This window comes from Mesocricetus auratus, unplaced genomic scaffold (assembly GCF_017639785.1).
Source record: "Mesocricetus auratus isolate SY011 unplaced genomic scaffold, BCM_Maur_2.0 Super-Scaffold_100047, whole genome shotgun sequence".
Lineage (NCBI taxonomy): Eukaryota > Metazoa > Chordata > Mammalia > Rodentia > Cricetidae > Mesocricetus > Mesocricetus auratus.
The window spans coordinates 6,199,104-6,485,106 of record NW_024429224.1 but is presented as its reverse complement, the minus strand read 5'-3'; the positions used below and the strand labels follow the sequence as shown (position 1 = coordinate 6,485,106).

At 49.0% G+C, this 286,003-nt stretch overlaps 1 protein-coding gene and 3 long non-coding RNA genes across 9 annotated transcripts; 3 read left to right on the top strand and 1 right to left on the bottom strand.

Moving 5' to 3' along the window:
- Nucleotides 1–33,336: 33,336 nt before the first annotated feature.
- Nucleotides 33,337–54,496, top strand: LOC110343111. Its single transcript, XR_002385309.2, has 3 exons — nucleotides 33,337–33,511; nucleotides 53,094–53,239; nucleotides 54,183–54,496. It is a non-coding gene; the product is annotated as an uncharacterized LOC110343111 (long non-coding RNA).
- Nucleotides 54,497–60,491: 5,995 nt separating this feature from the next.
- On the bottom strand, nucleotides 60,492–222,606 carry Mvb12b (multivesicular body subunit 12B). Of its 6 annotated transcripts, none has more exons than XM_040735702.1 (10): nucleotides 222,437–222,601; nucleotides 209,251–209,373; nucleotides 168,922–169,029; nucleotides 162,624–162,720; nucleotides 156,438–156,567; nucleotides 153,888–154,010; nucleotides 133,563–133,657; nucleotides 83,455–83,510; nucleotides 80,525–80,584; nucleotides 60,492–63,892 (listed from the first exon to the last, which is right to left on the bottom strand). In XM_040735702.1, the coding sequence occupies exons 1-10, from the start codon at nucleotides 222,509–222,511 to the stop codon at nucleotides 63,806–63,808; spliced, it is 954 nt and encodes a 317-aa protein (XP_040591636.1). In that variant the 5' UTR covers nucleotides 222,512–222,601; the 3' UTR covers nucleotides 60,492–63,805. The 6 variants fall into 6 exon arrangements, with proteins under 6 accessions (XP_040591636.1, XP_040591637.1, XP_040591640.1 ...); XM_040735703.1 differs by lacking the exon at nucleotides 60,492–63,892 and adding an exon at nucleotides 79,795–80,232 and having other exon boundaries at nucleotides 222,437–222,602; XM_040735706.1 differs by lacking the exons at nucleotides 60,492–63,892; nucleotides 80,525–80,584; nucleotides 83,455–83,510 and adding an exon at nucleotides 127,404–128,938 and having other exon boundaries at nucleotides 222,437–222,602.
- On the top strand, nucleotides 64,430–68,463 carry LOC121136075. The gene is made up of 2 exons (XR_005873201.1): nucleotides 64,430–65,043; nucleotides 68,273–68,463. It is a non-coding gene; the product is annotated as an uncharacterized LOC121136075 (long non-coding RNA).
- Nucleotides 96,385–100,553, top strand: LOC121136076. The gene is made up of 2 exons (XR_005873202.1): nucleotides 96,385–97,238; nucleotides 99,679–100,553. It is a non-coding gene; the product is annotated as an uncharacterized LOC121136076 (long non-coding RNA).
- Nucleotides 222,607–286,003: the final 63,397 nt, after the last annotated feature.

Below are 286,003 nucleotides of genomic sequence, written 5' to 3'. Positions count from 1 at the left end.
GAGGGTTTGGTAGCTAAGTGATAGTCTGTCTCTTCTGTTGGCTCTATCCATCCACCCATCCATCCACCCACCCACCCATCCATCCATCCACCCATCCATCCATCCACCCATCCATCCATCCACCCATCTTCTATCTATCTCTCAGTCTTCTATCTACCCATCTCTCTACCTGTCTATCTTCTAGATATTTATCCATCTACCTATCTTCTATCTACAGATCTATCTTCTATCTATCTATCTATCTATCTATCTATCTATATATATATATATAGCTACCTATCTATCATCTATCATTTATCTGTCCTCTGTCTAATTGTCTTTCTATCATCTATCTATATATCATCTTTTGAGTAGGTCATTTCAAAAGACCCGTCTTCCGGTTCAGAGACTCTTTCGCTTGATCTAGTCTGCTGTTAGGGTACTTGATTGTATTTTTATATTAATCACTGAATTCTTTAGCTCGAAGATTTCAGTTTGCTTCTTTTTGGGATGAGGGAGAAGGAAAGAGAAAAGAGATAAAGAGACACAGAGATGGCCGGGCGTTGGTGGCGCACGCCTTTAATCCCAGCACTCGGGAGGCAGAGGCAGGCGGATATCTGTGAGTTCGAGGCCAGCCTGGTCTACAGAGTGAGTTCCAGGACAGCCTCCAAAGCCACAGAGAAACCCTGTCTCGAAAAACAAAACAAAACAACAACAAAAAAAAAGACATAAAAAATAAAAATTTAAAAAGTTACCGTGTACTGTGTGGTTTTGTGAGTCAACTTGACACAAGCTAGAGTCATTAGAGAGGAAGGCGTCTCAGCTGAGGAAACGCCTCCATGAGACCCAGCTGTAAGGATTTTCTCATTTAGTTATCAGTGGAGGAGGACCCAGTCATGGTGGGTGGTGCCATCTCTGGGCTGCTGGTCCTGGGTTCTATAAGAAGGTGGACTGAGCAAGCCATGGGGAGCAAGCCAGGAAGCAGCTCCCCTCCATGGCCTCTGCGTCAGCTGCTGCCTCCGGGATCCTGCCCTGTGTGAGTCCTGTCCTGACTTCCTTCAGTGGTGAACAGCAGTGCTGCAGTGTGAGCCAGTAAACCCTTTCCTCCCCACTTGCCTTTTGGTCATGGTGCTTCATCACAGCAATAGGAACCCTGACTAAGACATACTGTGTTCCTTGAATGGTATCATGCCTTCTTCTTTTGTATGTGTGTGTGCATGTATAGTCATGCGTATGCAGGTTTGCATGTATGCTCATGTATATGTGGAGGCCAGAGGACAGCTCTTGTTCCTCGGGTGTCGTTTGCCCTGGTGTTTGACACAGTCTCTAACAACCTGAAGGCTGCTGAGTAGGTAGGCTGGCTACCTGGTGAGCCACCATGCCTGGCCTTCTTGTATGGGTTTGGGGACCAAACTCAGGTCCTTGTGTTGTCAGGGCTAACACTCCCCTGACGAAGTCATCTCCCCAGCCCGTTTTCATGTGTCTCGTGCCCACTGTGCTGATGCCCCGTGTCCTGAGCAGTGGCCTCTTCCAGACTTTGCAGTGTCACCGGACCTGGAAAGCAGGATACAGTTCCAGTTCGAATGTGGCAGACACTGGGCCCGGTGACCACTCAGGGTTCAGGCGTCACGCAGGGGCAGCAGTGGGAGATGGCAGCATCTCAGACTCTACGAAAGCAGGGGCAGAGGCAACGACTTTGGAGTGGCAGAGAACAGTGGTTGTCTGAGGCTTGGGCTTGGACCCTGACGAGCCCACTTTCCAGAGAGGAAATGTCTCACCAGCTCAGGCTCCGGGGCCTAATCCCGTTCTAGGGGTGCTGGGGCCTTGCATGGAGATGTGGCCTGGCCCCCGGGGCAGTCTCTCAGCTCAGCCAACACTGTTGCCCCGGGTTTGGGAGTTGTGTCAGCTTAGCCCTGGCAGGTACAGATCCATCAGCTGCAGCAGGGTCTCCGGGAGGTGGTGGAGGGTCCCGGGGAGCACGGTGACTCTGAGTCATTGCTCTGCCAAATGCTGTTTCAGAAGGAAGGACATCGCTTCATCTGAGGCACAGGGACTGCTCTGGGTGGTCCAGGCTCCACCTTGCCTGGAAGCAGATTCAGATTAGTCACAGACGAGCAGGCCTAGAAGAAATGAGAGTGAATGACTTGTCCAGGCCGTATGGTGGCTAATCTTGATTGTCAGCCGGATTCAATCTGGGGTCATCTATGAGACACGCCTCTGGTGTGCCAGCCAGAGTATTTCCAGGAAGGATTAACCTTGAGATGACCTTCACCCAGAGTGAGTGTCACCTTTGTACTAGGCCTAGATCTAAGAGCATCTGAGGGGAAGGTACCTTGCTTGTCTTACCTTTGCTCCTTGCTGGTAAGGGCATCTACCCTGCTGCCCTGCTGCCACCGCCGCCATCCTTCACCCCCACCAGAACCCAGCTTCATCAAGCTTTCAAGGTGGGTTAAAGACTACAGCTCAGCAGCAACCCTCCAGGCCTTCAGCCTTAGACTGGGGTTGCTAAGGTAGCCATCCTTGTAGATGGCCAACCCAGGTTGTATAAGGCAATGCAATAAACTCTCTTCTGTAATATATGTGTGTATGCATATCAAAATATGTTACAATGCATATTAATACTATGTGGTAAAGTGTACACATTCCATTGGCTCTTCTAGAGAACCTTGACGAAATGGGCTTCCTCTTCCTAGGAGCAGTGTGCAGCCTCAGTGTGCGGTCCCAGGGAGGCAGCTGGGGAGGCTACATTGACACCTGGCAGTTAGTGTAGGGTGCAGTAATCGCTGGGCTTGGGAATGGCAGGTCACAGGGCAGGGTCAGAACAAGGCTGTCCTCGATTGTCCTTGGAACAGGGCACATGACAGCAGTGGCTCCATCTTCAAGAAGGCTTAGTGCAGTAACAACATGGACCTCAGAGGTGAGTTCTGTGGACTCAGGACAGCCCCCTCCCCACCATCTTGGGAGGCACCATCTTAATCAGTTTCCCATTGCCGTGAAGAGACACCGTGACCATGGCAACTCTTATAAAAGAGCATTTAATTGGGGCAGGCTTACAGTTCCAGAGGTCTAGTCCGTTATCATGGCAGGGATCAGACTGGCTTGCAGGCAGACATGGTGCTGGAGAAGTAGCTGAGAATTCTACAACTGGATTTTCAGACAGCAGCAAGAGAGAGACTCTGGGCTTGGAATGGGCTTTGTGAAACTTCAGAGCCAACCACCAGGGACACACTTCCTCCAGCCAGGCCACACCTCTTAGTCCTTTCAACTAGCGCCACTCCCTGGTGACCAAGCATTCAGATCTATGGGCCTGTGGGGGCTGTTCTCACTCAGACCACAGCAGGCAGAGAGAACCACGGGTGCCCGGCATGCTGGTGGGAACTTCCGGGTCCCACTGCTCATCTACCCCTCAGGCAGAAGCCCCTCCTGGCTCCCAGCTGGTCCTGCTTCTCCTCTGTGACACTTTAGCAGCCCCTCCTGCTGTTTTCACTAACAGAGCTGTTTTGTCTGTCTTTGTAGGAAGGGGCCAGTGCTTGGGGCCTGTAGTAGCAACTCTTCTGTTGCTGTGATAAAACACCACGGCCAAGGCAACTTTGAGAAGAGTGGATTTGGGCTTATAGTTCCAGAGGGATGAGGGTCCCTCAGCTATGGCAGGGGGGTGGGGGGTGACGGGCAGACGTGGAGCGTGCCGACGTGGTAGGCACGGTGGAGCAGGAAGCTGAGAGATCACATCTCCACCCACGAGCAGAGAGCAGAGAGAGCAAACTGGAGGCGGGGTGGGACTACAAACTGCCAAAGCGCCCCCCTCCCCCCGTGACACACTTCCTCCAGCAAGGCTCCGCCTCCTAAAGCCTCCACAGTCTTCCCAAACAGTGACAGCTATAGGGTTGAGTGTTCAAAGACAAGAGTCTGCAGGGGGCGGGGAATTCCCATTCTTGGCACTCCACAGTCTTTTTTTTTTTTTTTACCTACCTTGTGGTCTAAGAAGATGTAGTTGAGTTGCGCTCTTCGACGAAGGGCTAGCCCGTTCTGATTTACTTCTGATCTGTGCTTGGGCTGGGTCACCACTAGAGGCTGGGGGCGTCTTCCTTCCAGCTGGGACAACAGAAGATGCCACCAGGCATTGCCAGATGTGTGTTTGGGGGCGGTGAAACCTAGCGGCAGAAGCTCCTGCTCCAGGTCACCGCTCTGCGGCCTGTGTGGGAGGGGGACCAGTGCTTGCCTCCTCGGTCTGATGGTGAGGGTTGGGGCTGATGGCGATGACGTGGTGTGTGCCAGTGCCCTAAAGTGGTCTCTCGCTTGACATCCACCCCAGGTGCCTATACTATGAGCAAGTGTGAGGCCATGGATGGTCAGCTCCCGCGTTCCCGTTTTGCAAAAGGAAGTTAGGTAGATAGTCTGCTCTCAGTCGATCCGACCCTGACTGGTAAACAGAGTTCACAGTCCTCAATCTGCTCTTCTGCCAGCTGGGTCAGACCACGCCCCAAAGTTCTTTATTAGGAATAATACTATTTTTAGAAACCTAAAAACTTTTCAGTACTTACTGCTTTCCCGTCTCCTTCCCTTCTCATCCCTCCCTCCTCTCCTTTCTTTCCTTCTTCCTCTTTCTCTCCTCTCCATTCCTCCCCTCCCCATCTCAGACGGGACCTCACTGCGTAGCCTAGGCTAGCCTTGCATTCGAATCGTCCTGTCTCAGCCGTGCAGGTGAAACACCACCACACCACTTTGCCCACCCTTTACCGAGCACTGAGCACTCACCTGCCTGGTTCCAGTATCATAGATGACGCCTCCGAGGTGGAAGGAAGTCTCATGGAGCCTGCAGCCTAGTCAGGGAGGAAGAGAAACGGAAGCCAACAAACAAATGAACAAAGGTGGTTTCATGTTGTGGGATATTTGTACGCTGTGTGAAGGTGAGAGCTGAGCTGCCAATAGCTGGGCAGGAGGTGTAAGCAGGACTTCCAGGCAGAGAGGAAGGAGGAGGAATAATCTAGTCACTCAAGCGTGTGTGTGTGTGTGTGTGTGTGTGTGTGTGTGTGTGTGTATGCGTGCATGCATGCGTGTGTGTGTGTGTGTGTGTGAGAGAGAGAGAGAGACAGAGAGAATCTAGACACTCAAGCATGTGCGTGTGTGTGTGTGTGTGTGTGTGTGAGAGAGAGAGAGACAGAGAGACAGAGACAGAGAGACAGAGAGAGATAGAGAGAGAGACACAGAGAGACACAGAGACAGAGAGACAGAGAGAGGAGACACGATGGGCAGAATGCGACAGAATATAGATTAATAGAAATGGTTTAAGTTATGCTTAGCTTTTGAAAACCTATTTATTCTTATTTTATGCACATTGGTATTTTGCCTGCGTGTATGTGGGATCCCTTGGAACTGGAGTTATAATTTGTGAGCTGCCATGTGGGTGCTGAGAATTGAACCTGGGTCCTCTGGAAAAAGCAGTCAGTGCTCTTAACCCCGAAGCTGGTTTGAAACAGCTGGTTTGAAACAAGCCTAAGCTTAGGCCAAGCTTTCATAATTAATAAGTCTCTGTGTCATTATCTGTGAGTTGGCATCCCAAAAAAAAAATCTGATTATAGCCTGAAGTGTAAAAGATGCAGCCAATGTAGGTGATGGGGTGGTGTCAGTGAGCCAGGTGTTGAGATGGGGGAGCCTGGGATTTGGGGTGGCAGGGCCACAGAAAACAGAGCAGGTGCTTTCTTAGCCTGGACTTCCTAGAAAGCAGACCCTAAATGAAGGCGTTTTCTTGGAGTGAGAATCTGAGAGCAGGGACAGCCAGGATGAAGGTATGTCACTGAGCCGGCCTGGCATCTGGGGCCGGTCAATTGTTGAGTCCCACAGGACAGCTGTTGCCAAGCAAAGCACTTCTAGGGGAGACATTTGTCCCACAGTGTTGGTTCCCAATGCCTGGGGGTCTGCTTTTCCAGAGTGTCTTAGTTTGCATTTCTGGTTTTGTGATGACCAAGGAAGCTTGGGGAGGAAAGGGTTATTCCGGCTCACACTTTGGCATCGCCATTCCGGCACCCCAGTCCTACTCATTTCCCAGTCCCTCTTTATCTGCCCTTCCCCTACCCAAAGGAAAGCTTAAAAAGAAATAATAAAAATAAAACAAACACAAACAAGGATAGTAATAAGAAACAAAAGAACAAACAAACCCCACTTCTGCTATCTTTCCTCCCCGTCACCCCATTGCCTGGTCATAGGTGGAGTGGCTGTTGGGGAGTGCCAGCTCAAAGCCCTGGATGGGTATGGTAGCTGAGTTGTTCAGACCGGCTGCGGGGACCAACCCACCTCAGGCGAGGGTTGGAGCCAACTCCCATACCTGTGGTGAGGGGTGGGACCAGCTTTCCCAAGTGCAAGGACAGCTCTCCTATGAGGGGCAGGACCAATGGGGAGTGGGGTCAGCTCTCCCACACCTGTGGTGAGGGATGGGACCAGCTTTCCCAAGTGCAAGGACAGCTCTCCTATGAGGGGCAGAGGGGCAGGACCAATGGGGAGTGGGGTCAGCTCTCCCACACCTGTATTGAGGGGTGGCTCTCCCAGGACAGTGAGCTCATCACAGCCCTTTGCACTTCAACACATGGTTCAACACACTGTTTCACTACATGGCTTGCGTGGGCCCCTGTGGTACACAGGCAACACAAGTCAACATAGACCCCAGCTGAGTCAGGACACGGCCATCAGCAGCATCTTGACCCGAGCTGTCATCGTGGCCCCAGGTGGCACTTTCGGAAGTGATGTCCTAGCATGGTCCCTAGTGGCGGCCCAGATCCAAGGCAGTCACACGGCCTTCTATGGTAACAGGAGCCACAGACATCAATCAACACAGACCCTGGCTGCCACAGAGCCCTGAACCCAGACATGGCCACAGCTCAGGCCGATGACACCCTGACCCCAGGTAGCAGCTGCAGTAAGACCATGGACCAAGACACGGTCCTCAGCTGCAGCTTGGGCCCAGATGCCTCCATGGCCACTGGTGGCATACAGGCCACTTAGACTGGAGTGGTCCCTGTGGTGACATGGCCCGTGGGCACCAATTTGGCAGACCCAGACATGGCCTCCCACACCAGTCCGCTCTTTACTGCCTTCCCCTCTTCAGGTCCGCTTTCTCCACAGGGCATGAGCCATCGGCCCTCTCTTTCTCTCCTGTGTCCCACCATATGGTAGTTCACCTTAATGGCACCCAACACCGGGTGAGTGTCCTTCACCCACAGCCAGACTTTATGAAGGCATTTTTCTCAGTCGAGGTTCCCCTCCTTTTGGATAATTCTAGCTTGTGTCGAGTAGACAGGAAACTAGCCAGCACACAAGACCTGTGGGCTACAGACATGGGTACTCAGTGGATTTCCACCGTGCATAGGGGAGACTCCTACAGTCACTGCTGGAACTCTCCCTGACACGGAATCAGGCAACACTTCCGAGGCAGGGGTTGAAATGGATTCCAAGGCATTTTAAAAAAAGATTTATTTATTTATTATGGATAAAATATTCTGTCTGCATGTATACCTGCAGGCCAGAAGAGGGCACCAGATCTCATTATAGATGGTTGTGAGCCACCATGTGGTTGCTGGGAATTGAACTCAGGACCTCTTCAAGAACAGTGCTCTTAATTGCTGAGCCATCGCTCCAGCCCCCAGCTTCCAAGGCATCTTAAGGTGCTCCAATTGGCTTGGCTAGCATCCCAGGGGGCCACCTGTGGGCTGGGACCCAAGGTGAGAGTGAATGAGTCCTGGGGCACTTGTGAGACTTCTGTAAAGAACGTGCCGTTGTGGCTTCTATTGTGAGGTGAGTCTAGCTGGTCCCCGATGCCCTTGCAGAACTGACTGCTTTGCAGAGTTGAGGTAGAGTAGTTGGGAAGGCCCTTGCGGAATGAGAAAAAGACGATGGTACCGCCATCTGGGTCCCCTAACAGTGTAATGATAATTGTGGGTAGTTGTTAGCAAGCAATGTCAGCCATGGAGACAGAGAAGGAATGCCATTTAAAGTTTCTATGGGCTGGAGAGATGGCTCAGTGGTTAAGAGCACTTTCTGCTGCGGCAGAGGACCTGTGTTCAGTAGCTCCCAGCAGCCCCGTGGCAGCTCACAACCATCTGTAACTCCAGTTCCGGAGGAATCTTACACCCTCTTCTGGCCTCCATGGACATCGTACAACACAGTGCACAAGCATTCAAGCAAGCAAAACATCCGTATACACAAAATAAAAGCAAGTAAATTCTAAGAAGAAATTCTAAAGCTGCATTAAAAAAGAGGCAAGTGGCCCGGGCGGTGGTGGTGCGTGCTTGTTGAATCCTGTGTAACTAATATGACTGGTGACTGTGGGGCTGGGCAGGACAGTACAGCTCTAGGGACTAAAGGTATAATTTTTGTCCTGTATTTTAACTGTGTCTCCCCTCCCTCCCCCACTCTCTCTCGTTCTTTCTTTTCTTTTCTCTTTTGGTTTTTCGAGACAGGGTTTCTCTGTATTGTTTTGGAGCCTGTCCTTGAACTCGCTCTGTAGACCAGGCTGGCCTCAAACTCACAGAGATCCACCTGTCTCTGTCTCCCGAGTGCTGGGATTAAAGGCGTGTGCCACCAACGCCCGGCTCTCATTCTTTCTAAGATAGGGTCTCATGTAGTTCAGGCTAGCCTCAAACTCTCTGTGTCGCTGAATCCCTCCGTCTCTACTTCTGAGTTCTGGGAGTATGGACCAGGCCTGCCTTAAGCACTGTTGGGGACGAAACCCAGGGTCCCATGCATGCTAGAAGTACGTGTTCGTATTGCGACAAAGTAGGAGCATTTGAGTGGACAATGAGCCCAGTCAGCCATTGCCCAGAATTCAGCTGTTATAACAGTTGAGGCATCATTAGTGGACAGCTTATAAATTTCTTTCTTTCTTTTTAAAACCAAGCTTTTTAAACGGTTGCAATCAACAGTGCAGGAAGATGTCACTCTGTTGCCATCTTCCCTCCGAGGGTACCATTGCGAGGACAAACTGACGTGAATTCACCCGCAGGGTCCTTTCTGATCACCTGCTTTAGCTGTGCACCTGTGTGGATGGGTACAGGCATGCATGGGTTTAATTTCACACGGCACAAGGGCGGACTCACACATCTGAGGCTGCCATCAGGAAGCAGAATAGCACTAACAGGAGTTCTAGGGAACCATAATCTTAAGGATGAACTGTCAAGATTGGTTCTGAAGTTTTCTGGGATTTGCTCTTTGGTCTGATTCGATTTTTTTCAATGTGCACTGGTGTTTTGCCTGCGTTATGTCTGTGTGAGGATGTCAGATCTTGGAGTTACAGACAGTTGTTAACTGCTATGAGGTTGCCGGGAATTGAACTCTGGTCCTCTGGAAAAGCAGGTAGTGCTCTTAACCTCTCTCCAGGCCCTCCCTTTTTACTGATTAGATTTCTAAACTATTTATTCATTTCTTTATTTAAGTGTGTGCACAGCACAGCATGTGTGGAGACCGAAGGATGACCTGCCAGAGTTCTTTCAATCCTTCCACTATTTGGGATCTGGGCATCAGACTCAGGTCCTCAGGGCTGGCCACAAGCACCTTTACCCACTGAGCCGTTGCTATCCATGTTTGTACCCTGCTGGCTTAGAGGTCTTAGTTCCAGCAGAAGGATGGTGCCCCTATAGCCGGGACAGCAAGGATGCCATTGAACTGAAAGTTAAGATACCCACCTAGCCACACTGGGGTCCTGCTAGCAGGGGTGAAGAGGACCTCACTTCACAAGGGAGGGGTAAGAGTGGACCACGTTAGACCAGCCTTTCACCGTGTGTGCTCTGCGGGCTTGGGGAAACCATAGCAATGAAAGCCAAGTGGGACTAATGGCCCAACCCAAATAGACAGACAAACAAAAAAAAAATCAAACCAATGCTGGCTACTTCATAAAGAAATGGGTTATGTAGTTCCCAGACTGGGAGGCTGCAAGTCCAAGGTGGGTGGCCTCGGCCTTTGGGGAGGGTCCCTAGCTGCATCGCAGCATGGTGGCTCGTGGTGACAGATAACAGGGCGGGGAGAAAAGCAAGGGCCTCCCTCGGGTGCCTTCAGCTCCCTCTTGTTGAAGTGCAGGGTGTCAGGCTAGGATGGGCCCACCAGTGGTCACTCCAGCTGTGTGTCCCTTTCTACTGCATAGGAGCCCTGGCCTCTCAGAGTCACGCAAGGCCAGTCGTGAGGCAGGGCCGTGGAGGAGGAGGGGATGCGGGGTTAGTGGCTGTCATAAGCTCTGGACACACAGTGGAAGGTGACTGAAGACAAGGCTGGGCAGTGGTTAGTGACAGCATGGAAGGACAGGAGATAGGGTGGGACAATGTTGGGGGATCTAATAGGAAAGAGCCCTGGGGAGCCTGACCTGGAGCTGTCCCTGGTCCCCCCTGGGGTCTCTCTGCCTCCTCCAGGAGCTACTCCTTGCTGCTCAGCCGCTGCTTGGGCCTTTGAAATCTTATCTCCCATCATGTTCTCTGTCTCCTGCCTGTCCAGACCTCATCTGTCTCCGGTCTCCCCGCCCCCACCATACGCTCATCTGCAGCCCCTCCCCCTCTGTGTGCTGCCCACTGCCAGCCTGGCTCCCGTCTCTCCCTACTCCTTCAGGGAAGAGTTCAGCATAGGACAGCTTAGGCCCGCCCACTGTCCCAGCTTGCTCCGCACTCCATACCCTCGACTCGTTGCCCTGTCTCCCCTCACTAGCTCTTTAGACGACAGCTGCAGGGGTACCCTGTGCCAGCCCCCACCCCAAAACTCCCTGAAGCCTGGCTTCCCCTGCCCTTCCTCCTGGCAGCATCCCTGACCCTCCCACGAGAAGGTGTCTCCCTGCCATCTTGGCTTGTGTCCCTTCAGTTTAGGCTGTGACTCCTCCAGAACAGGATCGACCAACCTTGCTCTGCTCAAATGGAGGAAACTGAGGCTGTGCACAGAGCAATAGGCTCTGCGAGCAGGCACCCACCTCGGCGTGGAACTCCTGGCAGGTCCTTTACCGGTTTTCCGTCTCCACTTCAGGATTCTGCAGTGTGGCTCCTTCAACAAGGCCACTTAGTGGGACACGGCCCCCCATCCTGCATCTCCACTGGTCAGTTACTCTGGCTCTCACCTCCCAGCCCCCAGAGATCAGATGGGAGTGTCCTAATCTTCCCAGGGGTCAAGATGAGCTGGCAGTGCTCAGCCTAGGGATTGAGAAGGGGTCAGGTCAGCTCTAGGAAGCCAGAAGCCCCAGGGTCTGTCCTTGCCTCACCACAGGGATCCAGCTGCCCCTATATTCTCTGTACTGGGGAATCAAACTCCCAGTTAAACTGAGCTGACTGAAATCCAGCTCTCCCATTTAGCCACTGAATGACCCTCAGTGGGACGGACTCTCTGTGTCCTACCTGGAAGCCCTTGACGGCGAAGATGCTCTGTGCAATTTATTACATTTTTATTATCATTATTTTATTTTTATTTTGTTTCTGTGTAGGTGTCTGGATGTGTTTGTGCATGAGCATGCATACGAGTGTGTGTGTGCATGTGTGTGCACGTGCATGTGTATGTGCGTGCATGTGTGCACATGTGTGTGCGTGTGCATACATGTGTGTGCGTGCACGTATACATGCGTGTGCGTGCACGTATACATGCGTGTGCGTGCACGTGTGCGTGTGTGTGGTGGCCAGAGGACAGCCTTGGGTGTTGCTACTTGGTAATGCTAAGCACCTTATTTTTGAGGCAGGGCGTCTCATGGGCCTGGACTTCCCCGTTAGGCAAGGCTGACCAGCCAGCGAGCTCTGTTTGTGCCTCCCAGCACTATGATTACAAGCGCCCACCCCCACACCTGCTTTGTATTTTACGTGCATTTTGTGCATCAAGCTCAGGTCCCCGTGTTTACACATCGAGTGCTTTGCCAACTGAACTGTCATCCCAGACGGACTAGTGAAAGCCAGAGGAGAACTTGCCCGGCATACAGCAACCATTCGAACGGCTGGTTCAGGTGCTGCAATCCAGCAGCTACAGGCAGACCACAAACCTGGACATGCCGCTGGAGTGCAGTGCTCACATTAACAACTCAGTGCCCCTGCTACAGGGGCCGCACTCCAGCTCCTCTCTAGGCATGAAGTCTGTCCACTGGGTGAGCCACAGAGGGCACGGGCCCATGCAGGTCACAGCAGCACCATGCAGGCCTGAGGTGGGGAAGCCAATGTGTCACCTGAGGGCTGTAGGGCCTTGGGTCTGGTCTGACTCAGGGACTTCCCACTGGGTGACCTGGGCGAGTCTTGGTCATTGTCTCTTTCAGCCTTAGCTCAGCTATGCATGAAAAACGGGGACAATAGGCCTCACTCACTGAGTCACGTGTGCTGCTCTGGTCAACTCGCGGGATGGCCTTTGTCTGCAGTCCTCTCTGGCCTAAAGCCTGCTATGGACTGTCTCCAGAGGCCCCGGTGCTAAAAAGCTTGCTCCCCAGAGTGTAGCTATGGGAGGCTGTAGGACTGTTCGGGGGCTGGGCCTACCTGAGGGCCTCCCTGCCACTGGGGCTGCACCCACAGAGGGGATTGTGGGAGCAAGCCTCTTCTTTACAAGCTGACCTGTCTCAGTTGGAGTAGGAGGGGTCATCTGCGAACACTGTGGTCCCTGTTTCCCCTGTCATAGATCCTCAGGTCACAAAAGCCAACCAGAGGTGCTGAGGGGAACCCAGAGCACCCCCACCCCACACCTATGGCAAATCATGGTCTGAGTGTTCAGAACCTCTAACCCTGGTTGAAGTTATCTCTTCATTTGCACCCTGAAAGATGTGACTGAATGGGGGGTTCCCTGGGGGGCTGGGCAGGTTTCTATTTGCTCATTTTGTTGTCCTTTGAGGTGCAACACTGTCAATAACTCAGTGGTGAGACTGCATAGGCTTGCTGGGCAGACAGTGAGTCCTAGACATACGCCTACTAATGCCTTGAGCCTTCTCTGACTCCCACTCAGAGGGACCAGTCAGATACCTTGGCTAGATCTGTTTTGCAGCCCATAACCTGTCCTCCTATAGTGTGGGGGCCCTGGGCATGTGCGGGTCCCTTCTGAGTCTCAGTCTTCTCACCCGGAGAATGGAGACAATGTCTTCTCACAGGTTTGCCCGGGACTAACGGAAGCACAGGCTGTGGGGGCTTTGGGTGCTGTTAGTTCCCCCCATGTCGCTATGATACAGCACCTGTCCAAAGCAACTTGACGGAGAAAGGGTTTATTTTGGCTTACAGTGTGGGGTTACAGTCCATCATGCCAGCAGCAGTCACAGTGGCAGGGTCTTGGGACAGCTGGCCACTTGGCATCTGCAGCCATGCTGAATGCCAGCGTCACCTTTTTATACAGACCGGGACGCCACCCGCGGCGGGCACAACTCCCTACCCCAATTACTCTAACCAGGACGACTCCCTCCAGCCGCCAGGTGATTCTGGATCTCATGAGGGTCACCGCTGAGATTAATGGTCACATGGCCTACAGTGTGTGAAGGTCCAGACAAACTGGTATGAGCCGGAAAGTCAGGTTTGGCACGAGCGCGCTGGATTCAGCGTGGAAGCCAGGCTCAGCATGAGGGAACTGGGGTCAGAACGAGAGCGGGCTCAGGATGCAGGAGTCAGCCCAGCAGCTGGGAACAGGGCTCAGCTGTCCTGTGATGGGGACCTTGGGCCTGCCCACCACCAGGGAAGTCCTTGGCTGTGATCTTGCCCTCAAATGCAGGCGGTGAAGCCTGGGAGGGTAGACGGAGGTGGCTTACGGTGAGGTAATGGACAGGCAGGCTGGGGTGGGCACGACCCACAGCCCTCTCGCTGCCCGTCTCCGCCACTCCTGTAGTGAGTCCCTGCATAAGTAAATTTACTCCTCAGGTCTCGGCTTTCCTGCGCATAGCGGGGAGCAAGCCTAGCAGGGCGCCAACTCTCAAGGCCTCTTACCCAGCAGCACTTAGCAGTTCCCAGAGCAAGCGCTAGTGAGCCATTCCAAGCTAGGGATGGTGGGTCAGAGACCCTTCCCAGCCAGGACCCCAGAATAGCCGCATAACTTCACGGGGGTGAGAGGTAGCTGTTATTCTCCCCATTTTCCAGATGGGGAAACTGAGGCTCAGGTCAGGGAAGGAGCTTTCCCAGTGCTGTCACAAGGAGTTAGGGATGGAGCTTGTAAGGTAGTTAAAGGGACCACACATTTGTCCCTCCCCCAGACAGCTTTTCAGCTAGCACCCGGCCCTGTTCCCAAGCCTCTTTGTCTTTCTCCCCTCAGGCTCAGATCCTTCCCCTCTGAGCCCCCTTGCTCTCTCTCTCTGTCCCTCTGTCTGTCTCTCTGTCTGTCTCTCTGTCTCTCTCTCCACAGAGCCATCTCTCCAGTCTGCATCACTGAAGTTTTCATCGTCCTCATCGTGGTGGGAATCATTTATTTTTCTTGTTTCTCACTCGTGTCTCTCCCCACACCAATGACCTCTCTAGGAGGGAGGCAGCTTTTGTAGTTTTCATTCACCAGGAACTCCTCAGTGCTGGGTCGGGTTCTTAGAAAGTCATCATTTTCTAATTACCAGCAAAACAAAACAAGTGTCTGGTGGTGTCTCAACTCCAGCTGGGAGGCAGTGTCCCGTTCCAGCCAGCAGATGGCAGCAGAGAACAAGGCACCTGCCGGGTGGAGCCCAGGTGAAGCCCCAGGTTTGACGTTCCAGGTTGGCCCGAGGAGGGCCACAGTGTGTGTGTGTGTGTGCGCGCGCGTGCGTGTATGTGTGCGTGCGTGCGCGTGCGTGTGTGTATGCGTGCATCTGTCTGTCGGCTGCCTGCCTACCTCTTTCCTCCTAAGCCCCTAAGAAGCCCGTCTTAGCAGCGTGTCGCTGAGTAGGCGCGGAGGCACTCCTGCGTCTGCCCTGTCTCTGGCATCCTTGTGAAGACAGGTGTGGCGCTGGCTTGCGCTGCCCTGCAGTGAGGCCTTGAGGGTCTGTTGCTGTGCTGTGGACTCTCGTAGCGGTGCTGAGACGCTCTTCTTGCTAGAGACCTGCAGGTCGAGCCACGTGAGCACCCACTGAGAGAAAGGACACAGGGCTACCGCGTTGCCCACAGCTACCGGAGTGCGGGGGTCTCTGTGCAAAAGTTACCGGGAATTTCAACTGAGGCAGGCCCGCCGCCACCTCAATAGTCAGAAACTGAGACAGGAAGGTTGGTGAAAGGCTGAGGCCAACCTGGGTTACATAGTCAGCTCCAGGCCAGCCTGGGTGACGGACTGCCATCTTGTCTTAAAAAAAAAAATTAAACCAAAATAAAAATTTTAAAAAGAGCTGGGAGGTGGTGCCGGCAGAGCACTAGCAGGGCAGCGAGCCCCACTGAGCTCCAGGCTTTCTGTACAGTGCAGGCCGGATTCGTTTGCTCCGGGTGGTGGCTGAGGAGCCGGTGTTGGGCCATCCCCGGTTCAGCACGGTGTGAAGGGCCGAAGGCATGGGCCCGGGCGGTGTGTGGAAGCGAGCAGGAGGGAGGTGTGGGGGGCACTTGGTCTGAGCTAAGGAGGGCAGCTCTGGGGAGTCCCGGAAAGAGGCCTCAGCCCTCTCTCTTCCTCAGATGGCGTCTTGCCTTTCATCTGAGCTGTGATTTATCTCCTCATGAAGGTCGGGGCAGCCTTGGAGGCAAAGGTGCTTCTGATGGGCTGTGAACCTCTGCCTGGCAGACTCTCTCCATCTGCTCTCCAAGGGGCCACGCTGACCCACACTTCCTCTCTGCCAAGTGGGGATTAGTGAACCGTAAAGCCAGGACCCCTAAAACCCTGGCCGAGGGCCCACAGATGAGCCTCAGGTACTGAGGCCACACAGGACGGGACCTGTGGGGCTTGAGGCCTGGAGGAGACTTGGAAGCCCATTTCTGGCTCCCTGTCTTATGAAGGGGGCCTTCCTGGTCCAGCTTGGAGCCAGAGATGGTCAGGCTCACCCCTAAAATAAGGGACCCTGGAAAAAACCAGAGCTAAAAGTGCTCAGGGAGCAAGGACCGAGGCTAGACTGAGAATAAAGGTAGTCCTGAGTGGACGAAAAGCTGGTCTTATTACTCCCAGGCAAAGAACCCAGGAGCAGGGGTGGGAGGGTGGGGGGTGGGGGGTGGGGGTGGGGGGAGTGGGTAGTTGGGGTGGGGGAGGGAGCTACTTACCAAGGCCATACAGCCAGGAAGTAATGACGCCTGATAAATGGATATTAAAGAAAAATTTTCACATCTTACCATTTGAAAAACATCTATTTCTCAAGTTACTTCTCTCTCTCTCTCTCCTCTCTATGTCTCTCTGTCTCTCTCTCCAGGGTCTCAGATATATTGATATATTGATAAACTTGTTGTATAGCAGAGGACAGCCTTGGAGTCAGGATTCTCCTGCCTTCAGCCTCCGGCCCTGGGACTACAGGGATGCACTACCACACAGGCTTATATGATGCTAGGGACCAAACTCAGAGCTCCATGTACCCGCCTGGCTGCATCCCCAGCTCACTCAAGTGTTAAGTCTTTATTTGGATACAGATTCTCATTATGCTACCCAGGTATCCAGCATCAACCTCCTGAGCTCAAGCAATCTTCCTGCTTCAGCTTCTGGAGTATCTGGGCTGCAGGCACACTGTCATACCTGGGCAATTTTAATCTTTGTTAATGACTCAGTTACAAGGCACCTGGTGTGACATTCAGGCAAGCCACAGGAGCCATGGAGAGCAGCCTTCTTTGCTGTCCGGCTGTCTCTCCAGCAGACTGGTCCAGACTGGTTTTCACAATGCTCACACAGCAGCTGCTGCCCCCCCCAAAGGAAGCTGGTACACCAGGAGAGCAGGGTGCAGAAAGTGGCAACAAGATTAGCACAGGAGGAACTGAGGAGGCAGCTCAGGTCAGTAAAGTTCTTGCTGTGCACGCGTGGGGACCTGAGTTCAAATCCCCAGCACCCACATTAGAAGCTGGATGCAGCAGGATGTGTGGTAACCCAAGCTCTGGAGGGTGGGTGGAGACCCTGGGTTTTCTGGTGATCCAGTCTAGCAGAAATAGTGAGCCCTGGGTGCGGTGTCAGGTCCTGCCTCAGAAAGATCGGTGGAGAACAATAGAGGAAAAGACCAATATAGACCCTGGCTTCAGTGAGCGTGTACACACAAGGGCGCGCATGTGTGTGTGCGTACACACACACAAGCACGCACACACACATGCACGCACACACATAAGCACGCACACACACATGCACGCACACACACGTGCACGTACACACACAAGCACGCACGCATGCACACGCATGCATATAAATAAAATCAATGACAGAAAAAAAAAAGATTGGAAGCCCCTCCTCCATCCCCAAAGGCTACTTGTAAGGGACAAAGCATTTTGAGAAAAGCCCACAGTATTCAGGAAAGGGACATACTATGTAAATGAAGCCACACCACTCCCTGGCCCCATGCTATTGGATGTTTGGATTTTCTTTAGCTCCAGAAATGTTTTTCTCGAGCCAGGCGGTGGTGGCGCATGCCTTTAATCCCAGCACTCGGGAGGAAGAGGCAGGCGGATCTCTGTGAGTTCAAGGCCGGGCTGGACCCACAGCCTCTAAAACAACACAGAGAAACAAAAACAAAACAAAATAAAAAACTCTCTCAGAAATGTTTTTCTCCTTCAATACACTATCCCCCCTTTTTTGTTTTTTGTTTTCGAGACAGGGTTTCTCTGTGGCTTTGGAGGCTGTCCTGGAACTCACTCTGTAGTCCAGGCTGGCCTCGAACTCACAAAGATCCACCTGCCTCTGCCTCCCGAGTGCTGGGATTAAAGGCGTGCGCCACCACGGCCCATCTTCAATACACTACCTGTGTTTCTACCACGATTCACGTGTTCTTGGTCCAGGCCACACAGACATGGGGATCCCAGCAGTAGCTCCTTGGACCCTGCAGCACACCTGTAGCGGGGGTGGAGGAGGCCAGCTGAGTTACACTGTCTCTGCATGTGTCCCATCTGCTCCCCTCCCCTGGCCTAAGAAAGCTGCCAGTGAGTGCAAAGGAGACCCGTTGAGGGCTTTGAGAGGGGACGGTACCCCAGTGGGTTTAACCCATCGAGACCTCAACCCTGAGGACAGGCCAGCCCTGTGCCAGGGCTGCACATCCACCTGGTAGGTCAGACTGTGATGTACATGAGTGTACACTGTAGGTCAATGGTCCTCTTCCAGAATGATTCCAGTTATGTTAAGATGAGAAAAAACTAAGGAGCTCAGGTGGGGGAAGAGGACAAGTGCCCTGGGCTTTGAAGGATGAGTAGGAGTTCACCAACAGTCCTAGGAAGGAAGGAAAGGGCTTTTTTTTTAAAAGTTTTATTTATTGAGGCTGGAGAGATGGCTCAGAGGTTAAGAGCATTGGCTGCTCTCCCAGAGGTCCTGAGTTCAAGTCCCAGCAGCACATGGTGGCTCACAACCATCTATAATGAGATCTGGTACTCTTCTGGTGTGCAGGCAGGAACAATGTACACACAATAAATAAAATTTGAAAAAAAAGATTTATTTATTTAAGCCGGGCGTTGGTGGCCCATGCCTTTAATCCCAGCACTTGGGAGGAAGGCAGGTGGATCTCTGTGAGTTCGAGGCCAGCCTGGTCAGCAGAGCGAGTTCCAGGACAACCTCCAAAGCAATGCAAAGAAACTCTGTCTCGAAAAACAAATAAACAAAAAGATTTATTTATTATGTATACAGTGTTCAGTCTTCATGTATGCCTGCAGGCCAGAAGAGGGCACCAGATCTCATTACAGATGGTTGAGAGCCACCATGTGGTTGCTGGGAATTGAACTCAGGACTCCTGAAAGAGCAGCCAGTGCTCTAACCTCTGAGCCTTCTCTACAGCCCAGGAAAGGGCTTTTTAGGCAGAACTGACAGCCAGTGCAGTAGAATAGAGCTGAGGATGGGCCTGGAGAGGGCAGGTGCCTCTGGGCTAGCCTGAGACAGCACCTAGGGGAGGCCTTGCCTCTCCTAGAAAATATTGTCGAAGTCTGAGGTCCATCTCACAGGCAAGGTGCACATGTGCCCTGAGTGGCCCTTCCCCAGGACCCACATGACCCTGACTGGGTGGACCCCCTCTTCTTCTTCTTCGTCGTCTTCTTCTTCGTCGTCTTCTTCTTCGTCGTCGTCGTCTTCTTCTTCTTCTTCTTCTTCGTCGTCTTCTTCTTCGTCGTCGTCTTCTTCTTCTTCTTCTTCTTCTTCTTCTTCTTCTTCTTCTTCTTCTTCTTCTTCTTCTTCTTCTTCTTCTTCTTCTTCTTCTTCTTCTTCTTCTTCTTCTTCTTCTTCTTCTTTTGGTTTTACGAGACAGGGTTTCTATGTATTATTTTGGAGGCTGTCGGTCCAGCCTGGCCTCGAACTCACAGAGACCCGCCTGCCTCTGCCTCCCGAGTGCTGGGATTAAAGGCGTGCGCCACCACCCGGCTGGATCCCCTCTTCTTATGTGTGCAATGTCCCAGGGGCCCAGGGGATCTTACCCATTTCAGCTTCCCTAGTGCTGGGTGATGGGCTTGGAAGAGGGGCTCGCTCAGCTCTTAGGAAGAATGAAGAAATGAATGAATGCATACATTCCAAGTGAATGAACAAATGGAAAAACAAGAAAACTTAGCAAGAGAAATGAACCCCAAAAAAGACATGAGTGGGGGGCTAGGGAATGGTTCAGTGGTACAGCACACTTGCTGCTTTTGCAGAGGATTCACATTCAGTTCTCAGAACCCTTGCAGCTCACAATCCCCTGCAACTCTGACTCCTGGAGACACAGTGCCCTCTTCTGGACTCTGAAGGCACCTGCACTCATATGCACAAACCCTCAGCCAAACACACACACACTTTTTTAAAAGTGGAAATAGTGCTCAATTACATGTGGCTTCATGATCTAATGAATTAATTAGAATTAATTAATGTGTCTGTGTGTATAAGCACATGTCAAACATGGTATCTTTTTGTTTGTTTTTTCAAGGCATCGTATCTTTGTGTAGCCCTCAGACCATGTCACACGTGAGCATAGCCAGCTGGACAGTTTAAGCGAACAGCAGAGTAAATCAAGCATTGGTTTGTCATTAGTTTTTTTGTTTGTTTGTTTGGTTTTTGTTTTTTCGAGACAGGGTTTCTTTGTATTGTTTTGGAGGCTGTCCTGGAACTCGCTCTGTAGACCAGGCTGGCCTTGAACTCACAGAGATCCACCTGCCTCTGCCTCCCGAGTGCTGGGATTAAAGGTGTGCGCCACCAACGCCCGGCTGAACATGATATCTTAAGGAGAGAATGAGAGACTTTTGGTTTACAGTGGAGAGGAATGGGAGCTGCTGGGGTATCTAGGTATGGGGGTGTCGAAGAGGAATGCACAGGGACTCTGGGACAGGGCCTCAATGACCTCACATAGAGTGTGGGATAACAGGGCCCAGGTACTTCAGTGACAGTGTTGGAGAAGCGCAGTCACCAAAGAGTGGAGACACATCCTACAGTCCCAGCTCTTGGAAGGGAGACGGAGGCCGGTCAGAAGTCCAAGATCACGTAGCCACCTAGGCTCCACGATACCCTGTCCCACAGGAAAGTGTTGCCAGTTATTGGAACTCAGACCACACCCTTCACCGTCTTATTTGATGCCTCTGAATTCCCAAGTGAGACTCATTGTCTTTATTTTCCAGGTGGAGAAACTGAGGCAATATCTTTTGACATCCTAGCTTAGCTACAATAAAATCCTGTAGTCCCCGGCAAATCAATTGTGGTCCTCGGGTCCCTCTTCCGGAAGGTGCGGGTGGCAGCAGACTCCTCTGGACATCGTGGGGCACACACTTTCTAAGGTGGGCTGGGCACCTGAGCCACGCTCTAGGGTCACGCAAGGGGCCAGCCACCACCCTGCCTGGGCTGCCTCTGGTCTCTGGGGTAGGAGGTGCTTCTGACTCAGCAAGGGTGCTGGGTGGCAGAAACCTGGTACACAGTAGGGCTAGAGATGAGGGTGCCTTGCTTGGAGTATTGACTTGGTGAGAAGTACAGCCAGGGCCAGGGCAGGACGTTGGAGGAAGGGCTCAGGGCGCAGGCACCCAGTAAGACCAGCAGTTTCCTAGCAGCTAACACTGTGCTAAGGGGCTGTATGACCAGATTTAATTAACACAAGTCCCTGCTGCAGGCTGGCTGCAACCAGGGCGTTGGCCTGCAATTAAAACTTAGCAGGGATGCTGGAGCCGCTGGCTTTCCCGCGAAGAGCGTGCCCTCCATGCCCACGTTATTTATCGAGTTAATTTTGTCTTCTGCAGCGTGAAGCCAATCTGGGACCATGAGTCCTAACCCTGGCTCAGAGCAGGCCATGTGCATCCTCCTTTGGGAGAGGAGAGAGGTCCCTATGGCTGCTCCTTACTCACTTACTTACTTACTGGGCAAGGCTCTGGTGGCTTTAGTGAGCGGGAATAGGTGACAGTCCTCTGGGGTCTTTAATCATGCCACTCGGATGGCGGGCAGCTATAGCTGTCCCCGAGCTGAGCAGGGCCCCAAAGAGACACCAAGGGAAGGACTCTGCACTCAGCATCTACTTAGAGTATAGCGGCTTTTGTGACCCCTAGTGAGACAGCTGGACAGAGCCTGAAGCAGCTGGGACAGCTGGGGAGCCAAGGCAGGCTCTCAGAGTCGTGTCTGCAGGAATTAAAGTGCAGGCCTGACAGAAAGACTCAGGTCTGGGTCTTCGCTCTGCTACTTGGTGGTCATGTGGGTCCCAGGTGTCTGCTCATCTGCAGAGAGGGACAATAGCACAGCCTTCCTCATCTGCGCCTTGGGAGAGCTGACAGGTGTGGCTTCCTGCACGCTGGCCTTGAGGACTCTGAAGGCTGAGAGGAGGGTCTGGGGGTACGGGGAGGGATGCTGGCTTCCGGGCCCATCTCAGGGCACAGCTTCCCAGGAGGCCATCAGGTCAGCACTCTGCTGGCGGGAAACCACTTCCCCCATCTACGCCCAGGTGCCTACTGCTATCAGGCAGAGGGGGGGGGGGAGTGAGCGCGGAGGCAGAGGCGACAGCCTCACGGCCAGATAGTGGCCCGATAGCAGGGCTTTCAGGACAAAGCTATCGGAGGCTACATAGGATGCTGAATGGGCTTCTCCGAGCGGGTGCAGAATTGCATTCGGCTTGGGTTTAATTAAAAAGACTCAAATCTTTCTGATAATCCTCCCCGCAACGGCTGTGAAGCGCGGGGGCCTGCAGCAAGCTCCCTGGCAACGGGGCGGGCGCATCCTGCTGATAAAGAACTTTCGGGGGGGGAGGAGATTGTGAGACCCCCGACTGCTGCTGCCCCGCTATCTCCCTGCCCATCGCTGTGCAAGGCCAGAGTAGCAGCTGTAGCCCCCACCTCTACAGCTAACCCTGAGCCCACACTCCTGCAATGCCCTGCTGTGGATCTCTTTGTTCATGGCCGAATCCTCTGCCTGGCATCCAAGCTCCTTCCCTGTAGCGCTGGGCCCCTGCCTCCTCCTGGTCCTTGCGGGGCTGGCCGCAGACCCTATGTCTCTGTGTCTTGGAAACATAGCTCGCCCACCAGCTCTGCCCCAGGTCTAAGTGTGCCGGAGGAGGTCAAGGCCAGGCATTGGTCTCTGCCCAGCCCACCTCCCTTGCCCTCAGTTCCAGTCTCAGAAGCCCCAGACCCAAATGATTTACAGGTGAGTTCCCCCACTTTGGAGACCAGAGACTGGCAGGGAGTGGGGCTCAGGGATGGCTGATGAATGAATGAATGAGTGAGTGAATGAATGAAGCTGAGCCTGCCGTAGTCCCAGCGCTCCTGAGTCAGTTCTGTATATCAGTCTGCCAAGAAAGTGATTTGCTTCCCGGCCAAAGGCCTCCCCATCTCCATCGCCATGGGTGTCCCTACTGACCCTTGGAGGCTCTACCATGGGGTGATTCCAGAGAATCAGACTGTGTCCAGTGGCTGTTACCAGGGGTGCATTTGCTGTGCCTGTAGGCAGGCATGGATCCTGCTGGACTGGATTGGGGCACTGGTTCTAAAGGCAGACTGCCAGAATTTGATTCTCATAATCACGGCCCCATGAGCCCTGCGGTCACAGATGTCTCTGTTGTCCGGGCTTCCTCGTCTGAAGAGGGGGGTCATTGGGCTTCCCATGGAACCCACTTCCAGACTGGCGGTGAGTGCGATAAGCAGGGGCCTGTGGGTGATGGCTGGTGGCACATGCTTGGTCCTTGTGAAGGCCTCTGATGGGTGGAGAAACGAAGGGTGTGGAGGCAGAGCTGGGTCCTAAGCCAGACTGGTACCCTGCACCAGCAGCATCTGCCTCCCTGGGCTGCCTGATGCTAGTGATGCCTTCTCTGCCCATCAAGATGGTCTGTTACCCCGCCTTGCCCCCCAGAGGTGAAGCCCAGGCTCTGAGGATAGGTAGCAAAATTCTGTCTGAAAGACTGCATCCTCCCCCCCCCATTGTTGTTCCCTCCTGGGTATCCACACTGTGCTCTGCGTGTCCTTTCTGTCTCCAGGGTTCAGTGCCAGGGACGGCTCCATCTCACATCACCCTGCAGACAGCAAGGTGGTGAGCTTCAGAGACAGCACCTGCCGCCGGCACTAGGAGGAAGTGATGACGAGGGTGTGAGGGAGAGAGGCCTGGGGTGAGTGGGAAGAGACGATACAGAGATGAGAACGACATATGAAAAGTCAGTGACAAGACTGTCTGTTGTGTTTGCTTAACAGAGGAGACTGGGTAAAGGCCTTGGACAGATGACAAAAGCATCCCCCTCCGCCAGACCCCAGGCTCTCACCTGAGCCGACACTTAGCTTGTGCTCACTTGCTCTTGTATGCAGACCCAATGAGCACTCAGTGCCCAGGGTGAATCAGACAGGCACGCTCCCAACCAGGGCAGCTGGGCCAACGCATTATTAGCATGTCTGTGAAGGCAGCCTTTGACACTTCCCCTGGACTGTGTCTCTGTCAAGGCCATCGGGTAACCGAGAGTCAATCCAGAGGGACAGACAGAAGAGCCGGAGCCCCGAGGCCCCAGAGTCACGATTTAACCTCATAACCAGGGTACATCCCAGGATGGGGTCCCTCCATGTTGGAGGGAAAAGGCTTTTGGTAAACATGAGGGGAGGGGGGCACAGGGTGACGCCATGTTTTTGGGAATGGGGGAGGGGGCATGCAAGTAAACGTGTCCAGCATCGGCAGTGCTGACCCCAGGGCCAGCACTGTCACCTCTCCTCAGCATCAAGACAGCTGGGAGCTGGGGACAGCGTGGGGTGTGCCGCAGGATGCCCAGGGCTGCAGGATGCTGTGAGATCCTATGGCCAGCAGGAGCTTGAGACTAGGGTGGGGCCAAGAGAAGAGAACCAGAGCCCCGAGGGCCAGATCAAGCAAGGACCTCTTCCTCCTCGGACCCACGAGAAGGTGCCTGCGTGGTGTGAGGTGCCCGGTAGGTTAGGAGGTGCAGGAGCATCGCCTACCTCCGATCAGCTCTTGACGCTCCGTGTTGGTAAGCGTGGCACTTCTGCAAGCCAGTGGTTTAGATGGAGGACAATGTCAGCCACTCTGGGGACTGGGAACCACGTCTATATGAAATGGTGGATTTTAAGCATTTGCCTAGGACAGATGTTCTCATTGTGGGCTGTGACCCCTTTTGGCAAACATCTGTCTCCGAAAATATTTACGTTATGATTCATAACAGTAGCAAAATGACAAATTATGAAGTAGCAATGAAATAATTTTATGGGTGGGAGTCACCACAACATGAAGACCTGTGTTAAACGGTTGCATCATTAGGAAGGTTGAGAACCCTGGCCTAGAACATACTGCCTCCAGGATGCACATGCATCTACCAGAAGTGGGCTTGGGGCAGAAGGGGTGATGGGAGCCTGGGCAGGTAAGAGCTAGTATGGAGACCCTAGGACTCAGTGCAGGTCAGCTATCTCCAGGCTCACTTGAGGGGGAGCCTGGATACCTACCTGGAAAACAGGTCCATGGGTAGGGGTGGCAGGAGTTAAGGAGCAGGGGGGAAGAACATCGTACCAGAGCTGTGTGTGAAGGTGGCAGGGGTGGGGTCAGCTCCAGGAAGAGTGAGACATGTGGTGGGGTGGAGGGGAAGGGGCCTTTGAGTTTCAGGCCACAGTGGTCTGGCCTAGTCTCCAGAGAGCCTGCCTGGGGACCCACAATGAGTGTTTCTAATGAGCAACTGGCTCAGGATGGAGACGGGATGGAGGGGAAAGACGCTGGGAAATGAGACTTAGGGGAGGGTTCATCCTGGGCAAGCTACACATGGGATGTCCGCCCTTGACCGAGGCACCTCTAGCTTCATGATATCACCAGGTGTCAGTTTCTTGGCCCATTGGTCAGATCATTAACTGTGCATCTTGTAGGGAAACTATTACATCTATTTTTCAAATGAAAAAATTACGGAGGCCGGTGAGATGACTCCTTTGGGAATGTGGATATCTAGGCCCCGGACAAAAGCTGAGTGTTGTGGTACAGACCTGTCACCTTAGAGCTAGGGCAGTGGATGTGGGCATGGAGACATGTGGATCCTCAAAGCTGACTGGCCAGTCAGCCTAGCCAACTGATGAGCATCAGGCTCAGGAGAGAGCTGTGGTGGGATTCCCACCTGGGTCCCATCGCCGCTTTAGCCCCCAAATAAACACACAGAGACTCTATTAGTTACAATGCTGTAGACCAATGTCCAAGGCTTCTCATTGGGTAGTTCTGTCTTAAGTGTTAACTAATGTATATTTCTATAAGGACTTATCTTTCTGAGGACGGCATCCTGACACATCCTCTCTTCCCCAGGATCACATGGCAACTCACTACACTAGACTACATTTCCCAGAATCCTCCTCGACTCCTAGTCCCACCTATCTTGCATCCCTATTGGCCAGCAGTGCTTTATTCATCAACCAATAAGACAACATGGGCTGGAGAGATGGCTCAGAGGTTAAGAGCACTGTCTGCTCTTCCAGAGGTCCTGAGTTCAATTCCCAGCAACCACATGGTGGCTCACAACCATCTCATAATGAGATCTGGTGCCCTCTTCTGGTGTGCAGACATACATGGAGGCAGGATGTTGTATTCATAATAAATAAATAATTCTTTAAAAAGGGCCTAGAGAGATGGCTCAGAGGTTAAGAGCACTGACTCTTCTTCCAGAGGTCCTGAGTTCAATTCCCGGCAACCACATGGTGGCTCACAACCATCTATAATGAGACCTGGTGCCCTCCGCTGGCATGATGGTAGAAGACTGTATGCACAATAAATAAATAAAATATTTTAAAAAAGAACCAATAAAACAATATATACACAGAAGGTCCCCCCCCCATCAGAGAACCTACTTTAAAAATTGCTCAAGAGTGAGAGAAAAGACACTCGACGTTGGCCTCTGTCCCTCATAGTATGCACCCTCGTGCACACAAACACAACCAAAAATATTATGAAATACACAAAATGCCTACTAGAGCAGTGGTCCTCAACCTTCCTAGCATTGTGACCCTTTAATAGAGTTCCTCATGTTGGAGTGACCTCCAACCATAACACTTTGTTGCTACTTCATAACTGTAATTTTGATACTGTTATGAATTGCAATGTAAATACCTGTATCTTTTGATGGTCTTAGGCAACCCCTGTAAAAGGGTCCTCCGACCCCTAAAAGGGCCGTGACCCACAGGCTAAGCACCACTGTTCTAGGGAAACCTTAAAGGAAGTAGAATAATAAAATAAATATAAGAAAACAAAAGCATAAAATCCCACCACCCAATAGCACCTAACACACAGGTGTTTACCGCCTAATAAATAATATGCATTACCTAGTTAATGAATATTCACGAGCACTCAGCTTTGAGTGTGAGGGTGAGAGGAAATGTTTCATCAGTCAGGCACTGACAACACTTGCACAGAAATGCAGGTATTCACGCACGTGTGCTTATATGCACATACACTTTGCAAAGTTGGTTTATTATTTGAATCCTCTGTACACCTTGTTATTTTTGACAGCTCTCTGTGTGAAAATGCATGGATACGCTCATCATGACTCTCTCTTTGCCTGCTTGCTTTGGCTGGCAAGCCCGACCCTTCATTGGCATTAGAGCCTACTTCTTTGGGATTCTGGCATTTACTGAAGGGCGGCAGAGAGATCCGGCCTTGTGGACTGAGCAACTTCTGGGTTCTTGGACCTTCCGTTGGTAGACAGCCTTGGTTGGACTAGCTGGACTGTAGCCTGTAAGCTGTTCTAATAACATTGCTTCACTCTCTCATTCTGCTCCCCTGGCCAACACAGGTGCCTTTGGAGGCAAAAGAGGCCAGTGATCCTCTGAAGCTGGAGTTCTAGATGCTTGTAAACCACGTGACGTGGGTGCGGGGAACTGAACCCAGGTCTCTCAAGAGCAGCCAGCGCGTTTAACTGCTGAGCCTCTGCTGCCTCCCCACATTTCACTTTTAAGAACAGAGTCTCCATGTTACTTAAATGAGAGCAGTCAACTTAATTACATTTAATTGTAAAAAGTACATTTTAACATGTTGGATTATATGATTTCCCTCATGCAGACCCGAAAGAAATCACAGTGCATTATACTTTAAAAAACATTTAAAATTACATGTACTTATTTGTGTGTGTGTGTGTGAGTGTGTGTGTGGTGTGTATGGTCTGTGTATGGTATGTATGTGTGTGTAGTGTATGTGGTGTGTATGGTATGTATGTGTGTGTGGTGTGTATGTGTGTGGTGTGTGTATGTGTGTGGTATGGTGTGTATGGTCTGTGTGTGGTATGTGTGTGTGTATATGTGTGTGGTGTGTGTGTGTGTGGTGTGTGTGTATGGTGTGTATATGTGTGTGTATAGTATGAATGTGTGTGGTGTGTGTATGTATGTGTGGTGTGTATGGTGTATGTGTGGTGTGTATGGTGTATGTGTGGTGTGTGGTATGGTGTGTATGGTGTGTGCGTGTGTGTATGTATGTGTGGTGTGTATGATGTGTGTGGTGTGTGTATGTGTGTGTGGTGTGTGGTATGTGGTGCATGTATGTATGTGTGGTATGGTGTGTATGGTGTGTGTGTGATGTGTATGTACATGAACGGAAGAGTCATGGCACCTCAGGAGGTTGGAGGACCGTTTTGCAGGAATCCATTCTCCTTCTAGCATATCGGTCTTAGGGACAGACTTGTTGGCAAGTGCCTTTGCCCACAGAGTCATTTTGCTGGGCTATAGTGGATTACACTTCTAGTGTTCTTGATTCTCTCTGACACCATTGGGTTTTTATTTTTCATCAGTATTTACAGATTTATTTGCAAGACTTAAGTTGGGCTTTGGGATTAGTGTGGAGGGTACGTGTGCGTGTATGTGGCTAGAGACAGATATTAGGTGCCCTACCCTTTCAGTCACCACCTTATTCCCCTGAGACAAGGTCTCTCACTGACCTGAAACCAGGTGAGCAGTGAGCCCCAAAGATCATCCTGTCTCCATCTGCTAGGGTTATAGGTGTGCAGGCCACGCCCAGCTGTTTACATGGGTGCTGGGGACTCTAACACAGGTCCTCATGCCTGCACAGTAACTGTTCCTACCCACCCCCACCGAGCCATCTCCCCGGGCCCAGATTTGAAATGCTGCCATCTTCCCAATTCCTTGGGAATATATAGATGACACATATATCCTCTGTTCCTCTCAGAACCCAGACGAACATCAGGCCTGGGACCATTTTAGGGTCATCGCTTTAGAGCTGAAATCTGGCTAAATTCAGTTGCCTCTCACTGTCCACAGACAAAGCACAGAGTCAAAGCCCCTGCAGCATAAGCCCCATGTGTCTGCTCATTCCTCTCCGGACACCGCTGCCATGCCTGGCGTCTTCAAATTCCCCAGACCCTAGTCTGGTGCCTGCAAACCTAGTGGTCACAAAGTTACAGTCACTGTACGACTTAGTGGCCTTTGTGCCCGTGCTCTCTGCAGCACCTGGGGAAGACACTCAAGATACACGAGGCTCTGAGCAACCAGAGAAGGGTGCATGGATGTGTGGGAGGGGAGGGCTAGGCCGGCATGGACAGGGTGCCAAAGCCTTTCCTTAGCATTGAGAAGGACCAGCCAAAGGTTGGGACTCTGCATGGGGACAGTCACACTGCCATCTGAAGGAGGGTGCACTGGAGGGAGTGAGGGAGAGTGCTGATGGCAAGGACTCAGGAACAGAAAGACGGGACTTGGGGCTGAAGGGACAGGGAGAGGGACGGAGGTCCAGTCCTGACCATGGAGATGGAGAGCCTGGGGGTCTGCTGGGGAACGATCTTTATGGACAATATGAATATGTATTTCTCTCATTGTTAATAAAAGGCTGATGGCTAGGCAGGGTTTTCAGGGCAGAGAGACTGCTGGGGAGAGAAAGGTGGAGGTCAGACGAGTTGCCAGCCAGGTGCGGAGAAGCAAGACATGTACACATGAGGTTGCAGCCATCAGCCACGTGGCAGCACACAGATTGATGGAAATGGGTCAATTTAAGTGAAAAGAGCTAAAAACAAGCCTAAGGCATCGACAGAGCATTTACAATTAATATTAAGCCTCTTTGTGGCTATTTGGGAGCAACCGCCAGGACACAGAAAACTCCGCCTACAGCAGGGGTCCTTAACGGGGTGGCTCTCTGTCTGGAATGCATTAGGCCCTGGGAACCTATGGAGAAATCTGGGAAGCTGGGTAGGGCCTGACACCAAACACGAGAAAGTCCCTGGGCGGGAGCACAGGGACTGAGTTGCCATCATCTCCACCAGAACAAGTAACAAGCAATGGGACTGGAAGGACGGCTCAGTGGTAAAGCGTAAGGGGTGCTTTTCCAGAGGACCCCAGGCCCAGTTCCCAGCACCCACAGGGAAGCTCGCCGCAGTCTGCAACTCCAGTCCTTGGAGATCCGGTGCCCTCTTCTGGCCCCTGTGGGTCAGACACCCACATGGTACACAGACATCCCGGTAGGCGAAACACCCATACACATAAAAATAATGAAAGAAACAGTATTTCATCTGTCACATTTATTTATTTAGCTGTGTTGCGTATGGAGGTTAGGGGACAACTTGTGAGGATCGACAAACTCCTTCACCAGCACAAGAACAATTCCTTATTTATTTATTTATTTATTATCTATCTATCTATCTATCTATCTATCTATCTATCTATCTATTTATTTATCATCAAGTGCTCAGTACCTGCCAGACACTGCACACAGGGCTCTGGGTTGACTTCCCTATTGCTGTGTTTCTAGATCTCCCAACTGGCTTTCCAAAGAGAAAGGCGCTGATTTGCGGGGTGTGGTTTCCATGGTGTAAACACTCCCAAGGTGTGTGGTGATCTGCCGCAACAAACAGGAGCTCACTGAACGCCCAGTCGGGTAAGTGATGGTCTAAAGTGTCTCTCAAAGGCCCACATGGTGAAGGCTTGGCTCCCGGTGCGATGCCACTGGGGGCGTAGAGGGTGGTGTCTGGCAGGAGCCCTTTACATCAATGGGGATGTGCGTTCAAAGAGGATTGTGGGACACCGGTCTTTTCTTCTTTTTCTTTATAGAAAATTTTTATTTGCTTGTTTGTTTGTTTGTTCATTCATTTAAGACAGGGTCTCTCTAAGTCTAGTCCCTGGCTGGTCCTAAACTCACAGAGATTCCCCTGTCTCTGCCTCCCTGGGGCTATGGTGTCTGGCCCCAAGCCTGGATCCTTTTCTTTAAAAAAAATTATTTATTTATTGTGTGTGTACGTTTGTGTGCATGTGTGTGCACATGTGTGTGTGGGTGACTGTGGTGGCCAGAAGAGGGCTTTGGATCCCCTAGAGCTTGAGTTACAAGCGGTTGTGACCCACCTGACAGGCTGGGAACTGAACTCTGGCCCCGCGGAGTCCCCAAGGCCGAGCCTTCCCTCCAGTCCCTCCTGTTTTATCTTCGCCTTCTTGGCCGTGCTGAGCGTCTGTCCAGAGGCCACCTTGCATGCCTTCCATGCCTGCCACAGGCCTAAGGCAGCGGGGCCCAGAGATGGCGGACCAGACTTCCCAAACTGAAGCCAATTAAACCTCTCTGTGAGTCCATTACCTGGGAACATGTCATGCCCAGATTTCATACCATAACCCTAGGCAACACCTCAAGATGTTGGATGGCAGGAAAATGATGAGCTGGGAGGTTTTATGACTTTTGATCAGAGTGTCACTTATTTAATTGCAAGTTTAGAGCGCGTGTGTGCACGCGCATGTGTGTGTGTATGGGTGAGTGTGCACACTTATGTTTATATGTGCAGAGGTCAAAGGACAACCTCTGATGGGTTCCTCAGGCACTATTCACCTTTTTAAAATGTATTTATCTTATTTTATGGATGTTAGTATTTCGTTTGCATATATGTGTATACAACACGTGTTGCAGTGCCTAAGGAGGCCACAAGAGGGCATCAGTTCCCCCTGGGACTGGAGTTACAGATGGTTGTGAGCAGCCTTGTGGGTGCTGGGGACTGAGCCCAGGCCTTCTAAGAATAGCAAGTGCTCTTGACTGCTCCGCCACCTTGACAGCCTGAACCTTTTTTGGGCTCTAAGTCAGGGCCTCTCACTGGTCCGCAACCCACTAGTTAGACTCAGGTCGGCCAGCCAGGGAGCCTCCTGCCTCCACAATCTCAACTGTGCACCCCCACACTTGCCTTCTTATACATGGCGGCTAGGGACTGAACTCTGGTCCTCAGGCGAGCAAGGTGAGCCCTTTACAGACCCAGCCATTTCCCTGCCTCCACGTCGATATAATTGAAGAAACTTAAAACACACTCTCAGTTCACAGCATTTCCTAGATGTCTAACAAGGAGGCATCGCAAATCAGCATGAACAGCTTCTGCCACCCAGAAACAAACCCAAGCTGGAGATGCTGCTACTGTGGAGGTGAAGCCAGTCACCCAGACAGTAGATGGAACAGTTGGGTATCCTTGAACAAGCAAGTTCCTGTCTTAGAGCCTCAGTTTTCTCATCTGCGAAACGGGGACAAGAAAATGAACCTCCCAGGGTGTTGGGGGAGGGGGGACTGAGCTATTTCCAGAACTATCAGCAAGCAAGAAACGCTTGGTAAGTAGGGGCCAGACCACTGCTGTGATACCGTTGCACTGGAGTTTTTTAAAGTCAAGATTCCATGCATCCCAGGCTAGCCTCAAGCTCAGTATCTTCAAGTTTTGGTCTTCCTGCTGTTTCCTCCTGTCCATTGGAAATGCAGTCGTGCACTACCGCATCTGGTTTATGCAGTGCTGGGGATTAAACCACAGGTCTTGTGCGTGCTAGGCCCTTCCTAGAGATCTGATCGAGGAGAAAACCCAGGCTTCCTGGGCAGTGTTAGATTTGAACTGTGCCCAGCTGGTGGGGAGATGAGGCTTGACGAATGCTGAGTGTGAGTTTGCACTCCTTTCGGGTCAAAAGGGAGCCGGGGCAGGCTGCCCGGCAAGGGGCTACGCAGCCCAGTTGTCCTTCTGGAGGCTCAGTGTGGCTGAGAAGGAAGGCCAGGAGGGAGCAGGGACAGCAGTGACTATCTGAGGTGCCTTGACTCCTCCCTCCTCCCCTGCAGAAGTCCCGCCCCCTCAGCCCTTACTCCAGCCCAGGCCACTAATCCTGGTGACACTGGGTCCGAAGGCTGGGGCGGGGCAAACCGGGCAGCTGGCCTCAATTAGCTTGGGAGGCGGGTCTGGACATTGTCATTAGGAGAAAACCAGAGCCCGGCCATAAACTCTAATGAATGCATTAATGGAAGGCTTGTGCGCCTCAAAGGGTGGAAGAAGCAGGTCTAAATAAAGTCATTAACACAGCCCACCTGTGCTCGGCCCTCGGCCGCTATTGTTCAAATAGCCCATTAGTTCCCCTGAGCAGCCTGGCTTGGAAGGCAGCCCTGCCTCTCTGAAGCGGCCGTTTAACTGCGTTCATATAATTCAATTAGATCCCTCAACCCTGGTCCAGAGGCATGGCCAGGGCTTTCATCTTGGTAATGACCTGCAGGCCAGAGTGGGGAGCATGGGGTTAGGAGAGGCTTGGACCCTGCCTGGGATTCCATTCACCAGCATCAGAGGACCCTCAAACGAGTTTCCTGGGGTAGCACCCGCCAGCCCTCATCTGTCCGACTCAAGATTTGCACTCAGACTCAGGCATTAACCACCCGGAGTCCAGCCCTACACCTCTGGCTCAACCCCAACCTCCCTTGTCTGAGAGTCTAGCCCATCTCTCCTCCCTCCACGAAGTCAACCCTATTAATAAAGAGTTAAGAAAATTCATTAGGAGTGAGCCTTTTATAGATTCCGCTAAAGCCTTCTTCCTACTTCTGTCACCGAAAAAGGGATAAAACTCCCTTTATCACTCTACAACTTGTTAATGCCCCACCCCGGGAGCACTTCATCTGTAATAAACATCTTCACAAAATATGCGTCTCTAGGGAGGAGCCGTTAATTTCCTCGAGGCCTCACACATGTGAGGGTTTTTATTGCCTGCAGGTGCTCCTGTGGTATTGCGGGAGCCACTAATAAACCACCAGTAATCTGCAGGTAACCACGGCAGACCAATGGGGCTGTGCACCTGTCTGCCCAGGCCCACAAGGCCTGCCTCTCCCTCCTGAGGCCCAGCCCAGGTCTGGTCCTGTCCCCCGAGTCTAATCTGCCCCCAACCTGCCCCTGGAGACGTCTGTCCAACAGGTAAGCCCTGCTTCTCTAACCTCCTAGGTCCACTTACAGAGCCTTGGGAGGGGCCCGGGCTCTGCTGTTATCGGAAAATTCTTTGCCACCTTCTTCCCCTGACCCTGTTTGCCTGCTAGCGGCCGGTCCCTCCTATTATTGGCACTGAGGAACTGTGATTAGGGACACACTTAACTTCCCAGTTTCTTATAATCACTATGGAGGGGAGAGAGAGTTCTTCTTTCTCAAGTGGGGTTCCTGCAAAATGTGGCTTGCATATCTTAAGGGCAATTTCTCGAATGCTACCAATAATCGCTAGAAACATACTTTGTAGCTCAGGCAGAAGGGAAAAAAAACAATTACTAAAGGAATAATTAGAAGTTTGCATTTAATACGTATCACTCTGCTCTTGAGTTCATTCCAAGTTTTGATCGCTGAACAAATTGTGAGGTCCATGCTGGGGTTCCGGATGGTGTGGCAAGGCTGCTGTGGAGGCTCTGTATGCTCTTTCCTGCCTGCGATGTGAGCTGGGGGGGGGGATCAGTCCCAGGGAGGCCCCAGTGGAGACAGACAGAGGGACTGTTCAGGCCATGAGCTCACAGGATAACCTGTGCAGCTCTTCCCAGGACAAGGTGGCTCTAAGCACCAGGTCAGGATGGTCTGACCACTCTTAGACCAACGTGGTGTGTACTCTTTCCGGGTTTGAATTCGTTGGTATTTGCTGGGTACCTGCATGGAGGCGGGGCTCCGAAGGCCGTGATGAGACCAGCATGGTGGCCGTGCAGCTCTGTAAGCACTGAGTGTGAATAGCAAATCCACTAGGCTTGCCTGGGGAAGCTTGGGAAACCACCCAGCCCAGGACAGTGGAGGGACACCCATGGGTTTAGGCCTCATGTGGGGATTATTGCAGCTACAGAATCATCGAGAAAGAGGAGATCCTTAATGCTTGCAGGCAGGGACTCTGGAAAATTCCTGCAGGCCTAGGATCCAGTCAAACCTGGCAGGCATTAGCCCGGATGGATGGGTCGGGGTCAGGAGAGTCTCGCCCTCCTCCCAGCACTCACTGGTATGGCCGGTTCCTCAGCTCACCTCTTTGAAGGTGAGGGGGCTGGAAGGGGAAGGAGGCGACAATGGCGGAGCTCGGGACGGAGGCCCCACCTGAGCCACCCTAGGCCCCTCTGGCCCGTCTTCTCCGCAGGTCAGACACACTCACCTTGGCTGTCGGGGAGCCTGGCCCTGCATCTGCCCCCTTTCCTGAGGCATGGCTGCCCTTTCCCCCCTCCCTGGTCAGTAGGGGAGAGAGGTCACTCACCCCTGCCCCACTCCTGCCCGCCAGCCTGGCCTGGCCCAGCCAAGACACAGGAGGGCCAGGGGCCCCTGGAGTGGCTCCAGAGGCACATTGGCCATGATGAAAGCCTGGGAGCACGGGCCGGGCCCAAAGGTTAGAGGAAACAGGATTATTCTGCCTGGGGAGCGGAAGGCCCAGGGGGCAGGGGCCCTGGCTAATGGAGCACACCAGATGCTGGCCAGCTGTTCTCGGTCTCCCTGGAGGCCAAGCAGGACCAAAGGGGTCGTCCTACAGCAGGATGGAGTTAGGGAGGATAGGAGAAGGGACTGGCTGAATGAATGGATGGAGCTGAAGAGAGGATGGGATGCCAGCTCTTTGCTGGATCCTGGGAGCTGAGAAAGGACTAGACCCAGAACTCCAACACTGGTCATTGTGCCCTCTATAGACGACAAGGAAGAGACACCCAGAAGAGAGGACCCTGGAGAACCTACAACCTCCTTTTCTAGGGATATGTTGTAAATCAGAGTTAGACTGTGCCTGTGTCTTTGCCACGGAGACCAAGGTGGCCCCCTGGCAGGCCTGCAGCCCAAGGTCACACTCTTCCCATAGGGCCCTCTGCAGTTTCTTTTCTGAGTTCAGTGCACTCAGAGAGATGTTTGGGAGACCTCAAGTTTCAGGGTGCTGGACCTGCTACTCACAGGGAATCACTAAGTCAAAGCCTTCCGGCGGTCAACGTCTCTGAAAAGTTCTGGTGCCCCCAGCCCACCCACCTTCACCCCAGAGCCCATCCAGGTCAGGGTTAGGAAGGCCTCCGGGACCTGGTTCTTCAGAACTCAGGAATCCCGCAGTACCTGAAGAAGTTTGTAGGTTCCGGGGTTTGCTGGTTAGTACGTGCATGGAGCAGGTCAGTGGGCAACCCAAGCCAACACTGCCTCTTCAGGGTCTTCATCTCTTAACACAGAAGCCCTGGGAGATAGGCTGGACCAGACGCGGAGACCTTCCACCCGGAGATAGGCTGGACCAGACGCGGAGACCTTCCACCCTCCCGTGGCCAGCTCCCTCCCTCCATCCCTACCTACTGATCTTACACTCTGACCATCAAGAAAGGACACCAGGGCAAAGGAGTCCCTGTCCCAGCAGACTAACAGCCAGCCACAGATCACCTGCCTCAACAGAGAGCGCGGTTTCCTGGCTGGCCTCATTCTGTTTCTAGATAATAGATTCTTAGATCCACCGATCGATCCATAGATAGATAGATTTAAAAAAAAAAACAGCTGTTCTCACTCAGCCTTAATCAGCACATTTAGAACACTCTCTATGGGAGCTGCCTTCAAACAATTAAAGGGCAGTTTTCAGTGCTAGAATATGTAGTACTTTTCTGGGATCTTTGGGGCATACTTAGATACAAAAAAATCATTCCTTATTTGAAATTCATATGACGTAGGACATCTTTATTTTTACTTTCTAGCTTTGTCTATCCTACACAGGATCCCATCCCTGGTGGAATGGTTCCATCCCTTCCCAAGGCCACTTCTATGGTGACAGAAACTACAGCAAGACAATGGTGCTTGCTCTCAGCCTGCAGTGACATCAGGAGATTGAAGTTGCCCCTTCCCTGTTGCAAAGAGCAGAAAAATGCATTCTTTGTAAATATATGTGCATATTATACATATGTAATGTAGATATATAACGGGCACTCCCTCTCCAGGGAATGAGTAGGGAAACAAGGTGCCTTTAAATTTGTTCTTGGTGGACCTCAGTGCAGTGGTGTATGTGTGTGTGCGTGTGTGGTGTGTGTGTGTGTGTGTTTATGATTTTGGTAACATTGCAATTTAAAAAAACAAAAACAAATGGTGCCCAGGGCATAAAGATGGCTTTCCTCACTAAGCTTCTGGGCTCTTAGCGGCTCAGTTTACTGCCCGCTGGAACACAAATGGATTTTTCAGTGTTAAAAATGGAAAGAAAAGAAAATTCAAAAGTGCTAGTTGAACAGTCTGCCGAATGGCCCTGGGCATATGTAGTTCCTTGCAACAATGTGATTTCATTTTTTAAATTGTTGAGGGATTTTTGAAAAGATTATTTCCAAAAGGGCTGTCCCATTTGCTCAAGAAGGCTTTTCCTTTCTCTCTCTTTGGGCCTCTCTCTCTCTCTCTCTCTCTCTCTCTCTCTCTCTCTCTCTCTCTCTGTCTCTTTCTCTCGCAAAGACAAAGGTATTGAAGACAGATTATTTGAACTAAGCAAACAGGAGAGAAGCTAACCATTTGTAAGATGGATAAATATCAGCTGGGTTATTCATTTGGAAGTAGACATAACTACAAGTAGTGTTCCTAATAGGAACACTAATAGAGCTTCTTAATATTTTAATGTTTGAGTTTCAGTTTTGTGCGCCATTAGCCATATGTGTAGATGCTGCAACTAACATTTCCAGTTCAAGTCCTGGCTATTTTCTCACAAATTATTTCTAAAGATTTGATGGCTTGAAAGAAAGAATCTTCCGCATTGCAATGTGGGGATCTGACAGTCAGGTGTTTCCTCTCTAGAACGGTCCCCGAGAGCAGCCAAGCTCCGATCTTCAGTCGTTAAGTTTGGTAAGACCCTCGCTCCGGCTCACACCACCTTCGCCACTCACTGCTGTACGGGTTCAGCAGCCAGGGCAGATGGATTCAGGGAAACCGCACGCTGCTCAGCACAGAGCATGGCTGCAGCTCAGGCAACTGACTCGGGTTCGGTACCAGGCCTGGCCCCAGTTCCCATCCCTTTCCACTCCCTCTGAGCTTGGGTCTCTGATGGAAGCTCAGTGGGCCCGGGAGCTGGGAAGACCAGTGCCAGCGGTGTCACCAAAGAGTTAACTAGGATGTCCCAGTGCGCAAATGTGGGATAATTGGGAAACAAATTCTACAAACATCTTGAAAGAGGTAAAAGACCTTTGATCTCACCATAGAGAGGCAGACATCACTGCCTGCCTTTTGGGGCAGGCACACTTCTTATACCGGGCTAGAGGATGATATCTTTCTGAGAAATCAGCCGACACCTAATCCCACAGTCCCTTAATTATCCTAACTGGTTTCGCATGGCCTGAGGCATTTTCCCCAAAGATTAGAGCTGGAGGAGGACTGACACAATAATTAAATATGCAATTTGCCAAGCGTGGGCAATATGGCTTTGAAATCACCTTTGCAGGAAGCTTTACTGCTTGTTCATTGACATGTATATTGCAGGCTTCAGACTTTTATTTAAGCTGTTTTGATTGCCTTAATGGATTAATACGAAGCACCATCAGTGAGAGGACAAAGACTTGGGGGCTGTTTCTAATTTCAAAAATATTGCGTCTGCTTCCTCTGGTGTTATGACAAAAACAAGTTGTGTGGAACTTAAAGCAACAGGCAGGTCCCGCCATAAGAATGTGCACCTCATGCATGGTGTTACAGGGAGCTTCCATGATGCCAGCGCAGGGCATTGGCTGGGATGTAGGCAGGCCTGGGTTGCACGCTTTGGGCACTTGGCACCATTTGAGTGGCATTCTTGAAACGAGCCCATTGTCCATGAGGAGCGGAACACCACTCACATCAGCGCTTGGCAGCATCCAGGAATGTGGAGGCATGTTACTGTCCTCGCTTATAACTCCCTTAACTCCCGGATATGCCTCAGGGGCGGCCAGGGGAGCCTACTAGCTGGGATGTGAAGAGTCTCGCTGGCTTAGTCTGCTCAGTCCGGCTGCTAGCATCTGTGGGAGGACCCTGGAAACCCGAGCCTGGGCAACTAGTTTGTTTTCTGTGCTTGGATTCTGGGGGTGGGGTGGGGGTGGGAGTCTGAGCTCGGGACAAGGACTCTGCATGGGGAGGAGACTGCACCCCGCTAGTCATTTCACCAGGCTGGGTGCTGAAGCAGGGTCCTGGAGTCTCCTCCCAGGATGGGGCCAGCTCTGTAGGGATGACACCTTGAGGAGGTTCTCCTTGTGGGCAGACCGTATGCAGGCTTGCAAGGAGACGGTGCCAAGCCAGGTTAAAGGGCTGACAGGGAAAGAAGAGACTGGAAAATAGAATCAACAGGGTAAATACAGGAAGATCAAAGAGCTGTGGGGGCCCCCACCTGCAGTCCGGAAGATCATCTCCAGTCTGCGACTAGTTTGGTCTGTGTAGTGAATTCCAAGTCCCCTGGCCTACAGCAGGAGACCCTGTCTCAGAAAACACAAAACCAACTAGAGACAAAGAGAGGAAGGAGAGCCTCATATAGATAGATGTGGTTACAAGTTCCTGCCTCATGCAAGCTCTTCGCCTTTGAAAGAGACAAAGCCTAATTGTCCCCACGATGTCATAACAGCTTGACTTTTTCTTTCTTTCTGAACACCCTAATGAGGCTGCGGCCTCTCACTGGGAACTTTACTCCCTGAAACAGGCTTTGATAAAGTGGACAGACCGTCTGGGACGAGTTACTGGGTCCTACTCCTTTCCCTTTTGAACCTTGTGGTGGTTTTGTTCTTTCAAGGCCAGCAGAGTGGGGACAAAGTGTCTGACCTCTGGCCTCAGTTGGCACAGGCCATCCTACCTCACAGGACACCCTAGTGTTGGCGGATAGGGAGACCATGGTCATTAGCAGTGGGTGAAAAGGGGACTTGGGGCAATTGCATATTCCAATGTCTATGTCCCTCGAGCAGGGGCTGCCTGCACTGGTGTAGGCAGCTTAGGAAAACCCAGCAGCCCTTGAGCTGGCTTGGGCTGCAGTCACAGGCCTGAATCACAAGGTTGATGCTGGCGACTACAGTCTGTGGCTCTTTCTGCACCAGGCTTGGAGCCAACACTCTGACAAGGACCATCGATTGCAGCCTCCAAGCAATCATGCCCTTCAGCAGAGGAGAAACCAATTTAGAGAATTAAATGGGCTATTGGGCAGAGGCAGGAGGTGGCAGCCCCTTGGTTAGAGCCCCCAGCGATGTTCAGGCCCCTGAACACCTCGGTTTTTGGTTGTGCATTGCTCTTGCCTGTATTTCTTATTAACATCAAGACCGTGTCTGTGCCTGTCTTCACCTCTCCATGCCTTATGATAGACTATGGCGTCCAGACGCCTCTGAGCCCTCACCGGCCTGCGAGCCTCTGGAAGAGGTGGCTGCTGAGCTAGTCACACATGGACAGGCAGGAGGCAAGGGAAGGGCCTGTTGCATGCTGCAGCTGTCCCCTGAAGGAATGGCAGCCCAGTGGGCCTTGGCTTTGATCTCTGGTGATTAAAACCAACTCCTTCTGGGTAGGCGGCTCCCCTTTGAGGATGCCCTCCTTCCTGGTCAGCAGACATCCAGCGGATTGTGACTGGCCTTGATTCCACGACAGCTGTGAATGCCCAGCTCTGGTCATGGCAGCCCCGTCTGTAGCCCAGGAGCCTGCGTCTCCTCTGCTGACCCCAGCTCTTCCCCTCTCGTCCTAGACAGCAGCTGGTGTTTTAGGATTCCCCACTAAGGTCCCACGTGCTCCTCAAGGGCAATGTTAGCCCGCTTGCCTGTTTATGCCCCACTGCTGCTGCCCAAGAAGGCAGGTGGCAGGGTGTCGGTCCCCTGCCACCGCTGGCCACTCACTCTTCTCTCTACAGGCCGCTGCTCTGTGGGGAATAAATGACCTCGACTTCCCTGTAGTTTGTGAGCAGCGGACACTGGATGAGAGCTGTTACTGCTCTCTGGAGCATTGCTGTGTCCAGGAGGCAATGGGGGGGTGGATGTGGCTCCTGTGTCATAGTCTCCTCTGCACAAATGCGTGGGGGTACCCCAGAGTTTGGCCACACTGTGGCAGAGGGAGCCTGGGACCCTCTGGCTTGGTGTCTAGTGGCTGCTCTCCCGTTGATCCCGGGAAGATGTCACACTGGGTGTTTCATGCTTCTGTCTTGGGGGGGGGCCACAGCAGCTCACAGGCAGACCTCAGGGCATCTCTGTGAAGAGCAGGAAATCTGGACACACCTTTGAGCACGGCTAGGTTCCTCCATGGGTAGAGACTACAGAAGAGATGTGGGAAGGGGAGGTATATGGTGGTAGGGAAAAACTCATCCCCTACCTCCCCACCCCCACTCATTTTTTTCTTTATTTTTGAGAACTTCCTGTATGTATACAATGAAAACGGTCCTTTCTCCACCCCCAATCCCTCCCTTCCCCAGTTCCCTCATATCCATCCTCAACATGTCGTCTTCCTAACTTCATCTTTAAAAAATTCCACCAGATTTTGAATATAAAAATATCTGAATACAGAAAAGCCAAAGTTTAAAGAGCATGCTAGACACGCCCACCCCTTTGCTGGCCATCTTCCTTTCTGCTGTTAGTTTCTTGTAAAAAGCCTGGGTTCCAAAACATAAATACTTGCTATGAGTCACGTGAAAGATCATGGTCACATAACTTTTATTTTTAAAAGTTAAATTAATTTACTTGTTTGGCGTGTGTGTCTGGTGTGTGGAGGTCAGAGGATAACTCAGAGAAATCGGTTCTTTCCTTCTATCATGCGGTTTCCAGGGATGGGGCAGAGGCAAGCACCTCTACATGCTCTGGGATATTATTGTGTGTAACCTATAAAAGAAACCCATCATAGGGACATACGTAAGAATATGTAATGCATGTGTAGATACCTGCACGTGGCCCATACATGCATCCCGATCCCGGGCATGAGATGAGGGTTTTGCTCAGCATCTTTGGTGGACGAATAGGAATGACTACACAGTGAGTGCTCCCATGCTGTTGCGGGGAATGGTCCTCCAAGCCCAACATGCATCATCTTCATCAGAGCACCAGTGTCCACTTCAGGTGACCCAGAAGATTGGGACTGTTTACTGCGGATGCCCCTGCACAGCAGGAGTGCTGTGGGAAAGACCACGGCACCCTTCCCTCATCTCCGCTGCTCCCAGCTCAGTGTGTAACTCACCCTCACTGCACATGGCCTTGTGGCCGCAGGGGGTGTTGGAGCACGTGAGTGTGGAGGATTATCTGAAGGGGAGTCTCTGCAGCCATGGGGAAGTGACCACCTCTACTGGAGTAGGGCTTTTGGTGAGAGCAGCACCCATGGTCTGTGACCAAGCCCAAGGATCTTCCTGGTTCCCCAGGGAAGCCTTTGGTAGAATTGCATTTTGGTTTATCTTTGGGTGTTCTGCAAGTAGGGGCAGATGTGTAATGCACTCCCCCTATGCTACCCTCCATCCACGGAGAGCCCTGGCCGCCCCAGCTCTCTGTCTGTGTATACGCATGTCTACATTGCTTGGAAGTAAGCTGCAGACGCCATCCTTAAACACTTCAGTGTGCTTTTCTGTGGGTTCGGGTATTCTCTTAACCACAAACCATTTGAAGAAAATCAACAGCAACCGGAGAGGGAGGAACCCGGGGTTGCTGGGACAGTATCGCAGTTTGAAAACCTAGGCTTTACAGAGCACTATTCCGTGGAAGCATCCCTTTGGTTTTGGTCCCCTGCTGGGCAGGAGGGGGAAGATAGACACATGCTTGGATTATAGAGTCCAGGCTGGAGAGGCTCACGAGGGCTGAGGCTGCTTGGCACACAGCAGACTCTCAGCTGTGCTCCTCAACTGTGAGTAGAAAGGGAAACTGGCCCCCACAGCGCCCCGGCCTCGGCGTGTTGTTTTAACTCTGCCTTGTGGGACGAGAGGGGAGCCTTGCAGGACCTGGACTGGGTTTGATTTCCTGTGAGACTTAGGCTGACTAGGGTCCCGGCTCTCCTGGGACTGCGGATGCTGAGTTTGGACAAGACGGAGCAGTGGGAACCTGAACATGGATTTCAGGCACCCAAGAGCCCCCTCTCTCAATTCTCAGTGTGGGGATGGGATGGGTCCTGGGATCTCCCAGCTATGACAGCCAAGAGCCTGCAGAGTCTCCCACAGCCCCTTCCGACTGTGTTCACCTGGCCCTCTGTGTGTACCCTGATGAGGTGTCAGCACATGGAGACCTACTGTGGCGTGTTCCCATGTGCCCACACCTGCTCTCATGTGTAAGAAAAATGGAGCAGGGAGTGTATTGTTGTTTTATGTATACACATGATCACATGGGGTTCGTGTCTGATCGTAGCCTCGTATAGGAACATGGACCTATAAATGGACCTATATTCCTATGTGATATTACCAATAGGACCTGCGTCAACTGAGCAGATTTTAACCCTCCTTTAAAAGGGAGGATTAAACAGTTGGATGCAGGGGTGCTCACCTGCAGTCCTAGCACTTGGGAGCAGGAGGAGCAGCCAGTTTGAGGTTAGCCTGGGCTATATGAGACCATGGTTTTTGTCTGTGTTTGGGGGAAAAAAATCTGACCAATGTTGTGGCATAGGCGGGCTTTGGGAACTTTATGCTAAGTGAAAGAAGCCAGTCATGAAGAGAAACAGCAGGGAACGTCGAGCTATAGCAGCTGCAGAGAGAGAATGGTGGCTGTCGGGCCTGTGAGAGGGGGAAGGGAGTGTGCGGGGGGTTTTGTTTTCCTAAGACGAGTTCTGGAGCTGGACGCCGGTAAGAGCTGCACAGCCCTAGGTGTGTGCCCAGGGTTACTGACTTGTAGGTGAAGACTTGGGAGGGAAACTCTGTTACATGTATTGAGTGAAGCACAACTACACAAAGCAGGTGTCGTGGCTTCCCGGTTCACTGATGATGACGCTATCTCCTGCCCCTGTCTCTCAGGTAGACACGGTGACTCACCATTGTTCTCCAGGAAGGCCAGAGTACCGGCAGTCACAGAGACACTGCCTTGGAACCAAAGGCAAGGTTTGAGAAGCATGTGGGTACGGCCCTGAGACCCACCACCTTTGGCAACTTGTCCCTCCAGCCAGCAACATCAGAGGCATTTTGTCAAAGGCAGGAACCTTGATGAAAAACTGTTTTATGAAACCTGAATTCTGGCATGTTTGCACGTTCCAGTTTGTCAGAACGCAGGGCCATAAATGTTAAGCATGTTGTTTCTTATTGTGCACAGCAGATTTCTTTATGATGACAGTCTTATTTAAAAGTTCATCACAGACTGACTGCAGTGCTGTGTGTGTGTGTGAGCGTGTGAGTGTCAGTGTGTGTGTGAGCGTGTGAGTGTATGTGTGAGTGTGTATATGTGTGTGTGTGTATATGTGTGTGTGAGCATGTGAGTGTGTGTGTGTTGAGGGTTCTAGAAGAATTCTAGAAGGGGAGCGATGTTTTAAAGAACCGTGGGGGAAAACAGCTTTTATTTAAAAATTAAAAAGGCTAAAGCCCAGCCTCTTACTGTCCGGGGTCTGTGTGATGCCCTTCTGGGCTCCTGGACATGGCGCTTCGGCTGGTGGTTACTGATGGCAACCAGAGTCTGAGGGAGCCGCTGCCCACTGGCTGATACCTTGGTGACATATGCTCTGACTCTCTGCTCCTTCTTTGGGTGGCTACTGTCCACTGGCATCTTTCCCTTTGTAAGTCTCCAGTGAGGGTTGGGCTTAGTCTGGCTTTCAGTGTGCTGAGGTCTGTGGGACCTGGGAGGGACACAGAGCTACCCCGCAGCTGGTCCTGACTCCGTCTAGGGCTGCTGTTCTCCTGGGCTGGGTGCTCGGAGGGGATGGCGGGGGGGTTGAGGGGGTGGGGGATATGCTCCACCCACATCCACAGGCCTGCCTTCCAGCCCCGTGTCTGTATGATTAGTAATTCTCCAGGAAACTCTGAGCCTGGCTCATTGGGTTGCTGAAGTGGGTGCTCTCCACCCAGGAGATGATTCTGACCCTGATTTCGGGGCTGAGGTGGGTGGAGGATGGGAGAGGAGTCTGCTCTGAGCAGAGCTAAATGGTCCTGGCCACACCGAGGTACCTTTGCAAAACCTGGGAAGTCTGTCTTCTTTAGGCGGAGTGAGTGCCTTTAAGCTCTGTCTGTACTCTTGGCTGAAGCCCCACCCCGAGGTGAGGTCAGTGAAACCTGCTTCGATTGTGTCTTGGCTTTCTTTGGGTTTTGTGGTGGGACAGTGGCTACACAGGCCTTTGCAAGGAGCAGGAGCAGGAGCATGCATGCAGAGAGGTTTTGTACCTCCCTTCCTGGGCCGAGCCTGGCGGGACTAGGGAAAGCATCTTTTATCACAGTACTCCTTTCTTTGGCTGCTGTCTCCTCCGTCCTCTGCTTCCTCCGTTGGACATGAAATGTGTTCCTTTCCCCAACAACTTCATGCATCGCATTTCTACTTTTGTGCACAGATTTTTGGGCAAGAGGAACCAAGGAGACTGTCCCTGAACTGTTTTGGGTCCTTTTGCCCCCATACAGTCCAGAATCACAGCTAGTCAACCATGTAGGGCTCCTGCGCCCCTAAAGAAATGCTTTCAAGAAAGGCAAGGTAGGGGAACAGGGGACATCGGAGAGAAAGCTTGGGTCCCAGCCCCTGCCTGGCTCCCGCCACTTCTGTCCTGAACCTCTCCCAGCCACTGCCAGCGCCACAGGCAGAGCTCCACAGCTGAGCCTCTGAGAAGGACAAAGGAGTGTGCTCTTCACTTTTTAAGTTGCACAAAAGCTGTATGCATAATTAATGTGCAATAAACGTGAGCGCTGGAAATTAACTAAATGAAAAAATGAATATACTTAACTGTGAAAATGTAATTTTGCCTTCCTTCTTTCTGCCTTTCCTCGGCTTTCCTCCCCTTCCCCTGCCCTTTTACAACTGATTATATCCCTCGCAGAGACCACACTGTGAAAACCTCCATGCTGACCTCCTGCCCGGGAGCCTCAGCCAAGGTTAGTTTTAAGCTACAGTCCTAGGCAGTGACTTGCAGGGGCACCCATGAGCCAATGCTGGGTTGGGGTTAGCATGTCCTACACTGGAGGTCTTGAGGGACCGCGACGCCTGATTGTTCAAAGGTTTGGTGCATACAATTTTGGAAAAGTAGAATGATAAATCCATCGTGGTATTTAAAATCTCCCTAAAGTAAATCTGGCGCTTAAAAGGCCAGAGAACTAAGTGTATTTACAAATGTTCAGACACAATGTGTCATAAACAATGAATCTACTGGGGACTAAATATATTTACAAATGTTCAAACACAATGTGTCATAAGCAACAAATCTACCATGCATTTATTTTTCTAATTTTTTTTAAAAAAAGGATAAGAGTTTCTAGGTGGTGAGGTCAACATCCCAGTGGGCAGAGAAGGAACATGGCAACATGTTCTCATGACTGTTTGAATACTCTTAATAACATATTTGTCTTCAAGAAACAGCCATCCATGTGAGAGAAAAATGTGAAAAGATTTATTTTTTTATTTTTTGGTTTTACAAGACAGGGTTTCTCTGTATTGTTTTGGAGGCTGTCGGTCCAGCCTGGCCTCGAACTCAGAAAAGATTTTTTTTCAAAGACAGAGAATAAGATTCTACCAATAGTTATTTAAAAGTCTGATTTATTGCACACATGTAACAATAAGTGAAAATATCAAATCCTTGGAAAGAAATCCCTGCTGACCCGGTCTCCCTCTCATGCCTGCTTCTGCGGCCATTCTGGCCCCAGTCGTATCTGCAGATGATTATCGAACCAGTAGCAGGATGGAGAGATGAAACCCACAGCCGCTCCGCTGCTTGGGCAAGACCGGTGCTTTCTAAGAGTCCCGGGTTTGGTTGCTGCTGTTGTTTTTGTGCTTGCTCTCCCCATGTTCAGCTAGCTGGTCTTTCTCAGGTCTTTGCAATCAAGGATGAACTCGGATTACCCCTTTGCTAGATTCACTTACAATAAGAAAAGACATATTCCATGCGCTTGTCCTGTAGCTTGCCTGATGGCTTGGGGACCACAGCCAGCTGTAAATAACCAGGTCCGTGGCTACGGACACCACCGGCTGGCCAGCCACGCCAGCTCCACCACAGCCCAGCTGGCAAATTTGGCTGCCTCTGTGAACAGGTAGCCTGTAGGAAGCCAAGGACAGGCAGTGGCAGGCGGGTTCGCAACCTTCACAGATCTGCGTGGTTCCTGCCCGTACTCTGTACGAGTTCATGGCTGGACTCCACACTCACGTTAAACAGTTCCTGAAACTAGGACCAGAGTCTGCTGGTGTTGTTGGGGTCATACAACACCATCCTCAGGTTCCCTTAACTGCAAACAGGGCTCACAGCTGTCCCCAGAGAGATCTCTGTTCCATTTGTATTGATGTCTCATTTCCTGGGTGACAAGTATGGACAGCTGGATACTAGCGAGCACTGGCAGGAAGCATTTGTTTGCACAGTAATCTGGGGGACCCTGAGCTGGAACTATGGTGACAGTTTTGAGGTTGAGACAGAAAAGCTATAGCTAGGATGCAAGATTACAAACTATGGCCCAAGGACATAGCCTTGATCTACCTTAGAGTTAGTGGTATTTCTAGAAGCTTGTGCTGTGGGTGATAGAGAAAACACATCAGTACTGCTGAGCAGGGCATCAGGGATCAGAGCTGTCTTCACGTCCATTACTGAAGATGGACCAAAGAAGAGAATATAGGGAGTTAATGGTGAATTGCTATTTTTGCTAATAGACAGTGGCTGAATGTTGGTCACATATGAACCCATTTCTTCTTCTTCTTCTTCTTTTTTTTTTTTTTTTTTTTTTTTTTTGGTTTTTCGAGACAGGGTTTCTCTGTGTAGCCTTGTAAACCAGGCTGGCCTTGAACTCACAGAGATTCACCTGCCTCTGCCTCCCCAGTACTGGGATTGAAGGCGTGTGCCACCACTGCCTGGCATGAACCTATTTCTAACACATCTGTTGAATGGAATGGCTTACAGTCTTAGGAGAGAGATGGAGAAGCCGCCCCAAGATCTATTATTAGATGAAAAGGCAAGCTACAGAGCCGTGTACCAGCTATGTGCCACGTGTGCTCCAAAAGACACACACCTATCTGCTAACCTCCACCTTCTAGATAGGGAGGGGCATGAGAAATTGTCCAAGACTTACCTGGAGGACTGAAGAGGAGGCTGAGGACAGAGTGACAGTGATTCTTTGTTTCATAGCCTTTGAGCCATTTGAATGCCACACCATGTAGCATGTGATAGCAAATACATAAAACATTTGAAACAAAGATGCAGATGGCCCCAAGCTCTCCTTTCTAGGTGCTAAGGGCTGAGCAGGTTCTGTGGGCAGACAGTTCTGGGCTTCGTGTCTTCATCTCACAGCCTCAGTTTCCCTCATTCATCAAGTGACAACAGCAGTCACATCTTCAAGACACAAGCAGAGCTTAGGGAAGTACCTAAATGCTGCTGTGTGTTACAGATGGCACGTAAATCAATCTGCACGTGTTCACCCATATATTGACTGGTGTGTCACTTTGGTCTTCCTGGAAGAGACCTGAAAATAGCTGCGTGTGTTCCAAGTCCAAAGCTGAGGTGGCCGAGGGTGGTGCTGTCCGTCTGGGGGCCGTTTCACTGTGTGGTCCATGCTGGGTCTGCAGAGTGGGCTGACAATTTTTTTTTCTGAATTGGTAAATGGTCTTCCACGTCTCTGTGTACACAGGCAGGTGACCTAACAGAATTAAGCTTATTGGTTTAATTCCTTTGGGCCTCCTTGGTAAGCGGAGAGCGGCTGGGTGAGTGTTTTAATTAAGCCCTGACACCCAGAAGTCAAAGTCTCGGGTGGTTCCATCGGGCAACGGCTCAGTTTGGGGTTTTAATCAAGTGCGCCTTTAGAGTTCAAAGTTCTTCCTGAACAGAAATATGTCATCAGGCATCCTAGAGTTCCACTGGAGAAAGAGAGAGATTCTTCCCGAACAGAGACATGTCATCAGGCACCCCAGAGTTCCACTGGAGAAAGAGAAAAAAAAACACAACTTGACTGTATTTTCTCTAGAGACTGACACCATGATTTGATTAGCCTTTTTCCTTGACATTTTGCCCACTTTATTAACTTCTGCTCTGCTTTTAGGCAAGCAACTACTGTTTTACTTCCCTGAAGAAGCCCATAATATTATAATTCAAGTGTCAGGACAGATTAGGTTAAACGAACTGTGTAATTCCCGAAGGAAAACAAACTTCAAAACGGACGCGGTTAGCCTTGTAACATACCATGGATTGCATTAGCGTCCAGCCGGCGAGCCCGTCACCTAATGTGCTAAAGTTGGCTCTGATGTCCCCTTCGCTCTGCAAGGTGAGAAATTACTTAGCTAACAAAATATTCCATTCCCCCCACCCCTCTTTGCATTCTTTCTTTATGAGATCCTGAATTGTGACATTCGCACAGAAAAAAAAAAGGCTCTGCGCTTATTTGTGAAAAATGTATATTAAAACCAAAACCCATCACATAGAGAGAAATCCCAGATGGTTTTATTCACAAGCAGTAGAATTAATGGCCTCTCTTCTCTTTATAAATATTAGAAGCAGATGAGTTCATTAGGATTGTGCCGTAATAAAGAAAACCTGCTTATTCTGACAAGACAGCCACTTATCTATCTACCAAGTAACAAAGCTACTTCCGGCCTGTAAAACACAGCCCAAGTCATCGGTGTTACCTGGGCTGTTTCGAAATTAATGAAAAACACGCCAATTCCACGTTCTGCGAAAGAAAGTCTTCGGGTGGTGGTGGAGGGGATGGAATTCAAGGGATTTCTTTTTTTTTTTTTTGAAAATGTGAGTGATTTTGAAAAGCGAGGGTTTTGAAATGTTTACTTTGTGGTGGTTTGAAATTTTTACATCTTTCAACAAAGAGGCCAGAGAAGTGAAAACATGTGAAAAGGCTGTCTAAAAAGCACAATTCAGCAGAAGTTGGGTGAAGCCGCTGAGGGCCCTTTATCTGGGGCAATCTGTGCATGTCATGGGGCGGGGAGGCCCAGAGCTCAGCCCCACTGGCCCACCCCAGCCTGAGGCCTGGGCTCCGGCTTCAAAGCGCAGTTAGTGGAGCGTCTTGGGAGGGAACCGGACACCTCACTCTAGGGACCTTTATCCCCAAGCTCTGTCGCCTGATGTGGTCATCTTGTTAGTCATGGGAAACCCGGAGAATTTCTGTTTGTGCCTCTTTCCACACTTATTAAGCAAGAGGAGGGAGGCTGACATGAGAAACCAAAAGATGTTTGCTGTCCCCTGGGCTGCAGCGCTTGGGACCACAGCTTATCCGTCATTGCAAAGGCCTTACGGAGAAATAGAAATAGTCAGCCCTGCCCAGAGTGGGAGAGAGTGAACACTCGGAGCTCCTTGTCTGACATATCTTGGCTGGGCTCCCATGAAGGGCATGAGCTCATATAGTCTGAGGAGGGAATGCCTTTGGGGGAGCCAAGCCACAGCTGAGGATGAATGGCATGTCACCAGGTTCTACTGGCCCATTATGAAGCTCAGACCTTTAACCCAGCCAGGGACCAACAAGAAACTGTCACACAGAGCTCAGGCACCTGCATGGACCTGTCTCTGCTGTGGAAGCGGGCCAAGATGGAACTCTCTCCTCTCTCCTCTCCTGTCCTCCTCTCCTCTCTCCTCTCCTGTCCTCCTCTCCTCTCCTCTGCTCTCCTCTGCTCTCCTCTGCTCTCCTCTCTCTTCTTGCCCCCTCTGTCTGTCTTGTCTGTCTGTCTGTCTGCTGTGCTGGGGTTGGAATCCAGGGTTTCATGCCTGCTAAGCAAGTGTTCCTCCACTGAGTAGTGTCCCACCCCCATAGCCCAGAAATCCGGTTTCTAAGCATCCTTTAGACCACCAAATACCAGCACCTCCACACTGGTCCAGAGTCTGCATCTCTCCAGCACCTCCACACTGGTCCAGAGCCTGTATCTCTCCAGCACCTCCACACTGGTCCAGAGCCTGCATCTCTCCAGCACCTCCACACTGGTCCAGAGCCTGCATCTCCCCCAGCACCTCCACACTGGTCCAGAGTCTGCATCTCTCCAGCACCTCCACACTGGTCCAGAGCCTGCATCTCTCCAGCACCTCCACACTGGTCCAGAGCCTGCATCTCTCCAGCACCTCCACAATGGTCCAGAGCCTGCATCTCTCCAGCACCTCCACACTGGTCCAGAGCCTGCATCTCTCCAGCACCTCCACACTGGTCCAGAGCCTGTGTCTCCCCCAGTACCATCTTGTCTCATGTTCTCTTCCTCCAAGTACAGGGCTGTGATGCTCTACAGGCCCAGGTGGAATTCTGAGTCTCAAGATCATCAGAGTGCCCCCTCATGCCCTCGTTGCACACGTATCAAACTTCTGGGCAGAATTTTTGGGGAAGCAACAAGTTTGAGCCAAGACCCCATGATTGAAATTCTCCAATAAATCCCTCCCAGCCGAGCCCTAAGGGTTTGTAGCCAGCTTCAGCAAGCAGAGGTGGTGGGGAATGCTTTTTCTTTTTTCTTTTTTTTTGCAAACTTCAAACAGGACCTGGGGTTGCAGAGGCGGGGGTGGGGTGTGCTGAGAGAGGAGGCCACCGACCAAGGGCTCAGAGTTAATTAAAGAGACTGTGCCTACACCTATAAACTCAGCCCTCTGTACATGAAAGCCCGCTGCTTGCTTTGGTGCAGGGCACCTCAGCTGGAAGTGGGAGGAGCCTCAGTGAGACGTGCACTGGGCCCTTCCACTAGGGGCTAAGACTGTATCCAGTGCTCTATCAAACACTGAGGATCTAGTCTTCCAAAGCAGGCCTGGGCACATCCCTCAGGATGCGTGGACCACACCTCCCCCATCTGTCAGACGACTTCAGAGAGGCAAAGCCACCAACTCGAGAGCATATTGCGGTACTGGAGTAGTCAGGCCTAGAGCACCTATCTTTATGTCAATGGCTGGGGCAGGAACCAGCAAGGGACACGCTGCTCTCGCCCCAGCCCTGCCCCCTGCACTGCCCATGACATTCAATCAGGTGCCGGTGATGCCTGGCCCAGCAGCCCAGGCAGGGCCTCCTTAACCTCCCAACGACAAATGGTTCTCGTTTGAAAGGGAGGTTATAAAAACACTTGCCCAGAGACACTGTCAGGGAACCAAGGATTAATCTCACTTCAGTCAAAAGACCATTCCAAATATTTTCCTGGGGGTGGGGGTGGGGAGCAGCCATATCTGGGAAGGCAGTCGGGCTCCTGGGGTGCCCCTCAGCCTGGGCTCCAGGAGGCGTGTTGTGGTGCAGACCACTGGGGCCTGAGGTCACTTGTATGTACCTGGAGAGGCTGGGCCCAATCAAGCCCATTGCTCTGAGGCACGGGTCCCCACAGCTTGCTCTGCAGGAGGCCTCCATGCTGGCTTGCAGGCTCACACCATGTCCAAGGGCTTGGCTGTGTTTCAGCGCCTTTTAGGTTGCCGAAGGGAAGGATTAGACGTCTGGGACATTTTCATTTTCTGGATGGTGTCAAAGGCTGAGTGTTTTTTCCTGGCCTCTGGAGCAGAGAGGGCCCCGAAGACCAGCCAGGGGAGGGCACTGCTCCGTGCCTTTACCTAGATACACATCAAGTCACTGGCTTTCCAGCCCCCAGTCTCGGGGAATCTAGGTCCTTCCAAGACTTCGGAGCTCTAGGCATTGACTCTTTGGGTACAGGCCCTTGCCTGTGGCCAGGCCTCTATCTGAGGTTTTTCAACAGCCCTGTTTATGGAGGTCAGAGATATCCTATGCTATGTTATAGGTTTATCCATACCCTGGAAGAGAAAAAACCCCGGGACGGGCTTTTGCTGAGCCCACTTTCCAACAGGGCAAATTGAGGCTCAGGGATGTGCAGGTGGTGTGGCTAAGCCCTGGAAACCAAGAAACAGTGACACATTTCCTTAACCTTTTAAACATCTTTTTTAAAGTAGGCACTGTTAACTTGCTGTGTTACTGATGCAGAAGTTATCCAAGCCCCGCCCTGCTGGCAATGGTGGGACTTCCAACCAGCGAGGATGGGGACTCCACTGTGGGCTGGCATCTTTCCAAACACACGTCCACAGCGTGCAGACAGTAGATTTGTCTTCCTTCTGTTAAAGGCGTCCGTGCAGCTCTGCTCTCCCTGTGGGAGGGTCTGAGGGCCCTAGATTCATGGTAGCACGTGTGAGGTCACGGGGTCCAGTGAGGGCTGGAGCCGGGCCACATGTGCTTACCCAGCAGTCCAGGCTGACCTGACTAGGCGCAAGCCAGCTGTTTGGGGCCAGGCTAGGGTCAGGGCACCGTGGGCCCCATCCATGGTACCCCACACCCTGCAGGCAAGGTGTTAGAACAGCACCCACTTTATAGAAAAGGAGCAGAGACCTACCCCACAGGCACTCACTCACGCACCTGGAGAGACATACCCCACAGGCACTCACGCACGCACCTGGAGAGACCTACCCCACAGGCACTCATGCACCTGGAGAGACCTACCCCACAGGCACTCACGGACCTGGTTGGGCCTGTATGGCTGTGAAATGCCTCTTCTCTGGTGAACAGGAGTGGAGTGCCTGTGTGCAAAGGTGTGTGTGGGAGTCGCAGCCCTTATAACCCAGGCCCCCTTCCTGCCCACAGCGGAGGGGTCTTTAAGGACCCCCTCAGTGGTTGGTGTCTTTCTGAACATCCCCGTTCCAGCGCTCACTGTCCACGCAGATGATGGGACCTGATCCCACACCCTCCATCAGAACGTCCTAGAGTGGCTTTTAACCCAGAACTCCCAGGTATGCCATCTTGTCCTCAGAGCCTCTACAACAGGACGCTTCCCTTCAGATGACACAGTCTGGGCTACATGTGGGAGTTGGGGTGTGTGGGATACTGTTCTTGGTTTGATGGAGTCTTCTAGGCATCACCAAGGCCCAGGTTTCCTCGTTTGCTGAGTCTAGGAATCCCTAGCAGCAAGGCTACGGTGACAACCACCACTGGAACACTGGCTTTCCTCACCGTTCCAAACAGCATCCCAGCACCCTTGACATGCGTTCACCCAGGGGCTGCTGCCATCCTGGGCCAGCCCCCAAGCTCAGGGCACACCTCCACCCTCCAGGAAGCTTCCCCACCTATCTCCCTCCCGCCTGTCTTGGAAGAAACAAATTGTCAGGATAACATCCATTTTAAAACTATTGGTGTATATAAGTGTGTGTGTGTGTACAGGAATACATGTGCATGTGTGTGAGCGTGTGCATGTACGTGTGTGTTTGTATGTGTGTGCGTGCCTGTGTGTGTGCGTGCATGTGTGCCTGTATGTGTGCGTGCATGTGTGCCTGTGTGTGTGTGTGTGTGCGTTCGTGTGCGCGCGCGCGTTCTCATGGATGCCAGGAGAGGGCATCAGATCCTCGGGAGCTGGAGTTACAGGTGGTTGTAAGCTTCCTGCATGGGTGCCAGTTCTCGGCAAGGGCAGGAATCGCTCTAGTCCACCGTATCGTCTCTGCGCATCTCCCGTTGTCTCTAACATTAACAAGGTCTTGCTGTGTAGCCCTAGCTCACCTGCAACGTGTTATGTGCAGCAGACTGGCCTCAAACTTTCGGTGACTCCCACTCTGTCCCTGGAGCATGGGGATCATAGATGTGGCACTCTGTGCCTGGCAGGCAAAGGTTCTTAAAAAAGGCATAGAGGACTAACCACAAGGAAAGGATCAATGACCAAGATTTATTACTGTCTGTTCACAGGAAGAACTACCAAGGAGGAGAGCAAGCTTCAGGATGAGATCAGCGTCTGCACGCAAGTGCGGCAAAGGAGTCCCTTTGGATGTGTAAACAACACAAGTCAGGTGTGACGGCATAACTTTGAGCCACTCCCTACCTGCGTGGCTGAGGCAAGAGGATCACTTGAGCTGAGACATTTTAGGCCAACATGGGCAACACAGTGGGACCCTGGGCCCTAAAGAAGCAAAGAAAAGAGGGACAAGTTCCCCTCCGAGATGGCTCAGAGGTTAAGAGCACTGGCTGCTCTTCCAGAGGTCATGAGTTCAATTCCCAGCATCCATATGGTGGCTCACAACCATCTGTAGTGAGATCTGGCGCCCTCTTCTGGCCTAAAGGGATACATGCAGACTGAACACTGTATACATAATAAATAAATAAATCTTAAAAAAAAAAAGGCAAACCAAAACAACCACAAATGGGGGAAAGACTTTCAGGCCTGCACAGATGTTACCAATGACCCATAAACGTATGAACATGAACTCAGCCCCATTTGTCAACAGAGAAACACACATTTCAAGTGCAGTGAGATGCAACTTCACACTGCCTAAAAGCCTGTGAGGCCGAGGATTGAGCTAAGGAAATGGCTCTACGGGAATGCCCATGTCCCCGCTCACGTGTCACGCAGCTTCCGTATCACGCAGCTTCCGCTTCAGGGCCACGCTGCTTTCCAACCCTGAAGAACATTTTAGGACAGTTTCAACTGTAGAAAAGCAGCCAGACCCCACATGCAGTGTTTGCTTCTTATTAATAACCCTCAGGAGTGTGGAGCCACAGCTTGCGTTTTTAAGACTGGTTTTCTTTATTTTAAGTTATGTGTATATCTGTGCATATGCACGGTGGAGACCAAAGGCATCGGACACCCTGAAGCTGTAATTACAGATGCTTGTGAGCGGCCTGGTGTGGGTGCTGGGAACTGAACCTGGGTCCTCTGGAAGAGAAGCAAGGGCTCTTGACTGCTGAGGCATCTCTCCAGTCCCTGATCCAGTGTTTTCATTAGTATCTGCGTCTGGAAGAACAAATCCCTCTTTGGAACATGTTCAGGGCTGGGGATACAGAAAAAGTGCACTTGCCTAGTTTTCAACAGGTGTGGGTGCACACACACACACGTGCCAAAGATGCCTAACGCTGGGTCAGTGAGGTGGCTCAGTGGGGGAAGATACTCGCTGTCAGGCCGACACTTGAGTGTGACCCCCAGGGTCCACACGAAGACGGAACCGACTGCTGGACGTGGTCCTCTGACCTCCACAAGGGCATCGCTGCGCTAATGTGCTTCCACACATACACAAATATAACATTTTTGGAAAAGCTTAATGTAGACTTTTATTCTTCATTAAACACTAGCATTTTAGAATCAAATACTAGCAGGTGTCTTTTTTTAATTTAAATTAGAAACAAGCTTATTTTACATGTCAATCCCAGTTCCCTCTCCCTCCTCTCCTCCCCTGCCCCCCACTAACCCCTTATCCCATCCCCATCATGGAGGGTGAGGCATTCCATGGGAGACCTTCAAAGTCTGTTACATCACTTGAGACAGGGCCTAGGCCCTCCCCTGTGTGTCTAGGCTGAGAGAGTATCACTCTATGTGGAATGGGCTCCCAAAGTCCATTCCTATGCTAGGGATAAATACTGATCCATTACCAAAGGCCCCATAGATTGCTGAGACCTCCTCACTGAAACCCACATTCAGGGTGTCTGGATCAGTTCTATGCTGATTTCCCAGCTATCAGTCTGGGGTCCATGAGCTCCCCTTGTTCAAATTTGTTTTGCTAGCAGAGTTCTTACGTGCATTTTTCCTTTTAGACATTTTATGATATTTTTAAAAAGTTATATAGTTTTCTGCTGACTTGAACTGAACATATTAGTTCAAAAAGGCAGCATTTTCCCATTAGTTCAATAAACCAATAGTTATCAAGGGCTTATTTTATGCCAAACATGGCCCTGGTCATTGGAGTCTAAGCCAAGAGTCATAATTCTTGCTTTTATGAAGCATAAGATGTTTTTGGAATGTTTAGGTAACACAGGATCTTTTCAGGGCTGGAGAGATGGCTCTGGAGTTAAGAGCACTGACTGTTCTTCCAAAGGACCTGGGTTCAATTCCCAGTACCCAAATGACGGCTTACAACCATCTATAACTTTAGTTTCAGGGGATACAATGCCCTCTTCTGGCCTCCATGGGGGCCAGGCGTGCAAATAGTGCACAGACATACATGCAGACCAAACACCCATCTACACACATAACAATAATAATAAAAAATAGAGCGTTGCTGCTAACTTAGGTGTCCTTTGATTTTATGTGTTCAGACATCTTCACAGACAACTTGTACCTTGTTTATTCCTTGATGTATTTACGCCCATTTGAACGACTCTGTTTTATTTCTTGGCCGGCTGACATCTACTCTCTGTCTGCAGCAGAGTTAGTGTCTGATAATCGTTTTTATATCTGACACCCTTGCCCATCTCTCTCATGTGTTGGCTCCTTTTGGTTTTCTGCGCAGAAGATTCTATAACGGCCAAGAACGGCGGCTGGGCCTCTTCCCACCTGTACCCTGCCTTTCCTTTTTCTTGTCTTATGGCATTGGCTTACGTCCACAGTGCACGGTGAGGAAGTGGCGGTAGTAGGTGTGAGCCTTGGACTTGTCCCCGCGCTTACCCTGAGGTTGGTGCTCACAGAGGCTCCTAAATCAAGGCTCCTTAAATGCATGTGCAGTGGGCGCGAGGGCTGTGGCTGTATTTGTTTTAGCTCCCTGAGCAGACTGCCCAGGCTCCTTTCCCAGTACTGAACATTCTTGAATTTAAATCTTTTATATATATGAGTGTTTTGTCTGCATGCATGCATATGCGCGTTTGTGCCTGGTACCTGCTCTGGGACCCCCTGGACCTGCAGTTACAGATGGCCGTGAGCCGCCATGTGGATCCTGGGAACTGAACTCAGGTCTTCAGCAGGAGCAACAGTGCTGTCTCTTAGCTGCCGAGCCACCTCTCCAACTTTCATTGAAAATGGAATTAAAAGTTTTTATTTTACGTGTATGACTGTATTGCTTGCATGTATTATATGTGTGCCTTATATGCACCTGGTGCCCTTGGGGGTCAGAGGAAGACATTAGATCCCACAGATATGGACTTATGAATGGTTGCGAATGGCAGCGTGGGCTGAGAACAAACCTGGGTCTTCTGCAGTAGTAGCAGCTGCCCTTAAACTCCTGAGGCATCTCTTCAGCCCTCTTACGTTCTTAGGATGGTCTCTACTTGCTGTAACTATTTTTGAATATGCGGGTGAATTCAGTTTTATATACTATTTCATGGGAATTTTTGTACTCAGACTCCAAAGCCAAACAGTCCTCCGACTTACGTGTGCTGTCCTCCTTTAGTTTAAGATGAACCGAGCCGCCTCCTTCTCCTGCGTTCTTGGGTCAGATGTGTCAGAAAAGACATGCTGCTTCATGCGCTGCTCGCTCGGTTCTCCATCAGTTACCATGACAACCACCTGAGCTGATCAACTCACAAAGAGAAAAGGTTTTCAGAGGTTCGCTGCTTTGAGTTTGTGCTGGCACATCCCAACAGGAGCGCAGGGCCTCTGACCTCATGGGTGGGAGCAAGAGAGAGAAAGGGGAGGGGCTGGGCTGCCACTGTCTACTCTGACCAGTAACCCAGAGACGACCTCCTGTGCCTCACCTCCCAACACACCTGCCACCTCCCAAGAGTACCACCCCAGTGAGCAAGCCTGTAGCATATGGGCCTTTGGGGGATCTTTGGGATCTACACAGCAGCAGGAGTACACTCAGCCTTATGGTACCTTGGTCTATATTTTGAGGGTGTGGAACGAGATCTTTGATAATTTGTTTATTTTTTATATTTTATGTGTGTGTGTGTGTGTGTGTGTGTGTGAGAGAGAGAGAGAGAGAGAGAGAGAGAGAGAGAGAGAGAGAGAGAGAGAGAGAGAGAGAGAGAGAGAGAGAGAGGATATGCACATCTGGGCAGGTGCCCTCAATGGCCCAGAAGCATGTGTCAGATCCCTGGAGATGGAGGTCCAGGTAGTCGTGAGCTGACATGGGTATTGGAGACTAAACTCAGGTTTTCTGAAAGTGATTATGTGCTCTTAACCTCTAAGCCATCTCTCCAGCTCCATGTTTATTTTTCTTTCATTATTTTTATTATTACTTGTGGTGCTGGGGTTTGTTATTAATTATTATTATTATTGTTACTGTGGTACTGGAGACTGGACCCATGGCCTCACCCGTACTAGGCAAGTGCTCTCATTGACTTATATCCTCAGCTCCAATGTTTTAAAGTTTTTATTTTAGTGTGTGTGTGTGTGTGTGTGTGTGTGTGTCTGCATGGAGGTATGTGTGTCTGTAGAGGTACCCATAGAGGCATTGGACCCTCTGAAGCTGGAGTTACAGGTGGCTGTCACCTACCCAATGTGGAAGCCTCCTCTTGTTCATTTTTATTTATTTTTAGACAAGGTCTTACCAAATACTCCAAGCAGTTTAGAACTTACTTTGTAGCTCAGGCTGTTCCCAACTCTTTATCCCCCTGCCTTGGTTCTGTTGTTTGGATCCCTCTATGGGAAGGGCCGGCTGTGGCGGAGGGAGTCAGGAAGTGTGTGTGTGGGCAAGCTGTGGGCTTCTGAGGGCTTGGAAGATCCAAACCACACCACTGGGGAAGTGCCGAAATGCTGGCTTTAGACATTCTGAGCTACAGTTTGAGATTACCTGCCTGTGGGGGTGGCAGCAGCAGGGGAGTCACCTGGGGGGGACCCCTGGGGCTCACTGACCCCACAGAGGTTACTGTTTGATCCCTGGGGTGGGTGTGGTGGGGGAGTCTGAGGAGCTCTCAAGACTCCCCAGTGGTGGCTAGGGTTGAATGCCTCATGCTCCCTCCTAAGGACAAGGCGAGTGGGGGGATGGGCACATCTCAGGCCGTTCAATTTGTGCAGCCTCTACCCTGTGTCCCCAGTCAGGAGGTCCAGACCCTCAGAACCTTCTAGCTCCCGAGCCTGAGGTGTGGGAGAGGGGAGGCGGCAGCACCAGGTCCAGCCTGGGAAGGGTGCTGCCTGATGGCTTTCCACAGCTGTTTCCCCACAACTCTGCAAGGTGGAGTTTCCACCCAGGGCCAGGTAGGAAATAACAGAACCAGAAAACCTAGTCGCTAGCAGGCTTAGATCAGGCTCTGAGGTTCATTAGCTCTGTCTCGTTCCCCAGAACCTGCTGCCAGGGAGCGTCTACAACCAAGTCACCACTACCAACACCGAAGCCTGGCAAGCCGGAGCCAAGCCTGTGCTGGGGCGTCTCTGGTTTCTTCGAGACACATCAAGACTGTGCAGCGAGGCCACCTCATGGCACTGCTGGGGTCCGAGGGACCTCATGGCACTGCTGGGGCCCATCCTTCCCGGGGTTTTCACATGTAGTCACCACTTCCGTGGCAGGAGAGGAAGTGACAAACGGCTTGGTGTCCTCCTCTTGCAACACAGCACTGGACGAGAGCATCTGGTGGCTGCAGTGCAGTGACTTGTGGTAGGCTCAGGTGGCTTGCGACAGAGAACCGTTGCCGTTGGGGACCAGATGAAGCGACCCGCAGAGCCAGAACCAGAACTTAGACCTGGATCCCCTCAAAGATGTGGGAAAAAGACTCAAGTGATAAGAGGCTGGGTTTGGGAAGTAGGGGGTACAGGTGTGGAGATACCCCTAAGTTTTAGGGAGCCCAGGAGAGGAGTGGTGGGTCAAAGGTCACCATTCTAGCTCCTTCCCTCTGAGATGGGTGTGTGTTGAGCTGCAGGCAGGCAGTCAGTCTCGTAGAGATGGAGAAGCCACAGCCAGGAGGTGGGGAGTCAAAGCACTGATGATGGAACTCCTAGGAACCCCGAAAGTGTGTGGGGCCCTGGGCCATCTCTGCAGGCGGCATCCTGCAGCGTTGAGCAGTTAGGACAGGCCCAAAGCAGAGGAGCTGCATCCCCACTCTGACAGACAAGCCCCGAGGCCCAGAGACAGGAGGCAGCCCAGCAGGAGATAAAAGCCTCCTGCATTCTTCTGAGGCCTTGAGTTCATAGCAACTGGGACTTCTCTCAGGAGCTTCTGGGGGTCAAGGATGCCGGTGGGCCTGAAACCCTCAAGTCACCTGCCAGCTCTTCCTAGAAATCTGAAAAGCTAAGGTCGTGACCACCTGGCCCCCAGGAGCCCTGGGAAGTAGGAGGGACAGCTTGCAGTTGGGCAGAGGGCCTCCCCTGAGGGACACTGACCTCTGGCGGCTTTAAAAATAACAGCCAACTGGGGGAAAGAGGTTAAAACAAACATTTATTTAACAAATTATATTAAGAATACAATCACACAGTGAAACCTCCCTTTGCCAAGCAGTCACCTTGAATAAATACACAGGAAGGCAGCTGTGCCTGGGTCCTTGTCCCAGCGCCACACAGTGGCCCAGCTCGCGCACCTTTGAAGGGGGACAAAGCCTGGACGGGTGCTGATGGCTGCAGTTGCACAGAGGTTTGCACCTGGAGCAGGGGACAAAGCTGGGCCACCCTGATGTGCCGAGTCCCCGAGAGGGACCTGGGTACAGGAAGAAGCCCGGCTTCTCCATCAGGCTCTGGGGGTCGGAAGGGTGTACACCCGTTCTGTGAGTTCAGCTCTTGAGGGCTGGAATGCAGCAGGAGAAGTGCTCACAGGCTGCGAACCTGGGGTCGTGGGAGCAGGGCAGGTCTCAGCCTGACCCATGGCCAGAACCCACTGCCGTGGTACGGTAACTCCATAGCAAAAGAGAGCCCATCACAGGGATGGGCACCAAGGCCAGATGGTTGGCCCAGAGGCTTTGGGGTCAGGTTCTGCCTCGGACTCTTCGTGTGACAGGGACAGACAGCACCCAGTGCCGGGCTTGTTAGGGGGTGACAGGAAATGTGCTTAGGACTGTCAGGTCTAGTGCCCAGTGAAGGAAGGGTACTCATATCTCGGTCCCCTTGTGTGTGTCCTTCAGCTTCTTCCTGCACTGATCCCAGGAAGAGCGCTCACGGCTCTAACCTGTGCTTTCCCAAGGCCAGTGGGGCTGACACGGGCTCTGAGACTTGGCCTTATGATAATTTGTGAGTGAGTCTGGAGCCCCCCCCCCGCCCGCCCCTGCTTATCGCCTGCGTGCCATCCAGGCCTTCGGGAGGAACCGGCTTTCCAGCGTGGGGGCCGGCAGGGGGGGGGGCTGTGCTCTGGTTAGCTTTTTCGAGAGAGAGGTGTGTGCTTGGCAGGGACAGCAGCAGTTGTGGGGCATGCTGGAGGGAGGGAAGGAGGAGGCCCAAGGGAGAGGCCGCAGCTCTCACGTCCCCCAGTGATTCTGTGTTCATCTCAGTGGCTAGGGCGTGGTTCAGAAAAGGGCTCCACACCACACACACAAGGCCGTGAGCCGCAGCCCCACCTCCAGGCCTGCGTCTGTGCCAGGCGCACACCAAGTGGACATGGGTGTGACCACACCACCAGTGCCACCACCAGAAGACAAGAAACCAACCTAAAACCTACCACAGACACCAAGTTGTCCTCCACGCTTCAAAAGCTAGAGGCTGTGATGCTACACCATCCACAGTCAAGGCTATCCTTAAACTACGAGGTCCCGAGGCTGCTCCAGCTCAGAGCACGCATTGGCCCCCTTTCCCGTGGCTGAGTCCCGTGGCAGAGTGGGAGCGGGCTGCGCGCCCTCCTCCTTCCTCCAGGAACCTCTTCACATGGCCTTTCTGATCACCGACAAAGGGTCCATTGTTTTCATCTTTGAACTTCAGGGCCTGTAAGAGCTGCAGGGAAGCCGCATTCTCCATCAAGGGAAGGGGGCAGGGTCACCTGGCATCGCCTGGTGAGGACGATTTCACAACCGGGGATCGGAAAGAGGTGATAAGACAATGTGCACAGGCTTAAGTGGCCCAGAGACCCCGGAGCTTTGTCCCCCGACCTTCCCGGTTGACTCAGACTACGAGTGGTTGCCCCTCTCTGTGGGCCTCAGGTCATACAAGCCACTTGGTGTTTCACCAGCAGCAGCAGACGCTGTGGAGTTGTCTTGGGGGAGGGACAGTTCATCAGCTCTGTAGAGCACCAGCTTGACACTAGGTTTTGACCCCACAGGCCTCTGGGGCACCGGCAGGTGAGCTAACCACCTTTCATGGCCTGTGCTGCCTGGAGGCTGTAGGGCCCAGAGGCAGGGGTTGATGGGTACCCCCAGGGTGTGCTCGTGTCCGAGGCATGACACATGGAAATGAAGTACCATCAAGCGGAGAAGGGGGGCTGAGGAGGCAGGGTGGACCACAGAGGGCCTGAGGAGCAGGAGCCGAGGGGCTGAGGGAGGGTGCTGAGGTATTTTTGGCCTTGCCCTGACTCGGGCCATCTCGTTGGCTGGTTCTTGCTCCCGATCCGTTGGCGCTCAGCTGCCTGTGGCCGGCTCTGGAGCTGTGACCGGAGAGGTTTGTACAGCTGGTGTGTAGTTGCCCATGGCCACCGACCACTGTGCACACCTTCACACCCACAGACCTCTAGGGACCAGCGCCAGACAAACCCTAATCGCCAACGATGGCAAAGCAGCATGCCGTGGTGGTGAGAGCTGGCACAGCGGTGGCCGCTGTTTGCATGGCAACACATGTGGAGTTGAACTTGGCACCTCAGATGGAACCTGTGAAACACTCTAGCCCAAATTCAGAGGCCCTGGACAGAGGGACTTTTCAAGACAGCGGGTCACTGGCGGGAGGTGCCTTCTAGACAGCCGGTGGCCTGGCTGAGAGGAGTTGCTGCCCTTGTACGCTGTCCCCGCAGGGCTGGGCACTACGCCTCCGAGAGCACGCTCTGTGTCAGCTGCCACCGGGTCAGGGCACCAGGCAGAGGCGTGTGGAGCTGTTGCTGGCAGGTGGAAGCTCCACAGATGAGCCCTTTGTGGGGAGTGGAGCTGTGACCAGGCACAGCACCCTAGCAGCCAAGTCTCCGTCCAGGCAGGCATCTAGTCACCTCCACAGAAAACGGGGCTCCATCTGTGCCCTGGGTATCCAGTGTGTGCGTTGGGGAAAGAGTCCACAGTTGTCTGGGGTGAAGCAGAGTCCCGCGTTCTCAGTGTCATTATGAAACGCAGGGGCCACGTGAGCGTTTGTTGACCAGGTATGCTTGTTCCCGGGGAGCTTGGTGGGTCAGAGATGATGAGTGCATCTTGCAGGGTCCTATGTGAGGCAGCCAGTCCTGGAGTCTCCCAGGAGGGACAGTGGCCTTGTGGGGTTCTCGTAGTGGGCGACGGTCAGTTGAAGGGAGCCAGCGGGCGCCGCTGGGCTGCTGGAGCGTGTGCCCAGGCCCTCACGGATAGGGAAGAATTTTTCTTTCTTTGTGGGGTAAGTGGTCATCACACAGGTGTGCTAGGAGCCTCTGGTCATAGCACATACATTAGTCACAATTATGAACAATGTTCCCAGGGAGCAGGGGAGTCTCATCAGGCAAGCTGATGACCATAGATGACCACGCAGCTGCCCGGAGTCTCTTGGTGAGTGGGGAGGGCAGTTGGGAGAGGGAGTAACTCATCCCAGCCACCCCATCAGTAGTCTGGGCACTGGGTAGGAGACGTCTTCTCCCCAGGAGGCTGTGGGCTCCTCAGGACTGGGGGATCTGCTGGCACCGGGTGGGGCTGGGTGGGAGGCGTGCCGCCGCGCTCTGCTCTGTGCGGAAACTGTACTCGTACTGCAGGGGGAGGGAACAGAGAGGCACAGTCAGGCCAGAGGACCCCAGAAAAGGCCCCAGCTGAACCCTGGGCAGAGTGGCTGCTGAGAACAGGAGCTGGGATAGCATGTCACTGTGGGTGCATGTGTGTGTGCATATAAGGGAGGGGGAGGGGGAGAGGAGGGGAGGGGGAGGGGAGGGGGAGGGGAGGGGGAGAGGAGGGGAGGGGGAGGGGAGAGGAGGGGGAGGAGAGGGGGAGGGGGAGGGGAGGGGGAGGACAGGGGAGGGAGAGGGGTAGGACAGGGGAGGGGAGGGACGCTTGGGAGGTGACAATGGTAGGTAGCTTTCACAATCCCCGCCTGCCTCTGCAGGGAGAGACTTTGGCCCCAGCAGTGCGCACCTCTGGTGCCAATGGCAAGCTCACATGAGAACCTGTGCCAGGCTGAGAGGCAAGCTCCTTCCTGTTCCTGCTCATACCTCACGGAGGACCATAGCAAGGCTGTTGAGGACAGACCTGCGAGTGGACTCCATGACTGACAGACCTGTGAGTGGGCTCTAACACTACAGACCTGTGAGTGGGCTCTAACACTACAGACCTGTGAGTGGGCTCTAACACTGACAGACCTGTGAGTGGACTCCATGACTGACAGACCTGTGAGTGGACTCCATGACTGACAGACCTGTGAGTGGACTCCATGACTGACAGACCTGTGAGTGGACTCTAACACTACAGACCTGTGAGTGGGCTCTAACACTACAGACCTGTGAGTGGACTCCATGACTGACAGACCTGTGAGTGGACTCCATGACTGACCAGAGGCCTCCCTCAGCTTCCAGGTTTGGGACACCCTGCCACCGGGCACACTGTGCACCATCCAGGACAGCGCCTTAGTGGCCCGAGGGCCCGGAAGGGCTTCTGGACTACCCTCACCCCCATACCCTTTGCAAATGCTCCTCGCTGCACCCAGAACCTCCCTGGTGGGGACCTACAGTTACACAGATAAGCCAAGCTTCCCTGGTGGTGTGGTGGTGGTGTGTGTGAACCTGCCAGGCCATGCTGTCATCCTGAGCCAGGGGCCAGCTCTATGGAGGGTCATCAACTCTTGGACTGGAGACCCAACTCTGCAGAGGCTGGAAACAAAGGCTCCAAGTCCTTGAAAGTCTGAGAAGAAGTGAGTATCTTGGGTAGGGTGAGGAGCCCTGCAGTCCCCTTGAGGGCGGGGACATTCAATCTGGGCATGGTGAGATGCAGCACAGGGTCCCTGACCCTGGCAGAGACGGGGGGGGTAGATAGCCTGGGGCGCCCTAATGGGCAGCGTTAGGAGAGAGGTGTTTAGGTTAGTGGTTTCCAAACATGCTCAACAGATCACAAGTGGCCCTGAAAGGCTTTCCAACAGAAAGCAGCTCTGAGAAGAGCCCCGTCTTTGAACTTGACCACTCTGCAGCCTGTGGAGGAGAATGTGGTCAAACTGTAGCCGGAGAGGCCGCAGACTCCAGCCAGGCTGAGTGGGCCAAACAAGGCCCGCCGCACGCCCAAAGAGAGCTGCTGCCCGCAAGGAGCCCGTCCTGGGAAAGAGGGGTGGCTGGGAGCTGAGGTTCACTGTGAGACCAAGAAGCCATGACAGCACCCGTGCAACCCTGAGTGTCCTGCCTCACAGCATCAGGTACCAGGATGGGTGCTGCAGGAGCCCTCGGGCAGGTCTCCCCACCCTGGATCTAAGGAGAGGTGTGGTCTGCAAAATCCCAGAGGTGGCACAGGCCTATCCTTGGTAGCAAGCCTCTTCCACTAAACATTTGGTGGCTATGAGGAGAGCCCATCGGAGCAGCCCCCACCCAATTTCTTACTCTCTAGTGACCCTTGCAGGCACACCATCCCATCAGGCTAACCCATCCCTACAGGCTTGGCTACCCAAGAGGCTTCAGGCAATGAATGGTTGGCACAACACTGCCACCTGGTGGCTGTTCAGGTGTATGCATGTACGTGAACTGCAAAAGTCTGTGGGCTTTACAGGCACCTACATGCCTTACTCTGCTGGGGGCTGGGGGTGGGTGAGAGAAGGAACATTTGGGGTTGGGGTCAGGATTGCAAAGGCATAAGTTCTATGAAATACTCCGTGCCCAGGGCTCATAGGGTGGTGGCAGAGGGACCCAGGAACTTTCCACATAGTCCAGGACTCAAGCAAGGGCACTTCTTGGAGCACAGACCTTTCCCAGGGAAGAACAAGCCATGACTGACTGCGCAGATGAGCAGGGGCCTTAATGGCACAGGCTTGAGTGTGGAGGGCCCAGGTGCCATTCCCACAGTACAAAGGCCTGGAGCATCAGGACACCGGAGGAAGCGCAGGCTGGGGAGAGGACGGGGGTTTGGTTTTGCTGGAAGAGGGTCCCCAGGAGAGTCCAGGGGAAGAGTGTGTGTGTGTGTGTGTGTGTGTGTGTGTGTGTGTGTGTGTGTGTGACTGCAAGTACACACTTGCCCTTTCCTGCCCTATAGCCCGGGCACGCGGAGACCCTGGGGGCTGACACAACACGCCGATGCCCTGGTCCCCTGCCCTCTCCCTGGAGTTTTTCCCTTTTTAGGTTATCTTGGCTGGAGAAAGTCACCACCCCCACTCTTGTTTTCCCTAATTCCCCAAATGAAATTTCAACATATGTCCTCAGACATAATCCCCCTTAGGCTGCGGATAACCTTCCCACAGATGATGTCCTCTGCCTGGGATTCCTCGTCCCCAAAATGTTTGCCCAAGAGACTAGGGCCGCTTCTGGAAGCCCTTTCACTCCCTTGGGCAAATAGAGAGTACCTTTGAAGGTGGATTTGAGCCCGGATCTGTTTACTCAAGACATTAGTCTCTGCATAAGGAAAACCTGCACTTGAGTACAAACAGCAAATCCTTTTTGAATTAAAAAAAATTTTCAATTAAAAAGCATTTGGTGTGCAGAGCTCAGTTCAGCTGAGCAATGCAGGGCAGTGTGCCCTCTGGTGGATACAGCCTGTCACAGCAACTGTACCGGTGGCCTGGCCTAGGAAAGAGATGTCACTGTCAGGGGCTCTGTTAGGGGACTTTCCCAGGGGCCCCAAGGACCTCTCATGCAGACATGGGTCACAGTTCCCACAAGACCTTGCTCACCACAAGACCTGTGTTCTGTTAGAAGGATGAAGCGTCACCAGCGAGGCTAGGCCACTGCAGCCTCCAGGAAAAGGGGTGACTAGACATCTCCTGCCATTCACAGGGGAGCTGTGGGAGCCACGGGGTGATCTGTGCAAACCCAGCAGTGCCTGTCCCCAAGAGGCAAAGATAGGGACAGCAACAGCATTTATGAAAGGCCCTGGCCTGTTTTATTTCTTGGTAAGTGTCTATGTTGAAAGGCTGGACACAGTAGCTCACCTGCCTGACAGCCCCCCCCCAAAACTGCCATAGCCTGGGCTCAAACCTGTCTTCCATTTGTAAATAAGTTCTTAACTCACCCACAGCTCAGCCTCCATTGTGGAAGGCCCTTTTCCACTCAAGGGGCTCTATGCTCTCCAAGCTGTGTTGGCTATGGGGTTCAAACCCTGAGGAAGGACTGGGGTGGGCCTGATGTGGGGCGGGCCTGCTGCATGACTTTCCTGGAATGAGCTAACTTAGACTTTGCATCTGCCCTCTAACAAGGACCCCAAGCATTCCACTTAACAGCCAGGCCTGGGAACTCCTGGACACATTCAGCCCTTTAAGCAACTGATGGGAAGGATCTCTGTGGTCCATGTCTTGTCAACTTTTCCTGTAGGCATCTGCTCCCTAGACAAGGGCAGACAGGGTGAAAGCAAGGTCCAGCAGGAATGTCACAGGCAAACTGGGGGACCTGGGCCCCCAAGGGGGCAGGGTGACTAGTAACATGATGACCAGCACATCCGTCCTGCCCTCTCTCCACACACTGACTCCCACAGAGTGACCGGTAGCTTTTATGCTTCCCCTGGAGAGAGGTGTACACTTCCCAGCTAGGTAGAGCATTGAGGCTGCCACATCGCTGGATGACAATACCACTGCCAACAGGGACACACGCAGGAAGGTGAAAAATCTCGTGTACTCATGACTATTAAAATCTGAGAGGGAAAGTAGGCAGAGAAGCCACACAGTTGAGAAATGAGAGCAAGTTTGCTCTACAGACACAAAGCATAGCTTTCCCTTGATGTGGTCTCACAGGGCAGGCGTTAGCGTGAGTGCATGTGTGCATGCACAGGTGTGTGTGTGTGTGTGTGTGTGTGTGTGTGTGCGCGTGCGCGCGCGCACATGCCAGCACTCAAATGGTACTGAATGGAAACCACAGCTGTGCCACGGCCTCTGGGCTGCCTAGCATTGAGATGGCATTTCAGAGTTCATCTGGACAACTGCAAAACTGACTGTTTGTGATGTCCTTCTTCTCTAGGTCGTGGGCTGGGAATGAACACCGTGGCATGTTCTGTGGAGGCCCCACCCACTCCATTTTTGCTGTATGCTCACCTTTGTCACCTGTGGCTGGCAACGTCTTTTAGTTCAGCTTGGGGGATTGCCTTATTTTAACATGTGGGATGAAAGTCCCTTATGGGAACCCCTCCCTTAAAGGACTGGCAAAAACCAGCCATTCACCTGGACTCTGGTTTCTCACAAGTAGGTGTGGCTGATAGGTACCTTGATAGGTAATGCTGCCTTGATACCCATCTCTGCTGCAGCTACAATTCTCTTTTATTTACATGCTGGGTGCCCCAGGCCACTAGGGAATAACCTCTCTGGTGGCCACTCTTAGGAGGCGTTGCTTTCAATAAATTCTGAAGACTGGGCAGTAGTTCTCAACCTGTGGGCTGTGACCCCTTCGACAAACTTCTATACCTAAAAATATTTACATACAGTAGCAAAATTACAGTTATGAAATAGCAATGAAATAACTTTACGGTTGGGGTCACCACAGCATGAGGAGCTGCATTAAGGGTCATCAGAGATCACCGAGGGAGAGGCTCAGCCATTAAGAGAATGTGTTTCTCTTGCCGGGGAGCTGAGTTTGGTCCCAGCACCCACCCTGGGTGGCTCACAGCTGTTCCTAACTCCAGCTCTGTGGGATTGGATTCCCACACGAAGCAGTGAGGAGAGAGGCCTGGGGACTCAGACTGTTAACACACAGGGAGGAAAACCAGCCATCTCCACAGATGACCGAACGCTGCCACCCGTCCGGCGGGACGAGAGCCTGCAGGAGAGAGACAATGGCCAGCTCTTATTCAGGAGGAAAGATGAAGACACAGCAGAACCTGTGATCCCGAGAGTGGGCAACGGCCGCTGAAGAGGCCCAGGGGCCTAGAAGGTTCTGATGAGGAGACGAGCCCACCAGTCGGGGAACAGCTGCTACACAGGAGACCAGGCCAGTGACAAGGAGAGTGGTGCTACTGTCGTTTCAGGTCAGGAGAGATTGGCTCCAGAGTCCCTGCCAAGGCTGGGAACTTTCTCTACACATGTGACAGCTGAGAAGGCACAGGTCCTGTTGACAGGAGCCACAAAGACACATGACACCCAGACATGTCTCGAAAAGTAACAGGAGGCGGGGGACGTGGCTTGGCTGGCCCAGTGCTGGCCCAGCATGCATCGAGACCTGGGTTTGATGCCCAGCACTGGGAAGTAAAGACGGGAGGGAGGACCAGAAGATGCTCAGCTACATTCAGAGTTCAAGGCCAGCCTTGGCTGCTTGAGACCCCATCTCAAAAGAAACACATGGCAACTCTTCAAAGAACACCCTTTGGTTTCCCATTGGCCAATACTGGAAGACCTGGGTAAGCCAGTACATCTGTCCCCAGGTGGATATGCCGTGTAAAACGTCCGTCATCAGAGTTCTGTGCAGTTCCAACAAAAACAGAGCATGGGTCTGCGATGCTCAGCAGGTAAAGGTGCTTGCTGATGACTGAGTTCCATCCCAGGAACCTACATGGTGGTAGGGGAGAGACAGCCCCCATGCTGTCCTCTGACCTCCGTATGCACGCGCCCACAATAACCCAAACACACTAAAAACAAATGGAGATGTCTGTAATTCTGGTTCTTGTAAGGCTGAGGCAGGAGATTCGTGAGCTCAAGGTCATCCTGGAATATACAGCAAGACCAGGGAGACCCTCTCTCAAGAAAAAAAAGCAGTTTATACACTCTCCCTTCCTTGAAAGGCTATAAGGTTCAGATGGAATGATGGTGCCACTAATTAGGAGACTTTGCAGAAGCACAAAGGGTTCTGAATTAATCTACCCTATGTGAGAGCCATCACAAAGCAAGAGTTGGAAACAAAGGCACAGGAAAAGCCCCGCAGGGCACACAGAAAGAGGCGGCAAACACAACACTTAAAAGTCATAGGAGAAACTGACTTGAAAACTGCCGAAACAGTAGAAATAAAGCCAGCTCTAGAGTTTTCTTTCCAGAGCATGCCAGAGTATGCAGTTGGTGCTTAATAGTTTAGTATTTTAAAATACAAAATAACAAAATGGGGTGGTTTTTATTGTAAGAACGATGGAAAAACAAAACTCAAAGCTTCTCCCCAGGCCTGAGGTTCCCATCTTTAAAGCATAAAGAGCTTTAAAAATGGGAAGGGAGAGGTCCAACTGAGAGAGGAGGGGCCTGACTGAGAGGGGTGGAGTCCGACCCGCCTCCCTCCCATCAGGGAAGCTTCTTGCAGTAGATGGCAATGGCCACCACGCAGTCAACATGCAGGGAATAAGAGACTGGAGAGCCCAGCCCCAAAAGGGACACTGGAATCATACCCTCCCTTTAAGGCACTGGGTCTTCAGGAAGAGGGGACTGAAAGGTTTATAAGAGCCAGCAGTAGGGGCTGGAGAGATGGCCCAGTAGTGAAGAGTACACACTGCTCTCACAGAGAACCTGAGTTCTGTTCCCAGCACTTAAATTGGGCAGCTCACAGCCACTTGTAACTCCAGCTCCAGGGGGATCTGACACCTCTGGCTTCCATAGGTGCACTAACATGGACATACCTATACCCATCCCACCACCATGTAATTAAAACAAATTCTTAACAAAAGAAATAAACCAGGTGGTGGTGGTGGTGGTGGCGGCGGCGGCGGCGCACGCCTTTAATCCCAGCACTCAGGAGGCAGAGGCAGGCGGATTGCTGTGAGTTCAAGGCCAGCCTGGTCTATAGATTAGTTCCAGGACAGCCGGAGCTGCACAGAGAAACCTTGTCTAACAATGATAGATAGATAGATAGATAGATAGAGCAAGCTTTGGCATAATAATATCAATCAAGAAAGCAGTGTTTTCCAGACACCACAAGACAGACACACATATGAACACACAGAAATTGTGACAGTATGCTAGGACCAGCACAGGGGTTAAAGTGCACACCAAATCCCCTGGCTGAGAAACTACCGGCGTTTGATAGTTGTTGCGAGAGGGAGAGTCTAATGATGTGGCCTCTCATAGGATGATCCCAGACCAGCACAATCCCCACTCCCACTCACGATTAGCTGTGCGGCACAGACAAAAGAAACATAGGGAAATCTCAAAGTTGGGTGAGAAGGGGTGGGGGAGGGATGGAAATGGGAGAATATATTTAAAATACTGTGCATGAAAATTTCAAATAGTTGATAAAAGTATCACTAAAAAGTGAATAAAAGCGGTTGGGAAGACGGTTTAGAGAAGCAGCTCTCAACTTGTGGGTCACGGGTCCCTTATCAGATCTCCTACATATCAGATATTTACATTATGACTCCTAAGAGTAACAAAACTACATCTATGAAGTATCCGTGGAAATAATTTTATGGTTGGGGGGTCACCGTAGTATGTATTAAAGGGTGGCAGCATTAGGAAGGCCGAGAACCGCTGGATTAGAGGGTAAACTGTTTGCTCTGTGAATATGAGAACCTGAGTTCGGGGCTCCAGAACTCATAGTGAAGTTTAACAGTGTGCTCCTGTAATCCCCAAGCTGTGGGACAGCAACAAGAGGGTCCTTGGGGCTCACAGGTCAGCCAGGCTAGAGAAAAACAGCAGCTCCGGGGGCTGGGAGAGACCTTGTCTCAAAAACAAGACATCAAGCTCTGAACCCTGAACATGCCTCTGTGTGGCGTATAACCACGCATACATGCTCCCCGAGGAGAGGGGAAGGTAGGGAGAGGCAAGGGGGATGGATATTAAAGAAGCTGGAGGAGAACCACCAAGCCAAGAGCACCAACAACAGGAGAGATTCCCAAGAGAACTGCCAGCAGTGGACAGCCAATGACAACAGACCGACGTGGGGACCAGGGAACCCTTCAGCTCTAGAGTAGGTAACAATGCCAAACATTAAAAGCCAGTGCCCCTGGCTGGAATTGGGATGTGGAGAAAGCCAGCCTCGTGTTCTCACCCAGGGGAGCAAAGGCACACACACAGAAAATCAAGTCACACACACTGAGAGTCACTGGGCATGACTCCAAAGTCCATCAGCAGGTGACTGGCTAAGTATGTCAGAGCATAATCACAGAAGGGCATGGCATGGGGGGTGAGGATGCACCCCATAAAGCCACAGACAGCGAATCCCCCAGTGCAAGCATGAGGAGCCTTCCAGCTGTGGTCAGAAGGGACCACCATTCAGGTTTTTGTTGTCCTTGTCTACGTCCTACCTTGTCTACGGTAACACCCTCTTGCTGAAGGACACAGGAAATCAAGCTGGACCTGACCCAGAAGCCTGAAGATTAGCACTTGGGTAGACAAAGGTGCTGTGTGCATTACCAAGGAAGAAGTGCAATTGAAAGTCCTACTGAGCTGTAAAGTCTCTGAGGCACGACAAGGACCAGTGAGATGTACCAGAGGGCGATAGTGGCGCCTGTATTTTGGAGGTAACCAAAGCCTCCTAGTTGGTTCATGAGAAATTCATGCTCATGAGAAAATTCATGCCTGATAACGTAACCTAGGCAACTACCGATGGTTGGTGAGCCCAAGGGTCCTAGAGGGAACCTACTATTGCCGCTTTCCTAAGCGGCATTCTAAATACTTCCCCCATAACTACAGACAAGTGCAGCTCCCCCTTTTCATCCAAGAAGCTTTTTTTTTTTTTTTTTTTGCAGAACACAAGACCATTACTGAAGCCACAACTGACCAAGATGCAAAGACCATGTGACTGTGGGGTGCGCATCCCTAACTGATAAACACACACAAGCTTTACTCCCACAGGTTCAGAGAACACTGCAGACAGTGGTGGCAGGAGGGGCGTAGGAGATAACGTAAAAGCCAGTGAATGAGGACGCCAGCAACGAGACAGTGTCTTCTATTTCAAGCAGGAAGTTGTACCGATTAAATCTCAACAATATGGCTGCTCAAACAAGACCTGCACAGTGACACCATTAGCTGACATCCCAACGTGAACAGAGGAAAAAATCTCCATAGCTCCAACACTAGAGGAAGAGCTATAGGCAATTAATGGCCGTTGAGAAAGACAACCAGATTGCTTGAGAGATGGGCCCTCTGATAGGCTGTTTAATGCCATGTGGTCAGCCATAAACACAAAATGTACTAGGCAAACACTAAATGGACCTGCAGGTTGTGTGTGTGTGTGTGTGCATGTGTGTGCGTGTGTGCATGTGTGTGCGTGTAACAATAATTGAGGTCATGAAATTGAAAGGGCGTGGGAGAAACACAAGAGAAGCTGGAGAGGGGAATAAAGTGATATAAATACAGTATTCATGTATAAAATTCTCAAAAAGGTGTTTTTAAAAAGGCAGAGAATGCGGTCATTAGAAGGAGTGAGCTGCAAACTGCATTTGGCCAGTTGTGGCTTCTGTAATAGTCTCCATCTGCCGAGAAAGAAGCTGTAGAGAGCTCCACTTATCGGTGGGCATACGGGGAAGCATTTAGAACGAGGGGGAGTAGGGAGCAGGTTACAGAAATGTGATTGCTGGCAAGCTGCTCTAACGTTTGTTGTGTGTGTCCAGGGTGGGCAGCAGGGGGTATTCATTCACTCTTTACTCAATGCGTTTCTAAGTTTGCATTTTTATGCATGTGTAATAGCTGTCTGTTGGGAAAACACAAAGTACTGAAAAAGTTGATGCCTGGGCCAGAGGTGATGACTCTGCTGGGAAAGTGCCAGCCATGCAAGCATGAGGGACTGAGCTCAGATCACAGGCATCTGTGTAAAAGCCAGATAACCCTGTGGTGAAGGGCAGAGACAACTAATACCGGGGGCTCATTGGCCAAGCAGCCCAGCTGAATCAAGGAGCTCCAGGTTCAGTATAAGATGCTGCCTCAAAAACTGAGGTAGAGGATCAAGGAAGATAACCATTCGACCCCTGGTTTCTGCAAACACACACACACACACACACACACACACACAGACACACACACGCGCGCGCGCACACACACACATGCACGCACACACACACACACACACGCACGCACACACACGCACGCACACACACGCACGCACGCACCTGTGTACACAATCTATTCCACTTGGCAAGCCGCTTCAAATGATACCATACCAACAAGGTCATTGCTGGCCTGTGGCATTCACTGTGGTTGTAGAGCTGAATGGGGCAGGGTGAATCAAATCCCTCCCACATTTCAGAAGGCATTTTTTTGTGCCTTCAGAAAAGCAACTTAGCCCACCCATTAGTTCTTTAAATTAAAAAATTTTTCTTTGCACCTGGCAATCACACCTGTGTGCTGACAGCTCAGGGTGGGGCACACTATAAACCGGTGTTGTCAGCTGACTGGCACACCCCTACTTCACCAGCCCACCATCTTTTGGGGTTTCTTTGTTTTGAGCTGGAATGGTCTCAAGCCAGTGTGAGCTCTGTAAAAATTTGGGCAGTTAGCTGGGGCCTTCGGAGAATACGTGGGTGGAAATAAGAGTCTGTTGGCTTAATTACACTTAGTGCACGAAGTGGGCAGATTTATTTTCCCAGATATTTCACCTTTCTGGCTGAAAATAAAGCCACTGAAAGGCCGCTGGGTGGAGAACCTTGCATCTTAGAAGAGAGGTGGCCACGTAATCTGTTGCAGTTCAAGGCACAACCACTAGATGGTGGAAAGGGACCACATATTTCTATGACTGCAGCGCGCCCCTTCAAATCGGTTCAATTCTTAAGCACAAGGAAAGCTTTCCAACAGCAGAAAAGAAGAACAACCGGGCTGAGTCTGAACGCTTTGCTGCGATAAAGCTGGGTCTTTGCCATTTCATTATGGATGCAAAACCCTGCCTGGCTTTCCTCCGGCAGACTTAGTTCCCCAGCCCACCCTAACCTCGTTCATTTGAAGAGGCCCCAGCAAAGTGGACATCCAGACGTTGAATTTGAAAATTCTTTAAACTTCATGCTGCCAAATGCATTTCCATTAATTTCACCTTTGAGTCGTGACGTAAATGCTAGCGGAATCAGCCCCAAGCTAAATAAGCAATAAGCCCCATTTTTCAACACGCAAACACATAAAGATGTCAGCTCAAACTGTTTACTAATTAACACTTAAAAAGACACAAATTAGATATGCGTGGCTAAGAGCAATTATAATCAAGACGAATTCCTCTAGTCATTTGGGAACTGAAAAAAAAAAAAGGCCTAATTGCTGGAACCAATGTTTTAAAAACTGAAATCACGCCAGTTAGCAAATATGTTCATTTAAAGAGTATCTCACGTGACTACACTCTTGAGGCCCAACTACAAACGCGGGAACAAGGATAATATTTAGGAATAAAATTAAAATTTTAAGCTCTCTTAGATTTATAACTTCTTCATTAAATATGTCTGCAAACAGCAGCCCATAAAAACCTGTAGCAATTAAGTGGTTAAATGAACTGCCTCCCTTGTCAATTTTAAGGGGGTGATTAATATTAGATGGGCCCTCTGCTAATGAGACTCTCCCTCTTTCAGCTTTCAAGTCCTGTGAAAATGGAGGCTGGTTTCCCACCAGCAAGAGAGCTAGGCTAAAGACGGTACCCCCAGCGACAGCCCCATGTGCCCCACAAAGGGTTCCGGGTAGGCTGGTTCACGGGGAGCCTGGAGGGGCTGGCTTCCCAGCCGCCCATGCCCTTCCGCTGCAGGGATCCGTTGCTCTGATTTAAAAGGCTTGTGTGGGGCGGACCTGGGATGGAGAAGGGCGTGGGGTTGGTGAAGGCCCATGGCTGCACAGGAGGTGGAGGCAAACGGAGGACTCAGGCAGTTAGGGCAGGGCCGGTTTTTTTGAGGAGGTGACTGGAGAGAGAGTGTGGGGCACGCCCACCCTGGCTGCGACAGGGAATCCATCAGATGGAGAAATGGGGGGCTGCTTACAAGGGAAATAAAGAGCCGTGGAGACAGGGAATATTTATATGCCCATCTCCTCACTCGGAGAGAAGACGCTTCATCATGGATGGCTGTGGAATTGCATTTTTCCTCTTCCTCAACGGAGCAGCATTTCTTAGGGCGGGGGTGGGGGACAGTGTGGCTTTGTGAGGACAGTAGCCCCATACCGCCCTCCCACAGGGCAGAAAACCTTGTGACTCCTTGGTCACCTCCCATGGGAAGGGAAGACACAAAATTCACTCTATTCCTTGACCTAATTGACGGGAACCCTGCTCTGTGAAGATGGGCAGACAGGAAATCTCTGAGCGCTGAGGGTGCCGGCCTTCCAGCTGAGCTATGGATTAATCACGGCTTCCTTCATTCCCCCAGCCACATCTCAGTGTCTGCCTGCACGGCGAGGGTTTTGTCTTCTCGGTGGCTCCTCCCCTGCCACAATGCTGCTTGACGGCATGTATTTTGACAATAATTTTTAAATGCCACTTTTCTTGGGTGTCTTCCTGTGACTTAAAGGCGGCCCTGGGGACATGACAGTGGGGGCAGCTGGAGTCTCTGCCAGCTGTCAGGTGCCCAGAGTTGACACTGCACTATGGGGTTGGTCCATGAGGCCTATGCCCCAGCTGGGGTTGGAGAGGCAAAAGGCACTTGTCTGAGGTCTGAGCACGGTGGTGAATAATCCTGTCAACTCTGGAGGCAGAAGTAGGCAGATCTCTGTGGGTTCAAGACCAGCCAGAGTTACAAACTGAGATCTTGTCTCAAACCAGCCAACCAGCCAACCAGCAACCCCAACTATGGGCACATACGGCATCTAACATCTAACACAGGCAGACTGGGGGCCTGTATCCTGTCCATACCATATCGCCTCTACCAACACATGGCACCCGACCGCAGGCAGTGTCCTGCGCATGCCGCATGCCGCCTCCACCCTGAGCACGCTGGGAAGGACGCCTGCGGGCGGGCACCTGGAGCTTGAGTGCTGCTGCCAGTCAGACGTGCTGCTTCGTGTCCCTGTGCGCCAGGGTGAGCACTGCACTCTATGCCCGCCCGTCACCACCAGGTGCCTTGTCCCCCCAGCTACGAGCCACTCAGGGTCAGGCCGGGCTGTGGTAACACCGGGGCAGGTGCCGGGGTGTGACACTGGTGCTGGCATCTACCTGAGGTTCTGTAGCGTCATCCCTGACTGCTGTCAGGCTGACAGGCCCGGCAGCTCTATGGCAGGCTTGTTCAGGAAGGTGAGTAGCAGACAGGGCTAGGCTCAGCTTCAGAAAATCTCCGTGGCTAGCTGGGGTGGCGGGGGAGCATGCTTACTGAGGCAGTTTGAACGAGAATGGCAACCACAGACTCACATATTTGAATGCTTGGGCCTTAGTTGGTAGAACTGCTTGGGAAGGATTTGGAGGTGTGGCCTTACTGGAGGAGGTGTGTCACTGGGGGTGACCTTGGTTTCAAAAGCCCACGCCAGGCCTAGTCTTGCTGTTTCTGCCATGAGCGTGTGGGTCAGATGTGAGCTTGTGCTCCAGCGCCTGCCTGCCTGCCACCGTGCTCCCTGCCATGACGGTCATGGACTGGCCCTCAGAAACCGTAAGCCAACCCCCAGTTAGGTGCATTCTTCTGTAAGTTGCCTTGGCCATGGTGTCTCTTCACAGCAATGTCGATGGACAGACTGACCAGCTGCCTTCAGGAATGGACACTATTTCTTCAAGCTGTGTCCCCTCAGGAGAAGGGGCAGGGGTACACTTATGAGGCCACACCTGCTGATAGCTTCGTCACTGCCAGGGACTCTGGCTGTTCCTTCGACCTCAGTCCAGGTTCCTCTTGAGTGTGGCTGGAAACTATTTCTGCCCACAGAGGGAGTGCCTTCCCAGACACCTCGTTCCCACTGTGGGGAGCAGCTAGGGGCAGGATCCTGCATGTTCAGGTCTTTAGCCTGTGCTCCAAACTCAAAGGCGCTTCTCTGGGCCAGTGAGATGGCTCACTGGGGAAAGGGGCTTGCTGCCAACCCGAGTTCTATCTAGCTGTGGAACTCAAGCGATGGAAGCAGAGAACAGATCACGCAAGCTATCTTCTGACCTGCACATTCTGTGCATCAGGCTCCCGCTGCCATGAAATAAATAAATGCCAAAAAAGTACAGGCAGTCACCTGCCTTAAATACCCGATGTTCTGTTTTGTCTGGGGGTGTGGTTTAACAAGTTCCCATGGGCGGCCAGGTCAGCAGGGCCGAGACAGAGACGACCCACACAACACCACACCTGTTCTAAGGGGTTCCCTACCGGTTCCTGCACCCTGCTTGTTCCAGGCCCAGCATGGACGCAGGCCATGGCCCAGGGCTCTTCTCAGGTCTCTGTCACAGAAGCAACGCTGTGGTCAGGGTTAGAAGAGGCAGCACAAGCCGCTCCCAGGTGACTCACTGAGGTGACTCACTGAGGTGACTCACTGAGGTGACTCAGTGAATTGGCTGCAGAAGACGGCACTCTCTGAAGGAGAGTGTGGGCGGTGACGCCCTGAACACCATGACACGGAGCACACGATGGCAAGTGCAGGTGACATCCGAGTCCTCACGCTATGCTTCTCACCGTTTCCCGCCACTCGCTGCTCCCCTTCTGCATCTCCCTTACGGCTGGCCAGAATGGGAGGGGCAGACACTGCCCCCTGCCCTGCCCCGTGGGAAGGGAGGACGGTGGCGATGGGTGCTGGCGATGGCGATGCTGCCAGCGCTGCAGGCTCAGGCCCGTGCCAAAGCCCCAGTAAGCATGGCTGACGCTTCCATTACTACCCTATCTGACAGAAAAGGAAACCCAGGCTCAGAAAAGTCAGTCACAACAATTGGGGTCAAGCCACAAGTTCCTTCCAGAGCTGTCTCCAACACCCAGTGTTGTGTCGTGGGGGAACCACCCCCAGCTCAGTGCTGAGGTGAAGAAAATGCACCGCAAGAACACGCTCGGCCAGGTGCCAGGCTTGGAGCAGAGGGAGAGCCTACACATCCGGTTCACATCCACAGCCTGACAGCAGGGTGTTATCTACTCACTGACCCAGAGCCCAGGCGGACTGGTCTCCCAAACCCCCACTGTCCCCACCGGCTCGGAGAGCCCCCTTCGAGGAACCTCCAGCCACAGGACAAGACTAGGCTCAATTTTGCCTCACACAAAGGAGGAAAGAGGTCACTTGGTCACTCAGGGTGAGAACAAGATAGCTCCAAATAGGAGATCTTTTTCGTAAGAAAAAGATGCTACTGTCAAGGCCCACTGGCAAGGGCAGGGATGGTCAGGAGAGAGGGAATTTGGATGCCCCTTTCTGCAGCACCAAACCCCAGCACTGGGTATCCATTGCCACCAGAGTTTGCTGCCTGTGCACACAACGCTGGCTGACACGCTCTGAGACAGGCTCTCCCGTTTCCCCTACAGCAGCCTCCCAGGCCGCCCCAACTTCTGTGTGACTTGGTCTATCTTGTCTCCACTGCGGCTGGAGCAGCCACCCTCTCACAGCCTCCCCTGGGTACCACAGGCTCCGTGCCATGGGGAGACCCACCCTATGCTGGGTCCCTGGCAAAGGCTATCCACAAGCAGGCAGATTGCAGGACCACTTTAAGGGCAGATGCGAAATCCTACACACATCTAGATTTCTAGCATTGTGGCCAGCCATTTCTCCTGTTGCCAGCAAGCAAACAAACAAAACTATAGGTGACAATCATGTTTTTATGATTTACTGAGAATCAAAGACAAAGGGGAGTTTTTCATCTTGTTTTTGCTTTGACAGGTTTAGGAATTTGTTGTACTGCATTGATTCAATTTTCCTTGATTCCAGCCATCTTTCAATAATGCAGCCTGCTTCTGCTGGCTGGGTACATACACAAAACCCCAAGGAACCAAGGATATTGAAATGGTTCTGCCATTTCCATCTGTGAGACAAATGTTCCTCTCTGAGGAGCTCTGGTGGCAGCACGTGAGCGTGGCAGTCTTCTGTACACAGAGGATATGCATGCTGACGCTGCCCATGAACAGGGGCAGTCCCAGCGGGCCTGGCCTCCTGTGGGACCCCACTGTTTCAGGCCTGTCTCCTTGGAACTTTCCTTTGGACACTGATCCTGGTGTCTTTCTTATGATGCCCAGATGCCATCAAAGCAGCCTGCCAAATTGGGGAGGGGGCCCATATGGCTAAATATGAGGGATGAGGGGCCTAGGACACTCCTCTGGATCAAGATTTGGTCAAATCGGAGATGGTCCTGGTGGCAAATGATGAGGCAGGGGACAAGGCATTTGTCATGGTCTATGGCAAGTGATGGGTGCTTTCGAAGTGACTCAAAGTGAGGGCTTTTAGCTCAGAAGGGCTCTTGCACCCACCTTTTCTGGAACAGAGCCCTGACAGAGGGACAGGGACCATAGAGGAGTGAGCAGTGTTGTAAGCCCAGGGTACCTACCTCCTTTTCAATCTCTGCCAGGGACTTGATGGTGATTCCCAAGAGATCAAAAGGCTGCATCTGAAAGGACAGACCAAGTCACCCTTCTTGATGGCTGGGGACACCCCTCTCTTATGACAGCGGTGACGTCCAAGCTGTAGTAGCATCCCCACCCCTTCCCACAGGAATGGACACTGTGTTACTCGGTCATTACGAGTGCAGGGAGAACTCGTCATAAAGAGCATGGCGGGCTGAGCCTTCGGCACCACAAGACTGCTTTACCCCATATCCGCGGTACTGGGGGGTGGGGTGTCATGGCCTCCCAGAAGGCGTGCCTGCGGTCAATTAGCTTATCTCCTCTCCTGATACCAAAGGAGAGAGTGAGTAAGACTCATGCTTTTGTGGTGGTGTATGGGCTGGAAGTGTCTGGCGCAGTTACAGAGGTCGGAATGCAGGGTCTAGGGAAGGATCTGGTGGATTCCAGGTCTCTGACGATGACAGAAGAAGGAAACAACTATCCACCAGCTAATGGTTTGCCAGGTCAAGGTTGGTGACGTGGTACTGTTGCACATTAATGGGGGGGGGCTCTGCAATTCTGTGGACAATGGGACATTTCCTGGCAAATACACCGGCTAAGAGAGTCAGCCGCAGGTTCCTGGGCTGGACTGTGTGAGCCTCTCTGTCTGTGAGGCCACCAGTGCAGAATTTTTCCAGGCACACTCATTCTGTGTTTTCGGGGAGCAGCAGGCTAGCCTCCTGCAGCCTAGCTGGCAGGGAGAGCTTGAGATCCCCACAGAACCCAGGACTTGGTTGGCTTGGACCCTGAGCCCTGCAGTAGGTGGGGAGCTAGCGCTTGCACTGGGCTACAGGGATGTCCTGCATGGTGGTGACCAGAGGCTGGCTCCCAAGTCCAAGGCTCTCGATTCCAAACTGGCTGCAGAATGGGTTAAGATTCTCTATTTATTCAGCATATTTTAACGTGTGACTGTGCACACACACATGTGGAGGTCAGAGGGTAGCTTTCAGGAGTTGGTTCTTTTCCGCCTCGCCGAGGCAGGGTTTCTCCTGTTTCTACTGCCCTTTGTACTTACTCTAGGCCAGCTGGCTCACAACTCCCATGTCTTAGGGGTGCTAGATTACACATACATGCCGCTGTATCTGCCTTTTTTATATGGGTTCCTGGGATCGAACTCCAGTGATTAGACTTTTGCCGCAAGCCCTTTTACCTGCTGAGGCATCTGGATGCCCTCTCATATTTACTTTAAAAGCCACATTTAAAGCCCTGTTAAAAGTGGCATGGGTAGGCCCTTCTGGTCTGGCTGCAGGGGGATTAAACAGAGAAGGGCTTGGAAGGGCTTAACACTGGGCTTGGCCTGCATCTGTGGCCTTGGGCACTTGCTGAATTGGCAGCAGCACATTGTGAGGGCAAACTTGGGATCGGGCCACCAAATTAGACCCTGAGCTCCTGGGGTTGCTCTACCAGTAGCCACAAAACAGTTTGGCTATGCTGAAGATGCCAGTCTTCATGGTGTGAGGATGGGGCTGCCTGCCCGCCTGGCCCAGGAGCCAGCAGAGGTCCAGCTGTTGCATCATTAGGCTCTAACTATTCCACTAAACTTTCCCAACTGGAGCTGGTGAGCAGGGCAGAGTTGCCTCTCCCAGGAACATGTGGGAGAGGTGCCAGTGTCTCCATGGCAACGCAGCCAAGTGGAGTCTGCGGAAGTTCCTCAGGCTCCCCATGTCACGTCAGGAGCATTTTTCACGATTAAGCTGCTTACCAGAAGGGCTCAGAGGAGGCCTATTATATTTCATAAAAATGGAAACGACAGAGCAGGTTGGATCGCCAGCCGGGTAGTTTTAAACTGGGTCCAAGAAAAACACTGGAGGGGTCTTTTACTGGGCCAAACTAGGGCCTTGGTGTTTAGTGATGCCTCAAAGCAATCTTCTATAGGAAGGATAAAAGCCAGAAACAACTTTACTGACCCAGTGTGGCCCAGCCTTGCACAGAGGAGAGAGGGTAAAGGCTGTCTCGAGGACCAGGCACCACCAGAGCGATGTCTTCAGAAGGGCATGGAGCCCAGTGCCCGGCTCTGGCTGTGGCAGGGAACTTGCATGGCCAGGAAACCGACCTTAGTTCTTGGCTGGCTCACCTAGTACCTCTGTTATTACGAGGGCTCAGGGCTCAACCTGAGCAGAGACCACAGACCGCCAGAAGCACTTGACGCTCTGTGCCACACAGAGCACACACAGGGCTGCAGTGACAGTGGGGAGCCGGGGCCAACCCCATCACCGTGAGAAAAAGAGCCGAGGCCACGTGTGCTAGAGCAGCACCACCAAAGAGGAGGCAGGCGGCCTGAATTTGACGACAGCCTGATCCATGTCAGTGAGCTCCAGGCCAGCCATCGCTATATGTCTCAAAAAAAATCATTAACGATGGTTGTGGTGGCCTATGTCTTAATCCCAGCACTTAGGAGGCAGAAGCAGTGGATCTCTGTGAGTTTGAGGTCAGCTTGGTGTGCAGAGCTGGTTTCAGGCCAGCCAGGGCTGCAGAGTGAGAGCCACAAACAAACAAACAAACAAACAAACAAACAAACAGCCAGACTGACGAGGCTCAACTTGGGAAACACTGAGACGAGGCTCAAATGCAAAAGCACAGCCCGACGCACACATCTGCTTAGCGTCTCTAGAATCTTGGCCCCTACCTGCTATTTTCTTCCCCTTCTCAAGCATTTGCCAGGTACAGGCCCCAGCTGAAGGGCCCAGAGATGAGCAGAGCTCATCCCAGCTCTCGGAAGTTTCGCCTTCTGGTTTTAGGGTTCAGCATCCAGAGTAAGAGACTCATCAGGCAGAAACGCTTCCCCGGGCTCAGGGGGGTCCAGGGTGCTAAGAGCAGCTCATATGCACAGACGCTGAGGGACTGGAGAGGTGGAGGGGTCATGCATAACACTTACACTCTCTGGGATGCAGGAAAACTTCTCTGAAATCATAAAAGGCACGCCATCCATTGCTGCAAGAGAGGAAAGGAGAGGAAGGCATTATTAAGACACCATTGCTGCCCAGGAACCTAAGATGTTAGTACAGAGAGGCCCAGTCAGTCCCTGGCTGGGGGCAGGTACTGCCCAGTTCAAGTGAGCTACAGAGTGGGGCAGGGTGCCATCATCCCAGGGACCACACCCTGCTCAGGGATGCAGATGCCTCTTGTGGATCCTCTGGGAATAGTCAGGCAGGGGTGGCTGATGGGGGGAGTAGCACAGGGCGGGTATGGAAGCCCCCTCCCACCCCCACTCAGGAATCTAGCCTATGTCGTAAGTGGTGGGAGCCACTAAGGGCCTGACAGCAGGAAGGAAGTGATGAATGGGTAGGAGGGGACAGAGGTGCATTCTGGGAGGAAGCTGGAAGAAGTGTGTCCATTGTACATTCTCTAGGCTGAGCCATCACCTCTCTTGGGCAGTTCTGGGTGCCCATCAGGGTCTCCCTGGAAAGATGAGTAGTCTGGTGGTAAGGATGACTACTCTCAAGTTCTGGCCTGGACTTGGGGTAGGCATCTAAAAGCCTGTAAATGAAGCTTAGCTAATGGCTGCAAGGTGTGCCTTGGGTGTGCAGTGAAGTGTGCAGGCAACTTGCCCAGGGTCTGGCAGAGCGGGCTCAGTGTGTGTGCAGAAGGGGGAGCATAGGCTCATGGTTACTGGTTGCTTGTCACGGCTTCAGGGCTGAGTCAAGACTTGCCCTGTGTGCTTAATTACAGCGGGACAGGGGAAGGGTGGGATGAGCAGCCTGTGAACGGGGAATGCAGGGACCCAGAAAGTCAGCTCCTTTCTGTACCCCATTCCCTGCAATCTACCTGTGTCTAGATCTCCACTGGCAAATGGTGGCAGTCTTGCCTTAGAGGAGGAGATTGTGATGCAGGGTCACAGTGTGGCCCATGCACCAACGATTGGGCTGCTGGCTGAGATGGCGTCTCAGAAGTCAGGATGCAGGGTCACAGTGTGGCCCATGAGCCAGCGATTGGGCTGCTGGCTGAGATGGCGTCTCAGAAGTCAGCATGCAGCTGAGGTGAGATCCAGCCTACACATCTGGCCCTTGTGTAGGGACCTGCAGCCTGCAGCGAGGGTGGCTTGTGGCAGACTGTGGCTTTAGAATGGACATTGTGTGCCCCACCCCACCCCCATTTCCTAAAATGAAGGGTTCCTTGGTATCTGAACGCTGGGACCAGCTTTCGGGGTGGGGGCAGAGAGAAGCAGGAGTGGAAAGGAGAGCTCAGGAGAGGTGGAACCGAGTCCAGTCTGGCTTCTGAAAGATGTGCCCCACCGAGTGTGTTAAGCTGTGTCTGTAATGCCGCAGGGAGGGGAGCCCCCTCTGCAGGAGCGCCTCCTGGGTGTGCCTTCCAGGTTCGACAGACAGCTGTAGCAGGGGCCGTCTCCCGCTGCAGCTGGGCCTACAGCCTAGAAGACACGGGGCTGAGTGTTGGCATGACGCCGCACCAGCACAGGAAGGAGGGACAAAGCCGGATGATGTCATATACTGGCGTGCAAATGCCCTAGAACCACGTGGAGACCTATCACAGCAGACAGCGTCCTGAACGAAGGACCCTTGGAAAGCCACGCGCCTGTCAGGGAGGGGTGGAGTCGAGCCCCGTCAACACCCAGAAAGGCCACACTGGCTTCTGCCACTGACCACCCAACGTGAGCTGTAAGCCCCACATGGCTCTTGTGTGCTCTGACCTCGAAGGCTTGCTGGGACCAGGCCCTGACATTTCTTCTGATCGTTTTGAGATGATGAAACCGAGGCTCCAGAGGCGGAGCCTACCAAGGTCACACAGGCAGGAAGCGGTACCTCGGAAGCCCTGACTATGATGCTTGGACTCAACTATCGATCGCATTTCACCACACATGGGCACAGTGCGCGCAGCGCTGCTCCCACCTCTGTGCAGGACTACCGCACGCAGCTCCTCTTACCCGCTTCTACAGTGAAGCCCTCACCTGGAACCCCGTGGGGGCTCTGGGCCTAGACGACAGAGGGCAGGGGTTCCACACTGTGAGGAACTTCAGGCTACGGGATGGTGGTGGCCGCCAGGATGGTAGTGGCAGATGCACTCCTGCTTGCACTGGCAGCCGAGAGGGAAGCCCCTCGTGCCCAGGCCCGACTTCAAGAAGCCATTTGGTAAAGTGACTGAGGTTAGATGTGGTAAAGGGGTCTCACAACAGGGGACTGGGCAGTCAGACATTCCTCTTATTTAGAGAACAGATCTTGGTTCACCGGATAACCAGAGGGCAGAGCCTAAGAGGAGGTGCCAACCCCCAGGCCACACTGAAGCCATGTGACCTCCAGGCACACTTACTGACCAAATTGCACTTAAAGAATCTAGTGTGTGTGTGTTTGGGACAAGCACTGGAGAGATGCCCAGGGGTTAAAATCTTGCAGAGGACACTGGGCTCCATTCCTAGCACCCACATGGCAGCTCACAAGCACTGTAACTCCAGTTCCAGGGGACCCGACACCGTCTTCCGGCCTCTGTGAGCACTGCGTGTGGTGCACAGACAGGCACGGAGACCAGCATTCTCACACGCAGTAGGAGCTGCTGAGATGTGAGCAAAGGTGCTTACTGAACAAATCTGACAGCAAATCTGAGTTTGAGCCCCAGAGTCACAGAAAGGTGGGAAGAGGGTAACGACCCAGCTGCTCTGACGGGACCAGGGCATCCCTGTTATCTAAGAAGAACATGGGATGTTTAAGTGAAATGTGGCTGGTAGGGACCTGGAAGGATGCCTGTTAGCTGGCTGACAGGGAAATCTGACGGAGGGCGCAGAATACTGACACTTGGGCTACATCAGAGCATGGGATTTACCAGGGTCAATGTAGCACCAGAGTTTCAGTCCAGCTGCACAGGATGCATGGAAGACATGCACGGTGACAAAAGGGGACAGGGCTCAGATGATGGTTGTGCGCACATCAATGTGGTTTGATTACTGAACATGGCAAGGCCACGGTGCGGCATGGCCACAGGACTCGAGTGCCACTGGTCTGTTCTGAGCTCGTGTTATATTCTCGAATGATCATTCTGAGAGCCTTCAAGAGAGGGAGGACATTGTGGGACCCTACGCTAACTCCAGATGGAAACGGAGAGGCGGACTCAGGCCTGCTGCCCCAGGAAGGTGAGACTCTGCCCAGCAACCCAGCACTGCATCTGACACATGGGGAGCAGGCAGGGCAGGGCTCATGTCTGGGTAAGGTGGGCATAAGCTCCCATCTGCCAGAAAGCCAGGGACACAGGGAGAAGGGCTGGCTGGACCAATCACAGATCAGGACTCCATTTTCCTCTGCATTGCACAAAGCAAACAGGCAGATTCACTGATACTGGCTGGGGCCTGGGCAGGGCCTGTGTGCTGCAGTTTAGCTGTAGGAGGGAAGGCCCCTTCTGATTCAACAGCATCCATTCCAGCATCCAGAAGGCCTTCCATATTTGAAAATATGTTGACAAACATAATCCTTAAAAAACGATGGCACACATTTTTCATGTGATCCCCAAGACTGCTCATAAATCATCTCTGTGCCCCCTCTCACAGGGAGCTCTGTTCCCCTCCTTCTCCAGCCAGGGACTGTTCTAGAGTGAAGGCACGGATTGCCGCCCTGGATGCCAGCCTCTCACTGAGCCTACTCAGGACCACACTTCTCTGAAGGGGTGTGGTTCATGGGGTTACTGTGCCCTGCCAACCAGCAAGAGTTAGGGCAGGGCCTCTCCCTGATCCCACCAAACGGTGTTGCAGAATCAGGAATGACACCAGGTGCTGGTCCTTTCTCCAGATAGCGTTCCCAGGGTGACATTAATAAAAAGTTCCTCCAAGCCTGGATGGTAATGAGGGAAGAAAGATGAAAGTCCGTGGTCCTTCCAGTCTCTTCCACGAAAGAGAAGGGAGGAAGGATCCTGCTCCTCCCCTCGTACAAGGTGCAGCCTCTTCAGGAAAGTCAGGCACCCAGAAGTGCAGGGCTGTGTGTGACAGAGCCAGGGCTCAGACTCACATCCTGGCCTGTGGGGGAAGGATGGGCTGGTGGCTGTGCCCATGCTGGGGCCACCACACCTTTGAGCCTGTCTGTAAAATGGGTCTCACGCTACAGTGGCTCAGGAGCAGACACATTTGACAGCAGTCAGGGCCTGCTGTGAGGAGAGCACCCTGGCCACCCAATATCTGACTCCTGGGTCCCTTCAGCGTCAGGCCACTGCTTTCTTCTTTCTACTTAAAAAACGAAACAACAACAAACCATTGGTGGCAGTTTCAACAAATGCTGATCCGCGATCAACCGACTGGAGCAACAAGGAGCAGATGACAGTGAGGGAGAGTGAGGGTGTGCCGCGGGCTCCGTGGCGCAATTAGCATTCTCCTAAACAAACGAGCTTCAGCAGAGCTGTAATTAAGCAGGCCTGTAATTAAGTATATGCCCTTTATCATAACGATCATGCTTAAAAATGGCACGAAGCACGGAACTGTGTTATTAATGCTGTAATCCCAGACTGGAGAGCGAGTACATAGAAATCTGCATGTCAGGCCTGTCACCGAGAGTGTTTGTAAAATACATTAAAGGAAGAAGCCCCCAAACAATGAGCTCGTTCAACTGTTCTTTTTACAACCAGGCAGCACAAGTCAAGGGGACTGTGAATGCTTACAGATCCCAAGGTTTAAACAAATAAAGCTGTAATCTGCTGCACCCCACCCTGGGGAAAGAGGCGGCGAAGCTGCTGGGGAGGCTCTACTTTGTTTCCTCTTCTTCAGCTGGCGCTGTCTTTGCTGCTCTCAGGGAGGCAGCCCAGTTTGCATGCTGCATTTGGTTGGGCATCCAGTTGGATTTCTGCTCCCACAGACTGCTCTATGAACCTGTAGGAAGTCTGCCTGGCAAGTGCCCCCCCCCATAGCTCCTGCCTCCTCCCTTTGTGTGGAAACTGCCATTTTACTTTTCACAGCAACCCCCAGAGCTCGCCTTTGATCCCCATCTTGACACATGCCTGGGGCTCCTTCAGATTCCCGCAAACCACTCACTGACCCGCCTAAGGTTGCAGACCCTGTGCCCTCCACCTTCACCCAAAGTTGCTCAGAGCAGTCAACTCCATCCCTCCTTGACATCCCCACAAGCAGAAAGGACAAGGACACTCATATTTCATCTCAACATGCTTGATAAAGAGTCATAAAACAGACTTGTTAGAAATGTAACTTTTAAACAAGATCCTATTCCCAGCACCTCTGCTGTTACCTGCTTACAGTCACCGCACAGGTTTAGGTGAGCCCAGGTATGGTACCTGGATGTCCTTCAGGAGGCAAACTGGCTTACAGTTGTTTTTTTGGGGGGGGCAGCAGGAGGCATTTAATCTCCCAAACCTACCTGCTGGAGGCTCTGAGCAGTAACTAAAAAGCTCCCCGCCACTTCCTCTTCTGCTCCAAAGTCCTTTGCAATTTGGGGTGGGAAAAGTGCCAGCAACTCAAGATCTCAAGGCCATTTCTCAAGATTCATTTGCAAACCAAAACACGGGGGCATCCTGCTTTCTGGGTGACTCACTTTGGAGATATCTTTGGAAGATATTTGTAGACGCCTCCGGAGCTGTCTGCTCCATGACATTCCAATTGAGTTTACACAAGGCCAACAACTTCCTTCTAGGTCCCCAAAGTAATTTGTTTTGCCATGTTATTCATAAGCCAAAAGGAGCAATTTATCAGCCACAGTCGGAGACTCCCAAGCCCCACAGTCAAGAGGAAGAAGAAGTGTGGGCACCAGTGTCTGTCCCAAGTGTAGTGGTGCCCGCTTGTTAGCCATGTGGTTTTGGGTAAGTGACAAGCTGAGTCCGGGTAAGTTTGCCCTGGGGTAATTCTGCCCTCATGGGCAGTGCTGGTGTGTGTGGGGTGAGACAGCAAACACGGGTGAGCTGAGCATAGCAGTCCTATGACAGCCACCTGATGCATGGTTCTCATATACAGAGCACAGACTGTTTCTTTGGGGAATGAGTGCAGAGCGCAACTTCCTACCCCACAACTGCTGTGGCTAGGACAAGGATCACCCTATCTGAGCCTTTCTTTCACCTGTAAAAGAAGATGATAATATCTGGGCCACTCTGTTGCAATGAGATAAAAACACAAAGCCCATGTACAAGCAAGTTTCTTGGTTGGTTAGGGATGATATCATTGTCACACAGGAAAAGGCCCTTCACAAACTCTGGGCATCCATATTAAACCATCTTACCTATGAGTCCCAGTCAAAGGCTCCCAGAGGCATGGAGGCAATGTCTGCACTGTACTGTGGTGTGACACACAGGGTACCCAACAGTGCCCTCCCTGGCTTCTGCTCTTCCTGCAGTTACAGGTGAAGCTTGATCCAGAAATGAAACGAGGTCCTGGTGCAGTCTGGTACCACACAGGTAAGGAGTGAGACAGGAGGCGGTCTCCCGGTGGCCAGAGTGCTGTTGTGGTTAAATAGCCCTGTAGCTGCGACTGGGCTCGCACTACACCCTCCATGTGAACTAATGAAGGGTTCGTATCCTCAGGAGACCTAGTACTATTAAAATACCATTTGCATTGTGGTTTTGACTTCAAATCTAGTCCCACAGGCTTTTTCTAGAGGATCATGGGAAGAAATACTATAAAAGGGTAATCTGGCCCTTCATGAGTTGAGAGGGAATAAAAGGTCACCTCATCTCATGAATATATCACCTCATAAATATTCCTGAAGCTAACTGGGCAGTGGTGGCACACGCCTTTAATCCCAGTACTTGGGAGGCAGAAGCAGGTAGATCTCTATGAGTTTGAGGCCAGCCTGGACTACAGAATGAGCCAAGGCAGGCTCCAAAGCTACAGAGAAACTGTCTTGAAAAACCAAAACAAAGCAGAACAAAAGTCTGAAAAAACACTCTTAGAACTTTAAAATCCACATTCCAGAATGCACTAGGCTGTACCTCACCTGGGTGGGGCGCAGCCCATGCCATCTCTCTTTGACTGTTGGTTTTGCTTTGCTAAATGAACTTCTGCTTAAAATTTGTGTGTCTTGACTGAATTCTTTTCTTCAAGAAAACCAAGGACACTCACACCCCATGGTAAGTCCAGCTGTCTGATGCCCCCTGGAAAAGAGTCCTAAAGGACCAGGAGCACAGTTCAGTGATGGAGGCCCTAGGTGCCACCCCCAACACCACAGGCAAAATCAAAACGCAAAACTTCTATAAACAAGCTGGAGGCTAATAAACCACCGGTGTGTCCACTAACGGACATTCCCCGGGTTCTGTCGGGCACAGACAATCTGGATTTCTCTCACACAATCATCTCCAGACCCCATCTCTACACAAAAGTCTGACACGGATCCCTCTCCACATCCCTACTACCAGGAGAGGAAGGAGGCCTCAGCCACTGCTCAGAGCAGCCCTCTAATGCAGACACTTGATCAGGTGATGGAGGTTCTTGCAGAGCTTTGAGGGCAGGAAGGGCAGGGGGACATGTCCTACATCGAGGAGGGACTAGAAATCCAGCTAGAACAGCTGCTCTCCTCTGAGGAAAGCCTTTTAACTTAACTCTGCAATGGCTTTGCTCCAAGACCCCTTGCACCTGGCTTAGGGTGAAGACAGTTGTCTCAGGATCACACCCACAGGATTGACAGGGGGCCTCTGTGGTCAAGGGGCTCCGGGGTCAGGAAGACACTCCGAAGCCTGCTTGCCAGCAGAAGATGAAGTGTGGGGGTGTGGCTTGCAGCAAGTAAGGCCGAATCTGGACTCGAGGAAGATCTGTTCTTGAAGAAGGACTGAGTCCTCTGGGAGGGGAGTATTGAAGGAGGGCCACTCCCATCCAGACACCTCACTGTCGCTGGAGGCCAGCTTGGTGGCCTCTGGCAGACATCTCAGGAAGTGAGGTGCACCTTCCCATCGACGGCTCGTGTTACCTTAACACCAACACAAACACTTTTAAATCGAAATTTCTCTTTTCTTTTTATTTTCTCTGAGACAGGGTTTCTCTGTGTTGCTCTAGCTGTCCTGAAACTCGCTCTGTAGACCAGGCTGGCCTCAGACTTACAGAGACCCGCCTGCCTCTGCCTCCCAAGTGCTGGGATTAAAGGCGTGCACCACCGCCACTAGGCTAAATTGTATTGTTTGAATGTGTCAATATATGAATCTGTTTTCCAAGGAATTCATCCTCAAAGGCCAGCTAAGTTAAAACACCCTGAACCCCAGGCCAGGGGTCTGCATGGGACTTGGGCCCCTAGCTGTTTTCTGTACCTTTATGTATGCCTGCATGTATAAAGAAAATATACTTAGTGTGTGTGTGTGTGTGTGTGTGTGTGTGTTAACAAATCGAGCATCACAGTGTAACTTCTCTGCACTTTTTCACTTAGCTGTGAAATTTTCCATCAGAAGGTGAGGCTCAACTTGGACATTTTAACAATTGCATAGGAGAAGGGTGCAGTCATGGCCAGTGCCTTAACTGTCATCCCAAATGGTTGCCAGATGAATTATACAAAGGCTTGTGGGCTGGGAGGACTAGGGAGAGTCGACTTCAGGATGTGACCCTTGCCCATGGGGCCACTCCCAACTCCAGTCTAGCTAGGGTGACCAGACCAGAAGAACCATGTGGCTAGCTCTTTTTTTGTCAACTTGACACAAGTTAGAATCATGTGGGAAGAAGAGACTCCATTGTGACAATTCCTCCATCAGAGCCTGTAGGCAAATCTATGAACATTTGTTTTAATTGAAAAAATAATAGATTTTGATCACGTTTTTCCCATTCCTATGGAGCATTTCTTAATTAATGATTGACAAGGGAGGGCCCAGATCACTGTGGGTGGGGCCATCTCTGGGCACACTGTCCTGGTTGATGTAAGGAAGCAGGCTGGGTAAGCCACGAGGAGCAAGCCAGGAAGCAGCTCCCTCCATGGCCTCTGCATCAGCTCCAGCCTCCAGGTTCCCGCCTGACTTCCTTTGATAGACTGTGATAAGGAACTATAAGATGAAACAAACCCTTTTCTCACCAAGTTGCTTTGGCCATGGGGTTTTATCACACCAACAGAAACCCTGAGACAGACACTGACTCTGGGTTTGTGGAGTACTGTTGTGACAACCTGAATGTGTTTGGGAGGGCTAAGTCACTTCAACTTTGGGCTGTTGTGGGAATTTAGGACATAATGCTGAGGGCAGCGCAGATGGCAGAGACTCCGCTCGTGCAGTTTCCAACGGAAGTAAAGACTCTGTCCTGTGCTATTTTTTAAACAAGACTACGTAGGCCTGATCAGCTGGGGCTGAAGAATTGGCTGTGATTAACAAGAGACTAGAACCACTAAAGTGAAGCCTTTGCTTTGCTGGTACAATTTATACTGGTCACCTGGAGCTGAAGATTAAGCTGTGATTAAGAAAGGACCAGCATCATTGAGGTAAAATCTGGGGGGTGTTTTCTCAGAACACAGAAGCTATGGCCCAGAGAGGGCCAGGGCTATATCTCAAGCCAGCAGCAGAGCTCAGTATACGGAAGCAAGAGTAAGACCCTTGTAAGAGTCTTCCAAGTGATGTTGGTTTTGAAGGCATGCAAAGGTCATGGAGAGCAACTGAGGCTTGGCATCAGGAGAGCCTATTGGTGAAGACACAGTCTCAGTTGCTATAGAAGCCTCGGGACTGAGGAAGTCATGAGGAGAAGTTGAGGCTTGGCACCATGTGGCCGGGTAAGAGTCCCTCGGGAAAAGCTCCTGGTGAAGATACAGCCCAGTTGCAGTGAAGACTCTAGCGTTCTGGGGATGCCAGTGCCATGGATGACTACCAAGGACAGCTGCAGCTGTGGAGTGGAGCCTGCTTGAGCCTGTGAGAAGTGCTGAGTGCTATGTTTGGCAGAGCATGAGGGATGGAGCTGTGTAAGACCCGTGGAAGCCAGAGGATCTGGAGTGAATTCAAGATACACTGTTGAACTTCAGTTTTACTTTGAAATTATTGTAACTGTGCCCGGGCTTTTCCTATTTAAATAAGAAACATGTAGTCCATTTTTTTGATGTTACAGGAGTCCACAGTTAGGAGACTTTAGATATTTTAGAGATACTTTGAATTTTGAAAGAGACTTTGGATGTTTTAAAGACACTGGGTTTTTAAAGTGTTTGAATTTTTAAAGACTGGGTATTTTTTTGTTAAATTGTAATCTTTTTTATTTTGTGATATTGATATTACGATGTTGGGGATAAACATAAAAGGAAAGGGTACGGTTTAATTGTAATGCATCAGGATGCCAAGTTGATAAGAGGTCAGTTGTCCTGACTAGTTTGTTTGCTTGTTTTGTTTTTGTTCAACATGACACAAGTTAGAAGTATATGGAAGGAGGGATTCAACTGGGACAATGCTTCCATCAGGCTGCCTGTAGGCAAGTCTGTGGGGGTATTTTCTGGATTAAGGATTATGTGGGAGGGCCTGAGCCCACTGGGGGTGGTGCCACTCTAGGCCTGCAATCCGGGTTGGAATATAGAAGCAAGCCATGTAGAGCAAGCCAGTAAACAACATTCCTCCATGGCCTCTGCTTTAGTTCCTGTCTCCAGGTTCCTGCCCTGAGCTCCTACCCTGATTTTGATGATGGACTGTGATGTGGAAGGATAGGGTGAAACTTCTCCCCAGGTTGCTTTTAACCATGGTGTTTTATTCCATCACCCAAACCGTACTAATACAGGTGGAGAGGCTGGTGCAGACCGCTGGGGCAAGGGCTGTTGCAAAAGGAGTTAGGAGAGGGAACGCCAAAGCAAGCATCGATGGAAGAAATGAGAGCCTGGGAACTGGGCTGGATGAACAGGAGGAACCCAGGGTGTGGAGTGTGACGCCAGGAATTGCTGTGAGGGTGGGCAGCCAGCAGGCAGCAGGTGAGCCGGGGCTTCCATCTGGCACATGCTTTCTGTGGGGCATTTGTGATGTCCAGCAGAGGAAAACTGTTTCCTGTGGGTTGGAACACCACCGGCAAGAGACTAACTAAGGACAAGAAAAAAAGTACTAGGCCTGGTGTACTGAGAGGGGAGAGGGAGAAGGAGATAGAGATAAGAGGGAGAGAGGGTATGGGGGAGAGGGAGAAAGAGAGAAGACGGGGAGAGGAGGGAAGGGAAGGGAGGAAGGGAGAGGAGAGGTGATGGGGGAAGTCCTGTACATTTGTTAATAAAGCACTGTTGGCCAATAGGAATCTAGATAGGTGGGACTAGGAGTCCAGGAGGATTCTGGGAAGGAAAAACACAGGAGAGTTCGACATGTAACGCCATGGGGTAGGAAGCCTGGAACTATTCTCCGGTAAGAGAAATACTTAGATTAACAATTATGGGGTAATTACTTAAGTCAGAGCAAGCCAGTAAGAAACAAGCAAGGCCAACAGCTTCATAATTAATATAGCCTCCTGTGTGTTTATTTGAGACTGATGCGGCTCTGGAACCAAGCTGGTGGGAAGGCTTCTCTCGAAGAAAAAGCTTCTCTTAACATAGAGAGGGAGGGAGGGAGAGAGGGAGAGAGGGAGAAAGAGAGAAGACAGGGAGGGGGGAGAGGAGATAAGTGGAGAGAGGGAGGGAGGGAGGGAGAGAGAGAGAGAGAGAGAGAGAGAGAGAGAGAGAGAGAGAGAGAGAGAGAGAGAGAGAGAGAGAGAGAGAGAGAGAGATCTGGGAGTTGCTAGCACGTTGACAATAGAGCCAAGAGAGAAGAGAGAAGATGACCTGGAAGAAAACCCTGGAAGCCAGCCCAGGGCAGAGCAGAGGAATGCTACTGTAGGATCCAGGATCCAGTGCTTCAACTGAAGAAGAGGTCCTGGAGTTTTCAGAAAGCACAGGGAGCTCAGACACACTGTGTGATGTGGACCAGAATGGGGTTGGCCAGCACAAACCTGGTTTCGGTGTCTAGCTGGAGGTAGCGCCTGGGTACTCATGCATAAATATAAATACAGAACTGTGTGGGTATACACATGCACAAACACATGCTTCTCAGCTGAGGGCCTAGATTCAAGCACACTTGGAAGCAGTGTGCATGCTTAGAGCCCTAGATTTCTCTTCTTACACCTTGCTCTATTAGAAGCAGGTTCTCATAGAAATGGCTGATTCTAGACTGGAAAGGAAAGCCAGAAACTAAATATACTCTGCAGAACCATAGAAGCATGGATGTTGGTTAACTCAGAGCGATTTGAGCATCTAAGAAGATGAGGACTGAAACAGATGTGTGTGCTTGTGATACCAAATTCAGGAGGCTGAGGCAGGAGACTGAAAATTCAAAACCTGCCTGAGTTACATAGCTAGACCCTGTCTCAGGAAGAAAAAGGGTAAACAAATGAGAACCACTGGTTCAAAACACACACACAGGCTGAGAGGAAGGCCCTCCCTCTCATCAAATGCCAAGTCCAGTGAGCATAAGTCAAGTGTGCCAAGGGACGGGCTATTCTTAGTATCCAAGAGCATCTCCCTCCCCAGACCTCACGCTCATTACGGAAGGGACAACAGTGACTTCACAGTGAAAACCCAACCCCAGTGCTGAGTTGTGACAGCTCATGGATCCCCCCATATCTACCCCGAGGAAGAAGATAGAACAACTTTGGTGTTGTCCCTGCCAGACATACGCTTATGCCAGCGGAAACTGAACACGAGCTCAGGCTAGGGAGCAGGGTCCAGCACAGACCCCAGGCACAAGACACTAGAGGGCAAGACAGGGCTCTCCCCCGACTCTAGTCGCCCACGGAGGAGGGGTGTGGTGTTTCAATTAGCCCGACCTCCTGTCAAGTCAGTAGTACACATGCATGGTTATTATGTCTACCCCAGGGCTGACATCCAATTTTAATAGGAATTATCTCAAACACTAGATTTCTTAATTATAAAGTATATATCTCTGAGGCATCACAGAAAGTACTCTAAAGTAGATGCAAATAATTTCAACAGTGGGATCCTTTCTTTTCCCCAGTGGCCCCCAACAGCAGTCAGAGTCCAGCGGTGTCTCTGAGAGTGAGCAGGCTGCAAAACTGTCACATGAACCTAACCCGGCACACACCCCTCTGCAAAGCACTTTTGACATGGGTGCCACCACGAAGTGTAACCTGCTTTTTCTCTCCTCCATCAGGGCTTGGCAATGTGACTTGCTTTGGCTAATGGTGTTACAATGTCTATTTGACATCAGTTTGTACACCCAGGAGTGTGGTCCCAGCTGTGTCCAAGCTGGGCTGGTTGTGTGGAGTGAAGGGCAATGGTCCTGGCTCTGTTCTTCCCACTGCAACAAAGTTGTCTCCCGCATACGTGTGAATGGCCCCCTTCATGACCATCTAGTCCAGCTACCTGTTGACCCACAGCCCTGAGTGATTACAGCTGCCGGCTAGCTCGGGCCCTAAGTCCCAGGGGAGGTGACAGAGCGCTGCATCTCTGAGGAGAGAGCCCACAGATTTCTCAGCTGCTTTGGCACCTGTATGCTGATCCCTGAGCCTCTGTACATGGGTTGGTTATTCCAGGTGAGATACAAAGATTCAGGAGAATGTGTAACACAAATATTTGAAGTGATGGCTGTGGCTCATCTCCACTCAAGGATGAAGCCGGGGAGCTTTCTGGACTGGCCGCTGGGAGGAAGCATCTCAATGTCCCTCTCACGCCTGCTCCACCAATGTCTCTATGACAGATGTGTCCAAGCTCCTGGAGCAGTGCCTGGTGCATGACAGCCTGGTGCACGGCATGACAGCACGTAACGCCACGAAGATGGAACACACGCTGGCGCCAGCACCTCAGCTCCCACACACAGGCCTCTCAAAACCAGACAGTAAGTGACAGCAATGGTAGGTCTGAGACTCAGTGTCCTGCTCTAGTCTTCTGCAATCAAGGGGCAGAGGGGGGAAGGGTGGCTCCGATCCTCTGGGCACCCTCTAGGTGGACACAGCCCTGGGTATCTGGGGAAGTATCCTTCCTATAGCTGGGGGCGGGTACAGGTTTGTCAGGCCTGCTAGGTGGCTTCAGTTCACTGCCTCCACTGGGATGAAGGATGGGATAGAAACACTTTTCCAGATGTTTGAGAAGAGTGAACTTACCCTCCAGGGCACAGAGAGACGTTAGGAGGGCCGCGGTAGCATACCATGGGCTGTCTCCAGGGGACGTCCTTCATGGTCACCTGAAGTGCAAGCCTCATGTACCATTCCTTTACCTGAAGACTTCAGCTTTCCTGAAGCTCACAGGCCCTGACACTGGGATCCCAACTGTCCTGTGCACTCTGGGTGCCCCCACCCCCAGCACCCAGACACCCCAACCTGCTCGGCACTTTCTACTGTTGTGTATTACGTGCCATGTGTCCTCTTTGCCTATCTGTGCACCCCTGAAACCAGCAGAGCAATGCCTGCCTGGGCCACCTCCTGCTGTGCACTCACCAGACTCAACAGCCTCCACTCTACACATCTGTCCCACACCCTGACCCCAGCCCTTCCAGCTGTGGGTCCGTTATCACAAGGGCACCGAGGAAGCCATAGGTCCAGAAATCAGCTCTGTTTCATAAGAAAGGTTTCTGTGATGAAGGGACAATCCTATCCCTTTATCCACACATCTATGTGCGTGTACACCTGTGTGTGCGGAGGCCAGAGGTTAGTCTTGGTGTCAGTCCTCAGGTGCTACCTGTGTGCTCTTTGAGACAGTTTCCCATTGGCTGGCTGGGCACACCCCACACACCCTCAGCACTGGGGTCATACACTTGCATTTGACTCTTACCCTTTGCATGGGTTCTGGGGACTGAACGCAGGTCCGCATGGCTTGAAGGACAAACACTTTACTGACGGAGCCATCTCCCCAGCCCAAGCCAGTGCTTTTACTTTGATTCCATGACTGATTCCTATCTTCCCAAGTATTTCAGCAATAAGAACAGGCCTGTGAACAGCACATGCTAGAAAGATATAGTGCCCCAAATTTCATTTAAAATTGAAGAGACTAGCTGAGCAGTGGTGGCGCACGCCTTTAATCCCAGCATTCAGGAGGCAGAGGCAGGCGGATCTCTGTGAGTTCAAGGCTAGCCAGGTCTACAAGCCACAGAGAAACCCTGTCTCGAACCCCCCCCCCCCCAAAACTGTAAAATTGAAGAGACTACCCACAGGTCAAACACAACACACACACACACACACACACAAATACACGGACACAAAGATACACACACCAAAACAAAACCAAAAACCAAAACCAGAAAAAAAAACCCTCAAAACAAAAAACAACAAACTAAAATAAAAAGAACCCCAACAAAACAAAACAAAAAACCAAACAACCAAATATCCCCCCCAACCCAAACCCAGACCCCAAAGGTGACACCCTAATACCAAGATCTTTCTCTGTGATGGGTGGAGTCAAGTTTACCCTGGCTGCCCCCTGCTGGCCACTGGCATGTTGAGGGTGTGGAAGGATGAAGACCTGAACATCAACCATGGCCAGGAGGCTGTGCTAGGGAAGGGGCACCTCACCCACACAGAGGCACGTGTCCTGATGAAAACGGCACAGTGAGCCACAGCACCCTCCCCACGGGGCCTTTCAGCAGGTAAGCTCTCTAGGTTTCAGTGACAGGGGATGAAAGAGCAGCTTAAGACTGAGCCAGTGACTGAAGTGACACCCACTGCGATCTGCAAACATGTGCTGCTGTCTACCAAGTCACTGTCTGTGAAGTACAAAGGCGTGAGCCACTGAGGGTTAACATTAACCATTAGAGGGCATGTGGGCACCACACACACACACACACACACACACCCCAACCACACACACACACACCCCAACCACACACACACACACACCAATCACACACACACATACCAACCACACACACACATATACACACACCAACCACACACACATGCACACACACGCACGCACACACACACCCCCAACCACACACACATACACGCACACACATATACACACATACCAACCACACACACATACACACATGCACACACACCAACCACACACAGGCACACACATGCACACACACCAACCACACGCACACCAACCACACACACACCAACCACACACATGCACACACCAACCACACATATGCACACACCAACCACACACATGCACACACCAACCACACACATGCACACACCAACCACACACATGCACACACCAACCACACACATGCACACACCAACCACACACATGCACACACCAACCACACACATGCACACACCAACCCCCCCCCCACGCACACTTTAAATACTGACGGCTGGTTCACTTTGTAGATCTTCCAGAGAAAATGGGTGTGAGGCCACCTCCTGTTTCTGACTGCACCTGTGACATTCCCTGTCACCTGGCAGCAACTCATGACCGTCTCTCCCGACACCTCCCCCAGCCCTGGCAAACAATTCAGCCAGTCACTCCAGCAGCTGAACCTCAGCCTTGAGGTTTGATAACAGCGCCTGTGGAATTACTCTAATTTCTAGAACTGATGAACTTTCACAGGCAACACGAGTTGAAATAATGAGCACAGAGATGACAAAGAATTTTCACCCAAGGTTCTTTGAAGTCTCCAGGATAATAAGCACTTGTTCCTTTCTACAATGGGCATATAAAGAGAAATCTAAATAATAATTGCTGTAATTATCCTGAAAATATGCAGAGATTAATGGTGATTATGAAAATCTGTCTAATTGTTCTCTGAAGTCATCGCTGATCAAGTGGTATCTTGAAACGGCCGCTGCCAAGGAACTTTTGACACTGAACTGCAGGTGGGCAAGGGGACGTGTCACCGTGCCTTTCTCCCCATAAAATCTTACCCTGTGTTTATGAAATCCGTTTTCTTCACTTCCAACCCCCTGGCCCACATTTTAACTCTTCACACCGGTGCCCTGAAGAGGCTCCCGAGGCACCCTTAACGGGCTGCTTGATGTCACTGTGGTTCAAAGCCCGAAGTTCAACTTGTTATTTATTCAAATAATTAATTACTCTTGTATCCATCGAGCAGTTTGTCATGACACATTAATGACTTGATAGACTTCCATGAACTGGTGAACACAGAACAGCAGAGCGTTTTTATCGTCATTTAATTTTAAAACGATCCTGTGTGAAATTATCTCGTTGTGAGTGATGGGCACATAAAGAACCGACTCAGCAAAGCCCCTTTTGGATCATTGCTTTATTAATGGGGAACGTCAGGGGGATGAAAAATGCTAACATTGTCATATTCTGCTGCTGGGTGGAGACGGGTGTTGGGAGAGTGGGCAAGGGCTCGGCATGCTCACTGCCATGAGTGGGGACCCCCCTCCTCACGCCACAGCCAGGACACCCACTTACCCACCCGGCTGTCCACAAGCCCAGGCGCCCTATTTTGGAGTTTATGGCTCTTGACATTTGTGTGTGTGTGGTCTCTTTTTCCTTAAACTTGGGTTTTCCATGAGTGATATAAAAGCATTCCACTTTATTGCTTTGAACATTAAATGTTATTAATCCAATAGAAGAACGTTAAAGATATTGCTGTCACCTTTAAATGTGAAATAATATTAGGAGCTTAAAAATGCTGGGTTAGGAGAAAAGATGTTCTTAGCTGCTTTCTGGTCTTCAGATGCCCATGCTAGGTTGACGATAAAACCACATGTCTACACAGCTCGCAGCAATGTCTGCTTAAGGGAGATGTCCTGTTCCGTTCAGCTCCTCGTTTTTCTCCTCTTCTGGAAAATCCTCCTTCCTTGTTTTAGCTTGGGAGCCTTTACAATGACTTCCCACAGTGCACCCAAAGCCAGTAGACATGACGTGATTCCCAAAGAGCCAGCGCTGGCTGGTGGAATTGCTGAACTTCTCTGACAGCTGCAGGCCTGCACGCAAGGGACCAAGGCGGGGAATGGGAAGCCGGGTGCTATTCCTAGCCTTCTCGATGGAGGGGGACACCAGGTCTGTCTCTCAAGCTTCCTATTTCTGCTTTGGCTTGGCCAGGAGTAGAGAGCCTCATCACTTGCTTGCATGTCCAGTGCAGGGACCTGCGGGCAAAAGGGCCTTCTTCCTATTGTCGCAGGAGTCTCCAGAGCTTAGACCCCCAAAAGGACGGCAGCAGAGATGGCAGCTGACTTACTAACCGGCTGTCTCCGTGCTTCCTGTACTCTGCTGTTGACTGTCAAGAGGGTTCCGTGAGGTGTGCTTGAAGGCATGGTTCCATCGTTACCTGGATGATGTTTACTCCCATCTTCAGACTGCACTCAGTAAAGAGCACAGAAGTAACCAGTGGAGGCTTGGACAACAGAAGGAAAATGTAGACTGGCTGGGAGCAGTGTTTGGGCGGAGGGCACACTACCAAACACAGGGTTGCTGGTAGAAACTGGGCTGCCAGAGCCTGAGGGCGCAGACCAAGGCAGGTGTCTGAGGTAGGGCCAGAGGCTGGGTGAGCAGTTTGTCTTGTGGAACACCTTAGTCCTGCAGATGGACACTGGGGCCTAGTGCCTGTGACATTCCCAGTGATGTCTAATAAGAATGTGACAAAGCTGCCTCGTGTGGTGGGTGCATCCGAATGACGAATAGAGACTTACTCATCTGTGGGTGAGTAGAGCAAAATTGGAGCTGGCAGGAAAATGGAGAACTAAATCCACAGTCCAAGGTGTGCGTCCCCACCACAGAAGGTGCAGCCTCTCAGCAAGGCGAGTCCACACAGCAACCAGTTTGGAATAAGCCGGGCCTGCAGCAGATACCATGGGAGAGCAGTCTCGCTCTTTCCTGGAGGTAGGGAGCTAGTGACTGCAGCCCTCAGAGCAAGTGGCATCCCTTTGTCAGAGGTGGCAGCCTTGAGAGTGCTCCGTCCTGGGTGCAGGTGAACTTGGCCAGCCTTACTGCTTTGAAGACGGAGCCTTTACAGCTGACCACCAATCCCAGAAGCACGGTTCCTTCTGAAGTGTGTCAGAAGGCATAGCCCCTTGGATGCCCATTAAACATGTAACCCTCAGCCCTGGACCTCAGACTTCACTGGAAGCCTCCAGGTGTGCCTGTGCCAGGGCTCCCAGGGGCGGGACCCTAAGCACTCCTGCACACGCAGGCTCTCTGCTACCTGGTCAGGAGGGTCGCAGCTGGCAGCTGGTGAAACTGTGGCCCCTGGGCCAGGCACAGTCCTCAGTGAGGAGCCAGGTCCAGCCAGGCTCTGGACAACCCTAACAAATACAAGGCAAAAAGCTTAGAGGTCCTGGCTCCTGAGTACAGCCAATGGGTTACCCTTGGGGTTCCAGAACTCTCAGGGGCTGGTCCTCTGAAATGTGCAGTATGAAAAGACCCCAGAAAGAATCAGGCCCTCCCTTGTACACTGCTTTTAATTCCAGGGGTTTCTATGGCTTATTACTTTCCACAGTAGGGAAAAATCCATTAATAAATGCAGACACCTTGTGAATGACTCTTCTGGAATCCAGACAGGGGGGCTTGTTTTTTCCTCCTCTGCATAATTCAAACTGAGCTCTTCATAGTCTGGGGCTGAGTAACTGCTGCTTCCAACTGGGACTGGAGGCTTTGGTTTCCTCTCTTTGCTTCTGTGGGAAATCACTTACAGTCACTTGAAAACCTGCCCTGATGTTTTTAAAGAGGCTCTTTGGTCAGAACAAAGTGAAAGAACACATTTCTGCACAACCTCCCAGCTTAGAAGGTTCCACACAGGCGACTCCCCACTGTGAGGTTTCCAGAGCCCTCAGGAGCCAAGGAGGATGGGCCCCAGAACAAGAAAGCAAGGCCTGATGGGAGACACAAAAGCCCTTGTGGGAGAACACAGAAACCCCAGTGGGAAATGGGGCTGTGCTCCAAAACACTTTCTTAAAAGCCCCAGGGGAGGAGGAGGAACCCGGCAGGAGTCAGAACTGAAGAAGAGTCAGAGATATGAGGCTCACACTGCACACTGGGCAACTCTGGAAACTCTGAGGGATTCAGATCCAGGAGGAGCTCTCTCTCTCTCTCTCTCTCTCTCTCTCTCTCTCTCTCTCTCTCTCTCTCTCTCTCTCTCTCTCTGTCTCTCTGTCTCTCTGTCTCTCTGTCTCTCTGTCTCTCTGTCTCTCTCTCTCTGTCTCTCTCTCTGTCTCTGTCTCTGTCTCTCTCTCTCTCTCTCTCTCTCTCTCTCTCTCTCTCTCTCTCTCTCTCTCTCTCTCTCTCTCTCCCCCCCTCTCTCTGGTTTTTTGAGACAGGGTTTCTCTGTGTAGCTTTGGAGCCTTTCCTGGAGCTCACAGATTCACCTGCCCCTGCCTCCTGGAGTGCTGGGATTAAAGGCATGTGCCACCAACGCAGGGCTCCAGGTTTTCTGGTCCTTGACTCGCTCCTGGGATCCTGCGAGACTGACCCTTCCTGTCCCAGTGTCGCCATAACGACACCTGCCACAGAGAGGTTTATAGACTTGCACCATGCACCTTGTGGGTAGTAAGAGAGCCAGGTGCAGAGTGTGGCTCTCCTGCTGGCTACACACCATTTATTGGGCCAGTGGAAAAACTGTCTCAGCTCAGGCTTGGCATGGACTCCAGAGCACAGAGTCAAGGCTCTGACTGGGAGAGGTAGCAAGGCTTCGGACTCAGGGACATGGGACAAGAGCCATTCACTTTCTGCCCCATCTTTCTTGTGAGCTGTCCCCAAACTGTCTCCTGACAGGCACTCCGGGAAAGCAGCAGCTTGCTTGCCCCGAGTCCTGGTGGAGCAGGGGCCAGCTTATGATTGCGCCTCTCGGTTTGATGCCATGAAGGCTACTGGGCAAGTACAGCTGTGACTTCATTTGTGTCCAGAGCGAGGAAAGCATAGGTGGCCATTAAGTATTCTACACGTAAAAACCCGAATGGCCAGGAGACAGGGTGCAGCTCTGCCCACACACCTTCTCTTGGAAGAGATGCTGTGACAAGACGCTTCCACGGCAGCTTGAAGCCTCAATTGCACGCGCAGACACAATGCAGGAAAGGGAAGGACAGGGTGCTGTGTCCTTATTGTCTGACACATGACTGTTTGGACCTGAGATGGTGACATTCACAGTAGAACATTCCACCGATGGCAATCCAGAAGGTGGAGACGACACAAACTAATTTGTCATCCTGCAAAGGGGCCCTGGGGCTCTGCAGGAAGGGTGCTCTTGGGGGGTGTTCACCGGGAGTGAGTGAGCCCTCTGACACCCCACCCCAGAACCCCCACAAAAGCCCACAGGGAAGTGGAGACAGGAGACACGAGCCGTCTGGTGTACTCAGAGGGAAAATAGCAAGGAGACCTGCTCAAAAATAAGGTGGAAGGTGAGGCCGATACTCGAGGATGCCCTCGGATCTCCACACGAGGAGGCACACAGCGGCATTCACACATGACTGTTTGCACACCCACATATGCACACATACCTCTCTCTCACACACACACATTCTGAAACTGTCACAGGGCAAACAGCTAATGCTACTGATGACCTTCTGTGAGGACAGGAGCTTGCGGTGTGAGGACGCCACAGAGAACACGGCATTCTCAGAGGGACACAGGGGAACGCTGTGCCAGGTACAAGGAGCTCCAAGTAGAAAGTGGCTTTCGAATGTGAAAAGTCCCGAGGGGCTACGGCAGAGTCTGCCACTGGCGAAGCAGTTTCTGTCCTTGGAAGTGACCCGTTGTCTGGGACAGAGGCTGCATGGGCCTGTCGCAGCAGAGGCACTCGGCGGTGCTTCCGGGTTGAGATGGCTACAGCCTGGTTCAGCAGCAGCTCTCCACCAAGCCAGGCCTACATCTTGAACACCTCCGACAGGAAGCAGGAGGAGGCTAAGATAGTAAAAACTCTAACCAAGTATACTGCACCCTTGTTAAAAAATTCAATTCATTTTTATATAAGAAATCTCACAGTTAAAATTATTAACAATGATGTCACCTCCCAAGGAATTCATTTTAGTGAAAGCTTATTTAAATAACTTGATAAAAGACATCATCTTTTACTTACTGAATCATTCATTCATTCTCAAAGTTCACCAATGTCTGTCTTGTTCCTGCATTACTAGGTTTTGTGCAAGTCACCTGGACTAAAGAGTTTCTTTTTTTGTTTTTATTTCACATTCATTGGTGTTTTTGCCTGCATGTATGTCTGTGTGAGGGTGTTGGATTCCCTGGGACTGGAGTTACAGACAGGTGTGAGCTGCCATGTGGCTGCTGGGAATTGAGCCCGGGTCCTCTGGAAGAGCAGTCACTGCTCTTAACCACTGAGCTGTCCCTCTAGCCCCAAAAGATTTTTGTTTTGTTTTGCTTTTTCAATGTGGAGATCTGGGGACATTTTAGAGAAGTATCCTACAGGACACCTGCTGTTCAAGATGACCTTTGTACTTAGTCATCAACTACAAGCACTATTTGGGGCTCAGGACATCACACGGGGTTAAAAACGAGGCCCATGTCTCATCTTAAACTCAGCCTTACCCTTTTTTGAGACAAGGTTGAACTCCATAGTACAGTTTGGCCTTGAACTTGTGGCAACTCTCCTGACTCAGCCTTTGAAGCGTTGGGTTTACAGGTGTGGCCCACTATGTCTGGCTTTGTCCTCACTCTTTTAAAAAGTTACTTAAAAACTTATGTGAATGTGGTGGGTGTGTGCATGTGCCTGGAGAGGCCAGAAGAGGGCGTTGGACTCCCTGCAGTTGGAGTGATGGGAGTTCTGAGTCATCTGACAAGGGTTTTAGTAACTGAACCTCTGCAAGATCAGCAAGCCATCTCTCCAGCCTCTGTCCTCACTCTTAACCAACATCTCCTTGGCCAAGACTAGGAGCCTCCTTTCTGTTTTCTGGGTCATTGTAGCATCTACTCTGAGACAGACTCACTGGGATGGCCAAAGAGCAGTGAATGGTGCCAAAACAGAAATGAATACTTCAAGGAGAAAAGGCCCCCTTGCCTCGTTAATCCCCAGCTGAGTCAAAATCACCACCTGAAGGTGAGAGGTGAGGACCCGCCACAGGGGGAGCACTTGGCACAGCCTCTGAGCCTGGGCATCTGCAGCCTTCGGGCAAGCCTTGCCTCAGATGTGTGTAAAACCTTTGGAATCTTACTGGAAACCTTTTTATTTCCAGGGTGATCTTTGAAGTGTAAAAGTGGAAACAGAAAGGCTGTTTCTCAGTATGGAAAGCTGGGCTAAGGCTGCTGGAGAGACCCAGGAGGCACTGTGGGATGTGGGGACTCCACCCCTGCCCTTGGCAGGTCCCTAATTGTCCCGTGGACCCCTTTCCTTTCCCTCTCTTCCTATCAGGGCCAGGAAGGGAGCTGGTTAATGTGGGGCAATGCACACAATAGGGTACGTGGGCATGCAGCGTGTGCAGTGTGTGCGTGTGCAGTGTGTGCGTGTGCGCTGTGTATATATGTGTGCGCTGAGTGCGTGTGCGCTGTGTATATACGTGTGCGCTGAGTGCGTGTGCTCTGTGTGTATACGTGTGCGCTGAGTGCGTGTGCGCTGTGTGTGTGTGCGTGGAGGGGAGCGGTTCTGAGATGAGCCTGAACCTGAACAGAGGGTGAGTGTGTGTGCTTAACACCTACTCCTCGAAGCCTCTGCCAGGGGCTGTGGAGGAACAGACTTCACTATAGTCTAAGTGTACAGAGAGGGTGGCATCAGTGAAATTTCTAATTTCAGAAGTTAAAATCAAACTCCAAACTTCTGCTGGGCTTGAAAGGCAGAGGCAGAGGCATCTCTGTGAGTTGTAGGGCAGCCTGGTCTACAGAGTGAGTTCCAGGCCAGACTGGGCTACACAGAGAGACTCTGTCCCAAAAGCAAACAGACACCACCCACCTCAAGCTAAACCAGACCCAAACTGCAAACTCGACAACAGAAGCAGGGCAATAGTGACTGGCACTTCCAAACCCCCGAGGTCCCTTTCTGCCTGTACCAGGCCCTGGCTCACCGCCACCCTCTGAAGCCTCTCTGGACACATCAGTCCTGTCTGCAGGACAGCAGCAGGCCCAGGTGCTCACGGGGAGCCAACAGTGTCTTCCTAAGGGTGACAAGGCAGAGATGGGAAACAATGTCAACAAAATGTCCCCAACCCAGCAGAAAGGGATCTCCTTGTGAATGTCACAGCCAGCAGAACTTCAGTGCGGCCCCTCACTGCTGGCCGGGAAGAGGACATGGCAGGGGCAGCGTCTTCATCCTATTTGACAGGGATGACAGAGGCTAGTGTGGGGTAGAGCTGAGCTCCACTGTTCTGGGGCTAGTGCTCTGAGCAGTCACTTGTCCCCATGAAGGCTTAGTTCCAGAATGGCTGGTAAGAAGGCCTCTCGGTGCTTTCATTTCTTGCAGCAGTTAGCAATTATCCCTGAGCTCTCTTTCTGAGACTCCGCATTCCTCCAGTCTCTGACTCCCCCAAACCCTCAGGTCACCCCCACCCGACCTGCCAGTGAGATCAAAGGCAGCTGTTCCAGGCTTTACTGAGAGCAAAGGCTGGGCACCTGCCTTGCTCCTTCTGTGTCTGGGTCCTGGACAGCTCACCCGTCTCCAGGCCCTGTGGCTCAGGCTCTGCGGCCCCAGACCACAAAGCTTTGACTGGAAACGCTGCTGTGCTCCCGGGCCAAGCAGGGCCGCCATCACCCAGCTGTGTACCTGTAGCCAAACACTGCCAGTCCGAGCTCAAGCTAAAGCAGGGGCAGAGTCCCCAGAGCAGTGCTGTGTCTCTGCTCGTTAAGTCCCAGAATAAAGCAGTAACCTGCGGATAACAGAGCTTCTGGGCTTAATAAGGAGTGACTGACAGTCTGCATCCAACCATAACGACTACACTGGGTCCATTATTAAATGGGAAAAGTATGTGTGTGCCTACATACATATGTACCTGCCTGCATGTGTGTATGTGCCTACATGTTCATACATATAAGCATGTGTGTGCCAGCCCATGGCCTCAGGTGTGTGTACCTGTCTACATGTATGCACTGCACCATTTTAACATTTTCCCTCTTCTTGTCAACAAGCTCTGACATACTGACCCTTGCCTCCCCTGGGCCCTAGGCTATGATAGTGGGTTTATCATACTGTAGCACTTGTTCATACCTGGCAGGGAGGCCAAAATAGTGTGGTGTTCAGAACAGTCCTCGATCCCCCACCCACATGGACTTTATACAGGGGTTGGGCAAACAGCATGTCGCGGTCACATGGGTAACCCTAGCCTGCTCTTCATAGTCCGTCTGGCTTTCCAGAATTTACCTGAGGTGTGGGTTGTGAGCTCTGAGCACCTTCAGGCAAATGAGGAGGGAGCAAGTAATTCCCAGAGACCAGGCCCGGGCTCTCGTGTCTGGGAGGTAGGGGAGGCTGTTGTCCAGTCACCTGCCCCAGCAGGGTGGTCCGCTCACACCACAGCGCCTGGATCCTTCTCTTGATGGTACCTCGACCTTGTCTACCTGAAAGCCCCCTGAGGGACAGCCTTTGGTCATCACTCTTCCCATGCTCCTTCAGGGAGGATGGCTGTGGCTGGGAGGCACCTCCATCCAATGAAGGGCAGCCACACTGGGAAAGGGCCTGGTCCCCACTGAGGAAAGCTTGGTATCAAGCTTGCCAGGCTAATCCCCACCCCAGCAGAATCCCAGCTCAGGGGAATGAGAAAGGGATTCACCATCCGGTTTGCCACCCCAAAATGGGGACATACAGGACAGAGACTGCTTCCATGCCTTCCCTCTAGGGCTGGGCAGCACGGTTGGTCTTCACCCGAGGGCCTGGAGGACGTGTCTGGAGTCCTGAGTGCTGTTTGTTCAGTTTACCTTTTTGACTCCAGGCCTGAATGAGAAGCAGGTGCTCTTTGAGTCACCATGACATGCCAGGCAATGGAGTGTAGTTAGCAGACACCAGGCTGGCATAAAAGCTGTGCGACCACGTGGAAACTAGCCGAACTCTGAGTCTCAGCCTGCCCACTGTGGAGTGGGATTTAATGACGCCCTGCCTCTGCATGGCTGTGTGACGGGACAGGAATAAGCGTGCACACTGGGGATGAGGTGACACTCTATAAACACTGTCACACATGTGTATCATTACTGTTTTTATCCGGAATATGAAAGAAGATAACACGTGCCTGCTCTGACGCCTACCCTACCTCCTGCAAAGCAGAACCCTGTAAATCACTCTCACGCAGGGAGGGTGATGTGGGGCAATGGAACAAGCTGTGGGCTGGGACCTGCATCATTAGTGCTGTCCCATGGGAAGTGGCAGTTAACCAGCTCTTCCAGGGACAGCACCTGGCACCCAGGCCAGGCTGTAACATGAACGTGACAGTGGAGCTCTCACCAAGCACTCAAATGCTGCAAAAGCTAGGCGCATGCTTCACGGGGCACAGGAGCAGCAGAAAGAAAGACACGCTGGGGACGCTCAAGGAGTGGAGGACACTGTCTTGATTTGCTGTGTGACCATGGGAAAGTCACTAGCCTCTCTGAATCTCAGGTCATCATTTGTAAGATAAGGACAACAGGGCTGGAGGAATAAGGGAGTCTGCCCATGAAGGTGACTTAGTTCTCTAAGCAGGCACAAGTCACTTGTTTCTCTACAGAAAGCCCAACCAGAAGGACAAAAGCTAGATTCATAACACAGTCACCCCATGAGCAAAGGGTTGCTTGGTGCCCACTGGGCCCGGGTGAGCCCTACCCAGATTCAGAAACACACGGAGGCCAGGGGCAGGAGAGGCAGCAAGTGACTACATTAGCTCAGGATGCCGAGACTCGGCAAGGAGGTGCTGTGGCCTTACTGCCATGCTCGGGACAGGAAGCCAGGTGGCCGTGCCTGCTGATGAACCCAGAGGAAGCACGAAGGGATGAGAGCCTGGGTGCTCTGCAGGTATCCAGGCTCTATGCCTTTGGCCAGTGAGACTACCCTATGACTTGCCCGGAGCAGCACTGAGCATACCCAAAACCCAGAGCTCATGTGTCTACGGGGGCTGGCCCTCGTGGCTCTGGGCTAGGTTCAGGGGTGGCCCAGTCACTGTGTCACCAGACAGGGTTGCCAGGCAATGAGGGGCTTCCAAGTAAGCAAGGCTAAAGACTGAGGTCCTAGGAGGTGTGAAGCAGCTGGTGTGTCATACAAACTTCAGGGACAGGGCTGTTCAGCGAAGATACCACACAGGACTGGACACAGCATCAGTCTGTCCTGCTGGGACTTGGGAAGGAGGGGCAGCTGTGGCAGGCTGCTGAGGTGCTCCTGCCCTGGGTATCAAGGGGAGGCACTATCAGAGGAGTGGCCTGAGAACAGTTCTCTGGGGACTAGACCTGTCCATGAGAATGGGAGCGTCCCTAGGCTAGAGGCCTGCAGGAGGGCAACCACCTGGAAGGGTCCCTGGGACCAAGGGACAACCAACCAGAGGGAAGGCAGAAGATTTGGAATAGGACAAGAGGGTCAGGGCTCACAACAGCCTGGACCCTTGCAAAGGGACTCCCCAACCAACACTGTCACAGACCCCAAGGCCACCCATGCCACCTGGACCCCAAAGGACACTTCTGTCTGGACTTAGGAAAGCTGAAGAGGGCCTGTCACAGGCACAAACCTCACAGCCTAGATTACCCTGCCCAGTGATGACCCTCAGAGTAACAACCAGAGGCACGGTGTTATAATCTTGCTATTCTTAGTACTTGAGGATAGCCTGGGCTATGAAGTAAGACCTCATTCTCCATCCCATTCCTCCCAAAAGAATTCCACAAAACACATGTCAGAAAACTGATTCCAAGAAAAAACAGCATAAAAATTTAATAATTATGAAAGAAATTGTCCCTCCCCCCAAAATATTCCAGCTGGGCCCCACATGCTTCCAAGACCAGTTAATGCTTAGAAGGAAATTTTCTCCATTCCCAATCTCTGAGGACCAGACATTACAATATTTTAGAAATATTCCTATATTTGAAAGAAACAGTCCAGACCCTTCAGTCATTCAAAAATGGTATTTTGATAAGCATCAAGCCCAAATCATTTCCATAAACGCTAGAATCATAACGCAGACAACAGCAACCCAGAGCTAATGTACCTTTAAAGGCTGTCGCACTATGCTAAAGCAAGATTTACCTCAGAGTACAACAGCAGCTTCCTAAGTGCAGAATCATCAACACAAAGCGATTTGTCTCAATAAGCTAAACATGAGGGGAAGACCACAATATTGTTTTAACAGATTCTGACTTTTTAAAATATGAAATTCAAATTAGTGCCTGAATTTAAAGGAAGAACCCCGAGCAAGGGAAGGCCCATTCCTTCCATGACCAGCTCTCCCACAGCACAGTTCTTCACTGGTCTCCACAAGAAGTTCTGAAGCCAGGAGCCAGGGAGAGGGGTGCAGCTGTCACTACTGCCGTTGCTGCTCTGGAAGCTCTGGCCAAGAGTGTGAAACAAAATAAAAAGAGGAAGCGCCAAGATGTCAGAGACAAAACCATCCGTGTCTACAGAGGATGCGGTGGTCTACTAGGAAGCAGAAGCAAATTATTTTGGAAGTTACTGGAAACAACAAGAAAGTAAGTAAGTAAGTACAATACTATGTGTGCATGCACATGTGAGCATTGAGTGTGACGTGTATGTGTGTGCATGCACCTGTGAGCATTGAGTGTGTAGTGTATGTGTGTGCACATGTAAGCAATGAGTGTATAATGTATGTGTGTGCATGCATAGGAGCACATGTACGTGTATTGTTCATGTATGCATGTATGTATTGTAGAGTGTGTACAGTGTGTGAATAGTATGTGTTGCATGTGTGCATGTACTATGTAGCATGAGCTGTGTGTACTATGTATTGTAGTATGTAGTGTGTATGTGTAGTGTGTGTCTGCACGTATGAAACCACCAGTTAAAACCTAACGGGCAAAGCAATACATAAACAGTCAAGACCCAGAAAGGGACTTTTGATCCCCGGAGACTCACTCTTCTGGAGGAAGGATCATGTACTTTAAGAATTAATTTGTAAATTCAATGGTTTTCAAACAAATCTGTAGAGTATTTTCCTTAGAACTTCAAGTAACTTAAATTTTAACTGGATTTTAAAAATGAGCTAGAGCAACAAGACAGGAAATCAGAGACATGCTTCTGGGGCTAGCAAGAAGCTCTTTGCCACTTGTGCAGAGGACCCACCACAGGCACTGGTCATCACCTTGCAAGTCCAGGTCCAGGGGGAATCTAGCGCCCTCTTCTGACTGCCATGGGTAGTGCACTCATTTGCACATACCCACACACAGACACATACACATCACTTTAAAAAAATCTTTAAAACAAAGGCACATATTTGTAATAAATAGAGATGTGGTTGCCATTAGGCAGTGTATCCAAGCTAACACATCAGGGAAGGAACCACAGAACACACCGTGTCAGCTGTGATGCTCACTTAGGACTGCCTTTCAGATGCACTGGTTAAAAAAGAAACATGATGTCATAGTGACACTGATGAGCAATGCATTTTTATCCCTGTCATGCAACAAGAAGTTGTAGGTGAATTTTAGATGTAAATGTGAAAAAAATAATGACTACCAGGGTTACCAGGAAATAGGAAGGTTTTCCTACACACAGCAGCAAAGAAAACCGAAACCAAAGAACAACATGCAAGCTGGAAAACGCATCAATGCCGGGTTCATGAGGAGAGCCCAGCCACCAGGACAGGTGGCCAAGTCAGGAAAGCAAAGTCTCCCAGTTACCCAGGAAACACTCGCAGGAAGCCACATTCCTGCCTGCAGACAGACATGCCTTTTAGACATTAGCAGCCAGTTGTGGGGCCCTGAGGTGGGGCCCCAGAGGGACCTCCTTTTGTGTATGTGTCAGAGATGTAAACTAATTCAATTAGTATGCTGGGCAGATGATCACTGTACACCACAATGATTATTATACACATTTCACCTACCCACTCACTTACAGGAATAGTCAAAGTACAGGTGTTGACTCCCCACAGACCTACAAACCCAGGTATAAGTTCTGGCTGTCCTCAACGGCGACAGGTTTAGGAAATCATCACAGCAGTTCAGAAGCCACAACGGTCCTGTATGCAATTATGATTCAACATGGCACCTTTATGCTTGTTTACATTTCTCCTGACTGCAAATGGTGTTGTGTACCATCTGTGAATGCCTGGGTGCTTGAGTTTTGAGAACGCGTAACTTCTTATAATAGGTGTGTGTGTGTGTGTGTGTGTGTGTGTGTGTGTGTGCGTTATGGTAGTTAGCAATCATACAGATGATCATCTACATATATTTTGTGCATTCATGACATGTTTGACTTTTTCTTAACTTTTTATAGCCCTAAGGGCTGTGAGTTTCATCGACAGAGGTTTTTCAAATCCTCAAGAATCTCAGAGAAAAAAGTTTGTGTACAGGTGGACTGGTAAAGCTTGAAGCCCAAGCCAGTGTGATCCACAGATCTCTCTCAGAGGCAGGCGGGGACGAGGCTCCATGACAAGAAGAATGTTGTCACCACAGACAGACAGCCATAGGATGGATCAAGCTGCCGACACATGCAATATGATAGGTGCCACGATGTCAGGCTGGGCAACACGTAAGGTGGGCATGGCAGAAGGACCAGGACAGCCCGTGGGGGAGAGGAACAGGCAGAGAGGATGCGGGTGAACTTTTGAGTAACAGATATATTCTATAGCTTGCTTCTCGAGGTGCACTGTCATATAACTTGGCATTCTTCAAAATCCACTGAGCTGTACTCATAAAAGTAATGGATTGTACTGCATGTAAAATTGTACTCCAGTAAATCAGACTTTAAAAATATCCAGAATGGACCTTTGCATATAAATGCCAAGCATCTCCCCCACCTCCCAAAAAAAGTCAAGGACAGTGTCTAAAACACTGTTTTTTTTCTGAGTGGCTTATTTTCTTCCCACACTTTCATGTATTTTTTCAACTTTTGTTTTTAGTAGTGAACACGGGACTCTCATAATTCAGAAAGGAAATGGTTTGCATCTGGTTTTGATCTAACAAAGAGAAAAAAGAACAAAAATCTATCAGTGAACTATGTGTCTGGCAGAGCCTTGTAGCGCTTCTTTTCTTTTTCTTTCTTTCTTTCTTTCTTTTTTTTTTTTTTTTTTTTTTTTGGTTTTTACAGACAGGGTTTCTCTGTATTGTTTTGGAGGCTGTTGGTCCAGCCCGGCCTCGAACTCACAGAGATCTGCCTGCCTCTGCCTCCCGAGTGCTGGGATTAAAGGCGTGCGCCACCACCGCCCAGCTTGTTTTTCCTTTTTTTTTTTTTTAAAGATCAGTTTTTGTTATTTTTAAGTGTGTTGGTGTGTGGATATGTGAGCACAGGCACCCAAGGAGGCCAGAGGCACAGGGTGCACTCTTAGCAGCTGAGCCTTCCTCAAGGTCCCACTTCATCGGTCTTGTCCAGAAAGTGAAGGCCAAGCTCAGGAGCACCAAGGGAGCCCATCAGTGCTCCTGAGCCCCAGCTCCTATGGCGCATCTGCTCTCAAAGGGGACTCTGAGCAGTGAGGGTGAGAGCAACTCCAGGAAGTATACCTGGTCCAAAGCATCATTTGCATCTAGGAAAACAAACCCTGGAGAAACAAGACCACCTTCTGAAGTTACGAAGGGGAACAACGAGTGAACAGTGGGAACCTGCCCAGATGCGCGGGCTCTGCCGGTCTACCCGGAGGATGGGAGTCTCAGGTACTGAAGGTGTGTCCTTCGCTGGAGGTGCTATTTTGGGAGGCGGGGCCTATTTGGAAGAAGTTGGTCGCTCAGTGAGGTGTGCCTTGAAATGCTCTCCATGCTCCCTTCTATCTGCTTCCTGGACACCATAAAGTGAAAGCCCCGGCTGTGTCACCCTAGGCCGCAGTACTGAGCCAGTCAACTAAGAAGTCAGTAAATCTCAGGCATTTGTCACAGGGACGAACAGCTAACACCGGGCCAGGCTCCTGACTGCTAAAGATAAGAGCTGACAGCGGGAAGGGCTCTAGATGCCGGCAGTGCAGGTTTTCCAGGCCAGAACCACTGTCTCATATCCTGGATCCATGACTTCCCCAGCTCAGCGACGGCCTTTGTGTCTTTCTCACAGCTGAGACTTGCGTTTAGAATCCAGAATACCTACCACTAAAGGGTGGCTCTACCACCTCAAGTATGTGATTCCACTTCCTTGAAGGGTACGACTGTCCTCACCCACTGTCATGGCAGGATGGAGCCTCCTGCCCCAATAGCCCTGGTTGGGCTGATACTCTCACCATGCCTCTTAAGAGGATGCAGGAGCCACTGGCCATGCCTTTTGGGTTTTCATTATAAAAAAAACAGCTACAGATAGGGGCTGCTCGGGTCCAGAAGAACAGGGTTGTAGCCAACTCACACCACCCAATGGGTAATCTGTGTGATATATAAAACGGGGTATGGTAAGCTGTGCTAGCTGAGGGACTGTTTGTTACTACAGCATACCTCAGCAAAGACTGACAGATACACACATTTTAATATACTGAACAATGGCACCCAGTGTATGTCATTATGGATGAAATAAACTGTATCTGTATCTACTCTAAAATCACATCCCCACAGCACACACCTTTGAGAAACACTCCAACAATCTGAGAGACAAACAGAGGGGGGGAGGGGAGGAGCAGGAAAACAGAAAAGTAATCAGCTCTGAGATAAGGAGCCTCCAGAGTCATGAAGGCAAAATCAAGAAAGATCTGAATCTCACTCTAGAACCAGGATATCTGCCCCCAGTTGACAGCTGGCCATGCTCTGTGGGCACTATTGCTTTAAAGAGTGCGTAGGGGCAGGCGGGGTGGATCTGGGGTCAAGGGAGCTCACCTCCAAGCCTGAGGGCCTGAGTTCAAACCCCAGAACTCACATAGTAGAACTGATTCCCACAAGTTGTTCTCCGATCTCCACAGGCGCTCCTGGTATGTGCACACTCTCTCAACACACACACACACACACACACACACACACACACACACACACACACACACACTTGTTAAAAATGTTTGTATTAGATCCTAAATTTAGAACTGCTAAGTGTGTAGGCAAAGTACTTCTAAGAATCAAGGGAATTTGGGAGACTCAGAGAAATCAAAGTCAAGAAGCCAGTTCCCTGAGCAGGTGGCTTCATTATGAAACCACTCAGGCATTAACTCTTGTTAAAGCAAAATCCACTGGACTGCCTTGCTGACCCTACCTCTAATCTAGACATTTGGCACAATGGGTTCCACTCTATGACCTAGAACTTTCCAGTCTGGATGCATCATGCTCTAATCATTAATGGTCTGCTTGTTTGGCTCAGGTAAATTACATTTGCATATGCAAATTATGCCTAAATATTCTGTATTATTAATGCTAGCACTAATTACATAATAATAGTTACCAATTTCCACACAGATCAAACTTACAGTTTTGTAGCTATTAGGGAAATTGTGCTTTGTAATTAAGATAACCCTCATTTCCAGATGCTAATTAACTATATAATAATTAGTCTCACTCACTAATGCAAATGAAGGATTTTCATCTTTATTGATAAAGGAGTTACTTCTTATCGGTTAAGGAGCGGTCTCCCAAGAAATCTTGCCGAGAAATGCTTTTCCCTCTAAAGGTTAAAAGGTAAACCCATTTTTATCAGCCTCATTTGCAAATGCAAATGAGGCCTGATTAATCAAGTGGAAGATAAATGCGCTGGTCTTATATCAGGACAGCATGTATGGCTTACTGGGTTTCCCTCTACAAACACAGATAAACAGAAGTGCTGCTCAGCCCAAGACCTGGCCTGGTATTCCACTCTTTGTTCCCCTTCAGGCAACAGGAAGGACCAAGAAACAGTCATGACTCACGTTCTGGCCACAGTGGGAGTAGGGGAGGGGAGAATTTTGTGAGTAAATACACAGGCAAAAAGGAAACTGCGTTTGCTTGGATTATTAAGTTTTCTGTGCTGCAACAGAGCACAAACTGGCACCTCCCATCGTGACTAATGAGAGCTGCCTGGGCGAGAACAGAAGGGCTGACAGCCAGCGAGGCCTCGTTGGCAGGCCCCAGCCAGGGCCTCGCCGCATTCATCATCCGCTAAACCAATCCACCAATTCTGCACCACCATTTGTCATTAATTATGCTAATCAGCACGCCATTACTCTCTGATGACACTGTAGCTGTTATTAGCTAGTTATGGCTTTTCAGAAGTACAACGATTGTGTATGCACGGGCTGTGCCTGCATTAGCCTACAGGGAAGAAATGTCCAATTACGAAAAGAAGAAATTTGCTATTATCTTTTTATAACAAACCAATTTAGTAATTAGAAAAGTCTCTGAACTCACACATGCCTTTTCTCCTCTTTCACTTAAAAAATAATTGAAAGTCCAAAAATGTGCTTTTCAAGAATTCTTGGAAAGAAGGGGGAACGGAGACATTTAAAAGTGGGGCCTGGGAAGCACCCCGTGAGTGCCCTGGCGATACCTGGTCCCACAGAGTGTCCTCCCGTCACGCCTGTGAATTAGCAGGGCGGCTCCACTGTGCGTATCTCAGCCGTGCTGAGCTCCTAGAGATGGAGGAAGAGCCGTGTGACCATTTGCATCATGCCACAGTGGAGCGGTGCTGCCCCACAAGGATGGCAGGCAGGCTGTGCCCACCTCACTTGGCAGATGCTCTCACAAGGACGGTGACCCCTCGTTCTCCCTGTGAAGACAGCAGCCTCTCAAATGACCCTGGAGATGAAAGGTTTGGTCAAGTGAGCACCTGCGTGTTCTGCACATGGTTTGAGGGAACAAAGAGACTGTCCCTGGGCAACACTGTGGACAGCACTCATGGCAAGGCAAGGGAAGGCCCTTTTCTAAAATGTCAGGCCTTGGCAAGAGGCTCACCCTGACCCCTGGGGTCAGTGGGGCTAAGCTGTGGGCACTTGTCCAAAGCAGGTATCAACCCCAAGTCTCTGGACTTGGGCTGGGAGTCTTTAGCACTAGTTTGTGAGAAGCTTCGGCTGGATTAAGAGCTCATTAATATCATCAGAGTAAATGGGCCTATTAAAACATCTTTAAGCAGTATCTGAACATAAATCTCCCTAAACTATATTTAATGACTGTACTTAAGATACATTATATGCAAGTCTTAATGAGACATTAGATAGCATTTTGAAGATTAAAATTAGAGAATCCATATAAAGCCTGTCCACTTAATGTAGCCGTGAGCTATCCCGATGAACGCATTACTACCAAATTATACTGCATTAGAACAAATATTTTTAATCATGTCTGATTTATGCATTCCTTTTTTGCATAACTTTCATCTAAAAAAGTGTATGTGAAAGATCTTAAGTTTTGAAAGTACCGTGAAAGAAGATGGAAACGGACTCTTGGTACTGTAGGACACAGCTGCTCGAGGTTCCGAATTCCATTTCTTCCTGTGCTTTCATGGGTCATAGCCACGTATATTCTACTTCAGATTTCCTTCAGATTAGAATGAAAATAGAATGCAACCACACATACTCTGAAGACTGGAATCAGCAAAAAGAACGTGTTACAGGTGCATCCAGGCACTTTCCCCTAGTTCTGCCCTCTGCCTGTGTCCACGCTTCATCCCGGCAGATCCAGATGGACACACTCTGTCGCAGGGCCACAGCCCCTGTTTGCCTTTGGTTCACCAGAGACTGTGGTGGTGTCAGTGAAGTCCCGTCTCCACGCCAGGGTCCTGTGTGCCTCTGGGGTCTCTTTTGAAGACAAATCAAACTTCAGATTATCTCTACTGTATGTAAAATACTACGTAGCTCAACGAGATTTCCTCTTTTTCAAAATTCTGGGATGGAGGGAATCCAGGACCTCAGGCATGCTAGGCAAATGCTCTGTCACTGAGTCACACCCAAACCCAGCCCCAAACAAATGGGGAATTCTAATGGGAGAGAAAACTGGCATGACCCGTGAATCAAGGCAGTGAGTTGGGGATGGGGGCCCTCCTAGGCTGAGTCTGTGAGGTGTCTCAGATGCTGCTGGTATCAAACCTCAAGATGCTTTGGGACCTGGCTAGGACTGGCTGTCATGAGTACCACTGGGAGCAAGGATGACTCAGACTCAGACCTGATACTGGCTCAGATGCCTGGCAATAAACTGACACCTTGGAAGATGTGAGAACTAAATCGTTTCTGATGCTTTTTTTCTTCTTCCTGATGCCCCGTACCAAAGTGTGACCACTTTTTATGCAAGCTATTCAATTATGGAAGGCTTCTGGGATTATGCAAATCAAGATGAGTCAAACCATGACATTTCTCTTAATAGAATGAGATTATGTAGGCTCCCCCCTCAAAAGAAGAAAGTAACACAATTCAAATACAGCAGTCATTAAAAGAAGACTCCTCCCCTTGCATGTAAAAGGGGGAGCAGCAAGCCATTCCCACTCACTCTCTCCAGACAGCCTCTACCAAAAAGGAACTACTCCATAACACAATTTCGCGTTTTTTAAAGGCACAAACGAGGGCATTCTTCATAAATAACAGCTACGCTCCGTGTACAGGAGCTCCTTTTTATTAGGGACACAGTGATGAACAATGAGCAATGTGTTCTATTATTCTTTGTCAAATCACAAAACGCTACATTAGAATAACTGTGCTGGTCAATGTAATATAGTAGATTAAATTCAACTTCTGTGGAAAAACCACTGTAAAACAGCATGATAAGAAGGCCATAAAAAATTTAATTTTACTCCAAACTCCATCACAAAAAAAAAACGGTGTGAAAAGTAATTTTGCATAATCAGTACACGCCATCTGGAACAATTAACCGATTTCTATAGAAGTATGAGGATCAGTCATATCTGCTTATTAAAGATCAGAAATTATACAAGTAATAAATCCTTGAAAAAACTAAGCGTACTCCCGCCTGTCAACGCTATTTTAACTTCAAATACTGAAGAATGCCTGATAAGGCTGAAAAGAAGAGATTAATATATGCAAATTACATCCAGCATTTAAAATCCCCACAACTGTCTCTGGTTTTCTGTCCCTTATTGCTGCCTTTATGTTTTATTCATACACCAACTCACCTGTCACTTCATAAGCTATAATATTATGGGGTATTATTAAACAGCATAAAGCCGTGCTTTAATTGGAAAGCTTCATTGCATTTTCCAATTATTTGGAGTAAATTAAAAGCAGATGCACATAGTTTAATAAAGAGTCTAATATCAGTTCCGGGAAATCAAAATTCATTGTCATTACTATGCCGTGATAGTTTTGCAAACTGTACTCAATTTCAGAGGTTTTCAAAAGAAAATCTGTCTATGCAATCTGTTAATTGTCATTCGGTTAATAACTGTTTAAATATCCAAACTACACAGCAGCTTCCTATTAAAAAAAAATTAACTATAGGCTTCCTACAAGCAAACAAACAGAGCTAACGCTCCTGGGCTGGGCTGGACGCTGCAGCCTTGGAGGCACCTTAAAACAATGGGTGGGCTGGGCTGGGCTGGGCTGAGACACCAGCACACCACAGCAGCCCGAGCCGGACAAAGAGCAGCAGCTCTTTAGGTCTCGAAGCTCAGGGGTTGCAGTCCTGCAGACGGCTCTCTGTGGAAAAGGGCAGAAGCCATTATAAATTGTGCTTTCACAGGTCTGTGCTGCTCAGCAAAAAATGAGCCTCCAAAGTTTTAATTGGTACACCCAAAATAAATCCTTTTAATGAGTGAATTAACAGATTCAGGACACAAATATGGGGGGGGAATCAAAGAAAGCAAATGTTGTGAGCAATTTGTTCTTTAAAAATGGACCCCAAAGGGCCATTCCTTGACTAGTTCCCAGCCCTTGAGAGGAGTGATCTGGGGGTTCTCTGGCGCCAGCCAGCACTCGCACAGTGCCTACAAGTGGCCCGGATGGCCAGGTGAAGGGTTGTGTGCAAAGCTGCTCCGAGTGACTCTCTCTCGAGGTTAGTCCTGGCGAGGACTCCAGCGGGTGGATGGAGCCCAAAGCTACAAGTCGCAAACACACAAATACGTGTAGCGAGCGCGTTTACAAATGGAGAGTCAGAGGTGTGCACCACGTGGTTCCAGTAACCTTTTCCTTTTTGTACTAAGTGACAGACTTTCTCAAATCCTAGGTGTGTAAATTGTAATAGGATCAGCAGTAATTGACTTTTAAACTCCACCCACCGCCAGGGCTACAATTAAGAACTGCTGCTCAGCAAAGTTCATAACTTGTAGGCTCTTTCTCCCAATCCAATTAAAACCCAAGTCTTCTGAGAAGGTAAGAGTGTAGGATTTACATCGTAGCGCTTGTTTCAAAGGGCAGAGTGGCCAACATCCAATCTGCCAAGGCCAGTCCCCTCCAGGCCAGAAAGAACACACGAGCTTTCTGCCCAATAGCTGAAAACCGTGTTCAGAGATGAAGATAAAAGCAATTTTTGTGCAGTGATCCAAAAAATAGCATCTCTTTCCCCCCCAAAATTACTTGTTTTAATAAAGTAGACACACTGTGCCAACTCAACCATTTAATTATCTGCAAAAATGATGAATCAAAACAATAGTTTGCAACAATAAATGACTAACCTCTGATTAAAATGTCTGTCCTCATTAAATCAAAATAAAAGGTACAATATCTTAAAAAAAAAAGTAGTCTGAAGAAACGAGCCATCTCAGCCTCTCTGCCTTGCCTGCGACAGTGACTATGACCTCCTGACTGGACATTGGAGGAAGTTGTTGCATATTTTCTCTCAAACTAAAAGGACACAGGCAAGTGTGGCCTGTATTGGTGTTGTGCCCTTAAGAGGACTGTGACATGACCAGCTTGGGTCCAGTGTAATTCTGTGGCAAGGACAGGGACCTTTTATAATCATTGATATTATTTTGCTAAATGATCTAAGGAGGGGTTTGATTGGGAAGGAAGGAACCAGAAGAAACCTCACTTAAAGGCTGAGCACACATAAGATTCTCTCAGATAAGCCAAGCAGGACCAGAGGAAGGAACCCATGGCTGCAAAACCTTGAAATATTAAAATATCTTTACCCAGTAAACTGGAGTTTCAAGCAAGAAGTGAGAGGCTGGAGGGTGGTTTTGTCCTGCAGGACACTAGACCGCCCCTACCTTACAGCTGCCTTAGCAGAACTTCTGGGCCAGGTTAAAGGTACATATGACAGCTACCATTTTTGGAGTGTCCCTTGTGGATGCTATTTTTAATTTGCTAAAGCTAGAAGATTTGAACTTATAAAAGAGAAAAGGGAAACGATGTTACACAATCTGTCTCTATTCATACATCCAGACAGGACAGCATCAGGGCAGGAATGGCTCCAAGACCAGTTCCTTTCTGGAATAAGACCATGGATACTGAGTACCTCCTGTATGCCTGGGCTGAGGCTGGGTACTCAGCATGCTGGGAAATGAGATGTCTTTGTTTCACTCTGCTGGATGAACCCTGAACTTAGTCTGTGAAGACAACTAGTGTGTGTGTGTGTGTGTGTGTGTGTGTGTGTGTGTGTGTGTGTGTGTGTAGGACAGAGGCAGCCTCCAGTGTCATTACTCAGGAAGGCTGTCCATTTCAGAGACTCTCATTGGCCAGTGAGCTCCAGGGAGTCCTGTCTCCCCCGACCTGTCCCCACTCCCATTGCTTTCCTCTGGCTGCTGGGGATTGGTCTCAGGTCCTCACAGGAGCTTTCTAATGACTGAACCATCTCCCCAGACCTGAATGACCCTGAACAAGACATATCAGTCAAAAGTTGGGCTCCTTCCTTAGACCTGGGCAATCAAGCACAAGGCCAAAGTTGTGCAAGAACCAAAAGCAACCGAGAGGCCTAACTGGATGCCCGCCCTGAGCCTACAAAGGTGCCAATACCTTTGGCAGAAACAGCAAGCGTTGGGGACCAGGTGACTCTCCAGACAAAGGACCTTCTCTAAGGACAGAGTTCTGCTGGCACTGAACATATTTCACGTAAACACACAAGGGAACAAACATAAAAGCCCAGTGTGTTTATTGCCTCTAGGTAGTGAGCAATTAAGGATGCCTACCGGCGCCACCAGAAGCGATGTGTAGGGCCAACAAGGCAAGCTTTACTCTCTCACTCAAGATTATGGATGTTGCCTTGCCAGTGGATCAAGAGATTGCTCATGCTGTAAAGCATGCCAGGCGTGAGCAAGCATTCACCAGCAAAGGCTCTCACCTTGGGGGGAGTGCAGCATCAATCGCCATCTCAGAGGCGGTGCTAAGACAACCCTGCGCGTGAGGAGTCTCACTCTCTGTGACTCTGTGACATGTGATAAATACTTCCATCCCAACTCCAGGTTGGAGGGCGGAAGGTGCTTTGTTTGTCTGTTTGTTTGTTTTAAATAACTAACAAAGGGGCTTAGGACCTTCACTGACAAACGCAGTGGGAAGGTCGGCAGCGCTGAGGGAAGAGATGGAGGCTGGGGCTGAGGCCGGGGCAGACTCAGGTGCTCCGGGGCGGCAGCTTTGCTTATCATAAGTGGGCTGGGCTTTCCTCTGTGCAGCTGTCAGAAGTTAGATGCATTTGTCCCCAGAGAAGGGAGGACCCTGGTGTGAGACACAGGCGGCTTCTAGCTTATTACCCACAGCCGTGCAGCTGGCTCTGAGGCTGCCTGTGCCATTGCCTGGTAAATCTTAACATTCAGCCTGAGCCTCACATCCTGCCGGGCCAGGTGGGTGGAGAAAGAGGGGCGCGTGAGGTGGAGGGGAAGTGGGCTGGTGGACCATGGGTCACAGGCCCGGGATTCTCCAGAGGTGGCCGGAGCATAGCATCTGCATCTGTCCACTATTCCTGGCTCTGGCTTCCATGAAGGGTGGCCTTGTGGAGGCCTGACCTAGAGACTGAGGCTTTGAGGGAGGAGAGGCAGGTAACAGATGACACTGAGGTGGTCACCGGTTCAGATGGGCACCCCACTGGTGGACAGACAGGAACTCAGGGAATAGGTTCAATCCCAGCATGTGGCATGGTGGGCTTGGGATGATCCACCATCACTTGAAGGTTTACAGACCCAAAAAGGAACACTGGTGCCCAGAGATCTCTAGACAAAGACTTACGCAACACAGATAAGGAGTTGTTGAAAGTGCCTCCTATACCCCTTACCTGCCCTGGAAAGGCCCTGAGAAAGGCTGGGAGGGGCTTAGAGTTCTGTGGTAGCAGCAACACTCCTGCGGAGTTTTTGCCTACTGCGTATGGCTCCAATCCTCACCAAAACCCACCTGCATCCGCCTTCAGATGGGGGCGCAAAGACAGACGGACTCACTCCTTGCCCAAGGTCACTTCAAACCAAGTGGGCCCAAGCCCCCAATCATGGCATCATTCCTCATGCCCCTGGGACTTAGAGATCCTTATCAATCACATGTTTCTCTCCAATGAGATCCCAGAAGATGGGGCCACTCGTGATTTCAGACAGCACCGAGGCCCAGCCTGACACCTGCGTGAGTCATTTTGGGTTTGTACACTTTCAGCTTTCAGTTTTGAAAAAGGAAAAGAAACACAGTAATTTGGACTGAACAAGAGCCATGGCCTCAGGACCTGATGTCCAAACCTGGACTCAAAGCCCAGCCCTGGGTACAATGCTGGGCAGGTCCTCCAAACTCCTTTACCACCCAGAAGGGTTGTCTGGGGAGGGACATTTCAAATCGGTGACACAATGGCCTACACACATCAAGTACTGGGGAGGGGTGGGTGTTATTAAATACATTATTTCAGTGAGCTCAAACCACTGCAGCTCCCTGAAAGGATCTACATGAACGAAGCTACCTTGGTCATACACCCTCTCCCTTCTCAGCTGATCGCTTATGACCGAGAGAGACCCTGGTGGAGAACAGAAGGCAAACTTGATAAACCCTTTCCAGACGGCAGCGTCCAGAGCAAACCCTGGCAGAGATGTCAAGAGCAGATGAGGAGCCAGGATTGAGTGCACACCCTTGGTTACTAGTATGTTTTGGGTCAGGTCTGCAATGTTGTCCTCTGCTAGGAAGGGGATTAGGAGGGGTTATCAGACTGAGAAGGCAGACACCCGGGGAGGGAGGAGCACCCAGACTTCCCTTCCTCCATCAGGGTGGTGTCTGCACAGAGTGCCTATGACGTCTAAGGCCTGGAGATGCATAGCAGCAGGCAGCGTCTTGGGCCCCCTCGAGCTGCAGCTATCCATGGTAGCTGTGGCCCTGACAGGGTTATGATTGCATCTGTCTCAGACAACTGTAGCTGTTTTGCCAAACTGACCTGGGAAATGGGCTTCCATTCAGACCTGGTGCTCCTCAGATCCCTGGAGAAGAGCTCAGGCCTGAAGTTGATCTGCAAGTCCCTGCCAAGACCCACCCAAGACCCCTTGTCTGCCTCACCTACGGATTTAAGCATTGCTGCCCATGCTCCGCCGGGCTTTCAAACCAAACACAGACTGTGGGTCGAATAGGAGGCGGCCAGCTTCTTAAGAGCTCTGAGTACCTGCCACCTCATAATATTTTTATTTTCCACAATGACGAAACTGGAATGCGTCTTGGTGCTCCCCCACCTGCAGAGTGCACACAAAGGCCTCGGCAGCTGTCGGCCCCGTGAAGCCTTTTTCTAGGCAGACACCAAAGGCGCATACAGGAAGATTTTATAGATGCTGGCAGGCTCTGCCTGCCTGGCACTTCCCTCCTTCCTGCCCCTGAGCCGTCATCCTGCCGCCTCCCCAGAAGGGCCTGTGGGCTGTCTGCCACGGAAAACAGCCCACCTCTAAGTGATGATGCATGTCGGCATCCTGGCTTCCAGAGGTGCTGGCTGAACTGCGGCAGAGTGACTCTACTGCCTGCTTTTCTGGACTGGGGTGGGGGAGGACATATTTTCTAACATTCAGAAGAGACCATCTCCCTCAGACTCTGTAAGCGAGAACCAGGCCACAGTGAAAGCCATGCTGCACACGTGCCAGTGTGTCCCGAGTCACAACTCCCCACAAATCTTTGGGCTCCTCCACAGATTACACAGAGAAAGTGAGTATGGAGAGCACCCATGTTCCCACATAGCTTCCTGCCTTGCAAACTGTTTTTACCAAGCCCTGAATCCTCCCAGCACTGTGGGATGGGGCTGGACAATTCTTGTATTTCCCAGGTGTGAGAGTAACTACAGCAATGTGTCACCCGCCTGAGCTAGCATAATTCAAGGCTCCAGGGGACAATATTCACGTATGTTGTTGAGTGTACAACCTGGGAGGCTGCTCCCAGCAGCTCTCTCTCTGCAAGCTGGGGTAGCATGTATCAAGATTCTGAACATGTGTCCCGTCAGCGACATGACAGCCTCTGTCAACAAGACTCCTGTTATCACAGGAGCACAGGGCCTGCCACAGCCCTTGGAGTCTGATGACCAATGAAGGATGAGCAGCCTTGCTCCTTCTGTGGACTTCATTTACCTACATCTTCCTGGCATAGAAAGGGGAGGAGGCCACCCCCACTTTTGAATAGGCCTCTGTCTGCCGAAGATGCTCAACGCAGGCAGCGTGGGCTGAGGACAGTTCAGGAAAGACACGGAAAGGTGAGGTGGTTGAGCTATGCCTGGTGCAAAAGCAGAGACAAAGGCAGGGACAGCAACAGTGATCTGGGCTGGCGGGACACAGCTATGTGCAGTGTGTCAAGTGTCAGAGCAATCCAGGCAGGTGAGGTCTGGAGGATGCAGTCACTAATGGCCTGGGGACATGGGGACATATGCAAGTTTAACCTGAGCTCAGAGGAAGCATTTCCCACCCGGGTATCCGGGAAGTGAGGGTTAGAAAAGGCTTGGTCAAACAGGAGAGCTGTGGGGGCACTCAGCACGTCCGGGTACCTGCTTGAGCTGGACCACAAGCCTCTCGAATTGTGGATGCAGAAAATGAGAAGGGGGCATTCCAATACTCAGGGCTGGGGTTTCACAGGGCACTGGCAGCCACGGGCAGGGTGTCCGGCTCAGTCCCTCTGTGGAGTCCTGTGGAGGCACTAGCAGCCTCGAAGCTCCAGAAGGTTTGAGCTCTGAGTGCCCTGTGAATGTGCCTGTGCGTAGTGTTCATTAACTCCTGTGACATGGCGACCACGGCGAATGTACAAAAGCACATCCAATTAGCCAGGCCTCTGTGAGTATTTGCACTCTTAAATCTTTTCGCATTTCGAAAGGGTTAAAGCTTATTATTAGCATATAATTTACAGTCCTTTCTCCCAGGGAAGGAATAATGCACAGTAAATGCCACATTCATTTTAATAATACATGTTACAGTCTGTGCCCACATCTGCACAAAGGTAAAGGAGACAGATTTTTTTGACATGTCCCACTCTGCCATCTAAACACAGGCTTTTTGTTTCTTAAGTGACGGAAGGTTTAATCAAGAAAGCAGGCAATTCATCAATCGAAACAAGGCAGCGTGCATGCATCTGACAGCACACACATGGTTGTGTACAGAGCGAGCCTGGCCACCTGTCAGCCGCCCCTTTACATCAGGATGTACAAATACACTGGGTGATCAATTCCCCGTCCGCTTCTGTTCAGCTCGTCTTTTCCTTATTGTATTTTTCTTTATACTCAATTTCATTGTCAGTCACGGCAGGGGCAGATGGGTAGACAAGGTGAGCCATGGCCAGCATAGGTGACAAAAATTCCTCCCACCACTTACTTCCCTCCCGATCTGAGCACTGCTGTAAGCTACACTTTCCCCTGCATTCAGGGACTTTCTCCACACACTACACTCTGTGGCTGTGTCAAGTTGCCGCTCCCTGCTGGGGCCTTCGTGGCACATCCAGGCATTCACCTAACCCTTTCTAACTTGTCTCAGCTGTCCCTGAGCACCCCAACAGAGGATAAAGGGAAGCGAGGACCAGAAATGCACATCACTCCGGCCAGGAGAGCATGTACATCAAAGACAAAGGCCACAGGGACACTGGGAACGCAGAGGTGGTGATCATTAGTGGCCCACTCACCCATGCACGGGCTAAAAGGAGACCCGCAACAGACCCACAAGTGGGACCAAACGCGAATCCTGTTACCCGGGCCCTTAGCCCTGTGCACCAGTGGCCCCGCTCAGCGCACCACACAGATGAGGCTTCCCCGCTGCCGTCCGAGCCTCAGGCCTCTCCTCCCAACCCTGCAAAGCTTCACCAAGGCACGGGACTTACTTTCAGTGTTTTGTTTGGGCCATATGGACTCAGGCTATAGCTCAGGTTGGCTCAGAGCTCACAGCAATCCTCATGTGTAGCCTCCTGAGCGCTAGGATGACAGGTATGAGCATCCAGTTTATTTTTTAGCCTCCCTTCCTCCCCACTGAGAGACGGGAGGGGGACTAGACACTCCGGATGAAAGGACCTGTGTTTGGGATGAAGCGCTCCGCTTGTGTGGCTGGTGAGGTTTTAAACGAGCAGTCCAAGACACAGACTCTTTGCCAGACAGCACCCCACCCCCCAAGACACACAGACTCTTCACCACAAGATGAAGAGCTGCTGGCAGAAATTTTTATCCCATTGGATGAAATGTATAAATCACGGGTTTCATAATACTGATAATTAAATGTCCATCTTCCAATTTAAATGAGAACTGGATTAAAACTGCATAGAGAAGGGCTGATCCTCAGAAATCATTAATTATTTTTAATTGCTTCGTGCCTTCGCAGCCCACGTCAGAGTTCCACAGCTCATCCATAGATCTGTGTTTCAGATAAAATTGTCCTCCTTTCTGCCCTGATGAGGGCTTTGACCCCAGAACCTTCAGGCCTCCTGGGTATCAAATGTCCTGAAAGGAAGTCGGTTTTTAAGAGAGTAGCCATGGAGGTCAGGAAGATGGTTTTTCTAGTAATCAAAGAGAAGACTGGGGGTTGGCGGGGGCAGGTCCGGGGGGGGCAGGTCTGGGTTGGCTTTCACTTTTGTGTGTGGTCAATGATGCCAATGGGCCAGTGATGCTATTGGTGGGACCACCTGCCCGGGTGGTGGACAAGGACGAGTCCCCACCTCTGCTCAGCACCGGTGCTGGCGTTTCTGTGCTGTGGCGCCTCCTCAGGGCCTACATGTTGGGAAGCTTGGGTTTCCTCACTTGCTTAATTTTACTACCTTAAACTCCAATGTTAGCGTTGCTTTAAAAAATTAGTTTTCTGGTGTTTAAAAGGTAATTGGAAGGAGGAAAGGCAAGGGAGGAACAATGTAATTCTATTTTAATTTCAAAAAATATTATAAAGAGGCAATTCTGCAAAGCTTGTAACTGCAGCCAACAAAGACTTGAGCAGCCCAGCTTCCTCTGCTGCTTCGGGGGTTCGTTTGTTAAGCACATCTGCCACAGACCTGCAGCAGCACCCTGGGTTAGGAAAGTGGCATCGAGACCGCTTGGCTAAGCCCCCCTCATGGGGGTCCTCTGCTACGGCCGTGCCTCTCCTGGTAGATGCCTGGCATAGCATTCCATGGCTATGGGCAGGAAGCTGGGAGGAGGATCCAGTGCCCTAGTATGCGTCTCACAGAGGTCTCAAGTGGTGCGGGTCGTTTCCACCGAGAATGGACACTCTTCCGCAAGGCGGCATGGACTGTTCTCATCAAGCACAGAAAGTCGAGGGTGTGCTATGAATAGAACTGTGCCCCCCTCCCGTGTAAATATTTATAGTCCCCTTACCCACATACAAAGTTGCCTGATGGACCTGAGGCTTTTGATATGTATCTGTGGGCCTATTAACCATCTGGGGCGCCTCACAGACAGAGGAACTGAAGAGACAGGGCTGGCTGCAGCAAGATCACACACAGAGCCACTGTCGCTTTGTTCAGCTTCCAGGAGAGCACACCTGGAGTTGTCCCCAACTTGCGATGCTCTGGGGAGAAGGGTTATTCTCTGTGATCAGAAAAAGGATACCCAGCACTTCCCCAAGCAAGCGGCGCTCTTTATCTTACCGACCAGAGACCCAGAGCCAAATCCAGAAGCCACTGCCAGACAGCCAGACAGCTGCACCCAACATTCCCACCCTGCTCCCACACAGACATGTTGATTCTGTTGTATGTATTTTGGGCTCTACCTAAGAGTTCTCACTAGCTGAGCATTGAAATCCCAACACACTTTCCCAAACCTCCAGTTTTCCCATCAGAAACCCCCTTACAGAAAGTACACATCCCAAACTCTTTGTATGACTGCAGAGAATATGAGTTTTATCCAAGGAACATTCAGAATCCAAAAGCAATCTTATTAGTCAGAAAGGGGGGTGGTTTCTTAAGAACCCCCTGAGGTTAACCTGGGAGCCACTGAGTCAGTACACAGCTGATATAGAGCTGACCCGTCTTTGAGAAGTCCACCCCCACACTCCAGGTGCCATATTCTCCCCAGAGCTGCCTCTCTTGTTTAATCAACTACAACCCTGCTTCATGTTGGCTCATCCGAAAATTCCTTTTAGTTTCAAAGCCAACTGTGTCCTGTTTCACTTGAGTCTAGGTTCCTAAAAGAACCTAGGAACTTCAGGTAACAGAGTACAGCTGTGCTTCTGTCCTTGCTACTGCTGACAGGGACAAACTGCCCAAATAGAAGACTTTCGGTTAATAAGAGATGCTGGGCTGGAGAGATGGCTCCGTAGTTATGAGCCCTGGCTGCTCTTTCAGAGGACCTGGGTTCAATTCCCAGCACCCACACCGTGGCTCACAACCATCTGCAACTCCAGTTCCAGGGGATCTGGTGCCCTCTTCTGACCTCTGTGAGCATTAGGCAGCACAAAGTGTGTGTAGATACATGCATTCAAAACACTCATAGACATAAAATAAAAATAAATAAACCTTTTTAAAAGTAGCTTAAAAATAAGATATGCTCAAAAAGAAAAATATTCGTCTACAGGGTTGGTTGTGGAAGGATCTAGTCAAATCCACTTGTGGTGCTGAGGCCAAGAGGGGCCTCCAGGGGCACAGATCTCAGAGGCCAGGCAGAAAAGGGCTGCATGAGAGGGACGGTGAGAGAGGTACAGGCAACACACGCTGGTGCAGAGCTTTTCTAGAACTTGCATTTTAAAATGAGATCTCATTGAACACTCAACTGGTTTCTTTTCTTTTCTTACTTGGCAACATTCTGTGTACTTTATCTTTATTTATGGCTAGCTAAGAATCCAGGCCACTGACCGACAGTTTGTAGGACACTCCTGTCCTGGACATGTAAGAGACACCCCTCCCCCTGCCCACGTCACAGTATTACTTTTAAAAGCTACAGTCCTCACCCTGGTGGGCACTCCCCCCCTTCTTTTGGTAAGTGAGATTGCACATCTGTAAGAATGTTCTAGAAAACAGTCCCAGGGAGGAAGGTGGAGGGTCAAAGGACCATTCACAGCTTCTTTTGCGGGGAAGGGGAGGTGTGTGTGTGGTTCAAGATGGCAACACAAGGAATATAAATATTCTAGAATTTTAGCACTGAGCCATTGAGTTTCTTACTCTCTCCCACGAGCAAGAAATAATCCTCTGGACCGAGTAGATCGTGGTTGAACTGTCTGATGAGCACCAAAAGTCTGGATGGCTGTGAGAGGGAAGGCTTCACTGGGAACAGGCTGCTGGAGTGGGTGGCAGGTTACCTGACTGTAGACTGAAGGTTCTCACACTGTGTTTCTGGGCAGAGCAGATGCTGGTTCAGTATCTCCCTTCCTGCCTGACAGCATCCACCCAGGCCAGTAAAGGAGGACTGAAGAGGGCGGATGAGCTTCCCAGGTCCCTGCACAGTCACCACGGTGAGCCTGGCAGGCCTCGCGGAGACCCCAGGGCCTCACTTCTGCTCCCAGCACAGTGATCTGGTGCCTGCAACCTGAGCTGCTTGTGGCCTGGGCTGGAACCTCAACTACCTCTGAAGATAAAATGCCACAGATTGTCATTTACATAATGGGACAGGAAGTTTCTGACCAGCTTCCCCTGTGTCCCGAGGCTGTTACCTTGCTATTGCTAAACCAGCAGCTGAAATGAGCCCAGTCAACACTTCATCAAAGCTGTGTTGAGGAAGCAGCAGTCCAGAGGCAGAGGTAACATTCCTACCACACCAGAGCAAGCGCCCTGTGGGCCATTTGCTGAGGAAGCATTGACAGCTGGGAAAGCCATCAGAGGACACAGGGATGGCGGGTGCAGCCCAGTGTCAAAGTTGTAAGGCTTGCAAGATGCAGAAGGCAAGACGTGTGTGAGGGCACTGTCCTTGCAGGGTCTGAGGGGAATGGAGCTGGGTTTCACAGTCCTCTGACAAACCGCTCTGCCCCTGAGCTTGTGGGAAATAGTCAGCTTTTCTACAAAACAGGCCATCTTTCCACACTTGTTAAGTTCCCTGACGACGCTCTGAAACAGCCGTGGTGCAGAAGCAATGCTCCCCAGAGACATTTCTCTTAGTCACACACTCACCGCCCCCCCCTCCCCGCCCCCGTCCCAGATCCTGGAGTGCAGCCAGGGCCTAGACTTGGGGCTCCCCACTCCCAGCAGGAGTGTTGCCTAGATATGGAACAACCTGCCTTTGCTTTCACTTCCAAACCTATTAGGGAGTGATCATAACGAGAGAAACGAACACTGACAAGAATCACGCCACTGCTGGAATTCATCTATTTAGTAAGCTGAAGTTGTAGTTTTTAGAAAAGAAGGGAGAGGGAGAGGGAGAGGGAGAGAGGGAGATTACCTTTTAAATAACCGATTCATTATGGGGCATGAATGAATGTCATGTTCCCATGTTCAAAATGTCAGTCAGCATTAAGGATGTGTGCTGGTAAGTGGCAATGATTTACCACATTCCCCTGACAGACAAACACCCCTGTCCAGGGCCCCAGCGACGGGAGGCGTTTGTGGGTTTCCCGGGCTCTTAGTGGGTCACCTGTTCACCCTCGCAGCTCATGAATCTCAGCAATACAGCAAGTCCGCCCCACTTCCCCTCCCTGGTGAAGGTGCCGGGGAAACCAGGGCTGGTGAAGTTCCTACCACAGTAACACTATCCATGAGTTCAGAGACCACAGACAGACTCTGGGCAAGTGAGGGGAAGGAGGCTGTGTCCCCACTGGACACACGCTAGCTGTGAGAAACAGGAGGTGAGGACAGGCAGGAACATGGCCGCTCAGCACTGCAGTGTGTGCGTGCGTGCGTGCGTGCGTGCGTGCGTGCGTGCGTGCGTGCGTGTGTGTGTGTGTGTGTGTGTGTGTGTGTGTGTGTGTGTGGTGGGGGGCTGCCTGGCTGGCAGGTGAAGGATGTGGTGAGGTTACCCCAACCTTCTCTCAGCCTGAGAACCCCACAGTGCTCGTCATTAGCTTTCAAACATGCATTTGGCCTTTCTCTCAGTTGCAACACAAAGGAAAGGGAAGGTCTCTGGGGTGGGGGTGGTGAGGCGAGGAGCAGCAGTATGGAGGAGGTGGCCGCAAGCACGGTTCTGCACTGGCTTGTCACAGTGGCCCACATACCTGATATGGCATACAGATTGGAGAGCTGGTACTCATAGTCGGCACTGGTGTTGTTCCTGCCTCGGAATGTAGCCGGTAGTGTCAGTGAGATGTGCCTGAGAGAGACGGGGGAGAAAGTGGTTACAAGGAGTGTGCAGTGGGCCCTAGACCCAGAAAGCACATGATGTCGTCCACAGCTCAACAGCAGCGGCCAGGGCAGGTGCTTCCGCAGACCTCCATCTTCTCCTTCAGCCTTGGCCCTCAGGGAACCAGCAGCCATGTTATTCACCTTTAGGGCAGTCCATAGAGGCTGGCAGGGTGGCCCAGGCCTCAGGGTGCCATGCAATGCATTAATATGACCCAAACACTCAGGCTCCAAACACTGACTTTCTCACCCACCGCAGCGGGTGGGGATTTTACTATCGGGTGGACCTAGGAGACTAGCAACCTCTGGCGGTGAGCGTGGCACCTGGCTTTGAGCCACTGCGTCATGTGCCCCCTGGGCCAAAAGACACAGTAGGTGCTCAGGAAACCACCTTCCCTAAGTCCGCAGAGCCGGCTATGTGCGAGCCAGTGAGCAGAGCAGATGTGAGCCTCTGTCAAGGGCAAGCACCCATCAACACGCTCAAGGCTGCCTCCAGCCAACACCGACAAGGACTACCCTGATGGGGCATGCCTAGGGGCCGGCTTGGGATTGTTCAGTCGCCTGTGCTTGGGATATATATATATATATATATATATATATATATATATATATATATATATATATATATATATACACACCCAGCTATCACTCAAAGTAAAGATGCCGGCGGGGTAATCACGTCAGAATTCCTGTTCACCCTTCAAGCGGAGCCAGATCTCAACTTCGCACCATTTGCTAGGACAGTTTCTTTTACAGAGCAATTATTGAATACTTGTCAACCCAATCGAGTGTTGAACTTAATCCTCTTGGTCCTTCTGCTGGCTGTCCTCACACTTGTCTGCACGGTGTTTCCCACTGGACTCGTGGGTCCCATGCCTCTCTACCGTGGGTGAAGGAGGAAGGCAGCGCCACAGCAGCCAGGAACTCACAGGGGGAGAAACGAAGGCTTCTGCTTATGTGCACGGGGTGATGAAGGGTGCGGATATGGAACCAAGAGAGCACAAAGACAGACCTAAGTCTTTGAGGAGCCACTCAGCAGACAAACGTTAAATAGAAATCAAGTTTCTACATTGTTTTGAACTCACTCTTCTCTCAGGAAGGAAGCAGGGATTTGGAGCTGAGGAGAGATCTCCAGCGTAGGTGAGAGGAGCTGAGTGTGGGGTTCCAGTTTCTAGTGTCAGACACAGGGTGGCCAGCCTCACATCCAACACCTAATCACCTCCACAGATGACAACTTACAGAGGAGGAAACAGGCCCCTCCACGGCAAAACCAGTAAGAAGTGTGGGATTGAGAGACAGCGGATCCCCGCATCTTCTGCAGGTAACTATGACTATTATTTAAACTTGGGCCATCAGGATGGAGAGAGGTCACTCAGGCAGGATGGTAGTGTCCTGGCCATGTTTCTGAAGCCAACAATGTCACAGGCTCAGGACCCCTGCCATACACTAGGACAGCAACCCCAACAAGCGACAGGGCACTGTACATAGACAGCTAGTGTCCTGGCCCTCTGTGGATCAAGGGCACTGCCATCCAGAGTTCACTGGATGTGAGATTCAATCTCAGTGCTGGAGCTGGGTGGCCTCTGAAAGACGTGTCATCTCCCAGCAGACAGAGGCTGTGATGCCAGCAGAGCAGGCGTCACTCACAGGTGGTATGAGTGAACCCTTTAACTTGGTGCGAGCAAGGGTTAACCTTGGCAACACGATGGGATTTAGACTCTCCATGCAAACAAATGTCTGGGCATGCCAGGAAGGGAGTTTCCAGATTAGGTGGGAAGGTCTACCCCAACTAGGAAGGGCGCCATGCCACAGGCTGGGGCCCCTGATTGACCAAGGAGAAAACAAGCCAAGTGGCAGGCTCATCTGTGCTTCCTGACGTGGGCACAGTGACCAGACACCTCAGCTGTCCCCACGCCTTCAGCACTATGATAGACTGCACTCTCAGGTGGTGAGCCCAAGGAAACCCTTCCTTCCTGAAGGCACCACCCCCAAGTGCTGGCTCCTGAGGGCCTCACTGGGACTCTCCTCCGCTTTAGTTTGCCTCTCGCTGGCTGTGAGGCCCTGGGCCTAGCCCAGCCTCCACACTCAACACTCACCAACCCCAGCTCAGCCTTTTTGTGCCCTATCCCTTTGGCCTTCAGACCTGCTCAGGGATCTGCTGTTTCTGTCTGCCAGGCATACTCTCCTGCAGCGTCCAGAGGCTGGCTTCTCCAGCCAGGCCGCCTCACAGATACCTGCTTTGGCCACCCCCACCCTGCTTTCTGTAAGTCCCCCTCTGTGGGACAGAGTTGGAGCTCCCCGGTGCCGAGAACAACGCCCCGTACAGCGTCACTTGCACACGTCAGGGGAGACCCTGTGAAATTACCCAGGACTTGCAGAATGGACAAATTTGATTTTGACTGGTAATTAGGGATAACTTTGGGAATCTTCCGGCAAGGCTTCCCACTTGCCTCCTTCTCAACCTCAGGACTGGGCTGCTTAACGGTTTGGAAAATGCAGCTCCCTCTGATTCAAGGATACCTTTACATAAACAGTAAATACTTTCCTCGTGGCATGGCTTATAAAGCCGGTGATACCAAACAATGGGGGGACAGCTGAAGCTATGGTACAGCTGTGTGTTGAAACAGTTCAAGGCCTTTGTGCAAATCTTAGGCAATGGCTACATGGACCTTGCTGGCACCTATGAAGAAGAGGGGGCAATCTAATTCCCATATTTGAAACTGGACAAATGGAGACGAGATCATGGCCCTGCAGTGTAGCAGAGAAGGGAGGGACAGGACTTCACAGGGGATGACAGTCCGTTTGCTCAGCTGAGCCAAGGGCTGCATGGCTTCAAATGCCACCAACACACTGAAGGAGGGGACCATGGCTGGTGCCTATTGTATAAGAGGAACAGCAGGATCACAGGAGCGGGCTCCAAAGGGACCACTCCATAGGCAGACACAATGGCTGTGGAGACACTGCCTAACACCAGGAAACCTAGAGGGTAGGCGGCCTTCTCCTTGGGAGTCTTAGGGATCATCAGTCATCAACAACTGTGACTTGATTCAGGTAACAATTTTTCCAATGTAAGGTTGATGGAAAGGCCTCCAGGCAGTTCCTCCCTCAAGACCTGCCCTGAGGAGACAGGCTATTCCTGCAGAGCCAGGGCTGGGTGCTGCTTCGGAGCCATTACATCAATGCAGAGTGGCTGGTGCTTCTGTAACAGATGAGCATCTCACTGCTGCCAACAACAACTCCAGCTAAATAGATGCTAAGGGAAATTTCATTCTTGCCCCCAAGTCAATGTGAGGCGCCTTATTCAATTAACATGGCCACCAAGCCTCAGACAGCCCTGTGCAAAAGCCCTTCAGTTACAGATGACATTTTATTACGTGACAGTAGTTGCCAGCACAATTTATTTCCTTTGGTTCTTCTTTTCCTTTGCTAATTTAAATCTGTATTTTCTAGCGTTGACTCTAGGTCTGTGTGAGTTTTTTAAATGCAACCATCAATCTTGTGGGCCCGGTGGTCACACGGACCCTGCTGCCTCTTCAAACCGCTGAGGACAGCAGCGAGGGGGCAGCAGCAAACTGCAGCTGGAGATGGCTGCTGGTTTCGTGTGGTGTTCCCTGCACATGCACTGATAGCCCTTCTCTGTTCTGTCAGCTCCTCAAGTAGCAGACTCCCATACGTGCTCCAGGGACCTAGGGGTTCCTGAGATTTTGGGTGGGATACAAGGTCACAACACTCTCCACAATATTAAGCTATTTGACTTTCCTTAAATAGGACATTAAAAAGCACAAACCAAGCCATGTGTGGTAGCTTATACCTATAATCCCAGCATACAGGAATACAGAAGGCTGAGGCAGGAGGATCACTATGAGCTTTAGGCCAGCCTAGGCTATATAATCAATTTTAGGCCAGTCTTACAAAAAAAAAAAACAAGAAAACAAAATCCAAACTAGCAAAACTAAAAATTCAATAAACGGACTTGGAAGTGATGCAGCTAAGAGATGAGTGGAGGCTGGACAGCTAGTTCGGCAGTTACGAGCACAGCGTGTTCTTGCAGGGCACCCTGTCACATGGCTTATAACCACCATAACCCAGGGCCAAGGACCACCCGCACTTACATGCACACACAGAAATACTCACACACATAATCACAAAATAATAAAACAATTCATTTTAAATTGACAATAAACATCATGCCTGGAGAAAATAAGCACAAATCTGGGCTTCTGCCTTGGGGCACATTCAGAGCACTTACTGAAGGGGACCCCTGAACAGTAGGGTTCCCTCCTAGACCCAGGATCAGGCACAGACCACACCCAAACACCTGTTTTCACAGAGAGACCCTTTCCTAAGCAGGGAAGAAAAGTTAAAGTGACTGCTTTCTGACTCAGGCAGACAAACAGCAGTGAATGCCCTTGCGGGTGTAATTTTAAGAGAAGAAGGGAGGTCTGTGTTAGAGTGGGCTGGGATGCTGCGGTGAAGGAGGTAGGGGATGAGGGAGAAGGGGAAGGGGACAAGGGACAGGGGACAGGGTATTTGTCCCAGAGGGACAAAGGACTGCCTCTGGATAGAGAGGAGACAGACGTGCCCTTAGGGAAATGGCCGTTTATGTAGGTAACGGGGAAAGCCTGGGTTAGGATGAGGTGTTTAGTTTTGATCGGGCGTGTTAATTAGGTGAGCCTAAGGGGGCTTCTGATTGCTGGACCTTGTTAGTCAGCATCAGGAGGAGGAAGTGGCCAAACAGAACAAGCAGACCTTGGTGGGTTGCTCTAGGGAGATGTAACCTAGTGGTTTTTAGTAAGGCAGAGGGAATGGGGAGAAGTGTAAGGCTACTGATATGCAAGGTGGACCAATCTTAGGGCAACGGTAAAACAGGGTAGAAGGAAATATACATGAGATAACACCATTTCCAGAATACTCTAGAAAATGCAAACTAATCCACGGAGCTAGACCAGTGGTTGCCCAGAAGAGGAGGGACACTGACAGAGATGCACAAAGGGCTTGTGGGGGACACACTGGTGGCCTTGGCTTTGGTGAGAGCCTCACATGTGCACACACATCCACATTCAAACCATGTGAAGTATGTACAGCTCACAACGTGCAGATCCCACTTCAGCAAAGCAACGGCACTGTCCCGTGGAAGCAAGGATCTATGCAGCAAAGAGAAGCGGGCCGTGAAACCCCAGAGCAGGCAGCAGGGCCTTCACTGAATGACAGGCAGAGGACAGAGCCTCCAATTCTGGAAGATAACTGTGCCATGAAACCCCTTTTACTTCTTCCAGTTGAAGACAATGACGAAAGGCATTGCCACTTTTTTCTCTGGCATAAGTGCATCAAAACTGTAGCTGCCAATCCAGCTACTAAGGAGGCTGAGGAAGGAGGATTACTTGAGCCAGAAGTTCGGGGCTAGCCTGGGCAACACAGTGAACTACTGGGTAAACAAACACAACAACAACAACAAATGATCCAGGTGATTCCAAGCTTAGGAATAGGGAGCAGACAGGGTAAAAATGCCAGGGCTTATTTGTTCTCTTTGGAAACACGAGGTCAGCGAGGATCATGGGACACGGTGTGATTTAGATGGAAAACATGGCTAGCTGGCTTTCTCGCAGAATCTATCTGGAAAGCGGTATGCAATCCCTAACCAGCTCAGTAGCCAGGTACTGGGGCTGCCCCAGCCTGCAGAGGTGCCTGGGGGTTCCTTCACTGGGCCAAGCAGGAGGGCCATAGTTTGCTGGAGGTTGGACTTGGGTGACAACTTTGCATTAACTATGAAGGTGCAGGCAAGCCTGAAGACAACGCTAAGGTCACTGTAAAAGTTTCACAGGTATAAAGCAGTGGTTCTGGGCGCTAGGGCTGGGAGAGGGCTGAGTGAGGACCTGGGGGACCTCGGCTGGCAGGAACCAGGTCTCTGAGCAGCAAACCGAGGCTGCTTTGATGACCTCCTAACATCGCCAGGGGCAGAACAAGGAGAGGGGCGAGTGAGCTGGGTGTTCTGTAACACAGCTGTTAGGCAGCTCCAAAGCAGCATGTCACAACCCGTCCCGAGGGACAACCTACTTCTGTGCACAGGTGCCGTGCCAAGAGGCCTGAAGGACGACCAGCTCTTGGGCACGCCTGTGGCGTCATCAGCGATAACCTTGAAGGGAGAGTGGGCTCCGCCCACCCCATCTCATGCTTTTCATTGCAAATGTTTTTAGGGAAACAGTGGCGAGGCCGGGGGCGGGGGGGGGGCTCTCAAAGCTGTGGGCAGGCTCTAAGAGATGGCACGGGGACAGCCTAGCACATCACTAGTGAGAGGGTTGTCTCACCATCCGCATCGTGCATCTGTGGGACTGCGGGTCGGGACCACGGGCAGTGCTAGAGGGAGACCTGATGACAGTGGGAGAATCACACAAAGGCAACAGGAATTGAGTCAAAGTGGTGGGGATGGCAAGGGGCTAAATGAAATCCCCCTTTATTCATGCAAAGCACCGCCGGGAAGAAGTCGGCTGCGAGGCGCCGCTTCAGCACCAGGTGTGAGGACCTGCTTAATGAATGCCACTTAATGAAGAAAAAGGCTCCGATAAAACACCTGGTGCGGGAGTCACGGGGACGGGACCCTCACTGCACCTGCTGGCATTTTAATCAGCACCTTTTGGAGCATTTGTGCTACAAGCTGGTCAACGGTGTCAGAAAGAGGTCCCTGGCCAGTGCCCACACTCGCTGACAGTCTGGGGACCCTTGCTTCTTAAGGACCATATGCTCAGGGGCTGGCTCACCCTGAAGGTAATTAGACTGGATCATTTTCAGCTGGAAGGACCTGGCCAGCATGCAGACCCCTCTCTCAGCCCTCCCAGCCTGGCTCCTCTTTCGGGTTCTCTGAGCACCTACAATGGGACAGAGCTCTGCAGGGTCCAGTAAAGCCAGAGGTCACTTTTCCTTGGATGCAACTCCTTGGAAACAGAAAGGCAGCACTTCAAGAGCTACAGGCCCCACCCTGTTCACAATTGTGCTCTTTCTTCTCTTGAGGCTCCTGAAGGCCATGTCTGGGAGAAGCCACTGCTGTCGTTTCTATATTCTGATGCGACCCTTTTCCACACCAGTGCTGGCAAGCGAGTGCTGTAAGCTTACCTCAAATGCTTTCCACACCTGGGCAGAGCCAGAATCCCAGGGAGCACGGCAAGAGTGTTGTTATCAGTGTGCTCACTAACAAGCAGCCATACACTCTATCCAGTTGGTTATTCGTTTAGGTTTATTTTTATATTTACGTGTGTGTGCGCGCGCGCACGCACGTGTGTATGTGTGTGTGTGTGTATGAGTGTGTGTCATGGCATCATGTGGAGGTCAGAGGTCAACCTGTGGGAATCAGTTCTCCTCTAACACAGCCCAGGGACAGAACGTAGGCTGTCAAGCTTGGTGGCAGGCGCCCTTACTCAATGGGTCACCTCACTAGTCCTGTCGGATGGTCTTTAACTGAACTCCTGCTATAAGCTAAGCACCGTGCTATTGCTGTGATGGTTTCGGAAGCCAGAGTGAAGCAATTCTCCCAGTGGGAACCTACTGACCACACACTGAAGCACACACACAAATTTACTACAAAGTGAAAAGCTCTAAAATCCAAAGACTACAGGCTTTGGTTTTGGAATGATAGGGACAGGGGCAGCAGCCAACATCTGCTGAGAGTTCAAGGGGAGGAAAGGCTCAAGCTACAACATAACTATTCATGTGTCAGAGCAACAACTCAAAGGATGTCACATGGCGAGACACAGGCAATGCAGGGTCCGAGAGGGAGCAGTGGGAGGTGGGTGCTGATCAGATACTGGAGAGGGAGAATGTCCCTGCAAGTCCCTGAGACCGTGACTGTCACCATTGTTCTATATGCCTCACAACCATCTCTAAACAAGCAGTATTCTACAGATGGGGACAAAGTGGCTCAGAGGGGTTAAGAAACTTGCCCAAAGTCATATAGTTAAAGAAGATGGCTGGGCTCTCATTGAAACCATGCTCTTTCCGCTACATCATTTTACCTTACTGGGGAACTGCAAAACACAAATCCACTCACTTCCATTGAAGCCACCCACCTGCCTTGATTGATATGACTCCAGCCTACCAACATGACTATACAGTGAGTTTCCCTCATGGGCCATGCCCCAGCCCCCACCAAAAGCATAATGCATTGGACAAGCCAGAGAAACAAAAACAAGGGCTGTCAGGAAGACTAAGGAAATCACAGCCCCCAAGTTCCTACTGTGCAGCCTTTAAAGTGTGCGCAGCTCGGCAGCATATGGCAAATCAATTACTAGTTTAAATCTTAAAACAAAAACATGGCAAATGCAGCACAGAAATAATCAGGTACAATGGTTGGGCTCAGATTACAGCGGCCACTGGAGTTTTGAATACAATTAATCATCGTTCCAGGCAATGGGAAGCCATATTGACACTTATTCCTAATTTGAATATTTAATTAGGGTGAAGTTCTTCATCAAATTATCACAGAACTGGGAGAAAGCCTGGAAGATTTACACAATTACTACCTTAACCCCTTCCCAGATGCTCCCTGCCTGAGAGCACTCTGGCTCTGTGGAGGAGGGTGCCCGCTCTGCCCTGCTCTGGTTCTGACTAGGGAGGGCTGGAAGAGTTAAGCCTACGATAGAAGTCAGAAGATTCCAGGGTGTGAACCAGGTCCGCACTGACCCAGTCCTGAGATGAACCCTGGAGACTAGGGAACTATGAGCTGTGCTGGAGGAACACCAGCTTCAACAGGTCTACCTATATTCCCCACCAAGTCTTGCCAGGAGCCTTCAGGGAGAAGCCTCTGTTCCCATCTTAGAGCAGGAGAAACAGAGGCTTGCAGGAGTGCTGAGGCTGCCCAAAGAGGTCATGAAAGCCAAGTTCCTCATCACTCAGCAGTTCTCACAGCAGCTTCCCTCTGGCACTGGTCTGATCCCTCAGTTAATCAATATGGACTCTCAGCCCACGTCTGAAACCTCCTGACGCCCCCTTCGACTTGTATTCATTCTGTAAACCACAGGTACGTACAAAGATACACAGACATACTTACTGTGTGTGGTGTGGTAGGAGAGTTAACGTTAGTGATTAAGATAGGAATCAGAGAGCTTGCACTCGCCTTGGACAACTTACCACAGAAGGCGGGTTTATGACAAATTGCTGTCATTAGAGCCATTCAACCTTGTGAGTTTATTGTTATTCAGTAAATTCTGACACTGTGGGAAGACACAAACCTGCTCATCCGTGTCTCTGACACAGTGTGCTCACAGCACCCACCACACCCGGCTCTCCCTGTGGGTTCTGGGGATTGAACTCAGGTCTTCATGTCTGCCTGGCAAGCACTTCGTGCACTAAACTGTGTGTGCAGCACCCAGAGCAGCTTTGCTTGACATTTCATTATATCCAACGCCAGTGACTATGCAGCCTGAGGTAAGGGATCTCCTCTAAGCCACCTCTCCTCACAGCCCTCACTCAGGCTAAAACCCTCTTCTGAGCTCCACGGGGATGCAAAGGAGCAGTGACAGACTGACAGGGCCACGGCAGCAATGTCTGCTAATTGATTCAAACGGGCACCATCACCTGCTTTGGGAGCCCCGCCCACCTCCCTCTGCAATGGTCACTGCAGACACAGCCACCCACCAGCAGACCTCCTAAGTCTCATCGCAGCAGGAGACCCCTGGGTCCGCCGGCCCGCTCTGAGCAAGCTCGTGATGGGAGCAAATGGCGTCAGGAACTTTGAAACTTTCCTTTGTATATTACATTAATCCATATAAGAAAATCTCTCTTTTAATGAGGAGTGATGTAGTCACAAACTCTCCAGAGCCATAATTAGAGCAAACTAATTGAAGTTGTGTTTTGACACACTTTCCAAATTCACGGGTGCCGGATGACATATTCACAACACTGCTGCCGCACAACCATGGCGACGGCAAAATCATTAAGCTAATAACGCTTATTTGCATTCTTATCATGCCGGCAGCTCTCCCTTAAATACTGTTTCTACTACTGCTCCTTTACTGTAACTTTCCACTAGACGGTATTAACAGTAATTATTAGTGCTTTAGTGGAATTTTAATGTTAAGAATAACAACGTGCATTAGCATACACTGAATGGCAATGCTGTCTCTTAGCCACCGCCCATCTGCAGGTTTGAGATGCTCCCCCGGCCCCCGACCCCGGGGTGGCCAGTTACCATCTATGCAGCATTTGTAACGACCGCGCAGGGTCCGCACCCAGTGAAACCTGAACTTTGGGTTCCTCATTTACTGTTTCAAAGGCTTGATGAGAACGATTTTCTTCTCTTTCTCCTTCTTGCCCATGGAAGGACAATAAAATGAAATAGTTAAATAGAAATTTTTTCCAAGCAGTTAAAAAAATTCTCAATTTACAATACTGTCTTTGCCAATAATACTAATGAGTTCCAGGAGGCCAGGCTTTGGCCAGTCCCTGTCGCCACCCACTCTCATGGTGATTAAAGACAGACAGGGGACAACTCTCTTGTGGGTGGGACTGGGGAAGGCTGTTTCTACCAATGTGGAGGCATTGTTTGCCACCAGCAAGGCCAGTTTTTTGGATGTTTAACTAAGACAGACAGACAGACAGACACATACACACCCATACCCACACACATACACACACTGACGACTAGACAGTTCTAAATAATGGTTATTAATGGCACGCTCTTTGAAAGTGACAAATTACTTCTGAAATTTAGAACCAAGAGGTACGAACAGTGATCATGATCCACGGAACACGACAGGAAATGACAGTGAACACAGGGCTCCCACTGACTTGGGAGTAGGAGGAGGGTGGGGTCCTCTGCTTGGGGCATTGGGCTGTTGTACCACAGGCCACCCCAGCTGTTCATGTGGTGACGGAGGGCACATCCTGGAGGGGACACACACCCTGGTGGCATACTCATCTTTAGTGGACAGCCTGAGGTGCTTACTGTGCTGTGGGGAGAGCTGGGGGCCCCTGAAATCCCAGACTCCTTAAGTGTCTTGGGATATAAACAACCATGGCTTCATTCACTGCCGTGAGCATCCACGGAGCGCAGGATACTGTCAATCCTCCCCCGAGAAGAGTCAAGCAAGCAGAGAAAACACTCCCTTACACAGTGGCCAGAGACTACCTATTCCCTCAAAGCCTGGCGGGTTCCTGTTGCCTAGCTTACAATCCTTGTACCAATCTGCTATTTTTCAAGTCACAATTATTTCCAAAAAATAAAAAGGGGCGCAAGCTCCCAGAGCTCACTCTGGTTCACTATTTATTCAGTACGCTTAAGTCTTACCATGCTCTAGTCCTGAAATACCGCACACCTCCCCCACATGAAGGAGACGAAGAAAAAGGCCAAGCCTGCTCCTCGGGCAGCCCTTACATCCCAGACGATCACGTCTAATCCTACAAACTGAAATATTTAGTCTCTGGTTTAGTTGCTGACCCAACTTCTAAAAACCACTGCTGGCTTTTCATCTCCTTCCAGTTGACATGGCCGCCTTTGCGAATTCAAGAGCAGGCGACCAAGCCTATAACAAGCTGCATGCGTGAGAGCCCAGAGTGGGCGAGTAGCCAGGTGGCGCTCGAAGCCCCAGACCTGACCAAGGACCCCAGGCAACAGCAGTTTCCTCCTCCAGCCCACTCCATCTTAAGAGCTACGGAAAACATCTTGGTTAGCAGAATAAAGCTCTGGCAGAGGAGGAGGCGGGATGTGGGCCATGGGCTGGACAGCTGTGTTTGGTCTGGTGCCTGTTCATACGGGCTGGCTATAGGAAATGCTGAGGTAAAGGGCTGGAAACCAGGAGGCCTGAGGCTCCTTGAAGGCAAGCAGGGTGCTCACGGCCCTGAGCTCTGGTGCTGGCTCCTCCTAAGCCTCAATCTGTGCAGGTCAGTCCTCTCTCTTAAAAGGGGGACTGGATTTCCTTCCTGGGAAAGATGAAAGATAACATGCACACGTATGCCATGCACACACATGCACACACGCATGCACAACTATGGACATGAACTTCAGCATTTATATGATGCCTAATACAGGATGCTCAGAAACTCATAGGTGACATGATAACAAATGTATTTATTCTAATAAACACTATTAATATCATCCAACTAGAAAGAAAACATAGCTGTTCAAGAAGGATATTTGAATTGAATTTTACCTAATCCATGGGCAAAAATCCAACCCAAATAAACTCAGAAGGTTTTATGAAAGTTACCGAAGGCAAAGGATTTTTATTAAATATCCAAATTAATAATTGAAACCCTGTCTTGAAACAGAGCAGTATAGCAGGGAGAGAGGTGAGACCCCAGGAAGAGAGTGCTGGCGAATGCCCATTTGAACTATTTCAGATTTCCACTGGCGACCCCCGGCGAAGTGTTCCACAGAGCTACCAGCTCACAGACTGCCAGCTTCCACTCTGAGAAAAGGAAAAACACCCTCCTCTAAGTGGCCAGGCTCACAAAACCAACCCCAAAGAGAGCTGATACGTCTGTCCTGACACACGAAGAACTATTTCCATAGTTCTGAGGAAGGCCTTCCTCCAAAGCTGGGAGCCGACCGCACGAGCAGGGCGCATGAGAGTGGGCCTCGGACAGGACTTGGTGTCCAGGACCCACATTTCCAGGACAACCTCCACGAAGAGGCCACACAGCTACCACTGCGAGAAATAAGACACTTGCTATGCCACACAAGTTACAGAGGTCTAGCAAATCTGCAGGTGGCAGACACCTTGTTAAAACCTGGTATGAGGGACTGACAGCCACTGTGACTCAGAGGTAGAAGCCATATTGACTAATAGTCAATTCTTCATTAAACAGAAGCCTTGACTTCCCAAGACGCCATATTAAAAATTAATATCTAAAAGTGTATTGCTCAGCCTCAAGTCATCACTCATGCCAAACAATACCAAACTGCATTCTAATGAGATTTCTCCTTCAAAATTACCCTGATATCAGCACTAAGCTGGGTTTGGCTTCAGAGGTGGCCAAAGGCTCTGGTCACCAGCACCTCACTGGGCAGGTGGCTTTCATAACACTCTCCTGGGTCCAGGATCAACCACACTGTCCGGAACCCCACAGAAGCAGGGTGGTGGAGCTGTGTGGGGAGATGGTGACATGGTGTGGACTCTACTGCCTTTGGTCAGCAGCTACAGCCCAAGGGTGGACTCCTTTAGAGTGAATTCAGACTGCTAATGTCACGTCCAACCAGGAGCCTGGGGAGACAGAGTTCAAGCCCTGCAATCCCTGGGAAGTCCTGTCATCCACTTCCCACTCTGGTTTGGAGCCTGGAGAAGCAGCCCGTTTAAGATAGCTGGGTATCAGAGGGCTGTCTCTAAATCAGGCATATGCCCAACTCTTAATGAAAGATCAATAAATTCAACAACCAGGGACCATGTAATCACAGACTGTGGGTACAGGGAGAGCTTGCCAGCTGAAGGGAGCTGGCCTATGGGCTGAGATCTGGACTCTGACATACCAGCTGTGGGACACTAGGAAAGAAACCCAACTTCTTTAATTTCCTTTTTTTTGGGGGGGGGCTTTCGAGACAGGGTTTCTCTGTATTGTTTTGGAGGCTGTCCTGGAATTCGCTCAGTAGACCCGGCTGGCCTCAAACTCAGAGATCCGCCTGCCTCTGCCTCCCGAGTGCTGGGATTAAAGGTGTGCGCCTCCACCGCCTGGCTAATTTCCTTTTTTATCCACTTAAAATGAGGCTGACAGCACAGCCTGCCACATGGAGCTATTGTTAGGATGTTTGTTTATTGCTTATAAAGGCCCTGAGGCAGGGCCGGCAAGCCCAGCACTGCTGTGTGCTCTCTGCTATCTGAGGCTGCTGACTGGACAGCTGTGTAGACAGTGCAACAGGTGAAAGGAGGCATCTACACACTGACTCCACTATGCAGTCAATGCGTACTTTCTGAAAATGCAGTTTCCCACGTGCCGGGCACCTGGAACTCGGAGGTCTTAACCAATCTGCAGCTGCACTTCACCCAACTACTTCCTGTATGAAAGAAATGGCAGGGCTGAGAGGTTTCAACTCAGTGCCAGCACCGTCACCACCGCTGTTTCTGTGTGGCCAGGCTTCTTTGGGGCATCCAGCCGAACTCTGGAGGGAAGAGGCTAGAACACGTGAGCTCTCTCACATTGGCTGCCTGAATGAGTCCCGGCTGAACCCCAGCAGCCTCACCCCTGCCCCAACTCTGGAGCCCAGACCTGGTTCACCTCCGGGCTAACAGCCAGCCGCTGGCCTCTCTAGGGAAAGGCGTAAGGCTCATAGTGGATTCAGACCTCAGAGCAAATGTCTATGCACCTTGAGCAAAAAAGCTCTAAAACTGTGGTCTGTACCTCAAAAAGCATGCCATTAAAAAAAATGGAAAAAAACCCAGGTGGGTTTCGTATGAAGGGAAGAAAATCTAACTGTAGTGGTGCTGAGCCCCAAGCTCTCTTGACAGGACCAGGGCACTCTACGGAAGAACAGCAGAGCGTGCTGTGGCACGTTCACTGTTAGCAGGGAGGAACAATGGAACCAGTTCTTAGCCTTGTGTGCTAACCTGACCAGAGGCGGGGCACATATGCCCTTCTGCAATAATGAACCTGATGCATAGCACCCCACTGCATCCCTCAGGGAAAGCCATCCTCTGCCCCCTCCCTGGGAATCTACCTGGCATCCGTATGGGCAAAGGCCTGCAGTACCTGTCCTCCAGCACGCAGAACACGGAACACGTACCACCACAAGGAGACACAGCCTCCTGGCCTGAGCCGTGCGGGCCTCTCACTCAAGTTCTGCCTCAACAGGTGAAGAGGCAGATATATCTGTGGTGCAGAGATAATCTCGTAATTGAAAACTGACAGAAGGCAGCCAGAAGATTTGAGGCTGTCAGTGTAGACATGAGGATTCCGGCTAGCGTCTGAGGCTTCAGCTTGCGCAGGACTTACTTTGCTAGTCGACCAGAACATTTCATGAGGCAGCAAAACTGGGCCCTGGGTCTAGCAGGGAGGCAGGGTCGCACAGGCCGGGCCCTGGGTCTAGCAGGGAGGCAGGGTCGCACAGGCTGGATCGTGTATGGCTCATGGGCTGTGACAAGGGCTATGACAGCTGTGAGAGTAGGTGGCGTGATTTCCTATCTCCTACAGGAAGGGCCATTAACCTTTCAGATGACAGCCCTGGGACCCGAATGATTGAACCATTTTTGAGGTCAGCAGGATCTATGTTCTCAAAAGCTGACACCGACATGCAAAAGTTGTGACTGAATCCTGGTGTCCCCGAGAGGAAGACTAAGTGCATGTGACAGATTTTCTGCTATCAAATGCCCCATTTCCCAGAGTATCTGTCACAGAATGATAATATCCATGCAAAGAGTTAAGTACAATTATGTCTGTCACTGAGAAACATACTTTGGAAAATGTGACTGACAACCTTCTGGGAGCTGACAAATCACTGGGAGATCCCCAAACACCTCTAAGCAGCAAGCACCAGGCCACAGAGAGGCACGCTTAGCTGACTGACACCTGGGACGGCTCCTAGCGGCTGTACCTTGGGGGGGGGGCTGCTGTGACTACTGCTAGAAAGTATGTGGTGTCCTCTGTGGCTGTGGGTGGGACTGTCCTCTGTCCTAGGTAGTGGGGTGTCCGAGAAGGACAGGCAGGCCTGGTAGGGTTTCTCCCCAGGACCACAGCTTACAACAAGGACTCCTACTCCAGGCCCGTGGGTAGGCAGAGCACAGCCATTGTGTGCGTGTGCTCCAGTTCCTAGGCAGCCCCATTCAGGGTCTACACTGAAACGAATGTTAGTATGTCCAGCACTCTGGGGTCCCAGCTACCTGTTTCAGCGGACACTGGAGGGGGCCACACGGTGGCTGTTTGCGTCAGCACCAGCGAGGCCTGGGCACTCTGTCTGCAACCCATCCCAGGATGTGCCGCGGTGTCGGCTCTCCTCCCACCGGAGCCCCTGTCACCGCCACCAGCCCTTGAGGGGAAGGGGCAGTGCTTGTGGGATCTGGAGCAGGTCTCAGTGGCCAACACTGAGCTATCCCAATATACTGCTAACCAAGGCTACCCCTGGCAAGGTGTCTGCTGAATCTGAATTTCTAAGGGAGAGACTATGATGGTTGGTTTTAATTTGTGAACTTGGCACGCTCTAGAAACACGCACCCTACTTCTGGGCCAGGTCTGCTGGCCCTGTGCGTGGACCATGTGACTGCCTTCTACCTCTTAGTGCCCATGGGTGCTGCAGCCATGGAGCTACACAATATTGACCTTATCCTTGGGCACATCTGCTCTCCCTAGCAACTGTGTCATCTGTGCATTTGATAAGCATGACTCTGATTCCACTGCTCAGCAAGCTGGGGCCAGCAGCCCGCCAAGATGCACACCCAGGTAATACAGAGACATTCATTCATCTTAGCCCAGGCAGCCACAGAACCTCTCCTTTTTAACAGAGTCACATATGAGACCCCATGTGTGAGAGGGGTAGACTCGCTTTGTCTGCAGGCGAGTCTGCACTGGTACCTGTGCCCCCTCCCCCTGCCCCCGTGGCAGCCCTGAGCAGAACAGGAAGCACCCCTCCCCACAAGGCTGGCTTACTTAGCCAAGGCCAACCCAGAAGAGGGGTGGGGAGCTAGGACATTTCCTCAGCCCTCAGGTCACCCTATCCTTCCGGGTAATGTGCATGACACAGACAGGCAGGGATGGAATGCTCACTGCTTGAGGGGGACGCAGGATCCAGGTCCTGGACAAAGTGGCTTGCCCCAGAGACCTAAGCAGAGGGTTGTGGGTAAAACCAGGGCTCACTGTACAAAGGCTGAGGTCTGCCAAAGCCATTTAATGTTGCTTGTGACACAAATTCCGCTGAACTCAATGCTCAATCTGCTGGACACCGCCAACGAGCATCCTGCCTACCCCGAGGCCTTCGTTCAGGAGGGCAGGGAGGGGGCTCCAGGTCGGATTTCACCACGAATGCCCCTGCAGCAATGGGAAGTCTCAGGTGAAGGGGAAGGCCATGCTGCGGGGATGAGGAAGGTCACGGCTTGTCACCTATGAAAAGGTCAGCAAATGCCCCTTTTGTCTGAAGTCAAGTGGGAAAGGACAGCTCTCCCCAAAGCTGCTGGGAACGCTTTAACTCCAGTGCTGGCAGAGCACAGGTTCTTGGCTTTTGAGACTGGCCCCCAGGCTCAGGAGACAGCTTGTCTGCACCGACTCCATCTCCCTCATCCTTTGGCCTCCTCCCAGCATGCTGCCTGCCACCTTGTAGGTGGCCAGTAGAGGGCAGTGCGCCACCGTGCTCCTGGCAGCTGTGCGTGGAGCTTGGATCAGGTGCCCCACACACAATTTTCCCTGCTCCATGGGAAAATCATGAACTTGCTGTACATGTGATGATGTCACCTACATAAAAGTACACGGGGAGAGCTCGGAGGAAATGTAACAAAAGGTTATGAGAATTTGCTCACTGGAAATGGGTTTTGTTTTCCCATTATTTTCTACATTCTGCCAATTTCCCACAAGCGCTTACTGCTTTTATGACTGAAACTCTGCAGTGCTCAGGCATGGGGAGTCACCTGGAGGGGCAGCAACATGAGGCCCTCACTGTTAGAGATGCCTGTGCTGTGACAGTGGCGAGGGGGGGACTGCCCACACCACTTGGAGGGGCTCTTCACGTGACGGCACAGGCAGCCCAGAGGGGTGTGGACACAGGGGGCACAGGGGCCACGTGAGCACAGGCTCAAGAGGAGGAAACAGAAGGAAGGGTGGGTACCAGTCTGACCTAACACGGGGGGGGGGGGCTATGGGGGGAGCTGAGTCTTCAGTTACCTTAAAGAGATACCCAGTATCTCGAGGAACAAAATAGCAGGCTCAACCCTTCCTGTCGTCAATGGAAAACTGAAGTAACTAGCAATTTTTTAAAAAAGAAAAAAAATCAAAGATGCTGGATAGGAAAAGAATAAAATCTGAGCCAACCCACGAAAGATAAAAACACCAAACCCAGATGACTTAAGAGGCTCACACAGGCAGGCACACTGCCTGTAAATCTACACCCAGCCAGAGAGGCGAGCTAGGAGAAACACACAGCAGCATTTGCATACAGGAGGTGATCCCCCTGAATGCCGGCTCACTTAACTCAGCCAAATTAGAATACATTTTATATTGACTATTTTGACATTTGTTTTATTTGGCAAGTAAAACAGAACTGATCCAATTTCCTTGCAGCCATTGTAAACCATAAACTGTGCACCAAGGTCATAAAACACACAAGCCTTACAAGTGCTGGGCTGGATTATGCCACCCTCCAACCCCACCAGCTCCCAGAGCGAGCGTGGGTACGGTGGGCTGCCTGCTGTGGGTGGGCACCCTGGCTCTCCTGTGACAGGCCAGCTCAGGATGGGCACTCTTCTTGCTTCTTTTGGGACAGTAGGGACCCTGCACTGAGAAAATGCCTCATCAGCTTGGCCTACGTGCAAGTCTGTGGGGGCGTTTCCTTGATTAACAACTGACGTGTGGGGGCTCCCACCAAGGGGAGCAAGCATGGGGAAAGGGTACCATGGCCTCTGCTTCAGTCTCCACCCCGTCTTCCCTCACTGATGGACTGTGACAGGGATGATAAGCCGGGTAAGCCGTCTTCCCCAGGTTGCTTTTGAACAGTTTTTTTTTTCATAGCAACAGAAAACAAGTTAGAGGGATTGGAGAGATGGCTCAATGATTAAGAACACTCACTGGCTGCTCTTCCAGAGGACCTGGGTTCAATTCCCCGCACCCATATGGCAACTCACAACTGTCTGTAACCCCAGTTCCAGAGGATCCAACACCCTCACACAGATATATATGCAAGCAAACATCAATGCACATAAAATAAAAATAGATGAATTATAGGAAAAAAGAAAACAAATTGGAATGGCTTCATTGCATGCAGTAGGAATTAGCAACCGCCTGAGGTGAAGCCCATTTCTGGGCCCTTCCAGACCACATGTCTTTGGGGACTGGATCTACTTATTCAAGGCGATTGAACCCCAAGGGCTCCACAGCCTCTATAGTTAACCCAAGCTTGAGCTGACCATGAGCACCAAAGGTGAATCTAAGCTGACCTCACCCAGCACAGGCGATGACCTGAAATGCTGGCAGAAGAATTAATTATTATGACAATAAGTGCAATTTCCTGAAAATTTGCCACTTTCTAAGAACTTTTTAAATACAGAACAGTACAAATGCACATTCGGCCGTTGAACCAATTAGGTACAGTTGCTTGTTTTACAATCTTAGTGCCGTCTTGAGGGTGACAATTGCTTAAGTAGGACGACTAAAATAACAGGAGGAAGATTGGCTTCAACTCAGAGGCACATAGTGAGAAGCCTAACACACATGGAGTGAGGGCTGGAAAGGCAACTGTTCCAACCAAAACAAAAGAACAGTGTGCACCAGGGCTCAGCTTCCACTCAAAACAACAGCTTCTCACTCACAATCCGATTCGGTTGGTGATTTTTCTATTAGGTAAGGCAACTTCACATTAATACTGTTTACTTTGAAAAGTGTCAACTTAAATTATTTATTAACAATGAAATTTATAATCATTTTAGTATTTTCTTTCTCTTTCTCACATATTTTCCTTTACAATGCTATGGAAAAGTCCCTGGAAAGAGCAAGCATCATGGACAGCTGACCAGTCCTGTTGTGTCTCTGATGAGTTAGTTGCTGCAGAGTTGAAAGGGAATTCTGCCCTCTGGAAGCCAGGGCGCTGGCCACCTGGCTGCCACACACACATGCGTCTATAAGCTCATTTGAATGGCAAGTCAATTTTTGTGTTTTGTTTAATCTGGTTTGGTTTTTGAGACAGGGCCTCACTATGTAGCCTTGGCTTTCCTGGAACTTGCTATGTAGATGAGACTGGCCCTTAACTCAAAATCCACCTGCCTCTGCCCTCTGCCTCCTGAATGCTGGGATTGAGGGTGAGAGACACCGTGCCTGCCCAGCTTGGCCAACCAAGCTTGAGCCACACCTCCTGCTGTGTGGGGATCTGTAGCATTACCATGACACAGATCACTGCGAGCCTTTACACAGCGTGGAACACAAAGATTTCCGACCATGACTACTTAAGGCCCAAGTTTAGACTTCTGCAAATTTTCAGCTGCATTTCGCACCACTTCAGCAGATGTTAAGTGGGTGTTTTCTAAGCTGGTGCATGGCTCAGCAGGCCCTAAGGCCATGGAATTGCATGGGTGAGATCCTCAACGAAGCCTCACCTGGGAAGGTTTGGGGCTGGGGTGGCAGCGGCTGATGACTGTGAGGGCGTGGTGGGTTGAGACGAGTCGTGGTTTCTTGGCACTCTGCCCATGCGATACCAGATGCCCATGCTGTTCAGCTCTCTGCAGGAGAAAGAGAACCTTTAAGACACGGCTGAGCTTGGAGCACTGACCCGAGCCGCAAAGCCAATCGTTACCTCACCATGAGCTGTCCCAAACCCTGGGGAGGCCCCTCTCACCATGTAAGACAGGCCCCGTCACCGCCCTTCATGCCTTGGGGACTGCCTAGCACGACTGCAGCTGTCTCTGTGATGGAGCCATCTTCACCCGAGCCTGCCCGCCCGCCCACGTGCCCGCCCGCTCTGGTTGCTCTGCCTCGCTTGTTGGCATGTACACACTCTTTGTTTTACCATCTCACTGGTCTCAAGTACTCTATTCGGTTAGAGTGAGTACTGCTGAGTACAGTGGGGAATGTTCTGCAGACACACACCTGATTTATAGAGAAGGATTCTTCTTCAAGTCCACACAACACTTCCAAATGTCAGGGTTTGGCCCCTCATAGCTAGCTGGGAGTCGCGTGTGGCTTCACTCCAAGGTCAGTTGTAAAGACGGCCTCAAACCCTCAAACTGGAGGCTCACAGGCCACACACCAGCACAGTCAAGAGTAGACGCACGCCTTGGGTGGTGTGACAGCCACAGTGGCCGTGCCCCACACTGCACACCTGTGCCGTGAACGAGGCACGCTCACGCTCGGCAATGCAGCAGGATAATTTCTGCCACATGCATGTCCACATGCATGGTGTCTATGGGACTGGAAGCCAAGGGACATTTATTCTGTGGGTCTTGGGTGTAGCCTGGGGGCTATTCTAAACCAGACCTTGCCTTATCAGAAGAGTGAGCCCAACTGCGGCACCACGAAACTCGGCCATCTTTACCTAGCTACAGGCTGCCGCTGCCACAGCCTGCCTGCTGCTCTCCGGAGGCTGCGCCCAGTCTGAGCTTTCTGCCTCTCAGAGCACAAGTTCAGGCCCTTGTCATGGTGGCACTCAGATTAAGTGAATTTGGTATTGAGTCCCCAACTTATTTTTCTTACTTAAAAATCATGCTATGTCTTCTTCTAAGGGAGGACGTTATGGCCAAGATGAAATAAATATCGTACTTTTTGGGGACTGGAAAGATGGCTCAGCAGTTAAGAGCATTGGCCGCTCTTTCAAAAGACCCATGTTCAATTCCCAGCACCCACATGGTAGTTCACAGCCGTCTGTAACTCCAGTTGCAGGGCATCTGACGCCTTCACACCAATGCAACGAGATAAAGTTAAATAATTTAAAAATGGTATTGAAATGAGAGATGTAAACAGTAGGTGATCTTTCCCAGGTAACAGTGACCAGGTAGGGGTGCACCTGATGGCAATCAGATGAATCAAACCAAGGACACTCAATTCTGGAATTGTGGTGGGAACCACGGGAAGGTATACTTTCTTGTCCTGGACCTGCTCCTAAAGGGACAGCAGTGTCATGCCTCCCCATAGAAAACAGGAGCCAGATGGAGTCCCTCCAGAGGACTGAGAGGGCAGGGTGAGGTGCTCTCACTCTCTGAGTTCATACTTCTGCCTGCCTAAGCCTGGCTGCTGTGTCAGCCAACAAATGCTTCCTTTTGTTTAAGCCCCTCTGGGTGGGGCTTCCCATCACTCAGGCTCATGGGGGTCCAAAGTGAAGTGCTGGGATTTGCCTGCACTTGGAGTTTATGGAGCAGCTTGGAGCCAGGCCCGGCTCACTTCTGTAGATGACCAGGCCCCAATGGGCTCGGTCTCCAGCAAGTTCTCTGATATTAGACTTGCACTGTAGAGTCCTGCAACATGTGGGTTTCTTTCTCACTTGCAACCAATGTGCCCATAATAAAAGCCAGGGGATAAGTACTTCCCTCTGGGCCCAACACTACCCCTGGGTGTCCACAGGTGGGCCTCTATTCCCAGAGTGTCACTCCCACTCTGCCAGCCCACTTCAGTCTCTTCACAGCTGGTTCTCCTGACTCAGAGAACTTCGCTTAGTATCCCTGCCTCCTGTCTTTACTGGAGTAGCCCCAGCTCCCACAAAGTCAGCTACATTCCCTTCACTGTCTGAAACAGCCCTGTTTATCTTCTTGCTCATTGCACATCTTTCTCCAGAACAGCAGGGACTTGTCTCTCTCCCGCACACAGGGTCTGTCCTGTGGCACAAGCAGGATTGCCACAAAGTGCCCCAGGTTGGTAAGCAGCGTGAGGAGTTGAGGCCCACAGTGGCATCAGGGCAGCAGGCAAAGGGGTCTTACCGGTGACTGACTGTACGGGGGACAGGAGGCCCCAGGACGGAGCTACACCGTGAGCTAAGGGGCTGAGGGCAGAGTCAGTGATGAGCGCCAACACCCAGACCACGGATGATGGCCGAGCCTTGTGAGCCATGCACACTTTCAAGTCTTGGGCCCAGGAGTGGCCCAAACACTCTCGGGGGAACCTGTGTGTAGAAATGTTGAGACTCACCGATACACATGTACTGGGGTGCTGAGACTCACCCGATAAGCGTGTACTGGGGAGGCGCCTGCTTGGCCCGGCCCATGATGCGGATGTCACAGACGGCAGCTTCGGTTGAATCTCGGGGGATAAATTTAATGCACAGCCTCTTCTTCCTGAAGGCCACCTCCTCTAAGGAAGGGACAACAGAAAGGTGTGAGTCTAAAGAGATACCACCTCCTCCCCCCTTTGGGCTGAAGGGATGGGCCACCCTTGTCACCTGGGGGGGCTAAGCTCTACTTCTGCCTTTCTTGAGGCCACCAAGGACAGGCCACGACAACAGAGTACACCAGTCACCCTGCCTTGCTCCAGGGCCTGCCCCCAGACACGCGGGCCAAGGAGGAGCTCCCAGAACTGCTACCATAGTGCACTGCAGCTTCTGCAGACCACAGCCTGCAGTCTAGGGCCTTTTCACGTTCATTACAGGAATCTTCAAGCATACCCTAAGGGGCGAGCCCTGCAGGGCAGAGCAACGAGCTCCTGGTCAGCACACGGGCTCTAGCTCTCCATACACCTTTAATCTGTCTGGATACATGGAACAAATCCTCACACTACGTCATGCTGCCCAGCCCTACCCTGGAAGGGTCTGATTCAAGTTTCTCAATCACTGCAAAATGCCCTGCCCTGCCTTATCTGGATCTGCATCCAGAAGCTGTGTGCTCTGAAGTGAGCTGACAGGTCTCTCGGGTCCCTCTTGCTCTATAACCACCTGCTCCTTGTTGCTCTGTGGCAGAGAAAGGCAGGATATATATATAGGACTGCCCCCATCCAGTAGCATATCAGAGCTGGCTGGCTTTGGCCCAGGTTAGACCTTTCTGAAAGGCAGTGCATGTGTGGGCTTCCAGGGCTAGTGTGTCGAGTTCCACAGCAAGGGCCTGAGGCCTGGACCACAATCCCCCTGAGCACTGCTCTGGCTGTGGTTTTAGGATGCTTGTGGGTAAGAGTCACTCCTTGGTTCTCGGGTTCAAAGCAGCAGTACTCCCGATTCTGCCATCCCTTCTGCCTTGGAGAGCTCAAGTTCTTCTGTCTAAAACAGAGCTCGTCTTCACCACCTCTTTGACACTCTGGGGTAGGTTTTGGATAGGAATGAAGGCCAGTGTGTGGCTTCTCTGTCAACTTCCAGCATGCACACCATGGGCTGGCACTCCAGCAACAGATGACAGTGCATCGAGGTGGTGGCGGGGCTCATCCATGCCTCTGAACTTCTCCCAACAGTTCCCGATCTTTTGGTTGGGTATGTGGGGTTTTTCATTTTTCCACATTTTTATTTAAAATATAATTATATTATCATTTTCCCCTTTCCCTTTCCTTCCTCTGGCCCTCCTATGCACATCCCCTTTGCTCTCTTAAATTCATGATCCCCGACTTCTTTTTCCTTCATTGTTGTTATATATATAGTCCTAGTTATATAGATACAACCTGTTCAGTGTCTATAACGTTTCCTGCATGCATACCATTTCAGGGCCCACCATTCGGTATCAGGTGACAAACTGGACATGACCTTCTCTGGAGAAACCTATTTCTTCCACACTCAGGGGTGGGTTTTGTTTGAGACAGGGTCTCATTATGTAGCCTAGATCAGTCTCAAACTTGTAATCTTCCTGCCTCGGCCTCATGAACCCTGGGGTTACAGGTGTGGCTATCACACCTGGCTCCATCAGTAGGATCTGGGCTGGAACCCCAGCTCTGCCACTGCTAGTCCTGGTACCTTGGAAGTCACTTAAACCCTCTGAGCCTCAGTTTTGCCATCTGTAGAAGGGACCTACCTGGTAGAAACCCACTCCAGGGGAATGTGGGTAGATGTGGCGTGGGTAACATGACTTCTTGGCCAGTTATAGGCATATAGTAAGTGCTCAATAAAGAACAGCTAGAAGGGATTGGCAAGCCAGCCCAGTGTGCACTAACATCTGGGCTTAGGGCTGACCCTCAAGTGGCAGAACCTGTGACCTCAAGTGGCAGGATCTGCATGGTCCTGTTGGAGGCATGCAGGCAGGGGAAGGGCGGTCCTGTGGGCCTGGTAGAATCAGCAGTATTGTTGGCTCTTTGTTATGTTTTTGGGGGAAGGGAGGCATCTTTTTAAAAAGCCAGGCTGAGCCGGGCAATGGTGGCTGGTAGCACTTGGTAAGCAGGGGCAGCCAGATCCCTTAGTTTCCAGGCCAGCCTGATCTACAGAGTGAATTCCAGCATAGTCAGGGTTACACAGAGAAATCCTGCCTCAAAACAAACAAACAGGCAAACAAAAAGTCAGGCTGAAATGCCCAAATCCTATGAGTTTTTTCCCCCAGAAATAAAAGCAAAGGGCTACATCCTCAAGCTACATTATCTTCAAGCTGTAGAAATGTCTTAACCCGCACAGCAAACATCCTCCTAATGGCTGAGATGGCATCCTGGAGGAAGGGTATGCCACAGCAACCCTGTACCTAACACCAATAGCTACCAAGTTCAAGCCCTGACGGAGACGCACTAGAGACCTTCCCCGGGGTAAACCAAGGGACAGATATTCTGCTAGCCTTTGCCAGAGCTCGGCTCCATGTCTCTCCATCTGCAGCCAGCTCAGTCAAGGACGGACCCACTCATTCATTACACATGCTTAAGCAGGCCTCATCTTAAGTAAGCATATTATACATAGTCAATAGAAATGTGTTCAGTCATGCTAATGAACACAGGAAGAGTACACAGCACTTTACTAAAACAAACAGTCTTCCAGGGTTTAAGTGCTGTACGGGCGGCAACAGGCCACATTTTAAATTAATTATAGGATTCTCATCTTTTTGGCTGACTCCATGAAAAAAAGGCTTTAAGTGTTCTCAGGAGATCCTGGGCTGACCATGAGGCTCTTGATCCCCTGGGAAGTTGCTGAGAAATGGTTCCCTAACCACAGGTATGCTTTTAGACACCCGATGAAGAGCACAGGCCCCACTGGACAGCACCTGATGCAAACATGGGGGCTTCCCAATCAGAACCACCGGGCCCCCAGCAGTCACAGCACAGGCCCACAACAGGGCCTCCTCACTGAATGAGCTCGACAAACAAGAAATGCTGAATGGCCTTATGTCCATACAAAAGATATTATACATCAATTAGCTGTCAAAAAAAGAACATCAAAGAAATATTTAAAACTTTGAAAACCCCAGGAAGAAAACAGGCTTAGACAAAAATCAACAAGGCCTTTTTAAATTGTAAGCAGAAAATTCACCTAAGAAGAGGCAAAGTTAGCAAGCAAACATTTATAAAAGCACTCAGGCTTGCTAACAAGGAGCAAACTACAAATTAAATACAATTTAAATAGTAAAACAAAATAAGAGGCAGAGCCCCTGTACTGGGAGGTCTGAGGAAGGGAGCCATTGCTGCTGCCAGACCGTGAGATACCTTCACGGAGGTCACACAGCTGGTAAGGCCAACTTGAAAGGACCAGTGTGTTCCAGCAACCTTACAAGGCAGAGAGTGCCCTCCTCGCCTGACAAATGGGTAAACTGAGTCAGGAGTCTGAGAGGACCTGCTTGGGGTTCACAAGCTCAAGCAGCAGGGCCAGACTGGACATGAGCACAGAGAGACTAGAGGTAAGGGTTGGTCCAACAGAGGGCCCGGACGTGGAAGGGGCCTTCCTTCCGTCTGCGGCTTGGGTGTGGATTCAGGGCCTCCTGTCTGTGCAGCAAGCGCCTATCCACAGGGTCATTTCCCCAGCCTGGCATTGCTATGCACATATGTGGAGGAACTACCAGAAACAGGCAGAGCTATGCAGAAAGCACCAGCCGGCGGGGCAGGAGACGAGGACAGCTGCGGTGATAGAAGAACCACAGCGGAGGGTGCACAACGATGAAAATCTAAGAAGCACTGATTGTGTGAATTACGTGGTATTTGACTGTTTCTTAAACCATCATTAAAAAATCCCCTGCTAACTAGAAAGTCTGTATGTGCAAGGTGCTTAGTAAATGTGTGTGTACATGTGCATACATGTGTGTTTGTGCGTGCATATCGAGGTGCATGTGTATGTTGTGTGCTATGCACATGTGTGTATATGTACCTGTATGTGTATGTATATGTATTTATGTTTGTGTGCATGCATGTACATTTCTATGTGTGTACATGTACACGTGATTATATGCATGCACATATGTGTATTGTGTGCATATCTCTATATGTGAAGGCACATATGTATCCATCTGTATTTTTTTTTTTTTTTTTTTGGTTTTTCGAGACAGGGTTTCCCTGTGTAGCTTTGGAGGCTGGCCTGGAACTCACTTTGTAGACAGGCTGGCCCTGAACTCACAGAGGTCTGCCTGGCTCTACCTTCCGAGTGCTGGGATTAAAGGTGTGCACCACCAACGCCCAGCTATCCTTGTGTATTCATGCACATGTGTGTGTGCGCAAATATGTTTGCACGCATGTGTATGTGTGCATGTATGTCCGTGTGTGCGTACATCTGTATGTGGGTGTGTTCTTGCTCTTGGCTAAGATGTAGTCACTGTGCCTTGTTTTTCTCATATATAAAACTGGTCTAACCTCCATCTCTCCAGAGGTCTCCTAAAGATAAAATGAGATCATGAGGGTGAAGCTTTTACCATGGGGGCCTTACATGAAAAACAGTAAATATCAGTGCCCTATTTCATTCTGTTATTGTGATAAAACACTCTGGCCAAAGGGGAACTGTGGAAGAATTGGTTTACTTGGCCTACAACTCCAGGCTGGAGTCCATCATTAAGGGGAAGCCAAGACAGGAACTTAAGCAGCTAGTTACAGCACATCCAGTCAAGAGCAGAGAGAAACACGCTCCCTCCAAGTCTACCCTCACACAGCCCAGGATCTCCTGCCCAGGGAAGGGTGCCACCCATAATGGGCTGGGTCAGTTCGCAAGCATGAAAACGCGGGCAAGCATGCCCAGAGGCCATTCTGATCCGGTGACCCCTCAGCTGAGACTCCCTTCTATGGTGATCAGAGATGTGTCAAAGTGGCAGTTAGAGCCAACCAGCACCATGACACGTACTGCCACACCTCACAGCACGCAAATGAAAGCGGTCAGTGAGGGATCCCCTGCCGTGCTGAAACACGTTCCATGGAAGTAGTTATGGAGGCGTGGAAGCTGTTCAGTTTGAAATGCAAACAAGGAAATGGCAAGCAAGTAATGGTTCAGAAATGTTCCCACCATGAAAAATTAAAAAATATATGTATATGTATGCGTGTGTATATATATGTATATGTGTGTATACATATTATATGTATGTGTGTGTATACATATTATAAGTAAAAGCAAAGAAAAGAATGTAGAATTCCATAAAGGAGTTTCACAGATAAAGGGATCTCTGTTCTCTTATTCATTGTCTCACTGCTGTGGAGTGGCTCATAGTTATAAATACAGCAAATTAATGTACACCCAAACAAAGAAGCTCAGATACACTACCTTACCCGTCCTAGCTCTCCAGGACCCTGGCCATAGCCCTCGAGGACCCCAGCCTCTAACACTACAGCGTCCCGAGGCAACTTCTCCATTTCCACAGCTCTCTGCTGCTCCCCTCAGTGCACTGCTGCTCAGTGGTTGGAACATCTGGTCTAATTCATACCTTGTTTTCATTTAAGTTTTGTTGTTGTTGTTTTGTAATAGACAGGGACTCATGTAGCCCAGGCTGGCCTCACATTTGCTATACAGTGAAGGATGACCTTGAATCCTGATCTTCCTGCCCCCACCTCCCAAGTGTTAGGACTATGAGTTGGAGCCCCCATATTTGGTTCCCATTTGATCTTGCATGTCTAACTTGCAGTCTTTCTGGTTCCCGGTCTTGCTTGCTCTGTGGGCCCCACACCAGGAACAGCTGCTTCTTGCAGGCCCCTGGCATCTTTTGATCTCTGCCTTTCCTCCCTTTTGCTTTGGGGTCTTGGGCCAAGCTTGGCTTCAGCAACAGCTGAGGGCAGACCAAATCCCAACTATCCCTAGCCTCATTGTTCTGTTCTTGAGTGATCCCAAGCAGCAGGGGCGTCATTCTAAGAAAAGTGACTCTGCTTACTTGCAGGCAGGGTCCCACACACTCTGGAAACACAGAGAACCCAGGTGGATGTTGCAAGTGGCAGGCTTTCTTCACCATCAAGAGAAAGCTCCGTCAAATGTTTCCAGAGAAAAACACACAGAGTATTTAAAAGTCCACCTGGAAGAGGAGGAGACTGTCCCCGAGGCATGCATGTTAGGGCTGACTCACGTGTGTCCACCGTCTCCTGGATAGGGATGAAGCCCACAGGCAACGTGTCCTTGACATCGATGAGCTTCATGTCCACCAGCACATTCCCCAAGTGGCTCTTGGGACGAAGAAAAGACACACAGACTATTACTGGAACTTCTCAGTGAGCGTACAGTCCTGGCTGCAGGATGTGTATTCAATACAGTGACTGCTGCTGCAGCTTTACCACAGCAGGTTAATAACCTAATGTTCCCAGCAACACCCAGGGAGTACAGTGTACCTCAGGAGGGAGGTTCATCTGTGAATCTCAAGACCGCTCACTTGTATGTGGCCTTGATGAGTCGGATGAACCAAGAGCAGCAGACAGAACCCGGCAGAGGGCAGGTGGGCATGTGGCCTGGCGCCACCACCTCTCAGGGTCAGCAGGTTTTAAACAGAGAAGGTTCTGGGATGCTTGCAGGAGAGGAGTTGCATCTGAACTGAATGGGGACTGATCATACACCTAAGAGGTTGTTGGCTGCAGACAGTTTTCAGTTACAAGATGCATTTTACAAAATCCCAAGAATCATAAACTGACAGAAAGGCAGCCCCGCACTCTGTTTCCCACGCCTTCTGAAATGACTCGCTGGGGCCTCTTAAGAGCTCCTATCCAGTGGTGGCAGAGGGATCCACAGTGCACAGTTTCTGTAAAGACATCTTTTGAAGATGGTGGGTGGCGCACCATTCTATAATTGCAAGAGAGAATTCTTTGCAAACACACCAGCACTTGCGGCTTCCACTTCATGCTAGAAACGGCTCTCAAGAAATCTCAGCCTCGTCAGAGCCAGTTAAGGCAAGAAAAATGGGTTCCCAGTCCAAATCTCCCCTGGTAGGAATCCAGATGTGCTCTATGTGCCCACTCTACAGAAGCACTGTCCTCCAAAGCCCAGCTTGAATGCACGCTCACTGTGCCTGTCCTCAGCCCTGGAAAAGCATCTATGGAGTCAGCCGAGGCCTCTCACAGGGACCTCTCAGGCTGGTATTCCCCTGTTGCTGAGAGAAGGGGCCCGCCTTCACCTCTGAGCTTGGGGAACACAGATTCCACCTTCATCCTGAATGCACAGGTGTCTCCAAAATCCATAGAGGGAACATTTGCTTCCCTAACTAAGCCAGGCACTCTCTCCTTAAGCTCCTTTTAATTCCCATCAACTTACAATTGGACTCTGTGCTGGTTTGATAAGACTGCCCCCATAGGCTCACAGGTTTGAATGCTTAGTCGTCAGGGAGCGGAATGGCTTGAAAAGGATTAGGAGGCGTGGCCTTGTTGGAGAAAGTATGTCACTGGGGGGGGGGGCAAAGCTTTGAGGTTTCAAAAGCCCATGCTAGGCCTAGTGTCTCCCTCTTAGCTAGCAGACCAGGCTATAGCTCTCAGCTATGCTCCAGCACCATGTCTTCCTGTGTGCCGCCATGCTCCCTGCCGTGATGATAGTGAACTGTGGACAAGCCCCCAGCTACATGCATCTTTTATGAGTAGACTTGATCATTGTCTCTCTTCACAGCAACAGAACAGTGACTAAGACAGACACTGCAAGGTATCCATCTACCTACCATCTTCAAGGATGTCATTACAACAACTGTGCACTAAGGACCTGCCTGCCACTGCTAAATAGAAACCAAAATGACCTCTGCTTCTATTGCTCAACAAAGCTAGCACAGTTCTTGGCACACAGTATGGACTCAATAATTATTGGCTAAATAATGTTTGGTTGTTGTGGAATATTTCTTTATGCAAAAATGTATTGCATTTGTTTATGTTGTAGAATATTTGTTTAACTATGTAAAGCTGTGTTGCTGTTTTACCTTGCCTGCCTAAGGTACCTGATTGGTCTAATAAAAAGCTGAATGGCCAATAGCGAGGGAGGAGGTATAGGTGGGTCTCCAGGGCATGGAGAGTAAGGAGGAGGAGGAATTTAGGCTCTGGAAGAAAAAAAAAGATGCCAAGGAGACAAGGGGCCAGTCAGACAGACTGGGAGGAAGCAGGGAAGTATGGCACACAGAATGAAAGAAAGGTAGAAAGCCCCAAGGTAAAACAAAGATGAATAAAAGAGGTTAAATTATGTTAAAAGAGCTAGCGGGACAAGCCTAAGCTAAGGCTGGGCATTCATACTTAGTAAGTCTCTGTCTTTGAGAGCTGGCTGGTGGCCCAAAGAAAATTCCAACTACATTTGGTGGCACACTTTTGAACAGGGTAAGCTCTGGTGATCAGAAACCAAACCAGACTTTCTTGGATGGCAAATCGAAATGGTCACCCAAATTCTAAAAGTTCGTTATTGGTTAGTATGGCGCATAAGTAAAACACGCCTCAGGTGACATTCAGAAGCCAGAGTGGCACGTGTAGCTCGTGCCCATCAGACACCTGTCCTTCACTCTCAGCAGTGCCTGCCAGCAGTTCGGCATTACCCAAGCTCAAGGCCTGGGGTCAGGGGTCAGCATGCACGGAGGCACAGCACATGGGGAGCAGGCCCTCTCTATCATGGAATGGACTCTGACTGCCCAGGAGGGCTGGGTTCAGCGAGAACCTCGGAAGGACGTGGTTTCGCCCCGGGGCAGCTGTCATCACTGCTCTCTGCACCGAGAAATCAGCAATAGGTCATGTCCTGCTGCCCACAGATGGATGGGCAGCCATCAATATTGTGCTTGAACATTTTCAGCGACAAGCAGGACTCTGTAGAAGCCAAATGCAATCCATTTAGCAACCTCACCCTCCCCACTGTTGAGAAAATGCCCTAACCATAAAATCAGAGCACTGGTGGTGTGGTCATTAAAAACGAGCATATGGAAACCCTTCCATACACACAGATTGGGGGACTACTCCGTTGAAGCTTCCAGCAATCCGAGTGTGGCTCTCTTCCATGGGGCTGCCCTTCTGTGGGTTATTTTTCTTTTTTTTTATACCACAGGCCCACAACACCATTAATTTTGCTGGTTCCTCTCCCCTCCCCCACCTGTGCGCTCTTTCATTTCCTTCTCATAAATATGAAGAACGTATTCCCAATCCTTGTTGAGCTAATGATTCATGCCAGAAGCCCGATATACACTGACTCAGGGTATTTATATTGTCTCTGGTAGCCAGTAGTTGCCAGTATACTGTAATTATTTTTGACAACTTTGCATTTAAGGTAGCCACAGATAACCAACTTAATATTCAAATGTTCATAAATCCTTCTGTTTAACATCCTCCCTACCTAATCTATGTACATTATTATTACAGGTAATGCAGAAAGTACAGGCCATGAAAAGTGCAATTAATCTCACTCCTTCCCCAGGAAGCAATGTCACTCTACAGCCAGGATTCTATATTAATGGCCTGATTGGGGGAAAAGAATTCAGGATTCAAAGGAAACTCCCAAAACTCCCATGCTTGGAGTCTCAAGTCACTTAGTTAAGACTTGGCCTGCTCTGGGGATCCCACACCCTCCCATATGGTTGTAAAGCGGGACTCTGCCCAGCCTCTGTCCTGACCTAGGTCAGGACAGACAGGCAGCCACCACTGGTTAGCATGTACCTAGCTCCTGCCTCACTTGAGGATTGGCAAGTGAGCCTTGCCGTTGCCCAAACTTTGATCCCAAAACAAATTCTATGCCCCAATTCGATCACCTGGATGTCCTAAAAGACTCATTTATTCTTTTTCTTTGTGCTGAGGATGGGATTGCTAAGCGAGCTAACAGCGCTGGACACGTTCATTTTCTTTCCATTAAAAAGAGTGTACCTAGGCTCAGTACAGGGCAGGGGCTCCTATGGCTGCCCTCCTGGCAGCCTCACACCCTTATCCCTCCCAGCACCCAGTTACTACTGATGGACAGCCACATGTTTTCTGGAAGTGCCAGGGACTGAACCCAGGGCCCCATGCATGCTAAGCAAGTGCTCGACCACCATCTTCAAGCCCAAGAATTGTGTTTTCTATAATCCATTTCAAACTAATGACCCAGTGCTTTCCCCGAGTCATAATGGACTTGTTGCTGTCCTCACTCCCAGGACTTCAAGAGCTCTTCTGCCTGGATCAATGCCTCATGGATTTCAGGAGGAAATGTAGCAAGTCCTGTTGGGCCCCAGCCCCCACAGATCTCTGTGCATTGCTTGGCAGCTGACAGCCACAGGTGCATCCTGCTCTCTAGTCCTGGCTTACAGCCCGGCCTTGCCCACTTGACATCAACATCTAACACGAGGAAAACACAAGTTCTTACACCTGGGGTTTCTCCACTGTGCTGTAAGTCTGAATATACAGCAGACACATGGGCAGATACGGACGTGGCACATACACATTCTTCTGGCAATAAAGGCGGCAGACACATTCTCTTAGCACAAACAGCCGGACGTCTTGTCTTTCATTTCCTGACATCTTGGACTTGTTCGTGGTGTGGATGCCACAAAGCCCCAATGTAAGTGACCCAAGAGACTGTGGCTATCCTCTGAGCACAGGGCTGGGGTGATTCTAGTGAGAAATGCCCACATAGCTTTGAGAGAATGTGAACGTTTGGTCCCCAGTTTGTGGTCTGTTAGAGAAGGTTTCAGAGGTGCGGCCTTGCTGGAGGAAGTATGTGACTGAGGTGGGCTTGGAGAGTGGAAAGCTCTCACCACTTTCATTTCTTCCTAGGCTTCTTGCTTGCAGCTGAGGATGTGAGCCCTCGGGCTCCTGCTCTTAACGCCACACCTTCCGCTGTGGCCACGCCTCCCTGCCTCGATGGGGTTTTATTCCTCTAGAACTATACGCCAAAATACACCCTCCTTCTGTAAGTTGACTTCGTCACGGTGCTTGATCCCAGCAACAGAAAAGTAACTTAGACAAGGTGCTTGACCAGTCTTTGGGACTTCCTCCTGAGAGCCCTGCAGCAGTGAACCCATGCCGTCCACGAGGAGCAGCAGTCAGTGGACAGAACAGAGGCCATAGGAGCGAAAGGCAGAAACAGCTTTCAAAAGGTGTTTGGGCAGACTCCAGAGACAAAGGGGCTGAGGAGGGAGCATGAGGGGTGCAGGTGGGAAGGACACTTGATGGGTCTACTGATAACCTCATGGGCCTCATCTGGGGTGCTGACACCACCTCGGCCCTGCTCTGGGGAAGTCTCAGGCTCCAGTGAGAGCAAGGGATCTGTGCAGACACACCACAGGCACCGAGCTGGCTCAGCTGCTACCATCCTGTTACTGAATGTGCATTCAGAGGCATGGTAGGAAAAAGATTCTCCATTTCACTCAAACTTTATGAGCAGCAAATGTGCTGCTCTTGTAATTAGAGGGGAAATTAAGGGGACAACTTCACCCCTCATCCTGAACATGTTAGGAACAATATTCATAACAAAGAATTATCAATGAACTACAGGCAGTGTGTAATCATAGTCCACATTCAGACACTGCTGAAGGGGCAAGCCTGGAACTGGCAGTGGGACACCAGGCTGGAGGGTTCTGATGAAGTGATGGACAGGACAGGGAGGCTGTGACGGGCAGGGAGTCTCTCGGGAAGAAGAAGCCTTCTACCTTTCATTCTTTGGGTCAGCATGTTTTATGCTGGGTGGTTTTTTTGAAACTACAATCTACATTACCATTATAATTAAATTTGTAAATTGGTAAAAAAAATATTTCAAAAACAAGTATCTGAATTTAGAAGAAGCAGATTCTCTGCCCCAGAGCATGGCAGTGATTTCACTACCATGGTAGACTAAAAGCGGGAGGTCATCTGGGGAGGAAATGAGATACAGTCCTGGGGTCTCACACAAGGGTCACCAAAACTACTGCCCTTTCTAAAATGCCTCTTGCATTTAGGGAAAGTTCTTGCAGCGATCTTTAAAGTTTCCTAGTTCATGGACCTAAGTATCAAAAAACAAGAGAATTATATACAGGTGGACACCTCTCCGTAAAAACAATGGCATGTCCCATGTCACACAGAGGCTCTTTAGAAGCAAGGCTGTGTCATGTTTGGGGACAGATATGGGGTAGTGGGTATCATGGACCCTCCCCTGAGCTGATCTGCCCTCGAAGACTCTCCATCCACAATGCCCAGTGAGCTGTCACTTGCAGGAAAGGAGGCAAATGAGAGTGCAGTGAGAGAATTTTCTGGTCTCCTTTGGAGACAACATCTTAATGGAATTCACTGTGCACTTGGGGACATGGTTAATAACGTTGTTAATAAATGAAACATGGTGCTGGCTGCCGATTCTACCCTGCTCACTGAAACCACAGATAAATTAATCCAGCAATGAACATAAAGCACACACACAAAGAGGAAAACCCAACCAGGAATGTTAATTATTCCTGCCCACTCAGCAAAGGGAACTGCCATTAGACTCACATTTTCTTTGGAAAACGATCTCGTGAAACACAGGTATCTGGTGACCTTGGACTTGAATAAGCCGTCCTTCCAGAGGTCAGCGTCCACGCCATCTGCTGTCTGTGCAACCTGCAGCACAGGGATGAGAAGAGGGTCATGGGTAAGATGAGCTGGGACGGGGGGTGGGGCGGGCCGCTTCCTCTGCACCTGTCCCAATTAGCACTGGCCCCAACTCTCCCGGCATCTCGTTAGTGCAACGCACCCGGCACAGGAAGAACATTTCCAAGAGGGAAAAGGGGAGGCTGTGAAAAACACAACTTCTAAAAATACTGTCCCTGGGGAAGCCACTGATTAAAGACACCCTGACAGAAATGGTTCTAACGAGGGAAGGATAGCTTTTGTTGTAATGGACTGTGAGGAGATTGGGCGGTCAGCACATGAGGCTGTTTGCTGCCACTTACTCAGGGGTGGGCACAGGGCACAGGAGAAAGCCTGAGGGGGTTTAAATACACCTGCGAGGGAGGGGCACCCCCTGTGGTGGGCATGGTGTGTCTTCCTGCCCACGGGGGCTCTGACGGGCTAGGGCGGTAGGTCAGGAAATTGGCTCCACACTTCATCTTCTTGGTACAAGCTCCTAAAGTGGAATTCCAGGTCAGAAACTACATCATGATGGGAAATAGGCTAGACTCACTTGATTCCACTTGTAGCCTCACTAGGAATCCAGGGTAAAGTGAGCCTTTCTTTGCCTCATTGGGCATGACATCCAGGGGTGAGTCTGGGCACAAGGAATTGACAAGGGAACCTCCTATCTCAGCAGAGTAGCCTGTGCCAACACAAAGCAGGGTCGGAGACCCGGGCAGCAGTTTCACACGGGGCACATCTGGGCAGCAGTTTCACATGGGGCACATCTGGGCAGCAGTTTCACACGGGGCACATCTGGGCAGCAGTTTCACACGGGGCACATCTGGGCAGCAGTTTCACACGGGGCACATCTGAGCTAAGGTGTGCACAGGGAAACGGTCCTTGGTCTGAGGATTCCTGGCCATCCTGGTAGACGGCTGAAAGGGTTTCTGTTCCCATGAAGCTGTAGGCACTGTAAATTGTCAACAGCCTCTGACACACATGCGGGAGTTTGCCACTATGTCCCCAAGCCCACCCCAGCTGCCATCTTGGAAGCTGCCTCAGAGAAGCTGAAGGCTAGCCAACAAGAGAAAACAGCTTATTTCTCAAACTGAACAGCTGTCAGTTAGCAGCTCTGAGGGTAAAGAGAAGAGAGGCCATTATGCTGAGGTGGCAAACCTAACCTGAAAGCTCATGAGGGGGGCTCTGGGAAAGCTTAAGGCAAGGTGGTGGCCTCAGCTGCTGTCCCTCGAAGTCCCTGATGCACTAGGCAGGGGCTTCCCAACCCATCCACACAGAGCTACAGGTTAACCTGAATTTCTCCCCCAAATCAAATGAGCTAATAGTCTGTGGGTGTAGACAGGAGGACCACAGCCCTAGCAGCAATAGGCAGTGTGCAATTCAGAGGCAAATCTGACCTGGAAACCCAGCGGCTTTAGTAAGTCCATGGTAGTTCAGACATGCCGCCGGCCCCAGGGGACACTACAGACGCAAGAACACTCACTGGTGAGCACCTGCACAGATGACTCCGTGCCTTTCAAACACAGGTGATTACTGTGTGGCTGACATGAATCCTCCCCCACCACACAAGGAGGCTCAGTGGGAACTTGCTAAAGGAACGGGTGGGCGAGGCAACGCTGCAACCACAGCCGAGTGTGAGAGGCCATGGCCCATGCAGCCAGCCTTCCTAAGCAGCATCACTCTCAGGACTGAGCTAAGCACGAGGCACTGCCCTCACTTCCCAGCCTAGCACTCCCCCAGGCACATGCTGCTGACACTCAGGCCACTGCGCTTGGGGTTGTGTCCGTTCCCTGCCCTGACTCCAGCAGGGCTGCTGCTAGCCCCGGCACCTCCAGATCTGAAGGAAGCTGACTTGTCCTCAGAGCCCGGGGTTGGAGTCAGCAGGTCCCTGACACACTGGTTCCCTCACTGGCACAAGGTGTAACTGCTGAATAGAAACTTGTAAGAAATTTGAGACACTGCCTTAGATGGGACAACTAAAAGAATACTCTAATTTGAAAAAGTCAGAGACCTGGAGAAACCAGTTACTGCAGCAGATTCCAGGTGCTCTTCTAGGAATGTGAGCTCATGCCTTGCTAGATGGTATTAACACATTTCCCACCTGGTAGCTATGTCTGGGTGGCAATGCAGTTGATTCCAGCCTTCCCCAATGCCAGTATCCACTTTCAGGTGCCCTTAGTTAGAGCTGCCCAACTCAGGGAAACCCTGAGAGGCAGTGACGGGCACAGCAGGGTGATACAGACCTCACAGGCCCAGCCTCCCTCTTCCTTCTCCCGCTCTATCTCAGAAAGCGACTGTTAGAGAGCATAAGCTGCCCTTTGAGCAGTGCCCCAGCTACCTGCAGCTAGCAGATATATCTTTTTGAAGGACCAGAGCCAAGGGGACGCTCTCCTCCTGGCTAGGAGCCAGGCAGCAGTCTGCTTACAGTATACTGTTTGCCAGGCTCTTGTCTAAGCAAGCCATCTGCAGCTGTTCAGTCCCCGACAGCCTAATGGCATGGGTACCCACCCACCCTCCATCCCCATCCCAGTTTGGAGATGTGAACGTAAGTGCAGCAGTAGACTTACTCCACGTCATTCAGTGTGCTCAGCTTCACGGCCAAACCCAGACACCAGGGACTGCTGCCTGGGAAAGGGCCTCAGGACATTTGACAAGCCACAGGCAGGCTTCTATCTGGAATGCAGGAAAAGGACCCAACCAGACAACCAGACAGGGAGAGCCACATTAAAGACTCCCCAGCCATCACTCTGCTGAAGGGAAGAGCTGGGAGCACCAACAAGCTGTTGAAGCCTACAGAGATGGGGACATTTGGAGGCATGGCACTCGGAGGGCTTTGCTTTGATGGCAGAGGTGTGAGACTGCACTGTGGTTCAGTGTTGCCTCCAAAGCCCAGGCTGGAGTGTGCGTGCCATTGCGCTGTGAGGATGAAGACGCAGGGCTTAGGAGCGTGCCTAGGCCACATGGGCTCTGCCCTTGGACAGGGGTTCATGCTGTCATGCATGGATGCTGTGGCAGTGGGATGTTCACCTCAGACCTTTCCTGTGCAGTGACATCATGTGACATCTGCCAGAAAGACTTCATGGGACATGGCCCCTCCTGGGCTTCCCAGCCTCAAGAACCCAGAGCCAAATACCTTCCATTGTTTATAGACATCCAGTCTGTGGTGTTCTGTTACAGAAGCTGAAAACAGACAAGCACAGTAACACAAATTTTCTCACCAAACCACTTCCTTATTTGTTTATTTATTCTAAGGCTAAGTCTGAGCAGGATGCTGAAGGCTTTCAGCAGCCCAGAGGGAGGTGCATACCAAAGATTACTAGGCCAGAAAACAAGGGAAGGACCAAGCTCACCAGAACCAGGAGCTGCAAGCGGTCCATCTGAGGCCTAGATGGCCTTCCCCGCCCCATTTTTTTTTTACCACACATCATTTATTCTACTAAGCACATCATTTATTCTACTAAGTCATCAGTATAAGTACCTCACTACCACAGCAGTGTACACAACAAAACTATGAGGGGTAAAATCACTGTCTAGTTCATAGATAAGGAAACTGAGGCACAGAGTATTGCCTACATAAATACAGCAAGCTCACAGGATGACATATGCCTATGGGGCCATGCCCAGGATATATTATATAGAGGAAAATCAGCTTATCAAGAAGCACATGAGAGAGTGTATGCAAAGGGCTCGCATAAGGCAACGGAAACGGGCAAACACTCTGGCAGGCCAAACGCATCAGTCGCAATGGTGCAGAACCATGCAAAGGTGAGCAACTGCTGGGGCTGGCTATTGACCTAAAAGAGTTCGCTCGGGCTTTCTCAGACTGCTAATGACATGTAAAGCAGCAGCCTGTACACTCAGCGCAGGGGAGCCCTGAGGACAGACACACCCATTGCTGCTGGGTGGCAAGACGCACAACCAGGACCTGGGGAGGTAGATGCCCTGGTAAGTAAAGGCACTTCCTCTTAAACCCGACAGTCTGAATTTGATCCTTGAGACCTACATGATGTGTGGAGAAGATGGACTTCCACAAGTTGTCCTCTGACCTCCACACACACAAAAGGAAGAAATGGGAGGGTGTTGGGCCCCAGCCCCATGGGGTCTCTGTGAGTTGCTGGTCAGCTTACAAGTGCAACTTGTTTTCCAGTCCAAGTGCTTTCTGTTTTCTAGTCCTAACTTACTGCCCTGGCCTTGACCCTCTGACATCAACATCTAGCAGGAAGAAAACAACGATCTCTTCTACCTGGGGTTTTTTCCACTGTGCTGTAAACCTGTATAAAAAGTTCCTCCCTCCTACAAGGCAGAGACCTCTTAGCACTTGCAATGAAGACACACACACACACACACTCTCCTGGCAATAAAGACAGCACATACATTCTCTTAGTACAAACAGCTAGATGTCTGGTCTCTCTTTTCCTGATACCCTGGACTTGGTTGTGGCGCTGGCGCGGCAATTGGAGATCCCACCGAGATCCAGAGAGACTTGAAAAGACTGGGAAAGATCAGCCAAAAAAAAAGACTCAGGGGAGAAAAAACTCAAGAAAGAAAAAAATTAAACAGGTACCTCAACTTCTAACAGTAAAATTAAATGGTCAAACCTCCAGGCTTTGCCTGAGAGATCACCCTAGGTTGGAGGGTGAATTGGATTAAATCTCCAGGCCTTTGCCTGACACAAAGGTCAGAAAAGTAAGGGGACCCTGAGAGATGGCCCTAGGTTGGAGGGTGGATTGGATTAAATCTCCAGGCCTTCGCCTGACACCAAGGTCAGAAAGAAAGGGGAACCTGAGAGATCACCCTAAATTAGAGGGTGGATTGGATTAAATCTCCAGGCCTTCGCCTGACAATGGTCAGGAAAGTAAGGGGAACCTGAGAGATCACCCTAAATTAGAGGGTGGATTGGATTAAATCTCCAGGCCTTCGCCTGACACCAAGGTCAGAAAAAAAAAGGGGAACCTGAGAGATCACCCTAGGTTGGAGGGTGGATTGGATTAAATCTCCAGGCCTTCGCCTGACACCAAGGTCAGGAAAGTAAGGGGACCCTGAGAGATCGCCCTCAGTTGGGGGGTGGATTGGATTAAATCTCCAGGCCTTCGCCTGACACCAAGGTCGGGAAAAAAAGGGGAACCTAAGAGATCACCCTAGGTTGGGGGTGGATTGGATTAAATCTCCAGGCCTTCGCCTGACACCAAGGTCAGGAAAGAAAGGGGAACCTGAGAGATCATCCTCAGTTGGAGGATGGATTAAAAGTGGGTAAACTAAAATTAGTAACAGTTAATAAAGGAGGTACTGGTATTAAGTAAAAAAAAAAAGATAAAAGTATATAAAATAAAAAATACACAGAGAGTCTGGATACTGTGTACAGTTGTGGTGTCTTTAAATTGTTTAATTGCTAAAAAAGAAACAAAAACTACTAAAAGACAATTGATTATTAATGCTACTAAATTAACCCAATTTACATGTTTTAAAAATGCTTTGACTTCTAAATTTAAATATAAGGACAGGTTACTTGGGAAAAGAATTTCTGCCTTTATTTCCACAGAACATAAAAAACTGTGGGTTCCTTCCAGACTAGTATGGTTTGATGAAGCAAGACCACCTAAAGCAGTGGCCCAGGTGATCCAACACCTAAAACAGCTAAGATGATACAGCCTTACAGACCACAAAAACAAAAACTTCAACAGGGTTCTGGGTTTGTTTTTTTGTTTTTGTTTTTTTGTCCTGATCCCCATGGTATTTCAGCGCCCCTTAACAGCAGAAAGTAGCTTGGAAAAAACGACGCCCACATTCCCAATATTTTTCTCAGGTGGGCTCTGTTTTGCTAGAGACAAGCAGGCTCACATGACTCCGCATAAGGGGCAAAAAACTGCAGGGCTCTTTTAAGAGACCTTGCGAACAATTTCCTGGTGTGTACTTAAAGGGGGTAAACTAAACTCAAGGGCTTCACTTCTATTAATTTAGAAGTAAAGTGATCAGACCCTCTCCCACCCCCTGCTTTAGCAGCCATGACAGGCTACAGAAAAGACATGTAGGCCTCTGACACAAGGAAACTCCAGATCCTCTGGCCTCTCAGAGTCTAGGGCCAAAACTGAACACAAAGAAACTCCAGATTCCCTTCCCCCTCAGCCTCCTAGATAGTTGGTTCCTGGGAACTGTTTGGTCACAAAAGAAACTCCAGGGGGGACCAAAACCTCCCCTGTAGTCTCCAGGATATAGTTCTGAAAACTATTGTTACCTATGTACAACAGGCCACCTGCAAGTGACCAGACAATGCCATAGGAACCACAAAATGTTCCCTCTCAATGCTGACCAATAAAAATAATTGGTACACAGGTACACATATTTCATGCCAAAATATGACTTTGAAAAATGCTCCTAATTGTTCCCAAATGTCAACCAATCAGAAACCAATCCATACCTACTGATGTAATCCTGTAACTTTTGTCTATAAAGCCTAACAGTAGACAGGGAACTTCTCTCCCTCTGGGGGCTGCTGCGACAGCTAGCCAGACAGGGTCCCTGTCATGGTTGGATGAACAATCATTAAACCTTGCTTTTGCAGTTTGGTGGGTTTTCCTGGTGGTCTCTGAGGACTTTGCAACTTGGGCACAACATTTGGGGACTCGTCCGGGATCCTCAGGACACCCAAGACCCCTAAAGGTTTAAGTTTCCAACCAGACAGGTAAATGTTCTGTGTTTGTTTGTCTCTGTGTTATCCATTGTGTGGGCCTGTCAAGTTCAGTGTCCTGAATTCTGTGGCAGGTTTGTGATTTTTATGTTTCTGTTTTTGGTTTGCTGGCAGACAATCTGAAACTCTGAAACTGTAAGAAACAGATCAAGAAGACCTTGGCAGACATGCTATAAGGTCAGATCTGGAGGAGCTGAGAGACATCTCAGCTTCTTGGTTTCTTGTCTGGGAGGGAATCCCGCCATCTGAATGTAAATTTGGGTAAAAATCTGTCTAATTAATGCACCATCTGAATCTGAGTAGCTACTAGGGAGTGTGACTCCCAACTGTAAATCTGAAACTTACAAGTCTTTGAGATGGGCCCCTGTCTTTTGTCTAAGTGCTGTTTGTCTGTCTTGTCTTGATGGTACTGACAGTATGGACTTGACTGGGACACAACCTAACATGGGACAGATACTCTCCTCATCTCTAGATCTCTGCCTGACCCATTGAAAGGACATGAAACAAAAAATCTGGGATCGTGACTAAAAATGTTGGGAAAAAATTTTCTTTCAGGAACACTGACCGCCAACGACACTCTGTACTCACCAGCGAGGCTCCCCCTCCCTTCTAGTCTGTATACTTTATGCTCTTACTTCCAACAACTGAAAAGAAAGTCATTTATGGTGGCTACACACAGTAGCTCCCATGAAAGATGGATCACCTCAGCTGCTGGCTGTGGGTCAGTACTCCCCTGCTGAGTTCTGGTGCCTGTACTTGTGTTTCTGCGCTAAGCCTCGCCTTGGGTGGCTGACAGCCAACTCAAGCAGAGTGTCCAAGGTACAGGTTTTAATGGGTTAATATAACGTTGCCATCTGCATGTCCTTGGTAATAAAATGTCTGTTCATGTCTTTTGCCCAATTTCTACTTGGATCATTTGTTTATGTCACTGTTGAGTTTTACATAGGTTCTCATCAGACGTGTGGTTGCTTAAACTTTTTCACATAACTTGTACCAGAAAAAAAGTAAGTACATTTTACCAGCCCTTCATGCATGGCCAATCACTGACAAAAGAAATGTGAGGCTGGGAGTGCACCTCAGTCTGTGGAGCAAGAAACTCCTATTTCTGACTTGTGCCTTCCCCCTTTTAAGGAACAATAAAATCTACTCTGTTCTAAAAAATTATATAAACTTGGGCTGGGTGTTGGTGGCGCACGCCTTTAATCCCAGCACTCGGGAGGCAAAGGCAGGCAGATCTCTGTGAGTTCGAGGCCAGCCTGGTCTACAGAGGGAGTTTCAGGACAGCCTCCAAAACATACAGAGAAACCCTGTCTTGAAAAACCAAATATATATATATATATATATATATATATATATATATATATATCTTTGTAATTTAACAACGACCCAGGTGATAATGGTTTTAAGGACATAAAAGATAGTTTATGCTTGTACTCTATAAGTTACCCTCTTCCCTCAGCCTAGACAGAGGGACAATCTAGTCAGTTTCTGCCAACAAACTCTGCTGCTGAACATAATTCATTTACCTTTTTGCCTTTTATTTTGGTCGCTAACAATTTTCTTTTTTCACCGGCTCTGTTACACATGGCTTGTTTGCAGAATGTTGTGCCTTTCCAGGGCCCGGTAGGGCACACGTTACATGCAAAAATCCTGCCTGTTCCATCTGCAGCAGATATACATTCTTGTCACTGATAGTTTTAAGTTACTCTGTCTCTTTAGATGCCCTGTCTGTTTGCTAAGTTAAAAGAAGTTACAGTCAGGATGGAGGACTCTGAGCAAAACATCCCTCCTCAGCCTCTGGGTTTAAATCCAGTTCTCCAGACAGATCCTGGAGATGTCACTGTAGCCATATTAAGTACAGAAAAATTTTATAACAGGTATAAACCTTACTCAGTCCCCTATATGTTTCCAAAGATTAAGCTTAAAACAAATAACTAAAAACAAAGTTGTCTATCTAGATTTACCTAGACAACACTCTTAATGCTTTCAGAGATCTACAGAATATGGCATTTAAAATGTTAACTAAAAAGCTTATAATATCAGACAGAGAATCCCAGATCCTGACAATGACCCAAAGTCTCCAAAGAAGGTTACAGGACACCTTGATGTCTACACAACACTGACCAGGGGGCAAGATTTCCTAATGCATACCTGCTGCCAGGACCTGGCCCAGACCATGGACAAGTGACAGAACACTGGAGAATTGATTGTGCCTCTTTTGCCTAGACAAAATAAGGTCAGTCTTTTCCATGTCCCTCTTCCACAGAGAGAGAAAGAAGAAAAAAAACCTCTCACCTGTCTGTTCCTGAGAATGGAATTTTCTCCCCTTGTCTTGGGACTCCTGTCCTTCCTGATCACTAAAACTATGGACCTAAGAGTTCTGATTAAGTATGTAAGTTTTAACTTCTGTTCCCAATTTAAACATGTCTCAAACAGATTTCCACTTCTGGCAGACGCATCTGAGCATCAGTTGCTGACTGCAGCCTGCTCCTAAAGACTGCGAACTCTAGATTTGCTATGGATGTAAACCAGCCCAGCCGATGTGAACACTCCCTGTTTCTTCAACAGAATCTTCCAACCAGATGCTTCTGACAAATACTCCACTGCCTAAATTCCCTCTTTGCTTTTGACTAGCATTTCAGCCTACTTGGGCCCCTGACTACGACACCCCAAAGTCAACAGGAAATAACACAGAAAAGAGTATGTTGCCCCTTTTCCCTGGTTGAGATGCTAAGTCAAAGAAAAACTCCTTTACATAAGGGAAAGATAACAATAAAAATTGTCCACTAGTAACCTAGGATTGGGTTAGCTATAAGAAGAGGAGGGACTGAAAGTTTTTCCTGGTGGTCTCTGGGGACTTTGCAACTTGGGCACAACATGTACGAGCATCTGGCAGTGACAGTGTCCACATCTCTGAGCTGGCACCATGCTGCGGATGTCAGCATAGACTAAGGCGGTGAGCACAGCTCCCAGTGCTGACTGAAAACTTATGCCCACCATGTTGGAAAGCCAGTGGCTGGTTCTTTAGCCTATATAAGACACATGGCCAGGAAAACAAAGTTTTACAGTTAAGTCAGATTCAGATGAAGTAAAATCTAGGTATACTTGGGAGAGTAAAAGAAGCAAGATACTGGAAAAAGAAATAAAGAAAGTAGCTGGGTGTGGTGGCACACGCCTTTAATCCCAGCACTTGGGAGGCAGAGGCAGTCGGATCTCTGTGATTTCCAGGCCAGCCTGGTGAACAGAGAGAGTTCAAGGGCAGTCAAAGCACACAGAGAAGCCCTGTCTCAAAAAAGCAAAAAGGAAAATTAAAAGACATGGAATAATAAAAAAGCCATGTAAAGATGAAAAATACACAAAGAGTCTGGATACTGTATGCTATTGTGTTTTTCAGTTGTTCAATTGCTAAGAAACAACTGCTGAGATATACTTGAGTATAAATGCTGCTGAATTAATCCAACTTATATCTTTTGAAAATGCTTTGACCTCTAAATTTAAATATAAGGACAGGTTACTTGGGAAAAAAGTTTTTATGTTTTCACAGAAAAATGGAAAGCTGTGGATTCATTCCAGGCTTCTAAGGTTTGATGAAGCAAGACCTCCTGAAGCAGTGTCCCAGGGACCATACAGCTGTACAGACTACAAAAACAAGGACTTAGCCAGGTTTCTGAGTTTTGTCATGATCCCCATGGTATGGGCAGCGCCCCCTATCAGCAGGAAGCAGTTTGAAATGAACAATGTCCAAATTTCCAAATATTGTTTAAATGTTTGTTTTCATTTATAAAGGGTTGGTTATAAATGGTAATACTCACAGTTAATCTTTCTAAAGGGAAAAGTGGAATATGATATAGTAATGAATACTTTGTATTGGAATGGATTTTCATTTATTGATACAAATTTAAGGTCAATTTTGTGATATGTATATTTCTCCTCTTGATTAAGTTTTCTGATCTTTTAAAATGTAATGCCTAATTAAATACAGATTATAGATAGTTACTTATGACAGTCAGAACTTTTAGTTAGGTAAGTTAAGTTTTCTAGATATACAGAGATATATTTGAGATAGTCTTCAAACCTTTCAAAGACCATCAGAAAATGGCATTTAAAATGGTTTAGGGTTTCTCTTGACAAGGAGAAATGTCTGCTCCTGGCAGCACCAATTACATCTGAGAGGAAGACGGGCATCGAAGAAACTCATTATGGAGTTTGCTTTCAACATGGCAAGGTTAGCCATTTGGGCAAGAAACTGCTCTTGCCTTTACTGCAGGATCCACAGGAAAGTGACTGCTGAACTTGAACAGTCCTACAGGGTTCCTGCTTCATGGAAGAGTCTCCCAGACATTCTGCAGGACACAGAAAAATGACTGACAAACTGCCAATGCAGGTGGACAGTTTAAAATTTCCTGCTTTGCTGAGAAGTCTTCCAGACACACTGTGGCCTATGGGCTGAAGATGTATGCCCCAATGCTACAGAGGAATTTCTGGTGACTGTCGAGGTAGCGAGATGTCTCTATCAATTTTAGAGTTTATATATTATCCTTCTGTGGTCTTTGATGGAGTTGAAGACAGCTAGTTAGTTTTCCTTAGTTATGATAAAAGATAAGCTACATATAAGGCTTTAGACTCACATGGATATGATAGATAATAAAATACTTTCTTTAAATCTTACTAAATGTTAATGAACAAAATATTGTAACTATAGTTCTTACTTGATAACTGTTCTGTTATATATAATTTGACTATGTTAAGGTTAAAGCCTTTCTTTTTATTTAAACAGAAAAGAAGAGATGATGGGGGAAGTCCTTCTGTGTGTGTGCTTATCTTTTTGGTGAATAAAGCACTGTTGGCCAATAGGGAAGCAAGATATGTGAGACTAGGAGTCGAGAAGGATTCTGGGAAAGAGGCACAGGTGGTCACAATGTAGGAAGACAGAGGAGAAAGAGGTCGGGACCCTGTTCTCTGGTAAGCGAAGACCACATGAAAATATTCAGAATAATAATTATGTGTTAACAATTAAGTCAGAGCTAGCTGATAAGAAATCATAGCAAGCGGCCAACAGCTTCATAGTTAATATAGTGTCCTGTGTGTTATTTGGGGGCTGAGAAAGCAGCAGGACCCAAGCAACTGGCAGGAAGACTACACATTACAAGACAGGCACAGTAACATACCTTCCCAGAGTTAAACAAATAAAGCATAAATAATTCACAACCTGAAAACAATATTCTACCACTTTTTCTCACTTTTGTCAAAAGAAAAAGAAAGATTTTAACTTTAATATAGAAAACTATATACAACATAAACAGTTACCAAGTCCACTGGCATTAGCATATATAAAGTTTTATACCTAACTTACTTTTTATGACATCCCAGGAAAACTGTAACTATAACTATGTAGTCTTTATCAAAGGCACCAGAAGGATATAATATTTTTAAGTAAACAAAAAATGCATTATAACCAACTTCTAAAAACTCTAGAAATGACAGACATCTGAATGTCTGGACAGTCATCCAAAATTTCACTTTTTTATGGGTTCTGTGTGTTCAGTCTGCACAGCACACTGTAAACCAAAGGTGAAAGCAGTTTCTTTGTCCAGTGGTTAACCTTGTCACAATGAAAGCAAACTCCATAAGGAATTTTGTAAATGTCCATCTTTGAAGTAAATTGGTGTTGTCAAGAGCAGATGTGTCTCATTGTCATGAAAATCACTAAAGTAACAAAACATTTTAAATGGCATATTCTGTAGGTCTTTGAAAGATTTGAAGACTATCTAAAATATATGTGTACATGATTGAGAAAGTATAGCTAGCATGTCCACAAATTTTATTGTTATAGATGACTAACTACTGACCTGTGTTTTTTGGTTATCTTAAATAGCTTGTAATAACAGCTTTTAATAACTAGAACTTTACCTTACATTTTGAAATGAACTGTCTATGCATAATACCTTAATCAAGAGCAGAAACATATATACAGTATGTGGTAACAAAAAGTACCTTAAATTTGAATGTACAAAAGTCCTTTAACTAAGAGCAAAAACATATACAATGTAACAAAATTGACTTTGAAATTGTATCCATATACCAAAATCCAAGCCACAACAAAACATCTGAGATTATTAGTTGTATTTTATAAATTTTATATTTTCTTAAATTATGACATCCATGATTCACAAAATAGCCAAAGACCACCCACACTCCCTTTTCTCTTGGGAATGTAGGCATATATATAATTTTTGTTGAATGTGGGTGAAGGCATCTTTAGGGATCCCAGAGAGAAATTTGAGATAAAGACCAAGTCCTGGGAAGACCAGCAGTAATGTTTGTTGCTAGATACCATCTGTTGAGTTTTAGGTGGTCTCTCTTGATCAAACCAGATCCATATCAACCAGGAATGCTGGGACTAATCTACAGCAAACAAAAGCAAAATTATTTTTCCAAACCATTTTTGATTTTTATTTGACAAATCCATATTTTTACTTTTTTAAAGTCAAGGCATTTTTAAAATATCTACGACTGGCTTATTTTTATAGTACCTCTTAATTTTAGGTTTCCTTTGCTTTTTAGCAAACAAAAAATTTAAAATCAACACAATACAGGATCTAGACTCTTTGTGTGTTTTTATCTTTAGAAGGCTGTTTAAAAGTATTGCTTTTATTTTAAACTATTTTTATGACTGTCTATATCCTTTTTTTAAAAAGTCTATGCACATTGTAAAACACACTGGAACCTGTTTAGAGGTTTTTTTGGGGGGGAGGGGGAGTCTGTACTTCTTTTACTATATACCTTTTAACTTGTTTTGAAAGTACCAGTAACTTTGCACTATTATTACACCTGGGTCCTCCTCCTGTAGCTCTATCAGTTAGTTGGCTCTGCCCATTTCTCAAGTCAGAAAAGCCAAGTACAGAGCTCACAGCCCTGTCAGAAGTTTGTGACCAAGAACTGTATTAAATCTTTCTAGCCATGAAAGAACGTACCTGTGTTGTCACAAGCAGTTTTTCCTCAGCTTGGTGTATTTTGTTTTTATTTAGCACTGCTGGCTGAACAGCAGTGCCACTTAAAGGATTCCCTATACTTTATTTTTTTAGTTTTCTTAGGCTGTGGATGGATATCTGAGGCCCACACTGGGTGTCACTATATCGAATGATGTTTTTGTTTTTACTCTTTTGGCTTTTTAAGGGGCCAACCACCCAGCTCCCAAGTAAATCACACATGGGGGTTTACTCTTGGTTATGAGTGTCCAGCCTTAGCTTGGTTTGTTGCTAGCCAGCTTTCTTATTTTAAATTAACTTGACATCCTTTTGTCTCTGGGCTTTTCTAGTCCTTACATCTGTAAATCTTACTCTTACTCCATGGATTGCTGGGCGGCTGGGCAGCTGGCCACTGACCTCTCCTCCCCTTGTTCTCTTCTCTCTTTATCCTCAGTTCTCTTTCTATTTATCCTCTCTGCTGCCAGCCCCGCCTATCCTTGCTCCTGTCCTGCTATTGGCCACTTAGTTCTTTACTAGGACCACCAGGTGTTTGAGACAGGCACAGTAACACAGCTTCCCAGAGTTAAACAAATGCAGCATAAACTAAAGTCACACAGCTGAAACTAATATTCCACCACGACTGTCCCTTCACTGAGGACATCTGGCTTCCGAGGCAACACTGTGGAGGGCAGAGCGCTGAAGGGAACACTGCTCACATTCTTAATGGAGTAAGACACACGATAAAACATATATGAACTTGAGTCAATGTAATGCCTTACATTAACTTTTTTAAAAGGATGACAGGAGCAACTTGGAGGAGACAGGGAGGTGTGCTCTGTAGCAGCAGCTCAGCCTGGCTTCTGGATAGGAAGAAAGTTACCTGGAGATGAGCAGGGAATCGGGGAGCCCCTCCTGCAGAAGGGGGGGCAGGACACTCCCTGTGCCTCCAGTAGGGCTCTGTTCTTACAAAGGAGAGGAAGGAGAGTCGTAAGGTTACAGGACAGCCTAGGAATGATGGCTCAGAGGCTCCGTTTTTAACAGCCATGCACAGAAAGGACCTAGAATCACAAATGCAAAGCACTGCTTGGCTCTTACAGCGGGACTGGGACTGTGCGGAGATACACAGGACCCAGGGCGGAGATGCACAGGACCGAGGGTGGAGATACACAGGACCCAGGGCGGAGATGCACAGGACCGAGGGTGGAGATAGATACACAGGACCGAGGGTGGAGATAGATACACAGGACCCAGGGCAGAGATAGATACACAGGACCGAGGGTGGAGATAGATACACAGGACCCAGGGCGGAGATACACAGGACCGAGGGTGGAGATACACAGGACCGAGGGCGGAGATAGATACACAGGACCCAGGGCGGAGATAGATACACAGGACCCAGGGCAGAGATAGATACACAGGACCGAGGGCGGAGATAGATACACAGGACCCAGGGCGGAGATAGATACACAGGACCGAGGGTGGAGATAGATACACAGGACCCAGGGCGGAGATAGATACACAGGACCGAGGCCGGCTACCTGGGATGGCGCAGTCAGATGTCAGCAGGCAAGTAGAGGACTAGAGTTTGCAATATCAGAGCCCATGTAAAAACCACATGGTTGTGGAAGACAGTCTGTTGTTCCAGCTCAGTGCATGGGAGATGGAGATGAGGGAATCCCCATAGCAAGTTGACAAGACACGGGCTAAAATTGCAAGCTCCAAGTTCTATGAGAGACCCTGCTTCAATACATTCGGTGGAGAGCATTCAAGGACAGAAGAATGTACTCTGGCATCCACATATACTCATGTGTGTATATGCGCATATACACACACTCACCCATACACAAACATGCAAACATACATGCATAGCACACACAAATACATGCAAATATATGCATAATGGCTGTTTTAATCATTGCTTTGCTAACTATCATGTGGTTTGGTTTGGTTTTCTTGTCAATAAGCACTTACAGCTTTTATAGTAGGAGAAGTAACAATTGTAAACTTTACTTGATGAGGTGAGAAATTAAAAATGTACTGGACTAAAACTTGAGAAAACCCTTGTGAACAAACTGGTGGCCAGCTGAACATCCAGAGTGCAGAGGAGCCTGGCCTGAGGAGAAGGAAGTCTCCACAAGTGCCCAGGGCACACCTGCTGTTTCACCAGGGTCGCTCACAACTCGAAGGCAAGCTTGCAGACACAGCAGAGGGAGGGGAGCAGGAGCCCTAGACACTATGGGGCGACTTCTGGCTGACTCTGTGAAGTTCAAAGGCCTTCATCATGGCAGCTTGGCTCAGGTCAGCTGGCAGAAGCCTCATATTCTCCATCAGACAAGGCTGGGCCTGCCTTGTCTGGAATAATGAGCTCTCGGCTGCTTTTGCCTCCCTTCATAATTTTGGCTTCTGAGTAAAGAGCTTAACTTGGCCAGACTTTCTGCTGAAATATCTAATATTTCTCAGAAAAAAACGCATGGCTCAGTCCTGGAGATGCAGCATTTCTGCCAGCCTCGGGGTTGGTTCTCACCCACAAAGCACGGGACACCTCAGCCCTCCCATCCCGGATGTCCTGCCTGCCTGCGTCCCTTTGCTCTTCCCTCAGACACGACTGCCATACATTGGCTCCTACCATCCCCTCGGACGGCTTCACACCAGCATGGTTTGTTACCTGTACTTGGTCTCAAGGACCCGCCACAGCACAGTCTCTATGAAACCACAGACAGAACCGGGACTTCCGGAGTGAGCTGGACCCCAGTCCTCACCCTGCTGCTCACATACTCCTCAAAGCCACACTGACTCACTCCACCTCATCAGAATGTAGAAATATTAATGGGTAGTCTCGACTGAATAGACACAGAAAAGCACTTACCTACAATGAGATTCCACTTCCGACCTGTTATAAAAGCTGTAAGTAAGGCAGACGACAGACAAAAACAAACATTACAAGGACATGGACAAAGTGGAGCCCTGCTGGCACTGTAACCTGGCATGGTCACCGCGGAAAATGGTGATGTAGTCCTCATAGTATCTTCACAGGACTTAGCAACTCCTCCCCTAGTATATACTCAAGAGAACTGAAAACACACGCACACAAAATCATGTGCAAGAATAAGTCACTGATGGTGCAAAGAGCACAAATGTCCACTGGCTAACATTGTGTAGTTATCCACTGTAGAGTATTACTGGGCCACGGAAAGGCATGAAACCCTGATGTAACGACCATGGAAACACCATGCAAAGAAAAACAAGACAGTCACAAATGCCCACACTCTGTGATTCTAACACGTCCCAAAGGAGACAATCTTTCAAGATAGAAAGGAAGGAGATGGTGGTTGCTGGAGGCAGGGGAGGTGGGGCTGGGGGAGACAAGGAGGGGGAGGGGAGAGGCTGGGAAGGCAGGGACAACAATCTATTAGATGTTGGTGATTGCTAGGTAACTCTGAGAATATTCTAAAACCCACTGAACAGTGCACCCCAAAGAATAAACCGCATCATGTGTGTGTACTGGTCTCAATAAGGCACGTAGCATGAGACAGAGCATGACAGACACGCATCTCTGGCCGTCAATTCTAGCGTCCTATTTTATCCAGTGGACACGTCCCCAAGCATCTAATCCCAAGTCTTATTAATACACACTCAGATATTTGTCAAATGGCTGGGTGAATCGTGAAGAAAACCAAGACTGGTGCCTGGCATGGCAGGGCTGCACAGGCAGCTCTTCTCCCTCAATGTCGCCCACAGCAGCCTCAGCCCCGGCAGACACCCTGGGGGAATGGCCCCGATGAAGTCACTCCTGGCAGGGAGTGGCAGTCACACAGAAGCAGCTCCGGGGGCTCAGGAGAGAGGCTGCCAGAGGAGGACCTGGCTCAGGAGTGCCTGGCTTCCACCACACCCGGATGGCTGGGTCAGGGCTTGGCCCTGGGACTCCACAGAGCTGTGGGGAGTAGCTTGGTGGCCTAGAGTGTCCCTCATAGCTGGTGGACATGCAAGGGAGGGCCATTTTTCTTGGTCATGGAGCATCTGGGGACTCGAAGGGTGGAGGCAAAGACTGCTCGGCCAACAGCATGAAGATACAATGATGGCCGCCACAGAGCAAAAAGATATATCAAGAAAAACTTAAAGACTTTCAGCAAAAATAAGATCTTTGCTTTAGTAGAAGGAATTATTAAAGAAGTAGACGTGTACAATGAATTTTACTTCTCTAAAATGAAAACTTTTGTGTTCATGTGTGCATGCATGACAGGTCAGATAACCTCACATGTTACCCTCCATGTTTACTTTTTAAATAGTCTCTGCTGGCCTAGAACTATCCAAGTATGCCAGCCTGACTGGCCAGAGAACCTCAGAGATCTGCCTATCTCTGCCTCCCCAGCATCTGGTTTAAATGGGCGTAATTACCTCACCCAGCTTCTTTTTTTTAACGTGGCTTTGGAGATCAAGCTCAAGTCTTCATGCTTGCTGACTGTACCATCTTCCCAGTCCTACAATCCAAAACCTCCAACTACAAAGATGACACATACCGGCTAGTTTTATGTCAACTTGACACAAGCTAGAGTCACTGGAAAGGAGAGAAGCTCAACTGAGAAAATGCCTACATAAGAGAGGGCCCAGCCCATTGTGGGCGGGGCTATCCCTTGGCTGGCGGTCCTAGGTTCTAAGAAAGCAGGCTGAGCAAGCCATGGGTAACAGGACAGTGAGCATCGTTCCTCCATGGCCTCTGCATCAGCTCCTGCTCCCAGGCTCCTGCCCTGTGTGAGTTCCTGTCCTGACTTCCTCCAGTGACCGACTATGATGTGGACGTGTGAGCCAAACAAACCCTTTCACCCCCAACTTGCTTTTGGTCATGGTGTTTCATCATAGCCCCCCACACACATATCACATACACGCACACACACCTAAGCACATAAGCAGTACATAATTGATGTGGATTAATAGTCAAAGTAAGAGAACTCCTCAAATGACTAAGATTAAGAATCAAAGCTGGGAGGCTGGAGAGGTGGCTCAGCAGTTAAAAGCACTGGCTGCTCCTCTAAAGGATCAGGGTTCCATTCCCAGCAAGCACGTGGCAGCTCACACCTGTGCAGATGGATCCAGTTCTAGGAACCTATCTCACCAGGCAGGCAAGCGGTGCACATGTCTGTGCATGCAGGCCAAATACCCAGCGCATAAAATAAACAAATCTTTAAAAAAGAAAAAAATAGGAAAATCTGGGGCTGGAGAGATGGCTCCGCAGTTAAGAGCACTGGCAGCTCTTCCAGAGGATCCAGTCAATTCCCAGTACCACATGGTGGCTCACAACTGTCTTTAACTCCAGTTCCAGAGCATCTGGCACCCTCACACAGACATACACGCCAGCAAAACCCCACTGCACATAAAAATAAATAAGTCTTTAAGTAAAAGAAAGAAAGCTGGAGACTGATAACAGCACCACAGGAGAAAACAGCTCACCTCTGAAGAAAACGCAAATGCAAAATGACAGTGGCTTCTCTTCACAAGAGGTGTATGACAAGCTCCACGTCCACTGAGCAGCTGAGTGGACCTTCCGGACCACAGAATGGAGCCCAATCCATCACATGACTAAGAGAGCACCTCTCTACACCAGGCAGGGGCGAAGGATCCAGCATGTCTACTCGAAAATCATGTCCAGGAAGAAACTCTTAGCAAGAAGACCAAGGGTATAATTTACAGTGCTCTTCATAGCAGTGGAAAATTACTGGAAAGAGCCCCCATCCATAGACATAACAGATTTAATTCTAGTCCATTCAAGAGCAGAGCTCTGTGTGGACTTACAAGACCGTCTTCAGGAACAACGCTGAGCTGGAAAATATCCCCAGCATGTTACCATACCTGCACTAGAACCCAGACAAAACTGAAAACATGAGAGACACTGGGGTACGCAACACCAGCGTGGAACAGCTGGAACCCGAGAGGAACAGAGTGTGGCGCCCACGAGGCTTTGTTTCTTGTGCTGAAAAGCTGCTTGAGCCTAGAGAGTCTAGAGGCTTGGGAGGCTCCAGATGGTCCTATAGGCATTTGCTATGCTATTCCTGATGCTTTCTCATACATGCTTTGTAACATACTTTTCATTTTTAGAAATCAGGTAATAGGGCTGGGCATAGTGGCCCAAGCCTTTAGTCTCAGCCGAAGCAGGAGGATCTCTGAGTTCAAGGCCAGTCTGGGGTACATAGCTACAGAACAGTCAGGACTAGAGAGACACTGTCTCAAAACAAAACAAAACAAAAATTAGACAATAGACCTAGAAAAGAAGACTATTCAAATACTAACCAACTGCACATAAGGAACAGAGGGAGTGGTGAGGGACCACAGCAGAACAGCCAGCTAAACTGCAGCTTCAGACAGCAAGTCCTAACTTGTTGACTGAAAAGTCATCTTGTGTGAGATATGGAAATGGGTGTCGGGAGGAGAGTCAGGGCCAGCTTCAGGTGGGATATGGTGAGGATCCCTACAAGGACCCCAGGCTCTGTGAGGGTCAGCAGTTCCTAAGAGGGGTAGTGTGGGCTGGTCTGCTTTTGGAGGCTAGAACTAAGGATAGAGAGCTGAGGTTAAGCCACGGCCATCTATCAGTGACCACCCCTTGGTGGGCTAGCCTCTCAGGCAGACGGGAACACAGCCAGTCACTAGGGAGAGGGCGCCATCTGTCTGACACACCTTGGGCCTGTGTGGCTGGACTGGGGCGGGAGACAGGAGCTAGGAGCTGAGTCGGAGCTTGTGCTGCCCACACTGCAAAGGAGAGACCCAGGAGAGCAGAGCAACAAACAGGGAGGAACGGAGACCCAAGACAGGGTCAGGGAGGAAGAGTGAAGACCTGAGGCAACACCATAGAGACACAGCAATGAGACACAAGCTCAAGGTGGCGGACACAGCAGGGAGGTGAAGGGTTAGCAGTGACACGACTGACCAAAGTCGCTAACAAACCAAGGCCGGCAGGAAGCCAGAGCCCTTTCTCTCGCATGAGAACTAAGGGCCACTTTTCTTTCTTCCCAGATCCTCTTAGTCTGGGCTCCAGGTGAGTGCACGGGAAGGAGGAGGCCGGCACGCTGAGGTGGACAGCAGGGATCATCACCTGTGAGTGGGACTAGGCACGGGGAAGGGGGATGGAGAGGAGGAACAACCAGGAGGACAACACGGGGAAGGGACAGCAGGCACAGGGAAGGCAGTGTCTGCTTGTCCAAGGGGCAGGAGCAAGATTTGGTGTCCAAGTGATGGTAAAGGAGACTGGGGACTGGAGAGAAAGCTCAAAGGTTAGGAGCACTGGCTGCCCTCCCAGAGGACTTGGGTTTGATTCCCAGCACCCACATGGTGGTTCACAACCATCTGTAACTCCAGTCCCAAAGGATCCAATGCCCTCATATGGCCTCTGTGGGCACCAGGCTCTGCTTTGATCCCCGATACCCACATAATTAGCTCACAACCATCCTTTACTCTAGTTCTAGGAGATCCAATGACCTCTTCTGACCTCCAAGGGCACCAAATCCAAATCCAAAGTTGCACATAAATCCATGTGGACAAACCCTCAATATACATAAAATAAATAGATCTTAAAAGCTTTTAAAAAGTAGTAATGGATTTTTTGGAAAAAAAAAAAGAGGAGGAGAAGGAAGAAAGAGACTGTCAGGGGGACTTACCAGTGAGACTCCAGGCAGAAGCATACATGTGACACCTGGAGGAGAGACGGGGACAGGGGAGGGAGGGAGGGAGGGAGGGGCCAGCCCTTTGCCAGTTCTTCACTCATGCCTGGAAATATAAGTTCACACAGGCAGAATATGCCACCTCACTCAACATCTGGCTTCTAGAACCCAGTCTGGGGCCTGCACAAGGTGACCCTGAAGACATCATTGCTAATTAGGCATGCAGCCAGCCCCTTCCAGAGCTTGGTGGAATCTCCCTTTGAACCCAGAAGGGTAGCTGGTGAGAAGGAACCTGAGGTTGGTCTATGGAGTCTACGTTCACAAATCACATGTGCCGCTCACTGATCCTGAAAATCTTTAGATGCCTTCCCAAGAACAAGGAGGAAGCTCTGCCATCAATGAAGCCAGCCCACCAAAGGCTAGGGAGGTCCAGACACTGTTGTGAACACAACTGTGAAACCCTTGTGCCCGGGATGAGCGGGAGGTCACGCCCTGGTAAACAGCCCTGTATCTAGTGATCCTAGCATCAGCTTTGCATAGCACCCCCCAGGCTTGGGAAGGAGTCTGGCCTGTGTGCTGGCATAGCCCCTTCCCTTACTCCCTGTGTGGCTTGCCCTGCTCTCTGCTTGGACCACCTGGAGTGCAGAGACCCATCAATTCTGGCCCTGGGCTTCTTGTGGGTTTGAATAAAGAGGCCCTGAAGAGACCCAACAAGAGAAGGCAGCAAGAGGTAAGCAAAGGGAATGAAGAGAAGCCTAACTCATGAGTCAACTCAGTGACAGCAAGCAAGAAAGCCAAGGAGATGAACTGGCGGCTGACTGAGTCACTCTTCTTATTTACTCTATTACTCGGCTCTCAAACCACATTGCCAGCTGTAATTGCATTTCAATCCATGTTTAACACACACATAACTTAGCTGGATGCTGGCATCCAATATCACAGACACAGAAAGGCAGAGCAGAAAAGAGCCAGCCAATTCAGTGAGCATTCTTCACGGGTCTAGTGGAGCCAATGTGTACCCAGGCACTGTGCTGAGCACTGAGATTCAGCGATGTGGGTGACACAGCTCCCCAGTCCTCAGAGGCCTGCTGCATGGAGACAGAGCATAACCGCACAGGGAAAGGAGTGGTGTGTACGGGTGCCAGGCTGCAGAAACAAGTGGTCCAGCACTAAGGAGTTATGTGGAGTTCGAGGGGGGGGAGTGAGGGCAGCTCTTAGAGGCCAATGCAGCCTATTAATTTGGTACTCATCTACCCAGTGCTAGGTGCTACAACTTCTCTAGAAAGCTAAGCAAGAAGTTTGCCCTTGAAGCTAAAACCAAACAGCAGGACTCCATTTTGGATGGGGGTGGTGGTTGACTGGGGCTATGGAGGGGAGAGACTTGCTAGTCAGTGGCTCAGGAGTGATGTGGGGAGTCGAGTGCAGAGTTGTGGGAAGCTAGGAAGACAGTTCTCCCATTGAGGAACAGAGAGCAGAGTGTCTGGGGACTTGCTTGGTCAACAGGCTGGGCCCCTGACCTGTCCCTCCCCACAATTTCAAAGGGTCATATAAACCTCGGCAACTTGCCATCCTAAATGATGACCTGAAGGGCAACAATGTGGGGAATAGGAAACAATAGGGAAATATGGTGAAGTTCTTAGGTTATACATGAACATCAACTTAAAAAACAAAAACCAAAAACCCAGCTTTCTCCTAAATCAATAACCACTTGAATACACAGCAGGAATCTAGAATGCAGTGGTGATGCCATTACCAGCATCCAACTTGCTCTCTAAAACTGATTCCTATCTTTTTGTCAAAGCTTTGGAACAGTCTGGATGATGTGTAGTTCACTTGTTCCTTGGCAGGTGAAGGGGCTTGTAGTAGTCAAGGCTCTTTGGAATGGAGAGAACTGACGAGAGAGAGAGAGAGAGAGAGAGAGAGAGAGAGAGAGAGAGAGAGAGAGAGAGAGACAGAGACAGAGACAGAGACAGAGACAGAGACAGAGACAGAGACAGAGACAGAGACAGAGACAGAGACAGAGACAGAGACAGAGACAGAGACAGAGACAGAGACAGAGACAGAGACAGACAGAGAGAGAGAGAGAGAGAGAGAGAGAGAGAGAGAGAGAGAGAGAGATATGATTTATTGGAACAGCTTACAGGCTTTGGTCCAGCTAGTCCAATATTGACTGTCAACCAACAGTAGGCCCAGGAATTCAGTAGTTGTTCAGCCCACAGGCTGGATGTCTTAGCTGGTGTCCAGTGTACACTGGAATCCTGAAGAAGTAAGCTCTAATGCCAGTGTAGGAATGGATTTGCCAGAGAGTGAGGACAAGAAGGCAGAGAAAGAGAGCTTCCTTCTTCCATGTCCTTTAATACAGGCTACCAGTAGAAGGTGTGGCCTAGATTAAGGGTGTAGCATCCCACCTCAGAAGATTGAGATTAAAGATGAGTCTTCCCATTTCAAACAATGTAAGCAAGAAAAAAAAATCTCTCAAAGGTGTACCCAGATGCTTAGATTTTAGTTAATTCCAGATGTAGTCAAGTTGACAGGCAAGAATCGGCATCACAGGGGTGCTACCCCAAAGCAGCCTAGGCTGTTCATTAGCTGGAAATAATTCTTTAGCAGCTTTGCTGGTTACTCCCTTGGGAACAGGGATGGTATCGGAGCTCTTCACAAATGCAGTGGTGTGCATCTGTAAGCCCAGTATTAGAGATAAAGCAGCAGGAGCAGAAGCTCGAGGCCACCCTTAGCTACCTCAGCTACACAAGACCTTGTCTCAGGAAAACAGAGGGAAGGGGCTAGAGAGCTGGCTCAGTGGTGAAGAGCACTGGCTGTTCTTGCAGACAACCTGGGCTCAGATCCCAGAACCCACACAGTGGCTCACAACCATCTGTAACTCCAGTCCCAGGCAGGGGCTCTGACACCCTCTTCTGGTCTCTGCAAGCATTTCATGCATATGGTGTACATATATACATGCAGAAAAAAAACATTTACACATATTAAAAAAACTCCAGCCACAAATAGCAGGAGAGATTCTCAAACACATTAAGGCTTTCCATTTTGGCATGTTATGTCACACATGGCTGCACATAAAAGTTGCAAGTGACCTCCTTACACTATTTCCAAATCTTCTGATATTCTAATTTCCCTCTTCTTGGTCTGTATTTTGCTCTGTTTCCTTTTACCATCAGATTTTCTAGTTTACACAAAGACTAAATTCTCAATAAACAATAGTCTATTTTTAAAATTCTGATATTTATCTTTGCTTCTTTCTACATATTTTCCTAGACACTTAGGCCATGAGACAATATGAGGTGGTCAGATACTACATATGTTGCTGGAGACCCCAGGAAAAGAGAGCTGAAAAAATACACACACACACACACACACACACACACACACACACACACACACACACACACACACACACACCGATCAGGAATATTCCAAACTTAACAATGACTACAAACTCACAGATCCCAGATAAATAACTGGCAGGCAGACTAGCCTTAGGAAAACAATCAAAACGTTATATCCAGTGGGTGGGGGTTAAAAAAAACAAATGAAGAAACAAAAACGCAGAGGCAGCCTGGAAGACAGAAGAGTCTACTGAGACAGGTAGCAGCAAGACACACCTTTTAATCCCGACACTGAGAGACAGAGTTAGGCGAATATTTGAACTCATGGCCAGCCTGGTTTACAAAGCAAGTTCCAGGACAGCCAGTGCTGTTACACTGAGAAACCCTGTCTCAAAAAATCTATTTTTTTAAAGATCCCTGCAAAACTTAAGTTCAAATGAATCAAAGACCTCAACATAAATTCAGCCACACTGGACCTCCTAGAAGAGAAAGTAGGAGGTACCCTCAAACAAATCGGTATAGGAGACTGCTCCCTGAACATAATACCAGTAGCACATCACTGAAATCTACAACTAATAAACGGGACCTCCTGAAACTGAGAGGCTTCTGTAAGGCAAAGGACACAGAATGGGGAAAGATCTTCACCAACCCCACATCTGACAGAGAGCTGATCTCCAAAATATACAAGGAACTCAAGAAGCTAGTCACTGAAACACCAAATAATCCAATTAAAAAGTGGGGTACAGAACTAAATAGAGAAAGAATCCTCAAGAGGAACTTAAAATGGCAGAAAGACACTTGAGAAATTGTTCAACATCCTTAACAATCAGGGAAATGCAAATCAAAACAACTCTCGGGTACCATCTTACTCCTGTCAGAATGGCTAAAAACAAAAACACCAATGACAGTTTGTGCTGGAGAGGATGTGGAGAAAGGGGAACACTCATCCATTGCTGGTGGGAGTGCAAACTTGTAGAACCACTTTGGAAATCAGTATGGCAGTTTCTCAGGAAAATGGGAATCAGTCTACCTCAAGATCCAGCAATTCCACTCTTAGGCATATACCCAAAGGATGCACATTTATGCAACAAGGATGTCTGTTCAACTATGTTCATAGCAGCATTATTTGTAATAGCCAGAACCTGGAAGCAACCTAGATGCCCCTCAACTGAAAGGTGGATAAAGAAAATGTGGTACATTTACACAATGGAGTACTACTCATTGGAAAAAGCAATGAAATCTTGAAATTAGCTGGCAAATGGATGGAATAGAAGAAACCATCCTGAATGAGGTAACTCAGACACAGAAAGAAAAACATGGTGTACTCACTCATATATGGATATTAAACATAGAACAAGTACAACCCCAGAGAAGCTAGGAAGCAAGGAGGACCCTAAGAGAGATATACATGGACCCAGAGAGGAGGAAAGGGACAAGATCTCCTGAGCAACTTGGGAGCATGAGGAGGGGGGTAGAAGTGGGGGGAGAAGGGGAGGGGGAGAACATGAGGAATCAGGAAGTTCGAGTTGGGGGAAGAACAGAGAAGGAGAACAAGAAAAGAGACACCTTAATAGAGGGAGCCATTAAGGATTTAACAAGAAATCTGGCACTAGGGAAATCTCCAGGGATCCACAAGGATGACCCCGACTAAGAATCTAAGCAATAGTGGAGAGGTTACCTTAAATACTCTCCCCCTATAATGAGACTGATGACTACCTTAAATGCCATCATAGAGCCTTCACCCAGTAGCCGATGGAAGCAGAAGCAGAGTTTCACAGGTAAGCACTGAGCCAAAGTCCTGGAATCCAGCTGTAGAGAGGGAGGGGGGGTGAGCAAAGGGGTTAAGACCATGCTGGGGAAACCCACAGCAACAGCTGATCTGAGCAAGTGGGAGTTCATGGACCCCAGTCTGACAGCTAGGGAACCAACATAGGACCAAACCAGGCGCTTTGAACCTGAGGGGGCCTGGGCAGTCTATGGGGCCTCTGGTAGTGGAACAGTATTTATCCCTAGAGTATGAATGGACTTTGGGAGCCCACTCCCTCATGAAGGGATACTCTCTCAGCCTAGATACACAGGGGGAGGGCCTAGGTCCTGCCCCAAATAATGTGACAGACTTTGATGATACCACAATGGAGGCTTCACTCTCCCTGGGGAGCAGAAAGGGGATGGGATGGAGGGCCGGTGGAGTCCAGGGGAGGACTGGAGGGAAAAGGAACTGGGATTGGTATATAAAATAATATTGTTTCTAATTTAAATATAAAGAAAACAAAGATCCCTGATTTTCATAAGAAACAACCCATACCTCCAATATAGTGAATGGAAATGCTAGTAAGAATTCTACACCAAAGGAAAACATCCTTCAAGTAATAGGGTGGAAATAAAGACTTTACCCAGGCATGCAAAAGATGAGACATTACGTTGCCAGCAGACAACACAGGAAAGCCCCCCTCCCAAGTCATGTTTTTCAGGTGTGAAGAAGAGTCACATCAGATGAAAATTGGGAACACAGAGCAATGAATACAAGATATCGCAATATAAGGACAGCTATAAGGGATTCACTATTCAAGTCTTTTTATAAGACAATAAAAATTTAAATAAAAACTGATAGTCATACATTATGTGGCTTATTTCATGCCCAGAGGGAAAATGTCCTGCAATCATAGCACCAAAACCAGGAGGGAACACACACTGTGCTGTTTGTGAATGGCCTGCTGTGAGCGCAGAGTAACTAAGGAACAACAAGCAAGCGACTGGGCTGGAGAGACAACAGTAAGAACCCTGGCTGCTCCCAGAGGATCTAGGTTCAGCTCCCAGCACACACATCGAGGCTCACAACCATTTTTAACTCCAGTTTACGGGGACCTGATGCCCAGTTCTGGCCTCCATGGGCACCAGGCACATACATACTGTAGGCAAACACTCATGCATATAAAATAAAAATAAATAAATCCTTTTAAAATTCATGCAGTAAGATAGCAGAGAAAATAAAATGGGATCAAATAATTTGAAAGATGTGGGGACTGTGGGGTATATGGCTCAGGGTAGAAAATTTACCTGGAACAAACTAAGCTCTGAAATTTATTCCCAGCACTAAAAGAAAAAAAGGGAAAAAGACACCAAGGAAAGGAAATTTAATGGTTTCTTCTCTGTTGCTGTGACAAACACCATGACCAAAGTGACTCAGGACAGTTCGTTTTGGCTCACAGCTCCAGAGTGGTTTGAGTCTGTCACTCCCTCACCAGGGAGGCTGGCAACAAGCAGCAGACCTGTAATCACAGGACACTAAAGTAGAGAGGGAACTGACTACAGCGTGAGGCTGTCTAATCTCAGCCTGCCACGTCATGTCCTTCCTCCAGGAAGCCTGTGTGCCCACTAACTGGGGACCAAGTGTTTACTTACCCAAGCCCATGGAGACATTTCTCATTCAAACCAATAAGAGATGGGGGGAGAGGACAATAGATATCAAAGAGCAAATTAGGTGGAGTTAAACCCAGACACACCAATAACTACTTTAAATGGACATGATATAAAGAAGAGACAGTCAGATTGGATAATGCACTGTTTATAAGAATCCCAGTTTAACCCTAAAGACACAGATTCAAAGAAACAGCATGGGAAAGAACGCTCCATGCCAACACTAGTCACAACAAAGTTCCTGTTGTATGTTAATATACCCCAGCATGTTCTTCAGAGCAAAAAGAGGCCCTGGATGGACGAGTGGCTGCAGACAAACGGCCCTGGATGGGAGTAGAGTTTAGGTGTATCTTCCCTAACATGCTGTACCCGTATCCGGCTCTGACTGCCTTGGCTGCCTTGACTACCTGGAAGGTCTAGGTTCTGCATACAACCTACAGGACAGGACAAATAGAGCCTGCAGCCTGTGTACAGTCTGAGGTTTGCAAATTCTTTTTATATTCCTTAAGGGTTAAAAACATAATCATGAGCCACACAGATCACACACAGCTCATAAATGTTAAAAATATCACCAGGTGGTGGTGATGCACGCCTTTGAACCCAGTACTCTGCATCCTAATCCATGAGAGTTTCCAATGGTAAATACTACAAATTTAAACAAAAACACAAAATTTACATTCAACATTTCAGAAAACAACAAAGTGACCCTTCAACAATACCAGAGTCAGACAACAAGATTATAAGAACAGATAGCCACAGTAATCATATTTCTCATGAATATATATGTAACATTTTTTTTCCTTTTCCAGAGTCTCCTGCATGCTATGTAGGTGCTCAACCACCGACTACATCCCTAGCCCTATGTAACATTTTGTAACACAATTCTAGCAACATGTAAACAGTACGATTTCTTCTGTCCACACTAAATTTATTGCAGGAATTCAAGTCTGATTTAGCACACAAACATCAGTGTTTCATTACACCAAGAGTCAAAGAAAAATCTCCTGACATCGAAGCAAGAGCATATAAAGCATTTGACAAAGTTAACCTCCTGTGTTAAAACTAAAGCCTTCTGCTCGATGGCTCCCTGCTACATAGTATCTATAGGTAAACCTAAAGTCAATACCATATATAATGGTCAGACACTGGAGGCTTTTCCTCTAAGGTTTGGACAAGGCAAGGAAATCTGAATTCTTAACTGTTAGCCAATAGTGCACTATACATGTTAGCCACTGCAATAAGGCAAGAAAAAGAAACTGTAAAAGTATATGTAATAAGGAAGAAGTAGATTTTCTATTCACAGACATCATTGCTATCTATGTAGATATTTAAGGAACATTTTCAAAAGCTGCGAGAACTAATTTAATAGGGATGTAGAAAACCAAGCTACAAAAGCCAACTGTATTCTTATAAATGAGACTAAGTAGCATTTTACAAGAGTATAGAAATATGAGATAATTAAGGATGACTACAACAAAAGATCTGCACAAGTTGCACACTGCAAAGAAAAGGTAGCAGGAAAGATTTAAATACCATGCTCACAGACCTAAAGATCCAGAATCACTAATATGCCAATACCTGCAAACTGACCCACATATTAGTGCAGCCACAAACACAGTCCCAACAGGGCATTGGTAAACATTGATGTAAGGATTCTTAAACTTCTAGTACAATTCAAAAGACCTAGGACAATGAAAGAAACACTGAAGGGAACAGGGTTGAAGACTACACCATTTCAACAATGACCTTTATAAAGCCAAGACCACCAAAGGCCTGATAGACAGCAGTACAATCAGTGCCTATCAAGCAATTGATTTTAGGTAACAGAGTCGAGATAATTCACTGAAGAAAGATTACAACACAATAAACAATAGGCTAACAAGTGACCTTTGACCCACACATCAAACCACACGTAAAAATTAACTCCAATAAGTCACGCCTTAAACATAAATGCTACAGTCGTTCCAGTGCTGGGTGTTCAGCAAAGGAAAAGGATGCATGTTTGTACATGTTCACAGCGGCTTTGCTCTGAATAACCCAGACTGAAACAGTCCAAACAGCCATCTCAGGTCAGCTGCTACACAGATGTCATGCAAGGACAACTCCTTAGACAAGCCAGAACACTGGCATTCCCCACAATGTGAGGGCATGACCAAAAAACTACACTACACCGGGCAGAGGAAGGTAGGGGAGGCAGGAAGGCAGGGAGGGAGGGAGGGAGCCAGCAAAAATATTGAGAGAAAAACAAAAACAGACCCCCAAAATGATATAGAAGTCTAGAAACTGGTCTTTGAGGCAGGAGTGTGTCCACACGTCCCCACCGATGGGGACGGGGATGGCGGGACAGAACTGAGAGGGAGGAAAACGCTCTGGGAGGAGATGAAGGTGCACAGATCTGTGCTCACATTCACCAGCCAGTACACTTTAGCTATGTCAGTTGTGAGAATTTCTTCCCTGGGGAGATGGGAACAACTCACACTCCTTGTAAGACCCCACACAGCACAGTGCCACCACAGGTCACCCTGGGAGCTGCTGAGTTCTACTGAGCGTACTTACAGGCCATGGGTGAAGGGTTATTTACAACCACATGGTGACCCCGAAGCTGTCACCCTGGACGGTCTTCAGCCATTTCTCCTTAGAAATCATGATGCCTAGAGAGAAGGGGCCATCCTACTTACAGTGACGTTTCCTTCAGGAAAGAGGAGGAAATAGAGGTAGGGTAGGCAGACTTCTCCTTTTGGGCTGCCAGCTCACAAAGAATGACATGGAAACTTATTATGAAAAAAGCTTGGCCTTAGCTTAGCCTTGTTCCCAACTAGCTCTTATAACTTAGATTAACGCATTTCTATTGACCTGCGTGCTGCCCTGAGGCTCCTCACCTCATCTATGCACGTCTATCCTGCTTTCCCGCCTCCTCCACGCCTGGCTGGTGCCTGCCGCCTCCTCCTTCCCAGTGTTCTCTCCACCCCCCAAAGTCCTGCCTAGCTACTGGTCATTTAGCTTTTTATTAAACTAATCCAAGTGACACTTCTTCACAGTGTACAAAAAGATTATTTCACAACAAGGCAGTCTCAGAAAGCAGAAAACCAGGTCAATGAAAATGAGTAACTATGCAGTGCTTCTCATGGATCTCCTCAATCGCATGTTATGCAGAGATGAACACGAATGATGCTGTGTGCCACAGCATTAAGTGCACATGCAGGAAATACTCAAGATGACATGCACTATTAATAAAGGCTGGTGATGGAGATGAATGTCCTACGTTTCACTTGAAAACTAGTAAAATGATGCTGGTAGATTTATAGGCTAGAATGCCTAATACAAACAACAACCACTTAAAACACTTCAATAGCCAAAGAGGATTCTAACAAATGTTACACCAATCCAAACAGAAGAGACTAAATGGAAAACAAAAACAAAAATGGTTTAGTTAAGCCCTGAGATATCAAAACCTGCACTAAGTATAAATGGCCTAAGTATACCCATTAAAGGGCTAGAGATTGGCAGAGTGCATTTTAGAAAGTGCTATAAGCATATCTTCCCTTAAGAAGTATGTCTTAAAGACAGACATGGAGGCACATGCCTTTAAGTCCAGATAGAGGCAGGCATGTGAGGCCAGACTGATTTATAAATATAATGTGTGTACTGGCTAGTCTTATGTCAACTTGACACAAGCCAAAGCCATTTAGAAAAAGGGAACTTCAACAGAGAAAATGCCTCCCCTAGACTGGCCTACGGGCAAGTCTGTAGTTCATTTTCTTGACTGATGGTGATTTTTGTAGGAGGACACAACTCACTGTGGGCAGTGCAGTTCCAGAGCTGATGGTCCTGGGTGGCACATGAGAGCAGACTGAGTCAGCCAGTAAGCAGCACTCCTCCACGGCCTCTGCAACGTTCCTGCCTCCAGGTTCCTGCGCAGGGCTTGCCCTGGCTACCTTCAACTATGAACGTGATGTGGAAATGTAAGCAAAATAAACCCTTTCCTTCCCAAGCTGCTTAGGGTCATGATGTTTATTATAGCAATAGAAACCCTAAGACTATAGACAGGGTGGCTATGTAAGTGTGAAAGAGACATATAAGTACTTACTTGGAAGGGATATCTATACTCAGACAAAACAATGAAATTAATGGTCAGAAAGGGACAAAGTCACCAGTCAGCCAATCCACTAAGACACAGTGATCCTAAAGCACCATTCAATGGTCCTGAAAAACACATCTGTGAAGCAAAAGCTGACAGAGATGAAAAGAATCCTAAAGATAAATCCACAATTATGGTAAGAGCTTCCAACACAGCCCTCTCTCAAAAACTGGCTGAACCCTCGACCTTCAGAGTACACTTCACTACCAGCATGGAGTACCTGCTTCACACACCCTGTGGCACAGACCACAGGGATCCTTTTGTGGCTATGAAACCTCTATGGGTTTGTAAGAACGGAAGCAGCATTCTCTCCAACCACGATGGAGTCAAACTAGAAATCAGTAAGAAAGTCCTCTCAGGATTTGGAAACTAAGTTTTAAATACTTTATGATCAAATACATCATCTAAATCAAAACTGAAATGTACTTAAAAGTGTAAATAAAACATGGGAATCTGTGAACCAAGGTAGATTTGGACACACAACACACTAGAAGTGAGGAAAAGCCACACTTGGAGGTTTGCGCCTGTAATTCCAGCATTTAGGAGGCTGAGACAGGAGGATCACTGCAAGTTCTAGACAAGCCTGAGCTACAGAGTCTCTCAAACCTCATTAGAGAAACTATTTGCAGGCGATGGTAATTAGCACAGAGACCCACAGCTTGTCCTGGTGCAGAGTAAAAGACCATGGATGCTCAGCCTAAATGGGACATCTGTATCACCGCCCTCCTCCCAAGGCTCAGGGATCAGTGCAGAAGTGACTACAAGGACGCTGCAGCAGCTGTACATAGGAACTCCCAGCCGCTGTGACAGCATGCACAAGACCTGTGCAAGCCTAAGCCACTCCAAATCCACACACGAGCAGGGAAGTGTGTGTAACGTTTAACTCTGGCCAAGTAGATTCTGGCAGCTGATAACTACTGGGAGAGTAAGGGCCCGTTCTCTCTAAGAGTGCTCTCTGGTAAGTCAATCCCACTCCAGTGGAAGGCCACAGCCACACATCCAAGAGTATACGGGCAGCACAAATTATACTTAAGTTAACTGGAGGGGAAAAAGAGTACTCAAAGGGAAGGCATAGTGAATCTTGGAGGAGTTGGGGGAGGGAGCAATAGAATAAAAAACGGAATTCTCAAAGAACTAACAAAACAAAAAGGACAAGTCTCAGATAAGCCCATTAACCTTTCACCTTGGGAATACAGAAAATGAACAAAATAAGCTCAACGCAAACAGAAGAAAATCACAGAAATCAATGAAATTGATAGAAAAATATCAATGTATGAACATCAAGGAAGCAGTTGTTTTGAGGAAAATATCAATAAAACTGATTAACTTCTAGAAAGGCTAAGAAAAGAGAAGGCATAAATCATCAATACAAAAAAGTCACTAGAACCTCTGTAGACACCAAAAAATGAGGGAATGCTATGACCATTCTATGCACATTGGACAACTTAGATGAAACAAACCAATTCCTTAAAGAATGCAAGCTGCCAGAATTCACTAAACACACACACAGCCCTGTGATTATCAAGGAAACTGAATTTGAAATTTTCAAACTTTCAAAAGAGTTAAATCTCCAGACTCAAAAGGCTCACTGTAAATTTTTACCTTACATTTAATGAGTCACTAGCACCAATTATACAGTCTTTTTCTAGAATGTAGAATAAGGGGGGGGGGACACTGTCCAATCATTCTATGAATTTAGAATTGGTGAACCAGACAAAAATAGTGTAAAATCAAGGAAACAGCAAATGATATTCCTCATGAACATGGGCACAGAAATTCCTTAAGAAATTAGCAAAGAGACTCACCAACAAACAAGTGTATAACATGACCAAATGGCATTTACATTAGGGGTCCAGGCTGCTCAACATTCAATGTAATCTGCTATGCTAACAGGATAAAGAAAAACGGTCATGTCATATCAATTGAAGCAGAAAAGGTATCTAAGAATTCATCTAATGGTAATGGTATTCTCAGAAAAAAATGAGCAGAAACTTACTAATTTGGTAAAGATATCTACAGTAGGGTCCATAGTCAACGTACTTGACACTGAATATTTTCCCCAATGATCAACAGAGCAAGGGTAACTAAGCCCACCATCCTGCTTCTGTATCAAGCAAGAGCAAGAAATGGAAGGCTAGGTAGGGACCTACAAACATTGACAGTACTCCTACATAACAGCAGTCAGCATGTCAAAATTAAAGGCACACCTCAATCTAGAATCATTCAAAGTAAAAGCCAGAATACTTGGGGGCCAGTAAGATGGCTCAGTTGGTAGAAGAAGAGAACACACTCCTGTGAGTTACCTCTGACTCCACACATGCACTATGGCTCACTCCCACATATAATACATTTTTAAAAAATTTAAAAGTACCCGCACTTAGATCTACCAAAACATGGGTATATTTATATGTTTAAAAAGCATAAAATGTGAAAGAAATCAAAGAACCAGATACTGTACTATGAATGAGGAATTAGAAAGTTCAACACAAAAAATAAAGATGTTCAAATCCTACACAGATCTTACATCAATGCTCTTCAAAACCACAAGGGGATTTTTTGTTGATATAGACAGTACTATTCTAAAAGTTATAGGACAGACAACTAACAGCCTTGAAAAAACTACCAATTACAAAACAAATAACTAGCTGCACCTGGGAGGCTGAAGCAGGAGGGATACATCATGACTGAGAACAGATGGGGCTCCACAGTGGGCGCAGGCCAGCCAGAGCTGCGTAGCAAAGTCTCAAACAAGAGGGGGAGGAGAGGAGAGAGAGATCGTTCTACTGACTCTACATGGTTGACAACATTCTACGGGACTGGCAAAGGAACAGACAGAAGCGACAGACAATCACACCCCCATGTCCACCACTTTTTGCCACAGGCTCAAAATGGTGCATGTTTGGCCTTCCAAAGGGGAAAGGGAGACATTCAATGCAAGTTCTTATATAAAAATTAACTAAGCCAAGAACTCTGGAAAGTCAATAGTAAAAAAACCAAATGACCCAATTAAGAAACAACTTAAAGAGATCTGCATGGAGACTCATATATAGGGAATTGGCACAGCACAGGTCACTAGGAAACATTGGCACCCAGAAAGTGACTGCTGCACACCTGTCAGAGTGGCTGCAACAGCAAAAATACTTACAACAAGGGCGGAAAAAGGCACAGGGGACTGCATGGCTCGTACACCATAAAGCACACTGGCAAGTCATTCAGTACTCTCCTAAAAGCTAAGCACACAACTACTGCACACTGAGCAAGCACTTTCAGGCCATAGGTATAAAAGCTGATGCTCACATAAGAGCCTGCGTGTGAACGCTGCACTTGTGACAGCACCAAATTTAGCAAACGGTCCTATCCTGCAGTGAAAGAATAAACAAGCATGGTGCATCCACACCCTGGGTGATTTACCATTCAAAAGGAACTATTGACACATGAGGCTGCTCTCAGAAGAATCGCCACAGAATGAGGCTGAAGTTTGGATAAATAAAAGCCAGTCTCCAAAGATGGCATACTGCAATCCATATTATCCATTCCTAGTCAGGCTGCTGTTGTGATTAACAGCATGATCAAAAGCAACTGGGGAGGAAAAAGTTTCTTTTGGCTTACAAATTACAGTCCATCACTGACAGAAGTTAAGACAGGAGCTCAGGAACCTGGAGCAGAAACCTGGGAGGGTACTGCTTACTGGCTTGCTCAATCTGCTTTCTTATAAAACCTTGGACCACATTCTGGGGAGCGACTCCGCCCACAGTGGACTGGGCCCACCCGCAACAATTAATCAAGAAAAAGCCCCACAGACTTGTCCACAAGCTGATCTGTTGGAGGCAATTCCTCAGTTGAGATTCCCTCCTCCCAAGCCACAGGCGCTTGTGTCAAGTTGACAAAAAATAACTAGTGCACTTCAAAAATGACAAAATTACAGTAGGGAGACACGAGGAGTAGCTACCAGAGTGACAAATGTATCTCATGCATCAGGCTCCTGCCACCCAAGACACCAGATACCTGCCAACCAGACACTACCCCGTGGCACAGAGGCAGGAACCATTTACACTGATGGGCTGAGGTCTGCTCTCACGCCTCCGCCTTGCCCCCAGAAGCTGCACTGAAGGCCTTTGCTCTCCAGGCCCCTCTCCATCGTGCCCCTTCCCCACCTGGCCCTGCCCAGCAGCAAGACATGCCTGTTCCTTTAGGAATCCTCTTTTCACGAGCAATCTACTTCTGATCCAGCGATCACACACCATGTGATTAAACTCAGGACCCTGGTTCTGAAGCCATGTTAGAGTTTCCAGATACACCGAGGGGCAAAGGCACACACTGGTCTCAGACAAAAGGCTGAGTGGTTGCATTAGTTCTTAAAGTGCATACAAATTCTTAATTACCTCACAACTTAAATTTCAAGTTTAAAAAAGAAAAACTAACTTCTCTATCAATCCAAATGAGGCTTTATTTTTTATAAATCTTAGCAAAAGTGAACTAGACATTTCTGTGAGCAAAAGGAAGCATCAAGAGAGTTGTCCTCCCACCCCCCATTGTCTGAGGCAGCCTATGGGAAGCCCTGGAAGTGCATGCCTGGGGGGTCAAGAGAGGCCACAAGAGAAGATACCTCCTCCCAAGCAGCCAGAGGAAGCCACGGTGTCTGATAGACTTCCTGAAGCAGCCTTGATGGCCTCTTGCACAATGATGGTCACTGTACTCACTACACCAAGCACCAAGTGTGTCCTCCTCTCAAGAGTAGGTCTGTCCCCAAACACTTCACAGAAGTTTCCCAGATTCAAGCCACAGGACACTAGGGCCCAAGGGCTGGTCATAAAGCCACCTTCCATGTTTTCAGTAAATCTTGGTTTAAAGTATTTTTATTTTCTATCAAAACAACAAAGAGGAATACCTGGTGCCTTTATCAAAACAAGCTTGGCTCTGAAAAGACACAGCCTGTGACATAGGATTGTGGGGTGTGGGGACCTCCAAGCCCCCATTCCCTTGCTCAGGAGCAGTCCCTTGCTAGCAGGGCCACAGGGGACAGGGGTCCACAGGGGCCAACGGGGGCGTGATGCCCCTTATCGCTCACCTGCTACAGGTGTGGCACAGGAGACAGAGCCCCTGTGGACCAGAGGCGTCCTGTCCTCTGGCTTTGAGGGACCTGAGTGACAGCCCCAGTCAGTCCAGAGGAACAACTGTGGCTCACATGTTCTACTTGATATCTATCTACCACATGCTTCAGGGAAGAGCTCGCCACCCGCCTCCTGAGGGCTTTGATTCCTTAAGCTTTATGGAAACACACAGGCTTTCTTGACCCTGCTTTAGCACTGAACAGATGGTTTTGTGTTTTGTGGGGTTTGTTTTTTGTTTTTAATCTTCCTGCCTTGGTGAGTGACTACTGGCCCCTCATTTTCAGGTTTCCAATTTTAAACCTGTGTGTCCTTTTGCTCCCTAAACCCAACCCACTACCCAGAGAAAAGCTGACTTGTCTCCGTGTACGCACAGCATTCTACATCTGATGCTTCAAACATCGGCAGCCCCAGTGATTCTGAAGACACCTGGGTATGTTGGGCATCTATAAATTATGCAGGACCAGCAGTTTTGAAGAAATGTTTTGTTGCCTAATTAGTTTCAACACTATAGAAAGGAAGGGAGATGAGAAGAGGAGGGAAGGAAGGAAGGGGTGGGCAACTCACATCAGCCCCATGGGGGCTGCACGGATGTCAGAGGCCACCACCAAGGCCGGCTTCCCAGCACACAGCAGCAGGAAGGAGCGAGCGTCAAACAATGAGACCCCGCCACCCCTGCCACTCTCTGATGGTGTTGGGCTTCACCAGACAGGCCCTGCCCACGTGTACCCTCTCTGACCCTGGAATCCTTCCCATTTGTGCCCAGGCAGCTTGAAACCTGCCTGCCTTTGTGCCAGGGAAAAGAGCTGCTCCGGGTGTCAACAGGTCCAGCTCCCACCCCCACCTTCCCCCGCTGCTCCTCAGAGGCCTCAATACCCAGCCCTCTCACGCACTTCCCTCCCACTTCCAGCCCCCAGTCTTGCTTCTAAGCCTTCCCCACACTTTCCTGAGACCTAGCCCCATCTCCGAGAGCAGATTCCATCAGCCTGTTACTCCAAGACCTGGACATGTGGCTGAAGGACAGAACGGGGCAGCCGTGCTAGACAGCTTTTCTTTCTATGCAGCCTGTGGTTCAGCACATCTGGTGACTAATGGCAGGAGGCTGGTCAGAAGCTGGTCAGAGCACCTCGCCGTGGGAGGCAGGGAAGGAGGGGTTAACCCTAGACAGACTCTACACTGAGAGTGGTCTAGCTTCCAGCTGCCACAGGCTTCCTCATCTTCCGGTCAGTTCTTGGAGCCGTCCCAGAACATTCCTGCACTTGGATGACTTAATACGGAACTCCAGATGAAAGAAAGGGACGAGCCTCCTGTCACCCTAACCCTCCACACCTTTCCCCTTGAACTCAGGGTTCTTGGGAATGAGACGTTTAGCTCAGAAGAGGCCAGAGGCCAGAGAAGAGAGGACTACCACCCCTCTCCCAGAAAGAGCTCTTAGAGGAGCCTCGGGCCACGTGCAGGCTGGGTAATTACAGGCGAGCTAGCTTAGCCTCTTGGCCTGCTCACCTTCCACTATGCATGGTGCGGCATGATGGTGAAATGTGCTTATTAATTTCACTTGTTTGACACCACACTCTCCTGCCCTAAGCTAAATGTTAGAAGAAAATGATAGGGATAGATTGTGCCCCTGTCAGGCTTCCAGAGACTTTCAGAAAGTCAAGCTATCAAAGGCCATCTGCAGCCCACTAGCCAAGCAGTCTGAGTGACCCCAAAGGTGCAGCCGGAACACTACAGATACTGATGGACAGAGAAGAGCAGGAAGATGTAAGACCCAGGCCTGGGGCTTGAGCCTCCTGCAAACCGTGCAGGGGGCCCTGGGTGGTCCACAAACAGACCAGGCACCCCCAGCCCTGGCTGATGCACCAAGTGCATCTCAGACCCAATTCATCAAAACACACTTTGGCTTCTCAAATCAGGAGCCTTCCCCAAGAGTTTCCTGGCACAAAGCCATACCTAATGATTCTATTTTATGAAAGGTTATGCATTCCAACTGGGCTTTGAAGACAGGGGGCTGGCAAGACGCAAATCTTTGTCAAAAAAGACCTGCTCTCTTCGCTTTTCAACGCTTGGGAAGGGGAGTTTCCATTTTCTTGGGTTTGTTGGTGGTGGTGGTGGTGTTAGTGGTGGTGGTGGTTGTGGTTGTTGTTGTTAGTTGTGGAGATGGTGGTGGTGGTGTTGATGGTGGTGGTGGTGGTGGTATTGTTATTGTTGATGTTGTTGGTGATGTTGGTGTTGTTGGTAGTGGTGGTGATGTTGATGGTGTTGTTGTTCGTGGTGGTGGTGGTTGTATTGCTATTGTTGGTGTTGTTGGTGATGTTGGTGGTGGTGTTGTTGATGGTGGTGTTGGTGGTGGTGGTGTTTTTAACGGGCTCCTCTTTCTGCAGCGAGGATCTGATGCAAACTGACGAGAGAGGTTCTCAGTCAGGATTTTGTTCACTAACCCTTTCCTGGGGACATCTAGAAACATCTGGGGGTGTTCTTTATTTCAGCTAAGTAGAGGTCACGGATGCTGCACACAGACTATGAGGCACAGGCAGCCCCATGACAAAGAGTTACCTGATTATTGGCCTGACATTGGGGAGCCCTGACCGTACAGTAAGCTAATCACTGCACAGGTTCCAGCTACCCACAAGGACAGCACACTCAGAACATTTACACTCCTGGGAAAATACAAGACAAGCCCCAGGGTCCTTCCTAAATCCTTTTCATTAAGTATCAAAACCAGAGGTGCCTTTGGAAATGAATGTGAAAAATGGCCAAAGACAGGAAGTCACCCCCGCACCCATGACCACAGCAGGCCCTCTGACTCCCTAAGCAAGATACTCCCGGCCACCTCTAGCTGTGACTTTCCTCTTTTGGTCAATCTAGTTCCCAGAGACAAGTGACAAGCTAGCACTGTGTCTTACCACATCATAGCCCGTCGGGGCTCGGTTCCGGGAGGCCACCACTCCGACTCCGGTGATGGGGTCCATTGGTGTCTCTGGCAAGGCTTCTGAGAGCTCTTTGACTTCAGGCATGGTGGCGTGGTCCTGGTTTGGAAAAGGAAATGGAGAGCACAAAATTCAAACTCAGTGTTTATGTGAATGAGGGAGGTCTCAGAGACGGCAAATCCTGGGAAAGCTATCCTCAGCTGAGATCTACATTCCTTACCTTGCCTTATCTGACCCTGAACTCAGATCAAGAATTCACCCGCCACACCTCAAGCTGTTAGCATGGAATGCTGAGGGCTCCTGTCTGCTTCCAGGAAGTAATTTCAACTCAAACCCAAAAGCACATTACTGTATATTCCAGGCGTGTCTTGTGTCTTGAACTCCTGTCCTTCTGCCTCTACCCCGAGTGCTCATATTACAGGCATGTACATCTAGTTTTGTATAGCACTAGGGATGGATCCCAGGGCTTTATGTAGGCCAGACTAGCATGCTACTCACTGAGCTACCTGCCCAGCCCCGCCTTATCCTTAACTCTGCTCCCAACTGCCTGATTCCTGAATGAGGACCAATACTAAATAAGCCGCCCCTAGCAAAGTCTCAGAGAAACCTCCATCCCTCATAATACAGTGTTACCATAAGAACTAGGCTTCCAAACCTACAGCTTATCCATACCACAGCCAGACATTCAACAGAAAACGCAATGAACTCCAAAACCAGAGACAGCATTTGGGGCATGGGCACAGGTGTGTGGGGCTCTGGACTCCACACTTACAAGTTAGTGTCTGAACAAGAAATTAAACCTTGGGGAGCCCCAGCTTTCTCTCAACTGTAAAAGGAGGTCTTGACCCACTCCCCAGCTGTTGCAAACCCTGAGAAAGGATATGAAAGAAGGCTCAGAGAGGTTCACGCCACACAGAAGGCACCCGGTGGACTGGAGGGCTTAGGAGCACATGGATTCTGGCTTGGGCCAGACACAGGAGGCACCATGCACTCGGGTCTGGCCCACTTCTCTGTCCAGTTTAACGGCCCCGGTTAAGGGGCGCTTACTCGAAGCTCAGCACTAGCAGTGACCCCGATTCTCACTGCCCGCTTCAGCACCGGACCAGCGGAGGAGGCTGGAGAAGTATGGAGAGCAGTGGGCCTGGCCGCCTGCCTGAGTGGCGGTGCCCAAAAACCAAATAAAAACAGCAACACCTGATGCAGAGTACTTTTACAACAGTGAATTCCACCTCACTCTGAAGCAACCATGGCCCACTCACTGGCTGCTGTGCTCTCAAAGCTGGCTACAGTTTCAAAAGCAAACCAAACAACATCCTGCCTAAAGAGACAGCAGGAGGCAAGTTCCTGCTCCTCAGCCTATCAAAAAGGCACTGGCGGCTCACAAGGCTGTAGCCTGCCTCACAGAAACCACCAAAATGCTACACACAGGTCATCCATTTAGTCAGCAGAGCCCACAAAGCACCCCAGAAACAGGCGGTACCTGGCACCCCTTCCTTCTTAGCCGAGTTACAGTTATATTTCATTTGCTTATACTGAAAATAAGCTCCCAACAGCCCGGGGCGGGACGTGGAGACCCTGCCACGCCACTCTACCCTTTCCTTGGTTCGTTTCACTTTCTAGCAGGCTTTATCTATAGCTTAGTGCTCTCACACCCGGGAGGTATTAAGCAAATATTTACCAAGTGACTCCACATGTGTGACCCCAATATGGGTTTAGGGTTAAATACCTGCACCTGCCCAATCCAGAGCAAATCACTAAACAAAATGCCTCTGCCCCCTGAAAAATCCTGTATTATGGGGAACATAAAAACCACAAGGCTGCAGTTTGCAAAATATTGGTACCTGCTGTCGGTTACCAAAAATGCTTTGCAATTAACAACTCATTAGCGGAATGTACGAACCCTGCCAGTGTTAAATATCATGCTGTGAATTTAATAAAGAACATGTGAAACAAAAAAAAATTTTAAATACTAATGCCTTTACTATCAAAGAGAAAGAGGAACGGAGAATGGAAAGGAGAAAAAGAAATGAAAGAAAGGAGAAGAGGGATGGAAAACGGAGGGAGGGAGGGAAGCAGAGAGACATTAAGCCAGCACACACAAGGAATATCTAATTTGCTGGGAGATGGCAATGCACTCCACAAGGCATGATGACAGGGGTTCTCTTGCTTGACACAAGGGGACTGTGAGTATGCTTGCAAGGGGAAGAGGCTGCTCCCACAGTGCACCCAGGGAGGAACCCAGCAGCAGTTTCCAAGATGGCTGCAGCCAGCCTCCAACTGAAGCAGACAAAGGGCTGGGCCTGGGAGCTCAGGAACCCAGCCTGCCCAGCCCACAGCAGGTCTGGCCCAGCCAGCAGTCATCTCCATGCTCGCCCCGCCTCTCTCCCCTGGTTTGCTGCTGTGCCCTGGGGATCAAGGCAGCCTTTGTGCCTAGGAGACAAATGGCTGTTCCAGGGCTGCGGCCTACTTGGTGGTGGGGCACGGCCGATACCAGCCAAGGAGCCTCTTAATGAGAAACGCTCAAGATATCCATGGCAGAGGCCATCGCTCAAAGTGGCTTGCCCTGAATTACATATTTTCTGACTGCAAATTACTTTTAACAGCATCTCCACCATCACTTCAATTGACCTTCCTAACAAAAGGCCATTTATTAACTTGCACTCCATGTTTCCTCAGGCTGCTCGGAGCCTCCAGCCAGAAGGGAAGGCGCAGGAGCTGAACGGTACCCTGTCACCCAGGGTCGTGGGCCAGGCCTCTGCCAGGAAGAAGAGGGACCGTGAATGAGAGCCTAATAGAGGGCCAGGAGGGAGAGCAAAGGAGCATGTCTTCAAGACCATCATTGACCTGCCAGGCAGGAGGTGACTGGTAAAACACTAAAGGCCTTCCTGCGCCAACTCTTGCTCCTCCTTAGTGGCTCCTCAGCTGTGTGAACACACCCCTGTTAAGTTTGTACAGAACTCTGTAAGTCGGCTGAAACTCGCCTCAGAGCAGGAGGGCCCACCAAGCTAGCCTTATAAGGGGAAACTGAGGCTTGTTCCCAGGCCCCGGCAGCTGGCAGAGGCACCCTCCTCAACCTAGCCTGTGCTATGCTTCACTGCACACAGAGACCAACATCCTGACCAAATGGGAAAGCAGTTTCAACACTAATTATATTTTAAAATGCCAAAGCACTTCTTTCCCTGGCCATAGCTCAATAAGTCAAGCAAAGGGGAAGAAAGTACAGAAAGATAAAAGTAACATGGGATTAATTTTCCTCACACCTCAGTTTTGAGATTCAACATTCCCCTCATAAATAATTTACAACAATAAAAATGAGCTAAGGCCATGTTTGTGTAGGACAGAGGTAAATTCAGGCCTAATGAGGGAGATCTGAGCTCGGCACAGGACGGAATGGGTTGATCTATGGCCTGGTGTGTGCAGGATCCACAGCACACAGGGGCTCCATTACCAAGCACTAGCAGCAGGGCTGACCTAGAGGAAGGGAGCCCAGAGGCTGTGCCATCCAGCTGCAGCTGCAGGAAGGTGTCCACAGGGAAAGCCAGAGTAGACCCCTTAATCGGGTGGCTGAGCCAATCTGAAACCCAGTGGGTCTCAACACACACCAGGTAAGGAAGCATGGTGTTGAGCACTCGAGAGTCACGTCTTCTCTTGGCCATGGAGACAGTGACCTTGAACTGGTTTCCCAATGTAACCTTCCAGGTCATCAGATGTCAGTCCCCAGTGGCCTTTCCTGAGTGGGGGCACGTGACCTCTGCTGGATCATTCCCAGGCTGAGGGCTGCAGAACCCTGCTCCAGGCATCTGCTGTTGTGTCTCCCCGAGAGATCCCTCCTCCAGACAAGGGTGCGTGAACAGCACAAGGTGAAGAGAGTATGGTCTTCCGAGGGGAGGGGTCTTCCCCCACTCCACGAGGTTTGGTCCCCCACAGTAAGGCACCTCAACAACACTGTCATCCCAGGCTCCCAGAGAAATGAGCTTTAACTATGAAGCCCTCTCACAGTGTGGGTGCTGATCAAAGAGTTACCCATCATGCGCTTACTCCCTAAAAGTCAGCAGTTCTGGGCTTAACTGATGCTGCTCATTGTTTCAAAATCAAAGGAGAAAGTGAGGCTACTGTAGCACTGCTGAAAACTCCGGGCAACTCTGATATCATCTCTGTTTAATTTCCACAGCCTTAGTGAGCCTGGGGTTTATCTGGTCCTATCAGCTCCAATACTGAAATCAAAACCCAGCTAACAATGCACAGTCCCTCCACAGAGGCCCTTCCAGCGGTGGGGAGTGGACTGGAAGTTTAAAGTGTTTTCCAGGGCAAGGCCTACAGGAGGCAGGAGCTGCAGCCTTCAAAGGAGGCGTGGCCTCCCTGCAGAGTATGGACAAGGCTGCTTCAGAAGCAGCGCCAGCACTGCCCACCAGGGCTAAAGGCATGATCACATATCTTACGAAAAGAGTAATTTCAAATACAAAGGGGGGGGGCAGGTTAAACTGGCCGACCGTAATGGAAATGGCAAAAATCAGTGGGTTAATTCCCTGCAGAAGGATGAGCTATGTTCAGCTTGCTTGGAGTCCAAGCTCAAGGGCACCAAAACACAACCTGTCTTCAGCCTGCTGTTTGTGGGGCAAGAAAGGAGAGGGACATGGAGACGTGCTCACTCTCCAAGGGCACAAGGGCAGACTCTCCCCAGGGAAGCTGCAGCTACAGTCAGGTGTCCTCAGGCAAGGAGGGCTCTATGACTCCCTCCCAGGGGCAGGGACGGTCTCTGGGACCTCCCAAGCATGAGCACCTTTCTGCAAGGAAGAGATAAAAGGCACAGCCCTATGCTAAGGAAGGTGGACTCTGGCTGGGCCTCCACATCACACACACACCACACAGAAGACTTGCCCCATCTGGGGCTTCAAGCTGAGACCAGGTGATATGCAGCCCCTGAAACAAGTACAGCCAGCCATCAGGCTGCCCGAGAGGGACAGTGCACAGCTGAGGGGCATCTGCTTGGGAGCCTCACAGAGGACCCGCTCCACCTGCACGCAGGCATGAGCACAGCTAAGTTGGTGACCATCAGAAGTCAAATCCCTGGGCCACTGACTAGGGGATACCAGGAATGACAACAAATATTTTTCCAAGCTCTCCTAGGTCACAGAATTTTCCAGCTAGGAAACTAACAATGGTGAGCACTTCCTTTTCCCCCAGTAAAGCTCTGAGTTTTTCCTAATGGAAGAGTCTGGTATACAAATGCATCAATCCAATCAGACCTTTCTCAGATTTACAGTAATCATTTGAGGACCACACATGGTTCCCATAAAGCACACAAACTTAGGATGAAGCTTCCCAGCAATGCCCAGACAAAGCTGCCAAAGGAGACCAGTTCTACACAAGCCCTGGAACCCTGCTCCACATATGTCCTGGAACCCAGCTCTGCACATGTCCTGGAACCCAGCTGGAAGGCAGAGTCCAGCAGGACATTCTACCTGGTTTATGATCACAGCAAATCAGGGCTGATCCTGCCCGTTCCCATTGGGTCTTGCCTGGTAGTGCCAAATTGGAAGACCCTAATAGAAGGAAAATGCCCAGCAAACAAAATCATCCCAGGAAGTCCCAAGAGCAAGGATCCTTTTTCGTTTAGTATAATAAGTAAGACATACCGTTGTCCTGATGGCCAGCATCAGCAGAGTGGAAGCGCCATGTTAACTCACAGCCCACATCCCCTTTGGCTTTCCCATCTTGAGTGTTTCTCTAGTACATTCATCACTCTAATCAGCCCATCTGACAGCTGACAGCTTCCATCATGGCCTTCCAGTTCTCTCCTACAACTCAGGGGTGCATCTGGTACCCTGATAGCTGGCTTCACCTGCATATCCCACTGACACCCCCACCTGGCTCACCTTCAAGCATCCTCCCACACTCCCTCCCTAACAGGTCAGATGTCTGTGGAGAGCTAGGATGAGACTCCTACATGTGGAAGCAGCAGTCTTCTGGCCAGTGGCAGCTTGTATGCAGGAGTGTCTCCTGGGAAGTCGCTAAAACCCACAGCCCTGAGCCCTATACCAGAAACAGACTCCAGGGGGCTGCCAAGGACTTGGGCAAGGATCCCAGTTGATGCTCAAACAGCTGGTCACCAGCGGCAATTCAAGAACCCCACTGCAGGTCCTTCTCACATGTTTGATAAGCAAATGATGAATGAATGAAATGAAATGAACTTGAAGGTGACCTTCTATTGAGAAGAATTTCAGGACGAGTTCTCTAGCCTCTCCCTCCCCATCCAGGTCACCCAAGAGCACCAAGCTTCTCTTGCACAGACACAGCCCACCATCCAACATGTCAGGCACCTCTCGAGTTTTCCCAATCTTCTCCAGGCCCATCCAGACAAGTGCCATGACCCTGGGCTCCACTGCCACCCTTAGCAGGTGGTTTTATCGTACACATATGCTCATGTAAATTTCCTTAATACTGTCTGTCCAAAGATGCCCTATGTGCACCACAGTGCCATGCTCATACTCAGTGTTCAATAAACAGTCTATGTATGGATAAAGAATGAATAAATGAGGTTCTTGCCTTCTCAAATGCTGCCCAAGTTTCACTGGACTAAGGAGACTGCATAATGCAGCAGAAGCAAACCTACTTGAACCATTCTGATGCGACCCTAGGCAGGGTCACTGATGTCTCAGGACAATCTCAACTCCAAAAGTATATTATCTGTGGAGGAGAGGGGGCCCTGCAGTCTCATAGTCTTCTAGACTTTTCCAAAAGTGGATCTCAATGCCAGAATGAGAGCCTGGCAGGATGTTGGGCTCATATATTTTGGAAATCTATTCCACTCTACCATGAGTTCAGGAGAGCCCAGAATTCTATTCTTTCAGATGTCAGCTAGTAGCTGCTGAGTGTCCTGGCCTCTGTGGAGAATGGCTCCTATATCAATAACAATTGCTGTGGGCCAAGGCGAGTCTATACTCACACTGAAGGCTAGTGCAACTTGCTAGTGTAGGATGCTGGAGGACTTGAGTACCTGCTGCAAGGGAGTGTCTCTAGGATTAAGGAAAATATTTGCTATCAGCCCTTTATACATGATAATAGATGTCTTCTGCCATTGCCACAGCTTTGGATGGTTACTTAAGTTGATACATCAATAAACTGGGCATCTTCAGTATTAACCAACTGCCCTCCTGTGATGATCCTATGTCTCGTCTCTAACGCCGTCCTCGTCGTCGTCGGATAGCTAGCCTTCCTCATGCACACTCCCCCACTCAGGGTTGGCCCTGGGGTTGTTAGGCTGCTTCTGACCACAACTCCAAAGGCATTGATCAGTCCATGGTAGCAGGGAATAAAGGTGTCGCAGCCGGCTGCAAGGACTGTCCTGAGGAGCTTGCCCATGAGCAGCGACCAACCTCGCTCCCTACCCTGGCTCTGGATCTGGGCTGAGACTGGATAATGCAGACTGGGAGAGGCCCCACAATGCTGAGTGGCAGCCATAGGTGAGGTGTGAACCCAGGCTGCAGGGAATATCCCAAGGCAAGGGGCTGCAAGTGAGGCGACAGCTCTTCCGAGTGAAGAAGACAGAGGATGGCAATGGTACAAGTGTCAATGGCATTGACAAAGACACAGTAGTGTGAACAAACAGGGACTTCTAGGGACACAGCAGATGGGCTCGGAAAAAAAGTTTATGAAATGCCAAAACAAACAAACAAAATCCAACTAAACTCAGTTTTTAAAAAGGCACTGCCTATTCCACAGATAAGCAATGGCGCCGAGGCCAAAGGAAGCCAGGACTTCTTCAGCTGTTTCTCCCACCTACACAAATTCCTTCAAGTCTCCCTGGACCTCTTTATGTTACCAGCCAGTCAGGATGGCCAACAGAGCATAGTCACGGAGAAGGCACAGCTTTCCAGTCAGACCAGAATGCCAGGTGAAGCTCAGACACTCACAGCTGTGTAGCTCTTTGCAAATTACTCAAAACAGGCCTGAGTTTCTACTAAATGAAGACGGAGTAGCAGTTACATTTTTTCCTACAGAATTAGTATGTGAATAAAGCATCTAGAATTGCACCAGAGGACACAATCATCAGAGTAAAAAGGCAACTCAAAGAATGGGAGAAGATATTTGCCAACCATGTCTGTTCACAGCATCTCATGAGGAGTTCTATCCAAATCTATAAAAAACTACAGCTAAATAAGAATCAACTTACTCATTGTTTTTAGTGGGCAAACGAAGACAAACATTTCTCCAAGGGTGAGAGATGCATGGACAGTGTGCAGCACAGGAAAAGATGTTCACTAAGAAGTCCCTGGGAAATGCGGGTTAAAACCCAAACCATAATGAAGCATTGTACATGCATTCACCTAGCTACCTACCAAAAGCAAAGGATAACAAGCACTGGGAAGAGATGGAGAAATCAGAAACTTTGCTGTTATTGGTAGGAGCGTAAACGGCGGCCATCATTTTACGGGAATAAGCATGCTAATTCTCCAATGATCCATTTCTAGCTATATGCCCCAAAGAATTGAAATCAGAATCAGAGCAGCCTCATTCAATGGACAACATATGATGAATGGCCAAATGAAATGCAGTCAGTACATTCAATCATACATCACTCAGCCCCGGAAAGGAGGGAAAATCTGACCCACAGGATCATGTGACAAACTGTGAGGATATTGTGCTAAGGTAAATAAGCCAGTCAGAAGTTACACATCATAGCATGTCAGCCCCATAAGGTTTCCAGCATGGCCATACTCAGAGAGACAGAAAACAGAATGGAAGCTGCCAGGAGCCATGAGGAAGGGACATGGGGAGTTGTTTAATGACTCAATTTTGCAAGCCAAAAAAGTCTAATGATTAGGGCTGGAGAAATGATTCAGCCTTGAAAACACAAGATGACCTGAGTTCAGCCCCCCAAAAGCCAGACGGAGGTGGGTGGCTGCGTTGGAGAGATGGCTTAGCTGTAAAGAGCACTGGCTGCTCTTCCAAAGGATCTGGGTTCCATTCCAAGCACCTCCATGGTAGCTCACAGCCATCTGCAGCCCCGGTTCCAGGGGCTCTCATACCCTCTTCCACCCTCTGTGGGCACCAGGGATGCATGCAATGCACCTACACACATGCAAGCAAAACATTCATACACACAAAATAAATTTTAAAATAATAAATATATAAACAAAAAGTCAAAAATGGTAATGCTTGCTTGTAATCCCAGTGCTGAGGAGCTAGAGATAGGAGGCTTTCTGGGCAGCTTCGGCCAGCCTAACCTAATTATCATGGACCCAGGTCAATGAGACACCCTGTCTCAAAAAACAATGCAGGTGTTTCTGAGGAGTACTGGAGGATGACCTCTGACCTCCATACACATGCAAATATACACACACACATAGAAAGAAAAGTTCCACAGTCATAACCATATGACCAGATTTACTGCCACCAATCCATACACTTACCACTGACTCTGTTGGTAAAGTTGGTGTTGTCCCCATTTACCACTTTTCTAAAAGTGCCTGGAACCATGGTTCTCAAATTTCAGTAGGCATAAGAACACCCCCAAATAAGCTCTCTAAGCACACAGGTTGGGTCCCTTTCCTGGACATTCTGCCTCAGTGACGTCTGGGAAAGAAGCCCTGGAATCTATATTCCCATGAACTCCACGGGCTTATTTGGCCCGTTAAGAACTCCCGTACGAGGCCGGGCGGTGGTGGCACACGCCTTTAATCCCAGCACTCCCGAGGCAGAGGCAGGCGGATCTCTGTGAGTTTGAGGCCGGGCTGGACCGACAGCCTCCAAAACAATACAGAGAAACCCTGTCTCACTCATGTACGGGGCTAAAGAGATGCTCAGTGGTTAAGACCACACTGCTCTTGCAGAGGACCCACGGTTATTGCTGGGTGGCTCACAACTTTCTATAACTCCAGCTCCAGGGGCTCCAACACCCTCTTTTGGCCTCCATGAGCACCTATACTCATGCATACACGCCCCCACACACACTCATTTAAAATAAAAATAAATAAATAACTCTTGTATAGGCCAGGAAAATGGTTCAAGCAGGTTAAGGAACTTGCCACTAAGCCTGATGACCTGAGTTTAATTCCTGGGATCCATATGGCGGAAGCAGATAACTGACTCCTACCACCTGTCCTCTGACCTCCACACACATGTAACCTTTTAACCCTTTTAAAGGCCCCACACAAATATGGCCTTTATAAAGAATCACATGGAGCCGGGCGTTGGTGGTGCACACCTTCAATCCCAGCACTCGGGAGGCAGAGGCAGGTGGATCTCTGTGAGTTTGAGACCAGCCTGGTCTACAGAGAGAGTTCCAGGACAGGCTCCAAAACAATACAGAGAAACCCTGTCTCGAAAAACAAAACAAACAAAAAAACCATTTATTTCTCTCCTTTAATGGCCATAAGGGTACTCTTTTGAACATTCTGGCAGTATCTAGTTTTTTTTTTTAATTTTTTAAGAGCGGATGTGGCATGTACATACATGTCTGTGTCTATAGATAAAAAGAACACAGGAACACATTAGTAAAAATTTCAGCTACAAGGCAACTAGTGGGCCCTCCTTCCTCAGAGAAGCTGAGGTACTGAGCTCCGGTGTGAGGCCCTGGGACCTGGTCCCATGGGGCTCTCATATTTCTGCCAGGACAAGCTTAGCATCTCGCCAGGAGTGTGTCAACTAAACCAAACACCGCCCATAGGATGTCCCCAACAAGGGAGGTGATGTCACGCACCCTGCTGGTGGCTCTGCCTGCCCGGCAGCTGGAGTAAGGGAACTGACTTAGGCCCCTGCTCTGCAGACAGCACTAGGAAACCACAATTCCCTGGGGCAGCACAGTAAGGTGAAGGTTGAGGAGACACCCACCCCCCCCACCTCACCCCCCGGACAATAGAAGAGTCAGGAGAGGAAGCCATTTACTGCAGGCGCCCTACCACCCCGCACCACCAGCTGGGAGGCAAAGGAGGCTCTGCCCACCATCCACAGCCAGTAACCAGTGTCCTCAGCCCAACCACATCCACCGATGCAATGCGATGTGGTCATCTGTCATTTTCATTGTCCCAGCAGACTTGACACCCCATACTCAACTCCAACACCATCATTATGTGGCTGTGTGGTGAGGCTATTGTGCTTTGGTCACAAAGCTTGGAGCACTTCTAACTGGCCATAGCAGAGGGACCCGAGCCACATGGCTTCTGGTCGCCCTGAAGCAGACCTGCCATGAAAAGGGCAGAAATTCAATGCTGGGGTTCTCCCTTACTCCTTAGCCTTGAGAGGGCATTCAGCCATTGTGTTCAAATGGCCATGTGGCCCTGTAACACATACAAAATCAAGACATCCCTGAGTTCTTTTTCTGATGGGGCCTGACCTCAGCAGCAGATCATGTAAGCACTTAATTCTCATGAGGCTCTCTGCCTCTTTGAAGGGTCAAGTACCTCCCCGACTGCTGATCCTTATGGGGTTAAGTATTATTTGTAAGCCACTTTTACAATTAAGAAAATGGAGATTCAAGAAAGGGATAGTGATTTATTAGGGCCACCTAGGGTCCAAAGAGTGGGACAGAATGCAACCCAAGCCCTCAAATTCAAGCTGCGCTTACTATTGCCCTGAGAAGGTCCTTCTTACGCCTGCAAACAGGCACTCAAAAATAAACCAAGTAAGCAAGTCTGATTACCAAATGCTTTTTAACAGTAACTGCTAACTGGGCTGGGGGGTGTGGCTCAGTGGTAGAGCTCACCAGAATGCACACACACACACACACACACACACACACACACATTTGATCCTGAGCCTTGATTCTGCCTTTACTGATAATTTACCACACCATGGCAGGCACTATGTTAAACTCTCCTGTAACACTTCATTTATATTCCACCATAACCTCCCATAGAGTCATTAGCTTCAGTTTACATACCAGGAAATGGAGATACAGAAAAGTTCATTAGAAAAGCCAGAGACCCAGGCCAGGGTCTCATGCTAAAGCCCTTGCACTTAACCTTAGCGAAATATTCTTGAAATGGCTAGGGTCCACCAATATAAGCACAACAAAGGTCTTTAAGCTGCATCAGAAAGGGATGGACGGTGAGAATGAGACAAGCTGATTTTATATTCAATGAACCAGCCACCGACCTGTCAATCCACCTCCTCCTCTTGTGACCAGGCCCCTGCAGGAGCCCCAATTCTCAGCAACTCTCTTAAATGTGAGTGTGGCACAATTCCTCAAAGCATCCCCAAGCGACTTCCCAGCTGGCAAGAAAGGTTGCCATCTCTGGTAACTAACCTCACCTACTCAGGGTGTGTCAGTTAGTATAGGTTCCTCCAGTGCTTATCTTCTAACTTTTCCAAGGCAGCTGATAAGATTTGCTAGCCCTGTTAAAAGGAGATAGGACCCAGCCATCTGTAGGGAAACATACTCTCCAAGAAGGCACCACCAGAGACAAAGACCCTGAAACAGGAGCCCTGCCTGCTGCCTGCCAATGTGGCTGAAATCCAGGCGCTCTGGGTCTCACGTGGGGGCAGGGAGAAGGGGCAATGGCCATTTGCCTTGGGGCTGGCTGTGGTTTCTCCTCTTGTCTTGCTGAACAGGTCCGGGGGGGGGGTCAGGGGACAGAAGAGAGATAAACTGGTAATTCAGGGACTGCTGTGTGCTGAAGACAATGGGAACAAAGATGCTCCTGGTCTACCGTTTTCACAGTCCCTGTCTCTGAGGATGTGATCCTCTTAGGCCTCACTTGCCCTGGCTGGAGTCACTGCAAGGGGAGGTTCATCAACATGCCCACCATGCTTCCCGGATGGCTGGTCGCCTTGCAGACAGGTGCCCTAGAGTTTGGGTACCCCCAGGTAATGATGCCTGAGGGTCAGGTGCACGCTCATTCGCACCCACGTGACAGCAGAGAGCCAGACCCCAGGCCAGGAGAGTCAAGGGAACTGTCCCCAGCGTGTGCCCCCGGGTGGGGACCGTCGCCCCTCACCTGGCTCCACCCTCGGAGCGGGGCTACCACTCGAATCCCCAGCTCGCTCCAGCCGCAAGGCCGAGCCGGAGCCCTGGGAGCCTGCAGCACCGCGCCGGGCGGAGGCCGCCCTCCCGGGCCTGTCCCCACGCGGGGTCGGGCGCGCAGCCCGCAGGCCTGGGCCCGGCCGGCTCCTCCCGCGCCCGCCCGGCCCCGCCCGTCCTCCCGCGCGGGCCTCACTTAACTGTTCCCCGCTGGGGCGGCGGCGGCTGCGGCGGCGGCGGGTCCCGGCTCCGTCTCACGCAGAAGCAGCTTCTCATCGCCCGGGCGGCGCGGGAGGAGCCGGGCCCGGGGCCCAGGCGGCTGCAGCCGGCGCCGCAGCTCGAGCGCAGCCTCCCCGGGAGCGGCGGCGGCGAGGGGCGGGGCGCGGCCTGGCGGCGGCGGCGGCGGCAACGACAACGGCGGCGATGGCTCGGGCCGGGCCGGGGCGGGAGGGGCGCGTAGCCTGCGGCGGAGCCGGGAGCGCACCGCCCTGTGGCCCCCGGCGCCCTCGGTCCCCGCCCCCAGTCGGCCTCCGCTCGGCTCCGCTAGGCCTCGCGTCCCCCTTGTCCACCTCTCAGCTCGGCCGTAGGTGCCTGGAAGACGCTCCGGCACCCAGGCCTGCAGGCCCGGAGTGGCCCTTTGCAGGGACGCCCTCCCACCTGGCCCTTGGAGGCTTGACTACACCCTGGGGCGATCCCCTCTGCTCTCCCCACTGCCCGGCTGAGCTAACGCGGAGCAGCCGGGCCTCAGACTGACCCCACTCTCGGAGCAGGTTTCTGCTTGCCCCTCTTGCTGGGCAAATGATTTACCCATGGGGGCCTGAGGGCAAGCCTTAAGGAGGCTTCTAGAGTAGGATGCCTGCCCCGGCAGTACCTGAGGGAAGGTACAGGAGTCACAGTGAAATGGAGCAGGACCCTCAGGCTGGACAGAAAGGCACAACAGCCTTTGATCCCTGAACCACCTGCAGGCCCTGGAGGGGACATGTGCTAAACTGGACATTCAAAACAGCATCATACACAGTAGCGGGCTTGCCTTGCTTGTGGACCAGGCGTTTCCAAGATCCTGAAGCTAGTGTGCCAAGCAAAAGAGCCTGTGGAGGAAAAGATCCCGCGGGAATGATGTCCAAATGTGTGCATGCTTTCGAGGCATTTGTGTTACTCAGAAACACCACTGGTCCAAATGGGTCTAAAACAAGTCCAATCACACCATAAGGGGACAGACAATCTGTTATTAAACTGCTACCAAACCGGGTGTGGTGGCCATCGTTTTAATCCCAGCACCCGGGAGGCAGAGGCAGGCAGATCTGTGAGTTTAAGGCCAGCCTTAGTCTACATAGTTCCAGGGCAGCCAGGGCTTCGTAGGGAGACCCCGTCTCCAACAAAAACCTGCTACAAGGCAAAAGCAAAGATAATGTATTTCCAGGTTCATCATAACCCCGATACCAAGATCCAAAAAAGAAAGTCTACACCAAAAAGAACACAAGGAAAGAGCACTGTCCCTGGAGAACTGAATGTACGTGCTTTGATAAAAGGCCTCTGCTGTCTAAGGAGGTGACAGTACTGTGCGCCTCCCATCTGCGCTCCTTTGGGAGGCTCACAGTAAGTGTTAAAACACAGAAGGCTCTCATGTCCAGCAGTGAAACAAAAATGTGGCTCGTTTGTGTAGTCATCCATTTCCCAGAACCAGCTAGGTCAAGAACACTCTTGTCAAAGCTCATGATTTAGCCTCCTACTACCATAGACGGACACACTTAAGAATATGGTCGTGGCCCTACTGAATAAAACTGTAGCACTTTCTGATCCAGTTTGCTGCAAAACTAGCCCAAACTCTATGATCAATATTTCATTCAGAATTACAGAGAAAATTCAATATTAACAAAGCTGTAAATTTGGGGCTGGAGAGTTGGCACAAAAGTTAAGGGCACTTGGTGGTCCTTCCAGAGGACTTGGTTCAACTCCCAACTCCCACATGGCAGCTCACAACTGTCCAGGGCACCACGTACATGCACACAATGCACAGACATAAAATATAAGTAGATCTTTTAAAACTAATAATAAGCCAGGCACTAGTGGTGCACGCCTTTAACCCCAGCACTCAGGAGGCAGAGGCGGATCTCTGAGTTCAAGGCCAGCCTGGTCTACAGAGCGAGTTCCAGGGCAGCCTCCAAAACAATACAGAGAAATCCTGTCTCGGGGGAAAAAACAACTAATAATAAAAAAAATCTGTAAAATCAGGTCAGGTGGGGGGGGCGTTATTTATGAATACTCTGTCTGTATATACACCCACATATCTGAGTGTGTCCTGATCTCATTACAAATGGTTGTAAATCACGGTGTGATTGCTGGGAATTGAACTCAGGTCCTCTGGAAGAGCAGTCAGTGCTCTTAACTGCTGAGCCATCTCTCCAGCCCTGGCTAGCAGCAGCTTCAATCCCAGCAATCAGGAGGCAGAAGAGACAGGTGGATCTCTATGAGTTTGAGATTAGCCTGGTCTACATAGAGAGTTCCAGGCCAGCCAGAGCTACATAGTTGCGCACCCCTGCCCCCCCCAACCTTTTAAAGATATTTGTAAATTCATTGCATTGTTCTTTTTAAACATAATATCAATAGGCTAGACACTCTACATTTTTATTCTGAGTATATAAGTGGTTTACCTGCATGTATGTATGTGCACCACATGTGTACAATGCCAACGGATGCCAAAAAAGAGCATTGATCCCATGGAATTGGCATTAAGGTCTCCATGTGGGTGCTGGGAACAAACCCTGGTGTTGTGGAACAATGCTTTTCTGCACTATGAATGTGCATTTCTCTTATTTGCTAATAAAATGCTGATTGACCAATTGCCAGACAGGAAGTTAGGTGAGGAAGTCAAACTGAGGACTAAAATGAAGGGCAGAGTCAAGAGAGACCCAAGGGCCATACAAGAAACATGATGCCAGAGGGCCAGCAAAGCCACGGCCACGTGGAGATACACAGATCAAAAGACATGGGCTAATTTAAATGTAAGCACTAGTTTGCAATAAGCCTGAGCTATCCACCAAGCATTTTGTAACTAGCATAAGTTTTGTGTGTTTATTTGGGACTAGGCAGTCGGAAAATAAAAGCTCTGCCTCTTCTTACACCTTGAACCTTGTTAAGTGCCTCAGGTATTCTTAGCCTGAGTCATCTCTCCAGCCCCAGATGGATACTCTAAAAGTACTTAATGAATCTCAACACCAATGTCTTATAAATGAAAAGAAAACAGTAAACTATAAAGAACATTTAAAGAGTTTTTTGTTGTGTGGTAGTTTGGGTTTGGGTTTTGGTTTTAGTTTAGTTTTGAATTTTTGAGATTGGGGGGGGGGTCTCAATTTATAGACCAGGCTGGCCTAGAACTCACAGAGATCCATCTATTTCTGCCTCCTGAATGCTGGGATTAGAGGCATGTGCCATCACACATCTGGCCACATCTAAACTTCTTAACATGGTCAAGTTTATCTGTCAGAAGCTATCAACATACACATCTGATGGTGAAACATTGGAGATAGTCTTACTGAAATAAAAAGCAAGAGTGTCTGGTATGATCCTCATGAAGACAATGCAATAAGATAAGTAATTGAGATTGACAAATTGAGAAGCAGAACATTTTCATGATTTGTTCATGGCTTGTTTCCCTAGGAATGAAACTCAAAAGAGCTGACTTAAAATGCTACAGAATTTGTTAATGTGGACAATCATAAGATGGACCCAGAAACAGTGGTTGGCTTTCTTTTCTATATGGAGAGACGACTGGTCTCTCGACCCTAGTGGTAAAAGTAGTTTGGTAGAAGTAATTAGTGAATTTGGTGAAGGGGTTAAACCAGAACAGATAGCTCTGAATTCTGTTTTGGATTTGAGTTGACTGCAGGCAGAAATTTTTTTCGAATGCTTTCACTATTGACCAGAACTGTTTCTGGGGGTGTAGATATATCACTGTCCCATTATTCCTGAAACTATAGAAATAAATATGTCTACTTACAGGAGAAAGACAGCACGCCTTCTCAGGCACCTTTGGCAGTAAGAAGGGTAGACTTTTTATGTCCCATTTCCTTTTCCTGTATGCCTTGGTTTGTCCAAAGCTAAAATGCAGAGAGGCACTACTGTAGAGGCCTCATAGACAGCACCAGATACCAGGGACTACCATTTAGGCTGTACGGTGGGAAATTAAATTCATATTATTGGTAAGTATCATGAGGTGTTTGATAATCACAAGCATAATGAAAAATGGCAAAGTCTTACTAAGGGCCTTAAAAGAGGATGCTCGTGAATGGAAACATAATAAATTTCTGGACAGGAAGTCTCAACATTGCAAAAAATATCTTACCAACTCAATTTATGTACACATAGATGTACAGCAAAAAAAAACAGTATGATTTGTGGAATTGAGTGATATTAAACCACGACAAAATCATTGTAAAGTTTATCTTGGTAAATAAATATTGGGAAAATATCCCTGAAATGGAAGAGTTGTGCAGGGATATTGTCTAACAGCTATTAAATAGAATGTAAAACTTCAGCAAACAAATAAAACTATTGGTCACTAGTGTAAGAATTTATATTTTCTGAAATGATTTGGTTTTTTCTTTTGCATGTGTATGTGTACACATGCATGTACAAATACCCACAGAGGCCAGAAGAGGGCATCAGATCTCCTGGAGATGAAAATGTGGGTTGATGTGAGCTTTCCAGGGCAGGTGCTGGAAACCGAACATGGGTCCTCTGTGAGAGCAGCAAGCACTTTAAATTGGGGTTCATTTCCCTGGCCCCAAAAACATTTGGAATGAATCCCACCAATAACTATTTTCTTTTTAGCTATTGGTTTGTTTATATATTTCAAGACAAATAAGAAATACAAGTCTGGGCCGGGCGGTGGTGGCGCACGCCTTTAATCCCAGCACTTGGAGGCAGAGGTAGGCGGATCTCTGTGAGTTCGAGGCTGGGCTGGACCGATAGCCTCCAAAACAATACAGAGAAACCCTGTCTCGTAAAAACCAAAAAAAAAAAAAAAAAAGAAAGAAAGAAATACAAGTCTGTATTTCCATACATCCTACTACAGACCATCTTATCTGCCTAGACCATTGCAAAAACGTTTGCTTCTCATCTATCAAATATGTCTCTATTTCCATGCTGTATTAATTTCCCACTTATCATTCATTCTAATTTACAAAGATCCAATATTTGTTTTTCTATTCAGCTGTCAGACCCTTTACCAGACCCCAAACTCCATCTACTAAACAGGCAGACTTTCGATCTGTTTGGTTTTCCAATCATAAATATGGCATGTGTACCAGCAACGTAGTAAGTATTTGCACAGGGAGAGATATTAACCTTTGAAATGAACACACCCTTTGTTCATACCCACAGGTATTCCTTTACACTATGTGTATATAAGCCATTGTGACTGGGTTAATAAAGAAGTTGGCAGGCCAATAGCTGGACAGGTAAAGGTTAGGTAGGACTGGAAGACAAAAAGAGAGCTGGAAGAAGAGGAGAAATCTTGGGAGTCACAAGGAGATGCAGAGGAAGCAGATAAACTTGCCACATTGGAAAAAAATACTGAACCACATGGCAGAGCATAGATAAAATATATGAGTTAATTTAAGATGTAAGAATTAGCTAATAGTAAGACTGAGCAATTGGCCAAGCATTTATAATTAATAAAAAGTCTCTGTGTGGTTATTTAGGGATTGTGGGGGTGCATGGGGGATGTCTACCTACAGTAAGTTGACAAGTGCAGTTAGTTATTGCTTATGATGTGAAAATATGGGACATACCCTGTTTAGCAATAGCAGATTAGTCATTTTTTTAAAAAGCTACAGTAACAGAAACATACCATGTTATTTTGTTAAATAAAAAGCAGGTTATGAAGATGGAGAGTCAGTAAAGTACTTACCCATGCAAGCATGAGGACCTGAGTTCAATCCCCAGAGCCCATAAAAAAGGCTGAGTGTGATAGTTTGCACTTGTAATCCCAACACTGGAGAAGCGTGTTGTGGGAATTCATTCTGACAATAGCTTTGGGGCAATAAGGTAGATTAGTGTATCCATTTGTAAAGTGTTTCAGCAACTATTAGTTTTAGACAATTTACAATGGTATAGATTCTTGTATATTGATACATATGTAAAATTATTTTTGTATTCCTGTCTAAGATAATTTGTATATTGATACAAATTTGAAGTTACATTTGTCATATTATATGTGTTCTTACTTCTGTTCACAATATTTTGTATACAACTGTAAAATTATTTTTGTCATGCTGCATGTATGTTTCTACCTCTGCTTAAGATATTTTGTATATTGATACAAATTAAGGATATTTTTGTCATTTTGCACTATACATTTCTACCTCTGATTAAGATATATATATAATTTTGAGATCATTGTCCTTATGCTGTACACGTTTGAATAATTTTTTTATAATGTGAAGCTTTAGTCTTTAAGTTGTATAGGTTATTAAGAATTGCAGGTTGAGGGCTGGAGAGATGGCTTGGAGGTTAAGAGCACTGACTTCTCTTCCAGAGGTCCTGAGTTCAATTCCCAGCAACTACACGGTGGCTCACAGCCATCTATAATGAGATCTGGTGTCCTCTTTTGGTGTTCAGATAGCCATGGAGGCAGGCTGTTGTATTCATAATAAATAAATCTTAAAAAAAAGAATTACAGGTTGATAGTCACCCATGTTTGTCATACTAATAGGTATGTTAGTTGGGTTCTCTAGATGCACAGGGATATATTACATTAGAAGGTAATCTCAAACACCCCAAAGACCTGCAGAATATGGCACTTAACTGTTTTAATAATTTAGAATTCTGCTAATGTGAGACAAGACTGCTCCTGGCAGCACCGATCTACTCCCGAGAGAATGATGGGCACAGAAGAGGAGAAATCTTGGGAGTCACAAGGAGATGTAGAGGAAGCAGATAAACTTGTCACATTGAGAGAAACTACTGAACCACATGGAGCTTGTTTTCTTGTCAAAACTGGCCTATCAGGAAAAGAACTGCCCTTGCCTCAGCTGCTGGCAGTAAGCATACTTTCCAATCTGAAAATGATTGTTGAACCTTGCCAAGACAGGGTAAGGCAGTCTTTCAAATTTTCCTATTTCTGAAATGGTGTGTCGGATATTCTAGGCCTATAGCCAAAAGTTTCCCCAACGTTGCAGAGAGACTTTGGGTGACTGTCCAGGCAGCCAGCTGTTTCTGTCATTTCTTGCAACTTTTGGAAGTCGCTTGCTTACACTTCCTGCTTACTCAGGTAATATTATTTTCCTTCTCAGGTCTTTGATGAGGTTAAAGACTAGATAGTCACAGTTATTTATATCATCTTATACCTTAGCTAAGGCATTTTAGGTACAAGACTCTTCAGGATAGGACAGATATTGGAATAATCTCTGTTATTTGCCAATTACCTATAGCCTGGACATTTAGTGTGTGTTTCTTGCTTGATGCTCTTCTTGTTGGGTGTAGTTCAATTTTTGCGTATGTTACTACCCTTTCTTTCTCCTGGACAATACTTGATAATTGTTATTATTGTACATAGTTTTGTATTAGGTTTATAACCTTCTTATTTAGACAAAAAGTGGAAGTGTTATGGGAATTCATTCTGCCAATAGCTTTGGGGAACTGGCCTTAAAGCATGGTTTCTCAACTGTGAACGTGATCAGTCTTTTTTGTTTGGTTTGGTTTGGTTTTTCAAGACCAAGAGTTTCTCTGTGTAGCTTTGGAGGCTGTCCTGGAACTAGCTCTTGTAAACCAGGCTGGTCTCGAACTCACAGAGATCCACCTGCCTCTGCCTCCCCAGTGCTGGGATCAAAGGCATGCACCACCAACGCCCAGCTCTTCCTTTCTTTTTTTCCTTGTGTGTGGGGGGTTGAGACAGGGTTTCTCTGTGTAACAGCCCTAGCTGTCCTGGAACTAACTCTGTAGACCAGGCTGGTCTCGAACTCACAGAGAGCAGCCTGCCTCTGCCTCCCAAGTGCTGGGATTAAAGGTGTGAGCCACCACCACCTGGTTGAATGTGATCTCTTAAAAGGAAAGGAATAGAGGCCATGTGTTCTCTTGGATTTTGAAGACTGAGTCAGGCGGTGGGAAGCTGGGAGCTCCCGTGGTCCCAGCTCCATGAGTCTGTTTTTCCCCCAGCACCTTTGCAGTTCTTGCATCAGAAGCAGAGATAGGCAAGTCTCTGGAGCTCACTAGCCTTGGATCTAAGCCTTATGGGAGAGCTCCAGGCCCCACTCAGAGACTCTATCTCAATAAATAAGGAGGACATCTCATGAAGATCAACACCCATTGTGAACTTCTGGTCTCCATACACATACGTACACACCCACACACATTAGGAACGCAGACACACACATACATGCCCGTGCTCTAGCGCACACACACATGCACACATGCACACATACACACACACACACACACACACACCACCTTATATAATATAATGCATTTAGTATGTATATGACAATTCTACATATATTTGTATTTATTTATAAATATTCTTTTGCGTAAAGATACTTAGGCCAAACATTGACTTTTAACCTTGCCTGTCTCTTAGAAATGGTCTACACACAAAGCATTATTTCTGTGTTAAGGTATTCATCTCACTTAGGAATATGATACATGTGTTTCACTGGACACTAGCCCTCTTCCTTCAGTGTCCTTATGTGGGAACAGAGCCAATCAAGAACACACATCCCGGAACTAGAGAACTGACACACTTGCTACACTTGCAGAGGGACCCTCGTTCAATTTCCAGCACCCACACTAGGCAGCTCACAATTACCTGAAATTCCAATTCTAGGGTATCTGAGGCTCCCTTCTGGCTTCCTCAAGCACTTACATGCATGTGGTACACACACTCAGGCCCATACACCAAAAAAAAAAAAGAGTGCATGTCTTTGCATTGTGCACTAGTATACTCAGATTAGTCCTCTTTCCTTGTGGGCATAGGCTTTCTCACCAGCCCCAGTTGCCATAGTGTCCTTTCCCAAGGCAGGAAATGGGAAGTAAGATGTTCCCACAAACTCTCCCAGCAGATCTGCTTCTTAAGATTTCATTGGCCAGAAATGGCCACATGACTAGGCTCCACCGCAAGGGAGGCTGGGAAATTTGCTTAGACAGTTATGGTCACTTCTTGGAACTACCAAGATGGCCAGGCCATATTTTAAAAATACCACTCTGTTACCAGAAAAGAAAGCAATTACGGCTTTTTTAAATGTTGTGATAGTAAGTATATCCTTATAGGGCTGGCAAGGTGGCTCACAGATAAAGGTACTTGCAGTCAAACTTGATGACCTGAGTTGGATCCTTGATATCTGCTGGGTGGAAGGAGAATTGACTCACACAGTTGTCCTCCAACTCTCTCTCTCTCTCTCTCTCTCTCTCTCTCACTCACACACACACACACACCACATACACTAATAGTGAATAATGTGTTTTAATCCTGGAGAAAGACTCTGATTAGTTTATCTGCTCTGATGACCATCCTAACCTAATCAAGCCAACTGTGTCTGCAAAGAACCCAATTACTACTACCTTAAGAGCTGTTGCTAGAACAGTGGGTGGTTCCAGGCAAGCTCGTCAATGTTTTGGTTTAGTGTGTGTTACAATTGTATCTGTTTGTTTCCTTACTACACCCTTCCCCAGATGGCTCTCAAACTCAGGGGTCCGACATTTATATCCTGGTTCTGAGGCTCAACACTTAAAAATCTTCCCCACATTCCTACTCACGCAAGGAAGCTGGCCTTTCATCCCTCCATCCTTTCGTAGCTTCCTCTTCCTCCCTCCCTCTGTCTCTTCCTTCCCCCTCTCTCCCCACCCCATCCTCCCTTCCTCTCTTCCCTCCTTCCATTTCTCTGTGGTGGTGTCCCTGTGTAAATGGGCGGGTACTACTCTAACTATGTGTCCCTCCTATGACCTTTAAACTCTGTGCGGACAAGGCAAGTTGCCAGTCTTCCAATGAAAGACTTCAAACATCCATTTCTCTTTGCAGAAACAGGTCTTAGCAACTCAAAAGCATGGTGTTTTTCAGACCATTTATCTGCATGAATTCTTGTAGAACTTAACATTTTGGGAGACTTTATTTTTATGAAGCAGTTTTAGGTTTGTAGCAAAGTTGAACACAAAGCATGTCGCACACACACCTCCCGTACCCCTGCCCTCACCTCACACAGACTTCTTACCCACACTGACATATCATTGTCACCCAAAGTCCAGAACTTCCATCAGGGCTCATTCTCGGAGTGTGTGCCTATGCCTTTGGGTAGATATAATGACATGTGTCTAGCATTTCATTGCATGGTCCTGGCCCCGAACCCTCACTCATTCCTCTTCAACTTTCCTTCCCACACTCCTGGCAACCACTGACTTTTGAAAATGTCATCTCCAAAATTTCACCTTTTTCAGAATGTCACATACTTGAAATCCAGTCTCACACCCCTCAGGTCCATACACAGAACAGTCCAAATGTCACATCGTTGAATCATGCAGTCTGTAGTATATTTAGACTCACACCCCTCACATGCACAGTAGGCTACTCTGTACCTTGTCATGGTTGGGCAACACTCTCCTTTCTTCCTTTGTAAAATAAATACACTGAAGAGAAAAAAAGTCTTTTTTTCTCATAGAGAGTTAATTGCTACTGTTATTTTTTCCTAATGACTTTTAGTTGTTCCAATGTTTAATTTATAATAGAACATTCGCCGAGGGTGGAGAAGGAATGGCATCCTAGTTTCATTTCTTTTCTTTGATAAAATGCTCTGATGAAAACCAGCTTGAGGAGAAAGGGTTTGTTTTGGCTCACAATTCCAGGCTACAGGGAAATCACAACGGCAGTAATGTGAAGCATCTAGTCACATCACAGTCACAGTCAAGGGCAGAGAAAAATGAATGCATGGCTGCTTGCTCACTTACTCACTCGCCTATACACAGCTCACTTTCTCCCTTCTTATATAGTTCAGGATGTTCCGCCTAGGTTATAGCATTACCCACAGGAGGAAGGATCTTCCCACATCCTTTAACTTGACAACAGCAATCTCTCACAACCACAGCCACAAGCCAACTTACTCTCTTCCCCAGGGATCTGTTGAATGAAATGTGGCAATTTGCCACCCAAGCAGCTGCTTGAATGTGGGGGACTTCACATAGCTTTACAGTGGGCCAGAGCACAGATTCAGTTTTCTGAGCATAAGCAGTACTCAAGCACAACTCCATGGAGCCAGCTAATCTAAAGTCCTGTGTATCTCTAGCTACGACACCTAAGCATATCTGTCTGTGGTCAATGCATGTGGGTGATGTATAAGAATGAATCAGCCCTCTTCTTTGAAAAGAATATTCTCTACAGTACCATTGTTCCTTCCAACCTACAAATACTAAGATGTTTCTTTGTTAGTGACTGCATATCTGTTTATAAGTCATAGTGTGCTCATTTGATTTCCTTGCAAACAACTCATGGTTGATTTCTAAATTATCTTTAGAATTTACCAGTCCAAAGTTTGAGAATCAGGGCTTCCTTGATTAAGAGTTCATGGTTTTAAATTTTTACTCTATCTTTGACCTGAGCATTCCTTTAGGATATGTGCTGTTGTGGAATATTTAACCATGTAAAGACATGTAACATTAGTTTATTCTAAAAGGTGTGTTACATTTGTTTATGCTGCATTTGTTTAATTATGTAAAGATGTGTTACATTTGTTTCACCTTACCTGCCTAAGGCACCTGACTAGTCTAATAAAGAGCTTAATGGCCAATAGCTAGGCAGGGAAAGGATATACAGGATAGGAGAAATCTAGGCAGAAGAAGAAAAAGAGGGAGGGAGGGGAGGAGGGGAAGGGAGAGGAGAGCGAGGGAGAGGAGGAGGAGAAGGAGGAGGAGGAGGAGAGGAGGGGGGAGGAGGAGGAGGAGGAGGAGGAGGAGGAGAAGAAGAAGACGAAGAAGACGAAGAAGAAGAAGAAGAAGAAGAAGAAGAAGAAGAAGAAGAAGAAGAAGAAGAAGAAGAAGAAGAAGAAGAAGAAGAAGAAGAAGAAGAAAGAATGATGGAAAAAGATACAGAGACACCTGGGGTCAGCCAGGCAGCAGACAACCAGCGACACAGAGCAGGACATACAGAAAGAAAGGTAAAAAGCGCCAAGAAAACATAGGTAAAGAGAAACAAGTTAAAATAAGAGCTAAGCCAAGACGGAGCACTCCATGTCATGACTTGGGAGCCAGTTGGTGGCCCCCCAAAAAACCTGCTACAATGTGCTGGCTAGTTTTATGTCAACTTGACCCAAGCTAGAGTCATTTTGGAAGAGGGAACCACAATTGAGAAAATGTCTCCTCAGGGAAAGCCTGTGGTGCATTTTCTTGATGATAGATATGGGCAGGCCACTGTGGGTGGTGCTACTCCTGAGTGGGTGGTCCTGGGTGCTATAAGAAAACAGGCTGAGCAAACCATGAGGAGCAAGTCAGGAAGCAGTGTTCCTTCATGGCTTCTACATCAGATTCCTGCCTCAATCTTTCCTTGACTTCCCTTCAAGACTGACTGTGATTGGGACATGGAACAAACCCTCTCCAATTCGTTTTTGGTCATGATGTTTTATCGTAGCAAAAGAAACCCTAAGATAGGATACAACCTTCAGTATTTGATTTTGTCGTTGTTTCAGGAGGTAGAGCTGACCCATCATGTAAAGCTACAAATGACAAACCCAAAAAGGAAAGGAGTTGAAGTAGCATCCCAGGTAGCAGTAATTGTCAAGGGAAGTGCCTAGAGTCACTTAAGATAGAGTCTCAATTGAGGGCTTACCCATATTAGATTGGCCTGTGGGCATGTCTGGGGAGATTATCTTGCCTACGAATTGATACCAGCAATCCCAGCCCACTATGGGCAGCACAATTCCCTGGACAGGTTGTGCTGGGCTGTACAAGCAGCCAGCAACTTGATGATGGAGCATGGCCTGGAAGAAAAAGATGAAATAAATCCTTTCCTCCCCCAAGTTGCTTCTGGTTAGAAAGAAACTAGAACACAACAAAGAAAACTGGAAAGATATCATTTCAGAACCCAGTCACAGCTGGGACTCCCACCGCTAATGATTCAGTTTTCACACAGTAACAGGGGTGGCAACTAAAATATGAATTAGCTCACAGAGCTGTCTGTGGTAGATACATTGTGTGCTTCCCAGTATAGCTCCCTGTTGATTTGGGATTCCTAGACTCCTTTGTATAGGAGTAGGCCATATGAATACTCTGGTAATGGGATATGAGTATGAGAGCAAGGCAAGACAGACAGACAGACAGACAGACAGATTGCTTCTCAATCTTTTGGCTAAGATCAAATGTAGATAGATTGATATCCAAACTGAGGTGGGTAAATACCAGCTGTGATTTCCTTAGTCCTTCTTCCCCCTCCACTGATGTCTTGAAGCCTCAAGATGTAGCTAAAAGGTGGTGGCATCCTGGACAGTTGAATCATCATTAGAAGAAATCCTCCACACATACAAGGCTAATGTAAGAGAGAAATAAACTTCTGTCAGAGGAAGCCACAGAGACAGGCAGATTTGTTTGTTTGGCTGCAGAGCCTGACTGGTACACCTTGCTAAACTCTAGTACTGTCTTCTTGTATTTGGGGGAAAAATCCATAAACTTTTTGTTGGCTATGAAGTCTGTACATGGTGGCTCCTGTCCACCTCTTAGACTTCTCCTCCTGTCCTCTTCTCCCAAGATCACACCATTCCAGAACATTAGCTCTGGATAGATCTTGCCAGGTCATCTCACCCCAGGGCGTTTGGATGGCCAAGTCGTGTTGCCTGGAATATTCTGCTGCCATATTTCAACTCCTTCTTGCTGTTCATCTCAACTTCAACATCACCTCCCTGGACCTGCCTCCCCCTCTCTTGTCATTCAGTTTCATCACATACCTATTTCATCTTGATACTTATGGCTGCTTGTTTTCCCATTTGATGGCTTGCTTCCAGCCTTCACTGTCTTGTCTCGCCTGTGTGCCTAACACGGAGCCTGGGGCCCAGTAGGACTCTATGTGCATTCGTTGAGTGAATGGATGAATGATGCCCTAGGTGCTAACTGTGTGTGGTGGGCAATAGGACAGTGTCTCTGATGTATCACTGTATGACAAGCCTTACCCAAGTAGTGCCCTACAACAACAATAATAGTTTTCTTTGTTCACGAGTCTGGTGGGCCACCAAGCTCTGCCAGACCATTCTCAGTTAGGGCCTCTCACAAGTTTGTGTCCAGATGATGATGTGGGCCCAGGGAATTCTGAAGACCCCATTGTTCAAATGTCTAACTTTGAGGCTGGTAAGAGTCACTGGTGGGCTCAATGTTAATGCTATGATCTCCCTGTGTGGCTTCAGGCAGGTAAATTAATGTCCCTGAGATCTAGACCTTTTGTGTTTTTTTTTAATTGGAGATGATGAAACAGCACCAATCATTTATTAAACATTGTTTTGATTTCCTTTCTATTGTAACACACTGGTGTCATAGGGGAGAAAATGACTTATTTTAGCTCATACTTTCAAGCCAAAGCCCATCCCTGAGGGAAGTAAGGGACGGAAGCTGGAGGTGAAATGGTGAAGGAACACTGCTTGCTGGCTTAGTCACAGTCTCATGCTTAACTAGCTTTCTTAGACAGCCCAAACCACCTGCCTAGGGCTGGTGCCACCCACAGTGGGCAGTGGGCAGGGTTCTCCTGAATCACCCACAATGGGCAGGGTTCTCCTGAATCACCCACAATGGGCAGGGTCCTCCTGAATCATCCACAATGGGCAGGGTCCTCCTGAATCACCCACAATGGGCAGGGTCCTCCTGAATCACCCACAATGGGCAGGGTCCTCCTGAATCAATTACTGTGAGACAATCCCTCACAGACATCCCCACAGGTCAATCTGATCTAGACAATCCACCAGTCAGGGTTTCCTGTCAATGCTCCAGGCTGTGTCAAGTTGACAAATTTAACTAGCACAGTTATCGTCTGTGTTTCAGACACAAGAAAAGTAGCCCAGACTTGGAAATGGACAAGACTGATAGCTCTACCTGTCAGGACTTTGCTGAGCAGAGGTGAAAAAACTTATAATCATCCAGGTCTGAGAATACAGGAAGCAGAGTTCAGGACTCTGCCATACTACAGCTTGGAGGCTGGAGCTGCAGGAACTTATCCTGGGAAGTCAAAAAGCACTCTCATCTGGACCCAGAGCTAAACCTTCTACCTGGAAGTGAGACACTAGAGACACAGGCTAGGCCTGAAAACATAGGCTCTGCTCAGTGTGACCTCACAAAGATGCAAATCACACCAGAAACCAGCTACCGAGAGAAAGACCCAACCAATATGGCCTCGTATCCCCCAGGTCTAGAGGATCTATGCATTTGAGCTTGTTCGGTGAGATGAGGGCAGCTGTAATATCACAAACCAAGAACAGGAAAGGAGGGAAAAGGAACAGGCTGATGTGTGGTGGCGTTGGGATCTACGCCCCCCCCAAACCAGGGCTGAACAGACCAGGGCTGAACCCTGGCGTCTGTGTGGTTGTTTTGAGGGTGGGAGAAGATGAACCAGCAGACAACAGAATGCTTTCTTTCTGGGCCAAGAACGGCCAGTGTCACTGCCTCTTGTCTGTTACTGGTTTTCAAAAAGAACTGAGCAATAACCCAATCAGCTGCACATACCTCAGGGCCGATGCATGGTGGAGAAAGTCTGGGTTAGCTACAACCTTGTTTTCACCAGGACTTGGACATGTGTCCTATTCCAAGGTACTATTTCATCAGTCCATTCATTCACACATCCCTTTTCTAACCAAACAACACCCCAGGACTACTGGGAGCCGTCAGTGAGAATTCAGGTTGTGGCATCCTTCATCTCTTTGGGCATCCGTTTCCTCCACAAGCCAATGGGTATAAAAATTCCCTCCTTACAGACCTGCAGCTTGAGGTAGAGCATTGCATATGAAGCACAGACCACAGTCTCAGAGGGCCCAGAAGTGAGGGTCCCACCTACGCATAGCCCCAGGCTTCAGGGAGCAGGACCTGGGTGGAGAGCAAAAAGGGTTGTTATGAGCCCAGCCCCAATGGTGCTGCGACAAGAGGACTTCTTTATGGCAGCACATCCTCTCCAGAACTGCTGCTTCCTCAGAGCCCCCTCCAGCACATTCCACTCAGGCCCACTGCTGGGCTTCTGTGCATGCTTTTGTGACAAGCCACTGAATTCATCCTGGAGGCAGCCCAGCCTCAGCTGCTGGCCCAGTGTGACAGCCCCAGCTGGATCCACCCACTGTCCTAGGCTAACACAGATCCTCTGTCTTCTTCTGGCTCTCAAATCCATAGGACCCTTTATACTCCCTCCACAAGTAGCCTTGCAGCCTGGCAGTTACAGATGGTCAGGGCAATTGCCACAGTCATACGGTTGTGGGCGCCCACATTCACTGGAAACCAGAAGCTAGCTGATCCTGTTCTCTCTGGCCTCAGACTCCAGACCTCCGACATCATCTGACTCACAGACATCAGGATGTTGACCAGGTCTCATGGCCAAAGACAGGACCAGACCCCAGAGCCCCAGCAACGGATATTCACAAAGACGGAGTCCCAGCAGGTCTGATGCTCAGATGGACACACACACACACACACACACACACCTGAAACAGAAACACAGATTTCTTTCTAGTGTCACTGAGACCCACGGAGCAGCCATATAGCCTCAGACATTGTCATGAGCTCAACTGCATCCCCTAAATTAACTATCTCAGAATGTGACAGTATATGGAGACAGAGCCCTTAAAGAGGTCATTATGTTAAATGAGGTCACAAGGGTAGAGCCAACTCTGGTGGGACTGGTGTCCTCACAAGAGACTAGGACACAGGCACACAGTGTCAACCTAGTGATGTCCTGGGGGAAAGCTGACCAAGGAGAGAGACCTTGGGACAAAACGACATTGCTGACACTTTGGCTTGGGACTCCTTCAGAAGTGTGAGCCACCTGTTGTTTAAGCCACCTCATCGATTGAGCTTTAGGGCAGCCTGAGCAAGCAAGCACAGACAAGGAGATGAAGAGTCCCTTGTGCCCCCTCCCCCTGCCAGAGTGCCAGACCCATTTGCCCCTCGCAGCCTCACACAGAGCAGGAGGCAGATTGTCAACCACACATCGAGGAGGAGCCCAGGGCCTGCTAGTGAGCTGCTTTCCCCAGAGCACCTTCCTCAGCACCAGAGTGGAGTCTGACCAATCTTTCCACATCACTGAGATGCAAGAAGTTTCTTGTGCTGTACAGCAGAACTGTGAAAAATGCTGTGACAGTAGTGTCACGTGTGCTGAGCTCCAACTGTTTATATGAAGCCTCCACAACCCTTTGAGGAAGGTACTTCTAGAAAAAAATATCCTTATTCCAGAGGTAGCAAAATGAGGCTCACAGAGGTTGTGTTAGCTTCTTTCAGTTACTGTAACGAAATACCCAATGCAATCAACAGAAAAGGGAAGGGTTTATTTTGGCTCCCGATTTTAGGGGTTTCAGTCCTTAGTTGTATCTGTGTTTGGATCTGTGCTTTTGGATCTGTGTTGAGGAATTCATTGTGGAAGGAAGCTGCTCACTTCATGGGAGCCAGGAAGTGGGGTGAGGTGGGGTTACATGAGGTCATATCATGCCCTTCAAGTGCGTGCTTCTGGTAACCTAACTTCTTTCCTGATAGACCCTACCTCTTCAAAGTCTGGCGACCTCCTAAAGAGTGCCACGGATGGTTATCAAACCTTCAACGCATGAGTCTTTATCCAAACCTCAGCAGAGATCAAATAACTTTGATCAAATCAAATGACACAAGGACATACAGTCAACAAAATCAGAGCTGGACTGGGGATCCAGGAGGCTTGGGTGGAGTTTGCCATGAGAGCTGGGGATAAGGTTGGGAGATAAAGGGCCTCAAATGCCTGATGGCAAAGCAACTGAGCCAAGTCCTTTGAGCCTGAGATCCCAGCTGACCCAAAGCTAAATGGAAACCTGAACCCCTTTGACCAGGAAGCTACAAAAATATTAAAATATTAAAAAAAACTGACAAAGCCTCTAGCTGCATCTACTGTTTTCTCTTGACTTAGCCTGATGGTTTTATCTGCTGTGTAATATCCCTGTAAGTAAAGAGTGTGATATAATTTAAAATCATCGAGTGGATTTTACATTGCAGTTTGCAAAGTCACCTTTAAATGCAAGCAGGAGAGCATTTAACTCCTGTGTAGAATTGCCTAGATTATTTTGGAGCTCATATAGACAGATGTAGTTTGCTCTTTCTAGACACAGAATTGCTGCCTCCAGCTAGCTTAACTGATTGCATTTCGTGTCATAACGCACACACATCTCCTAACACTATGTTAGCCCAGAGACAGGAAGGAAAGACTTGAAGGAAAAGGAACCCTGGCTGCCATGATACTCCCCTTTTTTTCTTTGAGTACTGGGTTTGCCAGCAGGGTCTCATGAATGCCAGACACGCATGTTCTGCCAGTGAGTTACATTCCCAGCCCTCTGCTTACTTTTGTTGGTTTTTCTTTAACATGTATTTATTTTTTTTTTATTTTGAGACAGGGAGAATCTCACCAAGTTGCCCAGGCAGGCCCTAGACTTGTGAACCTCCTGTCTCGGCCTCCCAAGTAGCTGGCAACATGTGCCATTGTCAATATTTTCAGTGTAAGCTAACACTGGGAGGTCATGTGAGAAAGAAAGACCATGGTGGGGGTAAGTAGCCATTTACGTGTCTTGGAACTTCCCTGTCTTTCCAGTATGTAAACAAGAAGTTCTAATCCAAGAGGCAAACGTGGTAGAAGTGGCTTGCTAATCTGAATGGCTTTCCATCAGTCTCCCATGCACGTGTTGCAATGGACTCTGCGCTCACAGGCTTCAGAATTGTCCCATGTGCACGACGAGCGGGGGACAGCGGCTGTGCACGGGTTTGCTAGCGTCTCTATTCACGTGCACGTGCGTGTGCCATTGACCTAGTGCGATCATAAAGCAATTCAAACCTTCAACAGAAAAGCAGGAAGCTAAAGGGAGGGTCATCCCGGGTGTGGATGTAAACTCACAGGGGTGCTTGCCACTGAATCTGGCCCCGCTCTTTCTGGCCACATCCCTGCCCTGGCTCCCAGCTTATCCTCTCTTGGGTTACTGCTGGCACTATTGTGGGACTTACAGTCTCAAAAAGTCTGAATGCCTCCCCGGCCATGGCTTCCACAGCCGGCCTGGTCCTTCTGCCCTGCACCAGAGAGGGGCAGATATGCCAAACTCCATCCTTAGCCAACCTGATTTCAGGACTTAGGGGTAATAAAGACGTGCTTGTTGCCTATTTGGACGGGAGCAAGTTGCTTCTTGACCCTTCTATGCCAGAGGATTACCTCAATGAGTCAGCCCCTGAATCTCACTGGAGTCCCAGTGTGTCTTCTAGATGATGTCCCTAGACATCACTCACCAACCTTCCGTCCCCATCTCAGCATTCGGAGCCTCCTGAAATTAGCATCCTGTCTCCATTTTAACCTTCCCACCACGTTCTCCAGGGTCTACCTCCATCTGGCTGCTCACACCTGCTCCAGGGCCTTCCTCTCACCTCTGACCCCATTACTAGATTTTGTCCCATCCCTTGTCATCCCCACCCCCCCACTGTCCCTGTCACACACCACTCCCCGGCCCCGTCTCCACCCCGCATGAACCCTTCACAGTGGTGTCTCTGGAGCTCCCAGGGCATCTGGAGACTAAAACCAGGGTGAGCATTCATATTTGGGGAGGAGGGTAGGCTGTCCGTCTGCTATGTGGGGCCAGGATAATAGAAGAAGATAGAACACAGGCCTAGGCTCATAGGACAGTCACAATGAGGAACCTTTCCTAGGCACGTGGCTTGAAGTGGCTTGGGGGAAACAACTCAGTACAGAGAAGGGGTGTGATCTGAGTAGTGGACTGGGCGTTTCTTAAAACAGCCTTGCAAACAGGAGCTGAGGCCGCCGTGGCTTGTCAGAGCTATGGGCAACAAGTCACCCTCTTCCTCCTGACTACTGCCCTAGACTGTATTTCCCAGTCTGGCTTGCAAGGAGGAGAGCCAAATGTTTAAGTCCTAGCTAATGGCATGAGAAATGGAGTGCCTTCCGGGCATGTAGGAGGGCATCCTAAGATGGCAGAGCCACAACGAGGAAAGGGGCCTGGTCCCTGAGTGACTGCGTGGAACAGGCCCAGAGCCCTTGGTCCCCCGGATAACTCTCAGTGTGAGAGATGCATTTTGTTACAAGGTATGGAGGCACCGGTGGTGTTGGTTATAGCAGTGGGCTTGTCTCTACTAACCCGCCATTCCTGCCACCAGAGGTAGGGATGTATGTGTCCCTGGCCCCTGTTTTTCTTTCTGCCGTTCAGAAGGCATCTATCAGCCTTCTAGACAAAGGTTTGTGTCTTTAAAATGTCCATAATGCCCCCCTTTTAATAAGAGTTTGGAAATATTAACAATTAAGCTCTAATTCCTTCTGAGAGTCCTTCTCACCTGAAGACACCTCCTACCCCCGCCAAGGTCTCAAGGGCTGTTGCAGGTAAAGATCTCCAATTTAAAAGAGTCGCTCATGTCAAACTTGGCAAACATAGCTGAAAGAGAAAGACTGTCACACAGGAGCCTCAGGATGACAGCAACGACCACAAGGTAACTTTTCAAGCCTCAGCTTACTACACAGGCCACAGGAGGACAGCTGGGAGCCCAGGGACAGCTCGCTACTTCTGCACAAACACTCGCCTGACATGGTCAAACACCCAGGCAAATAGTGCAGCCCATAGGCTTCCTTGGCAGCTGCTGTCACTCAGTTTCCATTTACCAGCTCCCAGCATTAGCATCAAAACAACTTACATAAATTTCCTCCTTCCCAATAGAACCCAAACATCTCTTTTTTATCTGTTTGCTTGCCTGCATATCCTGAGACAGAGCACAGGTTGGCCTCAGGTAGCCCACGCTGGCCTCGAACTCCTGATCTCCCCACCTTCATCTCCCAAGCATTGAGATTACAAACCTGTGCCACCATGTCCCGCCTCAGTCCCAGCCTGTCCCTTTATTCGTTGGAGACACCAGCAGTCACCCTGGTCTGATATGTATGTTCCAAGTTGCAGTAATATTTTTGCATATTCTCAAATAAATTCTTTCTTTGAGACTTATCTATGATTTCATGTTGAAATCTCTTGTCCCTACCTATAAAATGTGTGGTTGTGTGTGTGTTCTCATCTTCGCCTGTGCACGTGTACATTCGGGCTCACACGCGTGTGTGTGCTGTGTGTGGAGGCCAGGGCTGCTCTCTTCCTCTGTCACCCTTCACCTTGTTTTGTGAGGCAAGATCTCTCACAAAAGCCGGTGTTCGCTAGCAGGCTAGATTAGCTGACGTGTCCCCATCCCTCACCCACCACCGAGGTTATAGGCACTCCCAGCTTCTCGCAGAGCCCTGTGTTTGCACAGCCGGCCCTTTCTGTTTTAGTATTGCTTTACTTCCTGCCTTAACGGTCCAACAGCGTCTCTTCATGGGCAGGTACAGGCTTGCCTTATTCTTTTAAACGGCTGCACAGGCCTAGAGTGGTTTATTTCAAGAAGCCCACATCAGTGGACATTTAGTTTCACTCTCTTATTATTATTAATTATAAAAGGAAACAAAGGTATTTTATTTTGTTAGTCATGCGCACGTGTGCATACATGTGCGAGCATGTGCGCGCATGTGCGCATGCCCACAGAGGTCAGAAGAGGGCACTGGAACTGGAGTTACAGGCAGCTGTGAGCCACTTGATGTGAGCACTGGGAACCAATCAGGTCCTCTGGGATGGCAGCAAGATCCCGTGCCCCTGAGATGCCTCTGGTGCCAGGGTTTCACTCTTGTGGGCGGCACCGAAGAAAGCACCCTCATGCGGGCCCTACCGTGAATGCCTCCTCCGGGAGAAAGACTAGCAAGCAGATTTTTATTTATTTAGATTTTACTTGGTTTTTTTTTTGTTTTTTTTGTTTTTTTGTTCTTCATAGTTGATGTACCAATTTGCATTTGAGAGTCCCCACTTTCAAGTACCCTCATTAACATTGAATGTCAAACTTTAATTTTTTTAAACCAATCCGATGAGGAAAATATGGTTCATGGTCACTTAATGGTTTAGTCCCTTGATTGCTAGTGAAAATAAGCATTCTTCAAGTTTATTGGCCATTTGAGCTTCCTTTTCTATAAATTGACTTTTTTTTAATCATTTGCTGAGTGTTCTATTGGGCCATTTGTCTTTTTCTTATTGATTTGTTAGAATTCTTTATATATTCTGGATGCTTATCCCTTATCTGCAATATAAATTGCAGATATTTTCTCCCCGGAGATGGCTGTTTCTAGCTTGTTTATGGTGTCTGCTGTCTTTTTGAAGTTTTACATTTTAATGGTGCGCATACATCAATCCCTCTTCTGCACGGCTTGCCTTGGGCTGTGCTGTTTTCAGCTGTGACACTGTGGGTCAGAGGAACAGCGGTCAGGATTGCAAGATTGGGGGCAGCGAGCGTCCCTTGTTCCCTCGTGAGGCGTCAGCTGGCTGTGGCTGAGGAGTTCAACTTGAGGTGCAGTGGGGGCAGACATGGGAGGGGGGCAGGTGCTAAGAAGGAGAAGGAAGGTATCTTTGTTCCAGTGGGGAGACGACAGGGTTGTACTCCAATGCTGGTGAAGCCAAGCGTGCCACTTCCATCCCAAGTCCTTCTGGTCACTCTTCACTCACTGTCAGCTGCTTCCTCTTAGCCTTCATTCCAGTTTCATTGGATTCTTTAAAACAAGATTCGTATTGCATTGTTTATTTTGGTTTGTGTGCATGTGAGCATATTCATACCATGATGCATGTGTGGAGGCTGGAGGACAACTTAAGGGGTCAGTTCTCGTCTCTTACCATGTAAATCCCCAGAGTTGTACCCAGGTCACCAAGCTTGGCAGCAAAGCGTCCTCACCGGCTGAGGCCCAGTCTCATTGAATTCTTGACCAAACCAAGTGCTCCTGGTTTTTCTCCATTTAGCATGGTTCTCCGGCTTTCGAAAGAGGGGAAAGAAATAATTGTGGCATTGTTCAGATCCGGGTTCTGTGCTCAGCTGTTTGCCAACCCTCTAGGCAGTCAGGATCCGCCAGGCTGAGCTGTAGGAACAAAGAACTCCAAAGTCCCGGGGCCTCCCAACTGCCAGCGTCTGTTTCCTCAGTGCCGTGTGTTCAGAGCTGGCTGTGACTGACAGTTAAGCTTTGTTTCTCTCCCAGGATCCATAGCAGAGCTTTTTTGTCCCCGTCTGGAACATGTCGTTTCGATAGGAAAGGGGACAAGGAAAGCACAGCCTGGCCCTGACAGTCCCCGCTTAGTGTGACATGCCACTTCTATTCACTCACATTTTGTTGGCCAAAAGTAAGTGTGGGCTTACCACTGACTTAATGGGACTGGGACATGAGTGACTGATAGCGTCACCTAGGGGACTCTGTTCCTCTGGCTACTTCTACCTCCTACGTGTGGAATATGCTCATCTTTAGGCAATTCAGTGTCCATTCAAGTACTAGGTCAAGTACAAGTTTAACATCCATCACTCTGATGAATGGAATGCCTTTATCAGAGAAGAGAGAATTTGATTGAGTAGTACACTCTCTCTCTCTCTCTCTCTCTCTCTCTCTCTCTCTCTCTCTCTCTCTCTCTCTCTGTGTGTGTGTGTGTGTGTGTGTGTGTGCGCGCGCGCGTGCGCGCGCATGCGTGTGTACGTTTGTGTGTGCACATATAACATACACATGTGTAAGCATGCATGTGGAGGCCAGTGGTCAGCCTCTGGTAGTGTTCCTCTGGAGTGATCCACCTTTTTTGTTTGCTGAAGGAGGTAATTGAATTATTCAAGTCCAAGCCTGGGAAGTGGGCTGTAGAGACTATGTGCCTCTCAGAAGAGCATTCCTCATTTCCAAAACATCAAACAGTCTCTGGGTTTTCTAGGGGGTCCATGAACAGAAGATTTGCACACTTGGAGAAGTGTTCCCCCATGAAGAAGTTCTTTGAAGGGTTTATAGGGCAAACACATGTTTTGTTGTTGTTTAATTCTCCTTCAAGTGGCCCTGAATTAACACAAGGAAAATGGATAACCCCACAATATCTGCATCAGTACCCCCTCCATCCTGGATGATGACCTCACAGAAGCTGCATCATGGAGTCTTCCTTCTGTGAATCTCCCACTTCCTATGCATCCTAGCATCATCTAAGATGGGGCAGGAAGGAGTCCGTGCCATTCTTTGTGTCTGGTCTCTTGCTGGGTTTGGGCTCATTCGTGAAGTGAGGTTGGCTAGCCAGTGAGCTTTGGGAATTTGTCTCTACCTCAGTTCAAAGTTCTATGGAGCAAAGTGATCCAACCGTATCCCACAACCTGGTAAACTGTGGTAAAATGAGACAGCATAGACCAGAGACACACGGAAGCAGCTGCCTGGTGGAGGGCCAGAGGCCCATCCCAACAGCGCCCTCTCCTGGACGAAGCAGCTGTCCCTGATTCAGTCCCCTTCAACACCTCCACCCAGAGGAGCGCCACGCCTAACATTTCCCATTGCTTCCATTTTGTCTAAGGCTGAACCAGGTGGAAATTCATCTGAGGGCCAAAAATAGCTGAATTTCCCACTGGAGAATATGGCCAGTTTGAAAGCAGAGCAGATTTCTCAGCCTCTTTTCTATCTATAAAAGCCGGGAGGTCCCAGTCTGGAGACATATCTCAGTTGTTTAAAAGCACCTTTTGACCTTGCAGAAGACCCTGGTTCTGTTCCCAGCACCCACAGGGAAGTTCACAACTGCTCCAGGGGGTCCGACATCCTCTTCTGGTCTTCATGGGTACTGCAGGCACATGCACTCAGACATAAACCAGATCCATGCAATACACATTAAGTACAGGAGGCAGAGGTCCAAGGATAGCCTTAAATCTTGAGAAAGCACAGTATCTGGTTGTATTAGTAAGGAGGGCATTGTGAATGCTGAAACGGTCTCCTGTATGATATTGTTCCGTTCACACTTTTTTTAAGGGTCTCTCTTTCAAGGGTGAGCGAATCACACAGAGGTTGAGAACACAATCCCCAAATCACACAGTCGGTATGTTTTCCAGAAGACGAATGTAACCACTCCTGCTGCCTCCTCAAACTGGGATGGGTGTAGGGGTTTTCACAGGCGGTGGGCGTGCAGGGATGACTCTCTCTGACTCCTGGTACTCAGCCCCTGACTCCCTTAACACGTCTTCCCATAGTTTGTCAGTCCCAGGAGAGGACATCTGCCTGGTCTGCCAGGGGTCATAGGTTACTAGCCCCACTATGATTGGTTCTAGTGGGGTCGTATATTCTCTCCTGGTCAAATGGCTCAGGCGGGTGTTACACAATAACAAAATGTGGCTTCCGAGGCAGCAGAGTGTCTGGGGAATGGTTTTCCTCCCCCATAAATAACAGCGTGGAATTATTGAGTACTGGCTCTGTTTGCAGGCAGCATGTAGCATCAGGAGCTCTGTTACACATACTAAGTGCGTTTGACCCTCACGGCCCTGTGATATCATCTCTAGCTGCACTGAGAGGTAGGCTCAAAGGCTAAGGGAGCAGTCCTGTCTCACATCTTAAGTCCCCTGACTGGGGCTCCTGCATGAAAGCGTACAGTGAGGCCCAGGGGTACCGACTCCCAAAAGCCTTCAGGAATTTCAGCACCCAGTAACTTCTGTTTGCTGATCTCTCTAAGCCTTCCTCCTGCCCACTGACCTCCTGCATGAGCCATTCATCCTCACACATACACGTGCTCACCTTCATCCGTTTGCTACGGATTTCTCAAGTGCCAGGCTCTACACACCACTGGGACCCCACTTTCTGCACACTTTATCATCCAGCAGGGAAGACAGACATTAAGCAGATAATGACACTAATAATTATTTCATTGCAATTGTTAGAAATGTTATGAAGAAGTCCAGGGGGGGCTCTGAGCATTTATGACCAGGGAAGTGACTCAGGAGGCTTTGGGGCAACGCCACCGCAAAAGCAGTATTTAGGAGGCATTCTGGAAGGGTAGTGAGAATGCAAGCTGACTGGAGAAATGAACCATGGCCAGGGGCGGGGAGGGGGACGGCAAAGACAGTGCTTACAGCAGTAACAAGATTCCAAGGCTCACAGAACCTGGGAAGAAGGACCAGGAGGGGTTCCACACAACTGGTCTGTCCTCTAGGCAGCTCTGCCTGCATCCGTGCTTCCAGCCCTGGCTAAGTCTTGCGGAGGCATGGTAGGGGATGGATGGAGCAAGGGGTTGTGGGCATTTTTTTTCTCTGCAGAGCCAGCAGCTGCAAGCAGCTGCTATTCTCTGGCCATTCTCTGGCTCCGGGTCAGGAGGAGGGAGGCAGCGGAGGACGCGCCTAGCACAATTTTTATATATGTGCAGCCATAATATTTAAGTGTCTTGGCTGTAAGCCTGAGACTAGGTCCCCCGACAGCCAGGCCTTGCTCTGCACGCTCTAACAGCTGTCTGTAAAACCCGTTTATGGAGCTGCCATAAATTTCCCAGATGCTGCAAACCACAGGGCCGGGGACAAAGAGTTGTTGGGAGGGAGGCGTGGGAGAAAATGGTGGCCTCAGCATCTCTCCCAGGTTGTCCTCTGGGCCCCCTAGTCTGCCCCCTGCCCACCTGGGGCCATCTTACCCTAAATTCTTTTATTGAAGCTGATCTGAACACTGACCCCGTGGGGCCTGGCTGGGCAATCCAGCTCAGCACGGATGCAGGCACTCTCAAGATTGCGGCAAAAGGTGCAGTAAATCAGAACTAAGTGTCATGATAGTGATTTGAACTGACACTGTTTTCACCTTGTCCATTTACTGGGAAATATATAACAGGAATAGATTGAGCCTGTCATATTGTACCTGAAAAATACAGCTGTTAGGGGAGGAGAGGCAGCTGGCACCAAGGCAGGGTCCCAGCGGGCAGTGGGGTGCTTAGCGATGTGTGTGTGTGTGTGTGTGTGTGTGTATGTGTGTGTGTGTGTTGTCAGCATTCCATTGGACTGAAAGCTTGCCATGGCTACAGATGGCCAGACCCTGCTCTGCAAGGGTCCTTTCAAGACAGAATTGCCTGACCAGCCTCCCTCGTAGCCATGGCCCATTTGCTACAAGGACCCACCTGCCCCACTCTCTCTATTGCTGTGAGGGCCCTACCTCTCCAGGCCACAGAACAGTGTGTGTGTGTGTGTGTGTGTGTGTGTGTGTGTGTGTGTGTGTGTGTGTGTGTTGTTTGGGATGGAATCCAGGGCCTCAGATACCGAAGGCAATTGTTCTACCACTGATTCATACCCTCAGCCTTAAAACAAGAAACCAAATAATAAAAGTCTTTTTATTCAGTATATGCATGCAGAAAAGCACACAGGTCATAAATAGATTGCTTGGTTAATATTTCCAACCAGACCCTTCCCCAGAATACCTGCATTCTAAGACAGAGAAACCATACCTCCCATCCCAGAAACTCCCAACTGCCCTCTTCTACAGGGCAGGGGACCTATTCTGATGGCTGAAATTGGTTCAGTTTTGTACATGGCATCTGAATAAGTCATTTTGAAATTCCCACCTGCTATTTGGGTTCCCAATGTAAAATAAGAGCCTTTTGTCTTAAACATCTGTCATAGCAGGTGTGGGTTGCGGCTCAGCCACAGGAAGCTTGCCTGGCCACAGCTGGGCCCTCTGCACCCTGGAAAAACAACAATAATACTAACAGTGAAGAGGAGGGCCTGGGAAGATGGCTGGGTTGCTTAAAAAGCTTACCAAGAGAATGAATCCCCTGCACCCATGTGTGTGGGCATGACTGTGCACCCTGTCACCCTAGCCCAGGGTATTGGGGTAGAGTGTGCTGGAGACAGGAGGATCTCAGGAGCTCATTGGCAAGCCAGTTCAGCTAAACCGAAAAGCTCCAGGTTCAGTACAAGAGTCTCAAAAAATAAGGTGGAGTGAAACCAAAGATGCCATAGCCATGGTCTCCATACACACACACACACACACACACACACACACACACACACACACACACGAATACATACACAAAGAGAGAGGGAGGGAGGGAGGGAGAGAGAGAAGGAGGGAGGGAAAGAGGGAGGGAGGCAGGGAGAGGTAACAGAGAACATAAATAACAGATGCTGTCTCTCTGTCTTCTCCGGAAGAATCCAATGTGACTCCAGAGAAAAGATGGGTAGGGAGGATTTGGAGCAGGGTGGGACTAGAGTCAGAAAGGGTCAACCAAAAGGCATCCGGGTACAGTTCAGGACTGTGGTTGGGAGAGGAAGGTGTGGAGAGTTATGTAGGGGCTCAGGCTCAGAGACAGGGCTGGGTAGAGTATGGTAGTTTGGATAGGAATGGTCCCCATAGGCTTGCGTATTTGAGTGTTTGTCGTTAGGGAGTGGTGCTACTTGGCAGGGAGTAGGGGGTGTGGTCTGGAGGAAGCGTGTCGCTGGGGGTGGGCTTTGGGGTTTCAAATGCTCACACCAGGCCCATTCTCCCTCTCTTCCCGCTGCTTGCGGATCCAGACCTCTCAGCTGTCTGCTTCCAGCACCACGGCTGCCTGTGTGCCTCCACGCTGGTAGTGGACGAAGCCTCTGAACCGTAAGCCAGCCCCAGTTAAATGCTTTCCTTTATAAGGGTTGCTGGGGTCATGGTGGCTCTTCACGGCGATAGAAACCCTAAGACAGTTGAGACTCTGGAATCAGAAGGGGATCAGGGACGGGGAAGTAATGAGGGATGATCGAAGAGGAGCCCTGAGCTGGAGCAGCACAGTGGGAACGGGAAGAAGATGCAATGGGCCCAAGCCTTACAGTACCAGAAGGTCGAGGCTCCAAAGCCCTATCAAGATGTGGAGGAGGATGAATTCTTTGGAGTTTGGGCAAGGCTACTTCCTTTCCCATCTGTTCTTCCTTGAAGCCCCCATGAGGGTCGATATAGAATATTATTTTAATGGGACAAAGATGTATCACTTTTTTATGCTGCAGAATATTACTTTAATAATGTAAAGGTGTGTTGCTTTTGTTTATGCTGCATTTGTTTAACTCTGTAAGGATGTGTTTAATTGTGTAAAGATGTGTTGTATTTGTTTCACCTTGCCTGCCAAAGGCACCGGATTGGTCTAATAAAAAGTTGAATGGCCAATAGCTAGGCAGGAGAGGGATAGGCGGGGCTGCCAGGAAGGGAGAATAAATGCGAGGAGAAATCTAAGCTGGAGAGGAAGAGAAGAGAGGGAGGAAAGAGGGAAGGAGAGACACATCCTGGGCGAGAAGTCCAGTCAGGCAGCCATCAGTCATCCAGACATAGAGACAGCAAGAAAGTAAGAAAAGGTAAAAAGCTCTGAGGCGAAAGGTAAACAAAGAGAAACAGGTTAATTTAAGTTAAAAGCACTAGCCAGAAACATGCCTAAGCTAGATTGAGCATTCAAAACTAGTAAGTATCTGCATCATGGCTTGGGAGCTGGTTGATGACTCCGAAGCAAAGGGCTGATACAGTGGGCAGCTCTGCCTGCCCAGACCCTCCCAGCTCCACAGCCCAAATAGGAAACAGTTCTGCCTGCAGCCAACCTTCCCTGAGCCCCAGATCTGGGTGGACTCTTATTGCTCCCACCCTTGTCCTTCTGCCAGGCCTGAAGGTCTTCCCTGAATCTGTTCTGCTGGCTGGACTCGAACCTCCTGACCTTGAGGGACACCCTCGCGAACAGCTGTCCTCTCAGAAACAGATAGCTGGTCCCCCCTCTCTCTTCCTGCACTTATCCCTGTCTACCCACTTGGACTCTGTCTTCTGCTGTCAGCCTTTTGGTACCTGCTCATTAGCGACCATATTGCCTTATACATGGGGCCTTCTGAGGACCAACACAGTCATGATAGCAATACCAACCTCATGCAGGTGGTGCTGACTGCTATTTCTGTGGCCTCTTACAATTGAGAACACTGCTATTCAGTGCTCCGGCCACTGGCTTCCAGCATCTCTATTCTTCCTCCACAGAACCTTTGAGATCCCAGGATGCTTTGAGAGCTATTTTTTTTTCAAATCCTCCAGGTATATGCTCTTGCTCTCCATAGCTCATGGGAGCTTCACAATCAAGGCAGAATGTTCCCTGCCTGCCCCTGCCCTTGGGTCTGTTGGCTGTGGCAAGGCTTAAAAAAGTCTAGTCCTCCTTTGTGGGGCTCTTATTTCACTGGGTACCAAACCCCCTTGCTCATGCTGGTTTGCAGCTGGAGTTAGCTTCAAAGGGTCAGCATGCAGAAGGGATACAGCCCAATGGCTAATGGGACTCTGTGGTCCTGATGAAGGGCCTTTATCGACCTCTCTCTGTAGAAGAGGCTGCATTCCTCACAGGCCTGGGGACGGGAGCCCATCTGTCTGGGGCACAGAATGCCAGGAGGCCGGGATTTCTCATCCAAAGGCGACAAGGACTTCACATTGGGAAACATTAGTCTGATGAGTTCCCTGCAAGTGGAGGGACTGTCAGGCATTCATCATGGCCAGGGGGGAGGCAGTGTCGAGCTCTTGGACCAATCCCCAGGGGTCCATCCTTTCTGGGAACTTCAGAACCTCTCCAGGTCTGAAGACAAGGATGAAAAACATTCTTGGAGTTCAGGACCTCTCCGTCACCCTCAGAAGCCTCTGCCAGGGTGGGAGCTCTTCATGAGAACTTGGGCAAGTGACTCAGTGCTCTGAGCCTCCGTTTCTTTGTCTGTAAAATGGTGCAGGAAAGAGACCTCCCTGCTGGGGACTGCGGAGCCAAGCTGAGATCCCATGCCAGCTGCCCCACACCGGGCTTAGCATACAGTAGACAATCTATAAATGTGTCCCAGCTCTTGCCCCGCTTCATCTACCAACCTTCCCTCCCTTAGATGTCCAAACATGGCTCACCACTCACCCCCAGAGTGAATGAGGCTGCCAGTGTGCATGCATGGTGACTGCATGCATGGACAAGTGGATGGGTGGAAGGAGTCTAGTTCTCTGTGTGTGTGCAGGTGTGTGTGCAGGTGTGGATGCAGATGTAGAGGCTCGAGGACAACCCTCTACTGTCCCACAGGCACCGTTCATCTGCTATATTTCTAAAGACAGCGTCTCTCAGGGACCTTGGACCTGCCCATGAGCCCCACAGGTCCACCTGTCTACCAGTGCCTACACCATGTCTGGCTTTTAAAAGCTGTGGTCTTGGGATTAACCTCTTACGACAAGCCACCTTCCAGCCCAGAACACTGGCCACACACACTCCTCTGCAGGGAAAAAAATTGGAGGGGAGGACTGTGTTGTCCTTGACATGTAACAAAATGTCCTCCCCTATTTTGGTCCCAGTACACTTCGCTTGTGTACTGAGGGCTGACACACGTGCTGTAAGGGTGGCAGGAGATACGGTGTCCAGCTGTGGTGTCATCGCACTCCTTCCCTTATGATCCTTTCATGGCACCCTAGTGCCCTGGGTACAGACCCAGATCCTTTCCTCGGGTCAGCTCAGTGGGTACCACCCCATCTCTAGCATCTCCCAGCCCCCACCTCCTTGTTCTCTCCCGGCGCAGTCTGCTCGGTCTCCCTAAATCCCTCCGTGCTACAGTCTCATGGCATGATCTTCCCGCCCGCATCCCACCCTCCATCATGCTGGTCCTTGCCTTCTAGCTCTGGGTTCAGACTCCCGAGCGAACAGTTTCTCTCTTGTGTCTAGGGTTTTGATGATCCAGCAGGGAGCCTGGGGACCTGCCCCTTCACCTCCCAAGCCAGCACAAAATGTTGCCCAAAGGGTCTGTTTGAACAGGGTGGCTGTGGCGGGGAGAGTCCCTTGGGTACCCCACCTGTGCTGGGATGATGGGGCTGTCCAGTCCCATGAAGAATTCATGGGCTCATACTGTAGTCCTGTGTAGGCCACAGAGAGCTAGGAGCCGCCGAAGCCGTGCTAGCCATGGGGTTCTGGGGTCAGCTTCCTATCTAGAATCAGTCATCTAGTATGATTTAGGGGCACCAGGCTCTAATGGAGGCAATCTGGGAAACTTTAGTCCCTTCCCTGGTAGCCACGGCCATTTTGTATGCCCCACCCCCACCCCTTGCTCGTCTATTTGTGCCTGGGCAAAAATCTGTCCCAGTTTCCCCACCTTGCTGACAGCCACTGCCTTCACCCTGTTCCTACCTCATAGGGTTCTTCCCTGTCCCCAGCTGAGGAGATAGTGCAGAAGCCCTAGGACTTGCCTTACTCACCACCCTCATTTCCTCAGTCTGTGCTGTAAGAGGTCACTGCCTTTACTATTCACCCACGGACCAGAGTCAGGGTGACAGCAGAAGCAGGCACGGCGGGGGGCAGGGCTGCTGGAGCCGGCCATGCTTTATGGCTCTGCCCAGACTGTTAATGGCCTCTGTGACACTGCTGCTCCGGCACCAGCAGCAGAGCGGTCATCCATCAGGGGGCGCCTCCCCAAGAGCCCCCACCCTCTCGGGTCATCTGTCCTGAGAGGGGATGCTGCCAGGGGACTCGTCGTCTGCTCCAGCCAGCCTCAGCAAGGTCGTGGGACTCGAGCCAGAAAATGGCCAGGAGTGTGAGCATCAGCACACATGTGTGTAGGCATTCATTCATACCTGTGCACCCAATTGTCTATCTTTGGATATGCGTATCCATGAGGGCATGCTTGTGTGTATGTGTCATGTATGAACCTGCGGGTATTAGCATGTGAATTCGTTTACCAGTGTTTGTTTAAATGTACTATATGATTGCGTGTAGACATGCCCCTGTGATTCTGTTTCCCTAACATGTCCGTTAGGCAGCATGTGTGTGTGCCTAGCCATGTGCCTGCCTGTAAGCATGTCTATAAGCATGTGTGTCTGTGTCACTTAATTTAACTGGCGCTAACTGCACTTATTGATGTTAGCCTTGTCTTTGGTGCTGAGCTCACACCACTGAAGGCTCTCTGCTTACATTTCATCAGGGGAACAGACAGAAAAAAAATGAAGAATTAAGTTGGAGGCTGGAGATACAAGTCAGTTGGTAAAGCACTTGCCACGAAAGCATTGCAGACATGCACTTGGTCCCCAGAACCCACGTTAAAAAATCCAGGTGTGGTAGCAGGTGTTTGTGATCCCAGGGCTGGGGAGGTACTACACATGGACTCCTGGTGCACAATCCTAGCCTAGTTTGTCCAGCTTCAGGCAAATGAGAGACCATGTCTCAAAAACCAATGTGGGCACCATCTGAGAAATGACGCTAGAGGTTGCCCTCTGACCTCCACACACATGCAGAACCATGTACACTGGCACATATATGTACACCATCATATAAGTGAACACATGCAACAACTTAAGCTGGGCCGGGAAAAAGACTTTGGGTGGGAATGGGGATGCTATTTTAGTTGAGTGTTCAGAAGGGCTCCCCAGTGCAGATGCCATCCAGCAGAAGCACACACACGCATACGCACACATGCATGCAAATGCACACACATACACGCATACTTACTAAGTTGGGTCAAGATAAAGACAGTGGGAATTGGATGCTGTTTTTAAAAAGAGAACCCCAATATTGTCAGGGTTCTCTAAAGGAACAGAACAGATAGGATGAATACACATATTAAAAGGGGATTTATCAGACTAGCTTCCAGGATGGATCTAGGTATTCCAACAATGCCTGTCTCACACTGGAGGGGCGAGCAATCCAGCAGTTGCTTTGTCCTCAAGGCTGGCTGTCTCAGTAGTTCTGATCTGATGCCCAAGGCCTAGAGGATTCCCAGAGAAAGAGAGCTGCTTGCTGATCTTCAGTCTGTTTTGGAATTCTGAAGAAGCCACATCAACAGGATAGATGGACTTGCCAGCAAGAGTGAGGGCAAGCAGGCCCTTGTGTCTGGGCTGCCACCAGAAGGTGCCACCAGATTCTTTCTTTCTTTCTTTATTTGTTTACCTTCAATCAATCTGATGTAGGAAGCCCCTCATCAGAGTGCCCAGCAGCTTGGGGTTTGGTTGATTCCAGTTGCAGTGAAGCTGCAAAATCGGCTATCACAAAAATGGAGAACCTGCCAAGAAGTAATAGCTTGAAGGATTTGGCCAAATTCTTAACAGTTTGAACATTGGAAAGAATGGCCATCATGGGTTACAACACACAGAATTAAAACGTAATCCATAAATCTTCAGCAATATTCCCAGAGAGCACAGCGAAAAGTTCTTCACAGATAAATGTACAGTACTGATAGAAGAAATGATAAAATTATGGATATTGCCATTTTGCAGTCATCAAAGTAGTATTTGACTCAAGTAAGGCTCCCTCATGGATGCTAACATCTTTGAGTAAAATCTTAAGGAACGCAATATGGCCACATAATTTTCAAATATACTCAGCAAATTATTTTCCTATTTCAAGTAGGGGGTCTTCTTTTCCAGGGCAGAATCGGGCATTTGCTAAGTGACCGAGAAGTCAGTGTTGCTGACAGTGGACTACAGAGCATACTATGAACACAGACCCCTCAGGGTCGCCCTTGAACTGAACCAGGCATTGAAGAGCTCAGGAGAATATCAACTGGCTTCCCTATTTGGGACTTAATCAATTTGGTAAGAGGTGGTGGTGTTTATTGCATGGGGGAGAAAAGCAGGTCCCTCATGCTGGCAGGTTACACTCTAAGTGTCGTGCAGGTAGCGTTGTTGAGAGGGCAACTTGCTTTACGAACTTTATGAGTGGTAGCTCATGACTGTGGCTAGAGACGGAGAGGGAATGTAGGAGTCACCCATTCCCCGTGCCAAGAGTGTGCACCGTTATCCCGTGATGTTCTTTAGGGAGAGAGGGCGTATGGCAATGTCCCAAGGCTCAGACTGTACCTGGTGCTCACTAAGAGCCTGAGAAGGGCAGCTGGAAATAATGGAGGCTCCGAAAGAAGACCCAAAGCCAGTCAAAGAAAGCCCTAAGAGCACCTGAGTGGCCAGCTAGGATGAGGGCCGAGAAAGGTCAGATCTGATGAGATGGGAAGAGGCCAGTGGAGGCAGGCCAGCTTTCCCTTCCTGGAGCAGGGGAAGCTCCAGGGGATGGGGTTTCTGCACACCGAGGGCAGTGATCCAAGAGATGGAGAGCACCAAGGGAGGATGGCCAGAGCCATAGTTTCCAGCAGGTGACACATATGCAAGCCATGGTGCCAGAGGTAAGATGGAGCCCCTTCAGCTGGAGGGAGCCAAAAGCGACTTATCTCTGTCTGTGCATTTGTGTCTGTAATCCACTGAGCAAAGGATGGGCTGGTCTGTGACTGTCTATGTCACAGTGGGTAGCATATACGGAGTGGGTACATGGGCAGGACAGCATTGTTGGCATGATATTTCATTGTGCTATTCACAGCACACAATCAAAACGCATGGATTGTTCATCTCTGGGATTTCCCTTGTAGGAGCTTCATAGTTTGAACTGCAGTTGATTGTGAACTACTGAAGCAGTGTAAAACAAACCCACAGTCTAGGAGGCAGGGGATGCTTTGGGGGGAGTGTGAAAATAAGACACCATATTTTAATGGATGCTAGTAAGTTTCACTCTGTCGTAAAGATACTGGGCGGCTTTGGGGAAAGACAGCTAGGGAAAGTGAAGGTTTCCAGTTAGGATGTCAGTTTGCAGGATCCCAGGCACTCCCTCTGCAATAATATGGCTTCTAGCTCTCCAGGGCGCCAGACAAACAGAGGGTCAAGTTTATCATCAGTCACACACACACACACACACACACACACACACACACACACACACACACACACCATCACCACCACCATCACCACTACCACCACCACCACCAGAACAACAACAACAACTCACACTGGGTAACAAATCACAAAAGCCAATTTCCTCACAGCTCTAGGGGGTGTATATGGGGTAAGATCAAGGTGCCACTGACTGTGTTTCTAGGGAGGGCCTTTCCCTGGGCTGTAGACAGCTGCCTTCTGTCCTCAGGGCACATGTCAGACTCTAAGTTCCCCTTCTGATTCAGCCTTATCATCGATTACAGAAGTAGCAATTAATATTCTAGGTATCTAGGTATATTTGTTACTATGGATTTGGTTGCATATAGAAATATACTGGGTGCTTTATATTCTCAAAAAGGCCCCAGAGAAAGGAAATGCCTTCTTACAGGGGCATCAGCAGTAAGAGCTGCAGCCTCTAGATCCCACACTTTCTTAGCTTTTCCCTTTGATATGGCATGAGAAATCCCCTTTAATGAGTTAATAGCACGTGCTGCAAGTCACCTTTTGCAGATCACATGGGGGTGATGTGGGGCTTTTCTCAAGATCCTACCCTCTTCCTGGCTCCAAGTGAGATGCATGAATGCTCTATTGTCAGATGTGCCTGTGGATATAAAAACTAGGAGTATTGTAATGTGTATTCTTCCTGCCAGCTGCCTGGGTCCTCTCAACCTCCAAATAACACACGAAAAACTATATTAATTATGAAGCTGTTGGCTGTTTGCTATGGTTTCTTAATGACTAGCTCTGACTTAATTATTAACCCATAATTACCAATATATATTTTTATAAGGATTTATCTTTCCGAGGAAGTCACCCTGATGCATCCTCTCATCCCGGGATCACCTGGTGACTCTCTGCTCTTGGCTACATTTCCCAGAATCCTCCTCGACTCCTACTCCCACCTATCTTGCTTCCCTATTGGCCAACAGTGCTTTATTTATCAACCAATTAGACAAATATATATACAGAAGGACTTATCCCATCAGGGCATTGTTGGATAAAAGGCACTTTTGGAGACTTCTTAGAAGGAACCTTTTGGAAAATTTTAAGAAGGCACTTTAAGAGAATTTTTAGAAAGAACTCTAGGAGAATTTTAAGGAGAACATCTAACGAGAGCTTTTAGAGAAAGGACATTTGAGAAAAAAATCTTAAAGAGAACTTTTGAGGAAGATCATGGCCATGAGAAGAATGTGTATATGAGCTGGTTTATTTCCTATTCCACTTGCTGTAAGCCCCCTGCCTGAACCCATGATGATCTCCACCCCTACTTTTTTTGTTTTTTGAGACAGGGCTTCTCTGTGGCTTTGGAAGCTGTCCTGGAACTAGCTCTTGTACACCAGGCTGGTCTTAAACTAACAGATCGCCTGCCTCTGCCTTCCAAGAACTGGGATTAAAGGTGTGCACCACCACTGCCTGGTCATGACATCCATCTTAGGCAAGCACCAAGTCATTAACCCTGGGGCTGGAGAGATGACTCAACAGTTGGGAGCTTCTATTGCTCTTGCATAGGACCCAGACTTGGTTCCCAGCACCCACATGGTAACTCAAACATCTGTAACTCTAGTTCTAGAGAATCTGATGCTCTCTTCTGGAACCCATTGGCACTGCATGCATGTAGTACACAGACAGACATGCAGGCATGCCACACACCTGTAGATGGATGTTTCGTTCCTACCTGCCAGTTCCTAAATAACCATTCAGAGGCTGAATATGAATTATAAGTGCTTGGTCAATAGCTCAGGCTTATTACTAACTAGATCTTATATTTAAACTAATCCATGTCTATTAATTTATATATTGCCATGTGGCTTGTGACTTTACCTGTCCTCTGGCATGTCTTACCTCCTGGGTGGCTAGTTCATGTTTTTCCTGAATCCAACCTCCTCCTTCTCATCATTCAGTTTGACTTTCCCACATAACATCCTGCTCAGCTACCAGCCTGTCAGTGTTTTATTAACAATGAGAGTAATACATGCTCATAGTATAGAAAGGATTGCTCCACAGTGTTTCCCCCTTTTTGTCCAATTAAAAAGGAAGGTTTTGACCTTAATATAAAAAAACTATATATAACAAAAAAGTTATTAAGTAAGAATTACAGTAACAATATCTAATCCATTTTCATTTGGCAAAATTAGAGAAAATACTTAATTATATTAGTGAGTCAAAAGTTTTGTATCTACAGTGTTTATCCCTCGAATACTAACAGACATCGTGTGTCCATAACACAAAGAGGGATGCTCTCTCAGCCTGGACTCTTAGAGGAGTGCCTGGACCCTACCCTGAGTGAAATGACAGACTCTAGATATCCCCTATGTGGAAGGAATTGGCAATAGGGTGGGAGGATGGGGGGATGGTGGGGGTGCGGGAGGAGGGGAGGGAGAGGGAACTGGGATTGACATGTAAAACAAGCTATTTAAAATTAAAATAAAAAATACAAAAAAAGTACTAACAGATTTTCAGTTTTAGTTTGAGGAGATAGCAATTGAAAATTGGTAGGAACACAGACATAGAACATTTGCCTAGAATGCATGAAACTAGTCACTGGTTTAGCCAATGGAAAATGTATATGAAAGTGTTCAAAATTTTTAAAGTTTTATCATTGATTTTATATATTGTTTTGTTTGTTTTTAGTATTATGATGAATGCTGTTGTTGAGAATTTGAATAAAATCTAAAAAAAAGTTTTGTATCTAACTTACTTTCTATTAGAAGTAGGGAAACTATAACTATTTAGTCTTCAACTCCATCAAAGACCCTAGCAGGCTAGAGTATTTATGACACCCAAAGTTCCTGTGTAGCATTGGGGAATCCAACTCTGGTCTATAGGCCAAGCATATCTGTCAGACTTTCCAGTGAAGCAGGGAATTTTGAAGGACTGTCCTACCTTACCTTGTCTTGGCAAAGTTTGGCAGTCGCCTTTCTTGTGTGCTGTTCACCTGGTTTAGACAAAAACTGCCAGCAACTGAGGCAAGGATAGTTTCTTTATCCACATGGATAGCTTTTGCCATTAAAAAACCCTCCATATAGAGTTTCTTTGATGTCTGTCATTTTCTCTGAAGTAGATTGGTGCTGTCAGGAGCAGATGTGTCTCACTGTCATGCAAAGCCTTAGTTCTTAAAACATCTAAATGCCACATTATGTAGGTCTTTGAAGTATTTGAAGATTACCTATCTATCTGAAGTGTATCTTTGTATGATCTTGAAAACCTAAATAGCATGACTATAAGTTTGCTACTATAGATGACTATTAATCTGTATTTCTTAATTATATATTACATTTTAAATAAGCTGTATAAGCACAATACCCTAAACAAGAAACATTCATACAGCATAACAGAAATAGCCTCAAATTTGTGTCAATATACAAAAATCCACACTAATGTAAGCTATCTGAGACTAGTAGTTGTATTTTGGTTTAAAAATAGATTCAATAATCTACCCTTTTATCCTATTTCTATATGCCCCGTTTTCCTTTTAGAATGAGGTCCTTGAATCTAATTTCCCCTTTCAGTCTTTTTCCTGACCATTACCAATAACAACTTGTAGCCAACCCCCCCATTAGAGGATAATAAACATTCATAACCCATTTTGGGGGAATGTAGGTATAGTTTGCTAGGCAATTTCCTGTTGACTGGGGTCACTGGTAATCTTTGAGGGACCCTGAGAAATTTTATGGTACAGGTTAAGTCCTGACTGGAGTAGTCTGTGAGGCTGGATCATCTCAGCCAGAAGTCTTGAAGCTGTTCTGGATGCAGAACTCAGAGGAACCTGCAACAGAGACATTCTGAAACGTTGCATCATTTGGGCCATCTGTTCCCACTGAAGTTTTTTTCAGGGGATCTTCCTCAATCAAACCTTATTTTTCTTAACCTGGAATGAATCCAGAGTCTCTCATTTCCTGTGGAAACAAAAGCATAACCTCTGTCCCAACGTAACACATCTTTTGGTTTAAAAATTTTTTTCAAGGAAGGGTTTCTCTGTGTAACAGTCCTGGCCATCCTGAAACTCAACTCAGACCAGGCTGACCTTGAACTCACAGAGATCCTCCTGCCTCTACCTCCTGAGGGTGAGACTAAAGGTGTGCACCACCAATGCCCAATTTGTCTTACATTTTAAGTCAAGGCATTTAAATATATATAGGTTGGTTTAATCTACCAGTTTCATAATCCAGAGTCTTTTAGCAGTTATCATTTGTTCATTAACAGTCAACAAATCTAAAGACAACACAGTAACACACAAGATCCAGATTCTCTGTGTTTTCCCATCTTTATGTGACTTGTTAAATTGTATTTTTAATTCTCTATTCCTTCTATAAGGACTTTATTTTATTTTAAAACTATATTTTTAATCTAAGACTGTGTATATATACATTTTTTCTCTCCCAAGCCTACGTATATTTTTTAAACATATTGTGACCCATTTAGAGGCTCTTTCTGTCTGAATGTGTCCTTATTGTGCATCTGTAAACTTTTCTGTCTGTGTGAAAAGAAACTGTTGTATAACTGAGATCATAGGATGCTGGTGCTGGCTCCTCTTCCTTGGTCCCTGAGAGTCTATTTGTCGTGATGGTGGTATTTACCACCAGCTCTGAAAGCCATGACTACCTTTCCAGCTCTGGGAAGTTTCTAGGTCCGTGCTACTGCTGAGTAACACGCTGCTGGCTACTCACAAATATACCATGTAAGTGTCTGGCAGCAGGGCCTCTTAAATGAGCTGCTAGCGCCAAGCCAGAAGGTCATCTCTTAAAGGGGCTGTATCTCTGCTCACCATCAGCAAACAGAGCCCACCAGAGCAAATGCAGCTCCTGAGAAGCTGTGCCTGACACCGTTCTTGTGTGTCTAGAATCCTTTTAACGCTTTGTCAGGTTTGATGTGAAAATTTCGGTCACACATTGTAACGCCATATGAAGATGGATGTTTCTCTCCCATCCACCGGTTCCCAAATAACCACTCAGAGACTGAATATGAATTATAAATGCTCGGTCAATAGCTCGGGCTTATTATTAACTAGCTGTTACACTTAAATTAACCCTTGTCTATGAATCTATGTATTGCCTCTGGCATGTCTTGCTTCCTGGGTGGCTAGCTCATGTTTCTCCTCCTCCCCATCATTCTCAGTTTGACTTTCCCACTTAACTTCTTGCCCAGCTACCAGCCTGTCAGCGTTTTATTAACCACTGAGAGGAATACACTCTCACAGTGTAGAAAGGGATTGCTCCACAGCACCTACCCATAAACATAAAATGAAAATAATTTTTTTAGAAACTGAAAATTTAAAAGGCACTGATCCCAGCAGGAACTGCCATCCTCAGGAACCGCCATCCTCAAGGTCTTACCAAACTCTAAAGACCACCTTCCAAATGCATTGGGGGAGGGGCTCCAGTATATGAATAAGGGTCACAGTTATGCTTGTGGCCATCTCTATGGGGTAGGGGGAGGCTGGAAGCACGTGGCTGTCTGGATGTCCTTTCACTCTGCTGTTCCAGGCTGAGGAGCACAAGCCTCCTTCAGCAGCTGGAGCGGAATCTCCTGTGTGGATGTTTCATGCTAGGGGGGAGTTCCTCATAGACTGGAGGTCCCAGGGCCAGGGTCACCTGGCACCTGGGTCTATGATTCACAGCAGGAGAGATGGGACAGAGGAGGGGGACAGGTCAGACACATCTCCAAGGAAACCACCTTGATGTGCCTATCTTTCTTCTTTCATTTGGATTTCTTTTAACTCTCTAGTAAGATTTGGTCACCATACAAAAGGTACGCACTTACTATATACAACTGGATTAGATTGGGCGTATGCCCAGGAAACCATCACCACCATCAAGGCCATCACCAAAGAGCTGGGGATGTCGACCAGTGGTGGAGCACTGACCCAGCCCGAGGCTCTGAGTTTGGGCCCTCGACTGTAAGAAACTGTACTCATCACCCCTTGCGGTGTCCTCCCAATTCTGTCCTTCTCCACTTTCCTTTTAAGCAAGAAAGTAGCTGTTCTGGACCAAAGGAAAATATTGCATGGGAGCTGGAGAGATGACTCAGTGGTTAGGAGCTCCTTCTGATCTCACAGAGGATCTGGGCGGTTTGCGACTAACAACCACCTGCAGCTCCAGTCCCAGGGAATCCAATGTTTTCTTCTGGCTTCTGTGGGCACCAGGCACATACGCGGTACGCAAAGATGCACACAGTGAACAGTCATAAATATAAAACAATAATAGGCAAATCTAATAGAGGTGTGTGTGTGTGTGTGTGTGTGTGTGTGTGTGTGTGTTGCGGTGGTTCCATAGGCTCTGGCGTTCGGATGTTTGGTCGCCAGTAGGTGGTGCTCTTTGGATTGGGGATGTCACAGAACCCTTAGAAGATGCAGCCTTGCTGGAGGAAGTGCATCACTGGGCGCGGGCTTTGAGTGTTTACAGCCCCACCCTACTTCCTGTTCAAGCTTCGCTTCCTGCTTGTGGGCGGAGCTGTGATCTCTCAGCTTCCTGCCCCAGCCTCCCCATCCATGATGGACTCTTCCTCAGGAGCTGTAAACTCAAACAAGCTCTTCCTTCTGCGAGTTGCTCTGGTCATGGTATTTTATCATAGCAACAGAAAATGACTGATATACATACTCACACATACATGTAAGATACACACACACACACACACAAATATATGCACATATATTATATAATATATTACAGATGTGCATATTTGCAGATGTGATATAGTGCATCTCAGAGTTCATTTATTAGAACAGAACCCCTGGATGACAGAAATAGAAGCAGCATCACAATTTTTGCCTTCTGTACTTTAGTAGTTAACAATATTTCTTCATGATGAAAATAGTGTCTGTGGGGCTGGAGCGGTAGCTCAGTGGTTAAGAGAACTGGCTGTTCTTCAGTTCCTAGCACCCACGTGCCAGCCCCTCCGCAACTCCAGTTCCAGGGAATCTGAGGCCCTCGATGGCCTACTTGGACACGAGGCACACATGTGGTGGTACACAAACATACATGCAAGCAAAACATGCATACATATAAAACAACAATGTAAAAATACTGCTTTTTTTCTATGTATGTAATTTATTCTCAAAACCAATGTCAGTAACCTTTCCCACACTTCACACACCTGTATATCACTGTAGAACACACACACACACACACACACACAAAATGAATCATATCTGGCAGGATTTTCTCAACTAGCAATACATGGGGGAAACCTACCCCAGCAAACTGTTTTTTTTTCTTTTAAGTCTTTTTTTTTTGGTGTTGTTGTTTTTCGAGACAGGGTTTCTCTGTATTGTTTTAGAGGCTGTCCTATAACTCACTTTGTAGACCAGGCTGGCCTGAACTCACAGAGATCCGCCTGCCTCTTCCTCCCGAGTGCTGGGATTAAAGGCGTGCACCACCAACGCCTGGCATTTAAGTCTTATTTTTCTCTGTGATGTAACCCTGCCATGATTTTAACATTCTCCCATAGATAATTCTATGTAGCTCTTTAGCCACAGTAAAATCTGCTACATTAAACATCTTCATTGATGCCCACACCTGAGAACTTTTGTTTATTTTTTTGAGAGATTCTTATGGGCAGAACTATTGGCTGCAGGATTAAATATATATATATATATATCCATATATATATCCATATATGTGTGTGTGTGCACACACATGCATGCACATATGCATATATATGTGTGCGTATTTTTAAAACAGTTTTTTTCCATATTGTTTTTCAAAACCAGGCAGAATTAATTCTATTGTCATCAGTTATCCTTAAATATCTACTTTTTCTTCCATTCTCTCCAGGAATAGGTGAGAATGTTCTTGAATCCTTGCCAGCTGTATGGGTGAGAAGAGCTACCACATCGTTATTCTAATTTGCATTTCCCTGAGTGGAGAAGCCCCAGCCATATGTTTATTGGCCATTGGGGTTTACTCTTCTCTGAGCCTATCCATGTCCTGGGAACAGTTTTCTGTTCGATGCTTTGTCTTTTTCTTAACAATTTGCAGGAGCTGAAAATTAACCCTTTGTCTGCCACAGGCATCATGGACACATTTTCCTCCAATTTAACGTGTGTCTTTTAATGCTGCTTTTGGAAATCTACAAGTGCTTACATTTTATCTATGGTGGAGCTGGTGAGATGACCATGGGTAAAGCAAGTCTGCTGGCCCCAGGACCGGTAGTGGAAGGACACAGCCAACTTCTAAAAGTTCTCACATCTCCATACATGCGGAGTGACACACATGAATGAATGAATGAATGAATGAGTGAATGAATTTTAAAATTAAGTTTTATGTAGTACATTCCCTCCCAGTAACAACATAGTACCTGATAAAGGACTGTTGTCCTAGATCATGATAATAAAACCTGAACAAAACATTTGAAAAGCTCTGTGGACATGACCGGAAGTGGGCAGAAATTAGAGACTAGCCCTTGTAAGAAGTGAAACTCACAGCGTGAAGCTCTTATCTGTGCACACTTGTGTTTTGGACAGGCCGTGTGTGCATCTCATGAGCTAGAACTTGGATAGAGATCAGTGTTTTGACTCCCCAGGGCAGAAGGGAAATCTTGCATAGGAGCTGGACAGCGCAGGGTGTGTAAACCCAGGAGAGTGAAGGGTTTCAAACCCCAGAAGGGGGAAGCCGTGAGCTGGGATGCCAGAATCTGTTTAGAAATCCCACCTAAGCCTCAGGCTGTTTTTGAACTATGAATCCGCTTAAGAAACCTCTAGAATCCTAACAAGAACAAAACTAGCTGAACAGAGAGTTTAGCTATTTGTCTACCACAGTTGAAGTTCAGCCAAATTTAAAAAAAAATTAAGCAGTATAGTATTATTTTTAAAACATATATTTTATAGTAAAATGAAGCATACTTCAGAATAACATAAAACAATACAGAGTTCCCATAGCTAACTGCCAATAGTTTCTGGGTCATGCTCCAAAGTTATTATATGTATGACGGTATAAGATAATATAATCCATATTCGATAGGAAAGGTGGAGACCAACCTCATCTTAGAATTAAGAGAAAAATACTTCAAGGCTCTTATTACAGTTGTGCTCCAGGACATACATAGAGGGAAGTACACTAGTAATGGATGATTAAAAAGAAAATGTAAGCATATAAATACATACAAAGTGTTATAGTTGGCTTCATCTGTCAACACACTGCAAACCTCAAGTCATCTGGAAAAGAGAACCTCAACTGAAGAACTTCCCAGAGCAGACTGGTCCGTGGCTATGTCTATGAGGTATTTTATTGTTAATTTGTTGTGGAATATTACTTTAACTATGTAAAGATGTGTTACATCTGTTTATGTTATGGAATGTTTAACTATGTAAAGATGTGTTGCATTTGTTTGCGCAGTATTTGTTTAACTATGTAAGGATGTTTTAGTTGTTACACCTTGCCTGCCCAAGGCACCTGATTGGTCTAATAAAGAGCTGGGTAGTAGAGGGATAAGCGGGGTTGATGGGCAGAGAAATAAGTAGGAGGAGAAATCTAGGAGAGAGAGAGAGGGAGGGGGGGGAGACACCAGGGACCAACCAACCAGGTAGCTGCCAGCCATCCAAACAGGGAGGAAGCAGGAAAGTCGGACACACAGAATGAAGGAAAGGTTGAAAGCCCCAGGTGAAGAGAAACAGATTAAGTTATAAGACCTAGTGGGACAAGCATAAGACAAGGCTGACCATTCACATTTAATGATAACTTCCATGTCATGACTGGGGGCTGGCAGTCGGAGAAAGCCTGCTACATTAATTAGTATAGGAAGAGTCAGTCCGCTGTGGGCAGAGCCGTCCATAGGCAGGTGGCTGTCTGCACAAAAAGAGCAGCTGAGCAAGTCAGAGGGAACAAGTCAGTGCGTTGAGCTTCTCCTGAGCAAGTCAGAGGGAACAAGTCAGTACGTTGAGCTCCTCCAGGTCTCTACTTCAGTTCCCGCCTCAAATCTCTGCCGTGTGTAATTCCTACTCAAGCTTAAATGTGCACTATGAGGTAAGGATTCAACCCCATTTTCCTTTTTTCTTTTTTTGGTTTTTATGAGACAGGGTTTTCTCTGTATTGTTTTGGAGGCTGTTGGTCCAGCCCGGCCTCGAACTCACAGAGATCCGCCTGCCTCTGCCTCCCGAGTGCTGGGATTAAAGGTGTGCGCCACCACCGCCCGGCTCAACCCCATTTTCTTACTAAAAGACAGTTGCCTTTTTCATTGTTTTAATCAAGCTTGTTTTTTGACAGTTTCATACACGTATATAATGCATTCTGATGACGCTCTCCCCCACACTCTCTTCTCCCTCCTCCATTCCCATCACCAGCACCAGATTTCCCAGCTTCACGACCTTGATTTGTTTTGTGACCCACTTACTTTAATCCGGGCCTTTTCCCAGCAGATGGGAGCTAGCCACTGGAAACCGGCAGGTCCTCGGTGGGTGTAGGCAACTGAAAGCAATGACTCCCCTCTCCCTGAATCTTTCCCTAGTAAACCGTTGAGCAGTGAGGGGCAGGACTTCACACGCTCCTCCTCCATCCACGCCTGACTACTAGGGGATCTCCGAGCATCCACAGTGCTGTGTGTTCCCACTTGTCCTTTCACAGTCGTTCTTCCTGTCATATGACTTACATCCTTCCCACCCCACCTTCGAAATGTTCCTAGAGTCTTTGCGGGAAACATCTTGATGAGGGAGGTACTCAACTGACATTTATTCTCAGGGATAGCTGCTTTTTGCTAGTGTAATTTGTTAAATTTGTTTTTAATTTTCTTACAAAGATGAAATACTGTGGATTGAATGGTGATATATGTGTGCACGTGTGCATGAGAGCACACGTGGGTGCTGATACTCTATTGCTGTGGTTTCCTGGTTTGAAAGTATATTGTGGAGGACAGAGAGATGGTTAAATGCACTCACTGCTCTTGCAGAAGATGGGGGCTCAGTTCCTAGCACATGGTGGCTTATAACTGTCTACAATTCCAAATCCAAGTGGCACTCTCCTCTGGCTTCCATGGGCACAGCGTACACATGGTTCACATACATACAGGAAAAGCATTCACACACCCAAAATCAAAGTAAATAAATCTTAAAAAAAGAAATACTACTTATTCACTTGGAAGAAAGGTGCATTTTAATATGTGTTAGGCAAAATGAAACCATTAAAAGCACCTCTCTGTATGCACATTCCTTTAAATATATATCTTGGCCATTCTTGTATATTTATTCACTTACAATAACTTTATGATTTGATCTAATTAAAAATGTTGGGCATGCATGCAATTTCAGGGCTTGAGAGGCTGTGGCATGAGGGTTGAAAGTCAAGGCCAATCTGAACTACATAGAGACTCTGTCTTAAAAGACCAAAAAAAAAAAAAAGTGGGGAGGGGATACTGTAGTCAGAATTACATTAAATTTGCATTTATGTTGGAAGAATTGATCCCTGTTTGTGTGTGTGTGTGTGAGAGAGAGAGAGAGAGAGAGAGAGAGAGAGAGAGAGAGAGAGAGAGAGAGAGAGAGAGAGTGTGAAGTGTCATTCCTCAGGAGCCATCTACCTGTGATTTTTGAGACAAAGTCTGTCACTGTCCTGGAACTCACTATGTAGGGTGGGCTTGTACAACCTGGGGACACACCTGTCTCTGCCTCCCTGGAGGGAAGCTCACAAGCTGGCACCACCGCACCTGGCTCTTCTGTGCAGCTTCCAGGGCTTGAACTCTGTGCACAGGGAGTGCTCTCACGACTGTACCATCTCCCCAGCTCAGAGCCGACAAGATATCAAGGACCCATCCAGATGTATAGTATATATTTAAAGACCTGAATACATTTTAACAATTCAACAAGAATCAAGGAGAAGTTGATAATATTTTGTGTATTTCCAAATTCCAGCCTTTGTTGGAATAATTTAGCACAACTCTTCTCTCAACCAAAGTAACTCGTGTCTTATGTTCAATGACAGTTTCATACTAGTTCATTTCATTTTCAATATGCATTGTCTGTCAAAATATCTTACTTCAAAAAAGTGAAAGCTAGGCATGGTGATGCCTACCTTTAATTCAGCACTCAGGAGTAGAGGTAGGTGGATTTCTGTTAAGTTTGAGGTCAGTTGGGGATACTTTGAAAATGGTCAAAAAGGCTAATTTGTGCACATCTAGAGTTTTCCAGACAATCCATAAATCTATTAAGAATAAAATAAACGGTGCCTGGAATTCTACACCACTTTTTGGTGTATTTAATATCAGAGTATTTTCCCATGTTCTGTGTATACAAACATGCACTAAGATCCACATCCACATACATATTTTGTACACATAAGCATATGCGCACTTGCGTCATCTAATGTACATATCTCAGACATATCTATGTATCTTACTTATGCACATACATGCACACACACACTAGATGGGCTGACACTAATAAGAATAGGCTTTTAACTACATCATGAGCATCTCTTTTCTGAATAACATCACCATCACTTTTAGAAAAGTGTATAGATTCCTTTGTAGGCATGCAAAGAATTTACTTAAGAAATCCATTTTTTGTTTGTTTTTAGACAGGTATTTTTGTGTAGTCCTGGCTGTCCTGGAGTTTGCTATGTAGAATAGACTAACCTTGATTTAGATGTGATTGATCAGCCTCTGTTCCTTGTTAAATGTGCATATACACATCTCTCCCATTCCCCATCAGCTATTTACTCTCTTTCTAATCTTTTTGAAACACAAATTCTTGATTTAATGTTTTGTATTCTACACTTAGCCCTGTGTGATCATTTAAGACACATTGGCCTGGTCCTTGGCTCTATGACAACCTCTTTCCTGTCTCTCTAATGCTTTATTCTTTTGTTATTCACTTGCTGATCAGCTGGGATTGAAGTGATATGAGGTTAGGAATCAAGAAACTCTTGTTTCCCATGGACATCATGTTGATCCAGCACCAACTCCAGAGGACCTGAGTTTGGTTCCCAGCACCATGTCAGGTGACTCACAGCCACACATGACTCCAACTCTGGGGAATCTGATGCCCTCTTATTGTCTCCACAGGTACCCCCTTTACACATGGTATATACACACACTCACACACACAAATATGCACACACACAGGTACACACAGACCCACAGACAGACAGGCATGCACACAGACACACACACTCATAGACACAAATGCACACAGGTGCACACAGACAGATGCAGACACATACAGACAGACAGAGACAGACACACAGACATACACCCACATAGACATGCATAGATGACAGATACACAGATAGCCAAGACAGATAGACACACACACAAATAGACATATACACTCAGAGACAGATTCACAGACACAGACATATATACAGACATATACAGAAAAATCACACACATACATACACACAGGTAGACACACAGACACGCACACACTTTTCCACTGACCATGCTGCTCTTGTTACAGGTGAGAACATGTATGAACTTGGAAGGTAAAATACTTGCCCAGCATGCACACAACCCTAGGTTCAATCCCCATCAGTGCAAAGACAAAAACAAAATGAAACTCCCCCCAAAGCATCAACACAGCAGAGCTAGTGAGGTCGTTCCTGAGGACCCCCAATCTCCACACCCGCACACAAAGGCAGGATGATACAGTCTCCATCCCAGCACTGGGGAGGCAAATCCTTTGGGCTCCCTGGCTAAGCCCCTAGCCTAATCCGAGAATCGTAGGTGCAAGTGAGAGGCCCTGCCTTAAAACAATGATGCGTGTATCTCCTGAGGAACACACCAGAGATTGGACTCTGCTCTCCTGGGTCCTTGTCCCACCCACCACACACATGTAAAGAAATCACACACTGTGAGTGGGTCTATGCTCAGACTTCCTGTGCCCTGCTGTTTAGTTTGTCCTTATGATCAAACTGCTCTCACTATTGTGGCATTATTAATAATCTTGCTGTCCAAGCTTGAGTTCTCTTCTTCAAATTCTTCCTCTCCATTCTTGGTCACTGGCCTCCTGTCAGACAGCTGTGTTCTGTGTGCGCTTTCCAAGCCCAGGGCCTTTGCATGTGTCCCCTCTGCGGAGACACCCGACTTTAAGTTCTTATGTCCCACGGTCACCTCCACGGCCACTTCATCAGAGATGCCTCCCCTGACCTTCCTGGCTAATCCCTCCACACCGGCTCACCCTCCCTTTGCAACCTTGCTTGCAATTGGCTTTGCATTTCCTCCTGTATTTGACCCCATTTCATCTACCAGGCTCCACAGAGGAGAGGGCCATGGTAGCTTTCCTTATTGACATAAGCCTGGGGTTCAGCACAACCAGATTGCCACCCAAGTTTTTGCGTAAGTGAAGAAAAGGGTCCCTTGCCTATGGTGACCCGTGTGTACCTGCCCATGTGTGCGCTTGCTTGTTTGTGTCTGAGTCCAACTTTCGGCGGCTATTCTGTAGCCACATACCACCCTCATGGCAGGAGCCTGGTGGGCACGGGCCTTCCTCTACCTCCCGTCCCCCGTGTTGTCCATGCCTGCTGCCCCCTCCTCTCTGGTGACGAGGAGGATGCAGGTCTCCAGCTGCCTCTGCTCTGCTGCCCTTGTGCAGTTGTCTGCCAGTTGCGCACGATTTCTGTGAATGCCACCATCTGGTACGCCACGTGGACATCATAATCTTTTCTTAATTACATTAGCAGCGCAATCAGTTACTGCATTACAAGGCCGGCGATGAGCTTTTAAATCTTGGTGGAAATCATAAATAATTGCGCTAAGTACCAGGCGCCAGATGTGTGTGCCAACTTTGGTTGCACTAGATAAATAGTAACCTTACCAGAGTGTTAGACAGCAGGCCATCCGGCCGGCCACAGGGCCACACCACACCTGGGCCTCCACCGCGGGAAGGCACCTTCAGCCACTCACCCTGCGACAGGATGCGGAAGGAGGCAGAGGCCCTGGGAGGGCGTGGGTGCCAGCGAAAGAAGCTGATTCTGAAGGCCAGAGCGAGCCTGCGTGAGGATGAAATGTTGAGAACGACAACGAGAAAGTGAAGTGGTTGGATGGGGAGGGAGAGAGAGAGACACACAGACAGACAGACAGACAGACAGACGACAGACAGAGCCTCCCCCCACAGAGAGAGACAGACAGAGACGGAGGCAGGGTGGGAGAAGGGAGGAATGGCCACCAGCAGCACCGAATGGAAGACAGCTTGAGCATGACAGCCACACAGAAGGACAGTGAGCCTCAGAAATCCCAGAGGAGCAGCAGGCTGGGGCACAGGAGGCCTCGTGTCAGCTGGACTCCCGGCAGTGCGCCCACAGGGACCCCAGTGCCGGCTCAACTGCTGGGGCGAGAGCCATGTGACCAGAAAGTGGGGGGGGGGAGCTGTGGCCAGAGCCGGGGGGGGAGGGCTTCCAATAGAAAGGCTCTTTCCTTTCCTTCCTTGAGTCTAAGAGGGAGGGAGGTGTCATGACAGGCCAGAAATGACACTTTCCTTTTGCGGAGGTCATCGTAGAAGCTTCTAATAGATGGGAGGAGGCTCAGGGCTAGGGAAGTCTTTTGGGGGTGTGAGTGTGAGTGTGTGTGTGCGTCTGAGACAATCTGTTAAGTCACAGTGAGCCAGGCCAAGGACAGGCCAGAGGATAAGAATGGCATATGGGAAGGCAAAGAGACGAAAGAGACAGAGACAGACAGAGAGAGACACACAGAGGAGGGGGAGAACTGTATATCTAGATAGACGATAGAAAATAGATAGGTAGATGATAGATAGACAGACAGACAGACAGACAGACAGCTGCAAGCACAGACATGTCTCAGGTGAAGGAAACGAAGGGGAAGGGAAAGGCAGGACTTTAGGTAAGTAGCTGGTTGAAGGTGTCTCTTCTCACCTGTAACATGTCACGCAGATGGACTTTAACAGAGCCTAAAAATGCACAAGCCCCAGGATGAAGAGAACGTGGTGGTGGGGGGCAGTGGACCAGATGTGAACCCGATGCTGGAAGTGAAGGCTTCACTCAACAGGAAGCAGGTGCATGGTGGCACCTGGCTTGCAGGACAGACAGAGCTGGGTCCTCAGCCTGTGCAGGGAAAGTAGCCAGCCCTGTGCAGCTGGGGGAGCTCCAGGGAAGGGGCTGGGTACGGTCACAGAGACGGAGGGAGTAACAAGGGGGACAGGGACAGCTTTCTGCAACCAGGGTCCATCCACACTTTCTACCAAGGAAGGGCCTCTGAGAGGTGGGCTGGCAGTCTCTGGACTTGGGACATCAATTGAGGAAAGGGAGAGACCGGACTGACACTGGGAGACATCACTGTAGGGATACAGTGTGAACAGCCTGTCCTTCTCCCACATGGCTTACAGTGCTGGATCCTAGACTGAGAGCAGTGTCCACATCCCTTCTCACTCCAGGCCAGCACATAGGGAACTGTGCTCTGAAAAAAGCCACCTGCAGAGATGGCTATGACACTGCCCAGTGACAGGGTCCTCTTGCTGATTCCTCTTGGGTACACCAGAGTATTCTGTATCCATGGCATCATGCCACACTCTTGAATATGAATGGCAGCATGGCACTGACAGGTATGTGTGAGTTCTAGGATGAAAGATGGAGATCAAACATTTAGGCAAATAGAAAATGGCAACTAGGAGGAAAGAGATGAGGCTCACATAAGCACCCATTAATAACATCCTGTGAACAATAAGGCAAGGCAAGGTGCCCTAAAATAAGGTTTAAATGACAGAATTAGAAGGAACTCTCTAGAGTTTACAGAGGGGTTGAAAGGCAAAGAGAATCTGGAAAAGTTGAGTATGGTGGCTCATAGAGACTGAGGCAGAAGGATTGCTTCGAGTTCCAGGACAGCTTGGGCTGGAGTAAGACCTTGTCTCAAAAACTAAAGAAAAAGAAAGAAAGGGAGAGAATCAACAATGGCAATAAATCCTGTAGGACAAACAAGAATGAACAGAAAGGCATCCTCAAATAAATAATACAAGAAAATTTCCCCACACTGAACGATTTGACTTTCTAGAAAGAAAATAGATACTGGTCTAATGAAAGCAAAACCACACCTAAGTATCACCGCAAAATCTCGGAACTCCAGAGCAGCAACAATAAAGAGAAGACCCACAAGTGCCTGGGAACCTGAGTACTACCAGAGGCTGACGTGACTAGGAGCTGGAAGACTGAAGGGGTGACAAAGATTCCTAAGGGAAAGTGATTTCCAGCCAAGAACTTTCAGTCGTCCCTCAGATTGACTATGAGGGAGAACAAGCGCATTTTAAGCTGTGCAATTTACAAACACAGTTGAAGGGCTGGAGAGAGGGCCCGTGCTTAGGAGTGTGCCGGCTCGTGTCAGGAGGTCGGGAAGTCATGTCACCTGTCACTCCAGCTCCAGGGGATCTGATGCCCTCTCTGGCCTCCGTGGGCATCTGCACAAATACAGCATGCATATATGCACACACATACACACATAAATAAAGTTGAGTTCTATGTTTTCCTTCTGAATATGCTACTAGAAACAGCCTATAGGAAAGTGAGGGGGGAAACCAGAAAGAAAGGAAAAAGAAGAAAAGAAAAAAGAAAAGAGCATCAGATCCACAAAATAGATTCAAGGCAAAGGCAAAGGGAAAATATGGAGTTGAAAAAGCAAAACAATGATTAACTATGAACGAGACAAAAGCTGTGAGGAAAAGAATACATTCATGCTGGGCGTGGTGGCGCACGCCTTTAATTCCAGCACTTGGGAGGCAGAGGCAGGTGGATCTCTGAGTTCAAGGCCAGCCTGGACTATAGAGTGAGTTCCAGGACAGCCAGGGATACACAGAGAAACCCTGTCTCAAAACAAAAACAAAACAAACACACACACACAAAACTCATAGTACACTTCATTGTTCAGCTATAGCCATTAATTTTAGTCTTATCTATATAAATATTGAATATTCAGTTGGCAAAAATTGTGAAAGAGCTGTGTTGTTAAGATGGCTGGAGGGGAAATGTGTGTGAGAACCGAATTCTCATCTTTCCTGCTAGAAAGGCAATAGATAGATACCTCCTTCTACAATATGGAGCTGCTAGTGTAAACAGTTATTCTGAATTATGAAAATAAATAGAAGACACTAAAAGTTGAAATTGGCTGTACTTGTCAGCTTTCTATCTCTATAATGAAATACCCAAGCTAACACATTTATTTAACTCACATTTCTGATGGTTCAAGCTTAAGCTCAAAAGAACCTATTTCCCTTTGGGGCTAGAGTGTTGGACCCTGTGGTGCAGTGTGTGTGTGCAAATCCACCCACAGCAGAAGCAAGGGGAGAGAAAGAAAGGACCCACGTGGGTTGGAACAAACCTCTCAAGGGCATGACCTTCCAGGAGGTCCTGCCTCATCAAGGCCTACTGACCGTCCACCCTGGGAATCAAGACCTTTGACCGGCACTCACAGCAATGCTCTCATGGAGGGACGTTGGAAGTGTGGCAAAATGATGCTTTTTGTCTGTTTGACTTCTAAACCACTTGTGCATTTTTTGATAGAAGTGTAAGAGTTCAAGCTGGTGATGTAGAAGTTGGTGGTAGAACGTTTGCCTGATGTGTGGGAGGCCTTGGGTTTGAGCTTTAGCACTGGTGGCGCAGGGGTGGGGAAGGAAAAAAGCCTAGAACGGTGTTGGTTGTGCCCCGAGAGCACCAAGAGCAGTTTTTCTGTGGGTCCCTTTCCACTTTCCTCTCCGGCTGGGTAATCAAGAGGGTCAGGGCCAGTCTCACACACTACCAGGTCTTACGGATCCCTCTGCCTCTCAACAAAGATCATGCGTGGGTGGTTTCTTCTCTACCTTTTAATGCTTCTTACTTTAAAGTTGATCAGGCGCAGGCTCCAACCACGTCTACGGGAAAGCATGGCTATGTTTCTGCTCTAAACGTTTAGTCTGGGTTGAGAGGGAAGCTGGACTCAGGCAGGAGCAGGGGCCTGTGTTTCCATTCATTTGTAGTTGGACCAAAGCTGACTGAAGGCACTTTTCAAATGAGCCATTGTTATTATTATTATTACATTTCTCACAGTCTGTGACAAACTCACAGAACTGGAGGGCACGCCAGGTCCAAACCATTGCAGGCAGTAAATCAGAGGGCCTAGGGTTGGGTTTTTGTTTATATGTACAACTTGAATTCATTCTCTTTCCCTCCCTCCCTTCCTCCCTCCCTGTCCCCATGCCTCCCTCCCCTCCGCTTGAGGGATTGTTAGGATCATATTGATGGTAGGATTATTCTTTAACATTTTCTATATTAAAGAATCGAATAAATGTTATTTTTAAAAGCAATATATAACCAAAAGCTATTAGAAATACCAAGATGAATTTGGCAAAATCACTGTCTTAATGAGATACCTTAACATTATTACATTGTTTAGTCTTTGTCAAATCAAGTAGGCAAAAAGAGAAATAAAAACATGGAAGAGATGAGTACTTTCACTAATAAGGCTGTTTAGTAGGTATGTTTCACAAGCTCAGCCTACACAGAACGCACATTTTTAACCTGTTCCATTGGTATGTTTCATGTGCTGTAACTTACATAGAACACACAGTTTTCACCTGTTCCATTTAGCCCTTACGAACATTAACCTTTTTTTTTTTACTCACAAAAGTGATTTTTCTCCCTTTAAATACTGGAAAGTTAAAGTCACAGGAGGGCAACTCCACTGTGGAGTATCTGGGACTGTGGCTGCAAAAAGTAGGCACTCCATGCATATTTACTCCTGTCTAAAAGATACACTTTCTTCTTTGAATTTGAATGCACTGGAGTAAAGCACCTTGAGTGTCATCTTGATGGGGTTTTAAATCCCATTGCATCAAATCTCTGGGCGTGTCTATGAAGCCCTACCCAATTTAGGTTGAGGATGGATAATTCACCCTAAATGTAGGGTCCATGGGCTGGGATCCTTGACTGAACACCAGGGAGAAAGTGATCTGAGCACCAGCGTCCATCGTTCTCTGTCTCCTGATTACAGCTCACATGCAGTCAGCTGGTTCACACTCCTGCTGGCTGCAGAACACAGTGGTCAGCTGCTTCACACTCCTGCTAACGGCAGACACATGCAGTCAGCTGCTTCACACTCCTGCTAACGGCAGACACATGCAGTCAGCTGGTTCACACTCCTGCTAACTGCAGACACATGCAGCCAGCTGCTTCACACTCCTGCTGACTGCAGACACATGCAGCCAGCTGCTTCACACTCCTGCTAACTGCAGACACATGCAGTCAGCTGCTTCACACTCCTGCTAACGGCAGACACATGCAGTCAGCTGGTTCACACTCCTGCTGGCTGCAGACACATGCAGTCAGCTGCTTCAACTCCTGCTGGCTGCAGAACACAGTGGTCAGCTGCTTCACACTCCTGCTGGCTGCAGACACTCCTGCTGACCACAGACACATGCAGCCAGCTGCTTCACACTCCTGCTAACCGCAGACACATGCAGCCAGCTGCTTCACACTCCTGCTGGCTGCAGACACATGCAGTCAGCTGCTTCACACTCCTGCTGGCTGCAGACACATGCAGTCAGCTGCTTCACACTCCTGCTGGCTGCAGAACACAGTGGTCAGCTGCTTCACACTCCTGCTGACTGCAGAACACAGTGGTCAGCTGCTTCACACTCCTGCTGGCTGCAGACACATGCAGTCAGCTGCTTCAACTCCTGCTGGCTGCAGAGCACAGTGGTCAGCTGCTTCACACTCCTGCTGACTGCAGACACATGCAGCCAGCTGCTTTACAGTGCTACTGTAGGCCTTCCCACTCATGGTAGACCTTACTCTCAAACTATGAACCAATATAAACCCTTCTTTTTTTGAGTTGGTTAGGTAACTTATTGCAGCAGTGAGAAAATTAACTAATACAGCATCCAATTACAAAGTTTAAGCAAAAAGTATAAGAGTGTTTGGGAAATGCACCAAGTTTGCCCCCTAATATTTAAAACCAATGTAACATCTCTTCCAACTTTGTGGAGGTTTTCACAGAATTTCACAAATTATTCCAAAATTAACATAGAAACAATGATGCAGATGGATGAAATGAGGATGAGAAGCTATCCGAATTTCTTCTTTAATTCTTTTGGGAGGTTAGAAAGATGGACAAATAGCTAAAAGCAAGGGATACTCTTCCAGGTGACCCAGGTTCAATTCCCAGCATCCACACGGCAGCTCACAATTGTCTGTGACTCCAGTTCCAGGGGACCTGATGCCCTTTTCTAGTCTCCAAGGGCAACACGCATGCCCAATGCACAGATGTGCAAGCTGGCAAAACACCCCCACACAAGAAATAACAGAATAAACCCTCTAAGTAGAAGCTTTTTTTTTGGTTTTTTGAGACAGGGTTTCTCTGTGTATCTTTGTAGACCAGGCTGGCCTCAAACTCACAGAGATCCACCTGCCTTTGCCTCCCCAGTGCTGGGAGTAATGGCGTGCGCCACCACTACCCGGCACACACACACACACAGACACACATGGTTACAGACATATACACATGGACACACAACACATGGACATGGACACACATGGGTAGAGACAACATAAATACAATAAAACAATTTTTAAAACAGCACAGCTGTGTCGGAAGAAGTCAAGGGGCCGTGTGGTCACTCTGGGGTCAGGAGATGAGAGGGACGCCAAGCTCGCGGCTGCAGCACAGGGCTGAGCGAGCCTGACCTGCAGCTATGACAATGCACTGCAAGTTCTGACAACCCATTTAAGAGCTAAAGGGTTAGATCAGGGAGCCACCCCGCGAAGAGATCTCAGTGAGTGTGGAGAGACGGCTTAGCAGTTAAGAGCACTGCTGCTCTTCCGGAGGACCCAGGTTCACCTCCCAGCACCCACACGAAGACTCAAAACTGTAACTCCTAGATCTGACACCCTCACACGGACATACGTGCAGGCAAAACAACAATGCAAATAAAATAAATTCTTTTTAAAAATCTATAAGAAGAGCCGGTGAGTTGGACCAGCAGGTAGGGGCATTTGCCACCAAAGAACAAGGAATGGGGGGGGGCAGAGGAGAGAGGACAAGGACAAGGGATGAAGGGAGAGGATGAGAGGGATGAAGACAGAGTAGGGAAAGGCAATCACAGAGAAGGAAATGAGGCACTTGGCAATGCTATTAAAGATGCTGATTCACTTCACCGGGGACTAATTATAAAATAAAGCAGAGGCAATTGTTGCTCTCTAGAATTTTTTCTAAAGTGTGTGTGTGTGTGTGTGTGTGTGTGTGTGTGTGTGTGTGTGTGTCTATCCATGTGATCAGACATGTGGGTCCTGGGGATTGAACTCCGGTCGTCAGGCTTGGCAGCAAGCGCCTGTGCCCACTGAGCCACCTCTGCTGCCCTCGTTAGCGATCGTTTTCACGAGCAGATGCATCTTGTGTCAGGGGACAGGAGGCAGTAGATTCACCCAGGAGCAGAGGGATATAAAATGTGACTGAAAGTGTGCATGAGCCGGCACTCCTGCTCAGAGGGGCTTTGGGCAAGAGCAGGGTGATCAAACTCACGCTCTGCAGCATGCCAGCTGCCCGCCCTGGCTTCTGTCTCAGAAAGGAACACTGGCATGCATTCCTGTCCACCTATTATCTCTCTGTGTGGCATCTTCTATCCCAGCAAAACCTGGAAGCAGTCTCAGTGCCATCAAACAGAATATGGTCCAGGAAACCACATCTGACCCATATGCAAGACATTGCAGTAGTTGAAGTGAGTGCATCGGCTACGTAGCTATTATCAGGAAAAGATGGTCATGCACAGAAAAGACAGACGCAGAGTCGTGGTGAAGGATACTTTCAATGGTAAACAACAAAACAGGCTGCATTCTCCAGGCTCCCATGTTCATAAAGGCTAGAAGGGCAAGAGGCGTCTGGAGGATGTTGTACTCTTTCTTCTCCTACCCAGAATCCTCCTCCAATACTGCATAAAGTAGTTTTTGAGGTTTCAAAATACAGAATCTTTCGCTATTTTTCACACACATGCTTATATGTGTGTGCACCTGCCACAGAAGTGTGTGTGTACACATGAATGAAAACACCTAGCACAAAGAGTCAATGTGTGTGTACACTCCACGTAAACAAAAATATCCAGAACTAAGAATCAAATAGGGATGTTTTAATGCTTAATTACATATGCTTGCATGTGGCTGTGTGGTTATGTGTGTCTGAGTGCAGGTGCCTGCAGAGGGCAGAAGATGGTGTACTAGCCCCCGGAAGTGCCTGGTGTATGTGAGGCACCAGATGTAGGTGCTGGGAACCAAATTCAGGTCCTCTGGAAGAACAGTACAGCTCTTATCCACGGAGCCACCTCTCCAGCCCTGAGGAGGCTAGCTTTTTCGTTTTGGGGGCTGAGGAATGGACTGCTGTAGCACATGTGATAAACACGCGTGAAGGTAGAGGGATGGATTGTTGTGCCGTGTGCTGCAAACATGCATAAAGGCAGAGGAATGGACTGTTGTATTGCATGCTATACACACACGAAGGCAGAGAGGCAGACTGCTGTGACTCGCGCTGGAAAAGGTGAGGATGGAGAGGGGTGCTGGATTGCGCTGCTGTCTCCAAGCCTTAGTGGAGTAGTGGATTTAGACAATGATGACTCTTGGTGTTCCCAGACTGCGCTGGTTGACATGATACACTCACCAGTGGGAACACACAGCTTCCTGGGGGAGCATTGTGGCTCACATCATGTGACAGAGCCACGTGTTGGAGGGTGCTAAGGGGAAGCAATTAGGGAACCTTGAAGTGTGTGGGGTCTGTGTGAAGCAGGAGTCTAATTTCTGTAACAGACACATTTCAAGGGGCAGAGGAAAGAGATGCTTGTTGAAATAGACTCGGGTACCACAAGTCGTTATTTGGATCCTAATTTTAAAAAAAACTGCAAAAGATGGCGCTGGTACCAGAGTTCTTGCCTGGCATGTAAGAAGCCTTTGGTTCCATCCCCAGCCTTGAAAATAATGCAAAAATAAAATTATGTAGCATTTGAAAGAATTTTAATGTTATACATTTATTTGTTTATTATTATGAATGTGTATGCATGGGTTTGCATGGGATAACGGGCTTATGGAAGTGAGGGAAATGTGTAGTCGGTTCTCTCTGCCTTTCTGTGGATTCTAGGGATGGAACTTAGGTTGCTGGGGTTGCACAGCAATCGCCTTTACCTGCTGAGCCATCTCACCTGTGCAGAAATGCTTTTATTGATCAGAGGGCTTATTGTTATTTTTAAGACTAATGATGTTCTTATGGTTTAAAAGAGTCCTGATCTTTTCAAGGTTCATGCCAAAATATTTATGGGTGGAAATTAGATGATGTCAGAATGCATGAAGACTTGATACTATCATCTGTCAATCAAAATATGTAAAGCTATCATTCCACTTAGGGAGTGCTTGGAGGTAGAAATGAATCAAGATTGTTCACAATTGGATAATTGCTGAAGCTGAGCCACAACTGTGAGAGGCTGGCGAATCCCACTGTCTGTCCCTTTGTGTACGCTAGACATTCTCCCAAACAAAGCGTTGAAAGGAGAGTCAACAGTGATGGAGCTAGATGCTACTCGCTTGAGGAAAATATAAAATTAGATCTCTGTCTTGGTTTCTGTAAAGATGGGCTCTAGGTGGATTGAAGACTAAGCATACGTGGCAAAATCTTAAAACTTTGGAAATAAACCAGGCACACGGATTTATGAGATTGGAGTAGGAGCTCACCACAAAGGCAAACACCAATAGCTTTACATAAAAATCAAGTATTTGCACACAATTAAATGTGCCTTTACAGAAGTGAAAGACAAACTGTGGTCTGGAAAAACTCACTTGCACTAAAAACATTAATGTCCACAATATATAATGATCTTTCACAAATCAATAAGAAGGAAAATGGGGAGATGGGAGAGGATCTAGACAGGGAATTAAGAAAAACTTGAGTAGTAAATAAATACTTGGGAAATTGGGTCATTGTCAGTGGTGTTTTGATGACATGACCTCATTATGTAGCAGGAATATAGTATATGACATATAACTACCCACATCCATACATCTACCCTCGGTGCCCAAGAAGACATAAGAAGGAATTGTTATCATGTGTCGGTTGTAATAGTGGAGATGTGAGAATCCCTTCTCTATGGTGCAGAGGGACAGTGGGAAAACACACAACAAAGTCTCAGCACACAGCTGGCCCAGTGAGTGGAATCTATGTGTAGCTTCATAGATGTTCAAGGACTGCACTATGCTCACTCACAAAAGTGCTTGCTATACAAGCATGAGGCCCTGAGTTCGAGGCCCAGAGTCAGCATATACAAGCATGGTCTGTGGTACACACTTGAGGCCCCAGGCCTGGACAGGTAAAGACAGGTGGATCCCTAGGGCTCTCTGGCCAGCCTGCTTAGCTGAATTAGTCTACCTCAAAAAGCACAGGGGAGCTGAGGATGGGTCAGCTGGGAGCGTGCTTGCCGCACAGACCCCCCCACGTGCATGCACACACAGACTCCCCCACGTGCATGCACACACAGACCCTCCCCCCCACGCATCCATACTGAAGGTTTGTGCACATTGCCCACCTGTGCTTGTGCTGCAAGCCTCGCAGACAGATGGCAATCAGGGTGTGGTGTCCTCAGGGGAATGAGGTGGCAAACGGATGAGGGGCAGGCAGGGGACTCAATCATGGTACAATGTGGTCAGCTGTTAATCTAATGAAATGGGTATGTCGTATGCCATTGCCATACTTTTTCATGCATTTGAAATGCTTCATAATTAGAATTCTATCTTTTTAAAAGAAAACACATTGGTTTAGTATCCTTGAAACATTACTTTGTCACACATTAACTAACCACTGCATGGTTTTTCTATCTGGGAAACCCTGGATGATTAACTGAAAAAAACTTAGAACTAAGAAGAAACAGAGCATGTCCCTTGGAGTAGGACTATAGAGGAGCTCTCAATTCCCACTCTTTGTAATTGTTTGCATTTTCAAAATGATGAACATGTATTTCTGTTATACTCAGAAAACAATAATGATAGTTCCATTCTGAAAATTAAATAAATTGGAAGAGTGAATAAAAACACCTAATGGAGTTTAGTATGAAGACAGAAATAAATTAATAAAATTAATGAGAAGAATTGATAATGTTGGAATAAAGCCACAATTCAGAAAGCAGCCCAAATTAATAATCAGAAGTGTACAGAGTTTCATTGAGTGGAAACTTATAGCTAGACACAAAGGGAGACTTGAATAAATGAAGAGTGACCGAGAAAGGGTGTGGAGTTCATGCTCTGCAGATGTTAATTTTCCTCAGATGAATCTCAGTGTTGTCAAAATCCCAAACAAGGGGCCAACAGCTCAGCAGGTAATGATCTGAGTTTGATTCCCAGAGTACACACTCACACACACACACATGCATGCACACACACATATACACACTCACACACGCATGCACACACATATACACACACATGGATGCACACATATACACACTCACTCATACACACATGCATGTACACACACATATACACTCACACATACACTCATGCACATACACATACATGAACTCACATGTGCCACATACACGCATGCATGCACACACAAATAATAATGATGATAATTTGATGGGGAAAGTCCTTCATGTTTATGTTTGTCTTATTGGTTGATAAATAAAGCACTGTTGGCCAATAGGGAAGCAAGATAGGTGGGACTAGGAGAGATAGAGGATTCTGGGAAACGGAGACATGGTCACTATGTAGGACTCGAGAAGAGTAAAAGGCTGGACCCTTTCTCTGGTAAGAGAAGACCATGTGGAAATACTCATATTAGCAGTTATGGGTTAATAATTAAGTCAGAACTAGCCAATAAGAAACCATAGCAAAAGGCCAACAGCTTCATAATTAATATAGCATCCTGAATGTTTGTTTGGGACTGACACAGCTCTGGGAACAGGCTGGTGGCAAGAATTCTCATAGCAATAATTAATAATAATAATTTAAATTCAAGATAACATCCATAAGGTTTTTAAAGTCCACCTGGAGGAAATAAAAAAGATTAAAACAATGGAAGAAATCTACCCAGAAGGGTGATTAATAACAGACTTGTCCTACATGGGTAGGAGCACAGCTTTTTGAAGTTCATTATATCTTGTATTACAAAACTTAAGCACATTAATTATACAAAATATAATGAACAAAATTGGAGAATGTAAAACTTGTACAACTCCACCCACCCAAATCTGTCACTGTTAATATTTTGGAGTTTAATCTTATTCCTGGTAACCCTTTGAGGTGTGTGTGTGTGTGTGTGTGTGTGTGTGTGAGAGAGTAAGGACATGTGTCCCCAGTGCATATAAACCAGGAATTAATTCAACCTGATCATTCTCTCTCTCCATCTTTCTCTGTACCTGTGTGTGGCATATGTACATGTCTGTGTGCATGTACGGCCATATGTGTTGGAGAGTGGAAGTCAGTCTTTCTCCTTGCTAGTTTTTTGAGACAGGGCATCTCTGAATCTGAAGCCCATTGATTTGGATGGTCTGGCAAGCCAATGGGCTCCAAGGACCCTCTTGCCTCCTTCCCCCAACCCCAGCCTTGGGATACAGACTTGTGCCTGGCCTATTTCTCTGTGGATCCTGAGATATGAGGATCAAACTTGGACAGCAGCCATTTCACCCACTGGACCTTCTCCCCAGAACTCACCCCACATTTATAAAGAAACCCTTCATGGTCCTGTTGCAGTGAGGGTCTGTGATGATGTCCATGGCCGATGTTCCCACAGGGGTTCGTAGAAACCATGTATGATGAAATCTAGGGCCATGCTGAGCTGGCCCCACCCCTCACTATCCCTGGGATAGCTGGCTCTACCCCTTGTTAGACACTGCAGAGGAGAGCTGGTCCTGCCCCTTATGGGAGAGCTGCTCTCCACTCACACCACCAGCACGGGAGAGCTGGTCCTAATGGCATGGGCCTGAGAGAACTGACTCTGAACCTCGCCTGAGGGGGCCAGTCCCTGCAGCCCAGACCAACCAGCTCAGCTATCACCCAGACCCACACCCTGGGCCTTGGGCTCGCCCACCCTAACGTGTGTCCCATTTTTGACCTGCTGGAATACATGAAGGGGCTGGTTAGCTGCAGGATCTCCAGGACTCAGGGCAACAGCAGGATATCTGAGAGGAGTTTGGGTGAGGGTCCAGTGATGATGGTGCCAGAGGCCCAGAGCTGGACCAA

Bases quoted from the DNA above. Each gene is read 5' to 3' on its own strand.
- Mvb12b (XM_040735701.1), bottom strand. From the start codon at position 222,511: ATGAGAAGCTGCTTCTGCGTGAGACGGAGCCGGGACCCGCCGCCGCCG. The intron at 209,374-222,436 runs GTTAAGTGAGGC...TTTCCAAACCAG, and splicing joins CGCCGCCCCAGCGGGGAACA to GACCACGCCACCATGCCTGA. The intron at 156,568-162,623 runs GTGAGTCAGCCC...TCCCTTCCTTAG, and splicing joins CCAGGAGACGGTGGACACAC to AGGAGGTGGCCTTCAGGAAG.